The 227,730-nt window shown below is 45.2% G+C and overlaps 10 protein-coding genes and 1 long non-coding RNA gene across 20 annotated transcripts; 8 read left to right on the top strand and 3 right to left on the bottom strand.

Annotated features, from left to right (window-relative positions):
• The first annotated feature begins 7,145 nt into the window (after nucleotides 1-7,145).
• On the top strand, nucleotides 7,146-23,890 carry LOC123017373 (membrane primary amine oxidase-like). Of its 2 annotated transcripts, none has more exons than XM_044418684.1 (4): nucleotides 7,146-8,741; nucleotides 15,395-15,680; nucleotides 18,411-18,540; nucleotides 22,893-23,890. In XM_044418684.1, exons 1-4 carry the CDS (start codon nucleotides 7,172-7,174, stop codon nucleotides 23,175-23,177), a joined length of 2,271 nt encoding a protein of 756 aa, XP_044274619.1. In that variant the 5' UTR covers nucleotides 7,146-7,171; the 3' UTR covers nucleotides 23,178-23,890. The 2 variants fall into 2 exon arrangements, with proteins under 2 accessions (XP_044274619.1, XP_044274620.1); XM_044418685.1 differs by having other exon boundaries at nucleotides 7,149-7,940.
• A 5,608-nt stretch (nucleotides 23,891-29,498) lies between these two features.
• Nucleotides 29,499-45,941, top strand: AOC3 (amine oxidase copper containing 3). Of its 3 annotated transcripts, none has more exons than XR_006413593.1 (4): nucleotides 29,499-31,201; nucleotides 33,899-34,184; nucleotides 34,948-35,172; nucleotides 38,108-38,243. XR_006413593.1 is itself a non-coding variant. In XM_044418686.1 (4 exons), the coding sequence occupies exons 1-4, from the start codon at nucleotides 29,635-29,637 to the stop codon at nucleotides 38,390-38,392; spliced, it is 2,268 nt and encodes a 755-aa protein (XP_044274621.1). In that variant the 5' UTR covers nucleotides 29,500-29,634; the 3' UTR covers nucleotides 38,393-45,941. The 3 variants fall into 3 exon arrangements, 2 of the variants coding, with proteins under 2 accessions (XP_044274621.1, XP_044274622.1); XM_044418686.1 differs by having other exon boundaries at nucleotides 29,500-31,201; nucleotides 34,948-35,077; nucleotides 38,108-45,941; XM_044418687.1 differs by having other exon boundaries at nucleotides 30,353-30,486; nucleotides 34,948-35,077; nucleotides 38,108-45,941.
• Nucleotides 45,942-65,984: 20,043 nt separating this feature from the next.
• Nucleotides 65,985-74,498, top strand: LOC123017408 (glucose-6-phosphatase catalytic subunit 1-like). The gene is made up of 5 exons (XM_044418756.1): nucleotides 65,985-68,332; nucleotides 68,980-69,089; nucleotides 69,758-69,863; nucleotides 71,106-71,221; nucleotides 72,467-74,498. Exons 1-5 carry the CDS (start codon nucleotides 68,103-68,105, stop codon nucleotides 72,976-72,978), a joined length of 1,074 nt encoding a protein of 357 aa, XP_044274691.1. The 5' UTR covers nucleotides 65,985-68,102; the 3' UTR covers nucleotides 72,979-74,498.
• Nucleotides 74,499-80,477: 5,979 nt separating this feature from the next.
• LOC123017363 (glucose-6-phosphatase catalytic subunit 1-like) lies at nucleotides 80,478-85,869 on the top strand. The gene is made up of 5 exons (XM_044418652.1): nucleotides 80,478-80,714; nucleotides 82,390-82,499; nucleotides 82,612-82,717; nucleotides 83,553-83,668; nucleotides 84,640-85,869. Exons 1-5 carry the CDS (start codon nucleotides 80,497-80,499, stop codon nucleotides 85,149-85,151), a joined length of 1,062 nt encoding a protein of 353 aa, XP_044274587.1. The 5' UTR covers nucleotides 80,478-80,496; the 3' UTR covers nucleotides 85,152-85,869.
• Nucleotides 85,870-85,886: 17 nt separating this feature from the next.
• Nucleotides 85,887-117,356, bottom strand: LOC123017362 (putative protein PTGES3L). 5 transcript variants are annotated; one of them, XM_044418651.1, is made up of 18 exons: nucleotides 116,575-116,747; nucleotides 116,036-116,237; nucleotides 112,354-112,467; nucleotides 111,334-111,400; nucleotides 108,529-108,627; nucleotides 107,427-107,516; nucleotides 106,046-106,099; nucleotides 95,941-96,069; nucleotides 93,627-93,786; nucleotides 93,463-93,520; nucleotides 92,560-92,716; nucleotides 92,367-92,483; nucleotides 91,980-92,110; nucleotides 91,226-91,292; nucleotides 90,565-90,656; nucleotides 88,342-88,396; nucleotides 87,033-87,127; nucleotides 85,887-86,763 (listed from the first exon to the last, which is right to left on the bottom strand). In XM_044418651.1, the coding sequence occupies exons 2-18, from the start codon at nucleotides 116,041-116,043 to the stop codon at nucleotides 86,628-86,630; spliced, it is 1,629 nt and encodes a 542-aa protein (XP_044274586.1). In that variant the 5' UTR covers nucleotides 116,044-116,237; nucleotides 116,575-116,747; the 3' UTR covers nucleotides 85,887-86,627. The 5 variants fall into 5 exon arrangements, with proteins under 5 accessions (XP_044274586.1, XP_044274581.1, XP_044274584.1 ...); XM_044418646.1 differs by lacking the exons at nucleotides 106,046-106,099; nucleotides 107,427-107,516; nucleotides 108,529-108,627; ... (2 more) ...; nucleotides 116,036-116,237; nucleotides 116,575-116,747 and adding an exon at nucleotides 97,032-97,175; XM_044418649.1 differs by lacking the exons at nucleotides 85,887-86,763; nucleotides 87,033-87,127; nucleotides 88,342-88,396; ... (7 more) ...; nucleotides 95,941-96,069; nucleotides 116,575-116,747 and adding exons at nucleotides 104,603-105,006; nucleotides 105,713-105,750; nucleotides 117,338-117,356.
• A 64-nt stretch (nucleotides 117,357-117,420) lies between these two features.
• RUNDC1 (RUN domain containing 1) lies at nucleotides 117,421-126,228 on the top strand. Of its 2 annotated transcripts, XM_044418644.1 has the most exons (6): nucleotides 117,421-117,821; nucleotides 120,191-120,204; nucleotides 120,860-121,042; nucleotides 121,181-121,379; nucleotides 122,241-122,351; nucleotides 123,697-126,228. In XM_044418644.1, the coding sequence occupies exons 1-6, from the start codon at nucleotides 117,455-117,457 to the stop codon at nucleotides 124,566-124,568; spliced, it is 1,746 nt and encodes a 581-aa protein (XP_044274579.1). In that variant the 5' UTR covers nucleotides 117,421-117,454; the 3' UTR covers nucleotides 124,569-126,228. The 2 variants fall into 2 exon arrangements, with proteins under 2 accessions (XP_044274579.1, XP_044274578.1); XM_044418643.1 differs by lacking the exon at nucleotides 120,191-120,204 and having other exon boundaries at nucleotides 117,421-117,832; nucleotides 120,884-121,042.
• LOC123017365 lies at nucleotides 120,414-123,773 on the bottom strand. Its single transcript, XR_006413592.1, has 2 exons — nucleotides 122,690-123,773; nucleotides 120,414-120,907 (listed from the first exon to the last, which is right to left on the bottom strand). It is a non-coding gene; the product is annotated as an uncharacterized LOC123017365 (long non-coding RNA).
• A 1,144-nt stretch (nucleotides 126,229-127,372) lies between the features above and the next one.
• On the top strand, nucleotides 127,373-131,056 carry RPL27 (ribosomal protein L27). Its single transcript, XM_044418653.1, has 5 exons — nucleotides 127,373-127,459; nucleotides 128,087-128,169; nucleotides 129,475-129,644; nucleotides 130,552-130,662; nucleotides 130,967-131,056. The coding sequence occupies exons 2-5, from the start codon at nucleotides 128,089-128,091 to the stop codon at nucleotides 131,013-131,015; spliced, it is 411 nt and encodes a 136-aa protein (XP_044274588.1). The 5' UTR covers nucleotides 127,373-127,459; nucleotides 128,087-128,088; the 3' UTR covers nucleotides 131,016-131,056.
• A 2,407-nt stretch (nucleotides 131,057-133,463) lies between these two features.
• Nucleotides 133,464-148,211, top strand: IFI35 (interferon induced protein 35). Of its 2 annotated transcripts, none has more exons than XM_044418753.1 (9): nucleotides 133,464-133,563; nucleotides 134,432-134,459; nucleotides 139,301-139,396; nucleotides 140,065-140,181; nucleotides 140,987-141,122; nucleotides 143,214-143,323; nucleotides 145,489-145,609; nucleotides 146,897-147,003; nucleotides 147,529-148,211. In XM_044418753.1, the coding sequence occupies exons 2-9, from the start codon at nucleotides 134,442-134,444 to the stop codon at nucleotides 147,718-147,720; spliced, it is 897 nt and encodes a 298-aa protein (XP_044274688.1). In that variant the 5' UTR covers nucleotides 133,464-133,563; nucleotides 134,432-134,441; the 3' UTR covers nucleotides 147,721-148,211. The 2 variants fall into 2 exon arrangements, with proteins under 2 accessions (XP_044274688.1, XP_044274687.1); XM_044418752.1 differs by having other exon boundaries at nucleotides 133,465-133,563; nucleotides 145,489-145,678.
• Nucleotides 148,212-151,586: 3,375 nt separating this feature from the next.
• On the bottom strand, nucleotides 151,587-178,568 carry VAT1 (vesicle amine transport 1). Its single transcript, XM_044418718.1, has 6 exons — nucleotides 177,996-178,568; nucleotides 165,326-165,533; nucleotides 163,803-163,973; nucleotides 162,126-162,215; nucleotides 159,187-159,428; nucleotides 151,587-158,004 (listed from the first exon to the last, which is right to left on the bottom strand). The coding sequence occupies exons 1-6, from the start codon at nucleotides 178,449-178,451 to the stop codon at nucleotides 157,900-157,902; spliced, it is 1,272 nt and encodes a 423-aa protein (XP_044274653.1). The 5' UTR covers nucleotides 178,452-178,568; the 3' UTR covers nucleotides 151,587-157,899.
• Nucleotides 178,569-187,896: 9,328 nt separating this feature from the next.
• On the top strand, nucleotides 187,897-212,017 carry RND2 (Rho family GTPase 2). Its single transcript, XM_044418763.1, has 5 exons — nucleotides 187,897-188,047; nucleotides 189,088-189,175; nucleotides 203,497-203,606; nucleotides 208,681-208,815; nucleotides 210,539-212,017. The coding sequence occupies exons 1-5, from the start codon at nucleotides 187,946-187,948 to the stop codon at nucleotides 210,785-210,787; spliced, it is 684 nt and encodes a 227-aa protein (XP_044274698.1). The 5' UTR covers nucleotides 187,897-187,945; the 3' UTR covers nucleotides 210,788-212,017.
• Nucleotides 212,018-227,730: the final 15,713 nt, after the last annotated feature.

Genomic DNA, 227,730 nt, shown 5'->3' with positions numbered 1-227,730 from the left:
GAATATCAAGAGCAACAAAAAGGGCTTCTTTCAGCATGTAAATAGGAAGAAGAAGGGGAGACAAGTGGTGGGACCACTAAATAAGGAGGAAGGAGATCCAGTGACTGATATGAGGGAATAAGCACAGATGCTAAATGACTATTTTGCCTCTGTGTTCTCCCCAAAGCAGGATGGGGGATATCTGCATAGGAGATTAGATGAGGCTGGGGACTTAGGGGCACAGATTAGAGTCACCCCCTTGAAGTCGAGGGGCTCCTCAGGGCATTGGATATTACATAGGCGCCAGGCCCTGAGGGGTACACCCGAGAGTACTTAGAGAGTTGGCAGGGGTTTTCTCACGCCCGCTAGCCTCCATTTTTGAGGCCTCGTGGAAAACGGGTGAAGTTCCAGAGGACTGAAGGGTGGCATCAGTGGTCCCAAGTTTCAAAAAGGGTAGTAGAAGGGGCATGGGGAATTACAGACCTGTTAGCCTTTTGTCCATTGTAGGAAAAACAATGGAAAGGCTCATAATAGAGAGAGATCTAGTGATGCTAGATAGGGAAGGGAGGCTGACTGCCACACAACACAGCTTCCGCAAAAACAGGTCCTGCCAGACAAACCTTGTGGAATTCTATGACAAGGTTTTGAGATGGCTAGATGGAGGGGATGCAGTGGATGTGGTATACCTGGATTTCAGCAAGGCCTTTGACAAAGTGCCCCATGATATCCTGTTGGAGAAACTGAGGAGTTTTGGGATACACCAAAGCACTGTCCGGTGGATTAGGGCATGGTTGACTGACTGAAAGCAGAAGGTAACCATTAGTGGGGAATCATCGGGATGGCGGCCAGTGACAAGTGGGGTCCCCCAGGGCTCTGTCCTCATCCGATCCTGTTTAATCTTTTCATCAATGACATGGAAGAAGGGGTGAACAGTCTGCTGATCAAATTCGCAGACGACACTGAAACTGGAGCAGTGGCCACAACTGAGGAGCAGGTACTCCAGATCCAAAGGATCTGAACAGACTGTGGAAGTGGGCAGGAGACAACAGGATGGCGTTCAATGTGGATAAGTGCAAGGTCTTGCTCTTGGGGCATAGGAATGGGTGTCATAAGTACAGGTTAGGGGACAAGTGGCTGGAGAGCAGCACTTGTGAAAGGGACCTCGGGGTACTGGTTGACTGCAGGCTAAACATGAGTCAGCAGTGTGATGCGGTGGTCAAGAGGGCGAATGCTTCTACATCAAGAGACGTATTACTACCACTCTATACGACTCTGGTGCGCCCGCAACCGGAGTATTGTGCTCAGTTTTGGGCCCCTCATTACAGGAAGGATATAGCCAGGTTAGAGTCAGTGCAGCGTAGGGCCACAAGGTTGGTGGCCGGTTTGCAGGGAAAGCCGTATGAGGCGAGACTGAGGGAACTGGGTCTCTTCAGCCTGGAGAAGAGACTCAGAGGGGACATGTTGGCAACATGCAGGTATGTGAGGGGATGTCACATGGAGGTGGGTAGAGACCTGTTCTCCCCTGCAGAGGAAGGCAGGACGCGCTCCAACGGAGCAAAGCTCAGGGAACCAAGGTTCTATTTAGATGCCAGGAAGCACTTTCTGACAGTCAGGACCCCGAGGGTGTGGAATGGACTTCCACGAGAGGTCGTTGAGGCCCCATCGGTGCAGGTGTTCAAGGATAGGCTGGACATGCACATGATGGGCATGTCGTGAGCGGAGCCAGCTGGTGCCGGAGGTCAGACTAGATGGCCCGGGAGGATCCTTCTGACTCGTTCTGTTCCTATGTTTCTGTGTTTCTAACCATCACAGGGGAGGCAAGTTACTTTCATAGTTCTAAAAAATGGAAAGCAGCCTCCTTAGGCTATAATCAATAACAGAGAAGTGGGGAACTATTAAGCCTTCCTCCTTCATGACATTTGTCTGTTCTGGTCCACTCCCAAACCTGCTTCCCCTCTCGTGGGTGCAAATATATGGGACCTTGGCAGGAAGGGAAAGAGATGTAACACAGTCACTCTATTTCTGTTCCTGAATACAGCCTCTCAGGGTGTTTTCCCTTTATTTAAAATAGGAGATAGGTCTATCCAGTGCCTTTTTTGTAAAACAAAAAAAAAAAAATGGTGCCGGAACTCACGTCTTGGGGTCACACTTTTACACCGGCAGTAAGCACTCAGGTCGCCACCGGCAGTAAGCACTCAGTGCGTGACCACATGACTGATCCCAAGCCTAGCGGCGTCCTCACAATCAACGCCAACAAACAAGCAGCCTGCAGGCACTATGTTAATGATTTTTGCCGCCAATCTGCTACACCCAACAGGGCGATTCACAATCACTTGGAAAAATCCATCAAAAAATGGTGCCGGAACACTGTTCCGGTGCATTCTATGACAAAAAAAATCCCTGGGTCTATCTGCATCCAAGCAGTGTCTAGTTAGCTCTTGAGTATCTCCCTGGCAGTGTGCTGATAGAAGATACACAGAAAACATTGAGGCTTTGCAAAAGCTCTGGCAAAGAGTGTGCTAAAGTGTAATTGAATAGAAGGAATGTGGTTGTGATAGTTCTGTATTCTTTCAAAGAACTATAGAATTGGAAAAGACTGGGTGGATCATGGAGGCCAGCTTTCTCCTGAGGACAGGATGTTGTTGTTGTTAGTCGCGAAGTTGTGTCCGACCCATCGCGACCCCATGAACAACATTCGTCCAGGCCTTCTTGTCCTCCGCCATCCCTCGGAGTCCACATAAGCTCATGCCAACTGCTTCAGTGACTCCATCTAGCCACCTCATCCTCTGTCGTCCCCTTCTTCTTTTGCCATCTATTGTTCCCAGCATTAGGCTCTTCTCCAGGGAGTCCTTCCTTCTCATTAGGTGGCCAAAGTATTTGAGTTTCATCTTCACTATCTGGCCTTCTAAAGAGCAGTCAGGTTTGATCTCCTCTCGGACTGACTGGTTTGATCGTCTTGCAGTCCAAGGGACTCGCAGGAGTCTCCTCTAGCACCACACTTCAAAGGCCTCAATCCTTTGGCCTTCCTTATGGTCCAACTTTCACAGCCATACATTGCAACTGGGAAAACCATAGCCTTGAGTATACACACTTTTGTTGGCAGGGTGATGTCTCTGCTTTTTAGTACGCTGTCTAGATTTGCCATAGCTTTCCTCCCCAGGAGCAAGCGTCTTCTTGGTTGCAGTCCCCATCTGCGGTGATCTTGGAGCCCAGGAAAATAAAATCTGTCACTACCTCCATTTCTTCCCCATCTATTTGCTGGGAAGTGAGAGGATCGGATGCCATGATCTTAGTTTTCTTGATGTTGAGTTTCAAGCCAGCTTTTGTGCTCTCCTCTTCCACCTGCATCAAGAGTCTCCTAAGTTCCTCTTCACTTTCTGCCATTAGAGTGGTATCATCTGCATATCTGAGGTTGTTGATATTTCTCCCAGCAATCTTAATTCCAACTGGTGATTCATCCAGCCCTGCCTTTCTCATGATGTGCTCTGCATACAAGTTAAATAGGCAGGGTGACAGTATGCAGCCTTGCTGAACTCATTCCCAATGTTGAACCAATCAGTAGTTCCATGTCCAGTTCTCACTGTTGCTTTTTGATCAGCATACAGATTTCTCAAGAGACAAATAAGATGGTCTGGGACTCCCATCTCTTGAAGAACTTGCCACAATTTGTTGTGATCCACACAATCAAAGGCTTTAGCATAGTCAATGAAGCAGAAGTAGATGTTTTTCTGGAACTCCCTAGCTTTATCCATGATCCAGCGTATGTTGGCAATTTGATCTCTAGTTCCTCTCCCTCTGCGAAACCCTGCCTGTACTTCTGGTAGTTCTCAGTCCACATACTGCTGGAGCCTAGCTTGTAGGATTTTGAGCATCACTTTGCTAGCATGTGAAATGAGTGCAATGGTGCGGTAGTCTGAACATTCTTTGGCATTGCCCTTCTTTGGAATTGGAATGTAAACTGACCTTTTCCAATCCTGTGGCCACTGTTGTGTTTTCCAAATTTGCTGGCTTACTGAGTATAGCACTTTTACTGCATTGTCTTTTAGGATTTTGAATAGCTCAGCTGGAATACTGTCTCCTCCACAAGCTTTGTTGTCACCCTGAACTTAAAAAGTTCCAGCTTGTTCCTGGAAAATTTCCAATGGAGGGTATTCAACCATCTCCCTAATCAAGTTGTGTCCAAGCAGGTGCTCCCATGTGAGAGAGTGTTATTAAATGTTTAACTTAAATCCATTTTCTAATAACTGAACAATTTTCATTTTGTCTACAGTTGATAAGGGAGCAGAGTGGTTCTTCCTGCTTTTTTCTGAGATACTTAAAAAGTTTGACATTATTTCATATGTTATCTCATCCTTCTATCAAAAAAGGCACTCAAGCGTGCTTAAAACCATAAATAAAACTTGATTAAAACAATAGAACAAATGCATTAAACCACAATTAAAAGCACAGAATGAAAACAACATCCCACCCAACAGATCCACTTATATGCCAGCTTGAATGAAAAGGTATTGCCTTGATATCCAGGAATAGCAAAGAGGGGGTTGAAGAGCAGCAGGGAGAGAGCAAAGCTACCCTCCCTCAATAGGGCATTTTTCACCCTCTGAATAGTCACCAAGAAAGCTGCTCTTTGCATCACCACTGAAGGTGTCTCTGAAGGCAACAGTCTCAAAAGAAGGACTCTTTTGAAGCCAGTTCATGTGGGAGAATACAGACTTTTAGAATGCTTGGTCCCAAACCAAAGGGCTTTACAAATCATAACCAGCAGTTTGAATTCAGAAACATCAGTAGCCTGTGTGAAGTTGTCATGACTAGGAGATGACTGCTCACTGTAGCCGCAGTCAACTGTCTGGCCACCACTAACTAACCAGGAGTATCTCTATCTTCCCTGGATTCCATCTGTTTGCCCTCATCCAGTCCACTTTTGACATCAGAGACAGTTTAGGACTCGAACAGCTTCCTTAGATTTAGACAGAAAGGAGAGATGGAATTGAGTGTCATTAGCATACTTAGTGGCACCAGATTCCAAAACTCTGGACAATGTCTCTCAGCCTTTTCATGCATGTGTGAAAATAGCATGGAAGAGAAAATCCAGCCCTGAGCACTCCACAGACAAATGGCCATGGAATCTCCAACACCATTTTCTGAAATCACCCGTCCAGGTAGGAGCCTTCAAATGAGAGTTTTTTAACACTGTTGTCAGCACCGCTTACCTTTGAACTGATGTGATTTCAGCAGTTTGACTCTCACAGGAACACATGGTAATTATTGTACAGACTTGGAAAGCTTCCAGAAGAGACTTTTTAACCCACTATATAGATCTATACAGAACTCTCACCAATGGCAGCTATTCCAGCATTGATGGTGCAGATCTTTTTGCTGAGCTGGGTCATGTCCACCCCAAGATTCCCTCAAGTATATCCATGATACCAAGACAACAAATATCTCTCTAACAAGGTAACACTATGAATTCTCCTGACACTTCCAGTTATAGTTGCCAGTAGTGAGTGTAGCTTCTCAGAATTGAAGGTCATTACAATGTACTTGCTATCTTCCATGGTAAATGAGAAGCTGAGATAACTTGCTATGAGAATACATTTATTAAAAGTCTTGATATCTTGACCACTGTGCTACAGTTTGCACAAGCCAGAGACTATGCTACACAGTGGAAACACCACAGGTTTTTCTTGGTAAGCATTCTTCATTTTTGAATACTGAAGTTTCTTCTAGAATATCCATTAGTTTTATTTTTAAAAAGAATAAAGAAAAGGGTATGCAGCTGACCTTTTACAGCTTTATTGTTATTTATGCAGTGCCTGTAGCATTTACAGTATTTAATATGCTAAATGCTCAGTAACATTAAAGCTGTTTTACTAATTCTGACCTCAAAGAAGTTACAGCAAAGTTGAAGTTGAAAAATAAATATGCTTTAAAGCTAGTTTGTGGGAAGGCTATTTTTACAGTTGGCAACCAAAATCCTGCAGAACCTTGAAAAAATGTTATAGACATTTGCTTTTTGCTATCCTGTTGACTGTTTTAGAAAACAAAGTTGGTGCTCCCTGTAATTTGGCATTCTAGGCTATTACCAAGCTTTCCCATCCATAATCAAAGTGGTGTGTCAATTTTAAAGTAGTTCTACTGAAATGAATGAAACTTAAAGTAGTACTGGCTTACTGAAGTCCAGTTTGTTTCAGTGGGACTGCTCTAAGAAGGATTGACATGAGATCCAGGCAAGAATCTCTGTATACAAGGCTGCAGCCCATCACGTCTCGCATTTCCATCATGTGAGAAATGTTACCCTTTCTCAGGTTTCAGTACCTACAGTCCAGCTTTTCATGTACTTGGCATGGCCTGAAAGAACAAAAGTCTCTTGACTCTTAGCAAGTGACGGCTTCTCAGCTGCTCTTGCTGACCTGCCCTGTTGCTCTGGAGCCATGTTTCTCAGTCAGCTTCAGTCTCTTACAGTTTCAGGGAAAAGCTGAGGAGTTACATGATCAGCATCTCCCCCAGGCTTATTTTAAGCTTTCCCATGAGCAATGGGTACAATCCTATGAATCTTTTTTGGTTGTTTCACGACTACCTATAATCCAGCCAAATGTTCTGATTTCTCTTCAGAGTGTTGCTGCTGTTTGCTCTGCCTTTATGCCAACTCACCAGCACACCAGTGTTGCACAAATAAGCATAAAATGGCAAGTTGTTCAAGGTGAGCACCTGTTTCCCTTACTATACCACAACTAGGGCAGAGGTTGGTTTTCAAGACTGTAAAGTACAAACCCATCCTTTTATCATGGAGCAGAGAGATGAGAGCATTTCAAACTTGTAACTAGAATGAGCAATGTGAAAGGGTGTTTCTGGAATGGTTGAGACCGAGGTGGCCAGCCCGATACTAGGATCCCTTCCATTGGTGCACAATTTTGCTATAAAGGCACCATATGAAAGACAGCAATTGCTATCCAAGGCCCTAGAAAGTTTTATCTGTGATGAACTGTCAATACTGACTGGGAACGGTCAGTTCTGCTGTTTTACCAAGTCCATAAGTGCTAAGAGACCTCCTTTTGGCCTCTACTCAAGCACGTCACATTTCCTGGAGTAAGCCATGCATCCTGTTGTGTAGGTACAATAGCAGCTGACTCAACACGTCAGGACTGACTTTGTGAAAACATTTGCAGGGGCTGCAAGGCATTTCCTTGCAGCAATGAATGTAAAAGCCCTCTTTGTCCTTGTCATGCTTGCTCTGGTTGCTATTCTTGCCCTGGTGTGTGTGCTCCTGACAAGGAGCGCAAGTTCTGCTCCATGTGCTGCTGAGATACAACCTTCTCTGAATGAAATGCACAATGACCAGAGTCTGGTATTTGCTGCCTTGTCAGCAGAAGAGATAGCCCTGGTCCTGAAGTATCTACAGTCGGAGCTGAGATTGCCCTTGGTAGATGCTTATCATGCAGGCTCTTCTGATAATTGCATTTACTACCTGGATATTGAACTTCCCAGCAAAGAAGAGGTGCTTAAGTTCCTTGATCATGGTGGGCCGCAACCACCGCGAGAGGCACTAGCTGTGGTGTTCTTTGGAAACCAGCCAGATCCAAATATCACGGAATATGTAGTGGGCCCACTCCCAAAACTGACATATCATCGGGATGTGACCACACAGAAATACAGAAGCAAGATATCCTATCATGGAAGAACTGTGATGGGCAATGAATATGAACAGATTCGGAAATTCATGGTGGAGAAGAAATTTCCTGAGGCACCCACTTTCCTGAATCAGGTATTTGGACACAATGGAAGCAACTTTGCAGGCCTTACATCAGCCCCTCGGGGGTTTCAGTCTGGAGATCGTGCTACTTGGTTCAGCTTGTTCCAGAATGTAAAAGGCTACTTCCTACATCCAGTGGGAATGGAAGTGCTAGTAAACCACAGCGGTCTGAACATCACCAACTGGAGTGTGGCAAAGGTATTCTACAATGGTCAGTATTATAATGGTATGGCAGAACTGGAAAGGGAATTTATAGAGAAGCGGGTGCTTGTGGCAAAATTAAAGACTGTCTCACCTGATGGGGGGTTTTCCTCAATGTATCGAAAGGTCCCCACTCTGGGATGTGGTCCTTTGCACCATGAGCCTTGTGGGCTACGTTATAGTGTGAAGAAGAACCAGGTAGTTTCTTCATCTTGGAGTTTTGCCTTCAGGATAGATGTGCATAGAGGAGTACATATCTACAACATCAAATTTAAGGATCAAAGAATTGTCTATGAACTCAGTGTGCAGGATGCCATGTCTGTCTATGGCTCCAATTGCCCCACTCAGATGTTAACCCGCTATATGGATGCAAGTTTTGGAATTGGAAGATTCATGTATTCACTGGTCCGGGGAGTTGATTGCCCTTACTCTGCCACCTATCTTGATGCTGTTTATTTAGTTGAAAACTTAAAACCAGAAGTACAGAAGAACTCCATTTGTGTGTTTGAGCAGAGTATAGATGGGCCCTTTCGGCGCCATTACTCCAACCTTCAATCTCTCCACTATGGGGGGCTATCTGGCTACGCAATTGTACTGCGTTCTGTGTCTACTTTGGGCAACTATGACTACATCTGGGACTTTGTATTTCATCCAAATGGTGCCATTGAAAGCAAAGTCCGAGCCACTGGTTACATAACCTCATCTTTCCTTTATGGTGATGCTCTGAATTATGGCAATAGAGTTGCAGATTCCACTCTTGGCACAATCCATACTCATTTAATCAACTACAAAGTGGACTTAGATGTGGGAGGTAAGTTCTTGTGAAACAGTAACTTGCACCATTTGTTGCTATCGTTGGCAGCTCTGCTAAACATCACTGTTGCTTCTTGTCTGTCTTCTATATCATCCCATTTTTTAATCTCTGGAAAATTGCAAAGAGGGTAATTTTAATTAATCAGGGGACTGAGTAAATAGCTAATGAAGAAAGCTAGGGCAAATACGTGGCCAGGTTTGCTGAGGACACCAAACTATTTAGGTTGGTCAAAATGAATTGTGAGGAACTCCAAAGAGATTTCACCAAGGTGGCAGAAAGGTCATCAAAATGGGAAATGCAGTTCAATGTAAGTGTGAAGTAATCCATGTTGGGACAAAAAACTACAAAAATACATTGTGATGGGATTGGAGGTAGCAGTGGCTGAGCAAGAAAGGGACCTTGGGGTAATAGTGGACAGCTCGATGAGAGTGCTGGCCCCGTGCGTGGCTGCCATGAAAAGTGCAAATCCCATGGGAGGCATAATTAGGAATGAAACAGAACTGCCGAGATCTTACTCCCCTCAAACAAACCCTTGGTATGACCACACTTAGAATATTATGTCCAGTTCTGGTTGCCTCACCTGAATAAGGATATTGTTGAATTGAAAAAAGTATAGGGAAGTCCAACAAAAATTATCAGAGGGCTGAAGCAACTCTCCTATGAGTGGCTAAGAAAACTGGGATTGTTCAGCTCAGAAAAAAAGTAGGGAAGGACATGGTAGAGATGTTAAAAATTATGCACAGCATAAAGAAAATGGACATGGAGACATTTTTCCTCTCCCATAAGACTTGAACCTGGAGACATTCAATGAAGCTGATTGGAAGATGGTTCAGGACAGACAATGTATCTCTTCACACAATGTACAGTTGAACTATGAAATTTGTTGCCAAGTGAAGTAATAATGGCCACTAATCTGGATGGCCTTAAAAAGGAAATGGGCAGATTCATGCAAAAAGAAGCTATCAGTGACTACTAGCCTTGCTAGCTGTGTGCTGCTTCCTTCACCAGAGGTGACATTGCCGGCATACACTGGTTGCTGAGGAGCTTGGGTGGAAGGAGGTCTTGCACCCATCCTGCTTCAGGATCCTGTGGGCAGCTGGTTTGCCACTATGTGTGCGGAGTGCTGGACTTAGATGGACCCTTGGTCTGATCCAGCATGGCTTTTCTTATGTTCTTAATAAGACTCCCTGATACCCACTGGAATTCTTACTCAGTTCTTGTTCCTAAGCCTTCATTAGTGTGTGTGTGTATAAAATCTGTCTATGTCATGAAGCCTTAAGCCTTACTTTTTAAAAGAGGAAATTAAAACTGGGATTTTTCCTGAAGTTTAACTTGAAGACAATGCCAGGCTCCATTCTTCTATGAAAAGCCATGGTTTATCATTCTTCTAATTCAGGGGTCCTCACACTTTTCCACCAGGGGGCCAGTTGACAGCTGCCGGTGCTGGGCGCTGGCCGGAAAGGTGGTGCTGGCGGGTCATGCGGGCCGGCGCGGGGCGGGGGAGCGCGTGCGGCTGCGTGTGCTGAGGTGCAGGTGGGGCGTGCGGCGAGGCGAGGCGCGGGCGGGCACTCGCTGCGAGGCAGGCGCGTGAGGCAGCAGCCGGCTTGCTTGGAAATGGTTTTCACCAAGCGAGAAAACCACTGCCTCCCCGCGCGCAAGGTGGGCGGCGGCGGGCGCGTGTGTGGGCGCAGTGGGTCCAAATGGGCATGGCGGGCCGGATCCGGCCCCCAGGCCGTAGTTTGAGGACCCATGTTCTAATTCATTATCTCCTGCAATGTCATCCAAGCTATTGAAGGGTATGTCATCAGTTCGCAATTAGCAGCTCATAAATCTCTCAGTCTCTACCACCAGGGACTGTAGGAATGGCCAGAGAAGCATCATTGATGCCATTCCCTGAGTCAGATGCCATTCATTACAAGAATGCATCCCCTCCCACCCTTTGAGTGGATCTCTACCACTGCAGCGTTTGGGTGCTTACAGGTGAATGCTACAGATCAGAAAGTCTTGTGTGCTTATTCTGGGGTTTTTTTTTTCCTTGATGGATTTTTAAGGTAAAGCATGGGAGTGTTACTACTGGGAGATAATGTCTGAATGAGGGAAGGCAATAGCAAAAAGCTTCATTTGGAATCTCTGCTTGATACTCAATACGTTAAATTTCAGAGCAAAGTATCTCTCACCCAGAAGAGGGTGCCATATAACAACCAAAATGCAGCCACATTGTGGAAGAAATGTGATTGGTTAATGTCAACTTGAAACAATACATTATTACCAGTTCTTATTCATGGCCTCTGTGCATCACTCATATGAGCTCTGCACCTTTGTGGAGCCTGTTGTCAGGAAGATTCGATAGCTGAGAACATTTTGGCGGGAGCCGCTCCCCCATTCTGGTGTCTGGTGTATGTGCAAGAAATTTCTGCCCATTTCCTCAGTTCTTCAACTGCCTTCTGCTGTGCCTTGGGAAGACCATTTTCTGTCTGTCTTTTTCTTTGGCGCATTCCCCCCCCCCCCACTTCTATTTCTAAACTGTTAGCCTTCCATCTGAATTAAAGTACAAGCTAAGGAACCTGTGTCTCCTGCAGTGCTGGCTCCAACCATGGGCTTCCTGCACCTCCAAATTGGCTAAGAACACCAAGGAGTCTGTACAAAAAGCAAGGCCTGAAGGGACAAGAGACTCCTTTGGGGGCAGGCCTGACCTGCACTGTGGGGCTGGTGCGTTGGTTCCAAGGATGGCATGCAAATTTGCCTCCACCTGTAATCCTCGGGTCCAGGATGGGTGCTGCTGATGCAGCTCCATGAGAGTGTAGATGTGGACTGCTGACTACACTTCCACTCTGGCCAAGGCTTGCCAGCCTGCACTAGGCTGGTTCCCACCCCCCACCCCCCACCCCCCGTGTAACCTACCTTTGCGCCACCTTTGCGACAACCCCCAGGAGGTTCCCCTGCCAGCCATTTTGGGGCGGGAGATCAGCTTGGTACCTGGCCATGGTGCCACCTGTGACCCTGCCACCCTGCAACATGGCTTCTGCAAAACAGGTCCTGCCAGACAAACCTTGTGGAATTCTATGACAAGGTTTCGAGGTGGCTAGATGGAGGGGATGCAGTGGATGTGGTATACCTGGATTTCAGCAAGGCCTTTGACAAAGTGCCCCATGATATCCTGGTGGAGAAACTGAGGCACGGTGGGTCCAAATGGGCATAGTGGGCTGGATAAATGGGCATGGCAAGCTGTTTCCGGCCCCTGGGCGGTAGTTTGAGGACCCATGGATTAGGGCATGGCTGACGGTCTAAAAGCAGAGGGTAGCAATTAGTAGAGAATCATCAGGATGGGAGCTGGTGGTGAGAGGGGTCCCCCAGGGCTCTGTCCTGGGGCCGATCCTGTTCAATCTTTTCATCAATGACCTGGAAGAGGGTGTGACCAGTTTGCAGACAATACTAAAATGGGGCAGTGGCCACAACTGAGGAGCAGGTATTCTGGATCCAGAAGGATCTGGACAGACTGTGGAAGTGGTGCAGGGAGCAAGAGGATGGATGGAGTTCAATGCAGATAAGTGCAAGGTCTTGCACTTGGGACTCAGGAATAGGTGTCACAGGTACAGGATAGGGGACAAGTGGCTGGAAAGCAGCACTTGTGAAATGGATCTCAGTGTACTGGTCTACTGCAGGCTAAACATGAATCAGCAGTGTGATGCGGTGGTCAAGAGGGCAAATGCCACCCTTGGATGCATAGCTAGAAGTGTGGCTTCTAGACCTAGTGAGATATTACTTTCACTCTATAAGACTCTGGTGAACCTGCAACTGGAGTATTGTGTTCAGTTCTGAGCTCCACATTGCAGGAAAGCTATAGCCAGTTTAGAATCGGTGTGGCTTAGGGCCACAAAGATGGTGGCCAGATTGCAGGGGAAGCTGTATGAGGTGAGACTGAGGGAACTGGATCTTTTCAGCCTGGAGAAGAGGGGACTCCAGGGCACTCTTTTGATGACATATAGGTACGTAAGAGGGTGCCACACAGACCTGCAGAGGAAGGCAGGGTGCTTTCCAATGGAGTGAAGCTCAGGGAAGCAAGGTTCAATTTGGATGCCAGGATGTACTTCCTGACAGTTAGGACGCCTAGGGCATGAAATGGGCTTCCATGGGAGGTCGTTGAAGCCCCATCCGTTTCTTTGTCTATGTTTCTATGTTTCCTGAACAGACATGAGGCTCCATGAAGACGCATGGGTGGGACTTAATTGCCTTCCTCCTGTAAGGCATGATGCCTTCCCCAGTAAACATGGTGGCCTCACTCCCAAGCATGCAGCCACGGCCACCCTGCTCTAGGCACCACCGCCTGGGCATGAGTGCCTGTCATCTCCTACTTGGAGGAGGATTCCTCAGGTGAAGAAAGCCAATTCCTTGAGCCCTATCCACAGTCAGACACAGGGATTGTGGCTGCAGATGACTGCCTCCCGTAGAGGAGCCACCAGCTCCCTCCTGGGCAGTACCTGGGGTTCCTCAAGAGCAGGAGCCACAGGCAGAGGAAATTCACCCCCTAACTAGAAGAAGGAGTGCACAGCTTCGACCAAAGTCCAAACAGGCTGAAGGGGGAGTTTTCTCTGAAGCAGCGTATGGAATTACTCAGCTGTGCTGATTTCCAGCTGGCTATAAATTAGATCAGACAGAGCTGCTCTTTGTGGTAAACAAACTTTGTTATCCACATTCTCTGACTTCCTTAAAACTAAACAGTATCTAGATTTCTGGCCTGTCTACTGGACATTCTTTTGGACAATCCTGTTTGACTTGGAACTTCGGACACACACACAAACCATACGGCCTTAACTCTTGGACTGAACTGATGATTCTTAGACTGGGTGTTTGTGGGCACAGGGCAGGACAGTGCTCAGGAGAACCACCTCCAGCCACTTTGGATGGGCAGCTCAGTTCAACTTGGCCATGATGCCTACTGCAATGCTGCCATCTGCTGCACCTGAGCCAGGAGGACTCCTTGAAGAAAGGGCGGCACTTAATTGCCTCCTTCCTGTAAGCCATGTCCTTCCTAGTGAAGGCAGTAGCCTCACCACCAAGCGCGCAGCCGCTGTCACCTTGCAATTGGCGGCACCACCTGGGTGTGACTGCCTAAAAGGATGCCCACCAACTGCTTTGGGAGGGGTAGTTTGGCTTGATGGTTGGCCAAGGTGCCAGAAGAATTATGCAGAAAACATCAACAAGATGGAAAGAGGAGTCCTATGAGAAACAACCGGAGATAGTGGAAAGTGAACCTAAAGCTGCTCTGAATGCACTTGGAAGGAGTAAAGCACCCATAGTGGACAGGGTGCCAGTAGAAGTATTTCTAGTTGAATTGCAGGTATTCAGGAAAGCATTAAAGACCCACTTATTTTGTTGGCCTTTACATAATCTGTGGGCTACAGGTTTTATTGATGTTGCCTCTTAAAGTGTTTTACTGCATATTTGTTGATTGCTTTTCTATTTTTCTTATTTTTTATTTAGTAACATTTATATCCAGACTTTTTGCCTTTTGCAAGGAGCCCAAGGTACACCACCTTGAGATGCTTCTATCCTCAGAGGAAGTCTGAAAAATCATTTGAAAGAAAGGAAGAAAATAAACTATTTAGCCTAAGTTGCTACAACACTTCTTGCCTCAGTGTTTTGCTTGAGAGGCATTATTACACATATGTCCCAGAGCTTTCACAGGGACAAGAAAAATGTGTAGATGTTCTAAAATTGCATGAAAGTGCAAACATGGATAATAAAGGCAAACATGTTCTTCCACTACATCCCCATAAGCTCCAAAATTCATGAGCACTTTGTTTCGCAGCCGTGTATAGATTTTTTTAAAAAAACCTTATAGACATGGAACAGATGTATAATTTGTGTCAATCATAAAAGAAATCATGTCATGGTAGTCTTGCAGTAAGCAATTTCATGGATTTTGTGATGCAAAACAATTGTAGATGACTGCCATTGTTTTGTTTATCCACCCAGGTTCAGGATGAACTTTTTGAGGCATGTTCCATGTTTTATAACAGCCTTTTAAAAGATCTGTCTGATTATAATTGCCAAGTTGAATTAAATATATTATATACATGTTGGATATTTGGATTGTGACAATCCATTGCATTGATTGAATTATTGTTTGTTCTTTCAGTGCTCCTCAGATTAGATCATTAGAGCTATATTATAATGACTATAAATTTGTCCATGTGTAAATATGCAAGGTGTGTGCAGTCAGTGTATGGCACATGGAGGGCAGGTGTAGTGTGGAACTGGTTTCCGAGCCAACAGGTTGCATCTGCCTCCTCTGCTCCTCCCTGCATCCCATCCTCAAACCACTCCTTTGCATCTGCTCCTACTTTAAAAACTCATCTTGTAATCTTGCATTCTGACTATGCCTGTCCTGAAAAGTAAATTCACCATCTCCTGGAAAAGCTAAGAAATCCGACTTTCTTTGTGTAAAGATTTGATTTTAAAACCATCTTTCTTCTTTTTTATTCTTGTCCCACTCCTATATTCATAATGAAGGTGTGATACTGGGAAATCATGTACATTAAGCTTTTCTCTTCAATGCATCCTCATGCCTAGAATAATTCCACCAGTATGGAAATATATTAACTAAACAGCTCATAACCCTCTCCACAACACCACCTTTCCTTTTCTAGGTGTGAAAAATTCCTTGGTAGCCAATGACATGAAATTTGACAGAATAAAGGTCCCTTGGAGCCAAGACCGAGAGATTGTCCAAATGAAAATGGTGAAAAATGTCTTGGATACTGAAGACAAAGCTGCCTTCCGTCTTCATGACAACATGCCGAGATATGTATATTTTGAAGCGGATAGCACAAACAAGTGGGGTCATAAACGTGGCTATCGGATCCAAACAATCAGTTTTGCTGGGGACCACCTTCCTGAGTCAGATCCAATGGAGAGAGCTGTCAGCTGGGGCAGGTAAGCGACTAGTCTACAGGGACTGTAGTTCATGTTGGCTTGGAGCCTTTGTCATTCCTAAAACTTGATTGTTGCATCTTTGATCGGTATAAAGCAAAATTGTACAGTATTTGGCCTGTATATGCTCATCCCTCTGGTTCCCTCTGAGTTCCACTTCAGCCCATTGACTGATATAAGAGAATTCCTGTAGTCCTGGGAAGGTCTTTCATAATCTTGTAAAATGCTTGAATGGTTTGAAATTAAATACAACAGTAAAAAATTCAGACATTGTACAAGCAATTTATATGCTATTTATTTATAAAACACCTTTTGGCCCAAGTAGGTTCAAGAACTTAAAAGAATTTTAACACATAAAAAGAAAAGTAAAACAATTCAAGAATAACCCAAAAACTTTAAATGTCACCTGTAGCAACATGAGGAGCAGAAGAGACTCATAAAAAGAAAATGTGAAGCTAATACATTGAAGACACAGTTCTCCCCACTGCCCAAAGAGGTCCTCACAAGCTTCCATACTCAGGAGCTTTTCAAATTCCAGGGGTGAGAGAAAGGGAGCACAACAGTGGGGTCACATCTAGTGCCCTTCATTTTCTTCAGATGGCCATTTTCAGCTGCGTAGGTTTAGCAAAGAAGGCAGGAAGGACACTGGGGCACCAGCTGCAATCATTGTGCAGCCCCAGCCTTCCCTCTTCCCCACAGCACGCTGAGCTGCAACCTTGCCGTGATTCTTCCACACCAGCTGTGAAGGGCTCAGCCTGCAGAGCCCAACCACCAAGTCCAGCCCTCAGCACTCTAAAAAATGCTCTCCTTTAAAAACAAAACAAAAACCATGTAGAACAAACAAAACATTAATACCTGTCCAAAACTAAACAAAAAAGGAGCCAGTGTAACTTCCACTGGGAGAGAGTTCCACAAATGAGTGCTACCACAGACAAGGCCCTGTCCCAAGTTTCCACCATCCTACTCTCCCTTGATGGTGAGGCATGCAGGAGGGGCCTCCAAGGAGGAACTTAAACTTCAGGCAGCTTAAACTATAGGATCTTAACCTGCATTTGGGTGAAAGCAGTATTTTTGTTATCCTGGACCAGTAGAAGGTACACCTTGAAATGAACCTGGGTATAAACTGGCAGTCAGTAGAGTTGACATAATAAGGTCTGCAAAGCATGCACCAGAAAGCAATTTGACCATTGCATTTTGCATTTGCTCTTCAAGGGCAGCCCCTGATGGAGTACATTGTCATAAAATATTCCCCATCAACCATGTTTCCAAAGGAACAGGCTGCTCTTGTACATATGCAGCCTGACTTTTGTTTTCTATTTCTGCTCAGCACACCTAGGGGTTTTTAAGCATCAGGACTTCCAAGCGAGAGGACATTTAAGCCCTGCTTGTCATGAGCTATTCTCTTCCCTCTTTTCCCTCTGTTTCTCAGACTCAAGACAACCCTTTGAACTGCAATTCTTTTACTGAAACTTAACAGATTACAGAACAGTTTGAACACTAAATGGCCTGCTAAAGTTGAGGGAGAAGCATCTGCTCATGTAAAGAGTTGAAACCAAACTGAAAGCTTCCCCTCTGTCCCACCCTTTCAGTAAAGCTTCTGGGTCCACCCTCAGGGTGGCTCTTGCTGCTTAAGTTCTAGACCAGTGACCCTCAAACTTTTTCAATAGGGGGCCAGCTGAAAGGCTGCGGTGACCGTCGTGGGCCGGTGAGGTGGGGGTGCCTGGGGGCACAGGCTGGTGAGGTGGCATTGGGTGCGCGTGCACGGCAGTGGCTCGCTCGGAGATCTCCCAGCGAGTCCAAAACCATTTCCGAGCGAGCAAGCCGCCACCTCCCTGCCCATGCTGTGAGGCAGCAGCGAGCGTGTGCGTACAGGGGGCAGGCGGCGGTGGCGGCCTGCTCCCTCGGAGTCCATCTCTGAGTGAGCAAGCCACCGCCTCCCTGCACACGCAGCAAGCGTGTGCGCAGGCGGCAAATGGTGGCGCGGGCCGGATGGATGGCCATGGTGGGCCGGATCCATCCCGCGGGCCATAGTTTGAGGACCCATGTTCTAGATGGTGGGATAGTGGGTCACCCTCTAATCACACAGCATGCTTCTCCTGCCACCTCCTTACCAGGTCAAGGACTGGGTCTCACATTTGCTCCCACTGTCACCCGGAAAACCTTTCTGTCCCTTCCATAGCAGGCAGGTTCTCATGCTCTGTCTGAGAAACTTCACTGGGCAATCCTGAATCAGAGAATTCCTGTTCTCCCGCTTGTTCTTCCACCACTTCCTCAGAGTCAGGTGAATCCATCTATACTGAGTGAGAGACAGGTCCATGTTCTACCCTGCCTTCCTTTCTATGTGTAAGCTAATCGTTGGGGTGAGAGGGAGAAATAAGGGTCTTATTACCAAATGTAATGGTCTTTTTTATACTTCCATTGAGGTTCTCACTTTGCCTGTAGTTATGACAGATGATTAAAAGGGTTTTAACTGATATGTGTAAGATAATTAGGGAGAACCTAATGTTGGCTTTGTGGAATGGAGGTCAGTTTGGTCTTGTTAGCTAGTAATGCATTTTTATTTCAGTGTTCGGTTGTTTATTTCTTACATTTTCATACCTCCCAATAGCCCGAAGGCTCTCTCCTCCTTAATTCTGAGCCATCATTTCTGAGTCAAATCTACCAGGCCTTATGCCTAGTGGGATATCATTCAGTCTCCACAACGCTTTGTTTTGGTTGCTTGTTGCTTTTCAGATACAAGCTGGCTGTTACCAAGCGAAAAGAAGAAGAACCTTTTAGCACCAGTATCTATAATCAGAATGATCCATGGACGCCTTCAGTTGCCTTTGCTGACTTCATAGACAATGAGACCATTGTTGGTGAGGTGAGCAATAAATTCTTTCAGGTGCTGGTGAACCACTGCCTAAAACTCGAACAAGGACTGGACAGAGTATGGACTTCAAGCTGGAATTAGATGCTAGCCACATCTGTTCTTCTCCTTGTGAATGGTGTTGGGTTGGCATATAGGATATAATCAGGAAAGAGAATCATGGTGCAGTCTGTACATTTTAAGAATAGGAAAAAACGTTATGAAGCAAACCCAGAGGCTTCCAAATATGCTTTTGCTGGTTAACAGGAGTGGAGGAATGAAGGGGAGGGATTTTCAGGGAAGAATCGGGGAAAGGAAGTACTTTAAACTTCTCTGCTGCCAGCTTTCTCCTGCAAAGGTACCCTAGGCCACTTTAATCTGTTCCCACCCCCACCCTCCAAGAATAGACTTATGCCTGACTGCTAGAAGGGCATGCTGATGCTCCTGTTCAAATCCCCGCACCTGGTTTGGATTATACTCTTGCATGCAGAAATTGGATTCTTGTTTCCTCCAGGTTGAATAGATCTATAGATCTTCAACATGGGGGATAATACCATTAAGCAGAATGAAATAGTCACCTTAGTCAGCTCATTCTGGGTTTCATGGAAGGATAATTGTAATTTCCTATTGCATTTTTCTACTGGGTGAAAAGTGCTTGTTGCTATTTCTGCCTCAATTACCAAAATAACTGTTTACAATTTAATTTTAATTAATACAACATATTAACTAGATTCACACGATGTGGCAGCCTATCTTGGGTAGCTAGTCACAGTAGGTTGTCTTGTCATCTGAATCAATACTGCTTCCTATCTGGGGGCAACCAGCCATGTTGATAATGCATGGCTAATTTTAGGGGTTGTTGAATACACAATGTCACCCAAACCTAGGAGAGTGATTCCATTGTGGGGCTTGGAAAGTGGCAAGTGACTCGCTTAGCTAGAATAGCAGAAATCCCCATCCTGTTCCTGTAGACCTCACGCATGCCACCTTCAGTGACAGCCACCTCCTCAGTGCCCAGGCAGCACTTTGAAGTGGCCATTACTGGCTTTCAGTCTTTTTTTCCCAGCAGGGAACAGCTTACATGTGCACAACTTTGTTCAGAAAGTACCTGTTGTCAAAGCACAGTAGGCAACATCTGTGACTCAAGCAAGTCTGCATGTAGGTCACTTTACATGCCCTTGACAACTGTCAGCTGAAAAACAAAGAGGTGAACAGAATCTTTTCCCTGAAAGGGGGTGGTGGCTACATTGCCCGCCTTTGGGCCTGGTCCCCAAGGTTTTTCTGATTGCCCTGACTGCCTCTTCCAGCTTTCTCACACTTCTCTTCTCTCTCCCACTTCACTACCTCTAGGCACTTTGAAAAGGGGGATCTGCATCCTGCCCCTTTCCATGAGCACTTTCTTTTGACAAATCTATCTTCAGCAGATCTTTTCTGTCAGAAATTTTCAGCATTTTTTGAGACGGCTGCATATGCAGATTTCAAAAATACCGACTGAGCAAAACAAGACCTATTCACCTCCTTGCTTTTCTGTTGGCAGCTCACCAACTGCCAGCTGTCAAGCATATGCAAAACATGCAGCCTTGCTTGGTCAACATGCATGGATACCACCTATGGCACTTTGACAGCAGACACTTGCTAGCACATTGGCTAGACAAGGCTCCATGGTTTACTTCTTAGTAGGTATGTACCAGCATATCTGCAAATGACTGAAACAAATTAGAAAAAAATTACACATGAACTCACACGCTTTTGTGCTAGTGAAAACACAGAAGAATAACAAGTCAGTGATGGTCATGCCGAAGTGCCACTTGGGCATCAGGAGAGCAGTGTCACTAAAAAGAACATAGGGCTCCAGATGAAAGAAAAACACCATCAAAAAGGGGTCGTGATCAGAACATGGAGGAGAAAACAAGACAGGTTCTGTCATTTGGGACTTTGGGATACGAGCAGGAGGATCAGAGGGTAGAAGATGTGGAAGAGCTACTCCCAGTATTCACAGCGTGGCTTGTCATTTTGTGAAAACTCACCCATTAACATAGTTCACAATCAGAACTGTGTATTTGTTTAAAAGTAGGTACATGGTAGTTATTTTGTATTCACAAAATAGTTCATTTTTCTTGCCTTGTATAGGCAGTTTTAGCTCACAATATTTCTTTCAAGAGGTTTCATGTATTTGTGGTGATACCAAAACACACCTGGACTATCTTGGCTACTCTATACCTTGACTGTGAGAGGATGTGAATAGATTTGCTGCTCCATCTCAGAGAAGTAAAATGTTTGGGGCTGGCCCTGGGACAGTATCTGGCATGATCACTGGCACACATTGGTGATGCTATCTTGGTCCATGTATAACAACTGTGATTTCCATCAGTGTCCATGTTTGTGTTACAGTAATTTGCAATAGAGCAACTTCCCCTTATTTAACACAGTCTAGTTTGAAATGCACCCGTGTGAGTTGACACTTCTTCACTGTTACCAGTTTGAAGTAATTTCAGAACAGAAAAGTCAAATAAGCTCAATATTAAATATTCAATATTGCACAGATCCATGGCACAGATCGACATTTTAAACAGATTTGAGAGGTAAGGGCTCAGGCCTAGAATATGAGACAGGCTTAACTTGTTGGATATTTTGTTTGCTTTCATCAAGATAAATTCTATCCGGCACATACATTTCAGATGTTAATTATATTGTTATAGGAGTGAGGGCTGGACCTGATGATATACCAACATCAGTTTTTTATGATTCGGAGATACGAGGTTGTACTGGGAAAGGTTAATGGACCTAGCACGACCGCAAGTGTTAAAGATCAACAGGGCATTTTGTGGGAATGCAACAGTACGTATTTGGAGGCTCTTAATGGCTAGTGTGTCAGAATAGGATGACTCTCCCCCTCCCCCTCAAGGAATGTTGCAATCCATGTGCCTGTGAAGAAAACAAGTTTGCATTTTCAGAATGAGACTAAGCATGAGCAGAACTGGAGCATCTGAGAGCATCCAGGCCCCCAAGAAGATCTGACATGGCTATATTGGTTTTAGTGAGTTCAGCTCTGTGCTGCTGCCTATGCTTAATCAGTGTACATACACAATGCAAATATTACAAAATGCCAATAAGGGCATTTCTAGATGAAGGGTGCTTAATGCTACCAATCAGAAGGCTTTGTGCAGCAACTTCGTCTTTTTTGTCCTTAATGGATTTTCAGTGATAAGGAAAAAAGATAGAGGAAGTGGTGTTGAAACAGAGTTCAACCTCAGAGTTTGTAGAATGGAAGACCTCTATAAAATTCTGTGAACGAAATAGGGTGATGACATCACTAAATCCTCATCTAAAAGCACCTTTAACCTCCAGCGGCCATTCCAAACATAACCAACCCCTAGGTAAGTAGTACTACATCAATGGAAATTTTGGCTCCTCAGAGAATCAGAATATTGGAGCAGCTAAGAAGTTCCACTGAAGTAGTGCAGTCCTGTTTCCCGAGCAAAAGTTTGTATTGGGTGGGAGAGGCAAGAAAGCTCAATTCTTGATCTTAATGTTTATTGTTACCTCTATTGATGAATGGAAGGACAGGCAGCTTTTCCCTTCCCACTGCTTTCTCGGTGCAGTTTGGGATGTCACCTCAGTCTAGGGTAAGGAAGTGGGTGTGGATTCTAAGCCAGTTACCCTCCTTCAGTTATGTTTGCATTTTCAGAGCTGCCCTGATGGTAGAAAAACCAGCTATAGGCAGAGAGCTAGCTCTTGCTTCCCTTCTAACACTATAAATGCATGGTTTTTCCACTTCTAAATGTGTGCATATTAGCATGGCATATTCTTTTACTGCAGTTTCTTCTTTCCCTTGGGAGTTTCTATATTTAGGAATTTTCCTGTGCATCTTCTGTAATTGTTTCCCATGCCTTATTTACTCCACCACTTCTATCCCATCTCTGGCCTCCTTGGTGGTAGTATCAAATTCTTCCAACTTCTTTTGGCCATTCGGGTAGTTCTGAGGTTTTGTATTAATTTACAATTGTATGGGTTTTGTGAATATTATAGAACTACTGAGAAATCTTCCTTTAGCCATCCTCAAATCTAAACCATTTCTCAAAAACTAGCTTGGCAATGTATGTCAGTCCAGGAAAACTTATTTCAAGTTCAGGTGACTGCCAAATGGTTCAGAATAAAACAAAAATTTTCCTACCATGGTCAATTACCTATCCATCCATGTGAGTTCTCTTTCCTCAACCTTATAAACCTCAGAAGGTTGTCTTTGAGCTAGTATAATGAAAGATGGGTTTCCCAAGCTTTGGTATCAATTGCATCTGTCTCTGAATCATTGTTGCATCCTTTCTTCTTTTACCAAGTGACATGATCCTGTACTTTCCCCTCACTAGGACCTGGTAGCTTGGATCACCACTGGCTTCCTTCATATTCCACATGCAGAAGACATCCCCAACACTGTCACGCTTGGGAATGCTGTTGGCTTCCTTTTGAGACCCTACAACTATTTTGATGAAGATCCTTCCATCAATTCTCCTGACAGTGTTTTCTTCACCAGTGAGCAGGACCCCACTTCCTGCGATGTTAACCACATTGCATGCCTGCCCAAAACAGCAGCGTGCTTACCCAACCTTCCACCTTTCACTTATGATGGCTTCCAAAATCTGACAAGGCTCTAATACATGCTGGACATTGGAGGTGGGGAAATAATGGGGACAGTTTTGTATGAAATCTGTGTGTAACAAGGGCAGATAGTCCTGAGCTTTTTTCTGTTCAGTATCTTCAAACCAAATCTTAAGCCTTACTTGCTTGCATTGTATATGATTTGGAAATTATATTTGCAATATATTTTTTCTCTGATCCACACAGATTGCTCAACTGAATATTACCTTCTATACCAATCTCCTTTTCTTAAATGTGCATGTTTCGCTTCCCCACTAGGGCATGTCTATACTATGGATTGGCTGAGTTAACAGCCATTCTCCTTCAGACAAACTCTGCAAGCTGTAAGTTTGTAGGGTGGATTAACCATTTCTGGCAAAGAATCCCCAGTCTCACAAACTACAGTTCCTGAAATTCTTTGGGAGAAGTCATGAAAGTTAAACTGGTATAAACCTGGTATATGTTTGGCTTCTTTGGCTTCCTGCTAACAGCCTGGCTATGCTCTTGAGTCAAGGATGACAACAGAGCTGGTACTGCTGAAGCATGTCAGAGATTTGTAATGCAGGATATAGAATGTGAAATCTGTAGTGGTCTACATCTTCAGGAAGAAAATAACTTGTTGCAGTCCTTCCAATAGGGTATCATCTGATATGGTTTGCCTCAGAGAAGGTGTAAACTGGAATACATTGAATGTCTTATGCCTTACATTAAAGCTTCCTCTGCAGCACCATGTTGATGCTTCACCTCCATTTTATTCATGGATTAAGAACAATGTTGGTACCAAAGTCATGTATGGCATGTAAAATCACCAACTTTGGGTGAAGAATGTTTGTTATTGCTTTGTCTGATGAAGCTGAACCTCTGACATTTTTATACCATAACAGGATGTGATGAAAGAGGTCAGGGTGAAGGTTTTACTCCTGAGAGATGCTATGAACAAAGAAAACTAAAATGGAAATTTCTACTTCTCTTAAGCTCCACCTTTCACTCTTCTTTTTCTTAAGGAGATGTGCAAATAAACAAGCAGAAAGTCACACTTTGAATCTACTGTGTTCAGAGTATTGTGTGGAAAAGCTCAAAAGCTTTTGTTTGACCCTACAGCGGGGGGGGGGGGGGGGAGTGCAGTTGGAGGGATTCCAGACCATCCTAGACCTGCAAGATAGTTCTTCCCAAGCTTAGAACTGTGTGTCTGCCTGGGATATATCTACATACTTTGCTTTCTCCGCTGTGTGTGTTTTGCGTGAGCTTTTAACACGTGCTTTAAAATCCAAGGGTGTGTAAATTGGACCCAAACAGAGTAGGGTGCAGTGAATATGTACATTTGATTGTGTTAGGGACTGTAAGGCTTAAAAAAGAAACAAGGTCAAAACTAGCTGATAAGCCACCTTTGTGTGTGCTCAGACCCTAAATTCAGACATAGAAGGAAATAGAAGTGTGTAACATCCATGCCTGTAATTTATAGGAAGCTCAGAAACTTCACTTTAGTGAGGAGTGGTATAAATACTAGGGACTAGGCCAGGACAGGCAACATGGTGTTTGTGAGCTCCATTGCACCCTCAAACTTTTTTTTTTGAGTCCACTAAGGTGCCTAGTCTTCCTGTTTGTTATTTTAAAAAAAGCTTTCTCACTGGCAGTTGGGACTGCATCAAGATGAAGTGTTCCCGTCTTCTTTCTCTAGTAATATCTCTGGACCAACTACAGGGCTAAGATACACTCTTAGAAAATGAAGACAGCTGTGGCTGCAAGTCGATGCTTTCATCTGCAGGTTGGCCTTTTGTGCCGGAACAGTTCTGCAAATTGAATGTACCATAGGCCCCCAAAATATTGCCTACACCTAGGCTAGGCCTTTTGCTGTTTGCAAAGCCAGTGGTGCCATGTCCAGACTCTAGCGCTTCCAGTTTAATTATCCCCAAGTGCTGACGTTTAGTGCATGCTTATTGGGTATGGAGATGGATGCAGCTGCCATTAGCTCTGAGTAGCCCAGGAACAGAAAGCCTAAAAAAGGGATGCAAAGTTTTGGCAAGTAGCATTCTTGTGGCAGTGGCAGCGGCGGCTCCTTGTGCAAGGTGACTGGTCAATGATGATTTGGGGCAAGATACGTAGCTATAGGACACATCACCTTTCAAATATGATGGGCACATCTATTCTCAACCTAAGAAGTATGTATGTATGTATGTATGTATGTATGTATGTATGTATGTATTTATGGTATTTCTATACCATTCAATTAGATGGGCTCTCAGAGTGGTGTACAGAATATACCTAAAAATATCAAACAACAATCAATTTAAAAACACACTTAAAACAAATTCACCTGTCATAAAACAAGCACATAACAATAAAATTCAAGAAGTTTATGGTAAAACAATAACAAAGTAATGCATAATAACATCATAAAGCAGTTGCTTGTTATTTCGGCGGTGGCAGCAAAGCAGCACAGGCCGGGGAGGGCAGAGAGAGTGGTCAGGGAACTTGCACAGGCAGAGGATTGGGGGTGGGGGGCAGGAGGAGTGGAGAGGAAAAGAGGGGGGCTAGAGGGGCCAGAGAGGCCCAGGGAGAGGCAGAGGGGGCAGGGCCAGTGGCCTCTGAGGCTTATAAAGCCGCACTCGGTTGTTGGTGGCACCAACGGGCGATGTGACAAGGGCACTGTCCCTCGGTTGTGGCCCAGGTTGCCTGGGGACTCTCCTTCCAATGCACTTTGGGTTTGCCAAGGGAGTGTGGTTCTCAGCCTCAAGTGAGGGTGGCTTAGTGCAGGCAAGACAAGGGTGCAGAGGGCAAGCAGCGGGCAGTCTATGCCAGGCCAGGAGGGGGCCGTGGCAGGAGTGGCAAGTGTGATGGTTGCCTGCAGCTCCTGTGGAATGTTTGTCTTCCTCCCTGAGGAGGAGCCAGGATACACTTGTGCTGAGTGCGAGCTGGTGTCCAAGCAGGATTAGGTCCCAGATCTCCTTGAGGAAAAGGGGAAGGGTCTGGAGGATGCCATCACTACCCTCTGGGGAAAAAGAGAGGGGGAACAGTTCCTGGACGTTGCCCAGGAGGTCCTCCAGGCCAACTAGCGGCAGCCCCCTTCCGGACAGGCCAATGAGGAAGGGGCCACCAGGGAATCAGCTGGTGAGATGTGAAGGCATGTCATGCACAGGAGGCAGAGGTGGGCACCACGCTCTCCATCTCCAGGTGAGAAATAGGTTTTCTTTGCTTGAGCAGACTGGGGCCATGGGTCCCCCAAGAGATCAGCCTGCTCAGAAAGTCTGGCCTGAGGTCAGACGCAGGCAGGGGGCCACTGTCAGAGATGCAGGGGCTGAGGTGTGCCCCCTGATCTCCACCGGCTGGGCAAGAGGAAGGCAGTCATTGTCTTCAGGGACCCCTTACTAAGAGGTACCGAGGCAGCAGTGTGCCGTCCGGATCTCGGCAAGGGAGGTCTGCTGACTGCCAGGCACACGCATCCAGTGTGTGACAACCAGACTGGAGCAACTTCTTTCCGGGGGTGGGGCTGGTGGGGTCATCAGTCACTTCTGGTGATCCACGTGAGGACAAACAACACAGCCAGACAGGGGATGGGTGGGATCGCTCAGGACTTCAAGGCTTTGGGCAAAAGACTCAAGGACCTGAAGGTTCAGGTGGCCTTTTCCTTGCTCTTGCCTGTTCGTGGACATGGGCTGACCAGGGAGAGGAGGGTTGTGGAGATGAATGACTGACTGAGGGCCTGCTGTTGAAGGGCATGCTTTGGGTTCCTTGGCCATGGCAACCAATTCCTCACCAATGGACTTCTGGCAAGGGATGGATTGCACCTTACCAGGAGGGGGAAAACAACTTTTGAGAGTTGTTTCTTGGCAGCTTCGTCTGGAGGGCTTTAAACTAATCTGCAGGGGTGGGATCAGGGCCCTCAAAAATCAATCATGAAACCAAGGTGATGGAACAGGATCAGGGTCCCAGGGGCAGGGTGCTGTAGGGACTGCAGGGGCTGGCATGACTACTGCACAGATGGTTCCTCCTGTGCAGGGAGGCTGGGAGGAAGAAGGAGGTCAGGGGAGTCAGGAAATGAGGTTTGTAGAAAAGAGCTGCGATGTATGTACACCAATTCTGGGAGCATGGGAAACGAGCACGAAGAGCTGGAGGCTCTCCTGGAAGTAGCTGGGTACAACCTGGTAGAGATTAAGGAAACACGGGGGGATGAAAGGCAGGATTGGAAATTTTACATAAAAGGGTACAGGATGGGGGACAAGTGGAGAGCAGCACTTGTGAAAGGGAAACCCTAACCCTAACCCAGCCTGGTTTCCCCAGGATGGTTTGTTTGTGGGGCCATGTTCTATCGGTTGTTGTTGGTTGTTATATCATCCAAACCAGGACAACCAACCCTGTTATGGATATGTGGAACTGACTACAGGGTCTCATGAAAAAAGCAACAAAAACACCCCTCACTGCTCTCACCATAGGACTTCTGGGGTCTAAGTGGGAAGTGGTTGCAGCTGGCACTGACTTCCCATACTCCCCACCACCATTTTGGGCTTGTCATGGATTGTTTCCCTTTTTCTCCTTAGAGATTAAAATCCCCATTTTGACAACTATGAGCAGTCCTTTCAAAGTGGCCCAAGATCACATTAGAGGGGCTTCCCGCTGGGGTTTTTTTTCTTCATTTTTTTGGGAGGGAAGCACACAAATTGCTGTACTTGAGCAACTGGAAACATTCATAGTTGCAAATGTTCAGGGTGCACCCCCTGCACCTTGCACACCCAAAGTTCTCCATCCTCAAACCTTTTACAACTGCAAGCATGTACATTTGCAGAGAGTAAGTACGGGTAAAATAAATGTATGAATTTATTTGCACACAGGCAACCTCTCCAATATGCTGCTGCGTCAGGCTGAAGGGCCTGCTCACTTGGACAGGCTGTGGAAGTTGCTGGAGGGCAACAGAATGGCATTCAGTGTGCGTAAGTGCAAGGTCTTGCACTTGGGACACAGGAATTGGTGTCACAGGTACAGGATGGGAGACAAGTGGCTAGAGAGCAGCACTTGTGAAAGGGATCTCAGGGTACTTGTTGACAGCAGGCTGAACGTGAGCCAGCAGTGCGATGCAACAGTTTAGAAGGCAAATGCTTCCCTTGGATGTATGACCAGAAGTGAGGCTTCCAGAATTAGGCAGGTGTTGGTACCGCTGTACACAACTCTGATGCACCAGTTCTGGGTTCCACATTATAGGAGAGACATAGCTAGGTTAGAATCGGTTCAGCGCAGGGTCGCAAGAATGGTCGCCGGGTTGAGAGGGATGACATTTGAGGAGAGATTGAGGGAACTGGGTCTTTTCAGCCTGGAGAAGAGGAGACTCCAAGGGGATCTTTTAGCAACTTATAGATATGTAAGGGGATATCATGTGAAGGAGGGCCATGATCTGTTCCACCCTGCAGTGGAGGGCAGGATGCATTGCAATGGGGCAAAGCTCAAGGAACTAGGCTTCAGGTTGGATGTCAGGAAGTAAGATCCCTAGGATATGGAATGGGCTACCAAGGAAGGTGGTGGAGACCCCCTCAGTAAAGGTGTTCAAGGAAAGATTGGACAACCACATGTTGGGGATTACATGAGCGGAGCTGTTGGAGTTGGGGGTCAGGCTAGATGGCTTAGGAGACCCCTTCTGACTTGCTTTTTTCTATGTTTCTGTTGCAATCCGTGATCTTCAGCTTGTATTTTTTGTTCTTCCAACATAGTTTGTAGCCATCTGGAATAGTTATTTACACTGCACTTCTTTTACAGTATTTTCAAGTACTTAATGCTGCTCACTCGCTCTCTTCTGGCAAATAGCACACACTGTTAGGAAGTGGACCTCATTTCAAAGCATTCTTCATCCAGTGGCTTGGCATCCCACCATCTTAATGGGATATTTTATAGAAAATTGAGGATTCTTCAGTCTACCTTTCTTCAAAATTTTCAGGTCAGAGACTGAATTACCGTGGCGGTGCAAGCTCAGAAGTGAATCAAACACAGTTTCTTAATCCGTGTGAGCAAAGCTAAACCTGTATTTCTGAAAGGGAGGAGGGTTACCAAAATAAGCTTTGAAATGCCTAGATAAGATGCTGCTAGTTGGCAAGCCCCTATACTTTCCCAGCTAGTCAGTGATAAAGTTGTGTCATCCGGCCAGAATCCCCGTCCAATACCCTTCTCAGTCTGAGATTACATTTAGCCCTCTCATTTCCCCTAAGGAATCCCTCTTCCTCATCCTGGGCCAAGAGCGGCTTGCAGAGGCCTAACAATGGAGCAGAAATATAACAGGATGGGAACAGGGCGGGTAGTGGGGGGAGGAGAGAGGAGCCAAGAGAAAAAAAATGCCTTTTTATGGTTCCTTGTAAACCCCCAAGCATTCCTAGCTCAGTTCCCTCCTCTAGCTCTGAACAGAGCAACAGCTTTTCTTGCTCCCACTCAAGCAGTAACCAGATTTTGTAGGGTGTGCTGCTGCAATTGCTGCCTTCGCTAACATTGACATGAAACATGAAAACGGTTGTTATTCTCCTAGTGCTGGCTCTGGCTACGATTTTTGCTTTAGTTTGCGTCTTGCTGACTAAAAGGGAAAAAAGTACCAGGTGTGTCCCCTCAGAACCACAGAATTTCACTGAGGGTGGGATCAGTGATCAGAGCAAAATCTTTGCTGACCTGACAGCAGATGAGATGACACAAGTGGTGAAATTTCTCAAGGACAATCTTGGTGTACCCCTGAAAGATGCATTTCATGCAAAGCCATCGGACAACTGCATTTACTCTCTGGATATACACCTCCCCGCCAAAGCAGAAGTACTGGACTTCCTTGATGATGGAAAAAAACAGCCCCATCGGCAGGCACTGGCTGTGGTGTACTTTGGGGGCCAACTAGACCCAAATGTCACAGAATTCGTAGTAAGTCCTCTTCCAAATCCAAAATACTATGAAGACATCACAATAAAGAAATTTGGCAGGAGGGTGCCGTATCACAGCAGACCAGTGACTGAGAGAGAGTACAGAGATATTGATGAATTTGTTTTCCGTGAGCTCGTCAGTGCATCCAGCCTCCTTAAAGCATGCTGTGAGTATAATGGCACTAACTTGGCTTCCCTGACCACAGCCCCGCGAGGGTTTGCGTCTGGTGACAGAGCCACTTGGTTTGTCCTGTTCCAGAATGTGGTGGGCAGTGGATACTACCTCCACCCTATTGGCTTGGAGGTGCTGGTGGATCACAGCAGCCTGAACCTCTCTGAGTGGAAGATTACGAAAGTGTTCTACAATGGTCACTATTTTCAGGAGCTGGCACAGCTGGAAAGGGAGTTCAAAGATGGTCGTGTAAAGGAGGAGAGAGTGAAGATAACCCAGGTACATAATTTTGCTCCCAGGAAGCACTCCAGCCCTCGTCCTCATCCTGGCCCCTTCCAGTCTGAGCCTCATGGGGTCCGCTACCATGTGGCAGGCAATCATGTTGCCTATCAGTCCTGGACATTTGCCTTTGGAATGAACGTGTATACAGGGCCACGTCTCTTCAACATCAAATATGGCAAGGAAAGGATTATCTATGAGTTGAGTCTGCAGGAAGCCCTTGCCACTTATGGCTCAAATTGTCCTGGAGGGATGGTGACCAGGTACATGGATGGCAGCTTTGGCATTGGGAGGTTTTCATATGAACTGGTTCGGGGCATTGATTGCCCCTACATGGCTACCTATGTGGATCAATACTCCTTGATAGACTCTGACACCCCAAAGCTGAACAAGAATGCTTTCTGCATCTTTGAGCATGACATGGGATTGCCCCTGCGTCGCCATTTTTCCAACTTAGGTTCCTTTTATTATGAGGGGCTAGCCAAATATGCCCTGGTCTTAAGAGCCATTTCCACCATTATTAACTATGATTATGTCTGGGATTTTGTGTTCTACCAAAATGGTGCAATAGAAGTCAAGGTCCACGCCACAGGATACATCAGCTCGTCCTTCTTCACGGGCGGGGGAACTGCATATGGAAACAGGGTAGGGGAGCACACGCTTGGAACCATGCATAACCATCTAATAAACTATAAAGTCGACTTGGACATTGGAGGTAGGTCCCCATATTGCCTCAAATGCTACAATCTGCTACCCTGATTATGGAAACTTTAGCCATATGCTGACAGGAATGATTCGTGGAGTTGTCATGTCCTGCTTCCTAATCAATCTAGATTCACACCCATGTCACCCAAGGAATTCATATTCTACATTTCAAATAACTGTTCAGATTTATGTGATACTTCATAAATTTGCTTCACTACTCAGACGTCTGTAGGGTTTGATATATCCTGCTTAGCTACTTTCATCAAATTTAGAAAATAACTTGGTTCATTCTTAATCCAATTCTGAGACACATAACTGTGTTCATAGCACCCTGAATAATGTCGTTAGGAGCACAATGGGGTCAAACCAAGCGTGATTTAGAAGAAGAAGGGTGTGGGGGAGAAAATGCTTGTCTTGGATTAACAGCTAAGCTAGAAAAGAACTGTAGATGCTATAATGTTTGCTTCATTTGCAGAGCAATGCAATTCACTATGTTACATTTCCAGATCAAGAACTGCAAAACACGGCAACATCACTGGGTGAGGCAGGGATAACGGAGACTGTAGAGAGCACTGTAGAGAGCATGCCTGCCTGCCCAACCTTCCTCCCAAACCTGCACCTCCAGTGCACTGTTTAAGCTCCACATGGGAGATAATTTTGAGCTCCTCCATTTGAAACAAAAAAGGGAATCCATTGCATTAACAGAACTGAGTGGTCTGAAGAAGTGAAAGTCTCTCAAACCATATCCATAAGAAAAGGCTACAGGGGTTTCCACAACTGGTTTTTTGCTGATACTCTGTCCTCTTTTATCCCTGTTCCCACAGATTGCCCTAGATTGCCTTAAGCAGAGACCAGGAGCCACTAATGTGCATTGCAGGGTGGGACCTACAGAACATAAATCCTAGAAAACTCAAGCAAATGAGCCAAGTTACATGTTGCTGTGGAAGTCATAGGTTGAAATTTTTTTTTTAGGTTGAAATTTTTTATTTAAATAAAAACATAGGGCTTTGAGAACTGAAATAATAAGAGGAGATGGCTTTTTATAGTAAGAAAGAACATTTGGTATTACTAGTAAAGAAATGCAGCAAGAAGACAACATGTTCTGTGAGTCTGGAAGCGGGAAGGGCTCCCTTGTCATGAGAGCAGGCAATGATGCATTTCCTTAAGTGGTTATATGTTCTGGATTAGCTTCCACAACAAGGGGAAACTCTCTCATTGCCCCCCTTGTGCGTGAAAATGAGGAGATTCTGACTTTTGTTCAAGTGCTGGTGAGCTGCTCTAGATGCCCCTAGATAAATAGCAGGGAGCCTGTCCTGACAGCTGAGGTGCCATGCAGAAAAGAGAAGGTAGTGAAGTTATTGCAATACAGTCGCTATCTTGTGTTTCCCCGTACAAAGCGTATGGCTGTACTGCACTCACTTCATCGCAGGTGAGGAGAACCCTTCTGAGGTCAGGTGTTGCATTCCCTTGTGGCTTCTGCCTTGTGAGTACTCACTGAATAATCTCCCGGTCTGGGAAATCTGGACTCACTTTCCATCACTGCCTTTGACTTATTCTAGTCTCGGGGAAGCTGCTCTCTCCACATCTCTCCCGCCCCCCACACCCCATCTGTGAACAGGGAAGAGCAGTGAGGGGTAGGCGGACGCAGTCAGCGTAGGTGGACTAGAATTTCTGGACAACGATGTCCAGGTGCTTCCTGCACCTTCTAATTCAGGTTGTTATATGAATCCCTGTTTTATAGTAGCTCAGGTGTGGGTCATCTCAGTGCATAGTTCATGGGCAGTAAGAGCTGATTGGCCCCTGAACCAGCATTGTTCCTTGCTCCTATTGGTGGACCTTGGGCTTCTAGTAAAAACACCAGGTAGAGAGACTCCATAAGCCTGAGAGCACCAAACACCTGATCTACTCTACTGGGCTCTTTCTCTTTTTTAAATAAGTTTTATTTGAAATTATAATCCTAAAAAACAAAACAACAACAAACAACATCCTTCCTCAAAAACATTGGGCCCGCTGGGTCAGCCCCCACACCCTTCTTTTTCCATTTATGATAACTGAAAAACATATTTAAATCTATGCGAAGTCCCGTTTCTCCAGCCAATAATAAAAAGTCCCAAGTTTGATAGAAGTCAGTATCTTCCTTCTCCTTCAATGATAAAGTCCATCTATCCATTTCTGCACAGTCCAGGATCTTTTTAAGAATCTCTACTGGGTTCTTAGGAAACAAAATAAAAAATAAAAAATGATGGATTGTTTCATGTGATAAGCAAATGAGGTCCAGTATAGCAACAAGCAACCTTGAATAGCAAAGTTCAGCCAAACAAAAGTTTAGAACCTGGTGTGTATTAAGAATGTTGTGTTTTTAGTTGATCTTTAAATATTGCCGTGATATATATGAAAAGTGATCATAGGGTGAAATATTGCAACTACCTTTAAAGTTGCAGAGAACAGCAGCTACAGCAAGTATAGCAATGTAATAAGTAGGCCACCATTATTCCCATCTAGCAGATGAAAACTGAAGCTGAAAGACAGTGAGGTGTCCCAGGCCAATATATGTCCACATATCCCCCAGTCGTGAGGGCCAGACTAGCTCTAGTATTTATTCCAATGGATATAGAAATCTACTTGCTTTGGTAAGGATATGTCTCCTGAAGCCAGGAGAGGCAGGAGGCCAGGAAATTTAACTTCGCTGAGTGTTTGCTTTTCTTAGGAACCAAAAACTCCTTGGTGGCTGTTGATATGGCATTTGAGTCTCTGCAGGCCCCATGGAGCCTAGAGCACCAGATTCAGCGGCCAGTACTCACAAGCCAAGTCCTGGATAAGGAGGAAAAAGCTGCCTTCCCACTAGAAAACAAAATGCCTCGATACCTGCACTTTACCAGCAGCCGTCAGAACCGGTGGAAGCACCCGCGTGCCTACCGCATCCAGATCGTCAGCTTTGCAGGAGACCACTTGCCCCAGTCAAGCACCATGGAGCGGTCTATCAGCTGGGGCAGGTACAATCCGCTGTGTTCATGCTTGGATTAATGCTTCCCTGTTTAAATTAAATCAAGAGCGGGCAGAAAAGCCAGTGGTTAACCACTATGGCAATGTGAATTTTTAAGCTTGTTTTCAAGCTACAATTGTTTGTTTTAGCCATTTGTAGCAACAACTGCTGATTTTTTCCTGTTGTTGCAACTGCTACAAAATGTTGGTGGTACAGCAACAGATGAGCTTTGGTGGGAGTTACCTGTGGCCCATGCGCAATAACTTGTTCACTTCCGATTTAAGGACGACTCCTGGAGAAATGGAGATGTGGTGTATGGTGACTGTGTAGTGTAAACATCCTGCTTCTTCTCAAACCTTTCCCATCTGCTTGGTGGGTCTCCTGGGAGCAGGAGGAAGGAGCAGCAGCACCACCCCTGCCCTCCCTTGAGGATTGTGGACTGCAAGCCCCTCCTACATGACAGCTCTCCCCCCCCCCCCCCCAGCCCCACAGGCTGCAAATTTGGTGTACTGGAAGGTACTTTCACATGCCCCGGAGTCCTTTGTGCCATTATATCTTTTCCTGTTGGAATATTCTTCTGTCTTGCATTGAGACAACAAAGATGCTCCAATTGTGGTGCAATGTTTGGATAAGGGATCAACACACATGGGCCTTGGGAAACGTCTAATGGCCATAGTTCCTTCTTCCTAATGTAAATGTCATGTTTATGCTTCAGAGCTGATTGTGTAAAAGTGTGATGACATTAGTCTCCCCCCATAATCTGTGTTCTTCAGGTATAAGCTGGCTGTCACCAAGCGTAAAGAGGAGGAGCTGAGCAGCACGTGCATCTATAATCAGAATGACCCTTGGGATCCACTGGTGGCCTTTACTGACTTCATAGACAATGAGACCATCTCTAATGAGGTGCATGCTGAGTTATGCCACATCTTTGTTTAAATAAAGGAGCCTGAGAGAACAGGAAAGACAGCATAATGGCCCCAGCATTGGCAATAGATCAGGTGAAGCTACTGAGGAAGGACTGCCTGGGAAAGGAAAGCTTGTAATGACTGACTGTTCTAGTGCCAGATGGAGGGCACAGATGTCAGACACCTCCCAAACCCATTTCAGTGGTGGATGACAGCCACCAGAGGTGGAAATCAAAGGACGTCCTGTACCTTCTCCAGAGACAGCCTGAGAGGAAGAAGGGAGGTGCTTGCAAGAGAATGACATGGCTCAAACAACAAGACAACCCACCACAGGTAGCAAACCATGGTGGGCTGTTATATTATCAGAATCCAGCCCAATTTACTCATGGTGGCTTGTTTTGTTTTTAAACGAACCTCACTGGGAACCTATGGGTTGTTCTGTCATGTGAACCTGGACAACTAACCCATATGCCTACATATGTCCCTGTCAAAAAAGCTTGGGTTGTCCTGCCTACCCAAAAGACACCCCCCACACACACACACACACTTTAAAAGAAACTGGGCATTGGCAGTTGTCAAAAATCCTTCTCCTTTGGGGAGTGACTTGCACTTTTCCTTGCTCCCAGACACCTAGATTCTTGGGAACTGAGCAAGTGAAAGTAATCCTTCAGACCGTGAAATACACAGTGCACAGAAACACACTCACGAGGGTCTGGCCATGAAGGGAGTGTAAATCCTGGCACTCTCTTTTTATGAGCAAAGATCACTTGTATGTTTGCTTTGGCCTGACAGTTTGCCTTTTGACAGCTGCCAACCAAACTAGAGGAGGAAAACGTATTTCAATTCCTCCAATTCCTCAGACAATGTCCAAAGTTGCTACCTGCTGCACTTTGACAGCAAGTACCTCTCTGGGCATTGTCTAGCAGAGGCTGCCAGTTGTTGGGCCTTTGTAGGTGTGCAGCTCCATACTTGAGCAAGTCTGATTTTTTAAAAAACTAATGCATGCAAATATTCATGCAGATTAGAAGGCCAGGATTTGTTAAAAATAATGTGCACCGTGGACAGTTCCTCCACAGTGCAGCCTGGGCACTTTGAACAAGCTATCACTGTCAAAATGGTGATAATGATCTTCAAGGGGAAAAAAGTTTAAATCTAAAAAGCTGCGGAGAGCAAAAGCTGGCTCTTCATCATGGTGGGGATGACTTGGTCCTGCCATGGTGTCCCCTTGGACAACAGCGGCAGGATCATGCAGGAAGGAGGAAGTGAACAAAGTATTCCAATCTGTTAAGCATAAGGGTGGTTTTCAAAACAAGCAGCCCACCATGGCTTATTGCTAGGGTGGGTTGTTGTGACCTGTGAACCCACCCAATGAGGACAATAGCCTCAACTAGCCCTGTTCAACCTGGTGCCTACCAAATATGTGGCACCAAAAGTGCAGCGTCTCATATCCCTGGCTTTGGGGAGGGGTCGTTTACCTAAATGCTCTGAGACTAGGTGCCACAAGGAGATGTTACGCTATATCAGCATTTTTTTTCCTGTGGTTATTGGCCTAATTCTCCGATTAATGTAAATTTTAACTGATTGTTGTTGTTACTGTCATTTGCCCTGAAAGCCTGATGAGCAGAAGGCTTTTGCAAGCTATGCCATCTCCTATTTCTATATTTCTAGAAATACAGAAATACGAGGGGCATGACTTGCTGGCACAAATCCATTTCTGATGATCTGCAGTGGTATAGATGCCTCTAATAATTTAGGAAGCCAAATTAATGCTCCTTTATATGGGTCAGTGTGCCCATTTCCGAAGAAGCGAACTGGTGAGGCTGACAGAAAATAAGTGCATGCAAGGCAGAGGGGACTAGGATCATCCAAGCACAAAGCCTCTCCTTTGAACCCATGTTCTCTGGCCCAGCACCCATTTCATAGGAGGCAAACCGATCGTGCTCAGAGGCAAGGAACTTGACCAGGAAACTGAGCAGATGTCAAAAGGCAGGAATTGAGCATTAAATGTCAAATCACAGACTTACCACCACATAGCACAACAAAATCCCCAGCAAAATACACATAGGTAAAACACGCACTCACTCCACATATGCCCCCAACCAAAACAGACAAAACATAGTCACATAGCACAGGCAAAATCATTCCTCCTCAAAACAAACACAAGCCAGCCAGCCAGCCAAAAAACAAAATCATCAGAAAAACAGGCAGCATGTACATTGGACTTGGAAACAATAAAGGCAGTGCTTAGAAATAGATTTGTTGGTTGGAGGTTGGTGAGATGCTTGCTATGCATCAGCTTTTTAAAAATCGGGAGGGGCAGGGTGTCTGGTTAACATGAAGTGAGGTATTCAAGGGCGGAGCATGATCTTGGTGACTACTGTGGGTACCCCAGCACCACATCAATGCAATCATGAGGTTATCAGCGCATGGGCCACTGCAGCCAGACTACTCTTATCCAGCAACAGTTGTTGCTGGTGAATCTGCTGAAGCTGGTGAGAGGCATTCCTGGTCACGGAGACCGCCTAGGCCTCAAGCAATAAAGTCAGATCAAGGTGTACAGCTGAGTTATTGCACTGTTTCTTTCAGAGGGAGCGTAGCCCCATCTAGATGAGACTGCAGCCCGGTTCCTGGTCATGGGAACCACCTCTCTGCAGAGCCTCTGCCTTAAATGGATTCAGCTTCAGTTTATGCCTGCCCATCCAGCCCGTTTCTGAGTTCAGTGTCTACCATGAGGACACCAAAGTGCACATGGCCCAGTGTGCCCATTGCCCCACTGACTGTGCTGCTGGTGCAGTTGAGCTCAGCTGCGCTGGTGACCCACCTTGTCACTGTAGATCATCTGGACTGGTTGAGCATCATCTACATTCCCAGCCACTTCTGAACTAACCTACCAGCTAAGTGGATGTGATTCTAGTCGAGCATATGGTGAACTGCAAAAGAGTTGACACAATCTTCCATGCCTTATTATCACTGATACACTTTCGCTTGCTGGCTAACAAAACTGTGCTCCCCTGTCCCTCTCTTTTAGGATCTTGTAGCCTGGATCTCAGTTGGCTTCCTGCATGTGCCTCATGCTGAGGACATCCCCACCACTGTCACGATTGGCAACGAGGTGGGCTTTTTACTCCGGCCCTACAACTTCTTTGATTATGATCCCTCCATCAGCTCCCTTGACAGTGTCTACTTCACAACAGATCAAGATGCTGCCAAATGTGAGATCAACCAGGCTGCCTGCCTGCAAGAGACAGCCTCGTGTTCCCCCAGTCTACCTCCTTTCACTTACAGTGGCTTCAGTAACTTGACAAGTCCCTAACAAGCTTCTCTATTTTGTTCCTTCAGGCTTGCCAAAACATGCCTCAGTTTTAGTTGAACAACATTGTTGCTATGCCCAAATTATACCTCACCTGAACAGCCCTAAATCTACATATCAGAACAGATAAAGCCTTCCCCCATTGCCTCCACCCTCAGTTTAGGGCTGCAGAGTTTTTTCCTCTTAGGCGAACTGGATGCAGAGTTTCTGCTTTGGCCTTATAGTAAATAGCCTCACACATTTTAAAAAATGTAACAGTTATATGGAAAAGTCACAATATTTTGACACTATTAGGATGGTGTAGGCTGATCTTGTAAATGCTTTAGTGCATTCAGAGATTACTACCACTTTGAAAATGGTTAAGGATGTCAGTTGAACCAAGAGGTTGCATGATTTTGTTGCATATCAGGGAGGGGCTCCAACAGGAATATATTAGAGTGAATTATAAGCTGATTACTCAGTAGTGCTGTGCCAAACTCTCCCCTCAATTTTATAAAGTAAAGGAGAGGCTTACTTTTACCATAGAAGGCAGGAGATGTTTTTACAATGTCTGGAACAGCAGCAAATTTTTAATGGAAAAAAAACTTGTGGAAATTCTGCCTGCTTCCTATGATATTTGTAAGCCCCAGAGAATTCCCATTAAAAAGAACCATTATTTGGAAATACCAGCTATACTCATCCCTGAAAACATTGAGAGTAAAAGAATGAATGTTTTTATACAGTTTGAATGTTATTATACAGGTTGTAGGAGGTGTCTTCAACCTTTCATATTGTCCTTCCAAATGGCCGCTGCAGTGTAATTTCATAATAGCACAAGATGGACATGGCAGCTCTTTTGGGATGGTGAGCAGAACATGACAAGAGTTTCAGCTGACAGCTCCTGACGTGGTGAGTCATTGTCATGAGCTAGGCATTCCCTCCCATGCAAGACAGTTTCTCCAGCACTTCTTGTAAGCCTCTTTATTCTACACAGAAAACTCTAAGCATTTGCAAGCCTCTGAGCATACACAAGATGTGTTGACCCCTCTGTGCCCCCCTTTACCCAAAGCTTTGCTTATGAACCCTTCAGGGTCTGTCTCTGGAAGGAGGGGTGCTATGGAACCAGGTGTGCCTTTGTTTCTGCACTCTGAGCCCCTAATTGGACCAGCCTGTGGCTTTGATGATGGGCCCTCGGGTCCACGTCTTCAGGGGGCTGGCAGTCTCCATCTGGGAGGCTGTTCATTTCTAAATCTCCCTCCCGTCCTTCGTCTGCTTCATTCCCACAGGTGGGAGGGAGACAGGGCCCCATGGGTGTCCTCGAGCTACTTCCATCCAGAGCAGGCTCGGAGTGGTACTGCGGGAGGGAGTCTGCAGGTGCAGGCCGGTCTGTTACAGCAACAATCCCATTATCAGAGTGTGAGCTCTGAGCCTCGTCTGGTTCAGCCAGCTCCACATCATCCTCAGAGGCTGAGCTATCAGTCCCACAAAGCAGGCCATTTCTCATGTGCCTAGGAATCTTGTCCGAGCGTATGCACATGACAGTTATTGGTCTTCAGCAGTAACTATGAGTGGCATCGCAACTGACTTACCTTTCAGGAGTATCAAGCTTTTCCTGAGCGTGCACCTTCCTTTGTTCTGTCTGTAACAATGGAAGAGACGTCATTGAATGAAGAAGATCCAATTCATGTGAATAGCTATTTTTTAAAAAATGGCAGGAGATCCTTTAAAACATACACACTTTTTTATAGTATGCATTCATTTAAGTCAAAATGCCTCAGGAAAAAATGTTAACACATCTCTATTGATTTACTCGTATGTTGTGTATATGTGGCAAGAGGTTGTGGGAAGGAGGCTGCATTCTCAAAAATAGCTGTTGGGGAGCAAAGGCTAGCAAAGATTCTATTACTCTGATTGATGAAAAAAAATAAGGAAGAGTTAAGTCAAAACTATTTACAGTTTATTCCAATACACAGGAACTACATGCATAATGTAGGTAGCCCCCAAAGGGACTACTAAGATGAAATACATACAAAAATGCCTTTACAAACTATCAATTGATACAATTTGGAGGAGGGTCGCAGGACAGGAAGTTTGCTAGAGACACAATAGGGTAAAAGAGGATTGAACTGATTAAGACAATGCAATACAAGAAGAACCTTCAGGACAGGCAAACAATTAGCATATCTAAGGTGTGACCCCAAAGGAAGATCTTTCAGGACAGGCATATTAGCGTATCTAAGTTTTTGGAATGAGAAAGCCAGCTGTTTTTGGCAGGCATTCTCAAGGCCTGCCTATTGGAAGGAGGAAAAGGAGGGGGCCTTGCAAAGTGGGCTAATTCCAGATGTTGAGATGAGAGAAGCGGAAATGCTTAGCTCAGGGCCAGACTCCCCTGGTGGGCAGGCAGCCTCTGGGAATAACCAAGATGTACAGTTAATGGGAGGAGCCTTGGAACAGGGGAGTTTCTCAGGGACAGGTGAGGTGGATATGGCTCTTGACCCCATTATGTGATGTTGGGAGAGGAAGATGGCCCAAATAGAGGATTGGTGTGCACAGAGAAGGTGTGCTTGTTTCCAAAAGGCCCCTCCCAAAAGGATGAGGCTCAAACATATAAGGAGAGTTCCTAGAAGTAAATACTAGATTGGATTCCACAAACCAATTCTGGGCATTTGTGTTTCTGGAAAATGCTTTGGTCAATAAGAATGTTTTGCAAGAAAGGTTTGTAGCTATTGATGTGCGAAGGGAGGAACTCTAGCTCACAACACTAATGTATCTTTGTGGAGCAGGACTTGCAACTTCGATTCCCAATCAGATCAGGAATCCCATCTGAACTCAAAAGCTGTTCCTAGTGTCAGGTTTTATTGGCCATATTATGGCAGAGTTTCACTCATTTTGTCCTGATGCAGGATAGTAGGTCTTGGGGCCCCAAGATCAATTTCTAAAGATCCAGATTTTCTTCCCTCACCCACCTGTGTGGATATGGAGTCATCACTGCCTCCACAGTCTGAGGGGTGGGTGGGTAAGGCCACATACCTGGAAATGGCCACTGAGGAGTCGAAGTTCCACCCCTGCCAAGGATCCCTAAACACACGGGGTCTTTGCTGGGAGAGCTTGTAGCCTGCTCAGCCATTTTTTGACAGTTCAGCTGTTCCACCACTGCCATCACTACTATGTAAGAGAGAAGTTTGGGGTTTTTCAAATATGTATTTGTAGTATTATCAGTCCACTGGCATTTAAGTGCTAGGTGCAAATATTTTAATGTTTAATAGGCAGAAAAGTGCTAGAGCTAGAAGAGGAAAATCCTGAGGGAAGGGAAAATGAGGAAGAAACTCCCTGGAAAAGGTTGAAAAGTGCAGAAAACTAGAAAACATTCTGCATCAGTGGAAACAGTGGAACCACGGAACTGCTTTCAGTTACTTGAGGATGAGACTGGAGGCAGCCTGCAGTGGAAGAACTACAAGTCATACATCAGCTGCAACACTGTCAAGAGGCTAAAGGTCAGCCAAACAGTGGCAATGATACCAAGGCTTGCAAGAACAAGAAGAGTGTTAGTTGTGGGAGACTCCCTTTGCCTGGGATGGAAATGCATGTACGTCAGGAAGACTTGTGGACTCATCAGGTATGCTGTCTCCCTGGAGGACAGTTTAGTGATATAACTGAAGGATTGTGAAGGCTCGTACAGCCCATTGACACAGATCCCTTCCTTCTTATACATGTGGGAACAAATGATACTGCCAAGTGGAACTTTGAAGTAATCACTCAGACTTTGAAGCTTTTGGGAGGAAAGTCAAGAACTTTGGAGCCCATACAGTTCTCTCTTCCAATTCTCTTCCAAGAACTGGAAGGAATGGACATGGAAAGAAAAATACTCCAAGTGAATGCCTGGCTACAAAGTTTGTGCCAGTGTGAGACACTTGGATCCTGGGATCACAGGTTACACTTCCTGGAAGATGGACTTCTGGCAAGGGATAGGTTGCACCTTACAAGGACTGGAAAGAAGGTGGTTGGCCACAGCATGACGAAGTTTATCAGGAGAGCCTTAAACTGATTCCTACAGGGGAGGGAGACATACACCTGGCATAACAACAGACAAAGACTTGTGCACTGCAACAAAGAGAAGAGCTCTAATAGTGCCCAATAAAGTAGGAAAAAAGCTAGAGTATAAAACACATGTCCTTGATGTATTTATAGTAATGCCCAGATTATGGGAAACAAACAGCATGAACTTGAACAAGAGAACTTGATACAGGAGAGTGCATTTGACTTGACTTGGTAGGATGACTCCCACGACTGGAATTCAACAACTGAAGGATATAACCTGTTCAAGAAGAACAGAAGCAACAGAAAGCGAGGTAGAGTCACACTATATGTTAAAGATGCATATCTCTGCACAGAAATAAAGGATGGTGAGCTTAGAAGCCCCATTGAGAGTATCTGGATTAATACAAATGGAGCAAGGAACAAAAGGAAAACAGTGGCTGGAGTCTATTACCAACCACCCAGTCAAGGAGAAGATGAGGATGAGACTTTTGAAGAGCAAATTGTCAGTGATTCAGGGGGCACGACAGCATTTTTATTTTCCGAATTATCTGTTAGGAAACAAATTCTGCCAAACATGGCCCCTGCGAAAGATACCTAATATGTGTTGCTGATAACTTTTTCCAACTGAAAGTGGAGGAAGGAATGAGAGTGTCGGGATCAGGGCCTGGATGCCCCTTCAACTGCTTGCAGAACCAGAAACACCCTTGCAGGCACTCTCAGGGAACAGTTGAGGAGCAAGTATGCAGTGCAGCTGGAGGCCCTGGAAGCCAGCATAAAAGACCTTCCTGCACTGTTCCTCTTTGCCACAGCGACACAAGCTGTCCTGGTGACTCGCTGGTGCCCTGATTCCTGCATTGCCTCACCTGAATCCTATTTCCTGCCTGCCAACCCATCTTCTTGCATCTTGTATCCTGCCTTGTTCCTGCTCCAGTCTAACCCTGATTCCCACGTACCTGCACCCATCCTCCCTGACCTCACCTTAATCTTGAATATGACTGTCTTTCTGGAACTTGACCTTTGGACTGTGCTCTTGAACTGCGCCTTTCAATTGTAATATCTTAGACTCTGTTTGCTTGGATCTATTGTTTCCCTGGCTTTGACCTTATAATGTTAATCAAACATGCTCTTGCTTCTGGCTCTCTGAATCTGCTGCAGGACTCCATCTTGCACCTGTGCCCTGGTCCCCGTGTTCCAGCCTTAGCTGCCTACCGATCCTGCCTCAGACCTTACAATGAAGAATGGCTATTCTTAACTTGACGCTAACCATCAGGGAAGACCTAGTGGATGAAGTGGCAGTTATGGGAACTCTGAGGGAATTGACCATGCCATACTTGAATTCCTGATTCTAAAGGAAACAAAAGCCACATGTAGCCAAGCATGTGCCCTCGATTTTAAGAAAGCTGATTTTACTAAACTTAGAACAATGAAAAGTAAAGTCCCATGTCATGAGTGGAGCCAGGAATCGGACTAGATGGCTCAGGAGGCCCCTTCTGACTCGCTCTGTTTCTATGTTTCTAAGTGACTCTAATGAGAAAAGGAGCCTAAGATGGGTGGGAGTTTTTAAAAAAGGAAATTCCAAAGGCACAATTGCAAACAATTCTAACAAGGAAAAAAGGTAGAAGACAACAGAAGAATCCAACGTGGCCTCACAGAAAGCTTACAGGTGATCTGAAAACAAAAAGGGGCATGTAAACAAGTGATGATAGTTGCTTGATCTAGCCCACTTTTAGCTAGTTTACTAATCAGGATGTCATGGGGCGCTTTGTTGAAAGCTTTGCTGAAACCAAGCTGTTTCTACAGCATTGCCAAAATCCTCCAGGGATGCTAAAAGCAACAAAAAAGCCTTCTTCAGGTATGTCCAGAGTAAAAGAAGAAAGAAATGGGGGGGGGGGTCCCACTATTCACTGTGAATGGCAAAATGATAAAAGATGGCAAAGAAAAGACAAAGTGATTGATTCCTTCTTTGCCTGAGTCTTCTCCCAAAAGAAGATCTATGACTTTCCTGTTGAAGAGGAAGCTGAAGCAGCAGGTTGGCAACTGCATATAACACATAGGCAAATGTCAAGAATCATCTAATTGGGTTGAATGAATACAAATCTGCAGGGCCAGATGAATTCCATCCTAGAGTCATAAAGGAGTTGGTGGGAAAAACTCTCAGAATCATTGTCTATTATCTTTGAGAAATCATGAAATAGTTATTGGAGATGGACTGAGGGTAAGGATTAACTGTAAACATCCATAGGGCCAAGAGTTATTGGGTTCCAAAACGGTTCTCTTTTGTGTATGGGGTGGGGGTATGCAGACATTTTTTTTGCACGCCTGTGACTAGCTGTATAGTAGCTGTATCTGCTCATGTTTACATGTAGAATATTATATGGGGAAAGTAATACTGGTCTACCTACAAGATTGTTTTAAGGTCTAATTAGATAATCAGCTTAAAGCAAAGGAAAACTTCCATGGCCATTTGTAAGGACAGAATTTTATTTTAATTTTTGGCCACAACAAGACAGTCCCTAGAAATCACTGTAAAGCAACCAATCACTTGTGAAAGGTCATGTGTTTTGTGGTCATTCTTAATAAAGCAATACATCTGTACTTTAATGCTAAAGCTCAGCAGCTGTCCACAATGACTCATCTGCCCCCCATTCCCAATTTAGCTATTAAAGAGTTCTCACTGAATTATCTCAGTTACTATTGGACATGCTGCAACTCTCACAGTACTGAAATATTCTTCCACAAGTTGTGACTATTTATATTTGATTTGAGATTTTAAAGTGCTTTAGAAACAAAATTGCAATGAGAAGAAAATTTCAGGTGATGAAGTGGGCAAGGCGTGTGTACAAGGGTCCTGTCTTGCACAGAACAATCGTCTCTCCAGCAGCCTGTGGCCTCCTTGATTTCCTGAATTTCAATTAAAGATTAGGGGAAGACATTCCTTCCACAGGGCATTTTCTGATCAGAAAGTTCCAGCAGATTGGTGGGGGGGGGGGGGTGTTGCAGAGTAATGGAGTCATGCGTAGCAGAAAGGAGAAACACATAAAGTACTTTCAAAATTACCACCAAAATAAATTTAAAATCAATTATAAACCATGCTGAAGATGAGACAAAAAAAATAAAAGAGGAAGAATAGTTCCAGGAAACTGGAGAAGAAATGTTGGCACAGCACTATCTTCACATTTCCTTGAAGCTGGATGAGTAAGTGTACTGCTCACACTTCATACAGGTTCTTAGGGAAGTAGCAATATTAGATATATTATGAGATATCAACAGTCATACCATAGAAATATATGGCTTTTCTACCCAAAGTAGTTAACATGCACTCATCATTCCCTACTCACAGTTGTTTATGGGTCTTTAGAGGATGCTGTGGCCTTCTAGTTCTGCTTCTGTGTTTAGCAAGCACTTTCAGGGAGTTGTTTTAGAGGAGAGAAAATGTGGCATTGAATTATGAAAGCTAAAGGAACTGTTTTTTCACGTATGTATTTGTGCTATTCCACAAAATTAAATTGCTACCTAGAGGTTATGTATCAGAAAAGCAAGAGAGAATTTTGTTCTGTTTAATGCTTTATGCCTCAATTTTGCAACAGAGGATTTATTGCTTTGTGCTGAAAAGCTTTTGATGTTAGGAAGACCCTAAGGAAAGTGCTGAACCTTGACGAATGTGAATTAGAGTTATGCCAAAATTGTTTAGAAGACATTTTACCCAGAAAAAAACGTTTTTTTTTTCCTTTCCCTAGGCCTCTAGAAACAAATAGCTACTTTGCAGTACGTATTTCCAACACATTTTCTTCACCATTTTGGAAAGGCCACCTTCCCCACCCCCAATCCCACAATAGTCAATGTGGTGTACTGCCAGGTAAATTGGCATATAATTGCAGTCTAAATTAAGGTTTTATATGATTGTTAGTTACCTTAAGCTTATTCACGTGAAAGTGTGAGGTATAAGTTAGTCATCTACCTGTACAATGCCGTGTTTTTCAATTGATTTTGATAGTTCACCTTTGGAAGAAGAAGCCCACCTGGCTGTGTAGCAAGCAACATAGAACCCGAGGGTGGAATCAATTAATGCCTGATGGTGTGGTGCAGGGGGGCATGAGCCGGGATGTTTCTGGCCATCGTCCCTTATCCTTGCGGCAGTCCTGCAGATGGTCTGTGAACTTGGGCCACTGCTGAAGGGGAGAAGTTGCAAGACAAAAACAGCAGGGTTAATATATAACAACTGTACTGAATGAAGAGTGTGAGGCTGAGTGAGGAGGGATCAGTTGCCCTTGTTTTCAGGAATCCTCTTGCCTCAGCACTATGTCCTCCTGGCTCATGCCCCCCACCCCAGCTCATTATCAACGGTCAACAAGAAAGCTTATCTAAGGAAGAGCAGAGAGCACTGGCCTCTTAAGCTTTAAGAGCAGCCTCTGTTACAAACTGTTCCAAATCAGGGCTGGCTTGTATGAGAGGCCTTGGAGAGGGGCATAACTGAGTTGAGCCCCACTTGACTGCCAAAACCAGCACAAGTTTGCTTCTAGTGACTTACTCTTCTCAGAATTCAGACCTAAGCCATTCTGGCCTGCAGGAATACTACACTCACCATGTTACCAGCATGCCTGTTCTCACTGGAAACAATGCCAATATTTGCTCCCTGTCTCCCACTTATGCCGACTCAATGAATGAAAGATCTCCACAATGTCCTATCCATGACAGCCCTGATTAGTTCTTGTAAATTCAAGGTTGTGACTTCCTTTATAGAGTCAATCCTTCTCATATTCAGTCTACCTTTTCTTCTTCTGCCTTTGACTTTCCTTAGCATGATTGTCTTCTCAGGAAGTTTTGTCTTCTCCTGATGTGTTCAAATTATGAGAGACTGAATTTTGTCATGTTTGCTTCTAGGGAAGGTTCTGAATTGAGTTGAACTAGGACCCACTTGCTTGTCTTTCTGTGGGTCCAGTGTGTTCAGAAAGCTGTCCTGCAGCGTAATATTTCAAATGCATCCATTTTCTTCCAGTCAGCTTTCTTGACTGTCCACCTTTCACAAGGCTACATAGTGATCAGGAATACAATAGCGTGGATGATCTTGGCCTTGGTCTCTGGTGAAACATCCTTACACAGGATGATTTTTTCTAGTTCCTTCATTGCTGCCCAAGTCTCAGTCTTCCTCAGGTTTCTTGACTGCAGTCTCCTTTTGAATTGATGACTGAACTGAGGTATGTGAAATCTTTCACAATTTCCATTTCATCATTGTTAACAGTAAAGTTCTGTAAGTCTTCTGTGGATATGATTTTTGATTTTTTTAAATATTCAGCTGCAGTCCCGCTTTTATGCTTTCATCTTTCACTTTCATCAGGAGTTGTTTCAAGTCATTGCTACTTTCTACCAACAGTATGGTATCATCTACATATCTTAAATTATTGATGTATCTTCTTGACAATTTTCACTTCTTTCTCTGATCCTAATTCAGCTTTCTGTATGGTATGTTCTGTGTACAGACTGAACAGGAAGGGAGATAAAATATACATTGCCTCACACCTATGTCTATAGAAAACCATTTTGTTTCTCTATATTCTGTCCTAAGAGAAGCTTCACATCAACAATGAAGGTTAACATCACGGCAATCAGGGCACATCAGGCATTTCTTTCATTTCTTGTGTTCCACACTGTCAGAGGCTGCTGTAGTCTGTAAAGCACAGCCTGATCTTCTTTGGAAATTCCTTGGCTCACTCTTGTAGCCAGTGTATATTTGTGATATGATCTCAAGTACCTCCTCTTTTTCAGAATTCAGCTTGAATGTCAGGCATTTCTCACTCCATACAGGGTAAAATATTTTGTGGTAACACCTTGATCATCACTTTGCCTGAGTGGGAAATTACTGAAATACTCCTATCATTGCTGCACTCATTCTGTCATCCATCCATTCTATTTATATCCTGCCTTTTTCTCTTACAAAGAACTTAAAGTCAGGTTACATAATTCTCCTCTTGTTCGCAATCTTCTCCCCACAATAACAACACTGTGAGGTAGCTTGGACAGAGAGTCTATGACAGGCCCTTTTGCATCTCCTTTCTTTGAGAATGGAATGTATATTGAACATTTTCCGTCTGTGGGCCATTCTTTTGTTTCCCAGACTCATTGGGTATTCTTGTTTCAGTCTCCACTGCTTGGAATAGTTCTCCTGGAATCCTGTCTACTCTGGGGGCTTTATTGCTTCCAAGTGCATTCAGAGCAGCTTTCACTTTGCTTTCTAATATTGCAGGCTCTTCCTCATAGGTTTCCCCTCTGAATGAGTCCATCTTTCTCTGTCTTTTCTGTATAGTTCTTCTGTATATTCTTTCTACCTTTTCTTTACTTTCCCTTGGTCAGATAGTGTGTCCACTGTCTATTAGCATTCCTAATCTCAGTCTGAGTTTCCTTTGAATTTTTTGGATCATCTGGAAGTGGTTTCTTGTTTTTGCTCTTCTTTTGTTCACTACTATTTATTTGCTTTGGTCATTGTAATACAGTGGTACCTCAGCTCATGAACTTAATCCGTTCCACGACTCTAGTTGCAACCCAAAATGGTCGTGAGCCGAGTCAAATTCCCCCATAAGGTTCAATGTAAATAAGGTTAATCCATTCTGTAAATATTTTTTTAATTACAAAAATTTGAAACAAAGTAACAAAGAACAGCAAAGTAACAAAGTACAGTGCAATAGAGAACACTAACTTAGCTGAGGGGGGAGGTTATTGTTTGGAGGGAGAGTCCAAACGATAATTGTGCGATAGCGATCATGCTCAGGAGGGGGGAGGGAGATGGCTGCGATTGAGATTGTGCTCATGCAGGGAAGATGGGCACGATCATGGTCATCACCTGATGTGGAGTTCGCGACCTAAGGCAATTTTTTCTGAAATTTCTGTTGGCAACCCAATTTAGTTGTGAACTTAGGCGTTCGTGAGCCGAGGTACCACTGTAGTTCTTTTTGTCTCTCTGCGATAGTAGAGTTGCATTCACAATTCTGTACCTATTTCTGTCACCTTTTGCTTCTCACCTGTCCTTAGCAACTGTGTTTCTTCCATCTAGGCTTTTTCTTCCTTTTTGCTACAGGAAGTGTCTTTTGGCATTCTTCCCTAATAATGTCTCTGGTTTCAGTATACAGTTCTTTGGGTTCACAGTCAATTAAGCTGAATAATGCAAATCTGTTCTTTATGTTGACTTCAAATTTCTCAGGGATGTTATTTAATTTGTATTTTAGCACTGTTCTCATGATATCCATGTATACAGTTATCTGGTTGGTTGGTTGGAGTATGTATTTGCAATAAACACATTGTTGGCTTCCCAGAATTCTATGAATAGGTCTCCTGTTGTGTTTGTTACCCCCAGGCCAAATTCCCCTACACCATTCGATTTTTTTCTGTTTCCTACTTTTGCATTCCATTCACCTAGGATTATCAGCATGCCTTGTGTTGGTGTCTTAACAATTTCCTCTTGAACACCTGTATATAACTTTTCAGTTTCTTCTTCTTCAGCATCTATTGTTGGAGCATAGACCTGAATGAGTGTCATGTTAAGTTTTCCACAAATTCTGGTTGATAGTGTTTGGTTGGATTTGGCATTATAGCCAAATGCAACCAGTAACCAGTCCATGGCAGGGGATGAGGTGGCTAGATGGAGTCGCTGAAGCGGTCAGTGTGAGCTTAGGTAGATTCCGGGGGATGGTGGAGGACAGGAGAGCCTGGAGGAATGTTGTCCATGGGGTCATGATGGGTTGGGCACAACGTCGCAACTAACATAACATAACATAACCAGTCTACATGTTACTTAACAGTCAGTAACAACAACCAGCCACCACACAGTGTCTATGGGCCAGGACGTGAGTCATGGGGGAATGACTTCTGGGAAAGTTTTGCCATTGTGGAACATGGATTGTTACTACCTAGAGCCAAACTGCTGAATGGATCTCCCACTTTTTCTAAAAGCTGTATGGAAAGACTAACTTGTATCTGGATCATGCCACTAGGGGAAGGGGCTAGTAATTTGCCCTTATTGATTCAAATAACTCACAAATAAAATGGTGCAGTGTGATCTACAGCTGATTACAGTTCTTGTCTTAATAAGGCTGCTATTATTAGTTTACCCAAACTGAGGCTGTCATACTTTGGGCACATCATGAGAAGATAAAACTTCCTGGAGAAGACAGTCAATGCTAGAGTGAGTCAAAGGTAGAAAAAGAAAAGGACGACCAAAGATGAGATGGAAAGACCCTATAAAAGAAGCCACAGTCCTGAATTTACAAGAGCTGAGCTGGGTGTCATTGATACTGAACTCAGCCAGTCAACAGCTCAAACCCATCAAACAGTCAAACCCGGGTGGACCCCAGACCCGAGCCAAACAGAGCCTGAGACGAGACTTAGAGCCAAAACCAGCTTTATTCTAGTGCACTATAGAAAAAAGGGAGACAAAGGGGGACTTTCAGCCCAAAGCAGTGTCTCAAAAGTTGCACCCCAGTACATGCGTTTTATACCCTAGGTAACCAATTAGGGCACCTAATACACATCTAATGCATCGATACCTCAATGTATGCACCCCCTCCTGTGCTGGAGAAAGATTCCTTCTTCTGTCAAGGACCAGACATTTCCCATGTCTATTTCTTATCTGCTCGAGATTCACACAGGCTTGCCATGTTCTTACTCCCTGCACATTTGCAACTTTCATGGCGGCTGGAACCAGTTTCCATTGTCCCTTTGATTACTGTATTCGAGGTCAGGCTAGCGTGTTAGCTGTGGGTTACACAAAGTTCATTTTGTTCTTATCCCCCCTCCCTTCTGGGACAGTATAACTGTAGTATTTTTACTCTGTGGCCTTCCTCTGGCCAACTACTTTTGGGGCCTTCCTCTGGCCAATTATTTTTGGGAAGTTTTGGGGTGCTGCAATTGGCAACATCATGGATGGGACATTTTGGAGAGCTTACATTCACAGGGTCACCGTAAGTTAGAGATGACTTGATGAAACATAACAACAGTTTATTTAAACATTAAATGGCTCATGTTAGCAGCAGAAAAGAGTTTGGGAGAGCCAGCTACTCATCTCTCATCTAATATGTAGTTTAGCCCAGAGTCACTGCTTATTGGTGAGGAATGGGTTTCCTAGTTTCTTTGGAACTTTCAGTGTGTCAGTTGGAAGCATTTCAGGGTTTTACAATGAATAAGAGGTATCAATGTGGGGCTCATTGGAGTTATGACTAGGGGTGGAAAGGGATGCTGTAGACCAATGAAGTTTGCCTCCCTGCTTATGAAGCTGGGTGAAAAACAAGTCTTACATGCGTTGTAGTGGCTTGTTATGCACGGCATGTAGTTTGGCCTTCCGTGCGTGCTCTGTTTGTGTACCAAGCCATCTGGCTGAGCAGCACTGTTGGGGTTCCTGGCTGGAAACCCTGCGGTCTTTCCTCCAACTCTGTCCCATTCCTTCATGCAAGCTCTTCCCCTTTCAGATTAATTATTTATGCAATATATGAGGACAGAGCCAGGATGTTGTGTTAGATGACATGAAGTTGAATGATTAGCAGAGAGGCCCTGGGAAAATCCTGGAACATGCGATTGTGGAGTGCTGTTATCCAGTTGGCAGTGGTAGTGGAACAAAGGTTGACCAATGTGAAGAAATGAGCATGATGAGGATTGTAACTATTTCCATCTCTGTTTCCTAGGGTAGATGGTGTATAAATAGACCAAAAATGTAAGTCCAGCGAATTGTCTCAATGCAAAGGCTCTCTTCCCGGCCTCTTAGTTCACATAACCTCATGCCAGCTGTAAGGTTATGGGGCCCACAGAGTGGGGGGGGGGGGGATAGGGAAAGCTGCCACCAGGATCCCTGTCTCTAACCTAGATTACAGTAGAAAACAAGACTAAGTTCCTTTGAAATGCAAATAGATGTGTCAAAAGCAAGAAGTGAGCAATGCTGAGGGGAACCAGGAAAAAACCATCTTAAAAAGCTGGAAAAATAGATTTACCCAATGCATTTCAAGCTGCTGCAGTCTATTCACATCTGTACCATCAATGTATGGATCTTCATCAATGAATTATTCAGGACAGAAGCAGAGCAGGAATTTCTGCATTATGAACATTTATGGGATGGGATGTTTTGAATTCTAGGCTTCATATGAATTCTGTCTGACTGAAGCCAAATTAATCAGTACCCCTGCATAAAATCTCTTTTTGCGGGGGGGGGCATGGTGAGTAGGATGGTAGCGAGAGAAGGGGGAGCTGTACGACTATCACTCCTCCAGATCCAGTAGTCTAGTGCTTCCCATGGGGATTAAATAGACAGGGGGGAGGAATTATCCTGCTGAGGATGCAAGGAAATATATTTCCTGTGTTTGTCACATTCTCTCCACAGAATGGGTGCTGGACTAAGTTACTATCTGATAGGGACACTGCACTAAAGCCTGGGTCTTTTCTTCTGCCAACTTCATCTTTATCCATTGTAGGATGGGAAAAATACTCATGCTAAATTGATTGTAATCCAGGGGCCTTTGCTGGTGGTTCACATGGCTGGAAGGGTTAGAGGCATCCCTCGCCTCTGTGCCTGTCAAATGTCTATCAAGATTACGTGGAGAAATAGGGATAATTAAGTCAGAACTTCAGTGGATGGTTCCTGTGTGACTAGGTGCTCGGCTGTTGTGGTTATTGAGCAAGTAACTGGGTTAAGCACTACCATCTAGCTGAGTGCTTACCTACCTTTTCTCACTGACGCCTGATTGTTCACCTGCTAAGAGAAATAATATTAATACCAGGGCAATACTCATCCATCTACCTCATGGGGGTCCATGCATCTCCAACCAGTTTTTCTGTCAGAGGTTATGGCTGGAGCATAACCGTGGCTATGTTCCACATAACCTTCCTAGTACAAACCGGGACTTCAGTTTGCCCGTGCTTGGGGCTTAGTGGCCAACAGCATCCTTTGGTGTAAATGGTGCACTTAGCCCCTCTCCAGGAGGCAAGTACTACCATTTGTGACTGGGTTGTCACAACACAACAATCCATTGTGACTACAACAACCCTACAACAGTCCGTAAGTCACTGCACTGGGTTCTTGCCCATAAACATGCCAAGACATGACAGCCACTGGGCCACATAATCCAAGATTGATGTGGTGTCATTAGGCCAGCCAATTCCATCCTGGACACAAGGAATCAGCTAAAGAATCTCTTGGCTCATCTGTTGACAGCTGTAGACAGAAAGCGGGGGGGGGGGGGGGGCAACTTGGAGAAGCTTCTGGACAATGGCCAGAGTTGGTACCGCCTGCATCTTGGCAGCACTTTGCTCTCCACACTTGACTTGATTTCACTCTCCACACCCAGTCAAGCTGGCTTTCACAATCTAAGGTGTGCAGGAAGCGAAAGCGGGGGAAATGGCTCACAATTGTGGCAGAGGTCGGGAGATACTTTGCAAGACTCCTTCCATTCAATATTCATCAGAGAATCAAGAAGGGAGGAAGTGGGCCAACAACCTTCAGTGAGCCCAACAGGCTCTTGGGTTGTTTGGATAAAAACCAGCCTTCCAACTGTGTCCAGAACTGCCGTGCCTATTAAATTCCTCTTCTCAGTTTGAGAAGGAGTCACTGAATCTTTGAATGAGCACTCTTTGAGTTTGATTCTGTGGCTAACTGTAGATCCACTTGCTAGTTCTATCTAGCCCACTTTTAGCTAGATTGTTCATCAGGATATCATGGGGCACTTTGTCAGATGCTTTGTGGAAGTCAAGATATAGTAAATTCACGACATTCCCAAAGCCCACCAGAAAGATTACCCAATTTAAAAATGGCAGCATTTTTTTTTTACAAATCCATGTTGGTTTCTTATATCCCAGCAAATGGGGTGGGATATAAACCTAATAAATAAAGAGTAATAATGGCATTGTTTTCAAGACTGACTCCTTTATAATCTGCTGCAGAATTTGTCCTGGCACTGAAATCAGTCAGACCTGTCTTTAGTCCCCAGGGTCCTTCTTTTTGCCCTTTTTGAAGACAGGGACAGCATTAGCCCTGCTCCAGTCATCTGGCACTTCCCCTGCCCTTCATGATTTCTCAAAGAGAATAGTCAGTGGTTCTGAGAGTTCTTCCACCAGTTCCTTTATGACTTCAGGATGGAGTTCATTGGGCCCTGGAGATTCCTTGATCATTGCTTAACAATCTCAAGCTGTAGTTCTGACCCTTCAGTTTGAAGTTCACCTTTGCTGGGAAGATCATTTACTATGCATGTATCTGAAGAAGATCCCTCACTAATTTCAGCTCAGCTCATTTGCAGCTTTAGCCTTCCTTGATGCCACCCCTGCAATTCCCTGCTGGCTGCCTGCACTCCTCCTGTTTAGCCTGGTCTTCCTTCCACTTCACATGTGTGTCCTTTTTGGTTTCCAGTCACCTCCAAGCCTTTTGTGAAGCTACAGTGGTTTCTTCTGTTGTCTTCTACCCATTTTCTTTGTTGGAATTGTTTGTAATTTTGTCTTTAGAATTTCCTTTTTAAAAGATTCCCACCCATCTTGGATTCCTTTTCTTATTAGAGGAGCTTTCCATGGAACCTTCCGTATAATTGTGCTGAGTTTATTAAAATTGACCGCTCTCAAATCCAGGATACACATTTGGCTACACATGGCTTTTACTTCCTTTAAAATCAAGAATCCAAGGACAATATGGTCACTTTCACCCAGCATTCCTGTACCTGTCACTTTATTTACTAGGTCATCCCTGTTGGTTGGAATCAAGTCAGGAATCCTCTGTTCCTTCCTCCATTTTCTATAGGAGGAAGTTATTAGAAAGATAAGTCAGGATTTTCTTGGAAGAGCATGTTTGGCCAAGTTTATCTAAGCGATAGCACAGAAATAGAAGTCTCCCATCATTACTGCATGATGCCTCCCTGAAACATTGATAACTTGTTTTTCAAATCTTTGTCTTCTCCTTGACTGAGTGGCCAGTGGTAGATTCTGGCCACCATCTTCCTTTTCATTTTTGCTCTATTTTAATCCAGGTGCACTTGATGGGACTACTAAACTCATGCTCCTGTATTTCTGTGTGGAAAAATGTATCTTTAACATATAGTGCAGCTCCATCTTGCTTTCTTTTCCTTCTGTTCCCTTGAACAACTTATATTCTTCAATTGCTGAATTTCATCCATGGTAGTCATCTGAATTTCAGATTACACCTATCAAGTTGTCTTTGCCCTCCTGTATTAAGAGTTTAACTTTCTTCCTAATATGGAAATTGGTTCCTACATAGCTGTGCCCTAATAAAGAAAGTCAGCCAGTTAGAGGAAAGTGGTATTCCAAAGGTATCTGAGGGGTGGTCCTATTCAGGTCTCATTGAATTTATGTAATGGACTTAAAATTGCCTTGCAGCTGTTGGCAGCCTTAGCTGAAAGCATTAATAATTCCCTGAGGAGACATGCCAAAATGAAACTAGGCTTTCAGCCTTCCCTGTCCTGAGAAGGCCGGAGCCAGGGGCCTCCTCCTGTAAGCCTTTACTCTGTCGGCCCCTCCCACCTCACCAGAGTGTCCTGGAGGAAAAGCCAGCTTGAAACTAGCAGGGTGCGTCCACACATAACATTAACTCACTCTGGCCATAAGCTGTGGTGGGTGGGGGCCATGCAAGCAACCCGTGGCGCACCTGAGAGACAGTTGTGTTCAGTGTAGGTTGCTGGCCCCACTGCTCCGCCTCAGCACTCCTGCAGGTATCTCAAGGGCCCTTGCAGGAGGACCAACTTGTACCCCTTGTCACAAGTACAAGACAGTTCAGATTTGCTGTGGGGTTATTTCCCCCCTTCAAACCTTTTTCCCTGGAGAGTGCAAAAAACAAACAAAAACCCACACTCGCAAACCTCCATAAGGATCTTGCCACCAAGTTTGCTCTTTTTTGCATGCTAAGGTATTTTGCACTTTGGATACATGTGGCTGCTGTTAGATGTATACAAAGGGAAAAATAAACTTACCAGCTGCCTCTGTGAGGCAATGCCCAAAACTGTTGGACTTCCCCAACCCGGCAGTCCCCGGCACAATGCTCATCCAAGGGTTCCCATTCCCACACATGTACAACTGCAAACATTCACAGTTGCATAAGTGCAAGTATAAAAATAACTTAGTTTTTTTCCATTGCAGATATTTGTGAAATTTTTTGGAAAGAGAAATTAAATGTTGGACAACCATAGACTGGGGCACTTTGAAGGGACTATCAAAAGGGAAAGCCAGCTTGAGAGTCAGCTTTCATAATTTCCAGGGGGAAAGCTTTAAAGGAAAAACGGCAACCGCAAACACACAACGGCTTGCAATCATGGCAGGGTGGAGCTGTCCCCCACATGCTCTTTGGACAAAGTGTGCTTTGGACAATGGGAAAAATGGCTTGAATGCCGTTTCTTCCCGTGGGAGAAGTATCTTGAATACAAAACCACTACATCCTCAGGCTGTTAATTAGAAAAACAAAAACTGTGGGAAGCTACAATGTGTGCAAGACAAGCCACGCCTCAGTCCTGCTATTTTCTCTGTAGTGGGGGAAAGCATCTGTAATTTTTCTCTCCCACCCCAAGCCCCAGCTCAGCTACTGAACTAAGAGCATGGGATGGGTAAAGGATGCAGGACGAGAATCCTTGCGTTATGCCCAGCTATCATCTTGCTCCATTCTTTCCAGTCTTCCATGGACAGAAACAGCCATGCTTTGAACCACTTGTATGTATTGAACTGTGCAGAGTAGAAAAGATGAGGTTAGAGACTAATTTCGTACTATTCTGGATCTCTGTTCCACGTCCGCAACAGCCTGGCCTTTGGGGACATGGTCACTGCCTGCGCAGATAGCAGCAGGTCAAGGGCTCTCAGCTTGGACTTTCGTTGGTGAGTTGAGATAAACCAGGCATTTTCACTGGCTGGTCAGCAATCATTAACTCAGCTCCTTTCAGTGGAATGGAGCATGGACAACATCGTGTTTTGGAAGAACAGCATCTGTCCTCTGTGCCAGTGTTTGTGGATTGGTCAGGGTTTCCAGGAACAAAAGAAGGGCAAATTGCACCAGTGATAAACAGGAAAAGATGGCTATTTTCCTTAGCAAAGGGGTCTTGGGAAAATGGCACATATTGTGTGCTTTCTGCATATGATAGCTGGGTTTAGCATAAATTGCATTTCCTTTTCATCACTTGTTGCTTGGCAAGCTTCCAGACAATGCCGTTACTGTGCAATCACCCTGATGCCTTAAGCACAAAATGCTACAGGCAGTGGGGTTCAGACTATGTTGTCTTCCAGTTGTATCCCTGTCATTTTTTCCCATCACTTCTAGTGTCATTCCACAAAGAAAAAAGGCTGTTAAGCAGGGAATGACAAAATAGCTGAACCTTGTGATAGGAGTTATATGTCTGGAAGCACCTTTCATTCAAGATTCTGTGTATGTATAGTTTGTTATACAGATTTATGTCCTGCTTTCAGTGAAAGTATTATGAGGCAGCTAGCAGCCACTGTTGAAATAAAACACTGAAATCATTAAAACAAAGTGAACTAAAAATAATACAGAATTTCCAAACACACAAGAGACCCTTTATTCCACCTTGTCCTATCACTTTCCTTAGAGGGTTTCCTATTTTCTTTACGTACAGGCTATGTTCACACACAACACTAAAGAATACCACAGTTACCTTCCTTAGCTTGTGTTCACACATTTGCAAGGTAACTCCTCATGAGTAGCTTCTGTGTGCCTCCCTCCTCCCTCCAAATGGTGGCACAGATCCCATCGGACTCTGCAGGTGGGCACGATTCCAGTGCGCACTGCTCCTGCCTGCATCACTTGCCTCTCCCCGTGGCCCTGCATGTTCCCCTGGGCTTGTTCCCAGTCCGTGCTGCTTTCCCCCACTCCACTCCTCCTGGAGGCCCTGTCTACTCATTAGAGTAATGTGGGGGCCCTGCAGGCACAACAGAGTACCCCACCACCACCACTGCTACGCTCCCTGCCTATCCGTAAGCACTCAGCCCCACATCTCCCCCCTTCCTGGCAGCACAGGTGCCCGATGCTTCCCCCGTGCCCAGGACTCGCATGCACGTTCCCTCCCAGCAGTCCTGCATGCAGCTCTCGTTGCCCCTAGTGCGTTGTTGCAAGCGAGCTGGAGTGTGCAAAAGTGCGGGCAGAAGCCCATGCAGCCAGGGAGCCTCCCCCCCATGGCCCGGCGCACAGAGGGCGGCAGTGTGGGCCCCAGTGCCAGGGATGGCAGGAGTGTGTCCCGCCCAGTGTGCTCCCTGGGACACTCGCCCGGCGGTTGCCGCTGCCCTGTGCTGCCTTCCAGCACACGCTCCCTGAGGCTCAGCTGCCCTGCCCACTGCTCCACCCCGCCACCTGTTGCTGCCTGCTGCCCTGCCGGCCCCATGAGGTTTCCCTTGGGCAAGGCATGCACAGTCTACCAGGATGACGGCGACCTCTGCGGCCCTGCATGAGGGCATCGCTCTGCAGAGCAGCGGCATGGTCCACCCCGTCAACCTTCATCCGGCATTACCAGCTTGACCTCTGTGGCAGGCAAGACTGCTGCCTTGGCAGAGCAGTTCCATCGGAGGCCCCGCACTGATGGCACCTGCCCACCTCTGTCCGAGGTGAGCTCACTAGTCACCCGTACGGGTGGCGCACAGAGACTGCTTGAGGAACTGCTCTTGCAGGGAGGCATCCTGACTTCATTTCCACTGCATCACAGGGGCTCCAGGATCATAGCAGAGCAGAGCTGGAACATGAGCCCTGCTGCCCTAGAGCTGTGCCCACATGCTGTGTCCCCCTACTTTTTACCCCACGGTAGTACCCAGCCAGTCGCTGGATGCAGATCCCCCGCTTCTGCAGTTTGCTGCCCCGGCACTGCTTTTTCCCTCACGGCCGCCCTCTGTGCACCAGGCGACAGGAAAGAGGCCCCCTGGTGCACGGACCTCTGCTAGCTTGCAGCAATGCACTGGGGGCAACGAGAGCTGCAGGCAGGACTGCTGAGATGGAAAGAGCACCTGTGCCAGGCCCCATCCACCACCCCCACATCTCTCTGCCGGCCGGGCGGGAAGCTCTGAGAGGCCATTGTAACATGCGCCTCATTGCTGGCTGGAGTGGGTGTGGGTGGGCTCAGAAGTCAGCCCCCCACCGAGCACCACAGTACCCAGCTTGGCACGTGTCCAGGCAGCTCCAGATTCTCCTCCAGCAGCGTGTGCAGCATGCAGCTTGCTACCACCACTTCTGGCACAGCATCCTCCTTGGCATCCAGCAGGGGGCACAGGGAATGGCACGATGCCCTCCGCCACCTGAGGGTACACTCCACGGGGAGCCATGTGCCCCGTGGTAGTTGTTGCAGGTCTCCTACTTGGCTGTCCTGGGAAAGCAGTAGGATGCCATCAGCCATGGCTGCAATGCAAATGCTTGGTCATCCAGGCTCAGGGGCTGGGTGGGCTTCCCATTCACTATTACAAAGGGGCTCTGAAAGAAGATGCTTCTCTCCATGAAGTAGGAGCTCCAGAAGATGGCACTGTCATGACTGTGGGCACCCCAGCAAACAGGTAGAGGAACCTGCTCTTGGAGACCACCATCACCTTCACCACCGGGCTATAGAAATGCTTGCGGTCTTCACCCGCAGCTGCGGGGCGGCTGTGAATGGCCATCCCCACCCAAGGGAAGTCCAGCTTGTGGAAGCTCTGCATGTTCTTGTGCTTGTCCCTCACCTTGATGACACCTGCCCACTACAGTTCATTGATCACACACACGACCTCGTGAAAGGTCTCACGGGTGGTAGACTTGACCACGTCAAAGGTGAAGCTCAGGAGAAGGAAGCCAATTTGAACGTCAGCTTATACAGTGTGGCTGTCAGGCTCTTGCAGGGCTCAATGCCCCACCGCATTACCATGCTCTGGCATTTGATTATCTGCTTCATTTCAAAAATGATGCTTTCAGGGGTGGTCCTGGATGCAGAAAGTGAGTATCGTACCAAGCGTCAAAGTCCAACATGGAAATCCACACCACCTCCTCATGAGGAAGGCTGCAGCAGCACACCACACATCTGTCCACTGTGAGCTCCAGAGGTGGCTGCAGCACTCCTCCCTCGGGTCGCAAACTCCGCCTTGGGGGGCAACCAAGATCACGGCCATCTCCCTGCCCCCCAAGTGGGGAGAAGGCCACGATCGCAGATGCATTAGTGCAGGGAAGACATAGAGCAGCTGGCGACAGAAGAACTTGCTGAACTCCGGATTGAGCAACAGAAGGCACTTGCTGAGGAAGAAGAATACGGGGAGGAGGTTAGCAGTTATACAATCCATTCTGAATGAGTGCCAGGATTTCTTTGAGAAGCACCACCCCAACGTAACTGTAACGAACAGAGCGTTGAATCTGATGAACGATAACGTGGTCTCTCATTTGCGGAGGGTTATGCAGCGCAGGAAAAAACAAGTGAATATAGACAGATTGTTCACCAAAATTGACCCTGCAGCTAAGAGACAAAGGAGAGAGGAAACCCCTGAAAGAGATCTCCCAGTGTCCTTATGGAGGGGGACTCTCCCTCAAAACAATAACCTCCCCCCCCCACCTAGGTCAGTGTTCTCCACTGTACTGAACAGTACTTTGTTACTCTTTTGTTGTTCTTTGACACTTTGTTTCAGATTTTTCTGATTTAAAAAAATAGTTACAGAACGATTAACCTCATTTCCATTGCACCTTATAGGGAAAATTGACTTGGCTCGTGACCAAAAATTGGCTCACAGCCACATTCGGAGGGGCCAGAACGGATTGACCTCATTTACATTGAATCTTATGGGGAAATTTGACTTGGGTCACAACCAGAGTCGTGGAACAGATTAAGTTCGTGAGCCGAGGTATCACTGTGTTTGGAAAGAAAAGGGGGAAGAAGAGGGGTGGAAGGAAAGACCAGAAGGGGTGGGGGTTTACAGAGGCAGCTAGTCAGGGCATGGCAAAGTGGAGAGCAGCTGCAGTCAGTTAGGCAGATGTCCAGCTGCTCCCCTCCCGATCCCTTCAACACTCTGGTGCACCTCAGGACCACAAATTGAAAAAACTAACCTTGCATTACACTATGAACTCACAACACCACAGTGCCTAAAGCCCAGCCTTGGGCCAGGACGGTGGGTATGTGGTTCCGCAGAAGGCAGGCACCCATCCTCTCAGAACCCGGCTTCTTTATCCCCTCTCCTCCCTCAGCTGACCAAAAGATCTGACATGCCTCCACCAATCCTGGGGTTACAAGTTCTCCTGCTGCCAGCAATTATAAACAACCAGTCCATCATCTCTAGGCGTCCTTGAGTCTAATAGATCTGATAAGCAAATACAAATTATGCCTGCAGACCTTGACAGCTGGAATTCCAAAGTGTTGTAAATGAGTCTTTAAATTGAGCCATCTGTTTCTTCTCTTACTCAAGGATGAGTTTACTCCATTGTGACAGGAGGGAGGAAAGTTGCAGGCATGATATCCCCACTGTTGAGGAGCAGGCATGCCAGCTTGCCGTACAAGGTCATAGCTCCTGGGGCCTCCTTGGAGCTTATATGACAACCTCCTGGAACATCTTCCTGCAGGCATGCGGAAGAACCCTCCTCTTCTGCTGCCTGGAGAACCACAGGAAGCGAGTTCTGTTGTGCATGCAGCAGAACTGCTCCTGTCCCTCTGGGTCAGTGAGCATGCCCTGTTCGCCCCTGGACCAGAAGTCGGCACGCAGCCACTTGTGGAGCCGGGCTGCCTCTCTCTCTGAGCCAGAGGGGTTTTCCTCCAGGAGGAGTGCTGCTCTTTGGGAGAAGAGGCTGGAGCCCAGGGGGTTGGTGCCCGCCTCATCCCTGCTGTCCATTCTGCCTGGGAGTGTGCGCACCTATGCCAGGGGAGAGGTAACATGACCTGCTGGAAGAGCTTCCTCCAGGGAGTGTGTATACAGCTGCCTGGGAATGTTTCAAGGCTAGCTTTTGGGAAAGTGTTTGTCCTGCAGCTGCGGCAAGGGGAGAGGCAATAGCAGGGCTTAGTGATTGTCCCAGGAGACATACCAGACACGGAAGGGAGGAGAGTGTGGGAGGCAGAGCAGGGGATACGGCTCTTTCAGGGCGATGGCTGTCTGCAGTGCCCCATGCATTGCCCATGTTTTGCTCCCTGTGTTAGGGTCAGCTCAGTAGAGAGAGATGCTTTTGCCTGAAAAACCAAGGTAGAGCAGCTTGGGCATAGTATTTGCATTAACTTCAGTGAGCACGGGAGTCTTCAAGATCACTGCTCGGACTGGGGTGGCCCGCTTCTCTGCTGCCGGTGAAAAGCCAAAACAAGAGGTGGCCACCTTGAGGTCAGAGGAGACTCCAGGGGAGGAAGGGAGTGCAAAGCAGCCTGTCAACATGAGGTTGTGGGCAGATCAGGCTAGCGGAGGATGCAAGCAGAAGCTGCTCCTGCCACTCTTTCAACCAGACTATATGGTAGGTACATGGAAAAGGCACTTCTGTGTTTGGATGACCAAGAAAGCCATGGAGAAGTGCAGAAGCCATAGAACAGACCGTCATTTCTCTCTCTGGTTTCCAAAAACCAAACATACCATGTGGGAACCCCCTAACAGATGACAGATGAGGGTTCAGATGACACAGGAGACAATCCTGCAGCAGAAACCACTGTGGCGTATTATGTGATACAAACTTGCCCAGTGTGTATGTGTGGAATTTACAGAGAAATCATCTTCATCTCTGAGCTACACAGAAAAGCAGTAGTTGGAATCCAGCAGCAAACCATTACAAAATGGGATACTAAGATGATGACAACAACGATGAGTTGGAAGGGGCTTTCCCACACTAGAGACATTCAAAAAGAACATGGACAGCCATCTGAGTGGGACGGTGCAACTTGGTGTTCTGCAATAGCAGCGGGTTGGACCCAATGGCCTTCATGGCCCCTTCCAACTCTACTATTTTATGATTCTATGATTCTGTGATAGATTAAAATAAAATATTTGAAAGTACATAGAAAATTATGCTTAGAACTACACAGAAAGGCATCCAAAATCCAATTGTTTAACTTGGTGTCCTGCATGAGCGGGGGTTGGATCCAATGGCCTTCTGGCCCCTTCCAACTCTAACATGGTATGTTTCTGTGACTTGATGAGGGATACCCCTCTCTTCATACTGACTCAGAAGTAACACTAAGAAGGAACACTGTACAAAAATTCATCATATGTACTTTTATTTATGAGTATGAAGAATTGGATTATATAGGCAACGTGTCCTGGCAGCATCCACACTCCACCCCTTTATATGTAGTAATAATAATTTAAAAATTGCAGAAGGGACACACTGTTCCTGCAAAGTTGGTTTTACATGCACACAGATATAAAATCCATTCTCTCTTGCTGTCACTTTCTTTCACAGAAGTTTTCCCTTCCTTTGATGTGTTCCTTGGCATACCTAAGGTGTACATAAGGGACAAGTCTTGTACATCTAGAAAAAAGAAACAAAGGAACAACGAACTCATAGCTATACACATGAACCAGACTGACAAGAGTAGCCAACCTTAGTTCACGTCAACCCTCTGGCCTTGCCCAATGAGTTAAATAATTCTCTTCTGTCACACACTCTTCTTTTGCCAACTCAGCCTGTCGCCTTAGCCTTTCTAAGCTCTGGTTTCTTAGACCCTGAACAATGTTGACCAGTTCTGTCTCTGAGAATTCCCTTTTCATTTGGGGTGAGGCTCTTAAAATGATGGATTCTCTTCCTGGTCAACAGACCTGGGAAAGACTGGACGGTAAGTTAGGCTTGTAGTATGTATGAGGCAATTGTCTAGTTCATATATCAATCAGTCTTTTGTTCCTCTAGACCGAAGGTTGTAGGGTCTCTTTGTCTCTGGGTCCAGTCTGTCCTTCACTGGGCAACAGTTTGCGTTGATTTTGAGCTCTTGATTTTGAAGCAAGATTTGAGCCTGGACTCAGAAATGTATTCAAGTGGACATCAGCTTTTTCTGCAGGGGAGAGGTTAACAGCACGTACGCCCTGCACCCTGACCCTCTTTTCTACCAGTTCAGAGGTTTCTTACACTCTGTCTCCACTGCTTCTAGTTCGTCCACTAGCTTGCACTAGCTTGTACTCAGGTCTGCAGTCCTTGGCACTTTATTGCAGCGTGAGAAGTTGGCATGCACCTTTCCACCAGGGCCGAAGGAAAGAATCTTTGATCTGATGTGCTTTTACTCACACCCAGTCTCTCAGCTGAAGTGCATGACACTGTTCATCTGGTTTCTAAGGGAGTGCAGCTTAAACCTGTGAATGAAAGGCCTTCGCACACTTCTTTAAAGCTCGTGGTAATAGAACATTGCTTCAGCTGCCAACAGAATACTCTGAAGAAGCACATTAGCTGGGGAAGAAATTATTGAAAGAAGTTGGAGAAGGAGATAGAAAGTCTCTGACTATTTTAACTCTGTCTCAGCACAAATCTATCCAGCTTAGTCTTATGGGTTCTGTTTGTGCACCATCCCAGCTGACATAACATAGTTAAGACAATGGAACCTTTGCTAAACATGAAATGTTCTACAAACCCACTGTATACTCTGTCTAAAGAAAACTTTTCCTCTCTGGTGAGTTCATGTAGTATCCTAAACTTGACAATCAAGTGTCACAACAATTTCTTCTTTATCATGATGGTATTTGTTCATGCAGATAAGTACCAAAGATGGCCCAATTCATCTCGCACACATGCACATCTTAACACATGTTTAAACAAACAACACAGTGACATTTGGATGAAAGCAATATCCATGTTCATAAAAACGCCAAGGAAAGCGTGCATTTGCCCTTTTTGTCTTACTATTTTTCCGCATTTTAGACTTGACAAATTTGACACATACATCGCATACATAGCAATACAAGTTGGGTTGCTCTAAGACAATTTGGTGCCCTATCATCTTGGCATGCTCAGGCAGGTGATTCTGCCTACACCCCCTTTGGTACAAATCACACCCTTCCTTTTTCAGGATTCTTTCTCTCCTTCCCCCACATGCATCTAATCACCATTTTGCACTGACCAGGATCCAAACGCCCAAGTGCTGATGCTCAGTCCAACATCCAAAATTCTCAAGGTCTCCCAGCTTGCCAAGTATTCCAGCAATGAAGAGGTACCCTAACAATTTAGCCTCTCCAAGCACATGCTCTTCGTTACACTCCAGTTAAATCCATGGACTTGCATTCTTCACCAGTTTGCCATGGAAGCAATCTCTGAGGCCAACACACCTCAAGGGGGGTGTCTACCCATCAAACTGCCTTAAAAAGCTTGAGATCCCCCACTGAAGCTTTAAGGGGCTCTGCCAGAGAGAACAAGCCTCAGCTCTGCATCCACATCCACACATACATCCAAAAGGGGAAGGAAACCCCTTCAATTGTTGTATGCAGAAATACAACAATTGCACCAGCTTTCAACCCAATATCATTCAGGCACCAAACATTCTCACTCTTACTCTGCATTCTAAAGGAATGTGCAGCTTCCCATCCAACAGAAAGAGAACTAACAGACAAAGAAAGAAAGAAAGAAAGAAAGAAAGAAAGAAAGAAAGAAAGGAAGGAAGGAAGGAAGGAAGGAAGGAAGGAAGGAAGGAAGGAAGGAAGGAAGGAAGGTAGGTTGAACTCCGTTACCTAGCTTGAAGGGTAGACTTTGGCAGCAGTTCCTTGTGTGGGCAGGAAAGGTGCAAGTCCAATTTAAAAAATTTGATGACTTGGTCTGAACTTGCACAAAATCTTGCTTAGTTTGACTGCGTATTTGCCCTCTTGATTCCTGGAATAAGCATGTCTCCCTCTGCTGAATTGTCTCAACTGGTGGTTATTGGACACACACTCCAGCTCTTCAGAATAACTCACATTTGTGCAATACTATTGAGCTGAGTGGGGTTTTCAAAGGAGGTCTTGACCTAACCAATTCAGAAAGCTAGAGGGAACTAACAAAAGGAAATGATCTGTAGTCAAGGAACAAACTGTCACAAACTGAAGCTAGGAGTACGCGTTTATTCTCACTTTCTCCTCTATTCTTACAGCAGAGTTGCCCTGCCCGATAGTTGGTTAGGAGGAGAACTGAGATGGTATATTTTTATAAATCTTGCTCTTTCTCTCATGTGCAGGAGCCAAGATAGCTTACATGGTTTTATTTTGTCCTCACAACTATAACCCTGTGAGGTAGGTTAGGCTAAGAATGAAGGATTGGTCCGAAGTTACCCCATGAGCCTCATAGCTGAGTGGGGACTAGAACCAGGATCTCTCGGGTCTCCAAGGCAACGCTCAAATCACTGCACCACCATGGCTCTTGAGATAAAGAACTTGGAGTGGGTGGCACTACATTCCGTGCCGCATATGCTTCCTTCTCTTGAAACGTTCACTTCTTGGGAAATTTTACTGAAAAAGCTTTGTTCGTTTCCAAAAAGTCTTCATTTGCCTTTTTTCTTCCTCATACCACATACAAAGATTCATTCTGTGCCTGCTCTGGATTTTGCAGCCTTGGAACACTTATTTGGGAGTAGGTCTCATTAAACACAGTGCCCTTTGCTTCTGAGTAAACGTCCATAAGATTGCAACTAACCTGAAATACTTACCACAGTCAAGTTTCAGTATTCCTATTTTGCATCTTATAGCCACACATTAAAAAGTAAGGATAAATTTCTGTTTGTGTTCATTTTGCATTGGGCACTATAATTGTGAGCACAAAAAGGTGGCTGAAAACATGTGCTAAGGTTGAAGATATGCGCTGCAGTAATTGATCTGGAGCATGTGTCCAGGTATGTTAGGAAACACTTTTGAGCTGCAGCCATTCACTTGTGAGTATCAGGCATGTTTAGCCTTGAGAACAGCAGGCATATGGTAGCACTTTTCAAGCACCTAAAGGTTTGGCACACATCAGGCTGCAGCTGTACGCTTTGTCATCCAAGTCTGAAAGACACTTAGGTTACAGGAAGGCTGATCTCAGCCATCCATCAGGAGAATGTTCCTAACAGGGCAGTCAGAGCATGGAACCAACTGACCAACTATGGTGGACTCTCCACTGATGGAGATGTTTCGGTGGAAACCGCACAGCCACCTATTAAGGATGTTTGAAACTGGCTTTCTGCCTTGGATTCCTACTTGAAACTGAATTCCTGCACTGGCTAGACTTGATGGCCTAAACAGCCCCTTCCCACAAACTCATTCTGCTATGGCACTGGAAAGTCCACATGTGCCTGAGCTCTTACATTTTAATTAATTTTTAAAGGCAGTATAAATTGGTTTGCTACACTTAGCTTTGAATTTGGGTAGGACTTTCATAATATTAAGCAACCAATGGGGTTCCTTTGTAGAAGCTGTACCCATATCTGGAAAAGTTCAACTCAGGGAGTCATGCTTACATATAGCAAAATTCCTCTCTCAACCAAAGGTATAAGCATAATTCTTGAGCTAAAACCAGGGGTGCTTCCTTTTGTCCAAGGACTATGGGGCAGAATGAAGATTTGATGATAGCATGAATGTAGCACTGCACATGGTTAACACCCCTGCCATGATGTCAACAAGGATTTTAAAGGACATGTTTGTTCCTCTTACATAAGTTGGTCTAAACTTGTTTGTCCTGAGTTGGTGGGGGAAAGCACCTTTGATCAGGAGCTGTTTTTGTGACCAAAGCGATTTTGGGTCCAAAGCTCAAGCTGCCACCTTAAGGAGGGGATAAAAGGCAAAGAGAACTGCCCAAGTGCGCAGTGCAGCCTCAGCAGGGACCGGAATAGCCTGCCACTTAACCACTAACAGAATGGAAGCGGGCATGGACATTCTCCATCACTCAGGCATCCAGGCCACCCATTACCTCCAAACCAGCTACCCCAGATCCCAGGATTGGTTCCTCTTTGTTTCTTTCGCTGCCGACCTCCGAAACACCTTCTTTGTCCTCTTCCCTATCTGGTTCCATTTATGTGAGACAGTGGGGATCAAACTCGTCTGGGTGGCCGTGATTGGCGACTGGCTGAACCTTGTATTCAAGTGGTAAGTACTCTGTCTACCGTAAGATTGTCACATGCACTTAATGGCTTCTTCTTTGTGCTCAGCAAACATGTAATGTTGTTTGAAGGTCCATGTGCAAAATGCTTTTCCTCAGCAGGGATATTCACAGTTAATACTCCATAAAGATGGCATGAGGGAGGAAGATCACCCAGTATAAGAACAGCTTGGAGCATGTCTGGACTTTGAAATTCTCTTTTTAAGGAAACAACTATTGATCTCCTTATGCATTACATTAGGCATGAGCATGGGACAAGCTTCCACACCTTTTTGCTCTCCCTTTCACTATCTTCTCCTTGCACGTTCAACCCTGGTCTGGTGAGCTACTGTTCTGGACCTATGGGCCTGGGGAAAGGCTCTCAGCTGCCCCTAGATGACTTGGCTGAGTTGTGTGGCCTGTGCTTACCTTAAACACTAGCACCCAGAACAAATACCTGGTTGGGAACTTAGAGCCCATCCCTAATTCTGTTCTTCTCCTGCACCCAAGCCCAATATTTCATGAGAAAAATTGACTCTCTGGTTGGAGGTATCTGTCTGCTTACCTTCTTGGATCCACATATAGACAAAACTAGTTCTGCTGTAGAAGTCAACATCATAGGCTCACAATACTTCTAAAATCCCTTTCTCCACAGGATACTGTTTGGACAGAGACCGTACTGGTGGGTATTTGAGACCAACTTCTACCACAACACCTCAGCCCCTGCAATCCAACAGTTCCCAGTTACTTGTGAAACTGGCCCAGGTGAGAGCCAAAAAACCAGCCAAAAAGGTGGCAGTAGTTTGGTCAGAAGCAGATAAGGTTGGAACAGGGCTAGCGGGGGAGATCCCATTTAAAGGACGTCATCTGCCCTTCTAGCTTGTATGCTTTGTAAGGCTAAGGCCCGGTTTAGGCCTCTAGGGAGAAAGAAGCTAGAGGGGAAAGCCTTATATGTGAAGCTGCCTTATGGTGCAGTGGTTAAGAGCCTGGGACTGGGACTCAGACAATCTGGGGTCTAGTCCCCGCTCAGCCAGGGAGCCAACTGGGTGACTTTGGGCAAGTCGCAGACTCTCAGCCCAACCTACCTCACAGGGTTGTTGTGCGGATAAGATGGAGGAGGAGATGTAAGCTGCCTTGAGCCCTTTGTAGGAAAAAGGCAGGATATAAATCGATAAATAAATAAATAATGTATAAATAAATGCCATCAAGTCTCCATTGAGCTCAGCATTACCAGTTCAAACTGAAGCAGCTCTCCAGGATCTCAGGCGAAGTCTTTCCCAGCCTGGGCACTTTGGGCATTAGGCAGCTTGATTTGGGCCGGGCCGGGGGCAGGCCACTTTCTGCTTTGTCTCAGACAGCAAAATATCTTGGTGTTCCTCTCGCAATATCTTTCTGGCAGGGCCTAAGGAAACCTCTGATCTTTCTTCCTTTAGGAAGCCCGTCTGGCCATGCCATGGGTTCAGCCGGTGTGTACTATGTGATCGTTACAGCCATTCTTTCCATCATGCTGGAAAAGAAGCGGCCAACATGGAAATACCGGTAAGCGGCAGCATCTGAAGGAGTAGTGAACACTCTGGGCAAGGGGCATGACAAGAAATGCCTTGGCTTTCAATGAGAATTTGTATTACGAAGGAAGGTCAAGCTAGTCCTGCTCCAGATACTTCCAGTGTTGAAGAAGTCCTGGTAAGCCCAGGAAAGGCTTCAGTCTAGGATAATCCAACAGGGAAACAGCAACACTTAGCTACAAACATGGCGGCAGTCACTGCCTAGCAGAGAGGGGGGCCATGACCATCAGCTTCTGCTTGCAGGATTCATCCTGAAAGGAGAGAAAGCATCTCAAAGGCCAGTTTCTCCATGCTGGCATCCTCCAGATGTGTTGGACTACAGCCCCCATCAGCCTCAATCCACCTTACTATTTGGACAGGGAATGATGGGGAATGTGGTCCAGTGTACCTGAAGGATGCCAGATTGCCGTGAAAGGTGCCCTTCCTTTCTTTCAGTCCAGGATTTGCTGATGATGGCAAAAATTGAAATCAAGAGTGAACAGAGATGGTTTCTAGATAAAATTTTTGCAGCCGCAGAAGTAAAGTCCAACTGCGATCTGAATGAAGACAGAGGTAACATTTCTAGTGTAGCGCTGCTGCACTGGAAAGACCCTGTTTCATACCTACTCTTTTCTGGAATCAGGCTTTGAAAACCGCATTTCTGCAGGTTTGAAATGAAAGCTGCGGGTGCATGGTGCTGATTAGCTGGCTCCATATGGTGTCAGCAAGAAATGTCTCTCCCAACATCTGGCACACATTTGCATTTCTAATTTTTTGCATTTGCATTCCCTTTTACTAATTAACTCCTAAACATCCATACCATTTTAAAAATTCAAAGACAACCTGCCTGAATTCAGAGGGAAGGGACAAAACTGTTTGATTTTCCTGGGATACATATCTGTCGTTTCATTTGTGAAGCAAGGAGAAAGTCAGGCTTGCCCTGAGCTGGATCACCTGCTGTGAGCTCTGTTTCCATATGATATATGCCTTCACCTGCTGTCTCAGACAGACTAGGGACAGGAGCTGGGAATCTCCTAATGAAAAAATGGCACAGAAAGCCCAAATCTAGATTACCAGAATTTACCTGAACTTGACACTCCCATGTCCCCAGAGAAGCTGGCAGAGGTAGGAAATTAGTTTTTGCCCTGGAGATACATTCAGGACATCCCTGGCAAATTGGCTTGCTGTTTGGCTTCCCTGTGCTCACCCGTGCATTCTTGTCTTTCTTCCTCTGCAGGTTCTTGCAGGTAGTGCTGTGGGTGGCTTTTTGGGCCATCCAAGTCTGTGTCTGTCTCTCTCGTGTCTTCCTTGCTGCCCATTTTCCTCATCAAGTCATTGCTGGTGTCTTCTCAGGTCAGTGCAATCCTTGAGCAGTTACTCCCTAGCTATCTTGACGTATTGCAAGGTTGCATTAGCTGCCATTTATTTATTTGTTTTTGTTTTTGTTTGTTTTGTTTTATTTATTTAAAACTTTTCTAGACCGTCCCTTACCATGGTCTCAGGATGGTTTGACAATAGGACAAAACAAAACAAAACAAAACGCAACACAGCATCCTAGTAAAATTTCCAACCAACAGTAAAACCCCACAATCAGATCTTAAAACACTGGGGAAATGAAAAGGTTTTAGCCTGGCGCCCAAAAGAATGAAGTGATGGTGCCAGGCAAACATCTCTGGGGAGCGAATTCCACAGTCAGGGTGCCAACATAGAGAAGGCCCTTCTCCGGGTAGTCACCCTCCTAATCTCCGTCAAGGAGGGCTCCTGGAGAAGGGCCATTTCCCCAGATCTTAAGGGGCAGGCAGGTACATATGGAAGGAGACATAACCAGGTAACCAGGCTCTAAGCCAGGGGTCCTCAAACTTTTCCAACAGGGGCCAGTTGAAAGGCCCTGGTGGGGGGTGCAGACGGCCAGGCGACGCCAGCAGGGGGTGCAGGCTGGTGAGGGGATGGGGGCATGGGGGCGGCAGACGGCGGGCATGGTGCAGCAAGGTGGTGGTGAGGCGAGGTGAGGTGGCGGCGGTCATGTGGCAAGGTGAGGCAAGGCGGGGGGTAGGCACGTGTGGGGCAGGGCAAGGTGAGGCGGGGGCAGGCGCATGGTGAGGTGAGGCGAGGCAGTGCGGCACGGCAGCAGCTTGCTTGCTTGCTTGCTTGCTTGCTTGCTTGCTTGCTTGCTTGCTTGCTCGCTCGCTCACTCGCTCACTTGGAGATCGTTTTCTCTGAGCGAATGCAAAACCTCTGAGGCGGGCCGGATAAATGGGCATGGCGGGCTGGATTCAGCCCACGGGCCGTAGTTGGAGGACCCCTGCCCTAAGCCCTTGGCCATGAACCCCACTGCAGAGTTAAGATTCTGCTTTCAGTTCCCTCTAAACAAAATTGGAGTTTTGCTCAAAATGAGGTCTTAGGGTTATGAGAGGTCTGCATGTCTTCTGGGACAAGTGTGTTGATTGCAGCCTAGGAATATATCTTGCTTCACTTGCAAAAGAGCTACACTATTTTATGAAGCTATTACAAAATGTACTACTAAACATTTCACTGTGGTTTTTGTTTGAATGAAGGAACGACTGTTCTGACATGCCCTGCCTCCTTTTCCCCTTTCAGGTATGCTGGTTGCTGAGTCTTTCCAGCATGTACACTCCATCTACGATGCCAGCCTGCGGAAGTATGTGGGCACTACTCTTTTCCTTTTCTCCTTTGCTGTGGGCTTCTACCTGCTACTCAAAGTGCTTGGTGTAGACCTCCTCTGGACTTTGGAGAAGGCCAAGCGGTGGTGCGAACATCCAGAGTGGGTCCACCTAGACACCACGCCTTTTGCCGGCCTCTTGCGCAACCTGGGGGTTCTCTTTGGACTGGGACTGGCCCTCAATTCCCCCATGTATGTGGAGAGCTGCAAGGGGAAACAAGGGCAGCAACGCACCTTTAGACTGGGCTGCGTCGGCTTCTCACTCCTCATTCTGCACTTGTTCGACTCTTTCAAGCCTCCCGCCAAGGTGGAGCTGCTCTTCTACTTGCTGTCGTTTTGCAAGAGCGCTGCTGTGCCCCTGGCAGCCGTTGCCCTCGTCCCCTACTGCGTTTCCCAGCTGCTTAGCCAGCAGGACAAGAAAGCCGCATAGCTGCAGGGGCTGTGACTTTTCCTGACCCTAAGCAAGTGAAGAGATCAGTGCAGGACCCCTGGGGCCAAAGGAAGCTGTGCTTGGTGACCTTCTTACTTAGCTGTGGCGAGGCTCTGATGGCCCGTGCTTCTGCTGGAGTCAGAATGAGGGAGACCCATTGCCCCCCTAACATGCCCAGCAGGCTCCCACTCTCGCTCCCATGAGGGACTGTCCACAGGCCTTGATTCTGCTTGTGTTCTCCCTCGGGCAGGACTTGTCGCCAGAGAGGTACACCAGCAACCTTTTCCTCCATGAGGAAAACCAGTTACCAAGCTGGCGCCCCCGCTGAAGGGCCAAGCTCTCTCTCTCTGAGGGCATTATTGCCAATACCCCGCTCCGTGGTGCAGCGAGGGCTGCCCTTCAAGCCAAAGTCCAGAGCCCCCCAAATGGCCATCCAGAGAGCTGCAGTAATGGGACCAGTGGCAGGCAGGTCCAGGGTCAGCAGCTGGGACAGCCTGGATGTGCTGGAAGCCACCAGGCCGACACTGCTTCCTGCAACACCCTTTCTTTCACCTCACACTTGCATTTTTAGTAGTTGGGGGCAGCCAGCTGGGCATGTATATGGTTACAGATCCTCATTTTATTGTATCTGTTTATATTTAAAAGTATGTTTTCCTTTTCTACAACAAAATGATTCACATTCCTAAGTAAATGTGTTTAGCATAAGGGCAGCAGAAGCAAGTGGTATTTTGTTCCTAATGATGATAGAATTTAAAGTGAGTTTAAAATGCAAGACTGCACATGTTGGGAGGATTTCTCTTTTTAAAAACATCAGTGTTGGCAAGCAGTTTGCTTTTGGTTTGTTTTGGTCTAATTGGTCTAATATATCAGGAATATAGAAAGTGTTGTGAAGCATGGCCTGGTGGTGGTGTGGAATGGGGAGAGAAGATAAATGTTAGTTGTGTGTTTCACATACATGGCTGTCAAAGACGGCCAAAGAGGGCTGGGCTGTAAGAAGTCCAGGGTCTGAAAGTACCTAGCTGCATCTAGCCAACACAGAGCTGGTGCGGCACAGTGGTTGAGTGCTTTGTACAGGAACTTGGAAGGTCCAGCTTCTAAGTTCAGTCAACCATGAGCTCACTGGGTGTCTTTGGGCCAGTCACAGACTGTCGGCCTTATCTACCTGTGAAGATAACATGAAGAGGAAGATGGTTATGTAATTGTAATCCACCTTGGGTTCCTTTTAAGAAAGGCAGTGGGGTATAAATATAAATATAAATACCAATCCACCCATGACACCTGACGGGATGGTTCACACCTATCTGGGCTAGTGCTAGTGACTAGTGGTTGAGGTCAAGTGATTGTCCTTGTGATGTTATGAGGATTCGCTATCACTGAAGGCTGGAAGGTACACTTTTGGAAGGGGAAAAAGTAACATCATTGACTTTGTCCATGGCTTGCTATGGTATAGAAATGTCTGTGTGCCATATTACTGTACTTGTACCTAGATTGTTGTAATTAAAAGGCATGACATTAGCAAATGAATGACAAAAACATTTAATAACTGAAGTGGCAAATGCTGTTTTAGATAATGTTAAAGTTTTGCACATGAAGGGCAAGACACCTATCAACCATAAGTGAGTTCTTCTGTCCTTGCTTTTAGAAGTTCTCTCTCCTGATTCTGCCCAGAAAAATTTTTGCCTGAGGCCACAGCCTTGTGCATGATCTTGGCCTAGGTATACAGAGCATTCACAGTAGAGCCATGCCCAGGCTGCAGCCTATTGGTGTGACCTGTGTTTAAGAACCTGATTGTCTGCAAGGGTGGGGTTCCTTCAAGCAGGGATAAAAAGCAGGTTTCCAAACTCTCATGAGGTTCAATATCAACACTTAGAGAGGAACTCAGTTGAAATATTTCCTGCAATACTTTTGCCAAAGCTTTATTCTAGTCCCTGCCTGATCACAACATCACTTTCTATAACTGCTGAAAAGTTACAAAACATCCATCCAGTGGGCGGTTACTCCATGCCAAAGATGTTGTCCCAGACCAGTGATGGCGGCTTCTTTGCCCACTGAGGGGATGGAGGTGCTTGTCTGAACATTTTAATATGTAAAGCAGAGCTGGAGTCCCGGTCTGCTTAGAAGCATCAAGGCTACACTGGTGAAGCAAAAGCACCATGTACTTGGTCCTCATCTCTGACTATTTCAAATATTTCAGAGCTGAGTCTTGTAGTGAAAATATGCCCTCTTTACTTGCCTGCCATGCTAAAAGTCAGTTCATCAGCAATTAACCCTTAAATTCTTGGGGCCAAGCAAAGCAAGAGGGAAGCAGAAGGGAAGGTCCAGAGGCAGCAAAGGGCAAATTCAGAGTGAACTTGGAGTCTGTCTTCATATCCTTTTACATGTGGTATAGACAGGAGCAGCAAGGGTAACTACACTCAGTGGCAGAGCATATGGTTTGCATTAGTGTTCATTGTTAAGGTTTCAGGTTCATCTCCAGATATTTCCCATTAAAATGCCTCAGGTAGAAAAGCCGCAGAAAGAGCTCCTGGGTACACAGCTACATGGCTGATGAACCAGCCCAATGACTTAACATAAAGCTCCTTGCAATGCTTGATGAGTTTCCTAGTGGTGCTATTTGGTCTGTTCAGTCACATCTTTTACTCTGAATTCTCTGGTGCCAGGGATCAAGCAAGGGGATAGAACAGCAGGGAATGAGTACACCGAGGCATATTGGTCTAAGTTAAAGCAGAGCCGACATTTTTGGTTCAGAATTTTGGAGTCCAGGAGGGCAAATTCAAATTGCTGAACCAGGTGCTGGGTAATTTGAGTGAGTAAACCTTTAAAATATGTGGAGCCTACCACCATGACAATTTTTTTAAAGGCAACTTGTCCTTTAAAACAAAAAAACATATTTTTGCCACAACATACAATTACTTCTAGTGGCTGCGAAGGCTACTGAGAAATTGTTATAGATTTTTAATGCAGGGAAATGTGTTATTATTTAAATAAAGCACAAGAAAGCCCTCTTTGGATTTGTGTAATTGTGTTATTCTGCACAGTGCTAGAGATTGTGTAGCATGACCTCTATTAAGCAGGAAAGGAAACCCTCTCTATATAGCACTCAAGTTTGATTTGCTGTGGCTTGTTCTCCCCCTTTCCCCCTCAGTCCTCCTGGTGGCTTTGGCTCATATCCCTGATGCCTTTTATGGCGGAACTCCTTGTTGCCTCAGTTGCTATATCAGCGCTGCTTTTTCCAGTTGGACTCTGGGCTACCAACGGACACCCCCCCACCCCCCCCCCCACACCATGAGCTGCTGTGGTGTTGGCAGGGTGATGTGATTCAGCAGTGGCAGAGGACTGGCCTTCCGCTACCCTTGTATACCCTAAACAGGTACCAAGATGCATGTGATCACTGCCTAGTTCTGACAACACCCAGATGTGTATCATGGGCAAGACCTATGAATTTGGGCTTCGGTTCCTCTGGCATGAACAGCCAGTGTGTCCCTCGTACCACATGGCCACCTTGTGAGCCTGTACTCTGAGATAAGGTAATAACTCTGGGGTGAGCCCTTTGTCAGAACTACACTCTCTGTTGAACGGGGCATGCAAAGCACGTGCCCTGAAATTGCTGTTGCACAACTGCAGTGTGAATAGTTGAGAGAAGTGAAACAACTTCCACATGGTCCGCTAGAGGGCCCTCTGAGCAAGTCAATGGCTGGTGGAACAAGCAACCAGTCGTCAAACTTTGCATTGCATAAGTAGAAAAGTGTAATTTGACTGATCATCAAGCAATATGATTTCCTCTTCGACCCAGTTTTTCTGTAGTTAGCAGAGTTGCCAAGGGGCTGTGATCCATATGCAGTCTGAGTACATGGCCCACAAGTATGTTCTCCAGTTTTTTGTAACCCAGACAGAAGCAAATGCTCCTTTTTCAACAGCTGAATATTTGCTCTCAGCCTCTGTGAATGTTCTGGAAGCAACAGGAATGGCCATCTCTCTGTCATTCTCATGGATTCAAGTCAGGACAGCTCCCAGTTCATAAGGGGAAGGTGATATGATGGCATGTGTTGGGAAAATTTGGATAAATCCTGTCTGAAAAGCATTACTCCTGTGTGCCTTTGCATTGTGGGATCAGATCCTGTCTTCCTTCTCAAAACCAAGCTGTCACTGTTTAAAATGGCATTCCCCGCTCCTTTTTCTCACCTTTAGCTGTAGGCTACAGTACACAGGCCATTTTAGCCCAAATATACATTGTAAATAGTCATTGTTGGAATTCAGTTTACAATAATCTTTGATAGCCTAGAGGGCTTCATGCACCCTGATCATGCAGAAGGGTCTGAGTTTATCATGAATAGTTTCTAGTAGCTTGAATTTGCATGTCTGAGCAGACCTGGAGATGGGTTCAAGTTACTCAACTAAAGTGTCAATACAGGCAATTAGAAATATTTTAATCTCATTGTTACAGTGTGATTGACTGACATTTCTTTATCTGTTCTGTATGTGATGACCTCAGAATCTTATTGTAATCTCTGCATTCTGTCATCGATTGCCCTGTACCTGTGTACCTATACATGCCCTGTAATGGTATTGAAACTTTGCAGAGAGTTTATCTCTGTTAGACCAGTAATGCATTATCGTGAGTCAACCACGGGAACCTGGGATAGACAATAAAGGCGCAGAGGTTCATAACGATTTATCTTTCCTACCACCCCGAGTTTTATTTCCTCTTCTCAAATTGAGATTCCAGGATTCTGACACATGTAGGAAAAGCTGGAAAAAAAGCACTCCTGATCTGAACTTCTTCAGTAAGTGCCGAGTCCAGGAGAACTGATTGATCATGTGGGTGGCGGAAGTCTACCTTTAAAGTGTCTGGCAGCATGTCCTACCTCACACGATTGAAGGTTCAGACTTCCATTTGACACCTATTGCAATCTGCTCTAAGACCTCAATTCACAGTAATTGATTTCCGTATCCAGTGTATTTCTACTATCTCAGCCTCAGCTCTCATACCAAGTCTCAGCTTAGGCACACTCATTTATTCCAAAACTACCTCCTGGTACCCAGTAAACAGTTCCACGGAATTGGATGGAAATGAAAGGTAACACTATTATCTGCACATGGATGACTCTTCAGGCCAAATCTCAGGATGACTTGCTGTAGCAGTTATGTGTAGACTTTGAAAGCATAGAACACAAGATGGAACTTCATGGCACATCATAAGCCATGAAGCAGAACAGAAATCCCCTAGTGCTGCCTTCTGCAACTGTTCCTCCAGGAAGAAGTACCTGCCTTCTAAGACCAACTCTGATAAATGATCCAAATGGATCATAGGGTTGATAGAATCAAAAGTGACCGGGAGGTCTGGCACAACTGAGAGAGTTACATTCCCCACATCTATTTCCTGGTGTAAGTTATCCCCCAGTGTCACCAAGGTTTTTTTTCCATCTCAAAGCTAAGCCAAAAACTGGATTGGAATGTATCTGATCAGTCTCATCCTACAATGCCTGGATTCCAGACTGGCATTGTAGCAAAAATGGGTGGTACTGGCGGCCTGCTGGAGAAAATTGAATTTACTCAGAATCCTGTCCTTGCACCACATACATTATAACAGCAAACTGGCAGAAGAAGGAGCATAGATCAAAATACATGCACTGGGCCCTAGAAGCAAAAGACCCTGTTTCCACCTGCTGCAGCTCTGCCCACACAGCTACGGTGGAGTCACAACTCACAACCTTAGCCTCCTGTTTAGCACTCACTTTTCGGCTGGTGGTAGTGCATCATACAAGAACCATCACGATTGTTTCAGTGCTTCTGAAATCCCACATTACAGATGTCTGACATGGTCACTTAGCAAATGAGAACAAGATCCTTCCCACATTAGAGTGAAAACTGGTGGCATGATTGAGGGTCAGCTTTTGACCTAAACTGTATATTTAGTGTCAGAACAAAATAATACGGTTGCCGAAAGCTGACAAGGTAAGAACAGCTTTAGACTTGAGATAGGATCCTGATCTGATCAGGAAACCATGTTACAAGTCTGGTTGCTCAGGTGCAGTCTTAGATGTACTCATGTTTGCCTGTCCTGGAAGTTCTTCCTTTCGTGTTCTTGTCTTAATCCATTCAGCCCTTTGTTTTACCCTCATGTCCCTCTACCAAGCTGTCTACGTGATTCCCCCTCCCCTCCAAACTGTATATACAGCTAATAGGTTATAAATGCATCCTGTACAGACTCCAACTCTGTAGTCCCTTCGGGGGCTGCCTACATGCTGCACGTATTTCCTGTATGTCTGAATAAACTGTGAATGTTGTGACTGGACTCTCTCTGGGTTTCTTGCTAGTCGGTGAGACTGCTAGTTCTCCTGCTGAACCCTGGTGGTGAAATTGGGAATCTGGCCACAGTCCAAGGCCACAGGCAGTAATAGTGGAGTCCTTCAAAGAACTCCGGTTGTTACAGTTTTGTTTGGCATTAACTGCATACACAATTTGGGGTGGGGGATCATGTAGGCAGTTTGTTAGGGCCGAGTTAAGAAACAGAAAAGGAAGAGCTTCCAGGACAGGCATAGATTAGCACATCTAAAGTGTACATGGCAGACAAGACTTGCAGCATGGTTTCCGGACCAGATCAGAATTCCACCTTAAGTCTAAAGCTGTTCTTACAGTGTCAGGTTTTTTGCAGCTACATTATTTGGTCCTGGTACAGTCAGGACTAAATGAGCCAAAACACATTGAGTTTCACAGGGTTGCCATAAGTTGAAGACAACTTGATAGCACATATCCACATATTTGAAATGAATGTTTTCTCATTCTCCCTTTTTTCTTTCCCCCTTTTCTGCTTCTGTTGTGACAGCTGTTGTCCTTGCAAATAATTCAAAGAAAAATGAAAAAGAGAATATTGAGGAAGGGGATAGCAGGCAAAGAGCTACAAAGAGGCTTTTGAGTGTCTTTTGAGGAAAATTCCAGGCACCTTTCTACCAAAATGTCCACCTAATCACATATGTTGCAAGTCCAGTATAGACCCAGAGAAAGCACAGAGAACTTTGGTTCAGCGCACAATGCAAACCTATTTGGATTTTATAGTTTAATGGCTTCTCATGGAGGAAGCAGGTGGCCTTGACGCAAATACTGTAAAGAAAGTGCATGACAGTGACTCAAATTTGTACCCCCCCCCCCCGCTGTGCCCGTTTCCCCACTTGCTTTGGTATTCTTGCATTTGGCTGGCATAGTCTCTTCCAAAGTCTCCTGGGAATTGTACTTAAACAAATTAATCACATCTCCCCCTCCCTGCCCGGGATTCTATAGGAAGGGGGAATGACATAAAATAGCTTTGAGTAAGTAGTATACATGAGCTTCTGAAAATGGAGGTATTGATTGGTGCAAACAAACATACTTTGCTTCATTCTGCAGCTTCTGTCAATATTATTTTGGACAGGAGAGGGAGTTAAGGGTCAAAGATCAGGGGTCTGGGATGTAATAAAGGCTCTGACAGGAAAAATAGCAAGAGCCACAGTGGGAGAGGACAATTCCTGTCGCGGTCGCACCATGGACCTACTGCACAGTGCAGGGGTCCAGGCCACCAGCTACCTCCAGGAAAACTTCATGGACTTCCAGGACTGGTTTGTCTTCATCTCCACTGCTGCTGACCTCAGGACAACTTTCTCTGTCTTTTTCCCAGTCTGGTTCCACCTGAAGAAGGCTGTGGGGATCCGGCTCATCTGGGTGGCTGTGATCGGTGACTGGTTCAACCTTGTGTTCAAGTGGTGAGCATGGATTCCAAGTATTCCTGAGCACCGTTTCTGGGGTCAGCACAAATTTTCCTCTCAGTCATGCACATGGAGGTGTTTGTTTCCACCTTTTCCATGCTGTTGGACATGGAAAGCACTAACATAGGCTTGGACCAGGCATAAGATTGCCAAGCCATGGCCTTATTGTAAAGGAGCAATCCTGGCAGAGATCCTGAGCTTGTGCACTCCTTTTTGGCAGGCCACATGCAACAAACCAGTTAAGCACAGCACACGAGACAAGAAGGGATATGCAAGCCTGAATTTTTTCCAGGTCTACACATCTTTCTATCAAACCAAACCAAACCAAACCATAGTTGGGCATTTGGTCGCATGAATCACCTTGCAACAGTTATCCCAGGAGGTGATGCTTCTGGGCTGGCAACAGGTAGGGTGGCGTTCAAACAGGCTGAAGAAACAGCACCATCAAGTTTCTTTAGCAATTCCACATTCCAGTTTCAGCTGCTTTGGGCGCTTGGGAGAAAACCATCTGCTCTGTGGTACCTCTCCAAAGTGTGCTTGTTACCTATAGCACACCATAATCTGGACATCAAGGTTTTCCCTGTAGACTGAGCACAATGTGAAAGAGAAAATAATATACTGAATTACTTGGGTGGAGAAAATCCCTTTGAACTCCATGGGGCTTATTACTGAAGAGACATGCATGGGACTGTGCTATTAGGGAATGTCATGCGATATAATGGGACTTACTTGTGAATAGGCATACATGGGAGTACGTTGTACCTTTTTTTTGGGGGGGGGGGATCATCTTCAGAGCGAATGATTCCATGAATGCTCCCGTTCCAGAATTCTGCCTTGAAAAATAAATAATGCAATTGCAAGTAATTTTGAAAACGTAGCGGAATAGAGGTGCTTTAATTTTCATTATTCATTTTTCTTGCAGAATTAAAAGAAAACAAATACAAGGGACTGAGATTTTTTACTGATTATACTGTACAGGGAGGAACACTCTCCTGCTTTCCGAAGGCTCCGCAGCACGCACAGAGCGGAAGGAGCAGTGCGGAGCGCCCCTTCCCGGCGCCGTCCCGCCGCTGTTTGCGTTCGCCTTTTTTTGCTGGGCGTTTTCTCTTCTCTCGAGACGCGGTGGCGGTGCGGAAACCTCCAAGAAAGCGGAGAATCCGCCCCCGCCGCTCCGGCTTAGGGCGGGAAAGCGGCCGCGGACCTTTCCGCAGCAGAGCAAGGCGTGCGGGGAGCCTCCCGCGCGCGGGTGTCCTCTTAGCGACTGCAGTAGGCTCAGCAGGCCTCAGCACAGAGTTGCTTCCTACGACATTTTTCGGCTCAAACAATCTGACAAAGAATAAACGACAAAAGAGTACGAGAAATAAATAGTCAAGTTCTTCGAAGGTGCAGGAAAATAAAAATGAAAGATTAATTGCATGTGAATGTAGAGGCTATAAGGTTGTAAGAACGCTATGGAGAAAGAAGAGACACAGCTGGGTTGGGGCAGTTCTGACTTCAGAATAGCTCAGTCAGTTCCTGTTTCTGATCCCATTAGCTGTGCCAAACAGCAAAGAAAGTATGAGAGAAAATATTAAAGTACTACTTTAAAGATAGATGTGCATCAGTTTGACACTTTCCCCTGCCTCCTGCCCTCTCTTCCGGTCACTTTCACTGCTCTCCATTCTTCTTACAGGATCCTTTTTGGAGAGCGACCCTACTGGTGGGTACATGAGACAGGTTTCTATGGCATCACGACACGCCCTGTGATCCAGCAGTTTTCCATCACCTGTGAGACTGGACCAGGTGCAGTTGCCTCCTCCCTCTTTTCCCACGTCTCTTGGGTGCTTTCCTGAGGTTGTTGGAAGTGCCCTTCTCCCTGCCTGCCCTCCCTTTGACTCATCTCTGTTCCCTCCAGGCAGCCCTTCTGGCCATGCCATGGGCTCTTCTGGGGTCTACTATGTCATGGTGACAGCATTATTATCACAACTCCTGCCAAAGCAGCAAAACATCTGGACTGCCAGGTGAGGCCCACATTCCTCCTCTGCATGTGACTGCTGGGACATTACCTTTAGGAATGGATGAGGGTGGCTGAGGCGTGCCACCTGGGCTCCTAGATTCTTTGTCTCTCAAACTTAATTTTACAATTCACCATTATAACTTGTCTTTAGAAGACATGAGCATATGTGCCCACTGACTAGAAGAGTGAAGCTGTTCTCAGAAGCCATTTTCTGGAGCCAATTTGCTCTCCCATTTTCCATTATTCTTCTATTATGGCTGTCACATGAACTGGTTACAGTTATCAACAAATGCTATTTAAGATCATTGCTGCCTTTATGCAGCATGACTTGGGGCAGAATCCTGTGGTTTCTCAACACAGGATTCTTTGGAGTCCAAGCACAGAGGTCTTTTGCACAGGGAACCTTTTCACCCTTTAAGTCACCCCATCACAACCAGCCTCAGAGGTAGAGAAGGGGGCATGCCAGGATGCTGGGGAAGGGAAGGGTCTGACAGATGCAGGGGCCACAGAGTGCCCCCCCCAGCAGGTGTAAATCTAGACAGCTAAAAATATACTTGGGACGGCTCTTGGAGGCTGTATTTTAATAGTTAGAAAACTAAGGGCATGGGATAGGACTGACAGTATGAGATATAAAAAAATTTCCACTAGGGATATCAAACAAAGCTCAGTTCTGTGTAAGGCTGAACTGAGCAATCCACGATTTTCATGTCTGCAAAGGACAGCTCATATGCCCTCTTGTTCACAGCCAGCGACTGGAGCCAACAACCAAAAAGGCATGTGGGTCAGATTATGCATTTAGCAGTGCCTTTGCTATGATCTGAACACATCCTCTCTCCCAGGTGTCTACGTGGCCTCCTCTGGACAGGGTTCTGGGCTGTGCAGGCCTGTGTGTGTTTATCCCGAGTCTTTCTTGCTGCACATTTCCCACACCAGGTGATCTCCGGCGTTATCACAGGTGAGTTACTCCGCTATATTTGAATTGTAAGTACACAGTGGAATTTCTGGACATAAAATAGGCTTCTATGTTCAACAGAAATAGGTGTCTAAAAGGGGCCATATATGTATGTACTAGTATGTTACATACATATCTGTAACTCCTGCTTTGACGGGATCTAAAGTCGCAGCTGTTGTATATGTTGTAGACCTGGCCAGTCACTGTATGTGGAATTAGGAAGAAAGATTTTGCTCCAACATAGTTTTGACTGCTATTTGTAGTCCCTTCTGCAGTGTGACTAGCTTGTTGTATTCATCTGAAACAATTACTGTGTGTTGCTTAAGGAATTGCCTCCAACAGTGCAACTGCTTGGCAGTCTGGTACTTTTGAGCAGTTGCTCACAGTACCAAACTTGTGTAAGTTACTTGATGAAGGGAGCAAGCAGTTAGGCAGCCCTGGTTCACAGCAGAAGCTTGTGTTAAAGCCTTCCAATTGACTGACTGTATGAAGAGGATTATTTATTATTTCTCTGAAGCAATGGGATGTTCTGGCTAAAGGAATAACTTGCAGTAACCTTTATGGGTCCCAAGATAAAATGCATTGTCTCCTTGGCCTGCCCAGTGACTTGGAAACAAGCTGCCAGGTCAGGGAGGCAGAAGAGCATTTGTGTGTGCAGAGGCAGAAGAGATAAAGTATAACTGTCAAAAAAATGACCGTGTGTGAGAGTGTTCCGACCATTATTGCTTTCATGCTTTAAAAAGGCAGAGCTGAACACTTCTTGGCACTTTGTACCCAGGTTTGAGGAGCACAGGCTAGGGTGGGCCTAATAATAACTGATGTTTTGAGGTAATAAGTATTTGCTGGATCCTTCAGTGAAGTCTGCTTGCCAAGCCACTCACCCAGGCCCAAGAATGACAACTACACTGAAAAAGAGGCATGGCATGTGGATATCATGCAACTTCAACTAAATCAATGATTTACCCATTCCCCAGGTATTTTGGTGGCAGAGGTGTTTGAGCACATCCACTCCATCTACAATGCTAGCCTGTGGCGATATGTGGGCACCACCATCTTCCTCTTCGGCTTTGCCCTGGGCTTTTACCTGCTGCTCAAGGTGCTGGGTGTGGACCTCCTATGGACATTGGAAAAGGCCCACAAGTGGTGTGAACGGCCAGAGTGGGTCCACATTGACACTACACCCTTTGCCAGCCTGCTTCGCAACCTGGGTGTCCTGTTTGGGCTGGGGGTAGGCCTCAACTCTCCAATGTATGCGGAAAGCTGCAAAGGGAAGCAAAGCCAATGGCACACCTTCCATCTCAGTTGTATTGCTTCTTCACTGTTCATCCTGCACTTGTTTGATACCTTTGAATTGCCCACTGACAAGGAAATCCTCTTCTATATCCTCTCCTTCTGCAAGAGCACCTGCGCTCAAATTTGTGGTGTGGCATTGATCCCCTATTGCATCTCCTGGCTCCTTCAGTCATCAGAGAAGAAAGACTTATAGGGAGCAGAAATTTTGGAATGCAGCTACCTTGGACATGGTTCTTCAGCCCTCAGTACTTATGTCTAAAGGAATGCTGACTGTTGTGGAAGATCAAATGAGGCCACCCTCACATTCATACAATCTGTTTCAGGTTAGGATCAGGAACTTTCTAAAACCCCAGAAGGGAAGGCATGAGTCTCTCAGTCAGGTAGGGGGAAGGTGACTAGCACTTAGATTTCTCAAAAATCAGAGTAGTTTTTGGAATAACGGATGACCAATGTACATTTTGTTAGTGCTAAAGCAAACTGCAAATGCATCCTACGTATGCAACAGCAGCATGTGGGAACTTATTCTTTTGCTGTCTTTTTGTCGCCATTCTCCAGTGCCATATGTCTTCTAAGTTTCTGTGCATCTGTTTGGATTTATCTCCTTGTCTGAGTCCCTCTCACAGACACCAGCCTTTACCTTTGCCATTTGTCCCTGGACTTTGTTCTTGTGTATTTGCATTTCACCCTATTTAACATCTGTCCAGATTTTGTGTTGAAGACTTTCTGTATAATTTTTCCTAATATACTATTCATTGTTATCAAGTGCTTGCCACAATCCAGGCACAAATGTGCAAACATCAACCTATTTGGTGCAATCAGGCGTACAGGATGTGTGTGTGTTGTCTTGTATATGAGACTAGCAGTTATGTTTTACTTGGGCTGCATTCCTACACACCCGTTCCCGGAAGTGAAGCAGAACTACACATTGTGAAAGAGATAACTCATGTATTCAATAACTTGTACATGAACTGGGGAACGCTGGCCAGCAGTAGCAGTGATATTTGTACAATGCACACATTTCCCTCCTATATGCTGTTTCTCGTTCCTATGCTACTTGCAGTGTGTGCGGCAGCCCTCAATGAGATTCAACTTCCCAATAAGCATGCTTAGCATGCTATGCAGCATTCTTGGCATATCATGTTGACTGGACTTCATTCAAGGTGGAAGAATTGGTCAGGCAGCTTTTCCGATGCTAAGGTACCAACACAGGTGCTTAGACTGAATGCCCTTTAAGTCCCACCCTAAATGGAACACCCTGGACAGTTTGTAAAGCCGCAGCTGAGGCAGTTAAGGGATACTCACAGACACTGCGACGTTTACTTTGGAACAACACAAAGCCACAGGGATTGCCACTGAGTGCTTTCTGTGGCTTCTTCTCAGCACTGCTTGAATTAAGGAGGAAGTTGCTTCTTGAGAAAGCAGCACGACTTCCAAGTGTACTTTCTCAGTACTGCGTACCTCACTCTTACACATTTATCCTTACAAGAACTCTGGCTTCTCATGCTACGTGTGCCAAATCAGACCGCTGACTGTCTTCTCTGCCTGCTGGCACCGCCACGTGGAAAGCAAGAGATTCTATTATATTACACTACAGTCCTCACAGAGCAACTGTGGCTGAACCCTTTCTCCCATTATCTTTATCACCCCTTTGTCCAGTCTTTCATCTCAATTACTGCTCCCTTCTCTGTTCGTTGGTAAACTTCCATAAAAGGGCCTCCACCTCTGCCCGTTGGCTCATCCGTTTGGCTTTGCCCTGGTAACGGCCATTCTTCCCTGCACCTTTTCCTTCCAGCAGTTCAGCAACCCTTGTGGAAAGAACAACAGGATGTGAGTTGGTATCTTCAGCTAGACTTTATTCCACAGCTACTTTGTCTTTGAGTGGCCTCCCACAGAACATATCAAGGCTTATGATCTGGCCGCTTTGCTCTTAGTCCTACACATTCCAGATGGATGTATCCCCCCCACCCCCTTCACAGAACCACAGTGAACCAAACAAACCTGTTCCCTCCCACAATGTACACATTAACCCATGACCCTAATTTCTCCAGCTGGCATGAGTAAAGAGTTAACTCACCTGGGGCCTAGCTCCTCCACTGCTTCTGGAGGGCCTGTAAGCAAAAAGAGTCCAGATGCTTTTTCATCTCCCACAGAAAGGAAAAGGAGGGTTTCCTGTTGAAATAATAAGAGTTTCAGATCTGCTGCCATTATTACACTACTCCTCAATTAATCCTAAAATATTTCTCAAGTATATAAGTCTCAGGACCAAGATTGTTTGAAAAGACCCAAAATGCAACAGAATTTGGTGAGCTAAATATTCTTTTGATTCATCACCAAAATCTTCATAGTGTCTACATTTCACTGGTTGCCATTGGTTCAATTGGGTAATCATTTCAAGATCTTTGGCATAGTTGTGCTTTGTAGTTCTGCCTGTACTCAATGTGTCAGGATGGTCTAAGACGGGGTGACTACTACTACTTGGAAATGAGCTCCAATCACTCTGGCGACTAGAGGAGCTGTTTCATTTTGCAGTTGTCCTATCTGTCTTAACAACACATTGGGTGACTGTACTGGGAAGTCAAATGCCACCCACGTCTATAAAAGGGCCAGGGACAATTGAAATATCTTGAGTGACGTCTCAGAACACAACATAAATGAAATGATTTGACACTGAACTAAAGATATGTTAACTCATTGGTTAATAGTAGGGATTGAAGCTATGAAGTTTCTGACTAATAGTGACCTTGTAAATGAATGCCCTCCAGACTTTGACAGCCATGCTCAGTATTGTACGGAATTTATCCATCTCATGTTTGGTCTTCCCCTTCTGCCTTCAAGTTTTCATAGTATTATTGTCTTCTCCAGGAAGTTTTGACTTCTCATGATGTGCCTGAAGTATGACAACCTCAGAAAACTGTACCAAGTTTGGCTTTTTAAAGGCAGTTTCACATTATAAACTCTGATTGTGGATTTGGTGTATAAAGAATGACCGAAGCAATCACATGTGCTCTTGATCCTTGACAAAAATGATAATCCTCAAGTAAGAAAGTAAAACAACTGTCATCTCAGTAACCATTAATAATTTTCACCAAAATAGCGAGAAATTTACTTAAACTGGAATCCTATATACACTTTCATGGGAGTAAACCTTATCTCTGAATACACATGCATTAGATTATACAGTAATTCTCTTAAAATTCAGTTTGAAGCATCTTTTGCTGTAACTATTTTTAATTGACATTTGATAGTATCACATTAATAAGAATATATAATTAATTTGAGAAAACTGATATACCAGAAAAGGGAATATCCTTTAAACTTTGAGCAGGAAATCTTTAGCACTTAAACAACAATCTATCCAAAAGCTCAGAGACAGGAAGGTTTACCTCAGTGCCAATCTCATTTGCAATGATGTTCATGAATTCAGAATCACCGTCTTTCCTGCAAAAAGAGGAAGATGTTCCAAGATCCCATGACAACTTTTTACCCATCCCAAAATCTGGAAGAGATAAGCCTAGTTTCCACCTGTATGAAATCTATTCCCATATGATAGAAAAACAATAATGCCTGGCCTGGCTTGAGGATGGAAGGATTTTTGTGTTGTCATGTGCCATCAAGTCATTTCTTCTGAATGCTCTCCCTGACAGCCCTGCTCAGCTCTTTATGGAATTCATCGATCTCATGTTTGGTCTGGCACTTCTGCTGCCTTCAATTTTTCCTAGCACTATTGTCTTCTTCAGTGAGTTTTGACTTCTCATGATGTGCCTAAAGTATGATGGCCTCAGTTTGCCATTTTGTTTCCAGTTCTGGATACCACCGTGTAAGAAAGATGCAATCGAACTGGGAAAGGTTCAGAGGCAAAGAACAAGGATGATCAGGGGTTGGGAGGAAAGCCCTATTGTTTAAGCTTGAGATGAAAAGATTGAGGAGAGATATGTTAGCACTCTTCAGGTACTTGAAAGGTTGTCACACAGAGGAAGGCCAGGATCATCCCATAGTGCAGGACACAGAAAGCCAGATTTGACCTAAACATCAGGAAAGTAACATCCTGACAGCAAAGTAATACAGCAATGGAACAAGCTACCTAGAGAGGTTGTGGACTGTCCCACACTGGAGGCATTCAAGATGCAGCTGCAGAACCATCTATCAGAGATGCTTTAACTTGGAGTTCTGCACTGAACAGGGAGCTGGACTGCTGGCCTTTTTGTGCTCTTCCAGCTCTACCATTCGACGATTCTGTACATGTAGGAGTTCACAAAGTTCCTCAATAAAACTGCATGCTTATTTTATGTAAAATGATTTTTACGTTGCTTTTAAGGACCAAATCCTCTCAAGAAGACATACAAGATAAAATACAAAAATTTGCTAAAAGTAATAATAAAATAACATTCAATAATGTCTTATTTTAGTATATCAATAAAACCCACATATTATGAAAAAGTCAATGAAAAGAACTGGATTTTCAGAGCCTTCCTAACTGGACTCTGACTAATCACTGATGGTAGCTGATTCCAGAAGCATTGGAAACCACTAAAAAGACCTGTCCTTTGTACTCACAAGCCTAACAGAACTTAGCAACAGGCCTGTGGGATGACATCAAATGGGGGCAAGCAGATACATAAGAAGATGATCCTTCATAGAATTCGGGGTCCCAATTCAAAGCCAGCTATTTAAATTGGGCTCAGAAACACACAGATATCCAATGCAGATGGTAAAGTATTTGGTGCCATATGAGCAAACCACCTAGCACCTACCAATATTTAGATAGCTGCAGTCTGAGCACCTGAAGTTTCTGAACAGGCAAAAACCTGCTTTCATGGTGGCCCCAAAGAGAACATATCATAATAGTTCAGCCTGGATGTCACCAAAGCATGGGTAAGAGAGAGAAGATCCTTCCTTGCAGCTGGTGTATCAAGTAGAAAGGATTCCTGGGAACCATCGCTTCCTGAGCTTCCCTAGTTAGTACCAAGTCTAGAAATATTCCCAGGTTGTATACATGTCCCAATTAAGACTTAGCTTGTTTGCCCTCATCCATTCCAAAACTGCTGCAGTCATTCAACAACCTCCCTAGGATCAACAAATGGAAAGGAGATACAGTGGTGAGTGCTATCTGCATATTGAAGGCACTTCAGTGTAGAGTTTAGATGCTAGACCCTAACCTCAAGCCCTGAATGACTTCCTCCAGCAGTTTCATGTAGGCTTTGAAAAGCAAAGGAAACAGGATGGAATCTTGTGGTATCCCATAGGCCAATAGCCATGGGTGGAGCAAAAACCCTGCCCCCTTCATTCAAGGAGGACCAGAGCCACCATAAGCCTTCTGAGCTCAAACAATCTAGAGGAATGCAAAGGCCGATGGCACCAAAAGCTGAGAAAAGGTTCAGGAGAACTAACAGGGCTACACAGCTACCTCTCTACCCCACCATCCTTTCATCATCCCTACGTAATTCACACTTCAGTTTAAAATATTTTCCAGTTGTTAAAAATCAGAATTACTTTGTTGGGGAGAAGTTCATGGCATTAACACGTTTACCTTTGTTCGGGCATTTGAAACTTTGATTCTTCCATATTTGCCTGATACAAACATACCACTGAGCTGTTTTCCCTCTCACCTGTGTAACACAAATACTCGTTCCTGAGCCAGGTTACTTTTGAGCTTCTGAGCAGTTAGGACAGCCAGATCTCTCAGTAAGTTCAAGTTGCTCTGAAAGAGAAGTAGATAATGAGAGAAAAGATACCACTATTCTGTTCCCCTGTTTAATTGAGATTGAGCCACCAGGGAATCCTCAGAAAGGTTAAGACTGAAATCTGTCACTGAGGGTCACAGTCAGGATGCAACAGCATTAGAATCCAAAGGTGCTCAGGCCCTACTGAGCATGTCCAGATTCTAATTCCCATGGGATACTTAGTTTGAGAAGCAGAGTTCTTTAACCTGCTAGCCAGTCAGAAGAGGGTAACAAGCACTGGAATCATAATTCCACCATTACTTTTCAGGCCCTTCCTGGCTCTGATTGGCTGGCAACCATCCTGAAAACAGTTTGCAGCCATGGCCAGCAAGTCAGACCTACTCAACTACTTCTATCGAACTGTCTTCCACAACTGTGGTTTCCCACTTCTTTTACTGCCCACTGCATTCTTACAGGCTGCTCATTGGGGTTTGACTGCAGCTGCTCGTGCAAAACCTTCAGTTAAAGCTGGCTGGAGATCTCCCCGCTGCCACTGGGAAAGGAAACTCTGGGCTCTTCATGACAGCATATCTGGTACTAGCTGTACCTTCTGAAGTTGCTTCAGAGAGTTCTGTAGCCTTTTTACAGCTTCCACATGCTCTTCTGGGCCATTCCTAAAATGAAAGAGGAAACCATAAGCCACCGGAGAGAACTGTTGCAATACCTGAGGGAGTACAAGCTTAAATAGTAGCAAGGTGGAGGTATGGAAAGTGAAAATAACTTGTGTTATGCAGAAACACAAAAGCAAGCAACAATGGCAATAGTTGTATGATCTGGGAACGGTAGCCTTTGTATTTAATATGTAACTGTTTGAAAAGCTTTTATTAACTGTCCTGACTTCAGCCTGAGGCAGGCCATATACAGAGGTAATCTGTCCAACCTACCTAAATAAAAATTAACTTGTATGGCTGAATATTTCTAGCTTTCAGAAACACCAGCAGCCACATAGCAAACCTATGGCTGCTTGACAGCACCTAGCATCCACAGCTCTTCTTCAGAAAATTGCTCCAACCTCATGGCTGGGAATCTTTAAGAGACCTCCTCTCCTGCCTGGCAGCAGGCAGGAGAGGAGACTGGCACCACAAGATACATCACGCCCTTCCTGTGCCCTGGCCTCCCCCCTGCTGCTCCAGAGGGCTGAAACGGGCTAAGTGCTTTACAGAGTGGGAGAGACGCGGAGGTGACCTTCGCCTCCACGCTCCTCTCACCTTGCCTTGGAGGAACTCAGTGGGTTTTAAACAGCCCTCTGAACTTTGTGTAGACCCTTTAATTCTCTAGGATAGAAAAATAGGAGTACTTGCTTAAGCAGTGACGTCATGGCCTTCTCAGTGGCATAGCTTCGCTCCAGAGCTTTCAGCACTCGGTTCCCAGCAAGGAAAACTAGGTTGATCTTGTTCTTTTTCCCCTTTTCAGTGCCTAAGAGTTTAATTACCTTCAGAACAAACATACATTATTCTGAGTGGGAAATGTTTAGATCCTGCAAGGTAATGTGTTCCATTTGGAACTCTCTTGTCCCTTCTGTCCACAAGGAAGAAGCATGTGCCACAAACAGACAGAACTTGCCCTTGCACAAAGCACAGCGGTAGATTGCACAGTATGCCTGTGCTCAGACCTAAAGAGATTCGATCTGCAAAAGCTTCAGAGCAGAGACTGCAGGTCCACCCACCTGCCAGCTTTGGGCGCCTCACCTGTAGGTCACTGAGGTTGGAGACATGTGTGCCACAGCACATATTGGCATCAATGCCCTCAATGCTTATTATCCGGACCGGACCAGTGTGATCATCTGGCAGGCCACGGCTCCTCACCTGCAGTACAAAGCCTGGTTAGAAAAGAGTACATTGCATCTCCTCCTTTCTCTGCTTCAGCCCAGACTCTACTTACCAGCTTGATGTCAGGGTCATCCACCTCCAGCTCTTTCACCACCACAGGGATGTGCGCTCGGATTTTCTCATTCACACTCTGCTCAAGGGCCGCCACCTGTTCTGCTGTCATGGCAGTGGTGTCCAGCTCAATAGTGCTTCGTTGGCGACCCAGCTCCCTGTAGAGGGTGGAAGGGGTTGGATGTCTGTTCCCCCTTCCCTAAATGGCTTGGGACCAGGATACCTGAAGGAATGTCTTTTTCCCTATATGCCCTCCCACCCCTTAAGATCTGCAGCAGAGGCCCTGCTCCTGGAACCCTCCTTGAAGGAGATTAGGAGACAGAATACCTGGAGGAGGGCTTCCTTCGCGGTGGCACCCCAGCTATGGAATGCACTCCCCAGAGAGGTCCACCTGGTGCCAATGTTATATGCTTTCCGATGATGGGTCAAGACCCAGTATTTTAAAGTTTAAATTTTAATTATGTTTTTATTCCAGTCATGGGTTATTAGTGTTATTAGTATTGTTATTGTTTGAGTTATTTGTATGATATTTGTATAACGTGCTATTTACTGACTGATTGCTGTAAGTCGTCCAGAGATGTGTAGTTACTGGATGGGTTAGAAATACCCAAATAAATAAATAAATTCTGCCATAGTATTTTATGTGACAGGAACAAGTTCCTTCTTCCCAGTGCTCTTAGGAGACTTTGAAAGATACTGCCTTAAGATGTTGATTAATAATATGGTTATTTGGTATTGTTAATAAAGACAGTGGTGATCTGTACAGCTTCTTGCTAGCCTGCCCTCTCTGAGGACCCCTACTTTCTGCTAAGGATTTAAACCCCCTCGCAGTCTGTCCCATTCAGATGTTCAGACTACAAACAAGCAAAGATGGAGGGACTATGCAGAGTTGTGCCCAACTCACCATGATGTTGTCTTGAATCCAAACATCAGATCTGCAAGTGCTGTGATAAGATGCTGTCCTGAGAGAAACAATTACAAAATGACTTGGTTCCCCCTGACCTTCTTATTTAAAGTGCACTTGCTTTAATGCTCCAATCAAAGAAATAGTGGTCACCAGCATATCACCTGAATGCTGCTGCATGTGGTCATACCGCCGATCCCAGTTCAGCACTACTTGTACTGTGCTCCCAGGTTCAAGGGGTGTCTGGATGAAATGCAGAGCATCTGGGCCTTGTCGAATGACTCTAAGCACTGGGATGTCATTAATGAGTCCCTGGTCATCAGGCTGGAGAAGAGAGGTTAAAATCATTGCCCCAACTTCTGAGAAATATTGTGTACACAGTATCAATTCCCCATTAATTCTCAACAGGTGGGGCCTACTAGACAAAGTATATGACAATGCTGATTTATTATTAATTACATACAGATTGTGGGCAGATTGCTGTATTAATTCCCCAGAGCACCTAAATATGATACCAACTTTTCCCACAGAGAAAGCGCAATCCTACACGTTTATGCAGAAACAGGACCCACTGTATCCGTTTATCACTGCAACCTAAAATAAAAGCAGCAAATGTAACATCTGAATTTAAGAACAAACTAGAAATTGTGTATTCCTAAAAACTACACAGAATCATAGAATTGGAAGGGGCCTCTAAAGCCACCAAGACCAACTCTGTTCAATGCAGGACCACAAGTTAAAGCATCCAGACAAACGGCCGTCCAACTGCCTCTTGAATGCCTCCAGTGTGAGAACTCACAACCATCACAATTGGTTCCATTGCCGTAAGAGTCAGAAAGTTTCTCCTGATCTCCCACTTTGATCTCCAGCCAAAATCTGGCTTCCTGTAATCTGAGTCTGTTATTCTGTGTCCTACATTTGGGATGATTAGGAAGAGATTCTGGCCCTCCTCTGTGTGACAGTCGAAATTTCCAGTATTTGAAAAGTGGTATCATACCGTCACTCCGTCTTCTCTTCTCAAGGGCAAACAGACCCAGTTCTCCTCAAAGGGCTTTGTTTCCAGTACCCTGAACTTCTGAACATTTTCTATCTTGTCTCCTTCCTGAAGTGCAATTCCCAGAATGGGATGCAGTACTCAAGATGGGACCTAACAAGTACTGCATAGAGGGGAACTAGTATTTCACATGATCTGGAAGCTGTACTTCTATTAATGCAGCCCAATATAGTGTTCACTTTTTTTGCAGCCACATTACTTTTTGGGCTCATATTCAGCTTGTGAGTTAAAACAATTGCAAGATCCTTCTCATTTGTAGTATCCCCTGCACCTTGTAGCATTTGGCTCCCTTTTCTTAAGTTTAGAACTTGGCATTTGTCCCTGCTGAATTTTATTCTGTTGCTTGTAGCCGGTACTCCAGCTCATTAAGATCACTTTCAATTGTGCTTCTGTCTTCCAATTTAATGTCATCTGCAAATTTTATCAGCATTCCTTGCTCTTGCTCATCTTCTTGCTCAGCATTAATAAAAATGCTGAAGAGCATGGACCTAGGACTGAACCCTATGGTACCTCTCCCCAGTCTGAGAAAGTGCCACTGGGACTTTGAGTTTGATTCTGTAGCCAAATGTGGATCCACCCGATGCTTGTTCCATCTAGCCCATTTTTCCAGTTCTTGTAAGGTGCAACCCATCCCTTGCTAGCAATCCATCTTCCAAGTAGTGTAGTCTGGTCCCAGAATCTGAATCTCTCATATGTTGGCACTAGCTCCATAGTCAGACATTCATTTGAAGTATTTTTCTTTTCCTTTCTATTCCTCTTCCATGAACTGGGAGGATGGATGAGAAAACTATCTGGGCCTCAAGGATATTGAGATACTTTTCCAGAGCTTCAAAGTCTGATATGATTTCCTTTTAGCTCCATTTGGCAGTACCATTTGTTCCCACATGGATTAAAAGAAATCCATGGATCAATTCAAGTCCAATCCTATTCCTGCAAAAGTCCTACAACTCCCAGAATTTCCTAGCCAACTATGTAGGCCTTTTTCCTGTCTTAAAATGCATAGGACTGCACTCTTACTGTGCAACTGAACTCTGTCATTCAGGAGATTTGCAAGGGTTTCAGACATTAATTCCATATGTAACTGCCCTGTGTTTTCCAGATGCATCTTCAGTCTTTTTTTCTCACCACAAACTATCTGATAATGAGGAAAAGGTTAAAGAGCTGCACAATGCATTATGACTGATAGCACTAGAAACCATTTATCAGGAAGCATAGAGTCATAGAACAGTAGAGCTGGAAGGGACCAGAAGGTCATCAGGTTCAACCTCCTGCTATTGCAAGACACTAAGTATAGAAAGCACTTCTACTTAAAAAAAAAAAAAAAGAATGCAACAGTAAATCCCAAATAATGTATTACGCAAGATACCATGTTCCACAGTCCCAAAAACTGATTCTGTTCTAATTCTAAGAACAGTTACTAGTACCTGCCCTCCTCCCTCTGGGAAAAGGATTGTGTCTTCCAAGATGACATAGAATCCACACAGAGTATGCTTCTTTCCACCAGTTTCTGTGGATAATTCTGCCGGGCAGCAGGAAACCACTTGTGTACTAAACTGGGGTAAAAAGAAAGGGGAATATCTAATAAAGATCTGGAGGTCTTCAGAACAAACAGAAAGTAAAGATCTAAGTCAGAGACCAGCATACGGGGTGGAACCCAGTATTTATCATGTTTTTAACAACAGTCTTCAGAACAAATTATTGGGTTTTTGCATGAGTTCTGTCATCTTTAGAGTTGTAGTCAATGCTCTCAGAATGGTAATTACTGATTAATATAGCACAGTTTAATAAAAATACCACCAATTTATGCACAATAAAACAAGCATTACTTCATATCCATTTAGAATAAAACAAATAAAATAATGCAACAGTAAAAACCTATATCCAATTAAATTCCAAATGCCTGGCAGAATATTCTCACTGGTCCTCAAAATAAGGAAGAATGTGCATAGGCTTTCTGAGTAATTCTATTCCACAGTTACAGTCCCAACAGCAATGGCTCTGCTTTTAATAGAACGGTTTTTCCCCTTCCTCATCTCACCCTTTTTAACCTTTTTATTCTGCAACAGAAAGGTAACAACAGCAGACAAACAAAAGAATCATCATCAACAAAATGCCTGTCCGGCTGTTGCCCTAGCTTCTTTTTCCTCTTTGGTTGACATAAGTTGTGCTTGCGACTGGATGTACAGGTGATTTTATTGTATTATACAAAAAGCTGTAAGCATAACTTGCACTGCACTGAATGAAACTGTTCTCTAAAACACAGCAAATGCCAGCTACTGAGCAGCGGGATACACACCCAAGGACATACATCTGTCTATAGCAGTACTCCCTTCATTTAGTCCCCGTGATTTGCTATGCACTGCACAAAACACAATTTCAGCACCAGGTAGTTTCTAATGGCAGCTAGTCTGGGCAGAAAAACCTAGTGTGGGTTTCGCATAGCCCCTCCCACCTGCAGCGATGCAAGCTGACCCAGACCATAATAATCAGCACAGGCCACCTGTCCCCCCCTTACCTGCTGCAGCCAGCTGTCCCTCTGACACATGAACGCCATGAAGCAAGAATCAGGGGCCAACCAAGCCGTGCTCGGTTCTCCCTTCCTCTTCCGCTTCCTGCGCGGTTCACCGAGCAGGCGAGGCCGAAGGGCCCTCCTGCCGCCCCCTACTGACAACAGGGCGAGCTCTGCAATTCATAGCCTGCCGGCTAGGCTGCAGGCCCGTGGGACGTTTCAGAGAGCAGCAGACACCGCCGGAGAAATCGCTCGCAGTCTCATTCTCCCTTCAAGACAAGAAGGTGAGAGATTTGCAAGTAATTCTCCGGTTCGTTGACTCGCAGGTAAATAAAGCGATTGTTGGTGTGCAGGGAGCTATATTATCGTTCGGCCGAGCGAGTGATCCGCTAAGGAGAAGAGCGGATTCCTCGAACAAAGACTACAACAAGAAATTATACTTCCATAAGCGGAGTGCACTTTAACCAATTACAAACATATACATTTGATCCTAATAATGCAAAGGTGTAGTTACATATTGCAATATAACGGAAACTTCTCATTCTTGCCCTCTTACCTTTTATCTCGGGGGAGAGACACAGTCTCCCGGTTATTACTTGGGAGACTCACTCGGCGGTGACAGCCAGGTCACGTCGCTTCCTAGAAGCTATAGAGGGAGGGTTTTTCACACAGAGGGTCCGAGAGGCGACGAGGGAGGGACACATCCTAGACTTGGTCTTGACCAGTAGGGAGGAGCTGATAGATGAAGTACAGATTAGGGGAGCTCTGGATGCAAGTGATCACTCCATCCTTTGCTTTGAGATCAGGGGACTGGGGACGTGCAGCAGGTCGAGCACTAGAAGCTGGGACTTCAAGAGGGCCAACTTTGGCCAACTGAAGGCCAGACTGGGGAAAGTCTCCTGGGATAGGTTACTGGAAGGTAAACAAGTTGAGGAGGGTTGGATGGCACTCAAAAGGGAGGTTTTGGAGGCACAAGCCTTGACGATACCTCTAGTCAGTAAGGTGGGGAGGCGGAGGAGAGTGCCACCATGGATGCGAATGGAGGTGGTTAGAGGGATTAGACGAAAGAGGAACCTCCGTAGGAAATGGGTACTGGGGGAAATAGACAAAAGGGTATACCAGGGGGAGGAGGCCCGTTGCCGAAGGATTCTTCACAAGGCTAAGGCTGATTACAAGCTGAGACTTGCCAAGAATATCAAGAGCAACGAAAAGGGCTTCTTTCAGCATGTAAATAGGAAAAGGAAGGGGAGACAAGTGGTGGGACCACTAAATAAGGAGGAAGGAGATCCAGTGACTGATATGAGGGAACAGGCACAGATGCTAAATGACTATTTTGCCTCTGTGTTCTCCCCAAAGCAGGACGGGGGAGATTTGCATAGGAGATTAGATGAGGCCGGGGACTTATGGGCACAGATTAGAGTCACCCCCCTTGAAGTCGAGGGGCTCCTCAGGGCATTGGACTTTACAAAGGCGCCAGGCCCTGACGGGTTACACCCGAGAGTACTTAGAGAGTTGGCAGGGGTTCTCTCACGCCCGCTGGCCTCCATTTTTGAGACCTCGTGGAGAACGGGTGAAGTTCCAGAGGACTGGAGGGTGGCATCAGTGGTCCCAATTTTCAGAAAGGATAGTAGAAAGGACATGGGGAATTATAGACAGGTTAGCCTTACGTCCATTGTAGGAAAAACAATGGAAAGGCTCATAATAGAGATCTAGTGATGCTAGATAGGGAAGGGATGCTGACAGCCACACAACACGGCTTCCACAAAAACAGGTCCTGCCAGACAAACCTTGTGGAATTCTACGACAAGGTTTCGAGATGGCTAGATGGAGGGGATGCAGTGGATGTGGTATACCTGGATTTCAGCAAGGCCTTTGACAAAGTGCCCCATGATATCCTGTTGGAGAAACTGAGGAGTTTTGGGATACACCACAGCACTGTCTGGTGGATTAGGGCATGGCTGACTGACTGAAAGCAGAAGGTAACCATTAGTGGGGAATCATCGGGATGGCGGCCAGTGACAAGCCGGGTCCCCCAGGGCTCTGTCCTCATCCGATCCTGTTTAATCTTTTCATTAACAACATGGAAGAAGGGGTGAACAGTCTGCTGATCAAATTCACAAATGACACTAAAACTGGAGCAGTGGCCACAACTGAGGAGCAGGTACTCCAGATCCAAAGGATCTGTACAGACAGTGGGCAGGAGGCAACAGGATGGCATTCAATGTGGATAAGTGCAAGGTCTTGAACTTGGGGCATAGGAATAGCTGTCATAAGTACAGGTTAGGGGACAAGTGGCTGGAGAGCGGCACTTGTGAAAGGGACCTCGGGGTACTGGTTGACTGCAGGCTAAACATGAGTCAGCAGTGTGATGCGGTGGTCAAGAGGGCGAATGCCAGCCTTGGTTGCATAGCCAGAAGTGTGGCTTCTAGATCAAGAGAGGTATTACTACCACTCTACACGACTCTGGTGCGCCCGCAACTGGAGTATTGTGTTCAGTTTTGGGCCCCTCATTACAGAAAGGATATAGCTAGGTTGGAGTCAGTGCAACGTAGGGCCACAAGGTTGGTGGCTGGTTTGCAGGGGATGCCGTATGAGGTGAGACTGAGGGAACTGGGTCTCTTCAGCCTGGAGGAGACTCAGAGGGGATATGTTGGCGACATACAGGTATGTGAGGGGATGTCACATGGAGGTGGTAGAGACCTGTTCTCCCCTGCAGAGGAAGGCAGGACGCGCTCCAATGGAGCAAAGCTCAGGGAGCCAAGGTTCCTTTTGGATTCCAGGAAGCACTTCCTGACAGTCAGGACCCTGAGGGTGTGGAATGGGCTTTCACAGGAGGTCGTTGAGGCCCCATCGGTGCGGGTGTTCAAGGATAGGCTGAACTTCCACATGGTGGGCATGTTGTGAGCGGAACCGGCTGGTGCCGGAGGTCAGACTAGATGGCCCAGGAGGCCCCTTCTGACTCGCTCTGTTTCTATGTTTCTATGAAATGATGCCTGATATGGGAAATCTAAAACTTTCTGCCAGCACTTCTCCAAATTTTTCTAAGCTTTCTGTTTAACGCTTGTAGCTGTCTCAGGCACTTGCTTTTCCTCCTCCACACTATCTAGGTTTTACGGTAGGGGATAATTCTGTGGAAACTTTCAGACAAGCTTCTAAATGTACTAACATGTTTTGATTCCTAAAATTACTTTCATTCCACTGTTCTTCTACTAGAAATAGTCCCCTTTTGAAGTAGTTCCTTCTTCCTCTACTATGAAGGCCCCTCGTGTGTATTGGTGCATGGTGCAGACCCCATACTCAGCTCTTGCAGGGCTGTTGTAGTGGGGGTAAGATTGAGAGCAGCAGGAGGAGAATGATGTAAGCCACTTGGAGTTCATTGTAGGGAAAAAGAAAATAGTTTTTTATTATAAATCAAATAAATAAAATGTTTAAACATTTTCTCTGACACCACAACCTGGGACACCCAAAATCCAGAAAGAAGGTAAATACTTCTTTAAAGGAAGTGTTTACCTTCTGATGGGTTAAATCATGGGTCCTCAAACTATGGCCCGCAGGCCAGATCCGGCCCGCCATGCCCATTTATCTGGCCCGACTCAGAGGTTTTGGACTCACCGCACCTGTGCCTGCACCCGCCACCACTGCCTGCCTTGCCGATCTCCGGGCGAGCAAGCCGCTGCCTCACCGCGCACCCCCACACACCCCTGCCTCGCTGTGCGCACCTGCCCTCGCCTTGCCTCTCCACGTGTGCCCACCGCCTCCACCCCCTCGCCAGCCCACGCCCACCATCGGCACCACCTTGCCAGCCAGCATCCACCACCAGCACCTTTCATCTGACCCCCTGTTTAAAAAGTTTGAGGACCTCTGGGATAAATGGTCTTCTCTGCACAAATTCAATTTATTGAATTAGCTATGGGTATGGGAATCTTCCAAACTACTAAGTTTCCCAACTCTACAATCTTTAGGAATAGGATCTAAATTCTTACAAAATAGAGCTGTAGTGGTTTTGTTTTCAAAAATTAGTCACCACCAGACTGTTTTTAAAAAGTCATCTTTTTATCATATATTTTCTTTGCAAATTGCTGGGACTTAAAAGTCCCACCACAGAGCATGTATGACAATAATCCTATAGTGAATATTCAGTACTTGCTATATCAGCATAGTTAAGTGTATGAGGGGTAACTCCAACAGTTAATTGCAGGAAGTGAGTTTTGTGTTCTGACTGGCAGAGTACACCTTTGAGCTTGGGAAAGTTCAAAAAGACTAACTTGGTGATCCCACGTTAGGGATGCATTGGGATTGTTTCTAGCATGCACTGGGTTTTGTTCTGAGGTCTTTAAATCTCCTTCAGCAGTGAGGGCATATTGCCAAGAATCTTGAATTATATTTTATGGGTGTGATGCAAAGGTGGGGACTTTTGACTCACCAACCTCAGCTAGAGGTGGAAGAGACTTTGTGGCCCTTTGCTCACTTTGCAGCTTTCCATTTTGACAATTTTTCCTTCCCTTGCTAGGCTGTTTACTTGCCACACCATTTTTCCAGTTTACATCAAGACCTAACTTATGCACTGCTTCATTTTTTGTATGTATAGCCACTGGATTGTCATTCTCTCCTAAAGTTCAGCCATAGTAGTTAGTAAACCATTATGTTCAGCCAGGAATTTCTTGATTAGATCTAGTTCATTAATGATTAGATCAAATTGTTTATTAAAGAAAATAGAGAATGTGTCCTTAAAAAGGGCCACTCCTGATGAGGCCACAGCCTTCTCTGCAATTGGTGTGTCTGCTTCTGAACTAAGGGAGGCTTGAAGGGCTAGATCCAAGGCCTTGCAGTTACTTCCTTATAACACTGGGGTTAACCCTTCTGGATTTATATCATGAACAATTTCAGAGTTTTCAGCCAAGGCAATTTCTGTTACTAAGAAATAGACCTCTTTGAAGGAGATTGGAAGAGTGACTACCCGGAGAAGGGCCTTCTCTGTGGTGGTGTCCCAGCTATGGAATGGTCACTTCAGAGAGGTGTGCCTGGCGCCGACCCTTTTTTCATTTCAGCGCCAGGCCTACCCCTTTTTATTCTCCCATTATTTTAATTTTAAATATTAGTAGTGTTTTAAGATTGAGTTTATATATTATTATCTGGATGCTGTATCTTATTTATTTATTTTACTGTATTGTCCTGAGATACTGTGAAGAAATAAATAAATTTGGGTCTCTTTCTGTAGCAAATTTAGGGGAATTGTTCCAGGTGAAGTGATCCACAGACCAGTTAGAGTACAAGTGCAGATACTGGATACTGCACTTTCCTGTGCCTTTCTTGGTGCAAAGATTAGGTTTTTGTTTGTTCTGTTTTATTTTATTTTCTCTGTAGTGGGTCAAACATTGGAGGGGAGGAAATCTCCTAGCTCTTACACCCCTCTCTCTGAGGACCATATTAATAAATTCAGTTAATTCACTCAGTTGAAAAGAATTAAAAAGTCAATTAAACTGAATTTAATTAAATCATAAGTGAATGCTATAAAAAGGCACACATACCCAAATCAATGATGTTTTTATCATAATTACTGTCTCACACAGCTATATGGGAAACTTACAGTTGAGGAGAAGGAAGTTTGAGGCTGATTAAATCCTTTGCTGTGCTGAAGCTACTGAAACTTGTGCAGGGGGCAAGAAGTCCTCTGCAAAAATCTTTCTTTCTTTAGAATGGGAAATGGGGATTTCAATTACCATCAGCTGTTGAAAGAGGGAGGGAACTAAAGCATTGATGTTCATTTGCATGATTTAATTTGCAGTATTTTGTGCCTGATAAAACCAGAACTTCTTGTTCTAGCATAGCTCAAGTGTAGACCGTTCGTAATCCACTCAGAGAGTCCTCTTGGACTATTGGCTAATGTGGATTATAAATTCAATTATAAATAAATAAAGGCTCATTAGTGCCAACTTCTGATTGCTATGTGTCATCAAGTTGTCTCCAAGTTATAAGTTACCCTAGCCCTAGCCCTATGAATGGGTTCCCCTCCAAAATGCCCTGGTCTTGTCAGCCCTGCTCATGTCTTGTAAACTCAAGGCTGCGGCTTCCTTTGTGAAATTGATCCATCTTGTATTTGGTCTGCTGCTGCTACTTTCAACTCTCCCTAGCATTATCATCTTCTCCAGTGAGTCTTGCCTTCTCATAATGTGCCCAAAGTACAGCACCCTCAGTTTCATCATTTTTGCTTCTGGCTTGATTTGTTCATCTTTCAGGTACAGGGAATTCGCAAAGCACTCCTCTAGCACCATGTTTTGAATGCATCAATTTGCTTCCTGTCAGTATTTTTCACTGTCCAGCTTTCATACCCATACATGGCAATTGGGACTACAATATGTAGATGATCATGACCTTGGTCTCTGATGATGCATCTTTATACATGATGATGTTTCCTGGTTGCTTCATTGCTGCCCTTCCAAGTCTCAGTCTTCTTTGAATTTCTTGGCCAGTCTCCCTTTGAATTAATGATTGAACCAAAGTATAAACAATCTTTCACAATTTCAGTTTCTTCATTCTTGGCATTAGAGTAATACTTCTGTAATCATGAATTTGTGTTCAGCTGTAGTCCTGCTTTTGTACTTTCTTTTTTCACTTTCATCAGGAGTCATTTCAATTCATTGTTGTTTTTTGCTAGTAATATGGTGTCATCTGCATATCTTGATGTATCTTTCATCACTTTTCCCTCCTTCCTCTGATCCTATCCAATTTATGATGTTTTGAATACAGATTATATAGTCCCATCTTGACACCTTATAGAATACCAATATTTTTCTCCATTTTCCATCCTAACAGTAGCTTCTTGTCTATAGCACAAGTATGCATCCGGAAAATCAAGTTCTGAGACACATCAACCATAGCTTCTCATGATTCATCCAAAGGCTTTGTATTGTTTGACTGGAGCATGGGAAGCAATATGAGCTGAATCCTGTTTTTTCTATAGTGAATTTAAATGGCAAGTCCCTTGCTTATGTACTCTTACCATTTTGCCCACATTTACTAAATTAAGACAGCATAAAATAATCCTTGAAATCTACTGTAAAGCCAGCCTAGGGTCAGGGTTTTGTCACTTAAAAGCATGCTTTCACAGTGCATTTCTACGAATGCCTACTTTTGAGAACCTATTCCTAGGATAAGAAATGGCCTTATAATTGCATCATGGCACTGTGATAGAAAACTAGTTTGTGACTATTGACATAGAACTGCAGGTTTTCTCCTTGATGGGCCTGGTGTGAACTCTGCAATGCTTGGGTTATTCATGTTTGGTTGCTGGGCATGTATCTGGCATGGTATATTTGATGTGGTAAGGAATTCTGTAACTGCAGCAGCCTATATGTACAGGTGATTAGAACAAATCACAACTAGTATTTTGCTATCAGATGTGCTGGTTTAGCAGAGAACACCTCTTAGACTTTCTTCATTTCTTTGTTTACTTTTCTTGTTTTGGTTGCTTGTGGTGCCAGCCAGGGAGAACATACCTTCCTTTCTGAGCCTACCATCACTCAAGACTAATCAAATCACTCTCTGCTGCAAAGACAGATGACACTAACCACCAATGGTGAGGTCACAGTATTTATTGGCAGAGGTTTGAATGGCTTCTTCCCTTTATGTACTATATCCCTAAGGAACAAGATACCCAACAGAGAAAAATTGGGCCCTGGGGAAGGGTGGGAACAGTGGGGATGGAAGGAAGGAAAGAAAGGAAGAGTGGAGTAGCTTACAGAGACTGGGAAGGAAAGCAAAATAGATCCTGGTGGTTTCATGCTGTAGGCCCAGGTTTCATTTATCTAATTAGCGGGAAAGAACTTGTGGCCATTACAGGAGAGAGTCCCAGTCTACAGTTAGCACTAGCACCTTCACACTGTGTCTTGGACCACAGTTATGAAGCATGAAAATTCCCAGGGATGTTGGCACATGTTGCATCCTTTCTCTCTTATCTGTTGCTTCAATCCCAGTAGTGTACCTAGCCAGGAAAAAGAAAATTAAGTGAAGAAGTCTCCATGAAGGCAAAGAAGAAATGGGGAATGCAGCTGAGGGACCATCAGGACAGGCTCTTCAAAGCCAGCTCCACTGCCAAATATTCAGGGCTGGATGGAAATTGTGAAATGTACCCACAAGTGTGGATAGAGGTGCTTGTTAAAATAGGTTGTCCAGTGAGATTCTGTGATTAGATTGGAAATCCAAATGCAGCCAGAACAACAGTTATATGAAACAACAGTTGTGTAAAAATGGCATTTTCAACAGCCATTTCAGAACAGCCAATTCCAATTTCTATGTCTGTTTTCATGCTCCACTTCTTGAAAATGCACTGCCCAAGTCCCATGTCACCAGCTGCCACAAGAAGTTGTGATGACCACCAATCTGGATGGATTTAAAAGAGGATTGGGCAGATTCATGAGGGAGGAGGCCATCAGTGGCTCCTAGCCTTGCTGGCTATGCACTGGCTCCTTTAGCAGAGGTGGTTGCATGCATACACCAGTTGCTGAGAGAGGAGGTCTGCTTGAGGATCCTGTGGGCAGCTGGTTTGCCATTGTGTGTATGGAGTGCTAGATGAGATGGACCTTTGGTCTGATCCAGCATGACTTCTCTTATGTTCTTATATGCCCACCCCATCAAAAATGGAGACCCTTGGGTGGAGTCACACAGTGTGTGGGTGTCATGAAGATTACCTCTGCAGCTGGATTGCAGCAACTTTTCAGATGTCATCCTAAAAGAGAATACAAGAACAGACCAGTAGCTTCACAGGAAGAGCAGCATGTCTATCAAATGCTGCAAAGGGGTTATGAAAGAGTGAATGTTCCTCATATACAGACCTCTGCACATTGTAGAGTAAAGTAACAGTAGGGATAACTCCCATCCCATCTCAACTGGCCACCCTCATTAGCTTTTAAAGGGGGCAGCCAAAGGCAAAAAGAAGCAGGTTGGAGGCAAACTGACAGAGTTAGAAGGTCAGAAGCAGTTAAAAATGGATCTCGCTCAAGTTTCACCTCCTTGGTACTTACATCCAGATCATCCATGGTAGGGGGTGGCCCTTTTGTGGTGACCTTTTGCATAAGCTGGATGGGAACAGAAAGTGGAAATGTGAGGACAGGAGCACTACTCCTTAACACCAAATTCACATCTTCTTTTTGAAAAGAATTTGAAAAGTGGTATCATACATCCCCTCAGTCTTCTATATGTTTTGTAAACATACAGTACAAGCACTGGGATTAGTACTGGGTTTCAACATTTATAATTGGAATTTATAATTTATAATTTACTCCCATAGAAAAACAAAACTGAAAACATTTGTATTTCTTTGCAAAGCTGCAAAAAATAAGCTTGAAAGTATTATGAGTAATAACTGGTGAAATCTCAGAAACCAGAGGCAAAGCAAGCATGGTTTCCAGTGCTTTGCTTAGGTTCTTGCCCTTTTCCATGATTAGAAGTGGCAGACTAACATATGCAAAATATGTTTATGCATATTTGCATGCTATACACATGTTATTGGAAAATGGTCTGTCAGACAGAATTTTGGTTTATTTTTAATGCAGATTATACACAGTCTTTTTTTTGGGGGGGGGGTCATCTAACCAGTATCTTGGGGATAAAATAAGCATTGTGAAACACTACGTACATTGAAAAGATTGTATAAACGACACATGTAATAATTTAAGGCGTGCATAATCATAGCATAATTTTGGTGGTTCCCCCAGTACTTTGAGGTAGTTTTCCCACTATTGCTGCTGTTCAATAAAATTGTGAGGCACATGAACTGGCTGTCTAATCCATATGTCAGTGCAGCGTAGGGCCACAAGGTTGGTGGCCGGTATGCAGGGGATGCCGTATGAGGCAAGACTGTGGGAACTGGGTCTCTTCAGCCTGGAGAAGAGGAGACTCAGAGGGGACATGTTGGCGATACATAGGTATGTGAGGGGATGTTGCACAGAGATGGGTAGAGACCTGTTCTCCCCTGCAGAGGAAGGCAGGACGCACTCCAACGGAGCAAAGCTCAGGGAGCCAAGGTTCCTTTTGGATGCCAGGAAGCACTTCCTGACAGTTGGGACCCCGAGGGTGTGGAATGGGCTTCCCTGGGAGGTGGTTGAGGCCCCATTGGTGAGGGTGTTCAAAGATAGGCTGGACATGCACATGATGGGCATGTCGTGAGTGGACCCGGCTGGAGCTGGGGGTCAGACTAGATGGCCCGGGAGACCCCTTCTGACTCGCTGTTTCTATGTTTCTATATGCCTCTCTGGGTGAATAGGCCTTGCTGAGCCAGCTCTCATGCTGGTCAAGGAAACCAGAGTATGCCAAGGCCAGATTTGCCTCCCCCAAACTTTAGCACTGTTAATACTGACTGGGAGAGCACTTGACGCTCTCCCTTGGCCCCATGGTTGGACTCACCTCTGCATACTGCTCAGCCATGGCTGCCTCCACCTCCTCATCTCCTTCCCAGTCCCGCCAGTTATCAAAGTCCACAAACAGCCATGCTGGCTGCAAGAAAGAAAAACAGTTACATGCTGTTGCTTCCCTCCACCCTCTCCTTCATCCCCCTGGCAGAGTCACATTAAAGGAACCGCTAATAGATGAGCAAATGGACACCTACTAGAGTATCTGTTGCCTTCCACAGACACTCCCCCGAGCTATTTCTCTTTCAAGCTAAGTCCAGAGGGCTCCTAGCCCTTACAGTCAAAAAAACCACTGTGCAACTATTCTGTCTCTCCCTCCTTACACAGTGTTTTCTGTGAAAAGAAAAAAAAGACAGAAGAAAGATGGAGTCCAGTGTTGTGGCCCCTCAGTGGTTTGCATGCAGGTGGTGCAAGTTTAATTGCTGGCATATTCAGGTAGGGCTGGGAATAACCCTGTCTGAAATCCTGTTGTCAGAGAGGCTCCCTTGGATGGATTCAGGTTGATATAGAGCAGCATCTTACATATGTGCTGGTGGAGCACAGGAAGATCATGAGTGGAAGACGTTGTTTGGACTGTCACAAGAAATTCTATGTATGAGGCAGGGGGTGGTACAGTAAAAGCCTAATCTAGAAGCACTGCTTCTGCTGGAGAATTCAGGTTCACCTGGCCCTTCTTCAGCAACTCTCTTCTGACAATTTCCTGGGGGACTCCTGCTCATCCTTTTTGACAAAATTCATGCAAATGACAACTTTTCCACTAACCCTTTTGGTCAAACAGCAAGTGCAAGTCATTCTCATTGTTGTCCCTGGGTGATTTCAGATGATGGGGCCCTACCACTAACTGTTAGAAGGCATTATCCAACCAGTCCATCTTTTCTTCATTAATGGATTTTCCACTGTAAGAAAATGGGTAGAAGTGCTGGCAAAATGTGGGAAGATACTATGTAGATGTTAAATTCCATAAATGATGGAGCGATCATGTGTTAAAAGCCTCATCTGGAAGCACCCTTTTTTCATTTAACATTGGGACTGAACTGGGCAGAGCAGAGCTCTCCACATGCCATTGTTCTTAAAGTTCTGTGGGGAAAAGGGCCTACTTTTACATCTTCCTTGGTGAGACGTGGCCAAGGCTCTTTATCCTTCCACTTGCGCACAAAGAGGGTGATGGATCTGCCCGAGCGCTTGTTCTGGGAATCCTGAAAAAAGATTGTGTTGTGGTAGAAAAATATCAGGCAGAGTTCATTCAGATTAGGGGGTTAATCTAAATTAACAGCCATCTAGAACTGACAGCGTTCCGTGCACTTTGGTGTTTAGTCACGCCGGCCACATGACCACGGAGACTGGCTAGGAAATGGAGATGAGCACCGCCCCCTAGAGTCAGACATGACTGGACTTAACGTCAAGGGGAAACCTTTACCTTTACTTTAAGAACTAACGTGACAAATACAATATGCAAAAATCTTAAATAACTTCCTTCATATTAACAGATTTACAAGACTTCTTTATTAAAATGACCAACAACCAGCTGACTGCCTTTTGGGGGATGGGTGGTCTGCTGCTCTGCAAAGCAACTGCCTTCTCACTTCAGCAACACCATTGCTCTAGAGCAGCGGTTCCCAAACTGTGTTCTGCGGAACGCTAGCATTCTACTAAAACCTCATAGGGGTTCCACAAAAAATCTCAAAAATCAAATTTAAAATGGATTTTAAAACAAAACTACACGAGGCCAACTATTTGATTGTTGGCTGGCCTCCATGCAGCAAACAAGCAAATGCATCATGTCATTTGGCTCCTAGGTCTCTACTGCATAGTGTTGGGAATAATTAAAAGAATTCATTTGGGATATAATTGCTTTATTCATTCATTATATTTAAAATGTTTTCTCTATTTCCAAATCTAGCACTCAGGCAATAGGAGCTGATGGAAGAAGGAAGAACACTGAGGGTTCACAATGCTTAATAAAAATCAGGGATAGAGTTAGGGCTCTGTGGAAAAATATGTCTTCAGAAAGGTTCCATGATCGAAAAAGCTTGGGAACCGCTGCCCTAGAGGAGCACTGCAGGAACTCTCCCTGCTCCTGCCCCGCTCTACGCCAGTGTACAAGCACACCCTCCCATACACCCACCTGTATCCCTTCCCTTGCTGCACATGTGTCCACTTCACACACACCCGTGCACAGGATTTGCACACAATGCCGGGGTCACCTCCCCCTGCAGCCAAGCGCACAGAGGGTATCTGCGTGGACAGGCCGTGCCAGGCACAGAGAGAGCGCATCCTGCTGAAATGGCCTTCCGGTGGGAGCATGTGCGGGCATCTGCCTGGGAAATTTTTCTGCCTGCTTGCAAGGAATGTCTTTGTCAGGCAGCTGTGGCACGGGTGGAGGCAGCAGGCTTGTTGACAGCCCTCAGGAATGCCAGGGACAAGGCAGGGGTGGCAGGGAGGGTGGGAGACCAGGGCTTCCCTGGGTGATCACTCTGATGACAGTGCCCATACACAGCCCGTGTGCTCCTCTTGTGTAAAGCTGTCTTCACCCTAGGGGAGCACTGGCTCTCCAAGTAGAACAAATCGGCATCCACTTAAAAGGGCTCCTCCAGCAAAGGGCAGTGACCAGGCTGGAACGCCAAGCATAGCTACTGTTGCTGGAGATGGCATGGTGCAGGGCCCTGCTGCTGCCATTCCAGAGCTGCAGCTGGGCATCAGGAAGGCAGAGGGCCTTGCACCCTGGGCCAAGGGAAAAGCACAGTAAAACAGCCTACTAAAGTGTGGCTGCAGCAGCCTCAGCCAGAACAGGGCAGTTTTCGTTGCCACTGCAGCTACTCTTGGGGAAAGAGTGTAACTAGCTCCATACATAACAAAGAGCAATTCTGAAGCACGAAAACCTTACAACAAACTGTTGATTATCCATTCAAGGTAACCAAATGTGCCATGCTTCACCGTGTTTGCTGAATTCACACATAATGACAAGCCATTCCTGCCATGGCTTGTCCTTCTGTGTGAACACAGCTTATGTCTGTGGTCTAGCCCCCCCCCCCCCCCCGTGCTTCTTCTGAGTGAGCCTCAGAAAACAGCCACAAGGGATAGAGCCTTCTCAATGGTGCCCACCCCGCATCAGATTTCCTCTGATACCTGCCTGGTGTCAACAGTGTCAACACCTTCCTCATTTTTCAGGCATTTGTCACTACATGAGGATTTAATCTGTTCCTGGATTTTCTTATTGCTGTTTGTTTAAAAATGTTTAGCTATATGTCTGTGTGCATGTGTGCTGTCCGTTTATATGGTTGTATGTAAATTTTTGCACCATATATGATGCATTCTAAAGTTTTCAATCAGTGTAAACTGCTCAGGAACCTTTGACTACTGGGCGATATAGAAATGTAATAAATGAAAATTAAAATACTTTTCATTAATACAGCCTCATAGAGCTTCTGTTTCTGCTAGTGGAAGTGCATTACTCTTGGTAAGTAGATCCATGGGAAGAAGCAAGTGTTGATGTCAGAATATGGTAGGTTTGGCCCTTGCAGTTTCAGTGTCCTGAGATGCTTCCATGGGTCTCCTAGCACTACCAGTATGAAGACATGGTGCAGCTATTCCAACTTTTCCATCTTAATGGATTTTCTGCAGTAAGGAAAAAGATGGAAGAAGTGATAGGAAAACATGGAAGAAGTGGAGGAAAACCTCTCCCACCCTCCCACAATTCTTTGAATCAGGTAGGGTGACAGAGTCATAAAAGCTTTGTCCAGAAGCGCCCCTGGTTACAAGAAAGCACACTCAGAAAGAGTTAAGGAGTCTTCTTGCTGTGATCTACTCTTTTTCTAAGATTTTTCACCAAAGAAAACTCAATGTCCTTCCTCAGGTTGTGACTGCTAAAAAAAACCTGGTCCTCTTTTAGCTGAGCTACTCACCTTTGAATTCACACGTTTATAAAATTGAATCTCATTGTACATTTCTATGCCATCAGCATTCTTACAGCTGCAAAAAAGAAAAACAGTGCACACTTGACTGAAATTCTCTCTTTCCACAGATACTGACTGATTAATAACTTTCCAAATAGTCGACCTGACTGTTGGATTATTATATTGCTTAAATCTTCTTCAGGTAGTCTAAAAGTGTGTAGGAGAGGGAGTAGGACAATCATGTTAGCGTTCACCTCTCTACCACCATTGTTCTTGCCCTCCACAAAGAAAATCAGATTTCAAAATTGCACTGAGAACCCCAAAGGTAATGGAGAATTGTAATGGGAACAGAGTTAGCACATTCATTCCATGCCCGTCTTCTCACTGCATGCTTTTAGAACCTCTGATGAAGAAGTCTCTTGGTGTTAAGGAGTCCATACCTTAATGGCAGAGTTTTCCATTAATCATCAAAGGCTGAATTTTGTGCAAAGATAGTACAAACAGTTGTTGGCCTGTGTGACCAAACTGATATGTACAAATGCAGGACAGATATGTACTGTTAATAAAAGGAATGTGTGAAACTTGATTCTTTGCATGTTCATTCAGAAGGTTTTTTTTTTTTTTTTACAGTATTTGGTGGGACCTCCTCTGTATGAAAGTTCCTTAGTAAAGTTCCTCTGGTTAGCAAGCATTTATTTACCTCCACTATGAATCAATAAAATGATTAATAAAATCAATAAAATATATTTCCTACCCAATTTCCTATATACATAGATAGAGACAAATGATTGCAGAAGTTAACAAGCAGCTTAATGTATTTCATATATGGAAAAGGAGCAAGCACCTCATACAGCAATCTGATGCATGTTTACTTGATAAGTTCTCCTGTGTTTGGGGTGGGGGATAAGTATGGTATATCACATATGGAAAAGCAGAAGCAAGCAAAGTTTACCTTTATATATTAAGATCAATATAAACGGCTTCCCTGACCCTCCTATATGGTTTGAATTAGCCAGACAGTTCTTATACCTGAACACCACCTTGTAATCATCCAGATCCACTTTCACATCCGTGCTGTCCTCTACACAGAACTCAAGGAATACATATCGTGGACGATCATACCACAGGGTCTTGGCTGGTTGCCTTAGGGAACACAGGAAGAACACTTATTGGAATGATCGGAATGGTGAGGGCGTTAGTGACTTTGCCTGGGAAAGTATGGAGCTATGGGCCTGTCAGAACTAAAAAAAAAATTAAAGTAGTTCAAAACTGTTTAAACTGCTGTTGTTTCATATTCAGCAAGTATTTAGAATGCTATGTGTGGGTTTTCCCAATCTTTCAGTGCACCCAGGGACACTGGGCAGGGTCTAAATGGCCACAGGAGAATGTGGAGTCCGGGCTCCAGCCCTGGAAACATGCTGCAGGGTTGGACCTGGGACTTCAGCTCAGAGCACCCTCCCACACCCTCATTGCCCATGCAGAAAGAACCGCGGTGGCTCTGGCTGCAAGGCAAACCTGGGGATGGGCAGTGGGGAGAGCAGGCTTTTCCAGCATGCACAATATCCTGGCAGAACCTCAGCTTCCTCTGCCTCTCCTCATACTCTGGGTGCCACACTTAGATGGCTCAGATTAGTTTTCTGAGTGCTTTACAGGACAAAAGGGGCATGGAGGCAACCATCACTTCTGTGCTGCTCCTGCCCTCCACAGGATGCCTGTAATCCTCCAAGACTAGAGGGCTACAAGCAGCCTCATTAGATTGTAGCTTCATGGTAGTTAGCACCTCAGACTATCAACCCATGACATGGCAGTTGTTAGTAAATGTAGTTTAAAGTTATGTGATGTGAACTAATATTTATGCAGCAGAACAGGGAAAGCAGCTCTAACAGCACCCAATAATAGTCTTGCAAAAAATGTAGGAAGAAAACTAGAGTATAAAGCACTTCAATATCTTGATATCTATATACATTGGGCTATCAGAAACAAACAGCACAAATTTGAACTCTTAATACGAGACTTCATCTGATAGGCTTAAAGAAAATTTGGTGGGATGACTCCCATGACTGGAACTGAACAACTGAAGGATATGCTTCAAGAAGAACAGAAAGGGAAGGTGGGATTGCCTATGTTTCAGGGAGGCATGATACAGTATTTATGGTAGTAGACTTCTCCCAGGTATTTGTTGGGAGAAAAACACATCCCCTCCAAGAGATCCCTGACATGTGTTGTTGATAACTTCCTCCTACATAAAATGAAAGAAGGAACTAGAGGAACAGTTAGTCTTGACTTGATTCTTACAAACAAGGAAGACTTCATGAACAGACCATGCCATGCTTGAATTCCTATTTCTAAAGGAAACAAAAGCCAAACACGTACTCTGGATTTAAGGAAAGATGATTTTAATAAATTCAGAACAATTATAAGTAAAGATCCATGACTCTAATGAGAAAAGGAGTCCAAGATGGGTGGGAGTTTTTAGAAGAGGAAATCCTAAAGGCATGATTACAAACAATTCAAACAAGGAAAAAAGGTAGAAGAACCCAATGTTGCTCCACAAAAACCTTAGAGATGACCTGAAAACAAAAAAGACATGTATAGGAAGTAGAAGGAAGGCCAGGCTACAAAGGTGGAATACAGGCAGGTAGCATGGAATTGCAGAGGCTAGAGGCTAAAGCTAGGAATGAACAAGTTAGTAAGGAATGTTAAAAGCAACGAAAAAGCCTTCTTTACATATATACCCAGTGAAAGATAAAGGAAAGAAATGGTGGTTCAGCTACTCAGTATTAATGGGGACTGGCTCACAAGATCATATTGTGCCAGTCTTCCACCAGCTGCACTGGTTCCCAGTTGAGATCTGGGCCCAATTCAGAGTGCTTGTATTAACTCTTAAAACCCTAAGCTTGGGGCCAGGGTATCTGAAGGAAAGCCTCATCCCACATATAACTACCTGGACCTTAAGATCATCTTTGGGAGCTCCCTCCAATGGAATTGAGGGAGGTGGCAACCAGAAGAAGGGCCTTCTTGGTCATGGCACCTCATTTATGGAACCAGCTCCCCAATGAAGTATGCCTGGTGCCCACTGTTACTTCTTTTGGATGCCAGGTGAAAACCTTTTTATTTTCCAGTTATTTTAATAGTTCAAATGGTTCTACTATGGTATATCAAGTTCAGAATTTTATATCTGTCTAAATATTTGTATTTCAGACCACTGCAGTCCCTGTGTGAGTGTGTGTGTGTGTTTCAACTTATGTTGAACTGATGTTTGTTTTTTATGCTTTTTGATTCTGTTAACCAGAGAGAATTTGGGCCACTAAGCAGTACAGAAATTTTAAAAATAACTAAATAAAATGATAACAGTTGACAATGAAAAGGCAGGAGTGCTCAATTCCGACTTCCGACTTCCAAAAGAAGTTCCATGACTTCCCTTCATGAAGGGGAAGAACATGCTTAAGGAGCAGAATGGCAGTTTATGGTTCAAGATCATCTAATCAGTTTGCATGAGTTCAAATCTCCAGGGCCCGATGGAACTCCACCCTAGAATAATAAAGAAGTTGGCAGAAGAACTCTTAGGACCACTATTTATTCTCTTTGAGAAATCATGAAGGACAGCAGAAGTGCTAGAACTCCCCCTGTCACTTCTGAGTCTTAGATCATCCACTAGAGCAACCAAAGCAGTCTCAGCTCTGTATCCTGCTCTGAAGCCAGTTTCAAATGAGTCCAGAAAATCAGTATCTCTCAGGACTACTTGGAGCTGGAGAAACACTGCCTTCTCAATCACATGACAGAGAGATGGTGTCTGAGACTGTCTAGAGTTCCTAAGGTCCAGGGGGTTCAAATTAGGTTTCTTAAGGAGAGGTCATACAATCGCCTGAAGTCCTAGGAGGAAGGCCAGGAGTCCTTTTCTCTACCAGTTCCCAAGCCCCTCACCAGCCTCACGTGCAGGGTACCAGATGGAGTCTGTGCCCTGTCCAGCAGTGGGCCTGCCTATAAGCCCTAGGAGGAGGTTGCTGGACAGCCAGGCCAGGTGCTTCCCCTTTGCACTGATGGTGTTCTGGTGAGGCATCTTTGTGGCATTTTCATTGGTCTTAACAAATGTATTGTCCAGCTCTGAATTTTTAAGAGTTTTGCTCATGGAGCAGAAAAGCTATGGGTTTTTTTTTTTTTTACATATTTTGGAAAGCCATCTCACAGGGCAGTTGTTGTGGGGATAAGATTCAACGCAGCAGCAGGAGGAGAATGAAATGAGTTTTTTGTAAGAAAAAAGGCAGGGTATAAATCAAATAAATAAATAAATACATCTCAGATCAAGATAGAAAGAAAAGGATTCCTGATACTTGAGGCCAAGCAAAAGTAAGGATTCTGTTTATTCCCTGCAAAAGGCATTCTGAACAAAGCCATAGCTCTCTAAAAGCCACCATCTATGAGCTAAGTAAGCCTGTCCCCACTGTTCTCAAAGGTATAAGAGTTATTTCTGGTTGCTCTAGAGTGAACAGTAATCCAGTGTCACCCAACATGGTGCATAATCTGGGGCTGCAGAGCCCTAGCAAAGAAAATACCTTCGAGTGCTGGTACAAAGACTTGCTGATGTGGTTAAAGTGCAGGGAGGTCAGAAACTCTGAACCACAGAACATATTCTGAGAGAATCCCAGGGATAAGATGGAAAACGTTGGTTATTTTTTAAGAGAACAGTTGTCGGCCCACTTCCAACACTCACCTTACCATGGCTGCTGCAGCCGATCACGTCGCGAAGCCTCCAGCGCTCCCAGCCCGAGCAAACAATTTTGAGACCCTGCTGAGACCCTGCTGGACAGGCGGAGCCAACCCAAGAGCCTCCTCTTCCCAGCTGCCGCTGCCTGTCACCATCCGCCTCTTCCCAGGAGGCTTGAATGCAGAAGCCACGAAACCCAGGACAGTATCTGTAAAAGTATTATACTGAATGGATTCATTTTAACTGATTAGGTCACTTTGGTACAGATACCATACCGTTGAAAAAGGAAATTTTATGGAATCTTTTATAAGTTTGAAAGAATGTTTAGGGTGGTAGCTGTGTTAGTCTGTTGCAGGAAAAACAACGAAGGATCATGCGTGATTCGTTAAAGGGGGACACTGCTAATAGGATAAGCTTGCGCGGGTTAAAACCTCCAGTCCATTAAACTGTATAGCATCTTCAATGTATTGGCCCTTAAAAGCCCACCACAAGACTCATTGCTATTTCATTGGAGATGCTTACAAGCTTTCTGCAAAATAACACACATTTTAGCCAGGGAGTCCTGCAAGTCCAATTCGTTTCAGTACTCCATGATTAATTTCCTCACTGAAATTCGTCCACGAAGTCTTCTACCTTGACCCAACCCGCAGCCACCGACGTCCTACGCTATGCTCACGGGCTATCAAATGTACATCAATTTCTTAATCTTATTGGGTGAACGAAACCCTTACACGTTCTAGAACAAGGGTCATCCACTTCCTATCTACTTCCGTAGATTTACTACAGACTCACTTTGCCCAGTTTCCGGGTTAACTTCGAGCTTTCTTTTTACAGGGGCAAAAGCGCAAAGTGTCTGCATGAAGCTCAGCAGAGTACAAGACTTCTGCTGTCTGCATTCGATTGCATATGATGCGCTTTGCACTGGAGCCCTTGCAGGATAGTTGGACTTGACCGCAATTGTGGCACAGTGGCTTCGTGTTGGAATGTAACTCAGGAGATACGGGTTCTACTCGGAATGACTTTGAACCAGTTAATGAGTCTCAGCCTAACCAACCGGACAGAGTTGTTGTGACGGTAAAATGGACTGCAGAGGGGTTATGTAAGTCGCGATGGATTCCCTTCAAGAGGCACAGGGGCGATATAATTGTAATAAAGAAATAAAGTTCACAACAACCCCGCAATCCAGCGTCATTCACTATAGTCTGTGCTACTGTCCAGATTTCGGGCAGTTTCCCGGCCCCCAACAATGCGGGAGGTGGGGCGCGGCAGAGAAGTTGACCGCGATCGGCGCCCTGAAAGAGCAGTTACCTAGTTGTAGTTCTAGGTTCTCGTGACGGCTTTCTGCCGTTGGCACCGTGCCGGAAGTGACGTCTCGTTCTCGCCGGCACGGTTCTCCTGATAGGAGCAGCTGGCTTAAGCTCTTGTATGTTGGTCGCGGCCATTACCGGTGAGGCGGCGGCGCCGGAGATGGAGGCGGTGGCGGGACCTGGGGAACGCTGGGCGCCGGTAGGCGCAGTGGCCGAGGCCCAAGCGGGGAAGGAAGACGCTGGAGGAGAGGAGCTTGAAGCTGAGCCGGCGTCCCCGCGGTCGCTGAGAGAGGAGCGACGTCGCCTCCATTCGGCGCTCCTGGCTTTGGCCTCGCACTTCGCCCAGGTCCAGTTCCGGCTCCGGCAGGTGGCACGCGCCGGCCCGGCCCAACAGCAGCGTCTCCTCCGCGAGCTGGAGGAGTTCGCTTTCCGCGGCTGCCCCGGTTCTGGCCTTGGCTTTGCGGCGGCGGTGGAAGGACTTGGGGGTGACGTCAAGGTGAGAACGAACCTGCGGGCGCTAAAGATGCCCAGTTCTTTCACTCCTCATAGGGCTTTGCTTCCAGTTCCCAAATCATTCTTGTTGCCCTTCTGTAAACCTCTTCCAGGTTGTCTGCACGTGCCTTAAACTGGTGGCGAGAACTGGACAGCCACATCACATTGTTGACCCATATTCAGCCTTTGGTCTGCAACAATGCCAAAAGCCTTCTCACTGACTGTATTGTTGAGCCAAGTCTCTCCCCATTTTGTAACTATGCATTTGTTGTCTTTTTTCCTATGTGCAGCATTTGGCATTTGTTCCAGTTGAATTTCATTCTGTCGTTTTCAGCACAGCACTCCAACCTATCAAGATCACTTTGAATTTTATTCCTGTCTTCTCTAGTATTAGCTATCCCACCCAATTTTGTGTCATCTGCGAGTTTGATAATCATTCCCTGTATTTCCTCATCCAAATAATTAATAAAAATGTTGAAGAGCACTGGTCCCACAACTGAACCTTATGGTGCCCCACCTGAGAAGGTGCCACTGATGAGTTGATTCTTTAGGCAACTGTGGATCCATCTCACAGTTGTTCCATTTAACCCACTTTTTGCTAGTTTGTTAATCGGGGTATCATGGGGGCCTTTGTCAAAAGCTTTGCTGAAGTCAAGATATATTATGTCCACAGTATTCCCACAGTCTGCAAGGGAGATTATTAGATAAAAAAAATGAAGTTTGATTAGTGTAGCAGAATTTGTTCTTGAGAAATCCATGCTGGCTTCTAGTAATCACTGCATTGTTTTCAGAGTGTTTGTAAACTGACTGCTGTATAATCTGCTCCAGAATTTTCCCAGGGATTGATGTCAGATTGACTAGTCTGTAGTTCCCAGGTTCTTCCTCTTTTTGAAAATGGGGACTACATTAACCCTCCTCCAGACATCTCACACTTATTTATCCACATATTTATATGCTGCCTATAAAGGCCAAAATGGCCTTCCTAGGTGGCTCACATGATAAAAAATTAAAACAGTTAAAAGAATAAAAACATACATTAAAAAACAATACAAAAACCAATATAAAAAGGTTCATCAATACAGCTCATCAGTACAGAGGGCTTAGGTAGTAACTTTTTTTTTTTAATGGAGGACACTTCCCCTGTCCTCCATGATTCTTCAAAGACAACAGACAGTGGTTCTAAGAGTTCTTCTGCCATTTCCTTTATGACTCTAGAATGAAAATTATCAGGCCCTGGAGATCCAGACTCATTCAACCTAATTAGATGATCTTGAACCATTTGCCTATCAGTCTTAAACTGCCATCCTGCCCCTTCAGCTTGTACTTCTCCTTCATCAAGGAGGTCATGCATCCTGAGCCAAAGTAGGAGCTGAACACTTCCATGTCTTCTTCGCCATCTTTCAGAAAACTTCAAGTAGTATTAATAAGTAATAAAATCTGCAATCATGCTAGTTCAATCTTCTCTTGTGGCCTGTTACACATGGTTAAGAATGTATATGAGACAGACAGAATGCTTATTACTAACTACAAAAGCCAAGCTTGCACTTTACCAGTGTCTTCTTTTCAAGAATTTGCAGTGTGCTTGATTATCTTGGAAGTGCTAAATGTTCTGTCAAATATTTATGGTCCATGCTTTACGCTTGGATGGAATAATAAGTACTGCTGATAGACTGATTCTCCCTTTTAATTGATATATACGCAAGAGTCTGGGCTATCAGCCCAGTAATGTGGATTTGTGGGAGGAGGTAATTGAATTAAAGCATTTTTTTAATATCCTTAATCGTTTGAGATTGGTTGACAGTACAATTTTATGCATGTATACTCAACCCAGGTAAGTGTGTCTAGGATAGCAGACTTTATATATATTACATTTAAATGTAGTAAACTAAAAAATACACACACTGAATATTATGTGCTGTATAACTATCTCAAATGTTTTCAGTTACCAAACATATTTGAACAGAAATATTTATTAAATTTATATCCCACCTTTTTCTTTTTTAAAGAACTCAAAGTGCCTTGCATGATTCTCCTGCTGCTGCTTTCAGTCTCTTCCCCACAACAACAGTGTTGTGAGGTAGATTGGGCTGAAAGCCTGTGACTGGCCTAAAGTCACCTAATTGGCTGCATGGCTACACCAGGACTAGAATCCAGATTGCTTGAGTCCCAGACCTGCACTCTTAACCACTACACCACACTGGCTCTCAAATATTTTATTAGAGGGAAAATTCAATAAAACATACTAAGAAAATACAATACTATGCATGTTTAGACAGAAACAGCTGACTAAGGAATGTTGGTAGTTGTAAGACATGTCTAAATATGTACAGGACTGTGCCCTTAATGTTATTCAAAATTATAGTCAGTGGATTCAGAGTAACTGTATCTTAAAATTACTTTTATTGAAATCCTTGTAAACATTTTAAAATGATAACTCAATATCAATCATTAATGTTTTTAATTTTAAGAAAAGAATAGAGGTGCTGAAAACAGTTAGCATTAATTTTAGTATGGACAAAGAGCTTTGCATTAATGTTTTCTTGGTGTAGTAATCCCAAAAAAATTACAATGTGAAACTGCCCAAGTTGGTTACATTGTTTTTATTCATTATGTTGCTAATTTTTTAAAAGAACATATATTGAGACATAGGAAATTTGCCATAGCAAATATGACAGCAAAAATTATGCTTTGAAAAATGTTTCACTTACATCACCCAGAAAATGTGCTGCTAAAAGTTCCAGCAGATTATAGGATCAGGAAAGACTTGCAGGCTGCAATAAGCTGTTTGATTCCTCAAGGTATTCCCCAGATGTTTCAGACTACACCTCCCATCATCTTCAATCATTGGCTATATTGACGGGTTCATGGGAGTTGAAGTCAAAACATCTGGAAGATGCCAGGCCAAGGGAGGGTGCTGCAACATGGATGCATGATCATGGATGCACATGCTTTTTGTGCTGCAGGTGAATACTTGATGTGGTTGTGCAGTCTTTTTACTTTGGATCTTTACTCTCATTTCCAAAGAAGTGAGATGGATGTGTTCTCCTCCTTTCAGAGTGAACATGAGAAGCAGGAGCAGCTGGAGGCACAAAAGGAGAAACAACGGGAACTCATCCTGCAGCTCAAGGCACAGCTGGATGACCTTGAAACTCTTGCTTACCAGGAAGGAAGCTATGATACACTTCCTCAGTCCATGGTCGTGGAAAGACAGCGGGTGAGACTTGCTGGCATACAGCCAAATCTAATCCTGACTGCCTCATCCTTTTAACTGAGTCAATGTTAGCCCGTAGTGTGTGTTTGAAGTAGGGGAGAGACACTTGAAAAGTGAGGGAATAACTGTGTGGTTTTACAGGTGGTTATTGAGGAGTTGATCAAGAAACTGGACATCAACTTGAGTGAGGACATCGCTTTGCTGTCCCCAGAGGAATTGCGTCAGCAGGTGGATGCAGCTGTGGCACAGATTGTCAACCCAGCACGTGTGAAAGAACAGCTGGTTGAACAGTTGAAAACCCAGATCCGGGACCTTGAGATGTTTATCAATTTCATTCAAGGTCAGTAGCCATAAATGTCATAATAGGGCAGTGACTGAGGGAAGATAGGACACAAGGAGATGGACTGTGTGCAGTTATCCTGAGGACTTGCTGTGTGGACTAGTGATGGGATCATTGTACCAAATTCACATAATCATGAAGGGTGCAGGGTGCATAAAATCATTGATCTTGGATTTTCTTGCGTATAGTCTCAAGTTTATCAGGTAGCCTATAAATACACGAATGAATGAATGAATGAATGAATGAATGAATGAATGAATGAATAATATTCTTTCCCTGGAGGGGAAAACCTATAATGGCAGCAGCCCATAAAAGAGACTCAGTCTGGGAATTTTAATGACATTCCTCTACCAACAGGTCAGGCAGGCATACATGGAAATTATGTAGAAAACCATGATTACTAGTGATTTAAATCAAATTCACCCTAGATCTGTGGTTGTATTATTAACCTCTGTTCTATGCATAATAATAAACAGATGGAAATCTGACAGAAATCATTACTATAATATTACAGTCTTTCAGGGCAGGGTTACTAACCTCAGCGTTGCCATTCTTAAGCAAAGGAACTTCAGAAAAAAGTCCATGCCATAGTAAATGTGTTAAACTTTGAGATATCGTGGTTTTACTGAACATGGAGGTCCTTTGGTGTGAGAATATTCAATAAAAGTGCAGGGGGGGAATGGCATACCTATATATAGAGATACTGGTTTCTGTGTATGCAAGGACAGCATGAGTTCAACTAAGAAAGAAGTGTTGTTGTGCGATGAAGTTGAATGGTCAGAGCATTTGAATGTGGATATGACCAAAGCTGCCCTGGATCTTATAATGGTTGCTCAAGATATTCTTCTTCTGACCTTGCAGAAGTCAGCAGCCCCAGCAACCCAGAGGATGGGCATTGTGAATGTTCAGGTGGAAAAGCTGGAAGTAGTGCCTGCAAGCCAAATACCCGACAACCCCATAGAAGCAACAGAGGTGGGCATCTGGGCAGTTTTCAGGAGCTTATGTACCCTTGCTCTTGGTCTTTGCTTTACAGAGTTTTGCAAATTATTTTAAAATTATTACATATTGCCCTTTATCAGAAACTGATTCCAGAGTGGTTCACAATAATAGAAAACCAAACAATTATACAACACCAATGTAGTTGTACAGATATATTTTTAAAGCATGGGTGTGAATAAAATGCTTTTTATATGGTGCTTTTGCCTGTCACTTGGGAACTAGTGAGGCATTGAAGGACAAGAACCTGAAACAGTCTGGGAGAAAAGAAGGCAGTTGCCGTGCCCTCTATCAGTCTTTCACCAATGGCTTACCTGCCCAAACCCCTGCTGTTTGCTCTTAGATCTCTGCAGTTTTGGCAGGAGCACTTGTGCTTGAAGACCAGCACTTCTAGCCATTCCTTAGTGTGTTGATGTTGCAAGATGCCCACAACTGGATGAATGAGCTGCACAATTCGAGTCTTCAGATAAGTGCTTAGGACAAGCATGTAGGTTTCTGCTGCCTCCTCATTGTCCTCATCTAGACAGAATGTAGCTGGGTGACATGATTCCTCCACCAATATCACACATCAGTTTGCATCTTTACCACTGCCAGCCATCCACATACTCTTACACTTCCATCCTCAAAACTCACAAGAGGGGCTGTAGCTCTATAGCAGAACACTTAATTTGTGTGCAAAAGATCCCAGGTCCTATTCCTGACAACTCTTTATAGGAGTAGGAAGGAATCGTGTCTGAAATCGTGAGAAGTGTTGACAATACTGAGCTAAATTGCACATTGTTCTGACAACAGGCAGATCTCTTTGTTCATAAAAGTATGAACATAGGTGTACTTCCTTTTAACTTTCTGTCCTTGAAGAGTACAACTGACAGTAATAAAGCCCGCGCTAAGAAGGAACTTCAGTGTCTCCTGAGACAGGTAACTGAACAGGAAGCAAGTTTTGAAACTCCCACTTTCCAAACTGTTTTAATGGTGGATTCTACTGATCAATGGTGCCAGAACACTGAATTATGTTTCCATGGAAGAGAGCATGATTGGGCAGAAGTACAGCTAAGGCTCAGCAAATGCATGGAGGAATCTGTGCCTCAGATAATTGTAAACCTTTTAGGAGTTGATGGAAAGTAAATGGAAATCTTCATGGAGACCCACAGTTCTGAATGTTTGAGCAACTAAACAGGGACCAGATGGTCATAACCTTTTGTAGGTGAAGTGAGTTTTGTGTGCTTACTAATCCAGACCACAAGTATCCCCTTAATGGAATGAGAGCTTATTCATTCCAGTGAGTGTGCTTTTCTTAAAATATACTCTTTTCTCTCTGCAGTGAACCCTGAAGATGCCACAAGGATACGGGAGACAGGCCTACATCTCATGCGCCGAATGCTTGCTGTACTGCAGATTTTTGCTGTGAGCCAGTTTGGCTGTGCAACTGGGCAAATCCCACACCATTTGTGGCAGAAGGACCAGTCTGACAGGGACTTCTCACCACTAGTGAAAAAATTAGAGTTGGCTGTGGACCATGTCAGGCAGCTGGCCCAGAAGTACCAGTTGCAAGAGCTGGAACATGTCATCAGCTACTCAGGTTTCCAGGATACCTCCTTAGGAGGACGGGGTGAATTAACTATGGCTGTGCGTAAGGAACTGACAACTGCAGTACGGGACCTGCTGGCCCATGGTCTTTACAGCCCATCCCCTGGGATGAGCTTGGTTCTAGCTCCCATTGCCTGCCTGCTGCCTGTGTTGAGCTCCTCTCCTCAGCCCATGCACCCATGGGAGCTCTTTGTGAAGTATTACAATTCCAAAAACGGCCGTGCCTTTGTAGAATCACCAGCTCGTAAGCTCTCTCAGTCTTTTGCCCTCCCAGTGATGGGTGGAGTGCCTGCCACTCCAAAGCAAAGCCTACTATCAGCTGTCCACACAGTCCTGTCAGAGCATGACCCATTCAAGCGTAGTGCGGACTCAGAACTCAAGGCTCTGGTATGCCTGGCACTCAATGAACAGCGCCTGGTCTCCTGGCTCAACCTCCTCTGCAAGTCAGGAGCACTGATCCAAGCCCACTACCAGCCCTGGAGTTACATGGCCCAGACAGGTTTTGAGGGAGCCCTCAATCTTCTTAGCCGCCTCAGTAACCTACGATTCAACCTCCCTGTGGACCTGGCTGTGCGGCAGCTGAAGAATATCAAGGATGCCTTTTGAGTGGCTGGGGAAAGTGGACTCCTGTTTGAATCCTTTTGAGTGGAGGAAGTGCTTGTTGCTTCCTCCAGGAAGTCACTTGGGAAAAATGCAGCTAGATGGTGGTGGTCTTCTATTGCTGAGCTGCAGCTGGCTGCCTCTATTGCATGCACTACATGGAGCTCCTGCAGGTGGACAGGTTCTCTTTGTGGAAGATACCTTTGCATATAGTTGTCGGCCACTAGGGATAGCTTACTTCCCTTGTAGTGGAATCAGTAGGCAGACTTTATAGCAGGGTAGGAGGACATACCTCCTGCTGAAGAGAAGTTTTAAGGGGCTGTTAGGAAGTAGTGAGGTTGAAATCAGAACAATATATAAGCAACATATTGTTCTCACAGAAGGCTCCTCTCTCTCAGTATATGTTAGCTTATACTAGTTCATATCAAAATGCTCTGACTCAGTTCCCATATTTGAGAAAGGGCTTTCCCCTGTGCTGATTGTCTTAAAGCTATTTGATCCTCACACTGCAGGACCAGTTACTTGCAAGGAGTTTTCCCCTGCCAAGTTCTTAAATGCTGGAATAGGATCCTGTATGTGCTAATGTGTCGGCAAATGACCACAGCCTATGCCCAGTAATCAAGCCTGACTTGCTGGAAATGTAGCGTGATGGACAAATGGAATCTGTAGCTATTCCAACAAAACATGGGGAGAGAATTCCCTCTTAAACATTTAGTTGTTGAAAAAAGTGACTTCTTTGGAGGGTGGAGTTAGTGGAATGTCCTTGAGTATGCTTTGGTCAAAAATCAAAATGAAGTTTCTGTCACAGGAACTGCCATTAAACTTGCCTGTTTGAATAGCAGTTGCCAGAACTCTCTTTCTTGAAGCATCGAGCAGTTTGGCCCTGGTTGGGTGCTTTTGATCTGGCATACAAAGTAATTTCTCAGACTCAATTTTGCACAAGCTGTTATTTTGGAAATTAGAACTACATGATTCTGAACCTGTTGATTCTCAGGCCACTGCTGTGGCCATTAGCAAGGCTTGGTTGAAATACTCTTCCTCTGAGCTTTTCAATATTTTTCCAGTGGGGCAGTATGGATGTGAAAGATGTGTTTGAAGACTGTGAGACCAAGGGAGGCATTTCAACTTGTGGTTCACATGTTCCTTTGTATGTGGGGAAGTGTCCTCCTGACAGTCTCCAAAAGGATAGGGCATACAGAGTCTCTGGAAGATTCTGGATCCAGATACACAGCATCTGTCCCTACACAGGGTCTTTTAAACATCCTGCACCGATGAGATCTGAGCATGAAGGCAAACTGTGCTGTCTTCAAAGTCAGGTCTCACAACACCCTCAGCAAAGAAGACCGAATGGCAAGCAGATTTATTTTTATGCTAAATAAAGTCTGTATAACTGCAAATGAGTTGGCTTTTCTGTATATATATATATATATATATATATATATATATATAGTCCTGCTGAAAGCTCTCTGTTAAATGTCAGTGCTCTTACTTCTACCCCTTGTTGATTTATGTGTTGATGCACTTAAAGAAACTGTCTTTATCTATTGGGTATCTTTAGTTAAGTGTGTTTGTTTTGTTTGGATTCCAAGTCAGTGCAAGAGAAGAAATGTATTGATAGAGAATTGTGTCTATTGCTGGTAATAAATTTCAGTCCATTTGTTTTCTATTTTTGTTAACCAATAATTTAAAAATTAGCTTTTCCCCTATTGTTGTACCTCCTGACTCTGAAGATGGTGTCTTTCACACAAATACAGTTAACTTATAGTACGTCCTTCCAGTAGATTACTGAAAGGTTACTAAGTTATCTAATAAACAAAAGTTTGATAGCCATGCACAAAGAATTGCTGGGGTCCACCATGCAGCCACACTGCCCCTCAGTCTGGACACTGAAATTATCACCAAATCCCCCAGAGAAGTCAAGTCAATATGGTAAAAAGAGTTTTTAAAAGGGAAGGGAATAGAGGACTGAAAGACACAGGGAAGAACAATAAAGGGAACAGGAACAAAGCACAAGAACAAGGCTGAGGCTAGCAAGTGTTCCAAGAGCAACAAAAAAGATATGTCCAGAGTAAAAGAATAAATGGTGTTTCACCTACTCAGGGTGGCAAATAATGACAATAAGCGGAAGTGCTAAATTCCTACTTTGGCCCAGTCTTCTCACAAACGTGGGCCTACAACTACCTTAGTAAAAGTGAAGCACAAGCTGAAGGGGCAGAACTGCAGATTGAGATAAGTAAATGGCAAGGGACACCTCAATACTTTCAATGAGTTCAAATTTCTAGGGCCCAATAAACTTCATCCTAGAATAATAAAAGGAATGGCAAAAGAACTATCAGAACTAGTTCTGATAGCAGTAGATATCTGATGCCTTTCAAGAATAAGGCCTATGCAGGAAGCAGCTTTGGCGTTAGGTTTTGAGGGTGGTTTAATTTTTACAAAAAAGAAAGAAAATCCCGCCGACAGCATGAGCAAGCGCCTGTCTACTGAACTTGGCCTCTCCCAACGCGCCCAGCAGAAGCAAGCGCCGATAGGCATCCAGCCGCGTGGGCCTTGCTTAAATGGCTACGCACGCAAGCAGCCGAGCTTTGGGACAATCATACCGAAGAGAGGAGCAGCGACCATTTGATACTTGTTTCTGTGCGTGAGGGACGAATGTATTGCTGCCAGTCCCAGAGATACCCTTAAACTCTGGATTTTTTTACCCGCTTCAGGAAGAAAATGAAGCCAAGCACGACGAAAGCGCTTACCTGAAAGTCTCTTTTATAAGGCTCCAATAGCTAACTTTCATGGTCTATTAGCGCGCATGCGCAGCCTCTTCCTCCGGGCAGGGTGAAAGGCTAGCGGAAGTGTGTTGCCGTTTCTTTTCCGGTCTGGAGGCCATCAGCCTTACAGCCTCGGTAAGATTACGGCAAGTGGGGCGACTTATTCTATCCATCGTGATCCTCTTAAGCCTCCTGGAAAGGCCGGTGGCCAGGGTGCCTGAAAAATAGGTGCACCTTGATGTTGCTAGGCTGGGAGGTTTTGGGGTGGTAGCGCTAGTGGTAGATTTTATTTCTCTTGGACGGGGTGCTTTTAGCGCGAGAGGGAAAAATAAACGTACCCGTTCATCTGATTTCCTGAAGTACCCGCTTTTTGTTTAAGTCAAAAGCTGGCTGAGGAGGCACTTTCTGTATTTAACGTTGGTGCATATACAATTCTGTGCTGTGCTCTTGCTCCCTAAACTCTATTCTTGATGAGTGATGCTGGAATAACGTGTGTTTGAAACAATTGGTAACTAAACGCCTTCATCACCGTAGAAACCTTTCTTCGTTATTAACAAGTGAAAAGACTGATTTGTTTATCAAGTTCTGAGTTGACTCCTATCTTCTAAATTAAAGCTAGGAGGATTGTTACATATTCTAAATTGTCAGCCATAAACTAGTTTACAAGCTAGACATTCCTTGCTGTATGATATCTGATTTGCAGTGAGTGAAGAAATGCTAATTTTTTCTGGTAGTGAATCGATAAATCTACCTTGTTTTTAGAGATGGGCAAGTTTATGAAACCTGGGAAGGTGGTTCTTGTGCTGGCTGGACGTTATTCTGGACGTAAAGCTGTTATTGTCAAGGTATGAACTTTATGGAAGAGGTGCTTAGTCTTTGTAATATGGGGTGATTGCTAATGTAGTAATAACATTGCAAAACAAACAACAGTGTGTTGTAGTATAAAAGGGTGTTGTAGCATGTAGCATCCATACCAGACCACAATTAAAGCCTGGGGAATAAAAAGGTTTCCACCTGCACCCAATAGAAAAGAATGCTTCACAAAGCTCCTCTGGGAACTGCTTCCTGTTGCCATCCACCAGATCCTGTTGCTTTCACTCCAGAAATTGGGAGAGATAGAACAGAGGTTAGGCTTAATAACTAGGCAGTTAATGTGTGATAAAATGGACTTTTTAAAAATGGTTGGTCTTCGTTTAAAAAAAAATCAACAGTACTTTGAATTGTGTGAAGAACTGGACCAGAACAAACGATGTCATGTCTTCATTGATTTGGCTCTAGTCATACATAAGGCACACCCAAATGCCTTCTTCCTAGTATTATTAATCAAGAGGCATTGGTGCAGCTATTCCATCATTTACTCCTTAACAGATTTTCTGCAGTAAGGGAAATGATGGAAAAAGCAGTGGGAAATCACAGGAAGAAGTGATTACAAGTGGAAGACCATAACATCTGGACTCTCCATAAAATTTAAGACAGAGGCAGAAAAAGTTTGGTCTGGAGGCACCCTAAGAACAGACTGACTAAAATCATTGGAACTTCAGTCCCGCTGATTTAAGTGGGTCTACTCTTAAGTGTGAACAAATCTAGATGCAACAGATTATTTTTTGTAAACTGTTGTGGTGATATACTATTCGGATCTTATATTCATATTTGCAGTGGCCAAATTCCCGATATTAACCCACATTTGGTTATATTTCATTCATGCTATGTCTGTTTTCTCTCCCTATTGGCAAAGTCAAGAGATGAATGTTGATAAAGATTTAGTCAATACAGGACAATAAAAGGTGTCAGGAGGAACCCTGAGGTTTGCAGAATTGGAGGCAAGGAGGAGCTTTGTAGGCACAAAAATCCAGAGGTTGAGCTTGCTCAGAATTCACACATTGTTGAGTATCAATAGGGTAAGGAAAAAAGTGACCTGTGGGAAGCAGAATATCCTGCTTAGAGGGAGTGACTGGCCAAAATTTTGAACAGAACCACTTCACTTAGGAGGGAGGATCTATTGTAACATTTTGTTGCAAGTCAAAATAGTTCTGATTTTCTGGATACTTTGCCTGTTGGATGAATCTGAATAGTCTCAAGTATGCTTGTTAAAGGTTGTGATTCCATGCTTGCTGTAGTGCCTTATCCCTTCTAATGAACCTCCATTACAGAATATTGATGACGGCACTTCAGATCGCCCATACAGCCATGCCCTGGTAGCTGGCATTGATCGCTACCCACGCAAAGTGACAGCCAACATGGGCAAGAAGAAAATTGCTAAACGATCCAAGATCAAGTCCTTTGTGAAAGTTTATAATTACAACCACTTGATGCCAACCAGGTGAGTGAGGAACTTGTTAGTGGGGGGAAATGAAAATGGAGAGCTGTCTCCCTTCTTTCAGAAGGACAGCAGCTTTTCTGGATCCCTTTCTCTTAGACAAGGGTAGTTTCAAGTGTAAGTTAATGTCTAGGGCAGGGGCCCAAACCCTTTAGAATCATGAGCAGTTTTGGAGATGCGAGAAACTGCTGAGGGCATCACCATGGAATGTCTCATCAGTGGATCATCTCCTTGGCATCTACATGTCTTAGGCAGCACCCTATTCTGCAAAAATGTGTTTTGTTTCTATCAGACACCTCAGGATCTGTTTAATAAGGCGTTATCTAATTCAGCTAATTATTAGCAGTGCAATATAGCTAATGCTTCTTTTAAACATATGTTTTGGCAATGTCCTGTAGCTGTTTCATTTTTGGAGGATAAATTGTATATTGGAACAGTCTTTAATAGTTACTGAAGTACACACTCTTAAATTATTTAACTGCTTCATAAAGAGGTGGTGTGGTGTAGTGATTAAAAGTGTGTGCCTGGATTCTAGTCCCCATTCAACCATGGAGCTAACAGTGGTTTTGGGCCAGTCACAAACTCGTAGCCCAACCTACCTCACAAAGTTATTATTGTGAGGATAAAACTGAGAGGAGAAGGCAATTTATGTAAGGCTCTTTGAGTTCCTTGGAAGTTAAAAAAAAGGATGTAAATGTAATTAACAAATGAAAAGGAAAATGGATACATTGTGCCCTTCTGATTGCTAAGACTAATCATACAGGATTGGAAGGATAAACACTCACCCCCTATAATGGAATGGATTTAGGACCGTACAGCACTTTAAGTATATGAGTGGGTGGCATAGGATGTTGACACGCATTCAGGTTTATAATCTGCCTTCCCCCCACCCCACTGTGTGTTTGCCCAGATATTCTGTTGATATTTCCCTTGACAAAACCATTGTCAACAAGGATGTATTTCGGGATCCTGCCCTGAAACGTAAAGCGCGGCGAGAGGCCAAAGTAAAATTTGAGGAAAGGTGAGTCTTGTGAAAGATCCAGCTGCTATGCAGATTTCTGCATTCAGTCTTTGTGTGCAAGGGGGCATAGAGGAGAATGTTAACTTGCATGTCAAGTTGGGGTGTGATGGGAACATTATTCCTTGGTTTTCCCGCATCTGAGCCTTGCCATCCAATCTGCACTAGCTCTGAAACGGATCTCTTGCTCACAGGGGAAGCAGTTCCTCTATCATGTAAGTCATGTTTGATGTAGTGGCCAAGCTCTTGGGCTGCAGCTTATAGATTTGTAAAACTCATAATAAGAGATGTTTGTTCTCTTTTTCAGGTACAAGACAGGCAAGAACAAGTGGTTTTTCCAGAAACTCAGATTCTGAATTCTCTGTAACTGCACCAATAAATGTTCTTGAAAAGCCCATTTCTCTGTATTGCAAACTTCCTTTCTTGTTGGTTAGTTTGGCGGCGGGGGGGGGGGTGCAGTTAAGAGTGGTGAAATAGCATGGACTATTTTGTTAGTAAAAATCTTGTTTTTTCCATGCTTATCCAGGAAAGGGATTTTTGGAAGGTGGACTGAAAAAATAACATTTCTGCAGCTGAGTATTAAGTTGAATAAAGGCTTAACCATAGAATTTGTATTCAGGGCCCTGAAATATATCATGTATGCAAACTGTATAGGAAGTGCTATAAATGATACCCTTGGTTAGAAAAGTTTTAATGAAAGAATGTTAATATATGAGTGCTAGAACGGTGAATGCTAAGGACCCAGTTTTAAAAGTTCAAGAAATGATGCAGATGGCTGTTCACTGTGTGCTGTTACTCAGTATTTCACAAGGTGAGTGAAGGGAAAGATACGGAACTGGCTTTTAAAGGGGATTAGAAAAAAATCATAGAGGTTAAGGATGCTAGGCCTGATGGCTATATGGTACCTCCCGTATCCCAGGCCAGCTTGCTTATGTAGACCAGTTTCTGGGGAACTTGAGATACTGTGGGTATTGGTTTTTCACTGTGAATGAAATGCTGGACTTTGATGCAATATGGCTCATAAGTTCTTACATACCCATGGGGGAGGTCCTATGAAATACATTTTACCTACTTTTGGTTGTCTTTTGGAGCAATTCAAATCTCCTTACTTGCCTACTCACTGCAAGGAAGTTAGCTGCAAGCACTTAAAAATCTGGTTGGAGTATGGGGAGACTCCTAAGGACTGATAATTTTCATCCTAGTGTCAAACAGAGTCCTGGGGTATGGACAGGGCTGGCATCAAAAGGTAGCACTGAGGTTATGGTTGAATACCTGCTGAGGCTGCACACTCCCAACAGGGTCCCCTGGGGCTGCTCCTCTTCTCCCTCCTTGTTTGCGTTCTGCTCTGGCACAATGATGCTAGTGGGAAAAAGCAGTAGATGCCACTGACTCTGCCTGTCTGGTAAGCAAGTGAAAGCAATTAGCATGAGGAGTGATACCATTGAACTTTTGGTAAGAGCCCTCTACCATTCTCTCTGACCCCTAGTTCTGCCCTACCTTTATATAGGAGGCACGTCCTTTGGTGGGCAGAATGAAAGAAGGTACCTGCTAGAAGGTCTTTTCTGCAGTAGCACTTATAAGCATGAGCAAAATACATACTCCTTATCTTGGAATAAACAACCTCATTTTTTTGTAATTTTAAGGAGTTACTGGGGGTTCCTACCTCAATGGTGTATTCTGACAGAATCTGTTTTCAATTTGTGAGGAGGAAATAAAAACAGATTCATGGGAAAGATTGAACCTCTGCTGCTTTATTGTCTGGAGCGCCAGGATTCGTGCAGTCAACTAACAGTAATGCACTACTGGGCAGAGGTAAACTCAACTGTGAGGTTTCAATACAAGAACAGATCATTTTATAATCTGGTCATGTACACAGATACAGAACAATTAATGACAAGATACAGACATTACAATGAAAATCTGAGATCATATACAGACGAAATAAGGAAAATCAGCCAAACATACAAGTGACTATAAGATTACAATATTTCCAATTGCAGTGTACTGATATTTCAATTGAGTAAATCAGAAACTTAAACCCATCTGATCTGCTTAAACATGTAAATTTAAGCTATTGAGAAACCATGCAATCATAAGCTCATCTGTTGCATTCAGTTCTTGGGAAGGCTCATAATGAATCTGCACTGTTCTGATTGGCTATAGCATGAGAAGAGCTCTGGAATAGCTAACTAAATACTTTTTGGTAAATTGTGAATTCCTGCAGGGATTGTGCAGCAACATTGTTGCAGTTATTGCTTATTCGACTGAATGGAAAACTAAATTCTTCCTGTCCTCCCTTATAACTAGAGGGGAGAAGGAGGGTGAGAGAGGGGAGGGGGAAGGAATGCCATTTTCTTAAGGGAACAGCAATATTAAACAGTGACTTGGTTTGGAAAGCCGGTGCTTTTGAGAAAGAGTGCAGGTTTGATTTTATAACACAAAGAAAGGCATATATAAGCTACGTTTCTTAAATGCGCTTTGTCTATGATTATGGGGGCCCGGATTACCCTGCACATGCTCATTGCAGTTTACAAATGCCTCAGGACTGACTGGTACTAAAAACATTTTTCCTGGAAATAGTAGGGGTGGCCTGGGGGGAAAAAAATCCTCGGCAGAGGGAGTAAGCAAGCCCTGCTCCATCTGTTTTGTGAAACTGCAGATACAGACAGCTCTGATGTTAGGAAAGTTTGGATGTTCCATAAACTTAGGAGCTTCCCGTTATTACAGAATGCGTTTTCTTCCAGCTTTGAAGCTGCAGTCTGATACGGACCGAGGCGGACCTCACGCGGACGCAGGCGCGCCCGTCCCCGCGCAAAGCCGCTAAGGGGGCGGGGCGGATGGCGAGGCCGAGCGAGTGGGAACTGAAAGTGGAAGCGAAGCGCGAGGCGGCCCGGGCAGGTCCAGGTGAGGCGGGCGACGCGTGCGGTGGGGGAATGCACGGATCAGCCCCTGCCTGGGGGGGGGGGGGGGAGTTGCTGTTTTGCCCCGTGCCCCCGGGGGAGGTGTGGCTGTTCTCAGGGGTGACCCGTCCCGCTCCCCTCATGACCGCTTTCCTGTTATAGCAGACTTTAGGTTGTCCTTCCCCCACCCTTCCCCGGGGAGGCGGAAACTCGGGCGCCTCGCTTCTCCGGCAGAATGCGGCGGGGGGCATCTCCGGTTGCGGGCCTCGGCATCTTCTGTGCAGGCCTGACCTGACTGGTGGTGGGGCCCAGCTGAGAGCCAAAAAGCAGCTGCCCTGCTATTTGGGTGTAGGCCTGCGCTGCAGCTGGATCTGCTCCAAGCCCGACCAGTCTGGCCTAGGTCTGCCTGTGCCTTCTTCCCCGCCGTCCTTTCCCCCAAAAGTTGGCTGAGGTGGTGTAAAACGAATGGAGTCCGGAAGGGTCCTTCCCCGTGCTGGCGGCAGGGCGGCCCGATTGGAAATAGGTTATGGAAGCCCAAAATGTGGTGCTGAACGCAGAGTCGAGGGAATCAAGAATCTCAACTTTTTAAAGAGCAGTTTGGCAGCCGGTATGGCTGTGGAGACAGACTTTGGGCAATACCTGGTGAAATGTTGTGTCCGTGGGGTGGAGGGAGGGGACCAATTGAACAAGAGATCCTGTGGGTAAGCCTTTCAGTAACCTATGTAAGCTTCTTCTTCCCTATAACTATAGGAAGCAGGATAAATCATGCAAATCAGCTGCAGATTTGCACTATATATTTATTCATAGGATGCTGAATTAATTGGGGAGTGTTTTTCTCTGTGGAATTCTTATTTGTTTGATTACTCTTCTAGGTTTGACAACATGATAGATCCAAATGAGGTGAGCATCAGAATTGCAAATACTGCTTTTTGTGTCATCTTCCAGGGTTGGAAAAGGAGGTGGCTCTAGAGCAGCCTACCCCAACCTGTTTTCTTCAGGATCTGGGTCCTGCTTCATTCCGGGGGGCTGGGTTGCTTACCCATGGAACAAGCTAGCTTGCAAGATGTTTTCAATGGGGTGAAGCCCCTCTTGAGGCCCTCTTCCTTCCATGACAAAGTTGTCTGTCCTGAATCAGTTTTCGGGTCACTTCCCTTAGATGCTTCAAGGCTTTAGTATTGAGTGACAGGAAGAAAAATGTGTATGATCCACTTTTCCACACCATTCATAACTTTATAAATATCTGATCTTGTACCTTCTCCTGCAGTCCTGTTCTTTCTAAACTAAAAAGCCCCAAATGCTTTTGAAATCTGGCAGCTTGAAACACAGTATCTAAAACATGGTCACAGTGTAAAGTTCCTGCATGATCCTGTTTATGCTGTTGCTTTGTTTTATGTCTCTTTCCTAATAACCCCCAGCATGGACTTTCACCCTCCCCTTTTGTAACCACTGTGTTTTCATTGAGCCTCCCACCATCCGTGTAATATGTTTTCTCTTCTTTCTTCACTATCAGTTCAGAATTCTTTGTTATTTCGATCCATTATCTAAGGGCTACACTTAAAGATTACACATAGCTATAATTTACCATATCACGAACAATCAGCAGCTAATTTGAAGTTGTGCACTTCTTTCTCCTCTTAGCATTGCAGGACATTAGAATTGGAAGAATCCTATAAGGCCATCAAGTCCAACTCTCGGCTCAGTGCAGGACTCCAATTTTAAGCATCCCTGATATTTATATCTTGTCAGGGATGCTTAGGCTGGTTGTCCAGTTGCATCTTGAATGCCTCCAGTGTGGGAAAGGCCACAGCCTCCCTAGGCAATTGGTTTCAAAGACTCCAAAACTAACTACTCCTGTGACTAAGTTAGTTTTGAATGATGCCAACAAAAAACAAAACATATGGGACAACAGAACAAATCAGCCTGGCTCCACAAAAAGCTTCAAGTTGAACTAAAAAGAAAAACGGACATCTATAGGAAGTGGAAGGACTGTCTGGTGACAAGAGAGTATAGGCAGGTGGCACAGAAGTGCAGGAATTGTATCAGGAAGGTTAAATCTGAGAATCAGCTGCTGCTGCTGCTTTACGTCTTGTGTGGGGCACATTGGGCTACAGGCATCTTCCATAGTGTTCGACCCACAGCAACAGTTTCTTTATCCTTCAATTCAAGGTTGATACGGCTTAGGTCATTCTGGAATGTTTGATGCCAGATCTTTTTTGGTTTATTTATTTATTTAAAACTTTTTGTAGACAGTCCCATTACTGAAGTCTCAGGATGGTTTAATAATAGAACATGTAAGAAAATAATTAAAACACAGCATCCTAAAATTTAGCAATAATAAAACCCCAATTAAAACAGTCAGGTCTTAAAACATTGGGAAAATAAAAAGGTTTTGACCTGGCACTGAAAATAGTAAAGTGACGGCGCCAGGCAAACCTCTCTGGGGAGCGAATTCCACAATTGGGCTGCCACCACAGAGAAGGCGCTTCTCCAGGTAGTCACCCTCCTAATCTTCAGGGAGCAGCTGAAGAAGGGGGTCTGCCCCAGATCTTAAGGGGCGGGCACATATGGAAGGAGACGCTCTTTCAGGTAACCAGCCCTTAAGCTGTTTAGGGCTTTATAGGTCATCACCAACTCCATAAATTGGGCCCAGGCTTCAACTGGAAGCCAGTGTAGGTGAAAAAGGACCGATGTTATATGTTCATACCTGCCGGTCCCTGTTAACAACCTGGCAGCTCTATTCTAGACCAGTTTAAGTATCCAGACCGTCTTCAAGGACAGCCCCACATAGAGCATGTTACAGTAGTCCAAGTATCAGGAAGTTATCAGGGCATGGGTCACCGCTGCCAGGCACTGCCCATCCAGATAGGGGCGCAGCTGATGCATCAGCCGAAGCTGAAAGAAAGTGCTCCTCGCCACTACTGCCACCTGAGATGATGATGATGATGATGATGATGATGATGATTATAACATTTCTATGCCGCCCCTTGCCGAAACCTCGGGGCGGCTTACAACACGATAAAATACATTGAAATACAATAGTACATAATAAATTACCATTAAATACAAAAATACAAAAAATACATTGATTTACAAATATAAAATTAAAATTATCAGTATAAAATAAGTAAATAAAAATATAGGAGGAGAAAGAGAAGGAAGAAGAAGTTGCCCTGGCCAGATCATATGTTTTAACAATTAAAATGATGTTTAAATAAAAAGGTCTTTACCTGGCGCCGAAAAACCAGTAACGACGGTGCCAGGCGGACCTCTTTGGGGAGTGAATTCCATAGGTTGGGTGCCACCGCAGAGAAAGCCCTCCTCCGAGTACTTACTCTCCTAATTTCTTTCATGGAGGGTTCCCGGAGAAGGGACTCTCCCGCAGATCTCAAAGGGCGGTCGGGCATATACGGACATAAGCGCTCGTTCAGGTAGCCAGGACCCAAGCCGTTTAGGGCTTTATAGGTCATAACCAACACCTTGAATTGGGCCCGGGCTTCAATGGGAAGCCAGTGAAGCTGACGGAGGACTGGAGTCATGTGAGCATAATGCCCCGTCCCCGTCAGCAACCTGGCAGCTCTATTTTGCACCAATTGAAGTGTTCGGACTGTCTTCAGGGGAAGCCCCACGTAAAGCGCGTTACAGAAGTCTAGGCGGAAAGTCACCAGCACGTGTGTCACCGTCGCCAGGCAGTCGTACTCCAGGTAGGGGCGTAGCTGATTAATCAGCCGAAGCTGAAGGAAGGCGTTCCTCACCACCGCTGTCACCTGAGCTTCCAAAGAAAGCTCCGGGTCGAGGAGTACTCCTAAGCTGCGGACCTTATCCCTAAGAGGGAGTGTTGCACCATTCAGGACCAGGTCAAATCCACCCTCTCCGAAACCCGATCCGCCAACCAACAGGACCTCCGTCTTGTCTGGGTTGAGTTTCAGTTTATTGGCCCTCATCCATTCCCTTACCTCGGCCAAGCACCGGTTCAGCACAGCCACTGCCTCACCTGGATTAGTGGAAAACGAGAGGTAAAGCTGGGTATCATCAGCGTATTGATGATTCCGCAGCCCACACCTCCTGATGACCTCTCCCATAGCTCCAGGTCAAGGAGCACTCCCAAACTGTGCACCCTGTCCTTTAGGGGGAGTGCAACCCCATCCAGAACAGGGTTAGAAACACCTACCTGGGAGGCTAAACTGCCTACCAGCAGGACGGTTGCCTGGATTAAGCTTCAATTTATTGGCCCTCATCCAGCCCATCACCCCGTCTAGGCACCGGTTCAGGACCTCCACTGCCTCACCTGGAGAAGTAGTTAGAGCTGGGTGTCATCAGCATACTGATGACTCCATAGCCCAAACATCCAGATGACCTCTCCCAGCGGTTTCATGTAGATGTTAAATAGCATGGGGATAAAATGGAACCCTGCGGAACGCCATGCCTAAGCTGCCATGGAGGTTTCCTCTCCTCTTCTGACCACCTAGTGGTATTCAGTTAATTGTGATCTTAGCAGGAAGTTGCTTATTCATGAGGAACACATGTCCAGCAAAATGCATTCTTTGTTCTGTTAGAGTATTTGGGTACCACATCTTTGGAATACTTCCTCATTGGTAACGTGGTCTCAGTATGTATTTCATAGTATCTTTCTAAGGCAGCATTGCTGAGAGATGTTCACCTTCTTGGTAATTTTTGTTGCAAACTTCCAGGTCTCATTGGCATAGGTGGCAATCCATACAGCAATAGCATTAAATAATCTGAACTTACTTTTAATATCTATAGCAGATGTACTCTAAACTGAGCACATTTATCAGAAAACAGCAATTGCTTTGCCCATCCAGCTTCTTTCCCCCCATCTGCATCCATAATACTGCCAAGGTAACTAAATTACTTCACAACTTTAGATCTTGACCTCCTGCTTTTACTGGGGTGCTACCTTGAACACTGTCAACTTGCATTAACTTGGTCTTATCTTTACTAATTCGTAATTCTCTCAGCTGTGCTGCCGTATTTGCAAGGGATGCCAAAAGCAACAAAAAACTTTTATTTGCAGAGTAAAACCAGAAAAGGGGGAGGGGGATTAACTTCTCAGTGAGGAGGGCAGATTGATTATGAGATGACAAAGGAAAGTCCAAACTCCCTTATGAGTGGCTACAACAACTGCAACTGCTCATGGAGGAAGAGGCTATCAGTGGCTACCAGCCTTGCCAGCTACATACTTCCTCCTTTGCCAGACATGGCGTGCCTGCATACACCAGTTGCTGAGGAGCTTGGGCAGGCAGATGTCTTTCACCCATCTCAGTTGAGGGGTCCTGTAGGCAGCTGGTTTGTCACCGTGAGTGCTGGACTAGCAGGACCTTTGGTCTGATCCAGCAAAGATGATGTTCTAAACATGCATGGGGCACCTCCTGCTGCAGCCATGGGTGGGACAGTCTGTCTTTTCTCCTCAGCTCAACCTTTGGTTCTTTTGGGAAGGAAAGCTCAGTTTTCCTTTGCCTCGGGGGGTGGGGTGACGTTTAGTCCCTCTGTTCACTCATACCCACACAATGAATTTTATGTGATTCCCACTCTCCACTCAATCCTTATAGCCTTGGACAAAAAGGTGGCATTTTTGAAATGTACATATATTTTACAAATTGAGATTTAGAAACAATAGATAATTTTCCTTCTTAAAAGTTCAAGATTGCATTATTCTTGACTATTCTCCGCACACATTTTCTATGAAGCAGACTCTGAATTGTGAACCCCCTTTTGCTCTGCAGGAATCTTTCATCCATCGAGCTGATGAGAGCATCTTCACAAGTGGATCTCAGGAGAAAATGACAGAACAAACCTCGTGGGAAATTAGGAAGTGCCAGGTACTCCTCCTTCAAGGATCCACATTTGTTCCTATTTTGTATCATGTATTTTGTTTCTGTCAGTCATTGCGAAGTGTTATTTAGGCTGCAGGAGCCCTGGTCTTCTGATCACCTCAGCACCTCACCTCATTCTGATAGTGCCCCAGTTACTGCCTGTGCATGTTTATGTGTTCATTTGCTGTCATAGAGGCTAAGTCAAGAAGGCCAAACTAGAGAGTCGGCACTAGTGTCAGCATTTACAAATGCTAATTGAAGAAGGCCAGCTTTGGAAGCTGGAAACAAAACCCACTAGCTCAGCAGCAGGGCAGATCTGCAAAGGTCCCTCTTGGTGTTGCTTGGTTGCCTAATGGCTGATGATGTTAACAACCAAGTCTCCAAAATCTCCAACATCTGAGAATCTCCCATGCATTTTCATTTAATTCTTTGATCTCTTGGGCTAAGACCCCAGGGTTGCAAACCGGAGCATCAGTGCAACCCAGCTGCAGTGAAGCTTTCCATGTTCTGAGCCTGGTGGATTTTCAGTCCTTACTTGCTAGGAGGGGACTGAGGTGTACGGCTAACGTTCAGTAGCAAAGAAGTGCATAGCTCTGGGAAGAATAGTTTGGCAGGTTGTCTGCAACGGCAAGATGTCTCTTATTCCCTGTTCACAATGCTCTTCTCCCCTGAAGAGAGCGGTTCAGTCGGAGATGGAGAAGAATGCTCAGTTGATAGAAGAAATACAGGCTCTGGAAACTGAATTGAAACAGCTGGAAAGGTTCCAGATTTCCAAAGAAAACTTTCACAAGGTATTGAGAACATGTTGTTTATGGTCCTCTTCTTACATAGCATGGGTGGGGTAGCTGCAGGTGGTATGGGAACCATTTTTGCCACTAGACAAGCATGCCTGTGGGCCACACTTGGTACAAAATCAAATAAGAAGAAATAATCACTCGTTTGCTGCCAAAGTTTGGTGGTACATTGCTCTGTAGCAGTTTGGTAGCAGCTACCCATTTGTATGCAGTGTGCATGTTTAAGTGATTTGCAGGTGCATGTTGCCCATTCCTGCTATACAATACTAGAAAGAGATGCTTTTATTTGAACCCATGCATGTACACAGGCATTTGCCTGGTCTCCTCAGGAACCAATGAAAACGTAACAGCCTTGCTGAATCAGAAGACTTATCTAAACCAGCATTCTGTTGGCACAGCAGATGCCCCGGTGGGAACTGCACAAATAGGACATGGGTGGACTTGCTCCCTCCTGCTTGTGTTTTCCAGCTGCGGCTACTGAGAGGTAGGCCTCCTCTGGTACTGGAGGCAGCATGTGGCCATCGTAGCTGGTAATTACTGGAAGCCTTCTCTGTGAATTTGTTTAATCTCCTTTTGAAGTTATCCTGGATGGTAGCAACCCTTTGGTAGTTAATCCGTAAGCAAACTGAGAGGTGCTTGGATTTGAGCCTACCTGCTCAATCACACTTTTTGCTCTTTTAGTAGTTGGAGCTAAGTTCTGATTCAAATTTGTGGGGAAGCTCTTTGTATAGAGCTCTTAGGATTTTAGATTCAATGCATGAGACCTGGCAGGAAAAATTCATTCTCTGTCACCCTTGTACAGATGTCAGCCCCTGAAAGAGCGATGGTGTTTAAAGGACATGTGAAAGAGGAGAAAGAGGATATACTGACAGTCGTTCCACAGATCCAGTGCCCTATAACTGGAGGATCAGCTCTCATCACTTTTGAAAGTCCTGAGGGTAAGAGCCGTCATTCCAACTGAAATCCTGATACCGGATAGGCACCACAACAGTAGCTGGCGTTTGTGAAAAGTGGTTGGGGCAAAGGAAGAAGAATAGAAAAATGCTGTGAGAATCTTGGGGGGGGGGGAGGGGGAGGCGGATATCACAGACGCCAGCGTGTCCTGCTGCTCCCAGCTGCCGTGGCACCTGTGGGCACCGGGTCAGCCTAGGGCGGTGACTGTGCAGTGCACTCAGCCAGGTCTTTCCTGATTGTGGGGCAGTTGCAGCCATAGCGGGGGTGGGGGGGGGGTTGTTCAGCCGGGTCTCTATGGGGAGAAGCCCAGGCAGATGTGCTGCCCTCGCTTGCTGTGGTGCCCACGGACACTGCCACACACACGGATGGGATGAGCTGGAAGAATATGCTTTTGCCTGTGACCATCGTGCGTGGCAGAGACGTAGTGAAGCACTTAGTGAGCAGTTCAGCAAGTAAAGGAAAGGTGCATCTCCACTGGTCAGCCAGACTGGCCGCCTTGTGCTGGGCTTGGAAGTCCCCTTTAGGCAGCTTGTGTCCCCCAGGCCCCAGTGCTCCACATCCCTGCCTGGCACTCTTGCCAATCCCAGGGAAGCAGGATTGCTCTAGGCAGTTCTAGTGTCTCAGCATCAGCAGGAGTGTGGAGCGGGGAAGCAGATGATAGTTGCCGAAGGGGGCCCTGCTTTGGCAGCTGTCGTCCTGCTGCTGCGGTGTCCTCTACCGTACCAGCAGGGGAACTGAGGGGGAAGCACAGGAAGGAGGTGCCTTAGCACCTCCACTATGCTTAACTCATGACGCAGGCACGGCAGGTATGCCAAGGCAGCTGTACAGCCACTTTGCACTTAAAGTATTGCTTGGACCTGCCCAGTGATGCTAAGCCACCCTTAGTGTGCCTTCTGGATGCTGCCCCTTTGCTTCCCAGTGGATAGTTTAAAAGCTACCCCAAAGTAGTCGAGGCTTCTTCTGTGACTTAGCATTTTGTCTATATCTGGACCATATGCGTGGGTGTGGCTGTCGGAGGCTGCCTGTCCTGTCACAGCCGTCGGCCAAAAGAGCTGCAGTGCCATGCCAGATGGGGCCATGCCCAGATTGCCCAGCTCCTTCAAGGGAAGAGGGGGGTTGGCGCAAGCCTGTGGTGTGCTGCCCTGAGCTGCAGCCAGGGAACAAGCTGCTTTGCTTGCTGTCTTCTCCTGACTTCCCCTGCTGTGGAGAAGGGTGAATAGAGGACGAGGCAAATTCCTCCTTCTCATTGCCCAGATTGTGGGGTGGGCATGATTCACCTGGCCCTGGCTTTGGAAGGCCAGGTGTTTCATGCCCCCCTTCCCGGGCATTCCTCTTGGCAGTGATGTTGGGGTAATGGAGCAGGATGCACTGGAGAATGTACCTCCACGTTGATCCTGCCTCAAAGAACATGAGAGGGATGGTATGTAAGAGCAGAGAAATGCAAAACTCAAGTGCAGCACAGGGCATCTGTCCCATAGCCCAGCCTTATTTAGAAGATAGGTTATAGAGTCTTCAGGAGTAGACTAATGTAGCCCTTGCCAGGAGCAGGGATCTTGTTTGTTTATTTAAAGCCTTTGATTCTTTTATTCAGCCAGAAAAGCTTCCAGAGCAGCTTAAATAGCTTCAATGAAAACAAGGCAGACTTAGGGGCTAAATGCCATCTCTCTCACACACATGTACATGGAGGAGAGTGGAAAAAGAAAACTCAGACACAAGTCCAAAGAGGACAAGTCTGAAGCTGGTCTTTGACCAGAGCGGCTGGAGCAGCTCTGCCTCCTGCTGCAGCATGCTGGCTGAGGGAGGAGCCTGCAGGCTCTTTTTGGCTTGCCTTTTTGTGATATAGGAAGGAACCTAGAGAGATTATCCAGCCGCCATCTTTGGTTTCCTATACTAATTCGGCCAAAGGTTTTTCAATGCTAATCCAGTGGGGAAGACTCTACAGCCACTGGGTGATATAAGACAGTTCAAACATTCTCTCCATCTTAAGGATGGAAGCTCAGCATGAGTTGCTGATCCGATAAGAGTCAGGGATGGAAGAGGGCAAAGAGTCAGTCGGTCTTGTTCTGCTTCCTCAGTTGCCCACAGGATCACTGGGGCAGGGCAGCATCGAGTTCAGCTGGATGACTGGAGCTACGTGCATGTGAAGGCAGAGCCTCTGGAATTGCTCTTGCCCTCGTCTGTGGAGGTGAGTTCTGCAGCCTTCGATCTGACAATGAGCAGCTTGTGCCTTGAGGAGGCTGAACAGGGAGCACACCTCTGGACTGAAGGTGTCCTGCCCATGGGGACAACTGCATGCCCTGGAGAAGAAAATTCTGCATAAGCTTCTGGAGCTCTGTCACTAGAAAAATCCAAATGGTCACTTATTTGCTTATTTTGCACGTGCAGCCTTGCTTCTGGGCTCTGGCAAGTCCTGCTCAGTCTTCCCTTACCTCTACTTAAGAAGTTTCTTGACGCACTGACTGCAGTGATTTTAAAGCTTTAGCCCTGCCCACCCTTGTGTCCATAGGTTAAGTGTCGTCTAAGGAAAGGCTGCATGTGCAAAGCTTCCATTAGAGGTGCAACCCTGTAAAAGTGGGGTTACAGCTTGTGTGGAAGATGTAGGCATGGACACTGTGGAGGGTGGGCAAAGAGATGTGTAGCCTCTTACAGGGAGCAGCTCCTTTCTGTGCCTAATGGCCCTTAGCAGTAGAATGCGGCACCCTCTCCTAATACTATAGTTAAAACCCAGAGTGCGTTCCTGCACACAAAAGCTGTTGTCAAAACCAGCACGTCAGCTTTTAGCAAAATCCTGTGCTGCTTGTGACATGGATACAAAATTTCTACCTGCAAATGCTGATTGTGGAACCATGGAAAACACACTGCCAGAGCCAGTCAAAGGGCAAGCAGGGCAATGCAATAGCACTAGTAGAACGCGCCTGGGATTCTCATTCCAGATGCAGTTTATCTCCCTGTTAATATACACAGCAGATGCAGGGAAATTTATGGTGAAGGTACCTGCTCATACTGAAGGAGTATCTAGTCCAGCACTGTGTTCCTGCCGTGGCCAAGCCAGTGGCTCTGGGAAGCCCATGAGCAGGATACAGGTGCAGTAGCCTTCACCCACTCATGTGAACAACTGGCATAGAAAGGCATATTGCCTCCACACTGGAAGTAACATATAATGATGATGTAACTATCTGCCGTTCAGATTCTAAATATTTAAGTTCTTGCTTCAAGGCCTGTTTTGCCTATTCTGAATTTATCTAAAGGAAGGATAGCTAATATTTCACTGTTAAGGCTTTCCTTCAATAACTGGGTGGAAGAGTGCATTTTGGCAAGATCACCTGATCATATGACAGAGCTGCACGGGTTTGACAATTCCTTCCACTTTCATAGCATACACTGCTCTGTGTATTTTGTGCTCTGAAAACCTCTACAGGTAAAGCTGAATTCTGCAATCTGCATGCATGAGGCAAGTTTTCATGATATCTCTTACATTTCATATAACAAACTTTTCACCATTCAGTTGGAATCCTATGGTGATGCCCATAAGCACCCAAACCTGGAGGCTCATAGGCATCCTATGCAGAGTAAGAACAGCAGAGATGACATGCTAGGCATGATTTTTTTGCTTGTCTAGCTAGAGTGCTTTGGAGTTAGGGGAGGAAGAAGACTGGAGAAGTTTCAGGATAGCTGATATTCTGCCCTCTTCAGGCTTCTCCCCACCCTGAGCACCAGATGCCCCCTTTCCCTTTTTTCCAATGTCACTTTGTTGACCTTGAAGAGCAGCCAGAGTAGTTCTCTCCTTACAGGCTGGGAGCAATGATCAGAGCTCCAATTTTTCACTTGAGCTTGGAGTGCTGTATCCAACATCACATCTGGGAATCCGAAACATTCTATGGCCTCACATGCTCTCTGGGGACCATAGAATTTGCTCCCTTATTCTCTGATTTAGTCGTGAAGAGAAGTTGGGAGTTACACAGAGCCCTGATCCCATTTGCTGGGAATCTTGCCCTGCTTCCTGGCAGTGCTGTTGCCCATACCATCTGAAATGTGGCTGTAGTCTTAAGAACTAGAAATTTGCTCTTTTAAAATGGAAGCTGAGACTGCTAGAAAGTCTGTGCTCAGCACCACATTCCACACATTTTCTGCCCTCCAGTGGAACTGCGGCATACAGTTCTGCATGCTGCCTTGACAGTGCTGGGGCCCTAATGCTGAAAGATTAGCTGTTGGTTGGGAATGAAGGGTGGTGGGCTGCAAGTGTGGCCTCATGCTGTTCCCCCTCCCCCATCCACACTGCTGTGGCCCTCCACTACTTATTTCCATGTCCTCTTCTCCCCACCCCCCACCCCCGCTCCGGTGAATCTGCAGTTCTCTTTGGAAGAGAGTCCCCGACGAGTCCTCCTGTCTGGATTGCCAGTCCTGCCTTTGCCCAGGGAGCAGCTGCTTGACAAGCTAGAGCTGTTTTTCAGCAAACGGCATAACATGGGTGGTGAGGTGGAGCGTGTGGAGTGGCTGAATAGTTCAAACCATGTGGCACTAACTTTTGTGGACAATGGAGGTATGAGGAGATGCGGAAGGAATTATGGTTCCATAGTCGGGCTGATCAGGGAAGCTTAAAGGAACCTGGCCATGTTGCACTCTGATTTAGTTAGGTCAGTGTTCTGCCTACTAAGGTGCCCCAAGCAAAGGCAGAGCCAAGAATGAATACAGCTGTCATTTCTGAATGTGGAGGTGACACTTTCAGTTTTTGAGCTAGGTGTCTTCAACTTACTCTCTGCATAAGCATCTGATTGTGTTTTATCGCCATTTCTGTTGCACCTGTTGGAATACCCCACAGCAATATACAGCAGGGCCCCTGTATCTGCTGTCTCAGTTACCACAGTTTTACTTAACCGTAGTTTATTGTTGGCCCTCTACTTTGTGGGGTTAGGGGTGCAGGACCCCCTGTGAAAGTGGAAAAAACACAAATATCTCTAGGGAAAAGTCACAATTATCTCTAGGAAATTATACACTCTGTTTGGGGATGCCACACTCTTTGCCTCAGTACTAGCCAGTTTCACTCATGTGTTTTGTCTCTCAGCAGGTGTGCAGACCCTAGAGATATTTGTGAGTTTTTTCTAGAGATATTTCTGTTTTTCCACTTTTGTGGGGGTCCTGTACCCCTAATCTCCACAAATGCAGTGTTTGCTGCTATCTGCAGTTTCAGGTATCTGCTGGAAGGCTTGGAACTTATCCCTGCAGATATGGGGGTCCTGCTGTAGTCAAGTAGAACTTATTTACTGTTTAAAAATTTCCTTTATTTTTCCTCTTCACTGGTATTTCTACTCATTCTTTTATAAATTTTACTCACAAGCCCATCTGGTTTTTCTCTGCAGAGGCTGTAAAAATCCAGTTGGTAAATCCTGTCATCACAAGAGAGGAAATCAGTTTGTCATTTCTTGAACAAAAAAAGTTTCCAAAAAGTTTCTTAATCCCCCCGCTCCATTTTTGTATGTTTCTCCTCCATCCAAAAAAAACAAAACAAAAACACCCCCCACTACTCTCCCTGATTCTTTGGGTAGAGTGAGAAACTAAAATAAACATTGTGGTGGTCCGTGTACACAATGTAAAAACAATGCAGTCCCTTCCCAGCTGCTTTCTCTTGCATGCCACCTTGCACAGTACATAGATTTGCAAGTCTTTTAAAGACAGTCAGATATTAAGTGCTCACACCCAGGAATCTCAGTCACAGATTTCAAGCATGGTCTTTTTCCCTCCTGACGTCCCTCTTCTCTAGTGGTTGAGCGGCTTGTCAAGAGGAGCCTGTTCAAGGTGCCCTTCGGAAAGGAGATTCATGAGGTCAAAGTGTCAAAATACATAGACGGGGAAATCACACAGCTTCAGGTATGAGGAAAGCCCCACACTCAGACACCTCTCTCTGCACCTTTTCTCACCAAAATGCTTTCAGATCAGAATGCTCCTGATCTAAAAGCATTTTTTCTTTCCATCAACAAACATAGAACTTGCAGTGCATGATCATGTGAAAGTCACACACTGAATCATGTAAAGGGGATATTAATGAGGTGCATCTCCATCATGTTGATGGCTGATGAACTTATGTGGATACCATGGAATTTCTTTTCACATTATTTGCCACTAGTTAAGAGTGAGAAGAGGCACCTCAGCATGCTCATATGCACTCACTGTCTCTCCGTCTCTCTCTTTTTCTTGGTCTCTCTCTAACACACATGCACAATTGTGGATACTTGTCACCTAAGAAAACTAAAGCACCCAGCAGCAAGGTATCTTTGCCTTAAATCAGCTGGCAGATGTGTGGATTTTAGAATATTGAACTGTGTTAATAATTTAAAGCTGAGTTTGCATTTATGTGAGTTTTTAATCGGGTGCTCTCTTGTCTCCCCATTCCAGTTCCATCCTTCAGTCTGTGCTCGGACTGTCCTACTATCAGGGATTCCAGATGTTTTGGATGAGGAGTTGATGCATGACGCACTGGAAATTCATTTCCAGAAGCCCAGCAAGGGTGGGGGAGAAGTGGAATCCATTGTTTATATCCCAGCTGGACGTTGTGCAGTAGCTGTTTTTGAGGCTGAAGAGGACTGAGTAGTTCCAGCAATGGAGAAAATGCTTCCTCATTCATTAGCAAGGAGTGGTTAAAATACACTGTGGAAGACAACTGAGAAAAATGCAATCTTTGAAGTTCTGCAGAATGGAAGGAGGACACTTGAAAAGCTGGAATTATGGAACAATGCAAGAAGAGTGCTAATAGGCAAATATCAGTGAAGTGTAAAAAATGAAACATTTCCTTGAGGAGCAGATGGCAGAATGGGGACTTTGCGCTTGAACCTTGTGTGATAAAGGCTCTCTATCTGCCTTTCTTCCCTTAATATTAGAACCCCTATTTCTTATAGGGGTTTCTTCATTCATGTTTTCTCCTGCTTTGCTGTTCCTTTTGGTAATCCCATTACTTGGCAGTAAGAAGATTCTGGCTCCCTAGTATTTGTCTTTCATGCCTAAGGGAGACAAACATCTCAGAAAAGCAGAAGCAAAATAAAAGAGAATGGCAGAATTATATTGTTGCTGTTCAAAATTAATTCAATATGTGTGTTTATTACTCAGACAGAGAAGAAGGAAACTAGGACAGCCACTATGCCTGGTTCTGTCAAGTAAAATGTTTTCCTAGAACCTGCAATGCATCAGTTTTGCAAGTCACACAGAGAGCTCTTGAGTTGTACAGCTATGGCCCCTTGGAGAGAGTCTTGATGGCTCAGGGAACACACACAATTCATGCAAGTGTCCTTAGGCGCCTGTAAGAAAGAGATGTATGAATGTGTGGTTTGTAAGTCATTTCAAACCGCTCACAGATCTTATTTGTTTAATTTATGTTCCCTCTTTTCAAGAAGATCAAGGTGGCATATGTGGTTCTTTTCCAGCCCCCAACACAAATACATTTTATCCGCATAACAACCCTGTGAGGTAGACTAGGCTGAGATTGACTCAAGGTAACCCAGTGAGTTTATGACTGTGTGGGGATTTGAACCAGGTGCTTGGCACACTAGAAAAGGCCATTGTAGCAAGGTACATGGGGCGCCAGAAGTCTGCCTCTTGTGTAACTGCCCTAAGTAGCTGACTGGAACCAAAGCCTTAGGCAACTGGGCCTGCCCTGATGGTCATAGTGGCCTAAGAGGTTGTGATACAGGGAGATGTTCCTTGAGATAACCTGGCCCTGGTTGTGCAGGACTTTGCATACTAATACCTAGCTTGTTAGCAGACTAACAAGGAAGATGCTTGTAAAGCATATGAGTCAGTAATGTAGCCGTTGTGTTCTGCACTGGCTGCAGCTTCTGAACCAGCCTTAAGGTGGCCTCTCAGAATGCATTATAGTAATCCAGTCTGAAGGCTACCAATCACGCTCCCACTCATGCCGTTTTCTGGAGCTTGCCTTGTTGATCAGAGCAGAACCATTGTAAAAAGATGCCTCCAGCCCAGTCAATCCAGGAGGATACCTCTGGAGTCCTCGGAGTCTGGACCAAGGGAGGGTTTTCTCAGGAGTTGTTGTAATGCTGCCTCCTGATAGGCAGCAGGAACTTCTGCTCGCACAGAAATGCATTCATTCATGTATCCTCTGGATAGTGAGTTGCAAAAAGCAGGAAAAGGGGAGCTACCCTTTGAGGAATGATTACAACTTTTGCTTAGAAAAAGGTGCACAAGGAGAGACATGATAGAGGTGTTTAAAAACATGCATGAAGTAGAGGGGAGACCTTTTTCTCCTCTCCTATGATAGTAGACCCCATTGTCATTCCATGAAGCTGATTGGTGGGAGTTTTGGAACCAACAAAAGGAAGTACATCTTTGCACTGTGCATATTTCAAATATGGACTTCACTGCCACAGGAAATAATGGTGCCCACCAGTTTAGATGGCTTTAAAGGAGGATTGCACAAATTCATGAAGGAGGAAGCTATCGGTGGCTACTCGCTTTGGTGGCTGTTTGCTGCTCCATCATCAGAGGCAGCATGCACACTGATGAGCAGCTTGGGCAGGTGGAGCTCTTGTACCCATCCTGCTTGGGGGATTCTGTTGGCAGCTGGCTTGCCACCATGTGAACGGCGTGCTGGATCCCCACCCACCAATGGGCACTCTCTGTGTCTGTTCTGCCTGGGAAAAGATCACATTGTGGATTCCTGTACTCATTGCCAGGCCAAGTCCAAAGGAACTGGGCAGACTGCCTAAAAACGGGGTTGTGGGGCAAGGTGCTGCAGGCAGTAGACACCTCAAAACCTGCAGAATGCCCTTCTACATCAAGGGCTGAAACCTCACCTCCCAACTCTGCCTGCTTTGGTCATGGCTGTAACCTTGGGCTGGAGCGCATGACTTACTTAATGCCTGAGTGCTTACTGAAGCTGTCCATGACCAAGAAGTTGGCAAAGAGGGCCAAAGCAGCAAACCTCGTGGAAGCCACTAAGCGAAGGGCCACAAGCAGCACTTGAAGAGCTGCCTCTCTGATTTGTCTAAGCAACTCACATTGGTACTGACCATGCTTGAATCCAACCCTCCAGTACCAAGAGAGGAGCAGGTCTTGATAACCTCAGTATCAGAAAGAGAACTCCAGAATACATTACCTTAGCCACAGACCCATCCTCCTTCTATAGCCTTGGGGTCAGGCTGGTTGGGAGCCATATTGCCAGTCCGCATCATATCCCAGTACCGCAGGCACTGGTCTCACTGTCCCCTCTCTGAGTGGGACAGGTGCTTGGAACAGTCTGTCCCATGGCTGTGCCAATGATTCTATGGACCAGAGTGTTGCTATTGGGATCAAGAAGCCGGCTATGATCCTTGATATTGATACCCATTAGCACAAAACACCCACCACCTCATCATTGGTGCCACATACTGATATGTGTATTTATGCGATAGAAATTAATTTCAACCAACACTAAGGCCAGCCTGTAGGGTCCTCCCTCTGCTCCAAAGCCACAATGTCAGCTTTGAGTGAACTTCGGGGATGAGTAGCAACCCTTCCTATATACCAACCCTGAAGGTGGGGGAAGAGTTTGCACCAAAGCCCTCCTGACTGTAGCATCTTCCCAACAACAGGCTCTACACAGGCACACAGCCAAATGTGTGACTTGAAGAAAGACAGTTGCAGGTAAGCAACCTGCTTCGATCAAGGTTGGCTTTATCAGCAAAACTGAACACAAACCATCTACTAAATTCATCAGACATCAGCTTTAGGTTTTAACTGCTGCTATTGAATCAGAGAGCCAGAATAGACAACCGTGGAGTCTTGGAAAGCACCACAAGGGTTGTAAGCAGATACCCCTTGGCCATGTCCAGACCTGTTGAGCCAAGTTGTGAGGGATGATACACTTATCTTAAAACACCTTCAACCCTTCATAATTCCGCAAGCACCAGCTGAACCTTGAATCTCTTTCACACCACAGGAGCAGTGGGTCACAAAGTGTCAGAATCAAGGCTTCTCCACAGGCAGTTCTGCAGTTTCTTGTTGCATAAACTTCAGAACAGCAGCAAGTCCATGAATAAGCCACAACTGGGCAATAATTTGCAGCAAGAGGCCCAAGAAGAAATCCACCATACTTTGCCCAGGGAGGTCAATAAGGAGGCTTTAGCCAAAACAGAGAATGGCTGGGAGTTTCAGGCTAACAAAGTCTGTTTGCCTCTACTTTGTTATGGTCAAACGGATGTTAAGGGGGCCTTCATGCATATAGAAGGTGGAAGCCGTCATGATGCCTCCTGAGAACTACTCAGAGTTACTCTGAGCTAACACAGAAAGACCTGAACTTTGACTGAGCTCTGTAACTGCCTGAAAGAGGGAATGACTTCTAAGCGACTATATTAAGGCCCATCTCCTCCCCTCCCACCCCAATATCTGCAAAGTACCCAGGAAACACAAATAATAAAAACAAGCAGTAGGAGAAGTCAGAGCATGCATACACAGCCAGACTTTGATCATTTTTGATATGCTTTTAATGGACATCCAACCTCCCACCCCCCACATAAGGCATAAGGTAACATTAGGCAGACCAGCATTTCATGTCTGAATCTGTGTAAATAGCATTGGCACATTTGCTTTCTTGACAGACAGGTACACACACACACACACATACACACACACACGTAGACAGCGTAAGGAGGTGTAAAGAAGCATCTTGAAACATAAGAATATACAAATTGCTCATGAGCCATTCCAAAAGGAGTTGAGAGGATGTACACCACAGCCTGCTGTGAGGCTCCAGTCACAAATTGCTCATTACCCATCATCACCAGTACTCCAGGTTTTATGGACAACTGCTCATCTTATTTATGTCTGGATGTCTGCCATGTCTCGTTCAAAGCTACACCACACAAAAAGCATGCAAATAAAACATCTTGCCTTGATAGTGGTAGGGCTTTCCCTGCCTCTGACATTTCCCTGGTTGCCTTAGCTTTAGCTTTCCCTTCTACCTTCTCTCCCAGTGGCTGCTGTGTAATTATAACATTCTTGTTTTTGGGAGCCAAGCCCAACACAATTTAAAATGGGTTTTAGAACATTTTTGAAATGCCAACAACACGGTGATGATAAATGAGGATCCCTTTTTTAAACAATTTTGGGTAATAAACCTGGTTAGAACATTCAGATGAAAAATCAAGAAGTGAAGCAAACACTCTCACAAATGTCAGGCTCAATGAACTTTTCAGCAAATCTGGAAAGACATTTGCACTAAATTTTATGCCACATTAATCTGTTTAAAAATAATCTTATCAACTTCAGAAACTGAGTAGTTTTACGGCCTCTGTCTCTTCCTTCAATCCTCTCCCACACCATCCCAATATTCCTAAATTCTACACTATCAACAAATGGGAATGTTGTAAAAAATGTGCACTAGACAACAATACCTTTTATTTTTTGGAAGGCCACACCTGGTTAGATTTTCTTGAGAACATCTCTCAAGTGTTTCATCTCCAGCAACCGAGTTCCAATTCAGATATTGACTTTGGTACGTTTAAACAAAATAACACTTTAAGTCAATTTGTTTCTTATCCCATGCCCATTTCTGTTGTTTAAATGAGGCCACAGTAGCTGGTATTAGTGGTGAAAGATCAAATGGTTGTACACAGAAATTTGTGCACAAGGCTAGCTCAGCCCACCTTTCACCCATGAAACTGATGCGATGAAATTGTTTCCCGGCAGCCTTGGCAAATTTGGGCCTTTTGGGACTGAAATGGTGCTAAGGGTTCCCTCCATGCCTATTTGAAAGCCCTTTAAGCTGCTCAAAGCTCTGGCCCTTTGTATCATCCTAAGTCACACCAATTCTGAACTCAATGGCATTTCAGCTATCTTGAAACACTGTTGCAAAACCCATGAAGAATTTTGTACTCCTGTTTTGTATTAGAGAATATTTCTGAAAACTTGGAAGACATCTTTTTCTTGCTTTGGTCCTCAAAGTTAAGCTGTTATGTTTTAACAAGTTAAGACAGTTCAATTTTTTCAAAGGCGGTCAAGATACTTTATTTAGTACTAATGGCCCATGAAAGTTGTCTGAAGCACACATACAATTGAGTCATAAAATGAAGAGGCTACTATAAATTTCAAATCCACAGTATTTATCAGCAAGGCAACAGAGAAGTTATCATGCTTTGATGTCTCCAACAGAAAAGGACATCAGCTCTCTGAAGAAAGTCTCACTCACTGCTACAGCACATTACGGATTCTTCTGCGGTTTGGCCCCATTTGTGCATGAGTTCCCATCTCATTCCAAATGTGGTAGTGTGCCTGGCAGGGAGAGGCCCATCTCTCCATTCAACAGATAATACTTTCAGAAATGATGCTAAGAACTGCATTCCATTCTCCACATTCACAATTCAGAAGCAATACATTAACTGAGATGCAGACTGGATTGAAAATGTAGCTGCCGGTAGCACATCAGCATTCAGCAATGGTGCTCGGGGGAATTAAAAAAGCCATTTTTGTAGCCTAACTGGAAATATCAGAAATCCTCATGTGTGGATTTCTGAGGAAGCTCATGCTGTTAGTGGCACAGAGACACATGGGACTTGTGCAGAAATGCACCATACGGTGCACACTCCTCATTGCTTGTGTAAAATATAAGTCATACATCCTGTTTCATCCTAGTTCCATGGGGCAGGCACTCTTCGACACGTCAGGCTGGGCAAGGGTTTCTCAAATTAGACCGTACGGGAACAAGGCACCGATAAAATGGCGAGTAACAATGCAGCATAGGAGTTCTAGGCTGTCCCTTGCGATATTAGAAGGGTGATGTTAGAAAAGTTTTGGAATGCCAGCCAGAATAAGGCACCAAGCAGTGGCAAGCAGGAAGGCAAGAGAAAAAGGAGGAACTGTTTTCGTGTCAGTTCCTCCCACCCCTTTTGTTGGCAGTCAGAGTTCTGCAGTCAGACATGTCTATCTAAAAGCTATTCTTCTGTTGTGCATGACAGAATTGAGAATTTCAGTTTGCTTGCTTTCCAAGCAAGACTAAGTGGACTAAGAAATCCTCACGTTTTATAGGCCTAAGAACCTTCAGGATGGATTCAGGTAGGGGTCTGTGAGTCTTAAAAGACTGGCTCAGTGGGAGCAGATGACAAAAACTTAGGAACAGAAAGGAGACAGAGGCAACTTCAGCAAAAGAACTGGTCCTGATACACCGTGGCTGGGTTCAGACAGCAGGGCAAGACATGATAGGTTTTTTAATCATTGCTGGTATGTTGCACTGTTTGAACCCAGTTGTGTTATTTCACCATGGGAAGTTTGGTCTTTAGAAACTACATTAAGAAACCATAGTTTGTTCAATGTTTCCTCTGTACCACCATCACTTGTGGTGGTGCCTGAGCCCAGGATTGCGGTTTCCATGGTCCTGGTATATGGCTACCATGGAGTCCTCAGAAAAGGACAAGTGCAGGAGCCACTGTTTGTGGACCAGTGAGGAAGAAGCAGGTAATGTAGGCATGCAGTGAGGCACCTCAGGGCTGAATTTCAGGTGTTGTGGTTGATGGGATATGTGACAACAGAAGGAGGACCAAGCAGGAAAAATGGAAACAGTGCCAATGTAGAAACTAAGCCCTCTGTTGGGTAGATCATGATAAAAAAGATGAACCATGGTCAACATGCAGGATTGCTTGTCATGTTGTGTGAATCCAGCTAGTATCACAGTTTCAAGTTGAGTTAGTCAGCTGGGTTAGTCATATGATCTCTAATCTTGTATACTTGTTGCTTGCATTATGCTGATCAATGAGTAAGTGGCTGGCCAGTCACATGTCTTTTCTTGCTCTGCTACCTGATACTTTCTAGCTAGAGTTTGCATGGAAGGAACTTGTGGTCATCTGCACACAAGTCCTGTGCTCTGCTTTGGTCTACAGGCTTTTGGTCTCTGCCAGCTCTAGGACCCTGTGAATTAATCTGGAACCTATGCTACCATTTGGGAGGAGCAGAAGCAGGCAGGTCAACAGAGGCCAAGAATGAAATAAGTAATACTGTGACCTGAAATTTGGGGTCCTAAAAAATATGAATTCCCAAACCCCAGAGCTTCAAGATCTAAAGAAGAGATGGGCAACTTGTAAACCAAAACATCTGAAAGGCTACAATGCCCATCAATCTTAGACATCATGGCCCATGATAAGGGAAGAGGTGAAAAACATCTGAAGGGCCACCAATTGCCCACCCCTAATCAAATGATAAAAGAAATGAGGCACGGCAAGAAGAGCTTGCCAGCGTTTACTTCTTCCATCTTTTGCTTTCAGCCGTCCTTGGGATTCTTTCCCTCAAGCCTGACTCACAGTTGTGTTGACTACCTTAATCCTATGACTACTTGATGTTTCTTGGGAGGCCACAGGATTATTCAGAGCCTCAAATTCAACATCCTATGACCTCAGAGCTGGGACTCCAAAGGCCAAGAGCCATGGCCACCCCACCTCCCTCACAGCCAGGGCAGAAATGGCCCAGTGAGTGCCTTTCTAAGATTGCTACTGGTGCCTCATAGAGGAGAAGGGGAAGCATTCCCAGGGCAGGGAGGGGAAGAGGCTGGGCCATCACCTTATATTAATTCCTAGTGATGCTCCAGCCTTCTTCCCTGGCCCTCCCTGCTGCTTAATCTAGATGGCCAAAATGACTGCCTAGATCAAAAACACAACACAAAGGGTATCAATGGCAGGGATCTCCACCTTCCTAATTCATTCTGTGCATTGGCTGTAGGTCCAGAGGGCACTGAGGGCAGGGCAAACTGGACTGCAGTCAATATTACTTACTAAAAATTATTAGCAGACCTGCTTGTTACAGAAGAGACCTTAAAAGTTCTAGACTAGCAACTGTCCTAGCAGATGGATGCTTCGGAAGGAGGGAAGCTCTCTACAGACAAATCACATGTATTTTCCAGGCATACAGCCTACATCCCAACTCTTCACAGCTCAATGGCAGCCTCTACTCTCATACATGCTTTTTAAATTAAAGGGAGAGCTTTCTGACCTCAAGTATCTGTGGCTTCCTGATAGAAGAAGGGCGGAAAGACCTGTCAGAAATATGCTTCACAGCCCTCAATTCTTTGTAGCCTTGATTACTTTCCTACATCAGGAAAAGGCAGAAGACCAGCTTCAGGGCTTCAATGCCTTTAACATCAAAGAAGGAGTCTGGGGAAGTGCACCCCTTGACACTTTGCATGTAGCTAAGCTGCTAACTAGAATAATGAGACAGGCCAGAGCTTAGTCCAAGGAAGATCTGCCAACATATGGGGAGACAATGTGGGGCACAATTTCAGGACTATTTGCCCTTGTGTTTGAGTAAAAAACACTCATTTGGTCAAAGACCTAAAAAGATGTACAGAGTACAGGAAGCGAAAGAAGAGGACTCTGAGTTTTCAATGAAGCTATCAGAATCGATAGCAGTGGTGAATGCATTAGACAGAAACAGAGTTATAGCAGGGCTGCCCGACACAGCACAGAGTGCCTGCAACAGAGGCAGTTGGCTCGTGTCTTCAAAGAGACTGGCTCATTTTTCCATGCCAAGACAAGATGCTGCCCACTAATCAGAAGAGTTGGTTCCTGCTGCCTGTCCTCTGTGCCCCTTGCGGAGAACCACACACACACAAACACACACAACCCCTCTCCATGCAAACATAAAGGCAACATTTAGCCACTACTTAGTCTGAAAGACAGACTGTTCCTGTTGTGGATGGTACCTTGGAAATGGCTAGATTATATGTATTTCCAAGTACTTTGGTCTCAATGTAAAATGGAAATCAAGAGTTGTAAAAGGGAATGACTCAGTATCCTTTCTTCCAACCAGCTGTGATCAAACCACTTTTCATGTGTTAAAACTAAGTAGTTACTAAAAAAGACATTTCTACAATAAAACATCAAACCAGCCCCGCATTGGTGCATACTGTTTACATGACAGGAGTTGATTGCAAGCAATAGATTAGAGGTTAGTCAGCTGTTTGGCACCATTACAATTAGAAAAAGTCAAGCATTCCCCCCAAAATAAATGCAGGGAGAAGTACATTTTGGCTCCTGGAAATGATTTTGTTGACAATTCCTTACTCTCCCACAGAGCAGTTCCCATGGCAAGTTTTTAAACGGGTTGGGGGTGCCAGGTTTGCCTGTGTTATGTGGGGCAATTGCTTGCTGCAGGAGGAATGAGGGCCAAGGGCATCAAAAGGCATGGGTGGAAGTGGCACGATTCTTTTCCCACTTCTGATTTTTCTGTCACAGCGAAGCTGCAGAAATGCCTGGCACATTCAGCTTATTAAAAGCACCTGTCAGAACTGGAAACTTTGAGGCATCATTTCTATAGAAACTGTCAATGGGGGTGGATGGAAGAGAAGAGACAAATCACACAGATGGGAATACTGTGGCACTGTTGGTGGGGTAACAATAAAAGAAATGGAAAGATCAAGAAATTCTAGTGACACATCTGGAATTCAAATGATGCCTTTTTGTTCCCTTAAGAGAGCAAAGTGTTGATATTGTAACAGTACAGATGTAGGATCAACGTGGTATCTTTTTTAACTAGGTTAGCCATCGCTTTTATAGTGATGGTGCAATCATTTGAATTTCACATAATGAAGGATTTGTGAAACTCACAAGCTTGTACCATCTTTAAAACAACCAACTGACCACAAATGTTTGTCTTTTCCATTAACAACAGTTAGTAAGAACTGTCCATCCCTACTTTCCTTGGGGGGGGGGCACTAAAACAAACAAACAAACGAACACACTCACACACACACACCCCCCAAGGTAAGGACCTGAGGTCAGACAATCCACCCATGCACTTTTAGTTCTCTCCTTTTTTGCTTTCATCCTTTGGTGCTGCTTCAGGGACCAGCACTACTTTCCCGATGTTCTTCTTCTCTTGCATCTGCTTCATGGCATCCACCACCTGCAGCAACAACAGGAAGAGGAGATGAACTCTCTTCCTTACGGGGAGACCTTCCAGCTGGCAAAGCCCTCCCCTTCATCTTTTCACGTGCTGGACAACTGTAGAATTACCAAATTGGTTCTGACGGGGTCAGGCCAAAGACCCATTCAGCTCAGCAATCTTATCTTCAGTACTGGACAATCAGATGCAAGGCATGCTGCACATTTGTCTCCAGTTTGTCTCCATGTTCAGAGGCAGGATAATAGCCATTGAGTATTATCAATAATTTCTCCAGTTCTTTTAATGCTGGCAACACACCCAAGAATGTGAAAGAGTACTGCTCTTTTGTCCACCACAGACAAACTGCTAACTAACATTCCAGCAAAGTAAAGGAATGGCTATTGCATCTTTCTGCCTCCTCCTGGGAACCTTCTCATTTGGTAATTCCTAAATCGTCTTAGTGTGCTAGTTCTTTCTCATGCAACAACACAGCAGCTTCCGCACAATTTTGTTTAGGGTACTTGTTCTCTGGGGGAGAAACTTAAAATATAGAAAGGGCAACAGAAATGATCAGGGGACTGGAGCTGCTCCCCTGTGAGGAGTGGCTTCAACAACTAGGACTGTTCAGCTTAGAAAAAGGGTGAGTAAAGGGAGACATGATAGAAGTGTTTAAAATAATGCATGGTGTGGAGAAAGCAGAGAGAAGGACATTTTCCTCCCACTCCAACCGTACTAGAACCATTGTCATTCCATGAAGCTGATTGGTGGGATGTTTAGGACAGATAAAAGGGAGAACTTCTTCATGCAGCACATGGTTAAACTATGGAATTTTCTGCCAAGGGAAGTGGTGATGGCTGCCAGTCTGGGCGGTTTTAAAAAGGGACTAGAGAGATTACGGAGAGAAGAGGCTATCCGTGGCTTTTAGCCTTGTGGGCTGTGTGCTTCCTCCTTCAGCAGAGGTGGCATGCCTGCATGTACCAGTTGCTGAGGAGCTTGGGCAGGAGGAGACCTTGCACCAATCCTGCTTGAGCAATCCTGCGGGCAGCTGGCTGGCCACCATGTGTATGGATTGCTGTACTAGATGGACCTTTGGTCTGATCCGGCAAGATTTTTCTTGTGTTCTTATGTTAAAAACACCTAGCAAGTTTGTAGCGTGCAACACAAGAGACGAGAAGAGCTTGTTGCACTGCCATGCATACTCACCTGCTCAAATGACCAGACAGAGTCCACCTTTGGTTTGATTTTGCCTTGATTGTGGAGGGCAAGTAGCTTGGTCACTACATCATGCAGCAGCTCTACCTCCTCATCTAGGTACCCCAGATGATAGCCACAAACAGCCTTGTTAACATGGAGAAGCTGTAAGGCATTGATGCTGAACTGGTTCCACCAGGTTTTTGCCATGGCCATCAGGTTCTTTCTCTGTCCTGTTAGCAAATTGGCTACACCTGTCAAGTTGAAGTACAAAAATGTAGCATCCATCAGCTTGCTGGGCATTACATACTTCCAAGCACTGAAGCCAACCTTGGATTTACACTCCCCTCTGCTGGCAGCAAGTTTAATTCCTTGTAAGATGCTGCAAGGCAGCTGGAGCCTGCCTCAAAAGCCATATCCTTTCATCTTTTTATAGGGTTACTTGCAGTTATTCAGGGGCAAGTGATAAGTTACTCTGCACATCCACAGGCACACCCCAAAGCTGCTGGATCACATTAACAATCTTTGAAAATGGTTTCTTCTATATCTTTCCAGACAATGTTCTGGTGTGGGGGAAAATGCTTGGCTATAGAAGAATAATTTCCCACAAATTTCTCTTTTGCCTCTTGGTTCTTTGATCATTCTCACAGATGCTGGGAAGGACTATTACTGTTAAACTACCTGAAATTTTGAAACGAGAACTATACAAATGCTATTGAATCAAGATTATTTTTTCGCCCCCCACCTGAACCCTAAGAGTACTTACAACATTTGAAGCATATTGAAGAGCTTAGTAAAACAAAATTTAAAAAGGACAGTCTCACTTATCTATAAGATGATTATTGAGAATGAATGTGGTCATAATATAGGAGCTAAGATGGCTTGGGGAAAAACTTTAAACATTACTATATTAGAGGATGTCTTGGGCAAGAATGTGGTCCTCACAGCTCTATAAGTCAGTATCAACTAGAACCAAAGAAATGGTTCTTAAAACAGTTCATCAATGGCAGTTATGACCTCCAAAATGACATAAAATTAATAACCAGTTACCAGATGTGTGCTGGAGAAACTGTGATTTAAGGGGTTCACTTGAACATACAGTGGTATCTCGGCTCACAAATGCCTCAGTTCACGACCAAATCATGTTGTGAACAAAAATTTCATAAAATTTTTGACTGGGGTCGCGAACTCTGCATTGGGTGGCAACTGCAATCGTGGCCATCTCTCCACCCCCCGAGTGGGAAGATGGCCGCGATCGTGTATTGGGGTGGGGGGAGATGGCCGAGATCTCGCTCGTCTTTCCTGCAGGAGTGCAACCACAATCTCGGCCATCTCTCCCCCCAGCACGGTCATACCCATCTCCCCACCACGAGCGCGCCCGCATTCATGCCCATCTCTCCCCCCCCGCCCCCCAGTGATGACGGGTGCAATTGCGGTCATGCTCGGGGGTGGGTGGGGAGATGGCCACACTCGTGCTCGGGGGGAGGGAGATGGCCGCAATCTTTGTTGTTCTTTGTCACTTTGCTTCACATTTTTCTGATTATAAAAATAGTTACAGAATGGATTAACCTTATTTACATTGAACCTTATGGGGAAATTTAACTTGGCTCATGACCAATTTGGGTCACGACCAGAATCCTGGAATGGATTAAGTTTGTGAGCCAAGGTACCACTGTATGTGGTTATTTTGTCCAAATATCAAACCTTTTTGGCATGAAATACTAGAATGTTTGAATAAGCTAACATGACAGACAGTAACCCCTAATGAAACTGATCCTTAAGGAAGGAGTGTAGTCCTATACAGAGCAACTTGGTCATTACTACCCTGAACTACACAAACCATGCACTAACAGTATCCCTGCATTATCAGGACAGATGTGGGGGGTGGGGGGTGGCACCCATGAGTCCATTATTGATCCCAAGCACCAACTTATTACTTTCATTGTCTCACCCAAAGCCAAAGCAAAGGAGAGATAGGAAAAGTCATCTGGGCTTTTGAAGTGGAATGTCATAGATACGTGATGACAACCTGCTCCAAAACCCCTGAGGACCTCACTCTAACTCATGTAGCTAAAAACAGCATTTTGGGAAAGATGAAACTCTGTGGATCCCCATAGCATACAAATACCAGGAAGCTAAGCAGCAGTTTTCCTGCACCACCTTTTGGAACTAGCTACTGCAACAGGAAAAGAATAATCCAAATGCATCACTGCTAATTCCCAGCCCAAACAACCTATCCAGAAGTATGCTATGCTTTAATCTTCTCCAACGGAGGATGTGGACATGTTGCTTGGGCAAATCTGGTCAGCCACTTGCATGCTTAACCTTACCCTTTGTGGTTTATTATACCTAAGAGAGCGGAGATGTCTGGCTGGGTCAGAGACGTCGTGCATTTCTCTGTACAAAGGGGATGATGCTGACCTCCCAGGCCACTCCTAATGAAAGCTAATCTGGATCTAGAAGATGTTAACAATGACAGGGAGATCATCAACATCCCCTTCTTGAACAAGGAGCTCAATTGTGTGGTGGCTTGTAACGCGCTAGACACTCTGGAATGATAGAATGGTTATCTGGATCCAGTTCAAGCAGGTTTCATTCCTAGTTTTGAACCAGAAACTAGCTTAGTTGCTCCATGGGTTCGTTTTCGCTGAAAGAAGGAGGAGAGGACTGAGACCCTGTTTGATTGTCCAGGATCTCTTGGTGGTTTTTGATACCACCCACTATGATATCCTTCTGGATAAGCTGCCTGTGATGGGAGCTGAAAGTACCATTTTCCACTGCTTCTGCTCCAAAGCTGCCGTTGGAAAATTATTATTCTGCCCCATTGATATTGTTCTGTGGGGTTCTGGAAGGCTCTTATCCTCTAAGCTGTTTAACATCTACATTAAACTGAGCTTGATGCATCCTAATTTCAACAAGACCATAGGCAGGATCTATGTTTTTTCACTCACCATAGGTGACTAATTTGCCCATTGGCTTAAGGAGGTTAAAGCCTTTTGTCGTATCTGAGCCCCCCAAGGGGTCCAAGACGATATCTACACCTGGAAAGGGGGAGAGAGAAAATGGCTATCAGAATAGATTGACCGATGCTCTCTAATAAAAGGGAAGCAAAATGTAAAATCCCACACCCAAAATTTTTGAAGAAGTTTTAACATTTACAAATTCAAAGCAAATTTTAAAACTATAATTTTAAATCTTGATGAAAAATTCAGGATATAATATAAAGTGTTTGCTTTGCCAAATTTATCTGCATACAGCCAGTCAATATAAAAACCACTTTGCTTTGCTTTTCTTTCTCTGCCTACTGATGAACTGAGTGCTCTGACTGAGGTTAGAGACAAAAGGAAGCAGCTATAGCTATTGGGCAGTATGAAAATGTAAGAAATTATTACATAATAAAAATGGGCAAATCAGACATGCTGTTTTTGTCCTAATAGTCCGAGGTGTAATCTGAAACCTGCATGGCACACAGCAGACTCTACACCAATGGTGGGCCACAGGCAACATGCATGCAGTCCCAAATGTTCTCTAGGCAGGGGAAGAACCTGAAATTTGAGCTGCCACCAACAGCAGAAAGACTGAGTTTCAGTACCAAAAGGGAGCTTGAAAACAAGTTCAAGTTGTTCCTTCTGACATTCTGAATTTTACAATGTCAACCTGAGAGCCCAATCTGGGAGGGTGTGAGATGGCCTCCCTTAAAGCTGCCCATCTCTTGCCTAATCATTGGAAGCCTGCATCTCCTCATCTACACCCCTTTACAGTCTGACTGTATAGGCTTCATTATTTCAACACCGTCATCCCTGCAGACCTTTCTCATGGTTTTGTGAATATTTGGTTGGTCTTGGTAAAGGTATTGCCAGACTGTGGATCTTGGAATAAGTCTACCTTTGGGCATGGTGGGGAGAGAAGTAAAGATGAGTAGGGCTGCAGGCCTTTATTCTTTATCTTTATTGATTATACACATTAACTTTCTGCCTTGATAAAATTGGACAGTAGTTAAATAAAAGTACAAATGCTTATGGAAAGTATGGATGGTAGGGTCCACTTAGAATCATAAATAGCAGGGTTGGAAGGGGCCAGGAAGGCCATCGAGTCCAACCCCCTCCTGATGCACGGCACCAGTTACACCATCCTACACAGATGACTGTCTAGGTTTTTCTTGAACATCTCCAGTGCGGAAGAGGCATTTCTCTATAAAAGAAAAACCTCTCTCAGAGTGTCCTGTACATGTGTTATCTAACCTGGACATTCCCATGACTAATGCTGGCTGAAACTACAAAGGCTGGAGGCCACGACATCTGGAGAGCTCCAGACTGAGAAAGGCTGCCTAAGGAAACAGTACATTTCTCTCAATAATGTTTTTTAATCTGTCCATCCAATTGCTTAATTCAAATGCATATGATTAGTCAATATTCTTCTAACTGGATGAAAGTCCTACAACTTAGAATATGATATAAAATACTCACCTGTTGAAAATAAATTTAAATTAGCACAATTTCTTGGGAATTCCCCAGCCACTTTTATTTCAGCTATTTATCAACAGCTTATGCCACAAACAGAAAGCCAGAGAACAAACAAAGGAAGTCTCAGGCCTGTGCTGCCCCCTGCCTGCTCTCTCCCTCGCTTACCTTTGGGTGAGATTTTCCGAACCTCTGCCACATAATCAGTTGTCCGATAGTCAATGGGGTGAGTAACTCCATTCTCCTTGAGGTAATCATGTTTGGAAGCAGAAGCGGTGCCAAAAATGGTGACATTTTCCACAGTTTTGCAGAGCTGAACTGCTGCAGTTCCCACTCCACCTGGAAAAGGAGTGACAAGTGAACAGTCAAACTCTGGAGAAGATATGAAGGCACTGGAGAACTGGAGAAATTGCTCTCCACTCCCATCCCACTTATTTGCTGAGGTAAAGGATATTTGACTTCCTGCTCCTCATAAAATTTACTGTCAGATTCTGCAGACAGTGACTGCTGTCTTGGCCCACAACACTGGAAACAGGAAAAAGGCTGAGAGCCAAAGAATGCAAGCTTTCTGAATTCCATAGAAGTTCATCATGACTCTTAACTTCTAAGCCTAAGCTTGTGTATTTCTATTCAAACCTGAATTACTTTAACAAGAAATATAATCACCTCTACTATGAAATGAACAAAGCTTCAAAGCAATATAAATACTATACATTTAAACTGGACTGAAGCTAATTAAAAGGTCTGACCCTCCCTTACTGCTGCCCACAAGCATCCCAAAGAATCCCAAATAATGTTTTGTGGGTGATAGCAGTTCTTTAGAATAGTGGTGAGCAACCTGCGGATTTCCAGATATTGCTGCACTGCAAGACCCACCATCCTTTATCATTAACCTTGTTGGGTATAGTTGATGGGAACTGGAGTCCAACAGCAAGTCTCTTCACAGAATTACAGTTCACAAGAAAGTGTGACAATTAAAAGGATATTGATATTGATGAGAATGTCAGACTGTACCATACAGTGTGATGCAGTGGCCAGCGTATCAGAGTGCGACCATGCAGATGCAGGTGCAAATCACTACCCACCTCCCCAGCTTACTGTGTCTGACTGCAGGCAAGTCACTGTTTCTCAGTCTAATGTACTTCACAGGGTTGCTATAATGTCAAATGAGGTAGACCCACACATGCCACCCTGAGCTCCTTGGAGAAAAAAAAGCGGGATAGATAAAAAAATACTTCAGAATAATAAGAGCTGGAAGGAACATCAGTGATCATCTAGCCTAGCCTGCTCTGTGGTGCAGGCTGCAGCTATAAGATCTCTGATGAGTGGCAATCCGGTTGATCCTTAAATACCTCCAGCAAAGGAGCGCCAGCTCCCTTCCCCAGCAGTCCATGCCAGTGGCAAACAGCTTTCACAGTTAGAAAGCTTTTCCTAATGTTTAGCTGAAATCTGCTTCCCTGCCATTTCCATCCATTGGTTCCGGTTTTGCCGTCTGAAGCGAAAGAACATAAATCTGCTCAATTACCTGCATGACAACCTTTCTGATAGTTGAAGATGCTATCATGCTACCTTCAAATTTTAGTAGAGCAGGAAGGAAAAGTCCCAGCCCAAGAACTACTTTGGGAGTCACTTCTCTAACTTTAAGAAGTTTAGCAATACCTCACTAGCACAGAAAATACCATTCTTGTTACCTGCTGCCATGTGGACAAGGACACTCTGGTTGGGTCGAAGGTTGCCAAAGTCAAAGAGAACCATGTAGGCTGTGATGTAATTGATCAGAAAGGCAGCTGCTTCCTCAAAGCTCATCCCTTCTGGCATTGGAAAGGTCTGATTGGCTGGGACTGTCACAATTTCTTGCCAGAGGCCTGATCTGGCCATCACCATCACCTTATCACCTACCTGGCACAAGAGGAAAGAAGACAACTGTAAAGGCTGATGGACCCAACCCCAAATGCTGGAGTAGCAGAGGCTAGGTGCCTCCCCACACCCACCCCAGACAACAGGGATATCTTTCTTTGCATGCAGTCTCTGCTATTATTGCATGGATTTAGGTAACCTTAGCAAAGATGGCTCTTCTCTCATGCATTTTTCATTCTTCCATTGCAATTTCCAAGTGGACAGCAGGTCACCTTTCCACATACAAGTCAGTTGTGAATAGCAGCCAAGCAAAAGATATGCACTTGAGAACTAGACAGCACTCATTAGCAACAATTCTTAATGGTGTCTACATAGTGTAAGCACTACCAAATCTTAACACAAATAACATGGAGCTCCTGTAACTTGATTTAAACTGTGACATTCACTTGGGTTTGCATTCCAGCCTGTGTTGCACACATAGAAAGAAGATGGACCACTCTAGATGTAAACTCAAAAGGGGTTTGGTATGCTTAGGTTTAAGCAACCTTCCCCAACCTGCTATCTCCAGGATGTGTTCTATTACAACTCCCATTAACCTCAATCAGCATGGGCAGTGGTCATGGTGACTGGCGATAATGGGGCCTTGACATCAGTGTATCTGGAAGGCACTGGGTGGGGAAAATATTAGGTTGGGGTCAACAAAAATTTGCAAATACCTAACATGTTTCAAAAGAAGGGGGAAAATAATTCCCACATCTTCTGAATATGCCCATGTAGAAGGGCACAGAGGAGAAGACAAAACTGAACATAAGTGTCAATCCAATCTTACTAGTTGCTCTTAACAAGCCTGAAAAAGACAGTCTTGGGAAAAGTTCACCTCCGAGGAGGAGGAGGTTGCACAGCAACTGGTGGGGGAAAAGGTCCAACTCCTGGAGTCTTCTTTGCGCAAGGCATTTTTGAGTGGGAGAGGAGCAGCCACTCTTTAAACTGTGTGCCACACAAAGGGGTATACAAGTTTTGAAATAACACAGTGCACTAAATAACAGTGTCAGGACAGAGCTCCACTTACAAGACCAAGCTATCCTGCTCTGGGGTAGCATAGAGATGTTCTTTTGAAGGGCTTCGCTTTGCCTGGAGGCCAGCCTTGCTAACCAGGAGATCCTTCTGCCAGTTGTGTGGAGATGACAGCAGCCACATCGTGAAGAGGGAAGGACACTCTGAGGCATGCGATTTCTGTGCTGAGCCCTGGCATTCAGACAGGCTCTGGGGACAAATTAAGCCCTCCTTGCCAAGACTTTATTTTTTAACAGATAACTAGCACTAAAAAAGGGGAAGTCCTGGGTGAATACTTTGTGGCACAAATGTGGAACACCCACGTTTAGAGAAAGCCTCCCTCCGCAAGCCGAATGCAGAGGAAAAGCAGAAGATGATGCCGCTCATTCAGCTTACGGGTTTCCTGTGGGAACCTCTTGCTGGCCAAGGACAGAAATGGGATGCTGCACTAATGAGCCTTGCGAGAGGCACACTGGTGTGCTGCAGGTCCTGGCCAGCAAGAACCAGGTCGGGGAAGGAAGATCAGTGGGCAGTGTTTTTAAGAATTATGCGAGAGGGGTCAGGGGTCAAGCCAGCCAACGCTCAGGAGGCCTTCGCTCCTCACTCCAGACATGCATGGGTTGTTCTGTTCTTCGCAGTGTGAAGAAAACACTCTGGCCACGTCCACTACTACTTCACAAGTCCTGAAGGTGACCCAGGCATTGTCGAAAAAGCCTAGCCCGGTAGGTTTGTGTGGAAAGACAGAGGGAAAAGGGCACAACAGGAGGAATGTTGCAAAACACTTTGCTCAAGCATGTGGCTTTGGCAACAAATGTGGGAGCAAAACATTTTGTTACAGACAGACCTATCTGGAAGCTGCTCAACAATGAGGATTGTTCTCCATCCTTGATGCTTTACAATTTGGGCATTATTTTGAAAGGAGCATTATTCAGAAGGGAAAAAGAGAGACTGCAGGAACCAAGAAGATACTACTTTTAAAATAGCACATAACTTATCTACAGAACTCCACTGCTCATTCCACTGTTAGAAGACTCACTGAAAAACAGGTATATATTTTCCTAAGAGCCAGGTGCATGGGTTCCATGATGAGAAGTAGCTGATTCCCGCTGTTGCAAACTGGTAAAAGTGGATGAGGATTGTCATCGCACCCTCCTTGTAAATCTGCAACACATCTGGCTGGCCACTACCAACAAGCTGACCTGTCTAAGCTCATCTCCAGGAATCCTCCTCAGTGAGAAAATCACGAGTTTCCCTGAAAAAGAGCAGCTTACTCACCATTTCTATTCTCCTCCTCCAACATGCAGCTGGAGGACTACCTGGCTGGGAAATCTTCCAGAATCCTCTGCAGGTTCTGTGACATGTGCACAAGCATTCCTCAGTAGCTGAGGTCATTCAAAGGTGTTTCAAAAAAAGCTTTAAAGCCAGCCAAGACCCTTAGCAACCTTGCATGGCAATGTTTGCCTTATGAGGCCAATAACATTTGCTTCTTGCACACAATTATATATATATATGGTGGTTTGACCAGTGGGCTCCTGGAGGTGACTGTGGAAATAATAAATCACTCCAGCTCTACTTCCAGATTTCCATCTGCCTGCCACGCATCTCTCCTCCTAAAAGAAAACAGAACCATTTCCTCTGCTGAAGGGAAATCCTGTGTTTATTCAACTCTAATATCAGGAAAAGACTATCATTGTGGCCCAGCATCCTTCACCTTCTGCATGAACTTCCCTCTTCAGTACAGTCATGAACACTTTGGGTATGTTTTCAGGGCCTAACAGCAAATTACAAAATTAATAAAAAGAAGAAAGTTATATTCCAGCACCTGGTGCTAATGAAAAAACCACTCCACAGAATCAGATGCAGATCAGGAGGTAGCTATGGACAAGCCTGTGGACCTCACCTGCTCTGTTGTGTCTTTGTCGACCACCCACATAGTCTTCTATGCCCTGGGGGCTGGATGCCTGTGGCTGCATGGGCAGGGGGGCTAATGAAGGTCCCCTGTTCAATTTAGAACCCTGCTCTTCAAAGAGTTTAAATTGCTCAAGAGCCAACACAACAAGGATGCAGCCCCCAAAGTGCAATGGACTACAGACACAGGCAGTGAGGAATTGGAAGGGACGTGGTCAATGAGCTTGTCTCTGTGTTCCCCTCCTGCAATTCTAACTGGGTGAGGAATGAACTTTTGAATAGGGTTGTAACAAGTGGGAAACTGTTCATGGTAACACAACCATGATCAAATCAGGATCATCCAGTCCACTGGGTGGTCAGCTTTGATCTTAGGAGAGCTAGATTTAAATAGCATCTTAGCCAAGGCCATTCTGGAGGGAGAGGTCCTCCCTTCTCTCCACCTCTACACACCATCTGTGACATTTGGTTAAGCAATGCACCTTCTCATACAAGCCTCAGCCTGTTACAGGGCAGGCTCCTCTTCAGAGTAAGGCTGTAATCCTAAACATACTTACATAAGGACTGCATACTTATGAACTCTGTAGGACTTGCTTCTGAGTCAACATGGTAGGGAAAGAATACAAGAGTTGTGGATAAGGAAATACCTCACAGCAATTTGACAAACAAGGACAAAATGCACCATAAGCCTTGGACTGTGAAGGCACGCCCACTACAGCATGTTCCAATGTAATATGTAAGTACATGGCCACATTTGTCACAAATGGAATTCTGCACCGGAAAATGGGGTGAGGACAGTATCATTGCTACATTGTTTCTGGACAACCTATTTCTGCAACTTCCACTCCTAACTTGGTATGTAATTTCCATAGCAGTCTAACTGGCAAATTGCTCTTTAAAAACAAAACAACCCAAGGTCACACTAACAGTATTTCAGTGCTAAGATTACATTGATTATATTGCAACTGGATGGCTGCAGTCCAAGGAATCTTTTTGTTCTTGAGGTTCTAACGGCTCGTTATCACCCATTCCCAGATGATCCCACTTTGCCATAGACAGATTCTCCAATACATACAAATGGGTCAAACTGTAAATTCACTAGTGTGAAATTTAGTGCTCGTTTGATGAAGCGTGTTGGTTAGTTCAGAAGGAGATGCCAGATTGGGAAAGGTACCAAGTGTACATAATTGTAAATTTGATTATTTAAGAAAATTATTTGTTCAGTTATGGAGAATCTTGTTTCAAATTTCCAAACTTTAGCACGCAAATTAAACTCTTTTACACAGAGAGAAACTGTGCCTGTAAAATCATCTGTCTGTAAACTCTCCCAGACAATGGATAAACTACTGTGATATTATAGAAAGTTAAGATTTTAAGTGCTCAGGGAAGACAGCAGGTTGTAGAACACTGGCAAGCATTGCAGGCAAACTTCACAACTTCACTGCAAATAACCTGCCAAATCTCTGCGGAAGCTAATAGCATAGATTCTCTCCAATAGCTCCTGGCATGTGGTGCCTATGAGACCACAGTGCCGATATTGCTGGTTAGAGTGTTTGACCAGGGGCTTGTAGCACCCACTTGGCCATGAAGCTCACCGGGCAACTTTGGACCAATTGCTCCCTCTCAGCCTTTCACAGTGGTTATTGCAATGGTAAATTGGAGCTATGTAGCCACCTTGTCTTCCATGCAAGAGGAAAAAAGATGGGCTGTAATTGCAAGGTGACAATCAGTTGCAGTAGCAGTAGCAGAAGCAGAAGAGAAACTGTATTCCCCTCACTGCAAAAAAGTTGCTCCCCATATTGCGGAGAACTACAAGTGACTCCATGTGCGCAGATCTGAGGCGAGAACTCGGAGGCACTTTCACAACCTGAGGTTAGATCTTAACTGGTTATCCACCAGTGTAACTACCAGAATTAATTCCCGCAATGCCCCCCCCCCCCCACCATCTGCTTTGGACACACAGGAACAGATCTGGATCACACATGTGGGGCTGCAGAGGGAGGACCGGCCTAGGACATTGCACTGCACCAGTGGAAGTCATGACTGTTGGATCCAACCCTAGGAGCAGAGACACGGCAGGTAATGCGAGAGTCACATGCATCAAATTCCCTTTCCCCAAAAATAACTTTAATGATCGCTCCCTAAAACCACTTAGAGGTTTTTTTATGACCCAGCCATAAACCTGCAATCCCAGCAGGGCGAGGGCTGTTCCATGGATGCAGAAACTTTCAGCCTGAGAGCCAAATTCAGGTTTGAAGCTGCAGCGGCACATTCCGGCGATGGAGGGGGGCAAGGCAAAGGGGGTGGGGCCACAATAGTCGTGCTTTTTAAAATTCAATATTTTTTACTGCAGTCAGCCAGGCCATTGCAACCTCATATATCAGGGAAAAGTACAGAAAAGCAGGAAACCTCCAACCTATCATAGGCTGGGGGTCAAAGGAATGAAGTGAAGCCATATGTGGGGACAAGACTGCACCCCTGCATTAAGTACATTCTCAGCCAAAGAATTAAAAGGCTGAGAGGCCAAACTCAACTTTCCAGGAGAGGGGAAAGAAATAACATTTCTTTGTAAAGCTTCCAATAACCCCTATAGATGCTAATGGGCAAAGAAGAGTAAGTGTTACATACTTTCTGCATTTGCCTATCACTAAGTTGGTGCAGTCTATGGTGGGGGACTAGCCTCTGAATTTAATTACATACGTAAGTGAACTGTTTGCGTGAGCAGCGTAACTTCCAAGGCAGATTGCTGCACTGTGCATACCAAACACCGCAGCAGCTTTTTATGGGGGAAATGGATTTTTCTAGCAGTTAAAGTGGCTAGCCTACTTCTATTTGTCCCACTGCAGATTTTTAAAAACAACTTTCAATAGCAGCAGCAACCTCACTAAAGCTAAAAGAATTTGAAGTGTTCGGTGCCCCCACTTTGTAGGACAAGTGCTTTAAAGCAATAAACTTGGCTTTGATAAGTTAGTGGAGACTGAACTGTTGAATTTTGAAACCAAACTCTGCTGAAACACATTTGAACATCAGAGGTCCACAACTTTATTTTAGCTACATCCCAGCAGATTTTAACTAAAGATGGGAAGATTTGTTTGGTTCACATTTTATTACAAACCAACCTAATTTACATGTCCTGAATTAATATATGAATTAGAACACAATTTCATTCATCTTCTGCACATCTCCAAATTTTGTAACACAGTTTTCTCATTAGAATATGAGGGAGAATTGTATGCAAAATGGTTTATGAATTGTCTGTGGACTTAGACATTTTCAAACTGATGCAGAAATAAGCATGAACACCATTTTCTGTACCAGGGCTCTTCCCTGGAATATGTGAAATTCATAATACAATCAAGAGTGCTCTCTCTCACCACAAGGATCTCTACTCTGGGCTTTTAACTCACCTCATGTAGAGAAGCTTTAAGGGCAAAACTAGAGGTGATGGCAGCAGACATGAGCCTTCAATGGCACTGTGTTGCTCATCAAGACACCACACTTCTAATTTGTATTTGAAAAAATATTTTGTATTTTCTTAGAGGCAGCTGGGTACTTTGAGGAGGGTCACTTGTTCTTTGTTGTTAGCCACACCAACCCATGACAGCCATTTTCTAGATAGGCCCAGAGGTTTTTGACATTTCCAAATGTTTGCCAACCCTTGAAGAATGTTAAGTAGCCCGATAATAGACAGGAAAAATAACATGAATCTGTATTCTGCTTCAGACTAGACTCCGCATTGTGATGGCCTGCTCATCAAGCTAAGTGGTGTGTGTGTGTGTGTGTGTGTGTACCCTTGACCATTCTGAATGTGGCAGGGATACCTGACAAGTCTCCTGGACACATACAGTGAAAATGAAGTGATAGACTAACGTTGTGGTTGTGTTGATGCCAGAAAACAAATGCCAGGATGCTTGTGTTGAATACAGTTGAACACGGGCATGAATCCATTTGCAATCTTATTCTTCATGATCTTATTAATGATGGCAGCACAGAAATCTTATTTCCCTGCCACCATTGTATTTGTCCAGTGTCATTCAGCACGGCTTTTTGTGGGCGGTTAAAGGACACATTAGCATACATGCTAGAATGTAACAGTTCAAACCCGCAAATACACACTGTGCACAATATTATGGCCATTTTGCAGAGGAAGTCTCCAACCCCCGTGCTGACTTGGACAGCATTCTTCTGACATTGTCTGAGATGTGTGGGACTAATGCATCATCTATGCATGCTAAATACACCTTTCATTGCATACAACGTGAGAACACAGACAAACAGTTTGACGTACTGAAGCCTCCCACCTACTCTTTAGGACTTTGGCCATCCTTGGTTTGGTGTCAGAGCTGGGCTGAGTATCTGGACATGAGGTAGTCAGTGTTTCCTTAAGAGATGGTAAGGTTCCTACAGGTTTGAAGGAAGAAGCTGTGAGGCCCTTGTTGATGGAACTAAACATAACACTTACAGTTTTGCGTAACTGCTGCCTGGTGTCAGATTTGCCATTTTTGGACAAGGAGTGGTGGCCTCACACTTCCTGAGAGCCAGTGTGGTGCAGTGGTTAAAAATGCCAGATTGGGACTCAGGAGTTCTGGGTTTGAGTCCCCACTCATCCATGGATCTAACTGGATGACTTTGGGCCAGTCACAGACTCTCAGTCTAACCTACCTCAGAGGGCTATTGTTGTGAGGGGAAGAGAATTGTATAAGTTGCCTTGAGTTACTCATAAGGAAAAAAGGAGGATAGACATATATTAAATAAATTGCAGTGTTGGTTGATAGTGATTATTTAGAGCCATTCTAGTGAGATTCCAGACTTCTTTACAGGAAAGAAGCAACCTTGGTTGATGACTTATGCCGGGAATTAGACTGGAAGAGTACACTCTTGTTGATTTTCTGGATCTCTCAGTGATTTTGATACCACCAACCACGGTGTGCTTCTGAATTGCTTATTGGTTTGGGTTTATGAGACCCAGTATACAAGTGGTTCTAATCCTTCCTGGAGAAGCAGTTTCAGAAAATGACGCTTGGGGACTTTTTTCCACCACATGATCAGAACTGAGCCCAGGCGGAACTCTACTTGCCACTGGCTGCCATCCTGATGATTCCCTGCTGATAGTCACCATATGCTTGCAGTCTGTCAACCATGCCCTAATCCATCAGACAGTGCATTGATCTACCCCAAAGCTCATTAATTTCTCAACCAGGATATCATGCAGGACCTTGTCAAAGGCCCTGCTGAAATCCAGGTAAACCACATCCACTGCATCCCCTCCATCTAGCCGCCTTGAAACCGTGTCATAGAATTTTACAAGGTTCGTCTGGTAGGACATATTTTTGCGAAAGTCATACTGCATGGCTGCCAATGCCCTTTCCTTATCTAAGGTTTCTAGAGCTTTCCTTATTATTAGGAAAGCTCTATATTTTCCACTGTCTTTCCCAGAATGTAATGCCCCTTGTCCCCTCTGCTACCCTTTTTGAAGTTTGGGACCACTGACACCATCTTCCAATCCTCCAGTATCTCCTGATTTCCACGAGGCCTCAAAAATGAAGGTCAATGGATGTGGGAGTACCCCTGCCAATTCCTGAAGTACCCTCAGGTGTAACCCATCAGGTCCAGGTGCTTTTGTAATGTCCAGGGCCCTGAGGAGCTCCTCAACTTCTATGGGAGCGACTCCAGTCTGTGCCCCTAACCCCAACCCTCATCCAGCACATCTCTCCCAACCTGCTTTGGGGAAAATACAGTAGTAAAATAATCCTTTAACCTCTGTGCCTGTTCCGCTACATCAGTCACCAGATGCCCTCCCTCTCTTATAAGGGGCCCCACTGCCTGTCTCCACTTCCTCTTACTATTTACATGAAAATGGAAGCCCTTTTTGTTGCTCTTGACATTCTTCACAAGTCTCAGCTCATAATCAGCTTTAGCCTTCTGAAGAATCCTTCTGCATAGAGCCACCTCTTCCTGGTATTCCCTTTTGTCCACTCGACCCAGTGTCCATTTCCTGTGGAGGTCCTTTTTTCTTCTAATCCCACCTACCACCTCTCTTCTCATCCACGTTGGTGCCCTCCTATGGCTCCTCACTTTGCTAATCAGCAGTATCCTTAAACCTTGCGCCTCCAAGACCTCCCTTTTCAGTGCCATCCACTCCTCTGTAACAAGCCTGTACCCCAAAAAAGCCAGTCTCTAGCCCTTTAAGCCTCTTGCTTCACTTGGCATTAAAATCTAGTTGCTTACATTAGTACAATAGAGCTTTAGTTCTGCTTTCATGCAACTAAGGAGTTTTCCTTTTCTGATGCTGAGATGCCACAAGGACCATGAACGCTGCCCTTGAACCTCCTGCTTTTGTGAGCAAGAGGCATAACAAGCCTATGCTTTGATGTTCAGGCAGAAAAGAAACATCAGCCATCCAGGCAGGAATCCTCCTTGCTAGCACACTATACTTTGTTATCTCTTAGCACCTGTGTAAACAATATTACTCTTTTAACCATATATTTTAATTATGTGAATGCTGTATGCATGTGTTACAACGTTTTAAGTTTGGAATCTACAAAAACTAGCCACTTTCTTTGTTCTCAGTTTTAGAGTCTTTTTGAGGGGGATTCTGCTGTTTTTTTCTGAACCCAGCTGATCAAGTTCCCACCCTGCAGGAATCCTCACTGTGCAGTGTAAGTGGCTTGCTGCTAAATGTTAATGGAAGTTTAGCGAGTTTGTTTGATATTATTGCAATAATAAATAATATCCTTCTTAGCAAACCTGGAGTTGGCATGTCACTTTCTGGGAATCCCCAAAAACCTTGTGCCCCCAGCCAGGGCAACACTCTCTTGAACATCCTTGCCTTCCAGCACCCTCTCCCAGGAGATTTCTCCCAGCCTGGCCTTTAACTGGCCATCATTTTATGGTCAATATTTTATTAGACTGTTCTAGGTGGTAGCTGTAATTATGTGATAGATTTTTAGTACTGTTTAGTGATTACAGCACACCAGAGGGTACCGCCAGGGAGCTGCTGCCAGTCTACATTTCCCCAACAGGATAGCTGTTTACATAGTACAAAAACCAGCTGTTGTCTCTTGCTGAAATTATGTTTCTCCCTGGGTTCCCTACTGCTAACAGCTCAGTCCAGGCTTTTGCCCTTCTTCTTGTCAAGATTCCAAAGTACAAAACACAGACAAACAAATCACACTCCACTCCACTCAACTGTGTCTCTGTTAGGCAGACAGTATGTTGGGCTCTTACAGACAAAGCTTTTATTGTGCAAACACCCTTTATTCATGTAATTTTAGGATGGGACTATCATCTTCTATCTGTAATTCACCTGTGTTTTCCCACCACTTCTTCCACCCTTTTTCTTTCCAGAATGAATCCATTGAAGACTGATACTATTGTATAAATTTCACTAGGGGGAGGACCTTTCTCTCTAGGAACCATTGTTTGTCCAGATTCTATAACAAGCACAATTACTTGATGAACTCTCAGAAGGTTATGCTGCTTCTGCTAAAGCATAAATTAGCACCACGTGAATTATCTTAGGCAAGCTTCAGGATCCCTTGCTTTCTCCATCCTTTCTATTTTCACACATACTGTACAGAGGAAAGCAGAGGTTTGGACTACAATAAACTATAGTTTAAAATTGATCTAGTTTGTACATAACATAGACTAATATTGGTTTGGTTGCACACCACTTCCACTTTCAATAACCACCCTCCAATCAGCCTGATCATATAATGTTGTGCGACGTGCAAAGCCAGTCCCATTGGGTTGTTTATGGGTTAAACAAGCCCAAATTTATAGGTTAATTTCGGGCTGCTTAAACTCATGAACAATCGAAAGACCTTGCTTGTTTGCAACAACAGCATTTGGTGGCAAACTAGGGGTTAATTAACCCACGATACACTTCTGGCTTCTGGCAACAAGCTATGAATGCTAAGCACGAGTTTTGGCCCTGTCGGCACAGCATAGCGGTCTGCATGGGCAGAGCTCCTCCCCTTGCAGGAAAGGGCTCTGAGTGTATTCATCAGTATGCACAGCCTTACACCAGCACCCCACCCATTCGTTTGAGGAGTGAAAGTGTCCATCAAAACGCTGCCTAAAGGGCTTGCACATGAGAAAAAGTGGAAGTGTGGGCTAAGTCTCCTTCCCTTTCCTCTCCCTCTGCCCCGTCTGAAGCACAGAGATAAGATTAGCCTTATTTTTTTACTGCTGCAAGCCAGCTTTATATCACATGATTTATTAACTGATTGAGATACTTGAGCATTTAAGCACATGCACAACACCTAAAAAAACACAGAACAGTGTGGTTAAAATTCTAACGCAAGAGGTGTCGATGCTCATGCAAACATGTAACCGTGGTGCATTAGTCCAAGTGTAGGCAGTGAGTGGGAGGGAGGTAACCATGCTTAGACAGTGGAAATAATAGTCTTCAAAACACTTTTTGGAAAAACAATCCAACTTGTTCCGGGGTCGATACTGAAGCCCCTGCAGAGATCCTACCAGAAGGAATGTATATTGATTACCAGAAATGAATGGTTCTAAACCCAAGGAATAAAAATCCCATTTTCTGCCTGCATTGGCAGCCATTTTCCAGTTCCCTGCCCAACTCCACTCCACCACATGGTTCCCCATAGTCCTGGGCTCAAAATTCTCCTTTTCCTCCAGCAAGTGCTCAGTCTTCTTTCCACTCTGGAACCAGGCTGGAGGGAAGATCATTGCAGCTGCTGAGCTTCAGGTGGGCTCAGAGGGCCTCTCATGAGAATACAGCACGACTGCTGCAGTGATCTGCCACCCCCTCGAGAAGATGGCTGGGGCGTGTCATTTGCAACTGCACGTCTGAGGTGTGCCGAACACTCCGGCAAGGGCTGCACGCACAATCCCACCTTCCCCTCACAGTTTGAGGAAAAGCATGAGGTCAGTGCTCAGGCCCCACCCTAGAGGGAAGAGAAGGTCCCGGTGATCGTGCGTGTTTGGCTGGCTCCCAAAGCCACCCGAAAACTTAGGAGTACCGCATTCCCACCCCCGTTTTCCGTCACTGGGCGTGTCCCGGCTCTCCGTCTGCTCTCGGGATCCTCCTCACGGCCACGGGGGGTGGGGGGGCATTCCTGCAGCCGGCCTCTCTGGCCCCCGCTTCGGAAGAAGTGGGCGAGGGGTGACCCTACATCATCCTATTGTCTTAACTGAGGAAAAATGATCAGGACCACACCCACTTTTCTGACAGATGGGACTGCTGGGCTACCGTCCCCGCCCTGTCTCCTGAGCCTGTCTTAAAGACCGGCACCCCTTCCCACCGCTTCCCCCACCCGGAGGGGTTCAGTCCCGTCCCCCACGGTGGGCATGGCCCAGCAGCCTGCTGCCCGCGAGGGGCACGCGAGGCCCCCGCCGCCGCCCGCAGTCTTGCATCCAGACGCCCCCTCCCCACTTCCCGGCCCCGGCCACGCCCCCCCCCGCCGCCCCAGCGCTCGCCGCCCGACGTCTCCCCCTTGGGGAGGAGCGGCCGCCCCCGCCCGCCCCCGAGTTCCCGCCGCAGACGTTCTCCTCCCCCCACGGGGGCCCCTCACCCACCTGCGGGCCGGAGACGCCCTCGCCCACGGCCAGCACGGTTCCGGCCGCCTCCATGCCGGGGCTAACGGGAGGCGGAGGGAGCCTCTCGTAGAGCCCCTGGCGGGCCAGGAGATCGGCGAAATTGAGTCCGCAGGCCCGGACCTGCACGCTGACTTGGCCGGCAGCCGGGCTGGGCTCCGCGCTGGGCAGCCGCCGCGTCTGCACCTTCACCTTCTCGTAGCCACCGAAGCCGGTCAGCACCAGCGCGCGGTACGGGCGGCCGGCAGGGGCGGCACCGGCGCTGGCAGCGGCGCCGGCCGCCTCGTCCTTCGGCGGCCCCTCGGCCGCCTTGCCCGCCTCCGCCGGCGCGGCTGCCTGAGCAGCCTCGGGCTGCTGCTGCGGCGGGTCTGCAGGTGGCACGGCGGAGCCGGCCGGTGGGGCGCCCACCTCGGCCCCGGCTGCTTCTTCCCCGGACATGGGAGCCGCGTCGGTGGCAGCGCTCGCTGAGGGTCCTGGCGGTGTGGCTGCGCGAGGAGAAGGCGCGGCTGGCAGATGCGCGAAACAGCTGGAGAGGGCGGCCGCCCGCAAGACCCGGAGCTGGAGCCGAGCGCGCGCCCGCCGAGCCCTCACTGCGGATGAGGAAAACCCGGAATTGCAAGAGGAGCCGAGTGCCTCCGCCGGCGCGTCCGACCCCCCTCCCCGCGCCTCCGCGTTCACGCCTGGAAGCGAGGCGGGGTGGGGACGGGGCTGGGTCTGCCTGGCTTACCCCGCGTGTCCTGAGCCTGGGACATGTTCCCTCCACGCGAAGTTTACTCGCAAGGGATGCACTTGAGACCACAAGCTAAAGCCTCGCTTGTTTTTTAAGTTACAGACGTTAATTTTTTAAAAAATTCTTGCTATCTTGATTGGGCCTTCTAAATCAGCGCGCATGATTTGCATGTATACGATTGCACTGTCGGCCTACACATCTCTCCTGGAAAGTAAGCCTTCCGGACTTAAGAGGTCCTTTATTCCTAATTAAGTGGGAGTAAGATTGCCTCCCCGCTTAACTCTCACACTTCTAATTTTCCCCCTTTCTTCTATCTCACAGGGAGGGGTTGCTCCTAGACAGTGTTTGATGGGCCGTAGGAGATTTTAGATCAAGTGTGGGAGTCAGTGCTCTTACTGAGGAACTAAGAGCTGGAGCTCCAGCCACCCTCTGTCTGGCAGGCGGCACAGAAGGAAGTGCGCCAGCTGCTCTGCGAGGTGGGAAAAACAGCCTTGGGGAGGAGACGAGAGAGGCGACAAAGGAGGCTTTCCAGTGCAAGGGACTGGAGAGGCCAGGATATGAGCTATTCCAAAGCTATTCCCTCCATCTCAAGAGTGCAGGACACAAGGACAGAAAGCCCTAAGCAGCTTGGGACCAGGATACTGGAAGGACCACCCGCCTGCTCCCATATGCACCTACCCTACCCCTAAGATCAGGTTTAGAAGGCCTCCTGAAGGAGCCATCCTCCAAGCAGGTAAGGAGGATGGCAAACGGAAGAGTGGCCTTCTCAGTGGTTGTGCCCCGGCTATGGAATAGCCTCCCTACAGCAGTTCACTTGGGGCCTTCTTTACCGCTTTTTAGCACCAGGAGAAAACAATTTTATTTTCCAGATATTTTAAGAATTGATTTCAATTCTATATAATTTATTAATTTTTAATTGAATTAAATGTTGGTGCGTTTTAGATTTTAATGTGTAGTGTTTTAATTTAGCTTATGATGACCCTGTGGATGCCTTCCAAAATGCCCTGCCCTTGACAACCCTGCTGAGTTCTTGTATTCTCACAAGGCAGAGCAGGAAGAATTTAAACTAAATGTTATGGAAATGCAGGTAAATGAAAAAGCCCAGAATTAAGAACAAAATATCAGGGCCAGGTACTATTATCTGAATAGTATAATTGAGTCTGGATCCAACCCAGAAAGTTAAGATTTTCTCTGTCTTCCTACTATATTTACAAATATTAATTTATTGGACTTGTTGCTTAATTCAGCACTTATTTGGTGTTGTGTGGAGCCCAAGAAACTCAATTGTGAGCTAAGAAGTGCATGGCTTGGATCTCACATCTGCCACAAACTCACAAGATCACAGCATTTTATTTCAGCTCTCCCAGCCTAGTGCTTCCATCTTTTCCAGTCAACATGACTATATTGCTTGGGAATGATGGGGGTTGTGGTTCAAAACATGAGGGTGCTCAGTTGGGGAAAGTGCCCTATTCAGGGCACTATACACCCTATACCCTATACACTCCATGCTGTAATCCATACATTATTCCCCAGTATTGTGAAGGTGATACTGTTGAACTGTCTTTATGTGGTAAAGACGATGGGGACAGAGTATGTCATGTATTGAAAACTCTCATCAAAAGGATAAGAGGTGACTAGCTGTCCTTCTCTGGTTGTAATAGCAGTCAAAAGGTCACAGAATATCCATTTGCATTGACAGTGTGTTGTTCCAAGAAGCTGGTAGATCATGTAAGAGAGCATGCACATCAATAGATAGTAAAACTATGCGAATATAAAGTTTATGCATATAATAGCCTCCTCCTCAATAACTCCCTATTGGGCATTGCCCAACCATATGATTAAAAGAAGCATCTGAAGAGTTACATCCACACCAAGTAGCCAATTTAGACAAATCCTTGTTAAAGAGATGTAGTAGAGTCCAATAAACACAGAACACAGACAAAGGTACAGTCTTTGCTGAAATACGTAACCTCAGCAAGTGCTTTCAGTAGTCAAAGACCATGAAGTCATGGAAATACCACTACTTCTGTATGCTGATTATGCTGTGTTACTATCACTTTCCAAAATTTGTTTAAATCATTTACTAGCTGCATTTGAAACTTAGAGCTCTGTGAATAGCCTGATCATTAATTATGAGTCTAAAGTTCTGCTGTTCTCTATAGCTATAAAACAATTTAAATGGACTTTAAATGGCAGTATCATTAAGCAAGTTTCTTATATAAAATATCTAGGAATTCAAATGCAAAGCACTAGGCTCTGGTCTGAACAAACATAGACAAGCAACTGAATCAGTAAACTTTAGTCAGCAGCAGATTTTTAGATTCTTTGCTTAGATTACTTTTTTTCAGTAGGGATTTCATCTGCTGAGTGCAAGGCATGTACTGAAGCCTTTAAATGGTGGCCATGTTTACATTTTCTAGCCGCTCCTGGTACCTGTCTCTAACTGCTTTCAGATATGTATGCGTAGTTAACTGACGGATGAAAGAAATGGACAAAAAGCTACATAGCAGGTTTCCCTGCAGAAGTGCTTAGGCAATTGTGGGGTAGAGAAGTCCCAATTTCTTGTTGTTCAAAGATTAATAGACCTGGATCAGCAATACTGAGAATCGTTGCTAATAAAACTTGTTCTTCACTATTTCATCTTAACTGTACTAACTGCTACAATGATGGATTTACTCCAGCCCCATATCTGTACACACTAACTATCCCAAATTATAGAAAAGCATTTACTCTTGCACATTTTAATATGTTACTGGCAGCATTATTAAAAGGAGAGTTTAACAAGACCCCAGTCAATGAATGGGTATGATGCTGGAGCTGTAGAAATAATGGAAAATGTTCTCTTGTATTGCAGCTTCCATAGAGAATGCAGAGAGAAATTGATTAAACTATTAATAACAGTTCATTATGGGAATAATTCTTCCATTCTGGTATCTATTTGTTTAAGCATGTATCCTCTTACGTTACTGGAAATGTTGCCAATTTTGTAGTGACTGCAATGCAGATTAGAAAAAATGTGATCACCCACTTGAGTGAAAATACTGTGTAAACTGTACTTGTTTTAACTGTGTTTTAAATTTTTCTACATCTATTTTATCTGTTTATTAATCTTTCTGGTCTGTGACCATAGGAAGATTATGGACTAGGACTAAGATGAAGTCAAAAAGGGAGCAGAAGCGAAGTGGAATCTAACAAAAAATGTGATTATAAATATTGCCTTTCATCTGTGGCAAATATTTGGCATGCCACAAAAGCATTTCTTTACCCTTAAATCTGGATTTCCCCTGCAGCCTATATAGTGTGTAGAAATAGATCAAACTGTAATTGATGTGAAATTGTATGTAGGTAGAACTCTATCCATTTTAATTCGCTGAGAACTTAATTCCATCCATTCAGAAAGGGGATCCAGGAAAGAAGATTCCAAAATTAAATGTGGGAATTCTAAGTAGGAAAGACCAAAATATAGTATAGGTTAACAACTGGCCTGAATCATATAAAGCAAGATCTGAAAAGTTTTAAAAATATTTTTCAGATATAACAGGCAAATACCATCTCTAACAGATAGCTTGAGAAATAGTCATTTCTAATGCATTAAGTTTGCCTTACAGACTCAGTTTTGGGGATGCCTATTTGTCCATAAGCCATGAGCTTTCTTCAGTTTCTTCAAATATAGCATAACCATTGGGGATATATCTCTAGAAATAGGTATTCCCAAATAAGTAATGAAATTCAGGCAATTCAAAACATTACTTTTGGGCACAAAAATGAAAAAATCTTCTGCAATGGCAAAGAAAATGATCCTGGATTATGTTTATCCTATTCCAAGGCTCACATCCTAAGCCTCGATGAAGTGGACTTACAGTAGCCCAGAAAAAAAAACCAAAGCACCTTTGAAATAGCAAGGCAAGACGGGCGGGGAAGTGTTTATACACATTTGCACAAAGAAACAAAGATTGGATAAGCATTCCAAAAACCAAGAAGGAGAGGTTTTCTGCCCGTCAAAACCATTACAGGCCTAATACTTCATCCCAAACTTTCTGTAGAGAGGAGGCCCATGACTCCTATATTATACTGACCCTAGGTGGATTCTTCAGAATCCAGAGGAAATGAAGGGACAGAGGTGGGCAGATGACTTCGCAGTTTCAAGGTTACAACATGAAGATGCTCAGAGCATGAGAATCATGAGACATTTCAGAAGAGGGATGGGTAGATTGGGATAGGGAGTCCCTAACTCCAACCATAACCCTGTAAGGAGATGATAGTTAAAGCAAGCAGACCAAGTACAAAATGTCCAGCATCCCTGCTGCCTAGAATCATGGAATAGTAGTCTTGGGAAGGTCCAGACAGCCACCAGGTCCAGCCTCCTGCCTAGTGCAGAACCCCAAGTTAAACCATCCTTCTCACTTGGCTGTCTAGTCATAATCTGAATGCCTCCAGTGTGGGAGAGCCCACAACCTCCCCAGGTCATTGGTTCCATTGTCATACTTCTCTAACAGTCAGGAAGTTCTTCCTGATGGAATTGGGCTTCCTGGAAGATGAGCCCATCATTCCATGTCCTGCACTCTGGAATGATCAAGAAGAGATCCTGGCTTTCTTCTCTGTGACAACCTTTCACATACTTACAAAGTACTATCATGCCTTCTCTCAGTCATCTCTTCTCAAGGTTTCACAAAGCCCAGTTCTTTCAATCTGTCCTCATAGTCCTTGGATCATCCTTGTTGTCCTCCTCTGTGTTTGCAGCTTTCATCAATTGTGATGCCCAGAATTGGACAAAGTACTCCATATGAGACCTAACCAGAGCTTAGTAAAGGGGAAGTAGTACTTTACATGATTTGGAAGTAATACTTCAATTAATGCAGCCCAAGATACCATTTGCCCTTTCTGCAGCCACATCACATTGTTGACTCATATTCAGCTCGTGATCTGCAACAATTCCAAGAGGCTTCTCAGTTGCACTATTGTTAAGTCAAGTACTCCCAATCTTTAACTATTAATTTAGGTCCCCCCATCCCCGGTGCCGATCTTGGCATTTGCTCTATTGAATCTCATTCTGTTGTTTACAGCCCAGAGTGCCAACCAATCAATATTGCTTTGAGTTTTGCTCCTGTCTTCCAGGTTGTTAAGCTATCCCACCCAGTTTTGTGACATCTGCAAATTTAATAATTGTTCCCTGCACTTCCTCATCCAAATCATTCATACAAATGTTGAACAGCACTGGGCTATGGTACCCAACCCGTGACCTCTTCCCAGTCTGAGAAGATGCCATTGATGAGCACTCTTTGGGTCTGATTCTGCAGCCAGTTGTGAATCCATCTGACACTTCCACCTAGCCCACGTTGAACTAGTAATTTGTAACCTGAAGGCCCACTGTATTTCTAAGATTTTGCCTAAGTTTGCTGGAGAGTGTAAGTGGGGTGGGGGGAAAAGTTTATTCCACTGACTAAATCTACAGAAAGCCCCTGCCCAAAACTCCTCTGAAATTCCAGAAAAATTAGAGCATTTCATACTCTTGTGTAGAGCGAAGAAAACTGGACTCCCACTACAAAATACACCTAGGATGGGTCCAAGCCATTACAAACCTCATATTTTAATCCTAAATTTCAATGAAACTAATCTACAGTCATTCTGAGATTCCAGCGATTCTACAAAACTTCAGAAAAATCAGGTTTCCCTCTTTTGCATGCAGAAAGAAAAATTGGGCTGGCACACCAGAACTAACTATGATGTGTAGAAGGAACCCAGAATTCCTTACAAAAGGAACCAACAGGTCTCTGAAATGGAAGAAAAATCAGCGTTTTCAGATATGGGATGGGATGTTTGCCTGGTCTAGCTCATTCTAGGCTTCTTACTTTCAATCTAAGCCTCAGCAGAATGAATAAAAATTCAGTCACTCACAACCCACCCAATCCTCTGAAATTGCAGGAAAAAAATGGTTTTTTTTCATACATTCACTTGCTGGAAAAAATGTTACTTTGATGTCCCTTAATTCCACCTAGATGTGTTTTCTGTCTTGTTCACGCCATTCACTGCTGTGTATTTTCGGTCTAAGACTTGGCAGAACAAGGCACCACTCTGAAGTTGAAAATAGATCAGGTATTTTCACATATTTCATACAGAGAAATAATTGAGTTCCCACCCTGAGTTACCTAGTATGAGGTATCTGACTATCTAGGCCTTGTGAAGTATAATATTTTCATCCTAAACCTTGGTAGAATGAACCTTCAGAAAAACAAAACCAAAGATTCTTTGGGATTTCAGAAAAATTAGGTATTTTCACATGTTTATATGCAGAGGGAAAAAATGGGTTGGAGTCTCAAAAGCAATTTTGGATTACTTTTCTGTGCTTTCCAGGCAATTCCAAACCTCCTATTCTCAGTTTAAGCATTGCTGAAATGATCCTGGAGTCGTTTATAATATAGGCACCAAAAATCTTTCAAAAGTGCAGAAAACTTGGATATTTTCCTTTGTGTTTTCAATTTGGCCATGACAGAATGAACCTGGATTTGTTCTCAGTAAGTAAATAAATAAATAAACAAACAAACAAAATCAAAAGCACTCCAAAATTGCAGTGTTTCATGCATTTGTAGGCAGAAAGAAAATTTGGTTTGGCATTCGAAAACCTACCCTGGATAGTATTCCCATACTATGCAGGACATCTGTACTTCATATTATCATTACAAACCTCAGTGGAATGAACTTGAAGTCATGCACAAAATACCCCCAAAGGTCCTCCAAAATTGCAGAAACTTATATACAGAGAGAAACATTGAAAGCCATGAAGTCTAGTTAGGATGCATTTCAAGCATCGTGTTTTCATCTTAAATGGTGGAATGACGTACAGCTGTCCACAAAAAAACCAAAAATCCTCCCAAGTTGCAGATTGGATATACACATTCTCATCTAAAATTAGCATGCCATTATACTGCATGGATTACGGAGTACATGTTGATTGGTTCATGTACCACAGAACAATAAAAAATACAGTTGCGTACAGGAATATATTAGTAGCTGTGGGGCACATACAGTTCTGAAAATACTTTTCTTTATAGTGGAAAACTGTGGAGAAGAACAGTTACCCAGTGCATAATGGTGTGGTGGTAAGCGGCTAACCAAGTCCAGACTGGAGTCCATATTCTGTTCCAGCCTCGTGGCAGCCCTTGCTTGCTGTAATGAACACAACCCCCAAGGAGCCCAGCCATGACTGCCATGGCTGTGGGATATAGAAGCTGCGGTCAAGCACATTTAGCACGCTTGAGTTTGGGAAAGGATGCATGGCTGCTACCAAACACTGGGCCTCTCCTGATTTCATGTGTTCACACCAGCGTTCCTTCAGGACTCTTGCTGCCACTGAATTTTGTCTGCACTGGCACTGATTCATACCTTGACTTCAGCCTCCCCCAGCCTTTTTCCCTCCAGATATTTTGGACTTCATCTCCCATCAGCCCCAGCCAGCAGAGCCAATGGTCAGAAATACTGGGAGTTGTAGTCCCAAGCATATGGAGGGAAACAGGGAAGACTGTTAATTGACTCTTATTGAATTACCAGGGATTAAACCCCAGCCAGTAAACTTACTCTGAGTAGACACTGCTGGAATCAAACCATAAATATATTTTAGACTCACCTGTCAGAATTATAATTGTTTCCTCATCCCCAACCTAACCCTCCCTCCTTTTCCAAAATCTTGGAAGAGGGTCACCTGTCCCAAAAGATACCTTTTCCTAGGAGAAAACACCTAATAGAAAAGTGACATTTAAGGCAGTGGATGAAAAGGCAATGTTTCTTTCTTTGAAACATTTTAGGTATCTTTCTTTCAGTATGGCTTTGGCGTCTATATCCTGGGGTTGACATCTCTCCTACCCACCCTCTAAAAATAATTGCAATTTGTTGCAAAGTAAAAGGGAAGAAAGAGCGCTGTCTTTCTAGCAGTTTCTTAATTTCAGCAAAGCATTTTAAGAAAATTAATTCAAGGAGTAAAATACAGGAAGATGGCTACTCAGGGAAGGGTCTTCTCAGTTGTGGCACCTTATGGAACTCACTCTCCTTAGGAATACACCTGGCATTGATGTTATACAACTTCTTGCACCAGGCAAAAACATTTTTGTTTTTCCAGAATTTTAATTGTTAAGTGATGTATTTTTAAAAATTATTATAATTGTTTCATGTACTTGCCTGGTCACTGTTTATTTAAGCTATTATTTTTAGTTGTTTATGTTTATTTTCCTTTTATTATTTACTTATTTTTGTTCTTGTTGATTGGCTCAGGTGTGGGACTGCTGAAATGTATTGTTATTGTAATGATAGTTTTGCTATTTTATTATATTGTATTTTTAATTTAACCTTATTTCTAATCTTGTAAACCATTCTGAGAGCCAAATTGGCTATGGAGGACGGTAAGAAGCTGTATAAATAAATAAATAAATAAATAAATGAATGAATGAATGAATGAATGAATGAATGAATGTATGTATGTATGTATGTATGTTTAAAAAGTGAAATTTGAAGAAAAATGAAGTTTTTAGCAAGAAATTTTCATGTTCTCCTAAGTCTGACGGGAAAAATAATCCGGAGCGCAAGGGGGGGGGTCGTCAAAGAGCGCAATTCTATGCATGGCTAGACAGGAAAACAAGTCCTCCAATTCCCAGCATGCCCTAGCCAGCATGGCTACCTGGAAGTATGCTGGGAATTGGAGGACTTTTTTTTCCTAAACCGTGTAACAATTACATAGGCTTGATTGCGTCCCAAGAGGACGAACTTTTGTCTCGCTGGATAAAGTAGCTACTAGCTTTACAAGGGTCTTTAGAGGGAGAATGCCGAGTTTAGGGTCGGGGCGGCTCGCCTTCCTGGGAGGAGAGTCCCCGAGGCCGGTCTCAGCAGTGGGGCCACACTCGCCGCAGCCCTCGCGTCCCGCAGACGCCAATTCTTCCGCAGGTCAGAAGACCCCTTAAGCGCCGGCCCGGAAGGATGGGAAGAAAGCGGCCAGCAGCGCCCCTCCAGGCGACGGGGCGCACTGCCGGACGCTCCAGGACCGCTGGCGAGGGGGCTCCGGAGGGTGGAGCGGGGGTGCGGCTTCGGGAGCCGGAAAACAGCGGCGGGAGCCGGGCTCTGCGAGTGGAGCGCCCGCGGCCGAGCGATGCTGTCGCGTCGGGGCTGAGAGGCAGCGCGTCGTCTGTGCGCGGCTCGGGCAGTCTGTCGCGCGGGCGTCATGGAGAACCAGCTGGCGCGCTGCAAGATCGTGGTGGTCGGTGACAGTCAGTGCGGCAAGACGGCGCTGCTCCACGTCTTCGCCAAGGACGCCTACCCCGAGGTAGGGGCAGCTCGGGCAGCCGGGGAAAGTCGGGGCATCGCAGGAAGAGCGCGCAGGCAGCCCTGCGGCGGGGGAGCCGGGCGCCTCGAAGGACGGTCTGGGGCGCTTGGGCAGAGCCGCGAGCAGCCCCGGCGAGAGGACCAGGCGCACGCCCGAGGGGGTGGGAATGGGCGCCGACGGCGGGGCGCCGGAGCGAGGACTCGGGGCTGGGAAGGTCATGCTGTAGCCCGGGAAGGGAAGCTGTGGAGGTGCGCAGGCAGCCCTAGGAACGGGGGTGGAGTGCCGGGCTGCTGCAGTGGAGGGGAGAGGCTGTGGAGCGCTGTCGTGGGGGAGAGGGCTGCTGGCAGGGAGGAGGCATGTGGTGGAAACGACCTTCCCGGGATGCCCTGCTTTAGGGGTGCAGGGACTGGGGAGTTGGGACCCGGGAGCGGGTGCACCGCCGTTGCTTCTTGCAGATCCAGTCCTGAAGTCGGAGCAGCTTCAGAGCTGTATTGTGGGAGACTGTGGAACTGGGGAGGCCAGGGAGAGGGAGGGAGGGCGCGGGTGCATGACGAGGCAGGGTGCGTATGGCCCTGGGAGCAAAGAGGCGTTGCGGGGCTGCGGGGGATGTTTGTGCAGGGGCGAGGTTCAAGGGACTTAATGTTGAAGTAGCAGCCTGGAGTGGAGGGGCAGGACAGGACGATTTAGGGGGGGATTTGAGGAAGATGGGGAAGCTTGAGGGGATGATGAGAGAGAGAGAGAGAGATTCTGGCAGGGGGAAACTAGAAGAAGCCTGGCTGAGGATGGCAAATTAGTACTCAGGGGTTTTCAAGGCCTCAGAGCCCAAGTGCCTCTGAGCATGTGCAAAGTTCCTCTTGATTGCTATTAAGTAAACACAACCAGGGCCAGCACATACCAGTATAGAAGGAAAGGGATTCAAGGAAGACCCGAGCCCCTGGAATACTCATTCTAAGAAAGCGAGAATATCTCCTTCCCAGTGAACACTACATCTCACTCCAGTTTCATGCATTATGTTGTCTCCCACTGCCCCTCCCCTGCAGAACTATGTCCCCACTGTGTTTGAGAACTACACTGCCAGTTTTGAGATTGACAAGCAGCGCATTGAACTTAACATGTGGGACACTTCAGGTAAGTGGGGGGAAAGGGAGAGCACACACCTTGGGAGGACCTGTGGACCTGGACAGAAACTGCCCTATGACTGCTCTCAGGGGTCGCAGTTGGATGGATTCTGCCTGGGGAGGTTGAAGAGGTTTTGTGATGCTTCTTCTTATTCAAATGTGTATATCCTCAGTATACAGGAGAGGAGGAAGGCTAAGTGATTCAAGAAGGGTTGTCAAAAAAGATATTTGATTTATTAAACCAATATATTTTTCCCTAAAAGGTTGGAATTAGCTGGTTAGGAAGAAATGGACTTTGCACGTGTTCAGAAATACTCCCCTTTCTTTTTAGTTATAATAGCACATAAGCTAAGTATTTGTCACACTTTCCATCTTGTTTCCACTGCTGCAAAAGATCCTTAGGTCTCCCCTTCTCTCTTAGCCCCCGGAAAAGTAGCCCATATTGACACTAGTGTGTTTTTCAGTATTTTATGCTTTTTACTTAGTTTTATGCTTTTTACTTAGCTTCTTTTTATGCAAAAAGAAGAAAAGTATATGTAAAATAAAGTAAAATAGAATAAAGTTGCCAAGGGATTTTAAACAAATACAACCAATACATTCAAACCCACAAATTTATCTATCTTTTTGTCATTCAGTGCTCTATGGGAGTTCAGGGCTTTTTTGTTACATGAAGTCTTGGATGTTTTCACTTCAGGCCTGTCCAGAAATCATGCCCTGTGCTGAGGAAAATCTTTTCCTCATAATCTGAGATGCAATATTGGAAAGGCATTGTACAAGTGCTCTTTCTTATGATTTTGTTTCTTTCAGAATTTAGTCCAGGTTCTTGAATTCCGATACTGAATTCAATATCAATATATTAGTAAAATCAGACCCTTTGTTTTTGGATGCTGGCTTTAGGTAGCTGGTGCCGAGGAAATTGTTTTCTGCATATGTTCAAAGTATACTTGTTCTGGTGAGAGCCTAGTGCTGGCCTCAAATCCCACCTGACATGAAGCTGTTTATTATTACTAGAATGCTGCAAATGGATCTCTTTGGGTTCACCCTGAAACAGTGTTGGCCATGCAGGGGAAGCTGGCCCCCCCTTACCATTTCTGCTGGTCTTCTTGGCCTTAGCTACTGGAAGGAGCATGATTTTTTAGGATGCATGATTTCACTGCAATTTTATTAAGGCCTCCTCATGTCTCCGGCTCATCTCAACTCTCAGTCCCAACACTGTCATAATATTTTCTCCACTCTGTGCCTTTGTGTGCTGCTTCCTACTAGTACCTGATTAGGTACGGAAGGTACAGAATGAATTCTGAGATTCTGGGTGAGTTCAGGAAAGAATAAAGCAGAAATCTGAGCCACTATTCCATGTGTAGCCTTACCCCTGGGAGGAATGTAGGCAGGAAGGCTCAAATCCTCCTTTTCTTACATGCAAAAAGAAACCACTTACTTTTGTCCAGGATTTTGGCAGCAGCTCTCCAAAGACCATGCTTGGTCTCAGTCTTGTTGCCTTTTCACATGTTTCCTTCTATTTTTTAAACCCCAAGCCTTCCACATGTTGAAAAACCTGTCACACTGAGGCCTGGATAAGTTGCTTCAGCCCATGATAATGTAAGGGATAAACGTTGCTGATTCTGAGTGCAGGAGAAGGATCATCTGAATTGCTGGCACTTCCTTTTTCTGTCTCAGCTTTAGCTTTGCATTCATTAACTTTACAGCATCGTGATTGGCATAGTCAATCCATTCCCTTGGCAAAGCATCTATCTTCTGCTTTGTTGGATTGGGCAAAGGGCTCTGTTGTGTATGGTGCAGCTGTGGCAAAACTATTGGAGGCTTCTTGGGAGGCTGCAGAAAGGCTCTTCTGTTTGATTAGAGCGGGGAAAAGCCTGCGGGAGGGGGAAGCAAGCAAAAAGTTCTCCTGCTATGGGAAGCCAGAGTGGTACACAAAATGATTGCAAAGCTTCAGCATTTTCTAGCATTGAACAGGACACAAGCTTTGACCAAAGCTGGGACACATTCAGTGGCTACAAAGATTTGGCACGCTGTCACATTGCTTAGTAATGATAGTGGATTCGGCTAAACATGCAACCCCTTGTTGGTGAATGGGTCTAGCAGTGTTTATTAGCCATACAAGCTAATGACTGAAAACCATGCTTAGCAATAAGATGATACTTGTGCTTCCCAGCTGTTAGGAGTGAGCCACTGAGCCCTGTGCGTGAACTTCACTGGCGGCATCTGGTGGACCAGTGTCGGGCAGGGGCTCGGATCCAGAGAGCTGCTTCAGCTTGCACAAAAGGGCTTGTGCTGGCCCAGTGGAAAGGATACCAAGGCCACATTCCATGCCACAAGATGCTTTTGGAATGAGCTCCCATTTCTAATGCAGCAGCTGGCCATGTAGCCTGAAAGGGGCTGCACGTGGTAAAGCAATGCTAAGCCCTCCCACCACATCCCTTGCTTAAAAACTAATGTCATGGCCATGGTTAGAGTGATACAAACTTTCTGTTTTCATGTGCTTGAATTCTTTGTGACCTTGCCGATGCTTGACCTGGAGAGCACCTTTAACTGGTTCCAATCTGCAGAAAAGCCGCGAAACCCCTCCAGTTGTAAACCTTGTTGATAGAGAGAAATTGACAAGGATGGGGTCTAAGACAGTGATGGGCATCTGCCTGCTTGTCCGTCCATTGTTAAGGTAACTGTGGAATGTGGTAAAGAAGCCTGTCCTACCCTCAAGGACTAACAATGCGCAGAAGGAAAGAGAAAGTTTAGATGGGGAGAGTTCAAGATGACCAATGCTTGACAGGTGACTTTTAAAGGCATAAAAGCTTCTGAATTGTTCGTAATAGCACCAGTCTCTTTTGGAAGAACAGGCTGCTCTGCACTGTTGTGCGCCCACTTCAGGAAAGAGCTTTTCTGGTAGACCTTGCTGGTAGGGTTGCGGGGGGTGGGGTTGGCTTCTTGAGGTTAGACAAATGAACCTGGCTGATGGGAGGTTAAAATCCCTGACCATTGTTTTAGGCCAGATGGTCTGATCTAATGCTTTTGGTTTGCTCAGAACAGTTACCTACTGGAATTTGAACAGTTGGGATGGGAGGTGATCTGGCTAAAGCAAGTGGCTGAGAGAACTCCTGACCACAGAAACTACAAAGAAAAGTGGGTGTTACTTCTGAATTGATTGCCCTGCAGAAATGTTTTGTCATCCTGATTTTGCATTTGAAGTTGCTATTCTAGTTCTCTATTTTAAAAGATTCTCAGATACAATTACTTCTTTATCTTGCAGCTGTTCTAAAGCTAGCAGCAAAATTGAAATAGGTGTAATGCTGTAACACATTCAAAAATAGGGAAGCTGGGTTGGTCCATGAGGAAAAATGTCTAAAATTCACAGGTGGACAATGTTTTATTAGGCCAAAACGCCACAAAATCATGCTTTAGTTTTTGATGCTTTAGTATCAGAGCTCTTCAGCAGGTGAAAAAACAGAAGATAGAGGGAAAAACAAAGTTTAAAAAATTAGCCATGAGGTCTGCAGTTTTAGATGGATCCAGTTTCAAGATTGGGACTTGTAGTCTGAATGAATTCGCCAAGGGTTAGAAATTGCAAGCATCAGATTACACTTAACAAGGCATTTTGGGAAGCAGTGGCAATGGCTGATGTCCACTTCAAAAACACAAAAAGTGGATGCAACTTCAGCCTGTTACTTGCCTTTGACAAAATACACAGGTTCCCAAAATGGCATAGAGCAGAAGTGCAGAGAAATAGGGGGTCTGGAGCTAGTTTTTTGATATTATATGTACCCTTGAGTTTAAGTATTTCTTTCCAGGAATGTTCTGTGCCCTCATTTCTCAGTTAGATGCACTGGATCTCTGGTCTGCCCTGAAGCTTTTTCTTAACTCTCTAATCCTTGATAATGAAGGGGTTGGTTCTTGCTACTGGTTAGGAAAAAGCCCTCTGCTCATATCCACTCCTGTTACTTCACATATTCCTCATAATCGCATTTATTTCAGGGCTCATCTCATGCTTAAAACACACAACAAATCTACTTGTCTTCTGTTGCACTACTACTCCCGTAGTTGCTCTCTAAAAGAAAAAGGCTTGGATGTCATTGTTACAGAAGAGAGTAATTTAAATCTTAATCTACTTGCTGAAAGGATAAATGTTAACATGCTGTGACTTGTGCTGATGTAGTATGACTCTCCACCTCATCATCCTGGAATATTTTCTCATGAAGAGTGCAATTTGGAAAATATACATGACAATCTTGCTGGCCGTGAATGAACTGCACCTTGCAGTTTCCTGGCAGCACCCAAGCTGCTTTAAAGTAAGAGGGAAGCCAACTGCATTGTGTTAAGGGGTGGATTGTCGGCAACATTCTCCTGGTAGTGGTAGTTTATTGTTTAGGAGGGCACCAGGCTAATTTTAGGGTTCAAAGCTAGACTGTTGCTCAAGATATCGCGTATTGGAACACATGGCACTGAAAGGGCGATCTGAATGAGTGCATGCGCAAGAGGACTGCCTCCTGATCAGGAAGCGATGCGATGTGGAGGCCCCAGATGTGCTGTAGGGTGTGCAGTATTACCTATTTCATTTCTGAACCACTGGTAGCCAGAGCTCTCTGGGCGGAGTAAACATCCTCATCGTGCTACTGTGTCAGTCAGGACTCAGAGGACCAAATTCAGTTTCCTCTGCTGCACTAGGAGGGATTGAAATTTAAGAAACAAATGAGAGAAACTTTGATGCAAACTCAGAAGGCTGGGAGCTGAAAGTAAACTGACTCGCCTGCTCCACTCTGTGAGAACGTATTTTGTATTGCACTTCATTCTTGCTATTTAGGTGGCTGTACACAGTGCCTTTCAGGGTAAAATATTAAAAGGATTAGGATCTGCCCAAGGAGTTTGCAGAAAATCCAACAGTAGAGGGGGCAAAAGGAAAGGTGAACCTAACAATGTAGAGAAGTGAGACAAATTTTATTTGTTTCAACTGGGAAAAAGTTGGAGACTAAAGGGTTAAGCTAAAGATGCCCTGGAAAGGACTTTGCCAAGGGAGAGATCTTTATGCTCTTCACTTCTCTCACTGTGGGATTAAGTGGAGGAAAAAACTAGATAGGTGAAATGCAACCGTGCATTTAGCATCTGATCTGGTTTGATTGAGAGAAGAGGCGCTATTGAGGTGTTGCTGGTTGTCTTTGTCCCAGTGGCATAGGAAATAAAAAATGGGTAAAATAAATCTTTTACCGGAACAACATTATTTGTAATTTACATATGCAAGTTTTCAAATATCACAAAACACTTCTCCAGTTGCAACTTGATAATGCCATTTTGTGTTGTCCCAGTTCCTCTGGGCTGGGGCTGGTTTCTGCCCTGGAAATGCCAGGAAGTGCCCTGGGAAACAGCCAGCAGTTGCAGGTGAAGAGTTCCCTGACACTCTAAAAAGTCATCATTGCCTGAACTAGCTCAGTCCAGTGTTTTGTACCTGATGCTGATGCTGATGATTACATGTTTAAGTGTGCTGTTGTTTTTAAAGTGGTCTGCAAGCTGCTATCTTAGTAAGAGAGAAAAATTGCTGTGCTTTGTTTTTCTTGGTGCCCTTCAGAGGTTGGGTAAATGTAGGCATGGGAAACAGCTTATTGATTCCCCGTCTCTTCTTCAGTCCCCAGAGGAGGTATATGGCTACTGAAATTGCTTGGATGAGGTTTGTGCTGATAGATGCAAATCATGGTGTGTTGAGAGCAGGAAGGAGAGATGCTTGAAAGGAGGAGTGTTTCTGAGAAGGCCTTTACTGGAATAGGGATAGGGAAAAGATAGCGAGGACCCAGTGTAACTGTCCATCCAACAGGCTCAGTGCTGGGCTTAATCTGAGCCACTACAAACCTACTCTGAACCTGAGACTAGGAGTATACGCACTGATAATGGAGGAGAGCATCTCTTGGGAGGCTGCCCTCTCACAACACAAGACCAGAAACCAAAGGGCCCAGCATTAGACAAGCAGAGTGTCAGGCTGCAAAGTATTCCTTCCAGATCTTTGTCAGCTTCCACATGTCAAGTGTTGGAAATGGGGTCCTTGCCTAATGAGAAAATCAACCACAGCGTCAGGTCTTTAAAAGAAGGGACAGATTTTTAATGGTGAGATGAAATTGTCTGCAACCAGAAATACCACCTGATGCTTTCTAGAAGAGTGTAAGTCAGAATGAAATGAGACCTTGCAGGAGCCTAGTGAGGCATCATGGCATGTTTATGTGACTCTTGGTGAAGGCAACTCACATTGCATGTAGAGGTGCCTCGTGCTTCACTCATTATTCAGTTGCTTTGTTACAATTCTGTCCTGGCAAGAGACCTGGGCTGTCCATCTGGTTCTCCCCCTAATGCTCACAACAACCCCATGAGGTGAGATAGACTGAGAGAAAAGGTCCAGGGTGAGCTTCAGGACTGATTAGTGACTTGAACCCAGGTCTTCCCAGCCATAGCACCAGGCCCTAGACATTATCTGACACTGATTGTCTAGCCAAGGGATATTTGTCAGGGCTGAGCTTTCACTTGGATTGAGGAGGCTGCAGGGTAACCTTTGTCTGATAACTAGTATAAACAGGGGAGGCGGGAAGGCAGAGGTCAGCAGGTGTATTTGGGAACCTTCATTTGGGTAAAGATGGCACTTACTTAATTTGGGTTCGGCTCTCCTCTGCTCCAGCCACTTGCTTTTGTTCTGCCTCTTAATGTGATCCTTCAGAGTCAGCCATTTTGTGTGTGCTAGCAATGGAACAGAAAATGATAAGAGAATGTGTACAGCATATTTCCCCCTCACCACTGAGGGGAAACTTCTACATGTAGGGTTTGGTGGCAGCGGGTCAGAAATATGGTTCTCAGGCAGAGTTGAACTCTAGGACCTCTCTCAGGAAATTCAGCACTGACTAAAGCAACTTTATTTAGAAAGGCATCTTGGTGTCCCCCCCTCCCTTTTTTTAAACATGGTGAAATGTCTTTGACTATGGGGAATTTGTTCTTGCTGTTTAGCCCACGCTTATTTGCACACATTTCAATGGGACAGAAGTATGAGAACCTGCAACTTCTGGCTGAGGATCTTTGGGAAGGGGGGCATGAAGAATGGGAAGGAATGTTGATGAGATGAAAGAAGTAAATTGATAGTTGACATAGGGAAGTGGGGGAGTCGAATGGGCTGCTTACTCCCCAGTTTTCAGAGCTAGGAACTCGACTAGGGTGATAGTACCACCGCTGTTCTGTGAAGGAGGAAAGGAAACGGGTGGTGCTGTGCTGCATGCCAAGCAGTGTTCAGAACATCAGAGTGCTGTGATCCTGCTCAGAGAGTGTGAAATCTGCATGCCCTCTCTGGGTTTTAGACCTCCTATTGCTTCCATCAGCATTGGTAAGGAAAGGTAATACAGGGGTCTAGGCATGCACACACCCACCTGTTTCTTGATGCTTGTCACATCATCTCTTGGTTTGCATGTCTACAATGTGGCAGGAATGGTCTGGGTGGTTGAATGAATTAAGCAGATGCTGTTGCTCAGCAGTAGTGAAGTAGGATATAAAATGAATGCATGTGAAGAGACGCAGACTGGCAGCAAGTTTTGTCTCTGGGGAGGAGGCTATCTAACCTGGGACCTGCTTGTGGGATGCTTTGGTGAAGGGGAATTTGCAGTCTGAACTGTAGCTGGCATTTTAGTTTGTCCATATACCCTCAGGAGCAACTTTTGGTTGCTGGGATCAGAAGATAAAAGGAAGTCTTCACAAAGAGAAAGTTACATGTGATGTTGCCATGACATCAGTAGCCAAACCCTGGAATGGTGCTGGAGTACAACCAACTGGATTGTAGGCTGTGGAAAAACAATTAATCCTGCTGCAATGCATCCTCGTTGGAAGCTGCAGGGGCCCTGGATTCATCCTCCTTGTCTGGCTTTGTCTTTCTGCGATAAGGGGGAGGAAGTCTGGGAGGGTTGCTACCTTTTCTGTAGACTGGGGTTTTATGTCTTTAGCAGCTGTGCAACTGGCAGATGAAATTTTTCCCATCATTAAGTTTCAGTGCTGGGAAAATCTTACCTGTTGATTTCTGCTTGTTAAGCAGCTGTTAAAGGCATAGAGTTCTTGTCTGTTTTTTAAAAAAGGAACAAACCTTCGGAGGACTTTGAGTGTTTATGGGTCCCTCTCCTCCAAATTTCTTGCTCACGCCTCCCTCCGTTTTCTAAGTCGCTGCTAAAATCATAGCCTGATAAAGCCACTGCCTGCAGTGCAGAATCTCTCTGCCTCCAAGGACTGCCAGTCCTAACCCTAACCCCAGCCCAGCCCCACAAGAGCTGCCAATTATGCCTGGGTGTTTCCAGAATCATAATTTGTAAGGTAGCAGCTGCAGAACTCCATATCCTGGAAATACTATCGTTTTGTAGTTTTGGAAGGAGTATGTTTCAAGCCATAGAGCTTGAAAGCATATGGACAATGCTTTCCTTGTGAAAGCAGAGGCTGGCAGCTCTGAGAAGGCCCGGCTGGCTGGCCCATGGGAGCAAGCAGTTTCATTGCTCCCTGCCTCTTTACATGGCTAGCAGAGGAATAAATTATGTGAAAATATATTTGATTTTGCTTGTGTGTTCCTGTCTTTTTATGGGACGGAATAGAGATATTTTTATTCAGTTATTTTTAGCAGAGAGCGTGCTACACCCAGTTTGAGAGAGTGGTGAACTTGTTGCCTGATTAGTGACACTTTCATCCGATGATGTTTAGATTAGACATTCTTTTAAGTATTTATGAGAGAATTATCCTGCCACAGTGTCTCATAGGAGGAATTCCATCCTTAGTGCGGAGTAGGCTTTGAACGCTTATTTTGCACAATCCTAGTGCCTTATTAATTTATGCACATAATAGCATGGGGGTGGGCAACATGCTTGACAGCAACTCTTGCCAACACAAAGCACTGCTTCTTATTTTTAGTGTAAAATCCGTAGTCCCTAATGTGTAAATATGACTTGGGGTCTGGGGCATCACATAGTAAAGAGTTCTGTGCAAAACTCTCCTTTTAACTGAAGAGAGTGCCAGTGCCTCTCCGTTGTGAAGGTCTCTATGCTATGGCTAGCCCAAACTGCATGTAGATAAACATCAGCTTCTTATTTAGGCCATCCCTGCAGATTATTGCCAAATGAGTTCAGAATCTATTGCCACCCCGAGGCTTTTGCGAATGGGGCGACATATAAGTTTTCCAAATAAATAAATAAGCATTGCAGCATTCTGGAAAGAATTGGGAATGAATGGTTGGGAGTTTATGAGCTGTTGGCTTCCTAGCTGCATGCGCGCTGGAGGGTGTGTCAGCCTGACTGATTTTGTACTTCTTGAACTCACATGAGTGCATGGAAAAGACCCCATCTTGGTAAGAATTGTGGGGAGGAAAGTGATCAGTGGGGGAAAGTGGTGTGATTGGAAATGCTGAGAAATGTACTTGGGCTCTCTTGAAATGATGCAGCTTTAGGGAGAAATTTCAGGATCTAGTATTAGGTCGATCCAGTTTCATGTGCTTGCAATGGAGGAGCCCCACTGGTGAAAAGCAGTATCTGGCAGGGATTTCTCTTTGGATGTGTGTGTGGGTGGTGAATAGGCCTATGTGGAGAGAAAACCGAAGTTAGTTCTGAAATCGGATACTGACATTTCATGAAATTTGGAATTTAAGTGAGATTCTGTTCTTAATTCTTTTTTTTTTTTCTTCAACTGCCTGAGCAGTTGCATGGACATCTAATGCCACACATTTCCACACATTCTTCATCCCTTGTTGCTCCGTTGTGCAAAGAAGGGCATTTTGTACTTTTCGTACTATTTATTATTGCTAACCCATGGATTTCAGGGCAGTGTACAACAGGCATAGTTAAATGCAACTGCATGGTGGAAGTCGGTTTCTCCCACGGCGGCCCCTCCAAAAGCTCCCTGAACATACCAGTAAGTAGGCCAGCGGTAGCTGAAGCTGAATGGGGTAGTTCGCAGTCGAGGAGGCCGAACTGGTGAGGGGAGGCCTCTTTGGTCACTATTGTCAGTGGGCTGGAGGTGCTGCCATGGGCAGAAGGGTCAGAAAAGTTCCTTCCACCAGCCCTGTTGAAGGGACCTCAGTCAGAATCAACCCATACCAAATTTATTTAAATAAACAGAAATACAATAAAACAAAACCCTTCATAACAGCTACAAACTAACAGGCAGTAAAGACTGTAAAAGCCACATGTGGACGAAGACAACATAACGCTTTAATATGCCTGAGCAGACAAAAAACCCTCAACTCTTAATGCAGCTTTGGAGGGATGGCTATCCCTGCGAGGGGGGCTTCCAGCGCCCAGGCTGCCAGCGGTGATCTGCTGCTCACCCAGATCTAAACTTCTGGGCAGGGTCATTCTCGCCAGGTTCTTACTGGCTTTCCTCTTCATCATGGTTTGGTAGCGCATGGTTACACAACTGCTCTATAGTGCACCGGCACATCAGCAGAAAAGCCCTGATCCAAAACTTCTGGCAGTGACCACGGAGGCACTGACTGGCTTGCGCCATTGTCTTCTGTGGGATGCAGGTGGACTCTGGCCTTGCAATTGTAATTGTGCTGCTGTGTGACTGAATGGAGATTTTGGAGAGTAGTACTTTGCTGTGGGCAACGGTGCCTGCAAGCATATGGGGAAAACTTACTCTCTGTTCCCAGCAAGTGGCCTGCCTGCCCTGTCCCTCCCCAGCCACCCCCCACGAGAGCTACAGTCAGGCGGGCGGTGGGGGGGGGGGGTCTCCTCATGCATATGCAGCTTTGAAACTGTTCTTCTCATTAAGTCAAGGTGTTTGCTAACTGGTAATGCAAGAAGCTCAGGGAATGTAAAGGAGATGATCTGTTTTAGACCTTCTGTAAATATGTCCATGATTTTTAATTGGCATTTTCTATTCTGCATGGCTATATGTTATATAGTATTATGTTTTATGTTGGACTCTGTGCCATAGACAAAGTCATTCAATAAGATGCACAAGCCTGTGCGCCTTTCATAGTCCTTTTAAATTTTGAATCACTTCTCTCTCTCTCTCTCTCCCCCACCCCATTCTAATCCTCCTTCATACCTCTATGACGTAGGTTACAATATGCAGCCAAGGGGAACCAGGTGAAATGGAACTGATTTGGGAGAGGTGCCTGAGGTGCAGTGCGCCCTCTAGTGGCTGCATCTTGCTGAACCAGTTACGCCTGTGCAAAAGTTTCGGTTGGACCTTAGGAGTTCTCCCTTGGCACTGCCTGCCCTGATCACTTCTAGGAAATCCAGACTGGCTGCATTCCTCAGATAATGGGCATGGGGGTGGCATTCTTGTGCTGGAGACAATCTTGCCTCTGGGAAAGTTGCAATGCCTACCTGTGGTGTTGTGCTTCTAGGTCTTACACTGCTGCTGGCTATTATCTGGTTTTTGCTTTAGTTTTGTTCTATTTTACAGTTTTAATTTTAGATTATGCTTTCTCGTGTTGTATTTTAGGGTTTTAATTTTTGTAAACCATCCAGAGAGCTTTGGCTATTGGACTCTATAGAAATGAAATGAATAACTAAATATGAAACTCATTTTCATTCACTGATGGTTTTTCAGTCTCAGTTAAACAAAAAGCCACAACCCTTTAGAAATGCCTGCTGCTTTTACTTCCTCCGTGGCAAATCCTTGTGTGACAGCAGCTTGACTATTTCTCCTGCTGCTGTGTGGTTTTGGGGAAGGAGTGGAGGGTATGCTCTCAGCAGGGTGATGCCTCTCCTTTCATCCAAGGGTGGAAGAGGGAAGCCTCAACAAGGAGGGAAGAACATGGATTTGGCCGTGTGCTGTCCTTTCTGAAATGGTGCAGTGCAGCATGGGGTTAGATCGTGGGATTTTGTTAGGTTTGGGAGAGGAGGACTCACTGCAGGGCTACAGATACATTTGCTTTAAGCAGCAGGTCTGCCCTCTTAGAACATATCAAGTAATAAGAAGGTGTCTCAGGTTGTTCCCACCTTCCATCACCCTGCCTCCTTCATGGAATTTTACACGGTCAAGATGTCATCTTCACCTCATAGCCCTCCTTTGTTTTCCATCCTTTTTATTCATTGTGGGAAACCTGTTGAGTAAGCAAAGGCAGGGTAGCTGCACAATGTTTCTGACTTTAGTCCATTGCAATACAGAAGGTGAGTATCTTTCCTATTTTGTAATAGCACTCCTTTCAGTATAAGAAGGGCACAGAGAATCCATTTCCTATTCCATTGGTTAATTTCCATAAAGCAAATAAGTACTGTAATTGAAAAGAGAGCATATATTAGTTAATACTGAAAGACTGTTGCAGTACAATATTTATCTGTGTAATAACCTCCTCTCAAAAAGAAGCAGTTACTGGACATTGTAAAACCCATTTAAAAGAAGTGTTCATTTTATTGCACTACAAGCAATTAGCTGAATTAAATAATCCCTAAACCAATGCTGAGGGACTGCAGGTGGCGCAGTGGTTTAAACCGCTGTGCTGCTGGGCTGGTTGATTGAAAGGTCGCCAGTTCGAATCTGCACAACGGAGTGAGTTCCCGTTGTGCCATCCCAGCTCCTGCCAACCTTGCAGTTCGAAAGCATGCAAATGCAAGTAGATAAAAAGGTACCACTTTAGTGGGCAGGTAACAGCTTTCCATGCACCTCGGTGTTTAGTCATGCCGGCCACATGACCACGGAGACTGTCTGCGGACAACGCTGGCTTCCTCGGCTAGGAAATGGAGATGAGCACCGCCCCCTGGAGTCAGGCATGACTGGACTTAATGTCAAGGGGAAACCTTTACCTTTACCTTTTTAAACCAATGCTGTGTTGCCCAAGAGATATGAAACAAATTTTTGCTGAATAAGATGCAGACTAAGATCTATAGACATGACATGCTGCCCAGGCATTTTGTGATGGTGCCCACAACAGTTTCACAAATTCCAAATAGTACCCATTGGTCCAAAAAGAATGGGCAGCCCTGTAATAGATGCTTTCTTGAGTCCTGCCCCATCCACTGTGATTCTTGGAATTTTAAAACGTTGGCTGAACCTACAGTGGGTATCTCAGATTTTCTGGCTAGTTGGCTGCTCCGATCAGGTCGTGGCATAGGTGACCGTTACAAGGTGCCAAGAGTGAGCGTGGGCATCCAGTCCCCCCACCAACTTGAGCGTGCATTGTCCCTGTATAAAAAGCACTACGATTTTCAAGGAAAGGGGGAGAGTTTGCTGCCATGTTGCTCGCAAAAGGCAGCTGTCCTGTACTGCAGTCTTTGGCATGACAAGAAGGGCCGCGCCATGGCTGAGCTGGGACACCAGTGTGCAGCCAGTTTTGAGAGAGCACTAACTTTTGTCTCAGTTTCTTTGGCAAGGGCAAAACTAGACATTACAACAAAGACAGAGTTGTTCTTTAAACAAGCAGTAACTTGTTGACTTCCCCTTTGCCCTGTTTTTAATATTGAGCACATATGACTTGTATCCTAATGCTGTAACATTCAACATTTACCCTCCCATCAGTGGTGGCCAGTGTTGCGGAGCAGGGAAGGGAAATGCCAAACACTGTAATAAAGGTAGGACATATGGAAGTTGTGCTATCTGTTACAGCAGGAGGAGATGGGAGCTAGGCACATGGCTACTAGTTTCAGTTTTCCTGGTTTTGGTACCAGAGCTTGGTCCTGTAGCAGTAGCCAGGGCTTTTTTTGTCGTAGAACGCACCGGAACAGTGTTCCGGCACCTTTTTTTCAATGGATTTCACTAAGTGATTTTGGAGTAGCAGATCAGCAGCAAACATCATTAACACAGTGCCTGCAGGCTGCTGTTGCGTCTGCTGTCTGCTATCTGATAGTGAGAGAAAGCTGCTTGGGATGCTGCTCGGCTTGGGACTGGTGTGTGTGCTTACTGCCGGTGGCAACGTGAGTTCTGGCACTGGCAGTGGCAATGGTAACAGAATGCCTCTGAGCTCTGAGAGTGCCTTTCCCTCACCACAGAGTAAGCACAATTGGTTCCTGTGTAATTCAGGTTGCAGATCGAGTTTTATATTTTCCCAGCAGGCGCGAGTCCTCACTTTCTCAACATGAAGGACTCATCGTTTTCCCACAAGTCATTGTTAGGGCACCCAGCCCGGGAAGGGAGTTCCTCTGTTGCGTGTGGCAGGGAGGGAAGAATTCTGTCCCTCTCATGAGGGCCGTTTGTGTAGGGAAAACTGAGCAGCGGTTCCCAACAACAAGGGACTGTTCCTCTCAGTTCTCTTGCATCTGAAGGCCACACCTCTTCCTCCATGTCTCTGGGAGTCTGCAAATGGAAATATTTGCATATCATGCAATCTAAGCTAAAAGGTTAAATACCATGTTTAGTCTGAAGACTAAACTACGTGTCTTTCTCATGCAGGCTCGACATACTATGACAACGTGCGCCCCCTTGCCTATCCCGACTCAGATGCTGTTCTCATCTGTTTTGACATAAGCCGCCCGGAAACCCTGGACAGTGTCCTTAAAAAGGTGAGCCGGCTAAAGTATATTGGTGAGGTCAGAATTTTGTATTATGGATCAGAAGGGGAACTTGAAACTTGGGAGAGCTGATGGCAAAATTTTCCCCCTTGCGGAGAAAACAGGAACTCTAGTTTACGCCAAAATCACAGTTGTGCCACATACTGTTAGCCTTTGAATTCTGATGTAGCATTCTTTACAGAACTTGTGATCCTTGGAATTTTTGCTTCGGGTTGTTAAAAGGGGCAAGCCTCTAGTCCTCATGCTTGTGGATATGTGCTTGACAAACTTTCAGACAAATGCTCTTATTCAAAGAATGCTCTCCACATTCAAAAACAGGTCACTACAAATAGAAAGATGTGGTCATGTGCACTTCTGCTGCATGGCAGGAAAGACAGGCCTGGGTCATGCACACGGCGCTTTGCACAACTTTCTGTGGGATCCTCTGTGCTGTAATCCATCTTTTTAGATCAGAATGGTTGGTGCCAAACACTTTTGCATTGCGTAATTGAGCAAAATTATGCTGGGGGGGTGGGGGGGGGGCTAGAGTCCCTTCTCCCCAGATACTTGCCCTGTCCCTGCTCAGTGGCCTGGTGCAGACATCCAGTCTTGTAGAAATGGGAAGAGTGCCTTAGAATCTACAGGCCACCCCTGTTTATTTCAGCCACATCCTTTCAGCCATCATCTCTGATCCTTGCTGTTTACCTCTCATCCGGTTCTGCTGCAGGCCTCCTTGAGGGCTTTTAGGGGAGTGTGGGGGCTTTGACGCAGTGCTTAAAACAAATGCTGTCCCCAAGGACTTCTCTTCTGAACTATCTGAACACATCCCTCCAGTGAACATTTTTCAGGCTTGTACGGCCAGGAAGGCTCCTCAGGCGCTGCAAAGCAGAAACCAGGATTGAGCTTTTTGGAACCGGAATAAATATGAGAGGTTTTAAATGCTGTGTGTTTGTGCCCCAGGCTGGGATGCAGATACATCAGGGTGGGGGATTCTCGTAACTGCTGCCTGCCAGACGCAAAGGACTGGCTTTTGATTTCCACAGAGCTTTGGCTCCACACAGCTTGTAAAGTCAGAGGAGAAATCACCCGAGACTCTGAATAAACAGTTTTCTGTACACTTGATTTCTGCAGTGACAGAGCTCATGGGAAACACCAAGGTGACCCAAATTCCATGCCAAGAAAACTGAATTCCAGAATCAGCATAAAATAAATAAATATGGCGGATTTGCCCACATTTGCTAACGTTTGTGGCTTCTCCTGCTTCTGTTTGCCATGGGTAGGATATGCAGCCCTGTGGCCAAGGGGACAAGCTGAGCAGCATCCGAGATGAAGGTGCTCCTTGACCAACTCAACTGCATTTGGGTCTCCACCCCAACTTTGGTGATTCTCCTATATTATACATACACACTGTACACACAGACCATGCACACAAAGAAGCCAAGCATTACACACCACCCGTGCACACCCTTAGAGAGCACACCTGTTCCCACAGAAGATACTCACACTGACAGCCGCTCCTGTGCAGAAATACCCCACACAGAGAGGATGCAGCCCTGCATTGCCTGCCCTCTGCCCCTTCTCTGGCCAACAGCTTTGTCTCTGTGGCTCCCTTCTGCTCATTTGGGATGGAGAAGAACCAAGGGAACGCTACCACTTTCCTTTCGTTGGCCAAGAATGACTCAACAGATGCCCAGCGCTGAACTCAATTCTGGTCCTGCACAGACGCCAGAGGGCTGAGCACCAGCAGAGAGAGTGTTCTTACCACCACGGGCTCTCTCTGCTGCCTTCTAAGAAGCCCCACTGCTGCCAACATTACCTGCACATGCAGCCACTGAGCATGCCCAGCCTCTGCTCCAGCCACAGTGGAGGACGTAGAAGGGGCAGGGTCCAAAAGTATGATAGAGACATAGAAACAGAGTGAGTCAGAAGGGGTCTCCTGGACGATCTAGTCTGACCCCCGCGTTCAGCCGGCCCTGCTCATGGCATGCCCACCATGTGCATGTCCAAAAGAACTAGCGTCCCTGGGTGGGCTCAAACCACCAACCTTTTGGCTAACAGCTGAACACACTAACTGATTGTGCCACAGAGACTCGCTAATATTGTGTGCTGATATGCACAGATGTGCTTCTCACCCTGGATTTTAGAAAGCCAATTTTAATAGACGCAGAACAATGATAAGTAGCAAAGTAGCATAGGAAGTGATTCTAATGAGAAAAGGAGTCCACGATGGGTGGGAATTTTTAGAAAAGGAAATTCTAAAGGCAAAGTTATAAACAATTCCAGCCAGGAAAAAGGGGTAGTAGACAACAGAAGGTGCCCATGTGGCTTCACAAAAAGCTCAGAGATGAACTGAAAACAAAAAGGACGTGTCTGGAAGGAAGGCCAGGCTCTAAAGGAGGGATGCAGGCAGGTAGCATGAAATTCAGGGTTGGTGTCAAGATGGCTAAAGCTAGGAATGAAATGAGATTAGCAAGGGATGCTAAAGTGCAAAAAAGCCTTCTTCAGAAAAGTTCATGGTAAGAGACACAGGAAAAAATGGGGGTTCAGCTACTCAGGGTGGATGGCAAAATGATAACAGATCAGAAAGGAAAGGCAGAAGTGCTTAATTCCTAATTTGGCACGGCCTTCTCCCAAAAGAGGATCTATGTCCCTATTGAAGGGAAAGTACAAGCTGAAGGAACAGGATGGCAAATGGTCAAGGATCACCTAATAAGTTTGAATGAGTTCAAATCTCCAGGGCTCAATGAACTCCATCCTAGAGTCATACATGAACTGGTAGAAGAACTGTCAGAACCACTGACTATTCTCTTTGAGAAATCATGGAAGGCAGGGGAAGTGCCAGATGACTGGAGAAAGGATAATGTTTCCCTATCTTCAAGGAGGGAAAAATCAAAGAACCTGGGAACTACAGACCAATTGGTCTGACATCAATCCCTGGGAAAATTCTGGAGTAGATTATAAATGTATATATTTATTTTTAAATGTATGGGCTGTTGAATAACCTGAAAGGGCTCTTTCAGCAGTGAAAAGCAGTCAGTCTGCAAACAGCTTTAAAAAAACTGCAGTGATTACTAGAAGCCAACAAGGATGTTCTTAACAAATCCTGCCAAATTAATCCGATTTTATTTTTGTATGGGTAACCCCCGCACCCATCCCCCGGTGGACTGTGGGAATGCAGTGGACATAATATATCTCGTTTTCAGCAAAGCGTTCAACAGTGTGTCCCATAATATCCTGATTAGCAAACTAGCTAAAACTGTGCTAGATGGTGCAACTATCATGCAGATCCATAGCTGGCTACAGAATTGGACTCATCAATGGCACTTTCTCAAACTGGGGAGAAGTAACAATTAGTTTACTGCAGGGTTCAGTCCTGGGCCCAGTGCTCTCCAACATTTAATGATTTGAATAAAAAAAGTGCAGGGAATCCTGATAAACTTTGCAAATGACACAAATATGGGTGGGATAGCTAATGTCCTGGAATGCAGGAGCAAAATTCTAAGCAATCTTTTTCATTTGGAGCACTTGGCTGAAAATTACAGATTGAAATTTAAAGCCACAAATGCCAAGATCTGCACCTGGGAAAAAGAAAACAAGTGCATTTGTTACAAGATGGAGAGTACTCGGCTCAATAATACTGCAAGTGAGCAGGCTCTTGGGATTGTTGTAAATAACAAGTTGAATATGAGTCAACAATGTATGTGGCTGCACAAAGGACTAATGCTATTTTAGGCTGCATTAATAGAAGTATCACTTCCAAATCACATGAAGTACTAGTTCTCCTCTACTGAGCACTGGTTAGACCTCATCTGGAGTACTGTGGGCACTACGGCTTAAGAATGATGGAGCCAAGCTGGTAAGGGTTCAAACAAGGGCAGCACGGATGATTCAGGACTGGAAACAAAACCCTTTGAGAAGAGACTGAAGAAACTGGGCAGGTTTAGCCTCAGTAAGATTAGATGGAGGGGAGATATGATCGCATTCTTCAAGTACTTGAAAGGGTATCACACAGAAAAAGACCCGGATCACTTCTCAGTGATGGACATAGAATAATGGGCTAATGTTACAGGAAGCCAGATTCTGGCTGAACATCAGGAAGACCTGAGTATGAGAGCAGTACAGCAATGGAACAAATTGTCCCAGGAGGTTGTGGTCCCCCCACCCCACCCCCAGAGAAGCATTGAGGATGCAGCTGGAGAGCCATCTGAGAGGGATGGTTTAACTTGGCGTCCTGCACTGAGCGGGCCTTCCTGGTCACTTCCAACTCTTCTATGATTCTATAACTTTCAAATTTTTTCTTCAACAGAGCATGATCTAAAGGAGACAAGGGGTGAATAGGATGTCACCACACTCCTAGTCCTTATAATTGCCCACCCCACTGCTAGGGAAGGAAAGATGTGATAAGCCCACATCTTTTCACTCCTCGCTCCAAGGGTCACGCAAATGGAAGCACCCTAAGAACACTTTGGCTTTTCTTTTGCCTCCTCATGTAAATTACCATTTTTTATTGCCATCCCCCTTGTTTACTTGTGGGTTTTTTGTCAATATCATATTGTTTACCGTGTTTTATTGTGTGAACCCTGCTTTGGGATTATTTTATAATAAAAAGTGGGTAAGAGGTTTCTCAAAAAAACAAAACACCCCAGCCAAATAACATGCAAAGAGCAGAACCATCATCACTGGGTCTGTCACTGACTTATTTACCTGCCTAAGCAGCTAGGTGCTCAACGTTAGAGAGTTCCCTAGCTCTGCCTGAAACCTTAAAGTCTAAATGTTGCAAAGCATAACATCTTATATTGATGCACTACTTATAGCGAGCATTGCCTTCCTCTTGCCTGAAATGCTGGTTTTCTGCATTGCTGCTGATGTGTAGCATTTGGCGTCAGATAGCAAACATTACCAGTGGGACACCTTGCTGCTGCTTTATGAACAAGATGCAGCAGAAAGTGGCTGGAAGCAAGGTGAATGTAGAAAGAAGTGGCGTGAAGGGGTGGGAAATGTGCAGAGGCCGGGGTGGATGGAGTCGATCCCCTTGCCAACGGTTTTAATCCCATTTTCTTTGTTTCCTCATTCTTCTCCTTCACAGTGGCAGGGGGAGACACAGGAGTTCTGCCCTGGTGCCAAGGTGGTTTTAGTGGGTTGCAAACTGGATATGCGAACCGACTTGAACACTTTACGGGAACTCTCCAAACAACGTCTTATCCCTGTCACACATGAGCAGGTGTCTTGATTTGTTTTTAATCAGAGCTTGGACTCACCCAGTTTTACACCATGTACCTAGTATCTGTGTTGGGGTTTGGTTCCAAGGCATAAGGAAGTGTGGCTCTCCGAAAAGGCAGCATGCACAGTGTGTTTCCAGACCCAGACTGCAGTGCCTTTTAAACCTTGAACAACTTGGGACTTGGTTATTTGGGACCTGTATCTATATGACTCTTACTGGCCATCAAGGGTCCCTACTAGTAAGAACTTTCAAGGTGGTGGGCACAAGAGGCAGGGCCTTTTCTGTGGTGGCCCCATTCTTATGGAATGCCCTTTTATGGGAGGTACTGCTAGGAAGGTCCCTCCCTTACTATTCTTGAGTGAGCTTTGAAAACTTGGACATTTCAGTTAATTGATGCTGGTCTGTATTCCAATTTTTAAAATGCATTTTTTACTTTGATATCCTGACTTTTTTCCAAGGAACCTCAGGCTCTATGATCCTCCTGCTGTCCATTTTATCCTCCATTCAAAGGCTTTAGCTGTCAGTGATATTTTTATTGTTTTAATGCTATTTCAATGCCACTGTTTCCATTTATATGTAATGATTGTCCGTCCCCCCCCCGCCCCCACACACACCCTCTTTTTGGCAATCTGTCTTGAGAAGGCATGTTGCTTTTAAGCTTTTATAAATGCACTTGAAATAAAGGACAAATAGACTTTGGATTAAGGAAAGGTCCTTGGTGTTGAAAGATGCAGATATGAAGCAGACTTGATGAGCTGCAGAACTCATCCTGTTTAAAAACTGAGCACTGGCTAGGAAGAGCTAAAGATCTGGGTTCAAAGGCCTGTGGATTATTCCACCTGACACCAACATACACATCCACTGCCACAATTGACCACATGTGTCCAGCAGAAGTAAATATATGACAACCTACAGAAAATGTGTTGGTGTGTATGTGTGTTTAGCCCCCTGCCCCAACATAACCACAGAAGCCCTTTCCAGCAGGATCCAAGCACAAGGTAGTAAGACGATCTAGAGGACAGAGAGCTGCAGGCAATTGGTACAAATGAGAGAATCCACAATTAGTAGCATAGGGCTGCTAACAACCCGAAGAAGGGAAGTTCTCTCTCAACCGATATGCGGTATTGAGGCTTCAACTTTTTATTAATTCTTTGTTTGCTCTAGATGGTATTTTTTAGAATTATTTTTTTCTGCTTTGTTAAAAAAAGCACTGCAGTCCAACCTGTGGCCAAGAGAACAACTTTGGACAGCATCCTAGATGGACTACATAAAATCCAAGCCTGTACATTCAAGGGCAGATACCGCAAAGAACCAGATGCAGGGAGGGCTACAGTTTTCCGCATCGCTCTGCTTGTTCTTCTCGGGGGACAGCTCAATGTGCTGGGCTCAGTACACTTTTGGTACCAGTCCAGCTGCTCATACATTATGGATGTCAAGCTGCAAAACAAACCAGCATTCTTCTCACTCTTCATATTTTACTCACTGGTCCCTGCTTACTCGTTTTTTTTTCTTGTATCTCCACCTTCTGGGGGGGAAAAGCTAAAATTAACTGCTAGCTCTGCTGTAGCAGAACCGTGGAATAACGGGGACCCTTTTTCTTAAAGGCATGTAAGTTTTAGCAGATTGGAGGCGAAGGTAGGAGATAACAAATGAAAGCAAAGCCAAAAGGCAAAGGGCTGTGGTGGATTCTGGCCTGACGTGTTGATGCCTTTTCCCGACACAGGGCAGCATGCTGGCCCGGCAGCTGGGTGCCGTGGCATACGTGGAGTGCTCTTCCAAGGTGTCTGAGAACAGTGTGCGGGATGTTTTCCACGTCACCACCCTGGCATCCATCAACCGTGTGCACAAACACCTGAAGCGCAGCAACTCAAAGCGAGGTCTGAAGCGGGTTGCACAGATGCCTGGACGGACGGACTTGTTGACTGACCCTGATATCCGCAAAGACCGGGCCAAGAGCTGCTCAGTGATGTGAGAGAAGAGGACGCCCCGGGGGGGGGGACGAAGTATAGCACTGCCTGTCTTGTTCATTTCTCTTTGTACAGTAATTAGTAATGGGGAGGTCTCTGCACTGTGGGCCACGTGCCTCAGAGTCTTGGTCTGAAAAAACAAAGCCCTCTATGGCAATGAGTGGGTTGGCAGGGAGGGATCTGCCTGACGATGCAAATGCTATGCATATTTTGAAAAAGTCTGGGTCAGCTTTGTGTTGCACACAGAAATGCTCAGGTAGCAGGACACCTCCCAAGAAAGGAGCACATCACTTTGTGTGACGCAGACGGGAAACACTACTTCAAACCCTCTGAAGAGCAATTATTTTGGAGCTATTTTCTAATGTGTAGGTGTCCAGGAACCAGGTGTCTGGTATTTTTGCAGCCATGGTGTGTGGCAATGAGACCATGCACATTGCTTGTGCGTGTTTGTGGAATGTACGCGCAGTTGAGGTGTGAAGCTGGTGCTTGTGCTTGAGGCCAGTCGTGGAATTAAAGCGTTATAGAAGGGTTAGACGAGTGGGTGATCATTTGGGAAGGAAAAACAGGATTCAGAATGGCAGTGGGAGAATGCTATCGGGCAGTTGGGAAAGTTTAACCGTTTTGTAGGGGAACTATAAATGAAAACACACTTAATCCTGAGGTGATTGGACAGGGTCATTTCTCTGTGGACACTTACAGATTCAACAATGCCAGGTAGATGGACACCATGGAAGCGGTTCATCTCTTTTTGTGACCAAGCGTGTCTTGTTCATTTCCTGTGAAGCAGAAAGGACCCAAATACTGTGTTTCATCCATTACACTGTCATGGGAGGCATGATCCCCTCTGCTTCCCCTTCTCCACTCTTAAATCCAGTGTAAATAATACAGAAGTGTGGGGTGGTTTTAAGCTCTCTTCCTAAAGAGGAAGGGAAAAACCAGCTTCGTTACCAGGGCCCCACAGGTGGTAAGCTATGACATTACAAACCAGAAAAGCTTTGCTATTTATTATTGCTTTGTCTTTCAATCCACAGTGCTGTTTCTGTTCGTTTTGTGCCAAAGAAAATTCACTTTGGGATGTATTTGGGCATCAGGAAGCAGAGCACAATTATGAGAATTAATGGAATTGCAGTTATGTAATTTTCTCTTAACATGGCTTTGATGGGGAGTTACACAACATTTTGTGCATGTCAATGGGTAACAGGTCCCATTAGTGTTGATTAAACACCATATCAGGCCAGCAAGATCAAACTATTAATTGCTACCAATGAACAAACGATGAGTACAGCAAGGCAAGAAAGCCACTGGTTCTCTGCACAAGACCAGGGAAGTAGACGGAGCTGGCAATGTGCCAGGCAGCCCTTCCTGCAGCGGGAAGCAGACATTCTGGGGCACTTGGCCGTGCTCCCTAATACACCTGCAAAGGCAGAGTCGTGGGTGAGGGAGTGGCTGGGCATTTGGTGGGTAAAATGCATTTCTCCTAAAAAAGAAGAAGAACTGAGTCGCTTCCACTATTACAGTTGACTTTCTCTGCCTTCTTACTGTCACCCAAGGACTTTCCTATGAGGCACATGCTTCTGGCTAAATCCAGTCCCACTCAAGGATTTAGGCCTGCCTGAACCTTGTGATTTCTGACCTGGAATTCTTCATCTTCGAGCTGCCTTTGATTTTCCGTTGGTGAGGCCAGTGTTCTCTACTTACACTCATTACTACTTCAGCCAAAGCCTGGAATCAAGAAGGGATTCTGGAGGAGAGGCTGGCTTCCTAGTAAGCTCTGAACAATGAAGGGGAGCAAGGAGATTTTGGCGATGAGGTCGCTCGGGTGGAGCAAATGGAGAGTGCTTGTCTGCGGATGTTAATGGTTGCTGTTGCTGTAGGTCTTGATTTAAGCCAGGACTGAGATGCAGCCCAGAATGTGATAAAGAAAAGCATTCCACCTTACCTCTTGTGTAAGCAGCATTTCCCCCTGTAGATCAGAGACCGTGGCTTTTTAGGAATGGGCCTTTATAGATGATTTCCCTCTTTGTGCCAAAGAAAATTCACTTGGGGATGTATTTGGGCATCAGGCAAGCTTGGTGCCAGTGTTTCTCTTGCTTAGGGGAGCCATTCACGTGCAACCTTAGCAGAGGCTCATTGTTTATCCTGTCAGGCCAACAGGGCCCATGTGCTTGCACGCTGCGTTTGAGCACAGCAGCTCCGTTGTACTGTTCATAATCCAGAGCAGAGCAGAGCAGCAGCTGGCGTGTGGCATTTCTCTTTCTCAGCCTGCAGTTGGTCTGGGATTTTGATATGGGTTACCTCAGGCCATGGTCAGCCACAGCCCAGCTATGAGCTGCATAGCCAAGCCTTCATTTGTAGCTTCAGGAATTGCCTAAAGGCCTTGAGTTTAATTGGAAAAAAATAAAAAATAACTAAGAGCATTGGGAGTTTGGCCCTCCCCAGCTGTAAAACAATTACAAATACAGATTTAGTTGGGAGATGGCAGTTATAAAGTTTTGCTGAGAGGGAGGAAGGCTCAGTCACTTGACATGATTTGCCTGGTAAGAAATAATTCCTCTTGAGTTTAGGTATTTTGTCTTTAGCTTTGTATTATCAAGCTTTATCAGTTCATCCCCTGATGAGATAAAGGCTTATTAAGAAAACCACTCTCTCTTAAAGAATGGGTTTTTCTCTCCTTTCTCAATAGCCCCTTATGCTGTCTTCTGTTCGGTCCCTCTCTGGCCCGAAGGAGCGGCAAGTTTGCTGGATCTGTCTTGGCTCTAGACTTCTGATTGCATCTCTTGTCCTGAGTGTTAAATCAACTCTGTTTTCAAAAGCTGCTTTGTAATGCCATGATTAATGATAAGAACAGCTCATGTTGGGGCAGGGCACCCTTTCTTATGGAGGGCCATGTGGTAATTTGTCAGCAATTGCATGTTGGCATTGGGTGAGGCCAAGGGCAGAAGTGGGCAGGGCCGCACCCTCTCTTTAATAAATCTGCAACTCTCATTTATTTATGTATCTATTTCTCTGCCTCTACCACTCTTCAACTTTCCCATTCCTCCCTCCCTGCCAGTTCGGGATCTTGGACAAAAAGAATCCCTTTTGCCAGAGGTCTGAACTGATAGCTTTTGAAATTAGGTGATGGACTGCCTGCAAGCTGTAATTTGCTCGCCTCTGTGATAGGGTGCCAAAGATCTGGGGCCAGACACCTCCACTGAAGAAGAAATAACTCCTGTTCCCAGCCACACATCATTCCCATGAATGGCCTGTTAAGTGATAGGCACTTTGTGAGACATAGTAGCGCAGGGCTGTGGTGATTTTATCATTTGGAAAATGGACATTTTCCTTCAGTCCAGGATGGCGTCTCCCCCTGGTCCGGGTGGCCAAAGGCGATTTGACCCTTGTTTATTGGGGAGAGCCACCCTGCCCTCTCAGGCCAGACTGGTTGGTCGGGCAGAGAAAAACCTGCAGCTGGAGGAATTAAAAACAAGCCTCCATCAGTGGTATGAAAACATGAGCATGGTTAACTTGAAACAAGTTGTTAAAAAAGAAACAAGGGCAACTCCCTGCCTAACTACCTTGACATGTGTGGTGGTCACAAAAGCTGTACCCCACTTTCCTCTTTAATAGAATAATACTGTCCTCTGTGGAGCTCTGAGGGGGGGGGGATCATGGTAAGCACATTTCTATTTACTTCAGAGGTTCATGGTGGGCATCCTTGCACTTTGGGATGTGACATATCAGTCCATCAACAGGATGGATGGGAACCAGCATTCAAGGCACCAGCATCTTTTGCAACACTAAGTGTCCGAAAGTGGCATCTGCCAAAGAAATGTTAACAAAAGTCGGATGGGCCCGCAGAATGCACTGTTTCAATTATGTCTAGACAGAGGACTTCAACACCTTCGTCCCCCAAGCCTTTTAGTCAAGTAAGTAATGAATAGTGAGCTGGTAGACCTGTGGGTCGCGGTCCTGTCTAAAGCTAATCTCAGTGCCCTTCTCATATCTAATTTATGCCAACTCCATTCCTTTGGATGAAGAGACTTGGGGCAGAATGGCAGAAGAGAAATTTCTAGGATCTATGCAAAGCAGAATTTATGGAAGGGAAGAAGAAAGGTTCAGTATGACATTCCATCTTACCATAATGAAAAATATATGGCCATGAATCAGTCAAGAGGGCTTCTAATATCAACATTTTCCTTGCTGAAATTGCAGCTAACAAAAAGATTGTCTTAAGAGTGAACAGCTTAAAATAACACATGCCCATGGACTCAAATGGCTTATCCATCAACACCATAAGAATCCAGTTCAGGTTCCAGGTAGGAAATGCAGCTGGGGGATTGAGGAGTGCTACTCCCTTTAAGAGCCTTTTGAGGTGTGGCTGAGTTGAAATGGGTTGATTCCCTTCACATCCCATTATGTTCCAGAGTGCAGCTGCTTGCCTCTTATCCAGACCCTTATCCAGCTCCACTGGAAAAAGCCCAGCACTTCTCATGAACTCTGTGGCTGGAGACTTATAACTCCTCATGCCAAGCCAAAAAGGTCTTCCAAGAGCTACTATAGGCTCTTGAAGACAGAAGAATCATGCTATTCCAGGTTCAACTACCACTGCCTTTCAGCCTTCAGGCTGTTACAAAAGAAACGTGAGTGTAGGTGCAGCAGCTGATCTCTTCCTGCGTGGCAGATCAACATGCTTATCAGGGCTGAAAGCCAGAGGAGTCAGTAAGGAGCTGCCAGGATGCCTTCTGCTGATGTTCTCTGGGTTTTATGCATCACAAAAACTCGACCTGGGAAACATGCTGATCTGGGATCTGCCCAGCAGGAAGAATCTGCTTCTCTAGGGGAAAGCACACTGGTGGGAGAAGCCATACAACGGCCTTTTCAGCCACGGTTCCACCAGAAAGTTGTGCCTGCTACTGCATGACATGGGAAACTAGAGAAAAAAGTTATAACCTGTGCATTGTGTGGCATGGCAAAGATTTCACTGATTGTTTTCCCATACTTCTGGTCAGGATCTGAATGATTTTAGGATTGAGAGCCCATTAAGATTTCTTGAGAGATGATGTGACTCAAGGAAACTGCCAGCAGATAGGACACTTCCACTAGTTATTCTGCTGAGATGGACTTGGAGGGAGGCCTCTGCCCATATTAAGAAATTGCAGGCCAGCCTGTTCAACTTCATCCCTCTCTGCTGAGTTAGGGTTTTCCGATGGTATTGCTTGTCTAAATGATTTTGAGTTCCAGCCATTTGATACTGCACCACTTTTCCTTGTTGGACCAGGACCCCTGCAGGAGTTGGTTCCCCAGGTAGCCAAGCTGCATCCTGGCAAGGATGGGGTTGCCAAACATTTCTGAATGAGAACCATCAAGGAAGCACCTTTTGTTAATCGTAGTGTCTGCACCACCACTTCAGATCTAACTGGAGACATGAAGGTACCTGGACCCAAGTATGAGATAATCGTACCATCTGGTTAAGGAATGGAAGAAGATGACATTGAAGTGGCTGCATATATAACTTTGAACCATTCACCAAATCCTGACAAAATGCCTGCAGGCACAGGAGTGTGGCTTGGTCTGTGAGGTCTGTCTGTTCTGCTGCCATCATGGTGGACAAGCATCCTGCATCTTCGCACATCTATCGGCTGCTAAGAACCTCCTGAATTTCTCTGTGTCTAGCATAGCCCCTAGATGTGGCAGTTGCTGGGTGGGAATCAGGTCATGTTCCTCAGGTTGACCATAAAACCATGTTGAGGCAGGCCTGACACCACGGTCTGTGCATTCATCAGGCATTTGCTTCTCAAAGGAGAATGGGTCAAGATGTCATCCAGATAATGATGAATCAAATCCCTTGACTTTCAAGCTGAGCCATAAGATCTATGAACACCTTGGAGAATACTTTTGGTGCAGAGGTTAGGTCAAAAGGTAGTGACAATATTAGAAATGCTGATTATCATAACATCTTAAGAATTAATTATGGGAGCTACTCATTGGAATGTGTAGATATTTCTCTGACAGTTCTATCAAAGCAAGGGACTCTGTTGGTTCCAGTGCTTTTGCAATTGTTCTGAGTCTCTCTTAAACATTTTTAAGTGTTATCTGGGGATAGGCTTACTGAGAAATTTTGATTCAGTATCACCCTTTTGTGTCCATTATTTTTTTATTTTTTTTGGAAAACTAAGAAAAAAGTAGAGTAGACTCCAGAGCAGATATCTAGAGAAATTCTTCCACATATTCTTGAAGATACCTGAGGAATGGGTTCTTTGTGTGGTCGTGTTCCCTTGCAAAGGGAAGACTGCTGTCTGGACTTGCAGTCCTCCTCCTCAACAGGCAGCGAGGTCTTTTTCATGTTCTTTCTCTCAGTCAACAACGAACGTGAAAAAGTTTGTCTCCTTTGAAAGCAAAATTAACAGCCCTAATGCTTAATTCCAGTGACATAGCCAGATGTTCTTTCTGGCCAGGGGACTGGAGGCTGTGGGTCAAACATGGAATTGTAGAGTATCAAAGCCAGATCTGCAAGTGCAGCAGGCATATACATTCTTTTCATGAGACCATCCTTTAAATACTGTGGCATGGACTATGTCTTTAATTTCTGCTCATAGATAAACTGCCCTAGGGGAAAAGGTGGGGTTTTTTCTTTAGCCGATGCTCGAAAGACCACAGCAGAGGAGTCCAAATACTTGTGGAGCATGTGGTTATCACATAGACCTTTAGGTCTCCCTCCTGATCACCGGAAAGGGCTGAATGGGCAGCAAGTCCTGTGACTGGAACTGCTGCAGGGACTTTCACCAAATCCATAGCTTTTCTCAGGAGGCAACAGAATTTATTTGCCAGTTTATTAACTGATGGTTTAGATTTAATCCACTTTGTTTTCCAGGTGTCCTTGAAGAGGTGGGGTAGGGGCCATTATCGGCTTGACAGGGACTGGTAGTTTATCCCCCTTTTTTGCACCAAGGTGCCTGTGCTGTGGGCATGGTGATGTCTTCAGAAAGCCAGACTCCAAAAGGCCTTGACCAAGCAGTGCTGGGATTAAAGATTTCGCCCTTCCAGTTGGAACGTTCGAGGTCCTCTCCAAAGGAAAGTATGTGGGCTGCTCTTCATCTTTGCCCCTGTTTTCTGAGTCAGACTGCTTGGGCCTTTTACTCTTGCTGCACCGCCCATACGGCGAGCCCTCAAGTGGGCTTGTTGCCTTCTCAACCCTCGCTGAGAGTCTTAGGCTTGCTAGATGCCCTCATAGGATCTATTGAAGGAAGAGGGTTGGGAAGTCCTGCCCCTAAATCTGGTACCTTTCCTTTCCTTTCTTTTTACAGGAAGAAAGAAAAGAAGTATTCTTCTTTAAGAGTATTCTTCACCCTAGTTGTTAGGTCCTATGCAACCTGCAGTGAAACCAAGGTTCTGAACTCAAGCTACAAACTGAGCCATGGCCCCTTTCCTTCACAATATCTCACCTCTGGGCCCTGGTGCTTTCCTCCTCTTGCACCAAAGTTCCGCCTCAGTCAGCAGGCCTGGCTTTGCCCACTCAGCTGCTGACTGAGGCTTCCAAGTCTGATCCAGAACTTTCTGCCATGGTAAAGAGGGCCAATTAAATGATCAGGACTCAGTGCCTGCCCTATAGTGAATGGAGGGCGGGTAGAGGAGAATGGGTGGCCATCCTCCTGGCTGTTCCTTGTTCCAAAGATTTGGTGAGAAACCCTGGGAAAATTCCCAGGGCAGCAGCGCAAGTGCATGCTCTAGCAGCTGGCTGCCAAGCCGAGTGGAGGCCAGCTGCTCGTGCATTCACTCCTGGGGAAGCTTTGTGAAGCTGGATCCCTGCTAAGCGGGGGCGGGGGGGGGGGGGGAGGCATTGCAGAAGAATAACTAGCTGTTGAAGGAATAAACCAAGAGGAAAAACTAGGCCTGAAATGACTACGGTTGTTGAAAGTGCAAGCTTGGCTCAACTGCACGGCTTGCTAGACAGAGCTGGTTTGTGAGGGCATGGTGTTCCTCCCTCAAGGAAGCAACAAACCGGCTCTGCGTGCTTGGTCCAAAGGGAGGTGCCATCCCAAAGTGAAGGATTGTCTGCTGTGGAGCCCTAGAGAAGTAAGCTTTCATTATTTATGCACCCTATTTTTAATGTAATAGAACTGCTCATAAATGAGCTTCACTAGGGCAACTTTAGAATGTCTCTGTTCTTGTTCCCAATGGACTCCCTTTATAAAAACTTAATAAACTCAGAAATTAATTAACAGTGGGACCAAAGGCACAGGAGATAAATCAAAAGTTCCTTTGGGCACTGGGGAGTCTTACTGGAAGAGCAGACAAGGCATTTACACCCTTTGGTGTTCCCAGATGGGGCAGGAGGGTCATTGTTTTCTGCTCAGAAATTATCCATCAGTGTATGAGGCACACAGAATGAGAGCCAGAAGGGATCTTGGAGATCATTTAGTCAAAATTCCTACTGAATGCATGATGCTGCTGCAGCATCCCTAACAGGTGGGTGTCCAATGTCTCAATAACTACTTCCAGTGAGGGAGAGCCCACCATCCCTCAAGAGAGTTCCATGGGCAAACAGCTCTTTATCAGTGGGAAGTTTTTGATACTTAGCCAAAACCTGCTTCCTTGCAATTTCTACTCACTGGCTCTAGTCTGACCCACTGGAGTAACAGAGTACGTGTCCTCTGCACGGCAGCTCTTCAGAGATTAGAGGACTGATGTCCTATTTTACCACAAACTTCTTTAAATTAATGTACCCAGCTCTTTCAGCTGCTCCTCATAGGCTTGGCTTCCAGACCCTACAACCATCCTGGTCACTCTTTTCTGGACACACACCAGTTTGTCAATGTCCTTCCTAAAATATGGTGTCCAGAGCTGGGACACAGTTCTCAAAATGCAACCTGACTAACACGAATCTATTACTTTATGTAATCCGTTACTTTTTGTGACCCGTGATGCTTCAGAATGCAGCATACAATCACTTTGCAGCCTCTTTGTTTAACACTGCAGGCTCACGTTCAGTTTGTTAGTACAGCAATCCTGTGACTCCTGGACAAGTTTCCAGTTCTGAGGTTGGGAAAGCGCTTTGCCCTTGGAGATGGGAACCTGTTCTCAGATTCCCCTTCCTGCCTGTCTAAGGAGGTAAATGTGACTTTGGAGAAGGGGATTTCAACTCCATGCTCCTCCCACTCTGCATAGGATACGCATAATCCTCCGAGCAGGACTGTGCCCTAAAGCGTCCAGCCGCATTAATATTTCCCAGATTCTCTTATGGCAGCATGTGTGTGATGGGTGCCTGCATGCACACACCTGGTCGAAGAGAGAAGTCTGGTGCAGTGTGCTTTGTGCAGGAGGATCCAGCCATGCCTCCCAGAAGTTGGTGGACCTCTGCTCCAAAGTCTCCCCAGTGCTATTCTTGTGCATTTTGATTTTTTTTAATGTGTACTTAAACACAGGACTTTACGTTTATCTCTGTTGAGTTTCACTATCCTAGTTTTGGCACATTGATCTAGCCTTTCAGGAACATTTTGAATATTGCTTCTCTCTTCTGTCCCTCCCAGAACTGACAAGCTTTCCCTTTTTCCTCATCCAAGTCATTTTTTTTCCTCATCCAAGTCATGTATAGAAATTCTGAACATCACAAGGGCCACACAGAGTGACAAAAGTATAATGGGAGACTCCATCTGAAGTTTTGTGAAGCCTCCTTTGATAGGTCGTCTGAGCATGGTGCTTTGGACACTGTGTTGCGTTCAATTTCTATTTGGTTTGTAAAGGTATAAAGAAAAAGGTCTCATGAAGAATTGTGGGTTGAAAGGGCTTGCTTCCAACTCTCAAGCCTATGTGCTTAATTTCAAAAGATGAGGTGACAGTCTTAAAGTCTGCCTCGCGTCCTGCCCCCTTAATCCTAAAATGCATGAGAGTTGTACCCAACTATTAGTAAAGAGAAGGATCTGTGCATATGTTCAGTGGTATTCTCTGCAAGCAATGTCACACGGGTCCATCCTGAACCCTGCCACCCAAAAGAGAGCCCAACTCAAATAAAGTGCCAAATCTGAAAAGTTAACAGACCATATTTATGAATCCCTGCTTTCTTGGGGTTATTACATCCCAGTCATGGCTTGATCAGCTTGTTTTTGCTACAAGATGGTGTACTTCAACCCTGCTGTACAACCCACAACAAGTTCTTTTGGAGCAAATTTGTAGAGTCAAAGCTGGAAGGGATGGAAAGGTTATCCAATCCAGTTCTTTGCTGCTGCTCTTATAAAGGACACAAGAAAAAGTTCTGATAGCTCCAAAATAAGTTGCACTGAAGTCACAAGGATAAATTGTTATCTGCACAAAAATAAGTTCTCTCTCCCAGCTGGCATTTCTACCTATACAGCTGCAATGAAATCTGAGCTGGCTCGCTGTACAAGGGGTAGAGCTTGTGAAGGGCAGATCTCCTGCTCTTTGGCAAATGTTAATACCTTGCTAAACAAAAATGGCCTTATCCTTTGCAGAAGTTTCCCACTTGTGCCTTTACATGACTAGCCCGAGTGGTGCAGATTTGGACCAGAAATGGGAAGCTTATTTCTTACCATGAAGTTTATCTCTTATGTGTAGCCAGTCCAACAGATCAGCTTCTGCCACCCTTCATTCTGATTGCCCCACTCATGTTCACATCCTCTTTCTTTTTTTTAACAGGATGATTTTAAACCAAGCCACTGGAACCTCATTTTTCAGAACTTAGCTCTTAATGCAGTTTTACAAGCAAAGCAAATGCAATGAGACCTTTGTGTGCTCAAACCACAGCATACTTCTTCACAAGGTTGGGGTTAAAAAACAAAACGGGCAAGTTCCTTTGTGAGCATATACTGCAACAGACTCAAATGAGCTTCATGCTTCCCAGGTCCTCATATCTGGTGCAGAGTTTCTTTCAGTCCACTACTCCTGCAAGAGATATCACCAGAGCTATGTGTAAAATGTGAGATGAGGCAATACAAGTTGGCAGTATTTGGCAAAAAGCCAAAGACAGGCAATATCACGGCAGCATAAATATGTTAACATTAAAAATCCTTCATTTCCACACCCTTGTATGTGTTTAAACATGGATGAAAATGCAGAAACCAAGGAGCCACACTTCTAGTGCCTATGAATGCTTTGCTTTCCACTGTTGCGTGATAACACTACAAACTGCTTGGAATTTTTACTACAATAATGACTGGTGCTTCTATTCTGATTCTGCAAAAGGAGTGCTGGGAGAGGTTTGTGGCGGCTTGGCAATCATGCCTTCATGGTCAGAAGCCTTGGTTGCTAATTACAATTGCCTGGGTGTAGACTAGAATTACTCATTTGTAAGGAGCCTTGCATGTACTCCGTCATTCTCTTTATTACTTCACTTAATTCCAGAGCTGAAGCCTAGCCCTATAAATATTCTACAGGCAGTCTCCATGGCTGCAAGGCCTATCCTAGCTTCTGTCAAGTGCTGCATCTACACTGACAGACAGCAGCTTCCCAGAATTTCAGACAGGGACATAGTAGTGACAGTGACTGCTCCTGGGATTTCCTACACAGCCATCACATGCTCTACTCTTTACTCGTGGTGCCCCCTCTAGAGCGTTGTGGTATCGGTTGTTCCTTGTCTGTGGGAAGTCCCATGTTGAATCCCGGTCATCTCCCTACCCCTATACCAGAGTCCTGATTTAGACTGGGCAACTCACTTGCAACTTGCAGTGTTTCTTTGCTGGTTGGGGAGCAGGAGAAGTTCTACAGTGAACATGGAGGCTGTGGGGTTGAGGCTGCAGGGACAAAAAGGAATCCTTCTAGGGATGGAGGTTTTCACCTCAGATTTAAAGGAACTGCAGGGCGCAGGATTAAGAAAGACCACAGAGAGCAGATCCTGGTTGCGGCCCTTGGGAGTGGGCCAGATGGACGAATGGTGTGCCCAATTTGGTGTGTAGCCCTCACTCAGCCTAATAAAACAGTCACCTGAGTTATGGTGATGTTGAGAAACTGTGGCCATAACTTCACAAAAACTAAAGCTAAGGCACTGAAGATTTGCACTTGGTTTCTGGATTGTGATGAAGCATCAGAAGCAACAGGCCTGTGTGCCAGCGTGGCATTCAGAATGCTGGCCTTCAACAGCAGCATGAAGAAAAGCACCAGGTGCCACTCCCTCAGTTCTACCCTCACAGCACTTCCTTAGCTGTGCCACACACAAAAGTAATCAATCGGTGGGGAAGACATAAAGAGGTAAACTCGTCCAGCCAGCAGCAGGACAAGAAGCTTAAGCAGCTCAGCTTAAGTACAGTTGGCATAACTCTTTGGGTGACCATGCTTCAGTCCAGTCCACCCCATCTTCTCTGCAGCCGTTGGAGCAGGACCCTCACTTGTGCCCACCTGGCCAGTTTGTGCTGCTGTGTTAAGGGGTGATGTAATGTGGAGCAAGGGCAGCTTGGCAGGTTCGGCACACAGGAGCCGCCTGCCCGGCACACAGGAGCCGCCCCTCACTGCTATGAGGCTAGCCTTGCCTGGAGATGGGCCCACAAGCACATTTACTAAATGCGCTGAGTCCATTAGCAGCTCAGCGATGCCACAGACACACACGAGTCCACCCCTGCTTCACCATTTCCGATTACAAACCACCTCCATGCTGAACAGAACTTGGCATTCTGGGCCCAGGTCTGCCCAGGTGCCCTTTCTGACAGGTTATGCACATTTGCACCTTGTATACCCAAGACCGGAGACTTGAGTTCGAAACAGGCACATGTCTCTCAAAACTAGACAGATTTTTAATATGAAGAATTGGAGGGCAGAAAAGGGTTTGGTCCTTAATGCCATGCTGAGTTCCAGACTAGAAATCAAAATAACCTCCAGGGAATTCCAGTGCCTTGGGCCTAGACTTTTATGCTAGCAGTTGCATCCTCCTCCCGACAAAGAAGGGTGCTGTAGAAAACAGGCATAGCAGTTCTCTGCATTTTCTCAGACTGAGAGACTACATGGTAAAAGAGGTAATTCCATGATTAGGCTGAGGAAAAGTTAAGCTTGGTTGTTTTATTCATTATTTATTTGGGGAATGTAGTACTCTGTCTTTCAGTCAGAGAGGACTTCAGGGAATCTTCCATGAACTATGAATTAAGCCAAAATCGTATTTTTAATGATGATGATGATAAAACAATAACAAATGAACAAATGAAATCCTAGTGCTTTGATTAATGTCAGACCAAGAGACCTAAAAGGCCTGGAGAAATCAAAAGGCATTCATGAAAGGAAACAAGCACAAAAGGGCAAAGACCATGCCAGCCAAATGGCTGGGGGGGGGGCAACCCAAAGGGGCCATCTCCAGTGACCGGCTGCTGCATTTCTGACAGCGGGAGGATTTGAGGGCTGCAGGGCAAGCCTCTCTCTGTCTTGCAGAGAGTTTACTTTCTCATCAAGATCATCCCCAGCTGCTATTGCTTCTCATCCACTTTCCCATCATTGCTCCCACTTGCTTGTTCGAAAGGCAGGCAGCCAGAGGCACAGGCAGTGGCATCTGTTTTTCCTTCTCACCACCACCATTGTCTGGGCCAGCGTGACAGGCCTGTGGGTAAACAAATTGCACTAGTGGCGAGGAGGAAAAGCTTCAAGGGACCCTAGCCAGGGGCATCTGCTGGGCATGGCCCATCACAGGTGCCCACAGGCCTGCCCTTGACACCAGCCCTGGGAGGACCCAGAGAAATGCACCAGAGGACAATCTAATGCTTGGCAGGTTCGTATTGGACAAGGCGGCCCTTTAGGGATGTTAGTTTGGCACTGCGCTCAGAAGGGGGGCAACAGTTGTCAACTTAAGTGCTGCCCTTTGAATGGAGAGTTCTGTGCAGTCCTCAAAGGCAGCCACAGACAAAATATTGTGTTGCAACCAAGAGACATGTTAGCAGATCCTGGATCATCACAAGAGGCACTTCATGCTACAGAGGTCACATGCCTGCTCTCCGCTTCCGCCCCCGGCAAGAAGAGCAGTGGCAGGTTGCACACGCTGGGGTAGGGAGGGCTGCCCCGGAGGGCTGTCGGGTTCAAAGCTCCCGACCCACCGGCAGGCAGAGCAAAGCCTCTGCAGTGAGCCCCTGCATAGAGGTGCAGAGCCACTTTCAGCCTGTGGTGAGCTGTACTGCTTTTAAATTTTAACAGTTGCATCAACGTTATCTTTTAGGAAAAACACAGATCCTCTTTTCTAGTATACATAAGTGGCCAACTAGAGATCAGATCTAAGTGCATCCCAACACTGTGAACTTGATCCTTCAGGAGCAGTGCAGAAAAGCTCAGTGCCAACTCCAAGGTTAGGCAAACGGCACATGATAAGCTCGCCTGGTTGGAGCCTCAGCTCATTGGCCTGCTCCAACCCTGCCCCATCCCTGACGGCCTTAAAGCCCTGTGTGCTTTACTTGGGCTATAAAACACAAATCTGCACTCCCCTCCCTCTATTCCAGGCTTCACAATTGCTTCTCCAACCCTGAAATACACGACATCTTCACAAATACTCTTGGCATATACATTTTTGCATTTCGAACTCGCTTAATTCATAGCACCACCATGACTATAAGAATAATATGAAGTGTGTCTGTTGCCCTGCTGCTAAACACATTTACCTGAGAATAGGTAGATTTTGTCACAGAAGATTTGTATTTCAAGTAAAATGAGTATAATAAAATGAGCAGCTGTGAGCATGCACATGCAGTTCATTCCCCGTAACCGTACCAAGTTACTGCAAATAAGAGGAGGCACCGTGGCAGTCAGCATCGGCTTGGGTAGGCCACATCGTGGGTCTGTGATGACACCACCTGCCGCTCCTTAGGTGGACACTTGAATGCGTGGGGCAGGATGCCTTGAGGTTCATCCTCAGGGTCCCACCCTGCTGCACCGCCAATCCCAGAGAGGAGCTCACTGCTTCCACAGCTTCTTTTACGTGATGAAAAACAGATGCAGAACTGGATGGTAATGGCCATCCTACTTAAATCTGGGAGGCCTCAGCAAATCATGGCTCTCCTGCTGCTACAATTTGCACTTAGAAAGCACTGCCTGGGGTGAGGGACAGACTTGGTCCTTTGTCATTCTGGTATTTTCACCGGCTTTCTTTTACAATGTTCTTGGCAACTGCCAGCCATCTCTGACCCCTGATCCTGAACTTGTGACTGCCTAAGGAAGAGGTCTACAAGGGATGAAATTGAAGGAATCCAAAAAGTTTAGGAAGATAGCTGCAGCTAAATACAAACAAGATGAAATAGTCAACAGCAGAAATTAGCAGGCAATGGGAATCAAAAAGAAAGCATCTATCTAGCTAAAAATCCAATATCCACTGTTAAGAAATAACAGCTGGTCCTAATAAAGGTACATAGATTCTTGGATGAGGGGGAAGGGCTGAGAGCAGGGGAGGGGTGGCTGGGAGGACACCAGGGACCTTTGTTCACTCTCTCACTCCTTTTTAGCCTTTTTTAAACCTATTTTCCCCCTTCTCCTTCCTCTCCCATTTCCCGTCTCTCTGACTTCCTTTGCACACTCACTTTCCCCACCCAAGGCAAGCAGGTGAGTCCGATTGAGATCAGTGGAATTCAGTTATGAGAGAGACCAGTGAGCAGACCTCCTTACTCCTGAGTAGGCAAACACTTCAGCAAGTGGCTTCCTAGATGATGGGATGGAGCAGAAGAGAGTTTGGGGAACACCACATCCTCTCTCCCCCTGTCTTCCCTTCCTCCTTCCTTCCTTCCTTCCTTCCTACCTGTGCCCACACTCCAGCAAAAGCCTATGTTCATTTTCTGGTGTGACACAAGCAGATGAAGTTAAGCTATAGGAACAAACTTTATTTTGAATAAATTGAATTCTCAACAACAAAGGTGAAGCATTCATCACTCCCAAGGAGTGAATGTCTTTTATATTTAGTACTGGTAAACAATTCCTTTAAAAGCTCATCGGATATAAAAATACTGCAGTGTAATCTTTGTACACCTGCACGAGTCAGACAATTGCATAGTTTTAGGCCTTATCAGGTCTTGATACTTTCTTTCTGTGAAACTATGCACTGAATCAGAGCATGTCCCACAATTCCTCGCTTTGGAGGGCAGAAGACTCCACCTCTGCACCACACCAACTACACAGTACTTTCATATTGTCACTGCAAAGTCACATAGTATTGTTTTGCTGTGGGCCTGGTTGGCCAAAACAGGGATAAGCACATTGTGATGAGATCTGGGATACCTTGGAGGCAACAGCAAAAGGTGATCAGGATCGCAACTATGATTATAGCAACGAACAGTTCCCTCAACCAAGTGAAGTCAGGCAGCCATGAAGTCAACCATCCCCACCATCCCCACCATGCCTGGGGTCTTTCACCTGCATTACTTTTGCCAAGTCCATGATATAGGGCATACGATTAAAAATGTTATATACATCCAGGGTACAAACACAGCATTCCTGCCCTATGAAAGCATAGTCAATCCCTAGACAGTGCTCAAGGACCCATCCATGACCAGGAAAGCTGGGTAGCAAAGTAATTACTATTCTCTGCATGGGCCATTCTTCTCTTCTCCTTAGAGGGGTTCGGCAATCGACATTTGCCACATATATGTGGGAAAACCATAAAACAAAAGTTCCATCCCAGTTCCACCAACCATCATAGTCTGGTTCCCTTGGCATATCCTGAATGTGAGGTTCAAGAGCCAACACATCAAGTATCCTTTGTGTCCAAAGGCATCTACTGGTCACTGGATGGACTAAAACATCCACTACAGCCTCCACCTTCGTGGTGGCACTGTAATGAACACCATTCAGATGGATCTGATGCAAGTTCGGTAGTGTAGTCAAGTTCTCTGGATCCCCAATTTTGGTCTGGGCCCCAATCTCCACTCCGGGCACAAAGGACCTTCCCATATCCCTGGGAGCATGCTCTCCCTCTCAAATGAGAGAGTCCAAAAGGCAAATGGCCTCTGCACTGACCAAGCTGGACTTCTCTCTCTCTCTCTCTCTCTCTCTCTCTCTCTCTCTCTCT

The sequence above is a fragment of the Varanus komodoensis genome, unplaced genomic scaffold, assembly GCF_004798865.1.
Source record: "Varanus komodoensis strain SLA01 unplaced genomic scaffold, ASM479886v1 scaffold92, whole genome shotgun sequence".
In the NCBI taxonomy this organism is placed as follows: Eukaryota; Metazoa; Chordata; class Lepidosauria; order Squamata; family Varanidae; genus Varanus; species Varanus komodoensis.
This window is presented reverse-complemented; position numbering and strand designations above follow the sequence as displayed.

What these genes read in the sequence shown, in the direction of transcription:
- RUNDC1 (XM_044418644.1), top strand. Translation starts at nt 117,455, where the DNA reads ATGTTGGTCGCGGCCATTACCGGTGAGGCGGCGGCGCCGGAGATGGAG. An exon ending in TGGTCGTGGAAAGACAGCGG is followed by an intron (nt 121,043 to 121,180) that starts GTGAGACTTGCT and finishes GTGGTTTTACAG; the next exon opens with GTGGTTATTGAGGAGTTGAT. An exon ending in ACCCCATAGAAGCAACAGAG is followed by an intron (nt 122,352 to 123,696) that starts GTGGGCATCTGG and finishes TTCTCTCTGCAG; the next exon opens with TGAACCCTGAAGATGCCACA.
- IFI35 (XM_044418752.1), top strand. An exon ending in AACTTTTGTGGACAATGGAG is followed by an intron (nt 145,679 to 146,896) that starts GTATGAGGAGAT and finishes CCTCTTCTCTAG; the next exon opens with TGGTTGAGCGGCTTGTCAAG. An exon ending in GGGAAATCACACAGCTTCAG is followed by an intron (nt 147,004 to 147,528) that starts GTATGAGGAAAG and finishes TCCCCATTCCAG; the next exon opens with TTCCATCCTTCAGTCTGTGC.
- LOC123017373 (XM_044418684.1), top strand. Translation starts at nt 7,172, where the DNA reads ATGAATGTAAAAGCCCTCTTTGTCCTTGTCATGCTTGCTCTGGTTGCT. An exon ending in AGTGGACTTAGATGTGGGAG is followed by an intron (nt 8,742 to 15,394) that starts GTAAGTTCTTGT and finishes TTCCTTTTCTAG; the next exon opens with GTGTGAAAAATTCCTTGGTA. An exon ending in ATGAGACCATTGTTGGTGAG is followed by an intron (nt 18,541 to 22,892) that starts GTGAGCAATAAA and finishes TCCCCTCACTAG; the next exon opens with GACCTGGTAGCTTGGATCAC.
- LOC123017363 (XM_044418652.1), top strand. Translation starts at nt 80,497, where the DNA reads ATGGACCTACTGCACAGTGCAGGGGTCCAGGCCACCAGCTACCTCCAG. An exon ending in TTCAACCTTGTGTTCAAGTG is followed by an intron (nt 80,715 to 82,389) that starts GTGAGCATGGAT and finishes TTCTTCTTACAG; the next exon opens with GATCCTTTTTGGAGAGCGAC. An exon ending in CAAAACATCTGGACTGCCAG is followed by an intron (nt 82,718 to 83,552) that starts GTGAGGCCCACA and finishes CCTCTCTCCCAG; the next exon opens with GTGTCTACGTGGCCTCCTCT.
- LOC123017362 (XM_044418651.1), bottom strand. An exon ending in GGATTCAAGACAACATCATG is followed by an intron (nt 92,717 to 93,462) that starts GTGAGTTGGGCA and finishes CACCCTCTACAG; the next exon opens with GGAGCTGGGTCGCCAACGAA. An exon ending in GTGGAGGAGCTAGGCCCCAG is followed by an intron (nt 86,764 to 87,032) that starts GTGAGTTAACTC and finishes TCTTTCCACAAG; the next exon opens with GGTTGCTGAACTGCTGGAAG.
- RND2 (XM_044418763.1), top strand. Translation starts at nt 187,946, where the DNA reads ATGGAGAACCAGCTGGCGCGCTGCAAGATCGTGGTGGTCGGTGACAGT. An exon ending in CCAAGGACGCCTACCCCGAG is followed by an intron (nt 188,048 to 189,087) that starts GTAGGGGCAGCT and finishes CCTCCCCTGCAG; the next exon opens with AACTATGTCCCCACTGTGTT. An exon ending in TAACATGTGGGACACTTCAG is followed by an intron (nt 189,176 to 203,496) that starts GTAAGTGGGGGG and finishes TTTCTCATGCAG; the next exon opens with GCTCGACATACTATGACAAC.
- RPL27 (XM_044418653.1), top strand. Translation starts at nt 128,089, where the DNA reads ATGGGCAAGTTTATGAAACCTGGGAAGGTGGTTCTTGTGCTGGCTGGA. An exon ending in GTAAAGCTGTTATTGTCAAG is followed by an intron (nt 128,170 to 129,474) that starts GTATGAACTTTA and finishes CCTCCATTACAG; the next exon opens with AATATTGATGACGGCACTTC. An exon ending in AAAGTAAAATTTGAGGAAAG is followed by an intron (nt 130,663 to 130,966) that starts GTGAGTCTTGTG and finishes TCTCTTTTTCAG; the next exon opens with GTACAAGACAGGCAAGAACA.
- LOC123017408 (XM_044418756.1), top strand. Translation starts at nt 68,103, where the DNA reads ATGGAAGCGGGCATGGACATTCTCCATCACTCAGGCATCCAGGCCACC. An exon ending in TACTTGTGAAACTGGCCCAG is followed by an intron (nt 69,090 to 69,757) that starts GTGAGAGCCAAA and finishes TTCTTCCTTTAG; the next exon opens with GAAGCCCGTCTGGCCATGCC. An exon ending in CGGCCAACATGGAAATACCG is followed by an intron (nt 69,864 to 71,105) that starts GTAAGCGGCAGC and finishes CTTCCTCTGCAG; the next exon opens with GTTCTTGCAGGTAGTGCTGT.
- VAT1 (XM_044418718.1), bottom strand. Translation starts at nt 178,451, where the DNA reads ATGTCCGGGGAAGAAGCAGCCGGGGCCGAGGTGGGCGCCCCACCGGCC. An exon ending in TCGGAAAATCTCACCCAAAG is followed by an intron (nt 162,216 to 163,802) that starts GTAAGCGAGGGA and finishes CCCCCTTTCCAG; the next exon opens with GTGTAGATATCGTCTTGGAC. An exon ending in GGGCAAATTAGTCACCTATG is followed by an intron (nt 159,429 to 162,125) that starts GTGAGTGAAAAA and finishes TCAACTTGACAG; the next exon opens with GTGTAGCCAATTTGCTAACA.
- AOC3 (XM_044418686.1), top strand. Translation starts at nt 29,635, where the DNA reads ATGAAAACGGTTGTTATTCTCCTAGTGCTGGCTCTGGCTACGATTTTT. An exon ending in AGTCGACTTGGACATTGGAG is followed by an intron (nt 31,202 to 33,898) that starts GTAGGTCCCCAT and finishes TGCTTTTCTTAG; the next exon opens with GAACCAAAAACTCCTTGGTG. An exon ending in CGGTCTATCAGCTGGGGCAG is followed by an intron (nt 34,185 to 34,947) that starts GTACAATCCGCT and finishes TGTGTTCTTCAG; the next exon opens with GTATAAGCTGGCTGTCACCA.